The sequence below is a fragment of the Ambystoma mexicanum genome, chromosome 2p, assembly GCF_040938575.1.
Source record: "Ambystoma mexicanum isolate Mex_15411 chromosome 2p, UKY_AmexF1_1, whole genome shotgun sequence".
NCBI lineage: Eukaryota > Metazoa > Chordata > Amphibia > Caudata > Ambystomatidae > Ambystoma > Ambystoma mexicanum.
This window is the reverse complement of record NC_090923.1, coordinates 1,120,640,840-1,120,929,197: the sequence shown is the minus strand read 5'-3', so window position 1 is coordinate 1,120,929,197 and position 288,358 is coordinate 1,120,640,840.

Genomic DNA, 288,358 nt, shown 5'->3' with positions numbered 1-288,358 from the left:
AGGCCAGGGGACATCACCTCCAACAGTCCTGGAGTTGCGGCTGGGCTGCATTATAGCTTTTCCCTTCGGGGAGATATTGGCACACTGCCGAGACTCCCTGGTGGGGCGAAGCTGTAACGCAGGGCAGCCAGGGCTCCAGCAAAACCGGCAGCAATATCCCTGGCCTTGGGCACCCTTCTCCCATGTGGGTCTTTGCCGGGGGGTCTGGGTAATAAATTCTGGGCCGATTTGCGTAAGTCAGACCTCTGTGGATTCCCACGGGGAACCCCATGCATTTCCCAAAAGAGGACACCGGTGGGAATGCACAGAGGTCTCACTTGCGCGAAGTGGCCCAGAATTTATTACCCAGAACCCCAGACAAAGAGAACGTTGTGTTTTTCCTCACCAGATATCACAATTTGTCAGGGATTGTGGCTAATAAAAACTGGGGCAAATTGCGCAAGGCAGACCTCTGTGGATTCCCACGGGTGTCCTCTTTTTGGAAATGCTTGGGGTTCCCAGTTTTCCTTTCTGGCTTCGACACCCTAGGCCCAAATCTGTAGGTTGCCCACATGAACAAAATGTGCTGTGCCGAAAGGCTTGGGGTTACCAGTGGGTTACCCTTTTCCTTTTGCTCCCCCGGTAAGTGCACCCACACATGTGAGGTACCGTTTTCATCGGGACACCTGTGGGAACGCGGGACGGTAGGCCATGTGTCATTGGCGGCGTGTTTCGGTGGGGTGAGCTGAGTGAAATGTGCGGAAAATGCATTTTTTTTCTCGCCACATTTCACACTTTGCCAGGGCTTCTGGGTAATACATTCTGGGTCGATTTGCGCAAATCATACCCCTGCGGATTCCCACGGGTGTCCTCTTTTCGTAAATGCATGGGGTTCCCTGTTGTCCTTGGTGGCTTGGACACCCGAGGCCCATATCTGTATGGTGTGCCCATCTGGACAAAGTGTGAAATTCAGCTGTCAGAACAGACTTGGGGTTACCTGTTTTTTAGGCTTTCCCCTTGGCGCCCAGGTAGTGCACCCACACATGTCAGGTACCGTTTTCATCAGGACACCTGTGGGAATGTGGGACGGTAGGCCATGTGTTGTTGGCGGCGTGTTTCGATGGGTGAGCCGAGTGAAATGTGCGGAAAATGTTTTTTTTCCCCCCACATTTCGGACTTTACGGGGGTGTCTGGGTAATAAATTCTGGGCCGATTTGCGCAAATCATACCTCTAGGGATTCCCATGGGTGTCCTCTTTTCGGAAATGCGTGGGGTTCCCTGTTGTCCTTGGTGGCTTGGACACCCGAGGCCCATATCTGTATGGTGTGCCCGTCTGGAGTAAGTGTGAAATTCAGGTGTCAGAATCGACTTTGGGTTACCCGTTTTTAGGCTTTCCCCTTGGCGCCAGGTAGGTGCACCCACACATGTGAGGTACCGTTTTCATCGGGACACCTGTGGGAACACGGGATGGTAGGCCATGTGGTTATTGTGTGGTTTTCATAACATTTTGACCCATTTGTTGGTGCTCTTTGTCACACAACCCTTTCATTTTCCAAATGTGCCCTACATTTAGTCGCTGCTTTAGGCACCATACACTATTGTAACCTGCACAAGTCACCTACCCTTGAAAAGATCTGCCTGTGCTCTTTAAAAAAAATGTATGCTTGCCGTTCTTCACCACATTGGTTTTCCTGATTTACACATGCTAAGTGCGTCTGTTCAGGCCGTAAGCATATAACTCCTGTGTACCATGGCTCAGTGTTTGGCTTGTGGTATTGCTTGTTTTGTAAAACACTACAAAAAATGTATGCTTTCCTAACTGCAAGAGCCGGGGGGGGATGTAGCGGAGCATTGCTTTTCTCAAAATTCATAGAAGTCATTGCCGTACCAAGCCAACCATGTCCACCACATACCTTTTTTTTCTGTCATTTTCCCGCTTTTCCCCCAATCTATGGCATTTTCCCCTACCTAGTTGTTGCCCGACCTACGCAAACCACCCCTTCCTAAACTTGGAATTTTGTCTACTTTTCAGAAATGTTTGCCTTTCTGTCCTCCAATTCGGCTTTCCTACCCTTTTCTTCCATTCCGTCCATGCATGTTCCAATTGGCAAAAATGGCCAAAATCGCCTACCTCTCACAAAACGGTTGATAACCACATCAAAATATTTTTTTTTCGTTTCCACTCAGCCTGTTCTTGAAAGATAGGAAATTGGGGAATTCAGCACAGCAAACCATTTGTTCCTAGCTCTTACAAGGAAAAAAACACAGGCTTCTTTGTACATCATTTTATTGGCATTTTTTGAAAAAACATTTTTTTTTCCCTTTTTGGTTATTTTCTCTCACCTCCCTACAGCAACCTAAGATTCCTGGGTGGCGTTACGACCGCCTACATGTGGGGAAGAAAAGGGGGCAAATTTGGCCGAGATATCTCATGCAACAAAAAAGTTACAAGGCATTGAATGACGACACACCGAAATCACCAAAAAAGGCCTTGGCACTGGGGGAAAAACCCGTGGCAGTTAAAGGGTTAAAGCACAGATTGTGTCTTTTATTACCTGCTCGGCTTCCCTAGAATAAGATGGCCCCGGGTTTGAGTTTTATTTTTACAGGTGTCACTTCATGCAGTAATCCTACATCATGTGGTCCACAATTGGTGTGGTATCTGGGATAGGTCTTCCTCAAAATATGCTGGTGGTGCTTTGATCATGGCCACGAGGGGTAGTGGTACCTCTCTTCTTTGAATCATTACATCACAGAGGATTGCAATCTCCATCACTATTTCCCCATCCTCTTCTGTGTCATTAAAAAGTTCCTCGTCTGTCTGGTCTCGCAGAGCCTTATTGGCATCGATGCACAGCACTGTTCTCCACTGGCATCCCTGCATGTCCATTGCTATTACTGCTATTCTTTGTGGTGATACTTGTACTGCATGTATATCCAGGGACACTATTGACCTTGGCCCTATTTCTGGGTCTGCGATTGGGCAAAAAATGAATTCTGAAGGCACCCTCAATTTTTCATTCCTCAATTCTGGCACTACTCTCACTAGTATCCTCAATCCCTGTATGAACATATCTGGATTTACAGGTATGCCACATGTTTGTGGGAAGTTTGCTTGAGGGTGAATGGCTAGCATGGCATGAATCACACACATGCCTGGTGTAGAGCACACTATTGCCCTGTCAGTGAAAGATATGGTCATGTTGAGCTTGCTGAGAAGATCCCTTCCCAGTAAATTAATGGGCGACTCTTCGTAATACAGCAGGGGTGCTCATACAGTCCCCCCCCCCCCACTGTTATGTCTAACTCTTCAGTGTTTGGAACCTCTACCACCGCCCCAGAGAATCCTTGCGTTTCCAAAGTCTGATTAGAAAGTGGGAACCTGCCTTCTTTGAGGCAGGATTTTTCTGCCCCTGAATCCACCATGAAAATGAATTGTTTGTTTCCTATCGCCACCCCTACCAGTGGTTCCTCTGCTGCGTTAAGGGTCGTCGACAGTACTGGACACGCAAGTGTTCTCTGTGGGCTGTCCTATGCTGAATGCCATGGGAGTTCATCAACATCAAAAACATTCCCTGTTACCATCGCTGTCCCTCTACACGGTGTGGGTGCTCCATTTACAGTAGTAGCATAAATGTTGTTATGCATGGGGGGAGTATGTTCATGGATCTGGGGGGGTGGAGATGTGTTTTGTGGGGGCATTTGAATCTTGTTCATGTACTTGGGGTCGGGCTGGCTATCTCGTCTATTCTCGCCCATTGGTAATCCATAAGGGCTCCCTGGGTGGGGGTGTCCATTCTGTTCATTTGGGTACGAATTAGAGGGCCTGCTTCGACATTCTCTCATGAAATGTCCCCACCTCCCACAATTCCAACACTGTCCTTGCCCTCATCCTCGGGGCCCTTCATACCCTGCACCCCCTCCTCTTGGCCCCCTGAATCCTCCTCTATTACCTCGGCCACTGTGGTCCCTCATACTGATTTTCCCCTGACCATGAATCCTGTCCCTTACCTGTCCAGTTTGTCGCCATTTGCATTGGTATTCCCATTTGTCCGTCGTCCTCCTCCTGCTCCCTTCCTGCCGTGCTGGTTGCTGCCACTGCACTAATCTTCAATAGTTTGCTTTGTACTAATTTGGCCTCGTCTGCCAACCGCCGCTGAGCTATCTCCTTTTCCTTCTCTTTGATCCTTTTACAGTGGTGCACTATTATGCTTTGAATTTCAGGCCATCCCTTGGCTTCTATTCCAGCTATTTTATCAAGGGCCTTCTGTACTTCCTTTGGGAGCCCCCGTTTTATAATAAAATAGAACTGGGAAGTTGATTGGTCCCAGGCTGTGCCCGTTTTCGCTCTCCACATGTCCTGCACCCGAAGAATGAAAGACATTGCATCTTTCTCATCTCCCATTGTACACTGCATAACTGACTGTAATTCTGGAGTGTCTGGAAATGTTTCTCTCAAGGCATCCCACACACGTGCTTGCACTGTGTTAAATGAGGCTCCATCATGGCGGTCACAATCTAATGTTATTCTGGGGAACCCCGCCTTTGCCCAGACCCTGTTTGCTTGGTCTCCCACTGCAGATACCAACAGGATTTGAACATCCCCCACCGCCAAGGGCACTCCTGCTGTGTGTTTCTCAAATGCATATATCCACTTACTGGCACCTCCTGACAGAGGGGGTAACTATTTGAGTAAGTTGGCTTTGTCCATTTGGGCCCATGGTATGTAGTTTGGTCTTCCCACTACCCTGTCTATTAGTGGCAGCTGTAGATTTCCCCCCCTTTTTTGGTACTCACCTTTTTCCCTTTCTTCCCAACCACCGCCATGCACCCTGTTCTGTTCCTTAACCTCCCTCTCCACTCTTCCATGGGAGACAACCCCTCCCCCCCAAATGAAGCCCTACCTGTGGCATTTCCTAGCCTCCTTTCTTCTTCTTGCTGCTCTATGTCACACAGATATTGTTCCTCCCTATCTGACGTCACCCCTCCCTCTTCTAACTCGCGTTCACTGTCAGCTGTGTTTATATCTATGATTCGCATGGGGGTATCATTTATTCGAAATAGTATCTCTCCCTTTTTCCATCCACCCCCCCCTACACTCGGCTGGGGCGTCTCATTGCGTTCTACCCGGGAGGTGAGTGACCCCCCCGCCTTGTTCTCCCATGGGCCTTAGGCGGGATAGTTCAGTTCGAGCCATTGTTAGTCGGGAATCTAGATCTTGTGTAAGCTTCTCAATATTGATTGTAGGGGTACTCACCTTTCCTGTCATTCCTTGAATCACATACAGGGGTGCAACTGTGGCAGATGGTTTAAGTATGGATGGCAATGTGGGTTATGCTATATATACACCGGGTCACTATATCCATCTGCACCACTGGTTGTGACAAAAAGGGATATACGTGTGTGACCTCCTATCTTATTCTCATTCTGTGTAACTAGCCCTTCACTGCCAGTTGTTGTCAGGGGAGATGTATTACACTCGCCACTTTTCTCTGGGGGGCACTTCCTCAAACAGCCACCAAAGGTCCAATATTTCTCTCCTGTTTTGCAACTGTTTTCCCTTATATTTAGTAAACAGACAAGTGGCAACCATTTCTAGTACCTCTTTATCAAAAGACCCTCCTTGTGGCCAGACTTGGGGCAATCCCTCTCCCTTCAACTCCATGACCCATTGGTCATGGTATTTGTTGATCTTCTCTGCATACCCTGGCAGGGTTTTACAAATATGGGCAAGGGTCGTCTCTGCGCCCATTGTACCTAACTACACACGTTACTCAACTGACAGCCCTCGTCTAGACTCTTATACTGAGTTGGTCATATAAGAAGTGTGTCATGCAACTTTTCTTGAAAGAAATGACCTGTTCACTCGCTTCTCATTAATTCTATCCCACATCAATGTGAACACAACTCCTTCAATACAGTGTCAGGCCAATTAATTAATGTTCATTTACAAAAGACAATGTTTCCACAAGAGACCAACACGTAACGAATATCACATACAACGGAAAACATAAACAACATAAATTGTACTTCACCTTCCCTAGTGCCCCATCTACCCTGCTTAATTGTACTTCCCTTGAACAATCCTCTCCCCTTACTTTGCTCCAGTCCACCCAAGAGGGAGGGGAAGGGAGGGAGGGAGAGAGAGAGAGGGAGAGAGAGATAGAGATAGAGATAGAGAGAGAGAGAGAGAAAGAGTTGGGTAAGACAAAGTAGGAAAAAGCGTTTCTAAATACTACTCTGGGTCTTCCTTTGAGACCCCCTACGTTATCTTCTTTCACCTCAGTTTTCCCATATCCATATATCCTGTACTAGTCGAGATAGCACTATACGGTGCCGCCTTCAACCCTTCAACGGAGATCGGATCCCTTTAACCTCTTTTGACCTTGTATTCTGTCAGTGTCCTAATGGCCAAATGCGATAGAATGAGGATAGAATGGAATATAGAGAAGACCCAGACCCCCAGGACCTTTCCTCCCTGTGCTACAGATCTCTACACCTGTTCAACCCAAATTATGCCGTGTGTCCCAAGACGTTCTAATCTGACTCCCACCCTCCTTTTAATATCGCCCGCACTTGGTACTCACATGTCCGTCTTGATCCGACACCCTCTGGGCTCGATCGGTCAGTGCGCCGCTCCTCGCTCAAAGATCTGGCGAGTGGTACAGTGGGTTTTGTAAAGGGGGATCCCGTACCCTTTCGCCCTATTGCGTGTGCACCTCTAGGTGTGCTGGTTGCCGTTGGCGGGTAGCTCTTGAGGGAGTGCGCGCTGGGCAGTGGTCGAAGTGCACGAAAAGTAGTAGTGGAACTATGTTCCCTACTGGCCTGCACCGCTCCCCACAGACCCCATCGCAGTACCCCCTCCCATGCACAATAAACCCCCCCCAAAAATGTGCCTGCTCTTTAAGGAAACGTCCTGTGCAGTGCACTGAAAGTGCACGTTTCAACTTCTTCCTACACTTTTATTTTAAAACGAAACCGTTCCGGAATGGTTTCTTTTTAAAATAAAATAAAAGTATAGGAACTGTAAAACTTAATTAAAAGAAGTACAGGAGCACCGCTCCCGACCACTCCTGCCCACTTCGACCACTGGCTCTGGGTCATGACAGGGGGACGTCTCGTGCCAGAAGGACGGAAAAGAACGCTATCATGTCGGGGTCGCCAATGTAAGTGAGAGGCCCCCAAAAATACAGTTAATTCTCACAATCGAGTCAATCAAGACACACCCCAGGAGGGAATGAGACCAAGACCAATTGCTGTTGATAAGAAAAGGCTTTGGGCCTCATCACGAGTTGGGCTGTAGCCCTTAAATGCGGTGGTAACGGTATTACAGCCGCATTTAAGGGCTGGCCCTATCACGAGTTGGGCGCTAAATGGGCTGTTTTACCTCCAGCCTTTCTCTGGAGGTGAAAATCCCCTGTTTTCTGCTGTATTACCGCCGGCTGTATTAGCCCGCATAATTAGCGCTGAAAATACCCCATTGAATCCAATGGACCCAATTGGGAATGGGGATTTACCGTTAACACCCAACTTGTGATGCAGCGGTAATACAGTCAGACCGGTCGGTGCTAGGGCTATTACAGTCGGCGGTATTACAGCCGGGAATACAGCCCAACTCGTGATGAGGCCTTTTATCTAAAATGGGGCAAGCAGAATCTACTCTGCTCACACCAAGAGCGCTCTGCAGAAAACATGTTACAATTTACTATTATACACAAAATTCATCATCAAGCAAAGGGAAGGGGCCTAAGGGGCACATGAACAGTTTTGTTGAGCTGAGCGGGATCGAGCGGTCGCCCGCAGCCCTGTGTGGCCATTTGTGAGGCTTGTCCGTTCCTGGCCCCGTTGGGCTTCCAGTGAGTTTCTTCATTTTTCTTTCTTTTTTCCAGGCACTGTGTTTTTGTATCTCGTGCTCTGTGCGCGTTGTCTGCCCCCCTCACTTCTTGGTCCTCCTCTCCCCTCCCCCTCCCCGCCTCCCTGCCCGCCCACACCCCTCTGATTGGTCTCCTCTGGGTCCCCCCCAGGACTACGCGATGACCGCTCCCCACGCTCGCTTCTTAGTTGAGCTGAGCGGGATCGAGCAGTCGCCCGCAGCCCTGTGTGGCCATTTGTGAGGCTTGTCCGTTCCTGGCCCCGTTGGGCTTCCAGTGAGTTTGTTCATTTTTCTTTCTTTCTTTCTTTTTCCAGGCACTGTTTTTGTATCTCGCGCTCTGTGCGCGTTGTCTGCCCCCTGCCCTCTCCCTCCCCCTCACTTCCTGGTCCTCCTCTCCCCTCTCCCTCCCCACCTCTCTGCCCACCCACACCTCTATCTTCCCCCATCCTGTAAACCTAACCCCCCCTGGGCAGCCCCCCTGCCCGGCAGCCCCCTCAGCTAAGGGCCCCCTTAGGCAAAGGGCGGCTCCTACGGCTCCCAGTGTGTCTGCAGGTGTCCGCAGGGGACGCCCGGCGCTCCCTCGCAGGACTCTCAAACTTAGGTGGCCTCTCCACTGGGTACCTATCACGCATTTACTGTGCTTTACTGTTTGAAATGTGGTAAACTAGGGCTTTTTCTCCCCTCGCAGGACTCTCAAACTTAGGTGGCCTCTCCACTGGGTACCTAACACGCATTTACTGTGCTTACTGTTGTTCTGAAATATGGTAAATTAGGGCTTGCCGCTCACTCCTGTCTGCTTGCTCTTGTCTGTCTTACCCCCCACTCCCTCCTTATTCCATGGTGCTCTCTATCTCGCCTATCTTCTCTAAATGCTTCTCCATTGACTATCCTGCTCTCCTCACTAAATCTGGTAGGAAAAAGTTTAAAAAGGACATCCTGGTCTCCAACCCAGGCCTCCCTATTGCTGACACCTACACTAATGCCTCCTCCAAGGAAACTCTCACTGACATCCTCTTTTTCGTGCCTTCTCCTGACCTATGAACCCTTCATATGGTCTCTGTGCTCTCTCCTTTCTCCTCTTCTCCCATTAATGGTGGCACCCGTTGGGATGTTCTCTTAGCCCCTTCCACTCCTCTATGGCCATCATTAATGTCTACGCTAATGGGACCGCCTTGGTCCAAGGCCCTCAAGCCAACCTTCATCTCTTTGATAGACGCTTCCCGCATCTCATCAACTTCCTTTCCTCTTCTGCTGTCCCCCCTCCTCTGTCCTCGGCTACCTTGCCTCCACCCTCCCACCCTGCCCCCTCACGTGCTCCTTCACCTCCGCAGGGTGTACCTCTAATCTGTACCCCTCCCCGGAAGTCCTTCAAGGATGGCAACCTTCTCCACATTGCCACTCTTAAACATTCCTCTGATATCTGTCGCCTTTTGAGGAACTGGACCTTGACATCCTCGGTCTTACTGAGACATGGTTCACGGCCAGCTCTGTCACCAGCTTTGACACACTCCTACCTGACGGTTACAAGATCCTCTCCGTGCCCAAGCCCAACCGTGCTGGGGGGGGTGTGGTCCTTATCTTCCCTGAGTGGATTCCTGCCACTGTCACGCCTACGCAGACCTACTCCTTTTTTGAATGCCTTGTCTGCCGACTCTCTCTCTCTCTCCTAGCCATTCCCTTACCATGGCTATCTATCGGCCTCCTGGTCAAATTTCCTCCTTCCTCTCCGAGTGGGCAGACCTCTCCTCCTCACTCCTGTCCTCAACCACTCAACTCCTCTTTCTTGGTGACTTCAACATCCACCTGGATGCCTCCTGTCCTCCCTCTGGACTCTTACGCGACCTCTGCGACTCTCTCTCACTCTCTATCCTCCCGTCTGGGCCGACTCATTCTGCAGGGCACACCCTTGATGCTCTGATCTCTTCTGACCTTCCCCTCTCTGTCTCTCTCTCCACTCCTCTCTCCTGGAGTGATCACTTTCTCCTATCCTCCCACCTCACCTTCCCTACCCCACAGGCAAAGCCACCCTCATCACTGGCACCCTCCTTCTCGGTCATCCGACCCATGAAGCGTGTGTCAGTTGAGGCTTTCGCTTCCACCTTCTCCCTCCCACCCCTTCCTTCGGCTGACTCCCACCCTGGCACAGACCTTTCCTCTCTCCACTCTTCTATATCTGATACTCTTGATATCCTTGCCCCTGTCATGAGAATCTGCCTGAAGCCCAAAGCCAAATGTAACTCCTGGTATGACTCAAATCTCCTCACCCTTAAAAGCAAGTGCAAGGTGGCAGAGAGGAAATGGCGTGCTTCATGTGCATCCTCTGATAAACTGGCCTGCCGCCTGCGCCAAAGGCAATACCGGCTCTCCGTTCTCACCAAGAAGAGAGCCCTTATCCAAGCCCGCATCTCTGCGGCATCTAACAATTTGGCCGAACTCTTCAAAATCTGCAAGGAGCTGGCCAACCCTGCTGCAGTCTCTACCTCTCCTGTCCCCTCCCAGGCCCTCTGCATGGCACTGGCCTCTCACTTCATCTCAAAAACTCAGAACATCCTGTCCTCACTCTCCTCCTATCACCGCCCCCCTCTATCCCCTGCTCTTCCTCTGGCACTTTTTTCTGCTGGCGAGGTTTCGAGATAAGTCCGATCTATGAAAGTCTCGTCTAAACTGGTCCACCCCTGTTCCTCCAAAACTATCAAGGACCACATCGACTCCTTGGCTCCTGCCCTGGCTGACTTCTGCAATCACTGCTTCGCCTCTGGAGTCTTCCCATCCCCCCTCAAGCACTCCCTTGTGCACCCCCTTCTTAAGAAACCCTCTTCCGACCCCTCCTGCCCGGCTAACTATCGCCCACTCTCTATCACTCCCTTCCTGGGCAAGCTCCTGGAGAAACCGGCCATCTCCCAGCTTAATCTCAATGCTGAATCTGTTGGTAGTCTTCATGACCATCAGTCTGGCTTCAGAGCTGCCCGAAGCACGGAAACCGCTCTCCTGAACATCCTAGAGGACCTGCTCTCTAACACCCCATGTGTTCTCATTTTGTTAGATCTCTCTTCTGCCTTTGATACTGTCAACCACACCATCCTGCTCAACTGTCTCTGTGATAAACTGGGTATCACTGGTCAGGCTCTGGCGTGGCTGACCTCTTTCCTCTCCAATCGACCCTCCCAGGTCCAACTGGGATCCTTCCTCTCTGACATATTTTCCTCTACCTGTGGTGTCCCCCAGGGATCTAACCTCTCTCCCTGGCTGTTCAACCAGTATCTGGCACTTCTTGCCCACCGCATCGCCACTCTCTGCCCCAACTTTCAGTGCTATGCGGATGATACCCAGCTCATTTTCAGGCTACCCTCGGCCTCCTCTTCCCCTTCCCTCATCTCGGATTGTATTTCTGCTATCCATGAATGGTGTGCCGCCAACAACCTCTGCCTTAATGCCAGTAAGACTGAGATTCTCCTCATCGGCACACCCACTCCCTGCTACCCTGCAGCTCTCTGGCGGGCCTCTCTTGGCCCTCTTCCTGCTCCTACCTGCAAGGCAAAAAACCTCGGGGTCTTCGACTCCACACTCTTTCTCCCCTCACATATCTGAAGTGTCTAAGAGGTCACACTACCAGCTACACCTCCTCAGAGATATCCTTCCTTTCCTCTCCTTCCCCCAGAAGCTCAGTGTCTCTAGAGCCCTGGTTCTCTCAAAGCTGGACTACTGTAACAGCCTCTATCTAAATCTGCCTGCCTCTACTCTCCGCCCTTTGCAACTCATCCAGAACAGGACTGCGAGACTTGTCCTTGGCCTCAAGCCCAGGGACCGTATCTCTCCAGGACTGAAATCACTACACTGGCTCCCAGTGACTGCGAGGATTAAGTTCAAAACCCTCTGCATTGTCCACAAGGCCTTCTGGGGCCTGGGGCCTGAATACCTTCAACTCTCTCTTCCTAAATATCTTCCTTCTCGAGCTCTTCGCTCATCCGCCTCCAACTCCCTCAGGGTCAGCCGCTTCTCCAAGCAACGAGTTGGGGGTAGATCTCTCTCCGCAGCAGGGGCCTCCCTATGGAACAGCCTTCCTGCCTCCCTGAAACTTTAGGAGAACCATCTCTGGTTCCGGAAGCACCTCAAAACCTTCCTCTTTGCCTCTGCTTTCTCTCCCCCTCTCCCCTGCTAAAATCACTGAAACTGCACTGAATCTGCAATCTGGCCACTCACCGATCTCAGTCCTTGGCCCAGCCACTCTACCCTGCACTGCCTACCTGGCAACCCCTGCACTGCGGGACTGTCTCTGTACCCCTACAGCCCCTCCTCCCAGCACTTGTCTGCACTTACCTTGCACTTGCCACCAGCTGACCCTTATTATTTATCTTGTATTATACTAACCCTGTACTGCACTTTCCCCTCTCCCTTTCCCCCTGTACTTTTCCCTTCCCCTCTACCCTGCACTTGCACGATCTGAATGACACCTGGCCTAGTAGGATCGTTGTCTGGCTCCCCTTGCCCCCCCTTTCCTCATCGCGCCTTGAAACACTTATGATTTGGCATTTGTAACGCGCCTATATACATCATATCAAGGGCGGGCACCTATAGGTGCCATAGGGTCGGAAGGGGGTGGTTGGTTGAGGAGCATGTGGTGTTGGAATGGAGCTCCTCGGGTCAATCGGTCAGCTGGGCTCATCGAGTTGGCATGTGGAATCGGCAACTTATTATGCTGTTATTTATTAAATAACCATTTGCCCATGTGGCCACACATTCCCATTCATTCACTACAATAATCTTCTTGTCCAGCGGGCTGAAGGGCTGTGGGCTAAGACACTTAGGAAGACGTGTTTCAAGTACAGGTTAATTTATTATTGGGCGCAGGTTAAAATAGTCATTAAATACATCGCTTGATCTGTTGAGAGGCAGACTGAACTGCGTGTTGATACAATTTGAGATATACTGGCTAAATAGGTGAGGCTTTTGAGGTCGATGTGTGGTCTGGAATGTCCATCTGATGAACAACAAAGAGGGCTTTAAATCCACAACTGGAGTCCCACGTTAAAGAATGGGTCACACAAAAAGGCACATACCATTTCTGTCATAAGTCTCATTGTGGGGGGGGGGTCACTGGTCGGTTGTCTAAACATCATTGAATCTCTGTTAATCTACCTAGACACCATGAGGGGTAGATGCGACTCAAAACATCCTTGCAGTATAGTTCTGCGTTGCAGAAAGAAACAGGGCTTTCAGGGATAGATCTTACATACAAACTTTTATACGTGGCTTACTATAATACATTCAGATTATACTAGTTTAGAAGATACTTTATTTTCTAGCTGGTTAAATATTCTCATTGTAACAAAACTCATTAAAAATTATGCGTGTGCTTAAGCTAGTGTTTATCCTTCATTAAAAACAGTTTATGGCTCAGGGGTCTGTGCATGCAGCCTTAACACATGTTGCATTCTACTGAGAGTAACTGGTTGGTGTATTACGTTTTACACAATATCGTACATGTATTTACATTTGAATTAAAAAAAATGAGGTAGCTTAGTGCTGGCGTATACAGTGTTATGCTGGTTATGCATTTCGTTATTACAGTCTATTTCTCGTAACAGTGTCATATCATTCGTTAATATACATCACACATTCATGACAAAACTCTATCGTTAGAACTTTTACTTGTACAGATATTATACCGTGTGCTAATATCTTAATTGTATTACTTTTGATCTTTCATTATTTTGCATGCAAAAGGCACTTTGGCTTTCTTCTTATAAAAGCGCAAACAATCAAACAGACTTGAGGGTTGCTTCTAACTGTTGACCCTGCTTTAACCAATATGGGGATGGTGTTCTTTATGGCCAGGGTCTATTGGGTGTGGGGGCAGGTTTATAGAGACTGATGGCTTCTGCACTGGCCCCTGTTCTGGGCCGGATGAGGGTCAATGAAGTGTGACGGAAGGCAGAAGATACAGTGTAAATTTTGTTGCATTCCAGCGGCTAGTCTCATGAGAACCGAACTGCAGAGACTGCAAAGGGGAAGGAGGTGGGGGGAGTAGCTTGCTCGCTGTGTGCGCCTGGCTGGGAGAACTGCAGGCCTGCATTGAAACTTCACAACTGTCCTGCCATTGCAAAATGGAGTCAGTAGCTCACAAAATGGAGTCCTATCAGCTCTGGTCTTATGCTGTCTTAAGGGGAGTCAAAGTTCCTAAGGGAATTCCCACACAAGTCCTCTGGGGCTGGTGCCCTAAACCCAAAGCAGCCGTGACTGGGCTTACCCAGGAAGTGTAGGAATGGGGGGGGGTTCAAAAGGCCCCCTCCTTCCACTCAAGAACAAGGCTTGTGCAGTCTCCCAAAGTGTACTGCATACAATCTTGCCGAACACTGGTGTCAGGCAGTGAGGATCTATTGTAGAGTTGTTACATTGAGTATTTTGCTTTGCTTGTGTTCAACTAAACCCCCGCAAGGCTAAGCTCCATCGGAACAGCAATTGTAGCATGCCAAATATGGATAACTTCAGTCATGAAGCCCGGATAATTTTAACAGTTCATCAACTGAAAGAAATGCCTAAAGTCGGGAATCTTACTGTAAAAGGAAAGCACAATTAGTTGATTACAAGGTTGTTGAATCACCCAAGTTTGGGCCTTCAACACCTACTAACATACATGTGCAAATTGATCATGAGGATGATAGTTCGGAGTCTAACTCTGTCTTAGAAGAGTCAGAGGAGGTATAGGAGTCCCAGGATAGGAGCCCCTCTTTGCCTCAGCCTGCCCTTTTGCCTCAAACCATGTCCACTGGGACCCCACAAGGTCCAACACTGAGTCCAGAATGTGTCTCTTGAGAAAATGAGACTTGAATTGGAATTTAAAAAGTTGCAGGCTCAAGCTGAAGCCAAACATCAGGACATCAAGCTCAGGGATTTGGAAATGTAACATGCTATAGAAATGAAAAGATTGTCTCTTGAAAATGTTTCCCTCCCAGAGTCCTCTAGGTCTTCCAGTCCCAAGAGGCCTCTCCTGCCTAAAGAAGCAGTGAGTATGTATGTGAAACTTGATATTTTGGATTGGTTGGGTGCCTTTTGAGTATAATCATGGGATTAAGGGTCTCACAGGGAATTGGCCAATTCCTTGGCTTTTGTCTAGGCTTCCCCAGGTTGCAACTAATGCTGTAAAGGAGGCGGGTGAAATTGAAAGACAGGAGTATAAGAATGTGATGAATAATATTGGTAGGTGCACTCTAACCCTTTTCCTAATATAGGTTTTGTATTGGTTTAATTGGATTTATGATCAGTCCAGGCTATATGGTGGTCTATGGCTGCATGGCTCCATAGGGACTGGTATACACCAACCGGTCTGTAATTTAAGAAAGGGGGTCTGAATTTCTATGTTAGCCCATGCGCATTAAGAGTATATAGTTCTATTGAATATAGCTTATCAATAATTTACGAATGGACACTATTTAGTGACAGAAAACTCGTTTTTAATTCAATCTTGTCAGTATATTTATATACATAATTCATAACAATTGTGTGTCAACTCCTCTAGGAGGCATGTGCGTATGTTTCGCCCTTTCTTGAGCTTTTTCAAGGCACTAGTACATCAGTTTAATACATTGTGTATTTGTCATAAGTATAGTGCAATATATACATTGTATAGAAGTTTGCAATCAAAATTCACAAAAACGTGTTCCTTAGTCTTGTGTTAGTGAAGGTTCTGATTGAGCATATCTCTATGTCTCAGGAGCAAATGCTAAACTAGATGCTGTTGGGATGTTACCACCCAGGATCGGGGGACTGTGATGAATTGTATTTCATATGCTGATATGCTGATGACTTTTTGTTAATGGATCGCTCAAAGATAGGGTTACAGAGGTTAATAAATGCCTTTTCGGCTTTCATCAAAGATATAAAATTGAAAATTAATCCTACAAAAACTGTTGTAATAAATTTGGGAAAATGTAACAGTGTAAACTCAAAGCCTGTGTGGTGTGTAGAAGGAACCCAGTTAAGATTACAGAAAGCCATAAAATATTTAGGATATACCTTTGCAAGTAATATGACGGTATGCTTTGCAAAGAAATGCCTAGAATCTAAGGCGAAAGAGGCTGGAAATCAACTAAAAGCCATTGAAAGGAAGTTTGGCAAATTCTCAATGAAGGGTTGTAGAGATTTCTACATGTTAAAGGTTATACTGAGGTTAACATATGGTTTGGAATTTTATCCGATGAAATTGACTCCCATATTAAAAACTATAGAAGCATCAATCTGGAAAAAAGTGTTATTTTGCATACCAAAGTGCACACCATTAGAAGTCATTAGATATGAGTTTGGTCTCTGTTCACTAAAATGCATAATGGAAGGTAAAAGAGTGATGTTGTACAGAAAATGTATAGTGGCAGGGCCTAATTCGTTATATAAAATAATAAAGGAAGGTGTAACAGAGAAATATATGATGGAGTTAGAACTAGAGGTGAAAAATATTTTATTGAATCTTAGTGTTTCAATGAAGTGTCTCATAGAGAAACCTACAGAGATCAAAACATTGATGAAAGCCTTTGATTGGGTGAATAACAATGCAGTGATTATGAATTCAAAGATATACAATCAATTAGTATCCATGTGGAAATGGATACCTGAACTTGAACCATATTTAATAAAGTATCCGTCTAGGAAATTCCGAAATAGAGTGATGCGATTTAGGTTCAATGTTTTAAATACAAATTAAATCTGCCACGTAAGAAAATTAACACTGTGTACAAGAATTCATGTAGATTTTGTGAAAAACCAGAGGCTGTGGAAACATTATGTTGCTAGTATGCCCTAGGTTGGCGAACGAAAGACTTGTCTACTTCTCTGAATTTGTATCTGATACATCCTATGTATTTAGGGAGCAATTGTGGTTTGAAATGCTGCATGGGACAAATACAGCACTGAAGTGCAAAGTGATAGACTTTTTGCCATTCATTTGCAAAGAGACGTGACCAAAGATCCCGCAAGTAAAGCCAGAGTTTGAAAGAGACACGGAAGTTTGGAACTGGTTGTTTTAAAGATTATCAGAATATTAAGGTTTTAAGTTACTTCTAGATTGTCTAGTGAAGATCAAGGTTACTCAGAAGATTGTGATCCTAAATAAGGATATGAGATACATGATTTTAACCTTGACATTTATGAAATGTACTTGTGGTCCAATGAGTGGTAAATTGTTATGCTGATCTGTACGTTTGTTTTTACGTGTTTTTTATGAGTTTTGTATAATCATTGATTTGTAAAGGTTTCAATAAACCAAATACAATTAAAACATTTTTTAAAAAAGATTGAGCATATTTCTGTGGCTAAAGCTAACCTCGACCTAAGATTTTCAACTCTACTACCACCACTAAAATGATGTGGGACCTATCTAGCCTCCTAGTAAATAACACCAAAGGCTCATCTGAAATACTTATGCTGGGCGACTTTAATCTAGGATTCAATGATCCAGAGGACGAACAAACCCAGGCAAAGGCACCCACGCTTGCTGAACACCGCCTAAACCAAAAAAGTCCTCTCTCCAACTCATGTCAAAGGAAGGACCCTAGACTGGGTAGCCACCTTGAACTGTCCCACCGATATTACTAAAATCACCCCCCAACCATGGAATGACCACCATCTAATTTGACTTCTGCCTAACTTTAGACAAATAGCCAATGACAAAATTATGGCACCTTGTCTCCCCACTAGATCCCAAAAAAATATTACACCTGACAAACTTCTACCTCTCCTCCTCCCCGCTATTAATGCTCAGATCCCGATACTCTGGTGGATCTCTACAACAATACTAAGACTAAGGCCCTTGACACCATTGCGCCTTTTAAGCTACCCAAGAGTAACGAGCAGGCCCACCTCAACGCCTGGTTGACCCCTCTCCTTAAATAAATAAGATGCAGAAGAGAAAACTAGAAAGTCTATGGCGACACTCCCCGAGAGAAGAAAACAAACTGCAATTAAAAATCTTGGCAAATAGCTACAAGAAAGAAATTATCCGCACAAAAAAAAAATCTCTTCAACGTTAGAATCTCAAATGCCAGTTCCAATTCTAAGGAACTGTTTGTGATCCTTCGGGAACTAGAATCACCCATACTTCCTCCTGACAACTAACCCAAAGACAGACAATGGTGCACCAGCATCCAGAACGCCTTAGCTAACAAAATAACACTGCAAACCAAAATTGCTAAATTTTTTTTAAAAAAAGCTTCCTTGCCCTCTACCGACGCGCTAACTACCATCCCTACTAAAGACAAGCCCAGCCCAGCACCGTTTAAATTCACCAAAGTATCCATTCAGGAAACTGAAAAGATTATCGCATCCCTGAAGCCTTCTAATTGCAAAGGTGACAATTGCCCTGCCCAAATAATTATGGATGCTGCAAGAGATTTAGCCCCTTCATCTCTAGACTAATTAATGCTTCCTTTTGTCTAATACTGTCCCAAGCAATTTAAGAGTCCTGGGTTTTAGCTCTTCTGAAGAAACAAACGCTAGACCCCTCCATTCCTACTAATTATAGGCCCATTACCATGGTCCCCTTCCTCCTCAAGATAATAGAGTAGCCTATCTTCGAATTCAGAACTGTCTTGAGACTAACCAGCTCTTAGGCTCCCGCCAATCCGGATTCAGACCACAACATGTTACGGAGACGGCCTTAATTGACCTCAAGGCACAACTTGACGAGCTCAACGATAAAGGAAACACTGCCATGTTGCTCCTCCTTGATCTGTCTGCTGCCTTTGACTTGGTGGACCACGCAGTTTTATGTAAACACCTAGCATCGGCTGTCCATTTCTCAAGCGAAGCCATAGCCTGGGTCCAGTCATTCCTGGATAACAGAGCTATGCAAGTCTTCTCTACCTCGGCAGATCCAATTCAAACATGTGGCGTTCCACAGGGCTCTTGTGTCTCGCCAACTATGTATAATATTTTTACCAAGCCCTTATTCAACAAATTGGACAGACTGGGTGTCACCTACACGAACTACACAGACGACACCCAGATCCTTATTCCCCTTTCGGGCAATTTTGTCTCTGATACGGCCTTGGTAAATGAAATATACATCCTCATTCAGGCACGGATGGCAACTCATGGCCTCTGCCTGAATGACGATAAAACAGAGATCCTGATTCTTGGCTCCGCCACTAATCTACAAAAATGAATTATTCTGCCTTCAACATCGATGGAAACATAATTACAGTAGACAAAGAAGTGAAGACGCTAGGTTTCTACCTTCACTCTACCTTAACCTTGAAAAAACAGGTAAACTGTTTGGCTTCGACTGCCTACACCTGTACACTTATTAGATCATATAGGCCCTTCCTTACACAAGCTAGTTGCATTATGCTAGCCAATGCCCTAATATTATCTAAACTTGATTATTCCAACACCCTATATCTGGGAGCCAACAAATACATGACACTGCAAAACAATGCCCTTAGAACGGCCTTGCAACTCCCGAACAGAGAACATGTATCCAATACGAGAAGAGACCATCGCTGGCTTAAAATCAGTGATAGGATCCTCTTCAAAACAGTTTCGTTAACCTTCAAATGTCTAAATAACGCAGCCCCACCTTATCTCATGGAAAGAATAATCAGAAGAACATCAACCCGCCCTTCTAGAGTGGCTAACTCCCACTGCCTACAAATACCTAGATTCAGGTAAAAAATAAAAAAAATGTTTAAAAAAACTGGCGGAAACAGCTTTCCAGTAAAAGCTGCCCAGCACTGGAATGCACTCCCACTTGATTTTACAATAGATCATTCCTACTATAGCTTCAGATGCAACACCCTCAACTGGCTAGGATGCATCAACCACTATGACTAACCGACTTGCACTAGCCCCGGAACCTACGTCCGCTTGTAACTCTGTACCCAGTTCCTTACTGTATTTTACTGACTCTGTAATTAATGCATGTATTTACCCTACCTTATCTCTCTCTCTACTTTGTAACCAAGCTATAAGTAACCTTTGTATTCTGTTGCGCTCAGTTATCTAAGGGTTCGGTGCGCCCTACAAATTAATAAACATATGGCAAGTGTTAACTTTGAATTATTGGCTGAAGACCCCATTGGCGTCTCAGCCAGTGTTTCATTAGTTTCCCTGGCTCTGTGTGAACAGCAGAATGTAGTTGTGTAGAACTCCATTCCAGACAACACAAAAGAATACTATAAGGACAGTGTACTTGTAAATGCACAGGAGACCCCTGCAATTAGAAACAGTGGGGCCAGCATTACAGTAGTGGATGAAACCTTATTCATGCCTGAGGATACTGCTGAGGCACCCAAAGGTCCCACTACGCTTGCTGGAGGCACACTCCAGATGTTTCCTATACTGCCAGCTCTCATCCAGTGCAAAAATATGACTGTAAGAATACCTGTCAGTATACAAAGTGAGGTGCCTGGGAGAGTCCTGTTGAGGAATGACTTAGACTTGAGAGTTGAATCAAGCAACCCTAGGCCTCCCAGTAAAAGGAAGCAGGAGCAAATTAGATTGGCCATAGAGGCACCTTTAGAGGACTCAGTGGGCTGTTACAGAAGGACCTATAACTCCCAGTCCACAGGAAGGACACCCTTCAAATTCCAATCAAGAGAAGGAGGCAAAGAGGAAACTCCAATGCCTCAGGAAAGAAGAAAGGTGACACTTTTGTGCACAAAATAAGGACATCACAGCAAGGACAGTCAAAGGTCACACCTGTGACCTCTCTACCAGCTGAGGCTGAGTGTAACAACCAGGAAATGGTGAATCAGCTACCTTTGAAACAGAGTTGGAAGAAGCCCTTCCCTATGCTGGAGATCTGGATCCTGAAGACCACCCGGAGCTGCAGACTTTGCTTCCAGAAGGTGGACCCTATAGGGCAGACTTCAGCAGAGGTCAAAGAGCGTTTCCTACTCTTGAAGGACTTCGCCAAAAAGCAGCTTCCCAGATGGATGGGCAAGAGCCAGGGAAGCGCATGCTGCACTGGGAGGATGGCCTTCTTAACAGTGAGCCTATTGAGTCAACCACAGGGGACTACAGAAGACTTGTAATGCCTCAGGTGGTGAGACCGCAGTTTCTACAGTTAGGCCATGAAATTCATCTAGCTGGTCACTTACATTTTTAGGAGACCAAGGAGAGGATTTATCTTTATTTTTACAGGCCAAAGATGGGGTCTGATATATATAAATTCTGTAGAAGCTGTCACACTTGTCAGACTTCTAGCAGGAGTGGAGCCAAGAGCATAGCACCCTTGGTGCCTCCACTCCCAGTGGTAGGAATTCCATAGAGAGTAGGGATTGATATTGTTGGTCCCCTAGACCCTCCCATATCTTCAGGCAACCGATTTATATTGGTTGTAGTAGACTATGCTAGCAGGTATCCTGAAGCCACACCTATGAGTACAGTTACTGCTCAGGCAGTGGCTAAGGCCTTCCTTGGTATTATTACCATGGTTGGTTTTCCTTAGGAGGTTATCTCAGACAGGGGGAGCAATGTTATGTCCCACTATATGCAGGCCATGTGGAAAAACTGGAGTGACCTTCAAGTTCTCAACAGCCTACCAAACCAATGGGTTGGTGGAGAGGTTTAATAGAACTATGAACAGCATGATTTGTGCTTTAGAGGAACCCCTTAAAGGAATGTGGGACCTTCTACTGCCATGCTTATAGAAAAGACCCCCAGGAAGGGGTTGGTTTCAGCCCCTTTGAGCTCCTCTATGATCATCCAGTTAGAGGTCCATTGGCTCTAATCAAGGAAGGGTTGGGGAGTGCTTCTTCCCTCAAGCCAGTGAGAGTCACTGACTGTTAGGTCTCTGAAGGAGAATGACACAAATTAATCCACAAGCATCTGATAATTTGAAAGCAGGTCAGGCTCTGGTTAAACATTGGCATGACATGAAGGCCAACATGGTGGAGTTTACTCCAGACCAGCTAGTTCTAGTTATGGTGCCTACAAGGCAGAGGGCCTTACAGGACTAATGGATTGGACCCTTCAAGGTTGTGGGCAAACTGGGAGAGGTCAGTTACTTGGACAATCCCAAGGAGGCCCCTAGAGTCTTTCACACTAACCACCTAAAGGCATATGTATCCAGACCAGAACTAGAAGCTTTGCTCTTAGCATCTGGTCAAGAGTTGGAGGAGAGTGAACCTCTCCTCCAATCTGGACCTTCTCAGGGGACAGCCTTTAGATAGGAAAATAGGAGCTAATCTCTCTTCTGATCTGACTCTGCAACAACATGAGGAGTACAAAGTTCTGTTGATCAGTTTGCCTCCCTGTTTTCACTAACACCAACTTTGACCCCTTGGGACCAGCATGATAGCCTCACTGGTGACTGTCTCCTTGTCAAAAGCAGGGGTTACAGAATGTCGGACCATGTAAGAATCCACATAAAGGAAGAAGTCAAGAAGATTCTTGATCTTGGGGTAATAGAGCCATCTACAAGTCCATGGGCTAGTCCAGTTGTACTAGTACCGAAGGCAGGATCCAAGGAGTTGAGATTCTGTGTGGATTATAGAGCGCTGAATGCAGTCACCATGACTGATGCCCATCCTTTACCTAGGACAGATGAGCTGGTGGATAAACTTGGTTCAGCCAAGTTCCTCGGTACATTTGACCTAGCATCAGGCTATTGGCAAACAGCTCTGACAGACAAAGCCAAAACTCCAGACTCTGTCCAAGCAAAGCTGACCCAGCCTGAGCCACCTCAACAGAGTGCTGGATCCCAGAAGCAAGGAAAGCCCACAAGGTGTCCAAGAACCACGGTGGTGCCATTTGTGAAAAGCTGAAACTGCGTAGTGCCACTGATATGAAGTTTGCCCATTGCTGCCGCTGACCTTCGAATCGTAGTGCAGCAGTCCCCAGGCATCCTCCCTCTTGTCCCCACGACTGAGGCCCAGGAACAGCAGGATCTGCCAGACTACAACAGGAACAGAAGCCAGCTCGAACCAATTTCTTCAGACATAAAGTACTGTGAACTAAGGGGTACTTACCTCCTTGTGTAGCATTGCTAGCTCTCAATTGAGACTTGCATTGGATGCCCCTTTGCAGAGTTGCTTGCAGCTTTACCCATCACAAGCCTCCCAGCGTGTGGCCCAACAGTGATTTATTTTTCTACAAAACTCTCTAGCATTGTGCAAGACTTTTTAATTACCTTCCAGTGCCTCACCTCCCCTAGACTTTGATCAACTGACATTGGCTGTCCTGGCTCCCTGAAAGATTCTTCTAACCTCTGACGTTGGGTTTTAACTATCCCTTCAAAAATGCATACATTCCTTACTTGTATAGCTGGGAAAGGGTTAATCTACATTGCATTGGGGGGTTCAAAAGTGCTTACCTGTGCGAGAAACGTGTTAACCACTGTTTCTTCCCCTAACCTTTTCCTTTTGACACCAAACTCAGTATTGCTCTAAATCTACCATTGATGTATCAATGTCCACAGCGTCCTACTTGTTGAAGTTACCTCAGGTGTAGGAAGTGTCTGTGTGCCATCCCAAATGGGTATCTACTGATTTATTGAAAATGAGAGAGTGTATTTTGAAGTATAAGTGTTACATAGTTGCTCCATTCTAAAGAAAACTTATTCAAACTGACTGTTAAATTAATAAATAATAGTTTAATTAAGAAACCTTGAGTGTGTGTTATTTGGATACTTGTCACTGTGAAGGTCTATGTTACAACCCTATTACTCCCATTGACCCCTCTTTGAGATGAGCCTGGCTGCTCAGTCACTCTACCAACTTGTGTAGTACATGCTTATACCAAAGGTTGGGCTAACTATTGCCAAGAGGACAAGGCTGGTGCAGTCTTCCACAGGGTACTGCATACAATCTGGCCTAACAGCCTCCTTCCACAAGCTGACCTCAACGTAACTGCCAGATCTCAGTCGAAGAACACGCAGCATAGAAAGTAAGTGCAGCGTTACTGGTGTTCCTCTGATATGTCTGTGTCTAATACCTTGGTTTCCCAAGAAGTTTTCTCGCTCCTGCGCTTTCCAGAGAGATGTCTACTGTTTAATCAAAGTTCCACGCATCTCCCGGTCAAGCAGCAATTGCCGACCACAACCAGTACTTCTACCAATGGTTCACTATCTTTTCACTACAGTTTTGCAAGAGATTCTTGAGACCTCCAAGGCTCTCACACTGCTATGAGGAAAACGCGCTGGCTTACTTGCAAATAAATAATTAACTGTGAGTCAAGTTGGCGAGTTAAGATTTTGTTAACTATTTAACATCCAAGACCATTAAGTATTTACAGTTTCAAAGCTGGAGAGCTGAAAATAAATGTTGCAACACTGAAAATCTAATGTCCAAATACACTAGAGCTGAGCTGTTGAACGCTGCGCTCCCACCAGTAAAGTTCTGCTTGTACAGTTCTTCACACATTTTCCTGCTTCATAGTTATCTCCTGTTAGGCCTCCATGTGAAAACCCTAATCACACATCCCCTCTCTTAAAGGTTCATTGATGAAAGGCAGTTGGAAAACAGTCAGAACTTCCAATCTGCCCTCAACATTCCAAATCAGATCTCTGCTGAGCTGACCCACCATCTTTTGCGTGGGTTAGAACCCAATCCTCCATTTCGTGCACAGAACTCAGATGATCTTTGAGGAATACCATTAAGGAAAATAGAAAACATTGTATTCTTGCCCAAACAACCAGCTGCAGTCTGCAAACCCCCACACCCCGGTACCCTTGTACCTAATATTGACCTTGACCTCAAACCCAGCCTTCTCATATCCCTGACAGTACCCACTCTGTAAGGACCTGTCCCAGGGCCTGGTTTGAAAGGAAAGCGCTGGTGAAACCTATTCACTAACTGTGGGGCATGGACATATTCCGCCGATTTGCTCTTTGAAACATTTGTGTATAGGCGCGTTATGAATGCCATATCATATTGTTCCCAAGAACTTTCTTCAGGACCAAAGCCGTTCCAATCTATGAAGTACTGTAGTTTTCCTCTGCTTTTGCGAGAATCCAAAATACTCTGAACTTCAAACTCCTCCCCCTCAGATTCAATGCACAGAGGAGATGGTTTTTCAGACAAACTAGTTCCTTCGATCACAGGTTTAGTAAACTCACATGAAGAGTTGTGGATCTTTTATCAATGGGCCGCTTAAGCTCAACTGTAACAGAGTTCAAAATCTTCTCAATTTCAAAGGGACCAATGTACCTTGGCCTAAATTTGTTTCTCCCTAAATTTTAAATTCCTTTTAGACAGCCAAACCTTATCTCCAATTTGATACCCAGGACATTACCGCCTATGCCGATCCGTAAACTTCTTCATATTCGCCTGACTGCCTTGCAATGCCACCCTAGCCCGTTCCAAATTCCTCCTCATAAGTGGAAGTCTTCCTTCTACCTCAGGACAAGATATCTTAAAGTGGGGCTCAAACCTTAGAAATCGCAGATGATAGCCCTGATTGCAGAAAAAAGGTGACATGTGAGGAGTCTTTTGGCACATTATTGTAGTTAAATTCAGCCGGCCAAATTAGATCCACCCTACCATCTGATTTCAGGAGACACTTCAAACTTCTCTTACTCCTGGTTTACCCTCTCAGTCAAGCCATTGGTTTGAGGATAAGCCGAGGATAAACTCACCTCCATTCCCAATTCCTTACTAAGTGCTGTTCAAAATGATGATACAAACTGAGATCCTTTATCTGAAATTATCTGGGAGCCCATTTAATCTCACAACCTCGTGCAATAATGATTTGGGCAAACTACTCTCTGAAACAGCACTTTTCATGGGTATAAAATGCCCAGCCTTCAACAAATGATGTACCACCACCAGAATGGAGGAGCACATTGATCTATGAGCAAATCTACGATGAAGTCTAATGAAATAGTATGCCACGGTCTGGGTGGAATTGGTAACCGCTCTAGTAAACCAGCTGGTTTGCTGTGATCTCCTTTTACTTGTGCACAAAATGTAGTACATCCTTTCTCATTCCATTCCACCAAAAATGTCTTTGTACCAATTATAAGGTTTTCCTATAACCTGGATATCACGCCAAGCAACATTTGTGTAATTCTTTCAAAGCCTCTTCTCAAATTTCCTCACTTGACAAGTAGAGACATGGATCTACCTTGGGCAACCCATCCTCTTTTCTTCTAGTTGGATTGCCTCGATCCCAATCTTGCAGCTGTTCTGATATTTGTCGCCTTAATCTAGTCTCGAAATCCATTTGATCTGTTGAAACAGCGAAAGCAAAATGTTCCTCAGCAAATAATGGTGTAGTTATATGATATGGCATTTATAACGCGCCTATACACAAGTGTTTCAATGCGCGACGAGGCAAGGGACGGGGGACAGAGGGAAGACAAAGACAATGATCTCCTCCGCTTCCAAGAAAAAAGGTTGGTTCCGATCTGGGTGAATAAGTATTAGTCCCGAGGTGCAGTTCTCCTTTAAACCTTGAAATGCCTGCTCTGCCGAACAAACAAACTTCACCCCCTTCCAGAGTAATATATTGATTGGAGAAACATTTAGAGAGAAGTCTTTCATGAAGCGCCGATAAAAATTAACGAACACCAAAAAGCTTTGTACCCGCTTCACACTGCTTAGCGCGAGCCAATACCGCAACTACCTGCACCTTTCGAACATCCATTTCGAGCCAGTTTGGTGAGATTACAAAACCCAAAAATTCAACTACGTCCGTATGGAATTGAAACTTCTCCAATATTTCACATGCTCTTGGTGTTGACTCTCATCCTGGGAATAGATTAAGATGTCATCGATGTAAAAATAAAAACACATCCAGGAAGAGGGGTCAATGTGAGCAGTAGGGTTTTTACACAGAAATTCACAGTGACAAGTATTCAAATAAACTCTTACACTCAAGGTTTCTTGATTAAACAATTATTAATTTAACAGTCAGTTCAATAAGTCTTCTTCAGAAGCAAGCAATATAGAAGTATCACAAAAGTACACTTCAAAATACACACGCTTAGTTTCTCTAAATCAGCAAGTACCCATTTGGGATGGCACACAGATGGTTCCTACACCCTGAGGAGACTTCAATAACTTGGACACTGTGGACACGAATATATCACTGGTACATTTAGAGCAATACTGAGTTGGTGTCAAAAAATAGGGTTTGGGAATAAAACCAAGGTTAAACAAATATTCTGAAGCAGGTAAGTACTTTTTAACACCCCCAATGCAAAGTAAATTAACCCTAAAGTCAGAGGTCAGAAGTGTCTTTCAAGTAGCCAGGCCAGCCAATGTTAATTGAGCAAAAGTCTAGGTGAGCTGAAGCACTTCTTGCAGGTAAGTAAAAGTCTTCCACAATGTTTGCTCAAGGGACCTCGAAGTATTTCTAGAAAAAAATAGAATCATTGTATGGCCACAAGCTGGGAGGCTTGTGAGGGGCAAAGCTGCAAGCAGCTCTGCAAAAGCAACCAAGACAAGTCTCAACTGAGAACAAGCAAGGCTACACAAGAAGAGGCAAGTCCTCTTAGTTTTACAGTACCTTTTGTTAGAAGAAATTGGTTCCAGCTGGCTTCTGTTGCTGTGTAGGTTTGCAGAGCCTGTTGTTCCTGGGCCTCAGTTGTGGGGACAAGAGGGAGGACGTCTGGGAACTCCTGCACTACAAAGGTCGGCGGCAGCAATGGGCAAACTTCAAATCAAGGGCACTTTGCGGTTTTAGCTTCTCGTGTCTCACGCAAATAGCAACAGTGCAGTTCTCGGATACCGCTTTGGACTTTCCTCGCATCTGTGGTCCAGCGCACTGTTGAGGTGGCTCAGGCTTGGTCAGTCTGCTTCCTGGGAGTCTGGAGGATTTTCCTGGAGCTCGGGTCTGACTTAAAGATGCACTCGATTCTGGTGTTCCTCTCCCTGGCACTTCGGTTCCTGCAGCAGCAATGGAAGTACAGCCAGCTCCAAGAGGATTTCCAGATGAGCTTGTCTTGGGGTCGATTTGGTCCCACCAACCCAATAGGAGAGGTCGTCCTCTACAGGTCTGAAGTGGGAGAATCAGAACGTGCCCTCCGCCCTGGAAGACCCTTCAACAGGAAGAAGAATCTGCGACTATATGGCTGGCGTTCATACGAACTTGCACCCATTCCCACTGCTCCCACTGTAACGCTCACCTGGCTCCCACGGAGGCGCTGACCTGGTTTGGATTGCTATGACCTCTTCAAGCATGATGCGCAGGATTCGAAACACCGACTGAAACTGGACCCCCAAATCTGGCTTGTCTGGCCCGTAGAAAAATCTTTCTTAATGTTTGAATGGATGAGCTCTCCATCCTGCTTCTGGTGCAGGGGCGCGTATTTGACCAGTTACTTCACTGGTTTCGGAAGGCGAAATGCCGTAAGTATGCAGTTTAAAAAGTTCCAGAGTAGAGTCTTCTCTTTGTTTGCTTTTCTTAACCTGCGATCTGTCCTTATTTTCAGGTGCAGAGTGGAAGTGATGCTTTGAGGGATATTGCCACAGATAAACTCAGGTGAGTTTGTGATAAAATGATCCCTTTAAATGTCTCTGAATCCCCCTAGTAATGTCTTTCTTTTTTCCCCTTAGGGGCCGGGGTGCGGTACCAGGCCAAGAAGTGGCGCCGACCCGAAATGAGGAGTGGTTCCGTCAAATATGGCCAGGTAAGTCTTGTGACGGAAAATCAGGCTTTCCTCATTTGTTACTCCTGCTCACCTTTTGTCTCTTCTTCTCCCCTGCAGGTGCAGAGATGTGGCGGAATGCCCAGAAGGTCGCGGTGGATAGTGAAGAGCCCACGAGGCAGGTGAGTGATGCGCGGCGCTGCAACAAGTAGCGCAATGCTTTTAAAGAATGTCTATCTTCAGGATCGCTGGCGTAATGGTTCCGGACACAGGTAGGAAATTAGATTAAGTTCTTGGTTTTCACCTTTTCTCTTCCCTTCCTTCCTTTCAGGTATCCCAAGATCGAGGCGGGCGTGGCTGGAGGCAAGATGCAGGAGCAGGCACGGTGAGCGTTCAGCTGCTAGATGCAGAGCAACGCGAAGCACGTGTGGCAGTCCGGACGTGGTTTAAATAGCCTTGGAAGAAGTTCCAGGTAAGTATTCTTCCACGGTCCCCACCCAAGTAAAATAGTTCCTTTTGATAAAATAGTTCCTCCTAAGCCTCATTTGGCTTGAGGCTTCATGCAGCATGGTCTGCGTCAGGTAAGTGCACCAAACACCCTCTTTTATGAGCCTGGCGCCTATGGCGCCAGGACTGATGTCCAACATGAGCCTGGCGCAGTCCAAAGAGCCCCTATTAGGGGCCGCTGGGCTTTTACCCGAGAGCATGATGCCTGCTCCCGGGGGTGCTGGGCCTGTCCTGGTGCTCCGGGGGTAGGCATCATGACAGCACTCCCCCCCAAGGCCCCTCCGAAGGTCGTTCCCTCTGGAGGTTTCGGTTTGTTTGGGAAATCCCGATGGAACTTTTTTACCAGCCGAGGTGCATGTACGTGGTCGCTGGGTTCCCAAGACCTTTCCTGAGGCCTGTACCCTTTCCAATCAATTAGATAGAAAAGTTTTGATTTTGAAATTTTAGAATCCAAAATGTTCTTCACCTCGAATTCAGGCTCCCCATCTATCTGAATTGGTTCTGGTGGCTTTATTAATCTGGTTCCTGGTTGCACTGATTTCAAAAGTGACACATGAAAAACGGGATGAATCCGCATGTGAGCTGGCAGATCGAGCTTGACTGCCACTGGATTAATGATAGCTTTGATCGAATAAGGGCCCAAATACCTTGGATTAAAAGTTCGAGGTCCCTTGAGCAATAAATGTTTGGTAGCCAACCATACTTGGTCTCCTATTTGGTATGGAGGCGCCTCCTTCCGATGCAGATCTGCATTTTTCTTGTATTTTTCTTTCCCTTGTTGCAAATGGGCAGTTGCATTCTTGAATGCTTGAGTTATAGTGGAATACAAATGGTCTACTGCGGGCATTTCAAGGATCAGAGGAGAGTCCAGGTCTGAAGTACGAGGGTGATGTCCATATAGGGTGTAAAAGGGGCTTTGTCCAGTTCCAGAGTGCCCCGAGTTATTGTATGCATATTCGGCCACCCATTACAAATCCTTCCAATTACCCTCTGATTGGTGCAACATACACCGTAGGTATTATTCAAGGGTCTGGTTCGTTCTCTCCGTCTGACCATCGGTCTGTGGGTGATGGCTGGTTGAGAGTCTTACGTCGATTTGTGCCAGTTGACTACACCTTTTCCAAAAATGTGAAATAAACTGGCTTCCCCGATCGAAGACTAATATGGACGGGAATCCATGCAAGCGGATGATATTTTCGAGGAATTCCTTAGCAAGGACAGAAGCTGAAGGTAATCCTTTCAACGGAATAAAATGAGCCATTTTAGAAAATAGATCCACCACAACCAGAATAGTATTGTATCCATTACAAGGGGGCAGGTCCGTGATAAAATCTAGTGACAAGGTGTGCCAAGGCGCTGGTGAAATGTCTAAAGGCTGAAGAAGACCGGCGGGTTTTGTCTTTTGGCCTTTGTTTTGGGCGCAAACTCCACAGGACATCACGAAAGATTTAATATCCTTTCGCCAGGAAGGCCCCCCAGAATTGTCGTTTAATTTTGTCCTCAGTTTTGGCAATGCCAGGATGTCCTTCCATCAGGGTATCATGATGACGGGAAATAACCAGTTCTTGTAATTCCTTTTCTGGCAGAAATAAGCGTCCTTGGAAGTAAGGAAGGCCATCGTTGACCGAAAAGTAAGACCCCCTTTGGAGACAATCCTGCAAGGCGGTAGAGTCCAGGAGTTGTTTTACTCGTGCTTGAATGTCTTCAAAGGTTTGTAAGGAGGTTAACCCCAAAATTCTCTGTTCGGGAATGATCGGCACAGGTTCTGAATTAGTGTCTATTTCTCCCATTCCTATTCTAGATAGTGCGTCTGCTTTGCCATTCTTACAGCCGGGACGGTAAGTGATTACGAAATCAAACTCAGCAAAGAACAAAGCCCATCGGAGGTGACGTGATGATTGAGCCTTGGCAGTCTTTAAATATTGTAAATTTCGGTGATCAGTGATCACGGTGATGGTGTGCCTGGCGCCAAGAAGATAATGCCGCCAAGCCTTAAAGGCGGAGTTAATGGCTAATAATTCCTTATCGGTAATTGCATAATTTACCTCAGGCGGTGAGACCTTTCTGGACCAAAATGCTACAGGATGCAGTTGGTTGGTTTCAGGGTCTCTCTGAGACAGGACAGCTCCCATGGCTAAACTGGACGCCTCAGTTTCGACTATGTATGGAGAGATCGGGACGCGGGTGCTTCAAAATAGGTGCAGATGTGAATTTAGCTTTCAATTCCTGAAAGGCCTGTTCGGCTTCCTTGGTCCATTCCAAACCTTTATTTTTCCGCAAAAGTGCAGTGATGGGTTGTACTACACGTGAAAATTCCGGAATAAATCTGTGATAAAAATTGGCAAAACCAAGCATACTTTGGACCCCTTTTACCGAGCTAGGAGATGGCCATTTGAGGATGGCCTCCACTTTCCGTGAGTCCATTCGGACCCCATTAGGTGTCAGGATGAATCCAAGAAACTCCACCTCGGTGGTATGGAAAACACACTTTTCCAGTTTAGCAAACAGTTTGTGCTGGCGCAATTTCTCAAGGACGGCCCGGACATGCTTTCTGTGATCAAATTCTGAAGAGGAGTACACAAGAATGTCATCGATATATACGACAACACAAACATCGATAAGTTCCCCAAGGACATCGTTCATGAAGAATTGGAAGGCAGCAGGCGCGTTGCACAACCCAAAAGGCATCACCTGGTATTCGAATAAACCATATTTTGTACGGAAGGCCGTTTTCCATTCGTCGCCTTCTTTTACTCGCACCAGATAAGCCCCCCGGAGATCTAACTTGGTGTATACGCAAGTGTCCTTCACCTGGTCAAGGAGTTCAGGGATCAAAGGCAGAGGGTAACGGTTTTTAACCGTTATCTGGTTCAATGCGCGGTAGTCGATACAAGTTCTAAGGTCGCCTTCTTTTTTGGGCACGAAGAACAAAGCCGAGGATGCCGGGGACTTTGACGGGCGAATGAAACCATTGGCTAGGTATTGATCTAAATATTGTCTCAAATGCCCGTTCTCAGGTTCAGTAAGGGCATAAATCCTGCTACAAGGGGGTTGTGCACCGGGCACCAGATCGATTTGGAAATCGTACGATCTGTGGGGGGGTAACGTGTTGGCCTGTTCCTTTTGGAAGACGTCCTGAAAGTCTTGGTATTCCGGAGGTAGTTGCATGGAGACAGAGGTTATAGACTAATCTTCAGATTTTCTGGGTAGCAGGTTTGTGCACAATCCGGGAAGGTTATTCTCTTTGCTCGCCAATCAATTCGAGGATTATGTGTCTCTAACCAAGGAATTCCAAGAATAACCTGAAACTGTGGGGCCTTGATTACGTCAAACACAACTGCCTCCCGATGGCTGTCCGGACCAATAAGAGTCACCTCAGTAGTGGAATGTGTTACCGGTCCTGAGGCAATTTCAGTTCCATCGACTGTGGTGATGACATCTTTGCTGGTTTTTGGACGCAGAGGGATGTTAATCCTAGAGACCAATTCACGATCCACATAGTTTCCTGTAGCCCCACTATCGATGTATGCCTTTATTGCATACAACCGCTTAGGCTGTACCGGATCTACGAGAACCATTGGCACAATGAAATGCGAGGTCTGAGAGTTAGTTTTCAAGCTCGGCAAGCGGACCCCTACGGTTGTCGGGCGGAGTCGTTTCCCGAAACAGTCTCTTCATGGTTTTTATCAGCGGCTCCTACCACCTTCTTGGGCGGTTTTGCCAGGCAATCTCGTAGAAAGTGTCCAGAGTTCCCACAATAAAGACATAATTTTAACTGCCGCCTCCTTTCACGTTCCTTTTGGGTTAAAGGTCCTCCAACCCCTCCAATTTGCATAGGCTCGGAGACATCGGCACCCTTGGGAGTGACGTGGGTCTTGACCAACACCCGGGTTTCAAACTTGGACCGATCCGCTTTTCGGTTTTGGAGCCTGTGATCCAATTGGACCACTAAGTCTATATATTCTCTGCATTCTTGGGGCGGATTTACAACTTGGGCCAAGACATCTTTAAGTTCTCCGCGTAGACCCCGATAGAATGTGATTCTTTTATCCTCTGACCACCCAGTTTCCACGATTAGTCTGTTAAAGGTTGCTATGTAGGAGAGGAGGTCTTGGTTGCCCTGTCGCAGGGATAGAAGTTCATCATCCAGAGCTTGTCACTGAGAATGTCGAGCAAATAATCTCTCCATGCTTGCTTGAAATCCTTGGAAATCCCGGAGGATTGGGCCATCTTGAGTAACCAGTGGTACTGACCAATCGGCAGCACAGCCGCTAAGGTATGACAACACAAAAGCTACCTTGGTCTGGTCATTAGGGAAGGCCCCAGGTCTGCATAGGAAGTGCAAACGACATTGATTCATGAATACGGCGAACCGTTTGGGGTCCCCAGCAAAGCGTTCAGGTGGGGCCAGCGGCATATTTCCAGGTAGATTGATTTGCACAGGGTTACTTGAAGCCACAGGAACAGAATTCCCCCCGGAACCAGGTAGAGGGGTTTGCCCAGCTTGACCTTGCAATACCTGCCTAGCCAGGTCATCAGTTTGTTCCTTAGATACGATTAGTTCCCTCCTGAGGGCATTAGTCTCTTGACGAGCGGCATGTACTTCGGCCCGTAATTCCCCCAGTAATTGGGCCAGCATATCAGTCTCAGAAGTTTCCATAGCGCCTGGGTGGGAATTTGTAGGAAGGCTTCGCGTTCTGTAACGCTCACCTGGCTCCCACGGAGGCGCTGACCTGGTCTGGATTGCTGTGACCTCTTCAAGTGTGATGCGCAGGATTCGAAACACCGACTGAAACTGGACCCCCAAATCTGGCTTGTCTGGCCCGTAGAAAAATCTTTCTTAATGTTTGAATGGATGAGCTCCCCATCCTGCTTCTGGTGCAGGGGTGCGTATTTGACCAGTTACTTCACTGGTTTCGGAAGGCGAAATGCCGTAAGTATGCAGTTTAAAAAGTTCCAGAGTAGAGTCTTCTCTTTGTTTGCTTTTCTTAACCTGCGATCTGTCCTTATTTTCAGGTGCAGAGTGGAAGTGATGCTTCGAGGGATATTGCCGGAGATAAACTCAGGTGAGTTTGTGATAAAATGATCCCTTTAAATGTCTCTGAATCCCTCTAGTAATGTCTTTCTTTTTTCCCCTTAGGGGCCGGGGGGCGGTACCAGGCCAAGAAGTGGCGCCGACCCGAAATGAGGAGTGGTTCCGTCAAATATGGCCAGGTAAGTCTTGTGACGGAAAATCAGGCTTTCCTCATTTGTTACTCCTGCTCACCTTTTGTCTCTTCTTCTCCCCTGCAGGTGCAGAGATGTGGCAGAATGCCCAGAAGGTCGCGGTGGATAGTGAAGAGCCCACGAGGCAGGTGAGTGATGCGCGGCGCTGCAACAAGTAGCACAATGCTTTTAAAGAATGTCTATCTTCAGGATCGCTGGCGTGATGGTTCCGGACACAGGTAGGAAATTAGATTAAGTTCTTGGTTTTCACCTTTTCTCTTCCCTTCCTTCCTTTCAGGTATCCCAAGATCGAGGCGGGCGTGGCTGGAGGCAAGATGCAGGAGCAGGCACGGTGAGCTTTCAGCTGCTAGATGCAGAGCAACGCGAAGCACGTGTGGCAGTCCGGGCGTGGTTTAAATAGCCTTGGAAGAAGTTCCAGGTAAGTATTCCTCCACGGTCCCCACCCAAGTAAAATAGTTCCTTTGATAAAATAGTCCCTCCTAAGGCTCATTTGGCTTGAGGCTTCATGCAGCATGGTCTGCGTCAGGTAAGTGCACCAAACACCCTCTTTTATGAGCCTGGCGCCTATGGTGCCAGGACTGATGTCAAACATGAGCCTGGCGCCAAAGGCGCCAGGACAAAGTCCAAAGAGCCCCTATTAGGGGCCGCTGGGCTTTTACCCGAGGGCATTATGCATGCTCCCGGGGGTGCTGGGCCTGTCCTGGTGCTCCGGGGGTAGGCATCATGACACCCACAATGGATAATTATCACAAGAGATACCCTACAATCCAGCAGTAGTGCAAATCTTACCCAGAGTAAACGAGGAGATGCAAGACTGAGCTGGAGACGGTTGGATGGACAGACTCTAATAAGTACCAAGAGACCACGCCACTTGTTGGTAGAGACACCATGACGACTTATCTACGTTAAACATGAAGCATACGTGCTATCCGCAAACCCTGGACACACACACATACTCAGCTAAACGAAGAACATAGGTATACAGCTCTATAGTTAGAGGACCGTGATATACACATACTGTCTGCACGTTTATTGTCCTGCTATTAGTTCTGCTAGAGCACCGCAGTAACGAAAGAAGTTTGTTTGCAGATGCTCATATGCAAATAACCCTATGGTATGACGGGAGCACTCAAAGGACCTGGCCGCCATAATACACTAACCTACAGACTATTAGATGTATATAGTAGAAGCCAGACAATGGCTTAAGAAATCTAGTAGGCCGCAGTTGTCTTAGAAGGGGGACCCCAAGCCTCACAGAATTATGTCCAAGCAGAACTGTGGCCGGAGCGAAGCCTCCACCAAGGTCACAATGTTGCAAATGATATTCCTCACTCTGAACCTAAGTAACACAAGCTGCAGGAGAGGTATGCTCTTCAACAAAATGCATAGTAATTCAGAGCTCCTGGGCTCACAGACGGGGTCTCCAAGTACGTTATCTGGCCGAGCTGAGGGGCTGCCAAGATTGAGGCCTGAGAAGAGCAACCTGTTCTGCCGTCCAGACAATAGCTGCAACAAAATGTAGTCACGCTACAGTTCTGCATTGGGAACCGAAGCACGCTCATTGCTGCTATGGGCTACACACCGTCATGATACTGACACAGATGCATAATTGTACAAGGCACCATTCACAGGTGTTTAGCGGCTGGCAACAGAGTTAGTCCCAGGCTCGGGGGAAGGAGGGGGTGCTCGTGGCTCATCCAATCATGGCAAAGGACCCTAGGGGTGGATAGTGGGGGGTCATTGACCAATTACAGGGCTTACTCACTAACACATTTCAAGTAACAACATTTTGTGAATGGCTAAGCGTACCACATGACACTACACTGTCCAATAACGCAGCACCTCCATACGTTTCTATATGGGACCTACCACTCAACAGCCTATCCAGAGTGCAGATAGGTTTTTGAGACGGCTCCCAAGCATAACGCTAATTGTGATGTCAGATGCCACAAAAACTAGCCTGCGAGCCAGGGTCCATTGAGATATGCGTGGACATTCCTCCATGTATGTGAACCTTGTGGTGCTTTGGCTATATTAAACCACAGTAATTCTTTGCCTCTTGTGTGGACCTAATGTTCTTGATTGGGCAAAGGGAAGGAGTTAGGCCTTCCATGGACACGCACCCACGGGCCCCCAGAGTGGCTTGGCCGGACCAGGAGGCCTGCCCCTAAAAAGTTGGAGGTCCCACTGGGATCTGGCGTGGCGCTAGCGCGGCCAGATGCTGCCTCCTTAGCCGTCAGACGCAGAAGGCTGCAAGCCCCTCACAGGAATTGGGAGCCACCTTGAGAAATCAATCCCGCCCGCAGTCGGCAAGGTGTACACGCACTTCAGAGGGGCGAGGCGAGCAGTTAACGGAGAGCCAGCGGCCGAGCAGCGTCGACGAACTCAAAAGAACGTAAGTGTGGTCCACATAACGGGCAATGTGTTGTGTGTGCAGGTTTCATGTTTACGGGAGGTGGGAGGTGTCATTTGCGATGAACGTTGGTGCTGGCGTTGTTTTGACACGTGCATGGTGCTAGGGACCGGAGCGGAGGTAGAAGTCCCTTTTCTGTGTTTGTTCGATAATCGTGGCAAAGGGTTCTGGTGATGAGCAAGGATTGTGGGCTCAGAAGGCTCGGACTGTGACAACTTGTGTATATGTGGTATTCTTATGTGTTGGCCGTTTTAGTTCAGAACATAGATGACAGATCCCCGTAAGGGCTAGCTGGCGCTATCTTAGATTGCGGAAGGTGTTTTGTCTGATTAAGCCACCTGGAGAGAGAAGTTTCAACCGTCAGGTGACACGTCGGTTACAGCAAACACGAGAAATAAAGAGAATACTCACCCTCGGAGACGTGGGAAGACAGATGTGGGGTTATTTTGGGGTTGGGGCGTATTTGTGGGGAGTGGTGAAAACGGGCATTCATTTTGTGGGCACAATTGTTTCTTCATTTGTCTGAACTTTAGCTTGGTGTCATGATCTCTGCTTCCAAAAGGTCAGGGTTTTCCCAACTCCCTTGGAAGCAGATCCATAACCCAGGTTCCGAGTGCCAGCCAGTCCCAATTGGGACCTTTTGGACCCAGTCCTGGCGCCAGTGGCACCAGGCTCATAAATATGCCCAGTCCCAGCGCTGGAAGCGCCGGGCTCATAATGCTTGGGTGGACTTACCTGCAGCAGACCATGCTGCTTACTTGCCTGCCAGTTGAGCCTCTGATCCTCTTCTGTTTGGAACTACTTTTCCTGTTGGGTGGGGCAGGAGCCACTCCCTAGATTCAGAACACTGGAACTCTTCTGGAAAGCAGGAACTCTTTTCTTACCTAGGCGTGGCTGTGGAAGGAGACACCTAAGCACTACAGGAGGCTATTTAAACCACACCCGATGGATGAATCTTGCTTTGCGTTATTCTGCATCCTCTGCAGCAGAACGCTCATCGTGTCTTCTGCATCTGATCCTGGGCCTAAGGAAAAAGGCTTACCATCCTGAATCCAGTCTTCAGCAACACCTATAAAGACAAGAAAGAACAGGTTAGCATTACGGTCTTCAGTGACAGCTCTTCACTTACCTTGTCCATCGGCTGTCACCAACGCCTCGCGCTGCATTCCGGCATCTGAAAGACAAAAGCTTACCAACTCTTCGCACGCTCTGGAGGCCTTCGGCGCTGCATCCCGCATCTGAAAGACAAAACAAGGTGCGTTTAAAGACATTGGGGAACTTTAATACTCACGTGCCATTACTCCTTTCCACATCTAACCCAGTGGGTATTCCGGCACCCTGCAGCCGCTCCGAACTTGTACCTGCAAAATAAAAAGACAGTTAGAGCGCATCGTGAAGCAGGCAACAAGCGCTTACTTACGTGCTTCCAGGCGCTTCTATTCATCACACGGGCTCCTTCTTCAACTCACTTCAGCCCGTCATCCGCCATCGCCGGAACCCTGCAAAACAAGAAACATCATTACTAAAGACTTTAAAGACATTAGAATTACTCGAAACTTACCGTTCGTGCAGTAAGCGACGGACAGCAGTCCTCTGAAGTCAAGAGGCCTGCTCCCCTTATCCAGTGAAGAAACTGGTTACAGCACCCTGCCCCGAGGCAGATGGAGAGCACGGCGTTCACTTACCTAAGGTGAGAGCGTTAACCTTTGGGGTTCTACAGGAGAAGAGAAAGGGAAGAAGAGAGAGACATTCAATAACCCAGTTCCTTAATCCCATATTTTCTATCTGCAGACATCTTACCCTTCGAGTCAGACATACAGTGCACAGAGGTCCAGCCCAAAGAGCCAGCCGTGTGTTACACATCACCTTTGAAGATACGGTATACGCCCAGTCAAGACCGGCGCCTCTACGGGAATCAGGTGAGCGTTACACTTGGTGACGTCACCCATAGGTTGATGCATGGAACAGTGTGTGGGAAGGTGAAGAGTTGGTGTTGTGAACTTGAGATTGAGGACAGGTGAATAAGCGGCAGTGCGCGGAAGGTGCCTGCGCAAGATTGAGGTGGTTGCTGGGCAGTGGCAACTCTGGTGAAGGTGGGGCTGAGTGCGGAGCCTGCCGTGTAAGGTGCAGAGCCATGGAGGCTTGTAGTGGAAAACGATAAAAAGTGTACTATAACCTTTTTCCTCCCTTGACAGCTGATATCGAAAACCTCGGCTAGAGGTCAGGTAAAGGGGTTGCTATGTATTTGTATGGCAGGATGGAGACCATGTATAGCAGGCGGTAACTCGCATACAGCATCTCTGCAAGACCCTATCCCCATATAAAGATAAGCTAGTAGAGTACAGTGTACAATGGTCTAAAAGCACAGAAGGGAAAAGAGCGAGGCCATGGTTGCCCAACAGCAGTTTCTCCAAAGACGTGCTGCAATCACTTTTGACCCATTTACAGGGTACATACAAAGGGAAAAGGTTAGCTAAACGCATGGAAATATTTGATCTGTGGCGTATGTTCCAAGAGGACAGGCCATGGATGATGAGCTTACGGGAGGTGATGGAGGAGGGATCAGACCCCTCTGCTCCGCCTCACGCACTGCTGAGTGTAATAGCTGATGACGCAGAGGAGGAACAGGGCTTATATCCATTAAGAGAATTAAAAGCAGCAGAGGGATACTCAAACCCAACATACAAACCAATCCCATATGCCCAAACTGAACTATTGCAAGGGACAGGGCAGGCGACCGACGGCCCCGACCGCGACCAGGAGGGGTTACGGCACACGAAAAATGAGTTTGCCGGTATAGGGCCAGAAGAATGGATAGCTGCCCAGATACTATTGAAACTAAAAGGGGCCACAACGGGGGAGGCAGAGGGTGCTATGAAGGCAATAGAAAGTTTGGAGCTAGGGCACGGATGCCATGGAAGGCCAGATCAGTTGGAGGGGGACGGAAAGGAGCAGCTTCAAGAGGATGAATAAACAAAGTTACAAAAGGATAATAGTATACGAAAGTGAGAACTGGCAAATGAATTTGAGCTGCAGGGCCAGAGCAGGAGAGAGCATCCAATGTTATCACAAAAGGAAGGAAAGGACATAGTAGAAAGAAAGGGGAGGGAAGGAAGACAAGAGGATATGGAAATAAAGAAGGAAGAAATAGAGAAGATGCTGGAGGAGGAAAATGAGATGGAGATGGAGATGGAGATGGCATTGCAGAGGAAGACATTTTTTTTTTACTTGTTTTAATTGAAACCATTTTTACAAGGACATATCCTCCAAACCTCTGAGATACATAGCATCGGACAGAAGGGACATCAAACAGAATCGCACAACAATCAGTCCTGTACTCAAACTAAAAGGAGCCAAGCAGATACAAGGTGCAGCCAGTAGACATGATGGCGATACAGACAAGAAAGGAGAAAAAAGAAGAAAATAGAAAGTGAAGAGAAATAGTTTCTCTTAGTGGTGTCACCATCGCCGGTCTGAAGTGACTCCACTTTGCACAGTTTCAATGGCAATTTGATCTCTATTTTTGGAAGTCTATACTTTGTAGAAACTGCGACACTGCTATCACATTGCTTGTGCATTCCCCTTCGATCAGACGTCACCACCAAGTTTCCTCTTCCTATGTTACCAAATCCTTAAATACATGTCCCATATGAACAATTCTTTCGCTTGCCAGTCCCTTACATGACAAAAGCAAATGTCTTAGTTTCCACTTGATTTTGAGTTGTACAGAAGCGACATATATTAAGTGAAATACCTCTTATGGCCCTGAGTTTGTTGGTCAGCAAGATGTTTAGCCGTGCCCTCATAAAAACTGTCCTTAGTGTTTTATTTACGAATTTTCCCCAATATTGTCTGAGCTCATGAAGACGATTTGGTGAGGGTGGGTGAGATGTGCCACCAATCTGCTCCAACGCTTTGGTCAGTGTTTGTATCCAAACCAGCTCTTCCATTTTCTTTTTCACTTTTGTTGGATTGAACAGCAGTTCCTCTTCATTGGAATTTATCTTTTCCAGCTTTATTTGGTTCTTCATGGCCCATTCTTCAAGCATTTTATTCTTTCCCCTTTCATCTTGATATTCATTATGTCAAAGATTTTCGAACGGTCTAACAGGATTACTTTCCTATAGAGCATCATACTGCTTCTGTCCACCGTAGCTTGGAGTGAAAGAATGCACAGCTCACGGCGTATCAGTGGCAATGGAGTCTACTTCGGAAGATTCAGAGCCTGATGCCAAAAATAGCGCTCCAATTTAGGCCAGGTTTCTTCAGGGATCCTGGGCATTGCATCCGCCCCATAGGTCAGAGAGGAAACAACCCTTCCTTTTTAAAACCGTATTAGTGGAGCCATGGTAAAGCAACAACATTTGTTATCTATGGCCCTCGACTGGACTGCCAAATTCTTTACCTTCGTAAAGAGTGCTTCTTGCATGTTAGTTTCTCTCAAGGTCTTGACCTTGTATTTAACCCCTTGTATTTTAACCCCTAAGTATTTAAATTCCTTCTCGTGTTGGATCTCTATGCCTTCCAAATACCACTTTGATTTCTTGTTTTTCCCCGTAGTTTGTTCAGACGTCATTATTTCCGTCTTTTTCTTGTTGATCTGAAGGTTGTTGGTGTGGCTGTATTTCGCCAAGTTGTCAAGCTGGCGTTGCAGCCCTATTGTGGTCTGATCCAATCAAATTAGATCATCCGCGTATAGTAATCGGGAGATTTTCTCCCCTCCCATTGCTGGCGGGAAAGATCTTACTTCAGCCTGAGAGTCCTGAAAATCCTATAAATATGATCTGAAAAGAGTGGGAGCTAGCAGACAGCCTTGTTTTACACCTCTCGCAGTCCAGATGGATTTTGATAAAGTTCCTGCTTGGTTCAACCTCAACTTCATTGACATATTTGTGTGTAAAGATTGAATTGGGTCGAGAATCTCTTGTGGGCAGTTCCTTGCAATAAGCTTCTCCCAAAGGGTCTCGCGGTTGACCTGGTCAAACGTCTGCACCAGGTCAACAAAGACCACGTAGACCTTTGGATTTCCATCCTTTATTCTCCCTTTTAGCGCACTTGAGAGAAGAATATTCAGAGGGTCCTATACTTTGGGTTTTGGCCGCCCAAACCTGAAAGCGGTCCAGGAGCTGCGAGCCAAAGATCTTTCCAATGACGTCCAGTAGTGTTATTGGACGATAATTTCCAGCGTTATCTCTTGGGCCGCTCTTGAATATTGGCACCACTATAGCTGTTCTCCAGGACGATGGAATAGACCTTGTTTCAGTGATTTTTTTGGATAACCTCTGAAATGAAACTGGCCCATTCGGTTGGGAACTCTTTTAGGTGCGCATTAATTAGCCCGTCCGGGGCCCGAGATGTATTAAGTTTCATGATTTTCTCCAAAATTGATTATCTATCGCACGGAATGTCCCATTTTGTATTTAGAGACAATAATGTGTTACACGTACCATTTTGTGATGGGATTCAGAGATTTGGATGTTTATCAAGAGGTGAGAGGGGTTTCTTAAACTGTGTGGAAAAGTGTTTTATCCATGTTTCTTCTCCGTTATTTTGCAGAAAATTGTTTCCCTTGTGGTTTTAATAAGTGACCAGAATTCTCTGTTTCCTTCCACAGATGACTGTTAACATGTCTTCCGCATCTAGGTGGTATAATGTTGCTCGGTAAGATGTTAACCAGTTTTTGTATGTTTTTAGAGCTGTTTCAGCTTTTTCCTTGTCTTTCATGTTTCTAGATCTTCACGCCCAGCGTTTCTCTGCTCTTACTTTTCTTTCTAAAATTACCTTTTCATTATAGAGATGTCTATTCTGATCTCCCGGTGCGTATTTCGATTTTTTAAAAAAAAGAACTTTCCCTTTAACTTCATAGATTGTTAAAAATGGTTTGTCTATACTATGGGAGTATGTTGCATCATTCTAGGAAACAGATGAGATGTATGCTGTAGTTAGATTTCTTACTTATGGTGCCGTCAGCCTTAAACCTGTTCTCCCTCCACATTCTTCTACAGCAGCTCGCATCCTAGCCTTTATCTCACACCTCGTATTCCACTTCATCATTAGTAGATTGTGGTCATTGTGGACCGTTCGTGTATGTAAAGTCTGTTATGTGAGCAAGAAGTTCTTTCGACACAGAGATGTGGTCTATTACGGCTGAATTTCTGTTCCGTTCCCATGTGGGTATTGGTTCGGCCTCACTCCTTATTGTCGAGTGGAGGTTGTGCAGCTCTCTAGGAATCATTGGAGATTACCACATGATCCCTCTCTGCAAAGTAGCTGACATTGTTTTGTTTTTCCAGTTTTTAAAGTTGTCGTATTGGTCATATTCAGGTCCCCACATAATACAATGTATTTTGATTGTATGTCTGTATAGATTTCGTCAAGTATGTTTTCCATCATTGCTCGGAATTTTATGTTGCTCATGGCAAAGGGGTTCCAATATGTATCGATTATGATGATATCATCCACAGCATCATCCAGGTCTAAGAGTTCTTCTTTTCTCCAGTTTAGATGTAGCACTTGGAAGAATAGGGTTGAGACCAAGGTTTTTATATAGTGAAGTTTGCTACCAAAACGAATCATGGTCAACAGGCATGATGATGGGTGGCCCTGAGCGCCCTTCAAGGCAGGAGAGCTAAAAATCTTGTAACCGTCCATTTATGGCTTTTCAATTAACGGTCTCTTGCAGACATACTATATCAAAGGAACCCAGGTTTACATCTCTGGGTGAGAGAAGGTGAATAAACCCCCTCGTATTCCATGAACCCTGCGTTAATTGGGGAGGATCTTTACGTATTTGTAATTCCTCGCAGTGTGGGTCCTGTTTGTATTTTGGTTCAGTGGGTGGCTATCTTTGGCTTGAGTTAGCCAACGCTTCTGGAATCCATGCCCATTTTTCCACCTCTATGTTCAGTGTCGTGAGTTCCGTTGATCGTGTTTCATTCAATATATCCAAGTTCTCGTCTGTATTAAAGGTCACTGTTAGTTTTAGTGGGGGACCTTTAGGCTCGCGCCCTACAGTATTATTGCAGGAATCACAGAAGTACGAGGTGAAGCGACTGAAGCAATTGAGGATGGAACGGTGGGCAAGGGAACAAAGTAGGAAGGATGAGGAAGCACAGGTGTTCGAAAAGGTAAGTGACCAAATCAAAATAGAATTAGCCAGGAAAAGGCGAGAAGACCAACAAAAGGAAGAGGAATATACATGAGTACAATGGAGGGTCAAACGGACAGGGCACGGCACACTTGGGAGTGCGGGAGGAGGAGGACATATTGAATTACTCCTACGTCCCGTCCCCTTTCCTCCATACTTATGGGACATCTCTCCGTCCTGTGGGACGGGACCGGAGCACTTTGTAAAAAGCATCCACATTTTTTCCAAAAATGTGTCCTTCCTCTCTTTCTTGCGCGGGGCCCAGCACGTGGCCATAACCCCGCCCATCTTTGCTCCGCCCCGCGCATTGCCCATCAGTCCTTTTCTCCGCTCGATCGGGGCCGGACGCACTTGCATCCTAGGAAGTTTTTCTTCCCTTTTTTCCTCTCTGGCTCTTGCTAGCGTTCGTTTACTGGTCGGTCTATGTCGTTCAAGCTAGACTTTCCTGATTGTCCCATCCTCTTTGTTTAGAGTGTTTGGGTCCGGATCACCATTGGGACTCCTGTTTTTACTGTGACTCCCTTTCGGTCTGGGCACTTCAACGTCGGTTGGAGCGGTGGGAGGAGGTGTTCCGACGAACTCCTCCTTCACATTTTCAGGCGTTCATCGACGAGAAGAAGAAACGCCCGGTAAGTTCTTTACTTTTCAGAGCACCCCGGCCGGGGGATACCTTTCCGGGTTCCTCTTGGGCCGGGAGGGGCGTTGATCGCTCTGTCACCGGGGTTCGCCCTGAGATGCCCTTCGGGCCTAATAATTCTACCGGAGTTTTCTCCAAGGGTCTCTGTAAGGGTCCTGTGAATACCGGAGTACGCTCCGAGGCCCCTCCTGTGGGGGCTGTTTGTAGACCCAGTTCTACTGAGTCGTGGGGTACCAGAGCACGCTCTGAGACCTCTCTGTCAGCTTCCCTCAAAGATAAGACCGAGATTCGCCCCGAGGCCTTGGCTGGGTTTGTTACCGAACGGATGTTCGAGGTCCGCGCAGATAAGGCTTTTACCGGGCCTGGGTCTGAGGTCCCTCGTTCAGAGGCTAAAGCTACCAACAGTTCTGAGAGGCCGGTCAAGGCTTTGTCGGTGAAAGCTGTTGCTCACCGTTCCCGCTCTTGTGATGACACCAGACCTGTTGAGGGGGCAAAGAAGCAAAGTTCTTCTTTTACCGGCAGTGCCGAGGTCCTTCCTTCGAAGGCTCAGTTGGCTCAGTTGGCGGTTGGTATGTCACATAAACATTGCAGGCCTCATAGTACCGGCTCTGCCGAGGTTCCTTATGTTAAGGCTAAGATTAAGACCCCTGATCCATCGACTGGGACCCCTGCCTCACTACCTCACGTGCTGCAGTTCCCCTCAGATGAGGACAAAATGGTGCCCGTTCGCACCACGACTGTGGCAGCCATTTAGGTGCTACCTCTACAACTACGCCATCGGCCTCTGGTGTAGGGCTTGGTCCCTTGGGTGAACCTAAGGTCCGTTGTGCGCATCCTTACCGGCTGGTTTATGATTGGAAGGCCCGGATGCCTCTTCCGCACAATGTTTCGTTGCCCGCGTGGGCTGCACCTTTGATTTATGTGGATACATCGGCGGAGGGGTCGGTATGGCACCCTTCCCCACTACGTCTTTTGATTTGTCCACCTCATGAGAGGCCTCCTCAGGTTCCGAAACAGTCTCCGGAGGACGCCTTTTTCTGTAAATTTCAAGTGTTTATGCGCACCAACCCCATGAGGGAATATTTCAAATGGCTTTTCAGGGAGATATGTCCACCTACGCCTTCGGCTCCACCCGTTCCTCCGGTGGTTCCGCCGGGGCCTCTGTTGTCCATGGTGCCTCCCCCGGCTCTTCCGCCTTTGCCTCCATTGTCCCCAGTGGACAAGGCAGTGCCTGACACGGCTCAGCAGGATCCTGACCTGTCAGATGACCCTCAAGGCGATCAGGACAACGAGGACCTTCCCCGCTCTATCAGAGCTTTTCATGACCGGGTACTGGACATGAGTTTCTTAGATGTTCCGGTGCCCGAGGCACCCGCTCCGCAGGAGGGCGTGCTTTCTGGGGCGTTCACCCTGTCTCACTAGGAGCGTACCTGCCTGTTCCTGCAGAAGGATGTTCTGGCCGAGGTCTGAAGAGTCTGGGAAAAGCCACACTCAGGACTTTTTGTCAATAAGAAGGTTGATGCGAGGTACAGGCTACATTCTACGGAAAAGGTGGCCCTGTCGTCTTGTCCACCTCCCTCCTCCACAGTGGTGGCTGCGGCCACTTTGCAATCCAGACCTGCAGCATCCTCTTCCACGATGGCTACTCAGGTCCTGGGTAAGGAGGACAATATCCTTGACTCCCTAGGGAGGAAAATCTATGCCAACTCGGCCTTGCAGCTCAGGCAGGCCAATGCTGCGTTTATATTAGCAGGGGCTAATATGCAGATGTGGAAAGGTTTGTTGGAGTTTGAGGGGCACATCCCGGTCGAGAAGTTGGAAGACTTCAAGGGTGGCCTATCCGACGCCAGGGTCTTGGCCCAGGATCGCCTGGAGGCTGTGGCTCATCACGTAGACACCTCGGCTCGGGGCCTTATGCTGGGGGTTGATACCTCACGGCAGGCGTGGCTGCATGCCACTAAATTTTCAAAAGAAGTGCAGGACAAGGTGTTGGACCTTTAGTTCGATGGTAATTCTACAACAGATGTAGAGCTCACCAAGACGAAGGATAGCACTCAGGCAGCTAAGTCATTGTCTGTCCTGGTTAAGGCTCCTTTCAAAACCCAAAGTCGACCGTCCTCTGGCTTTAGGGGCTCCTCGACCGCAAATCTTGCAGAGTGGATACCCCTTTTGGGAATAACCGCTGTAGGCAACAACAGATGCGGTTTTTCTCCCGCTCTTCAGCCTCCTCCTCAGGTTCAGGTGGCACCGCCACCGATAAACCTACTAAAGGAGGGTTTTCCGCGCTTGCACGAGACCCCGGTGGGAGGATGCATTGCGTCTCATTGGGAGGCGTGGCAGACCATCACAGAAGACAGATGGGTCTTGTCAGTCGCTCGAGCGGGCTTCCGCTTACCTCTACCCCACCCTGCAACCCTCCTTTTTAGCTGTCGGGCTCGCCCTCCCTCAAAGCCGAGGTTCAGAAACTTCTGGTCCTCAGAGCTGTGGAACCCGTTCCCCTCGGGGAGCGAGGGGAGGGCTTCTACTCCCGGCTGTTTACGGTGCCCAAACCCAACCAGGCTGGCCTGCGCACCATCCTAGACCTTTCCCAGTTCAATCTTTTCCTACCCCAAGAGAAATTCAAGATGATTACGCCCAGCCAGATACGCTCCTCCTTGCAGACGGACGACTGGCTCAGCGTTGTGGATCTTCAGGATGCGTACATGCATATCCTGATTTGGAATCCACACAGGAGATATCTCCGCTTCTCTTTGGGAGAGGAGCACTTCCAGTTTAGAGTGCTTCCTTTTGGCCTCAGCTTGGCGCCGCGTGTCTTTACGAAGATGATGTTGGCGATTGCGGCCTATCTTCGTCTCAGGGTATCCATGTGTATCCGTATTTGGACGACTGGCTCTTACGCAGCCCTTGTCCGCTAGCAGCAGCGGGCAATCTCCAGTCTCTCCTTCAGCTCCTGTTCCATCTTGGGCTCTCGGTGAACTGGCAGAAATCTTCCATGACGGTCTCGCAGGACCTGATTTTCCTGGGTTTTCGTTGGAACAAGATCGACTGCAGAGTGTACCTGACTGGGGACAGAGTGGCGGATCTGTTAGCCACATGTCAGATGTTTGTGCAGTCGGAGAGCATGTCGGCCTGGTGGTTCCAGAGGCTTCTGGGCCTCAAGGCCTTGTGTGTGCTGGCTCTTCCTCTTGCTCGTCTCAAGATGATAGGTCGCCTTCCCCTACCTAAAGACCCTAAGTCACACTAGGTTATATCCAAGGTAACCTCATTTAATTTTAAGATTACACATACCACACCTAATAAACACAGGTATTTTACTTTTTACTTTTCAATTTATTATTCAAATCGTAGATATACAAAAACTAAAAAAACCTATAAAAAACACATAAAAAACAAGCTGTGCTAATCACTTACAGTCTAGCAGGTGACGGTCCACCAAGTCTTAAACAATAACAGACAGAAAGGAAATGGGAAGAGCAGTATGTATTACTGATGGTATACACACATATAGTTACTAGGAAGAATCAAAGTATATTGCAGTCTCCCAACTTGTGATGTTTACCTTCAAGGTTTTTTAACCAGAGCGAATGATCTAATTCTGTGTTTGATTTATTAATCACTCTGTTTAAGTCAGCTTGCATTAATATAGGGTAGCTTTTGATTCTTATCATCGAGACCTCCGCTGAGGAAGTAAAACTCCAACAAGATGAGATTGAGAAATTAGAACAAAAAATTAAACAGGACAATATCATCAAAAATTTGAAGGATGTGCTAACTAAAATAGATGAAGAAATCGTTACATTCAATAAAACTATTATGGAGAAAAAACTTTGGAAGTTGAAAAAAGATGTAGAGCAATATAAAGAAACAAAAACCTACCCGTATTTGGTAGAATCTTATTACGATGACCTCAATAAACAAGCCCAGTACAGAAATGCCAACTTCAAAAAGAGACTGTATGTTAATTTTTCAAACTCGTCGAATAGTTCAACAAGTAGTGGATCTATCGCTGGCATCCCCATGGGGGGTAACACCCCAAATAGGCCTCAACAACAGCCCCAATTTTTTCAAGGACAGGGCAAACAAGGTCGCAACAAACATCAGGGTCCCGCCAGGATGCAAACGAGAAACTGGCAAGGCCCACCTCTCAATTGGTAGTACCCATATACAACTTGAGTAAATATGAACTATCCTCAGAAGAAGAAAGCATACTATTGAAAGGTCTATCGTTTGTCCCCACTACAAGAGCCCAAAGTTTTGAAACAGAAATAGAACTACAAATATTTTTCCGTTCCATTAGACTAAAATATTTTTTCAGAAATTCCACTACAAAAGAGAAAGAACCAAGTACCACTGGCCTAAAACCACCTTCTAAATTTGTACCTTTGAATTCAATGGTTAGTCCATCCATTATAGCCTTTGAAAACCGCATCATTGCAGAAACAAAAACTCTGCTCACTTTATATAACAACGACAAAGACAATCTGTCCAGAAAAGAAAGAGAAGCCCTCGCAAAACTTAAATCAAATAGTTCCTTCATAATTAAACCAGCAGATAAAGGAGGGGGTATAGTGCTCTGGGACAAGCAAGATTATGACACAGAGGTCATGAGACACCTTAATGACCCCCTAGCCTATCGACAACTACCTCTGGATCCCACCAATAGATTGAAAGATGAAATATAGAGCTTGATGAAATATGCCTTTGACGAAGGATGGATTGATGAAGATGAGCAGTCTTTTCTAATCAATCAAAATCCTACAACAGCGGCCTTTTATATTTTGCCAAAGGTACATAAGAACTTACTTAAACCACTAGGTCGCCCTATTGTAGCAGCGATTAACTCTATCCTGGAACCCCTTTCGATGTATGCAGACTGTTTTTTGCGACTATTCGTGAGCAAGATGCAATCATATATTAAAGATACCACAAGCATGATAAAAACTGTTGCAGACATTCAAACCGCTCCAGAGGACATATTAGTCACTATGGATGTGATAGCCCTTTACACGAGCATACCGCAACAAGATTGTCTTACAGTAATGTCAAAATACCTGAACCTACGGGCTACAACTCTGACGAAAGTACCAACGGCTTTCATATTAGAATGTATACGTCTGGCATTAAGAGAACTTTTTTCTATATGAACAACTTTCTACAACCAACTACAAGGAACTAGCATGGGTGCCACATTCGCTCCTGACCTCGCTAACTTGTACATGGATGACTTTAAAATGAAAGTCATCTATAATTGCACCAATCCTTTCAAATCGAACATTATTGCGTGGTATAGATACATTGACGACGTTTTTATGCTCTGGCGCGGCTCTGTATTATCTCTAGCAGATTTTCATTCCTGGTTAAACCTTCAAAACCAGTGCATTCAATTCACGGTTGAACATAATAGCATGAAAGTCTCTTTTTTTAGACCTAGAGATTGTGAAGACAGACGAAGGTAAATTGGAAACTGTTCTCTACAAAAAAACGACAGACAGAAATACACTCCTCAAATATTCAAGTTTCCATCCAAAAAGTCTGAAAGTGGGCCTTCCTTTCGGACAATTTCTGCGCATTCGCAGAAACTGTTCCCAAATATCAGATTACAAAATACATGGCCAAGCTCTCAAGACGAGATTAAGAGATCGAGGGTATCCAAAACAAACCATTCAAAGAGCCAACAAGAGAGCACAACATATGACTAGGGAAAATTACCTAATCCCAGTACAGAAAACCACACTAAATAAGATCACTTGTGTGAATACCTAGAGCCCCATAAGTGCTTGCTTGCGGAAAACTATTTTAAAACACTGGGATATATTAAAAACAGAAGATTTCAACCCAGTCAAACCTCGTTTTGCATTTAAAAGACAAAAAAATCTGAAGGACAACCTGGTACACACCTACCCATCTCCAGTAATTCCGCCAACCACCCAGAACACATTATGGGGGTTTCCCCTAGTGATAGGACATCATAAGTGTGGCAAATGCTCAGTCTGCCCACAAACGAAAAATATGAAGAGCATCACTTTAGGCACCCGGGTTATTCCACTACGAGATTTTACCAACTGTGCCACTACATGGGCAGTGTATGTCATTCTCTGCCCCTGCAACTTAGCATATATTGGAAAAACAAAAAGGCAAGTCAGACAACGCATCTACGAGCACAAGTCATGTATAAAAAAACAAATGGAGAACAAACCATTGGTAGCACATTATGTGCAAAAACAGCATAAACCGACAGAGATGCTTTGGTGTGTCCTACAGGTTGTGAAACTAGCTACAAGAGGCGGGGACCGCAATCTAACTCTCACCAGGTGCGAGCAACGCTGGATTTATGAAACTAATTCTGTAAAGGGAGGTTTAAATGTAACCGTTGAGTGGAACAAATTTCTGTGAATGAAAGAATAAATGTTTCATCTATGGCGCCTTGAGATCCGTCCTTCCTATGTTGAACTAACCATAAGTTGACTCCTTTAGCTAGAATAGAAATTGATTAAGCAACATCCCTGGGGCTCATTCAGCCATAGGGATAACTGTCTGTACATGTGTCTATATAAAACATGGCTAATATCAATGAACTATATATCATGTAAGCTAATTGTCCAGCTGAACAATTCCAAATATCTCATTTCACTGCACAAAGACCCGTTTCCGTGTCTGCATACAGAAAGCAGACTTAAAATAGGGTGTGTGTAAAACCCGGAACGGGCCGGAACGGGCCGGAACGGTACCCTAACCTATGAAATGGCAGCAAAACTCACCTCAAAATGATGCAAACACACATGAAAAACATTTTGGAAATGGGATAGGTTGAACAATGTGCTATCATTAACCCATTACTGCCCAAAATCTATATTTTCAGACGAAAAAACCCCGGAACGGGCCGGAACGGTACCCTAACATATAAAATGGCAGCAAAAAGCACCTGAAAATGATGCAAACACACATGAAGAACATTTTGAAATGGCAAAGGATGAACAATGTGCTGTCATTAACCCATTACTGCCCAAAATCTACATTTCAACACGAAAAAGTACCCGGAACGGGCCGGAACGCTACACTAATATATAAAACGGCAGCAAAACTCACCTGAAAATGATGCAAACACACATGAAGAACATGTTGAAATGAGAAAGGTGCACCAATATGCTGTCATTAACCCATTATTGCCCAAAATTTACATTTTATCACAAAAAAGTACCCGGAACGGGCCGGAACGGTACCCTAACATATAAAATGGCAGCAAAAATCACCTGAAAATTATGCAAACACACATGAAGTACATTTTGAATTGAGAAAGGTGCACCAATATGCTGTCATTAACCCAATACTGCCCAAAATCTACATTTTCACACGAAAAAGTACCCGGAACGGTACCCTAACATATAAAAAGGCAGCAAAAATCACCTGAAAATTATGCAAACACACATGGAGAACATTTTGAAATGAGAAAGGTGCACCAATATGTTGTCATTAACCCATTACTGCCCAAAATCTACATTTTATCACGAAAAAGTACCCGGAACGGGCCGGAACGGTACCCTAACATATAAAAAGGCAGCCAAAATCACCTCAAAATGATGCAAACACACATGAAGAACATTTTGAAATGAGAAAGAAAGGTGCACCAATATGCTGTCATTAACCCATTACTGCCCAAAATCTACATTTTATCACGAAAAAGTACCCGGAACGGGCCAGAACGCTACCCTAATATATAAAACGGCAGCGAAACTCACCTGAAAAGGATGCAAGCACACATGAAGAACATTTTGAAATGAGAAAGGTGCACCAATATGCTGTCATTAACCCAATACTGCCCAAAATCTACATTTTATCACGAAAAAGTACCCGGAACGGGCCGGAACGCTGCCCTAAAATATAAAATGGCAGCGAAACTCACCTGAAAATGATGCAAACACACATGAAGAACATTTTGAAATGAGAAAGGTGGACGAATATGCTGTCATTAACCCATTACTGCCCAAAATCTACATTTTATCACGAAAAAGTACCCGGAACGGGCCGGAACGCTACCCTAATATATAAAATGGCAGCGAAACTCACCTGAAAATGATGCAAACACACATGGAGAACATTTTGAAATGAGAAAGGTGCACCAATATGCTGTCATTAACCCATTACTCACAAACATGGTCTATAGTGATTTGTCTGCCAGTACCTGGATATATGGAGTAGAACTTGTCAGTTAAAGGTATGAGGGTATGCTGTATGGTAGAAGACCCCAGTCTTATCACAGAAGCATTAGCCGATGGCTGTTCAGGCAAGGCTGCCCTGGAGTTCTTCAGGATGAGGGACACGTGATTCGCTCATGGCCCAATCCAGGAGTTGCAGGCGGACCAGGGTGTGCAGGGGTGAAGGTCAGGGAGGGACTGGGAAAGGACCAAACAAGCAAAAAAACACTAAGACGAAATGAAAGTGGAGGGATGGGGGACAGTAAGAGGAAACACAAGAGCAGGGGCACTCACCAGCAGTGTCTGGTAGGGCTGCGCAAGTGGAATCAAGTGGGTGAGGGGAGCACTTGCAAAGGAGAAGACTCTCTGCTCTTCGCTACCTGTTGGGACAAGTGACTCGCTCAGTATAACTTGGCTAGTGCTGTGGATATGCTTATGTTTATATACATTCCACTGCACAAGTGGAAGGCACAGGCAGAGGAGTGCAACTTTGTGTGACAAGTTTGTAAGATGGGGCATTGGGTATGACTGCAATGAATACCCAAATTCAGCAATGGCACTAAGTACAATTCACCAGTGTCACTTACCACCCTCAGTGTAATAAATCAGCAAAGGCGAGAGACATTAGTACTTGTATGTTAGCATAGATTTTATAACATTTAACCAAATGTAAATACATGAAATAACATTGTAAATGAGATACTATAACATGGTTTCAAGCTACCAATAAGACATGTATGGATGAGCTCTCTTTCACAATATATGCCATCCCTTTCTTCAAACTCTTGACCAAGCCACCTGAGAGCCTTGGGAGATCATCTCACTTGGAGGATGTCAGTAAAACCTGCCTTCTATTCCTGTTAATCTAGCACACGAGACAAGCAGATTGTGTTGCCTGAACCAGCTGCATCTGGCAAATGTGCTAACAAGTCACATAAAACTTAACATAAAATGTCTTTCAAAGGTTGTCCATAAACTATGATGCAGTGTGAGTGTCATATTTTATTGGTCTTTTGGTAGACATCTGTGTGTATTTGAAGAGATGTATTCTTTTTTTTCAAATACATAGTGCTTCCCTAAATGCACTTCGGACATTTGTACAGACCACTAGGGAAATGAGCTAGGTCAAGGCAAGACAAATGATACCAGTCCTGGCATAGTCCCTGGCAGAGTATCATTTTTGATTTTGTTGGTTTTTTACAGAGTTTACCCATGAAACAGAGGAACCAAGTTGCTGTGTAATAGTCATCTAATGCTGTAGATAAGAATTCAACAGTGGATGTTGCCTCTTTTGGAGGATTCCTTGAAAAAGGTGTATTAAAATCTTTCTTAATATTCTGCTTAATCTCTTTTTTTTCTCTGCAATATTTTTGTTTCTTCAACTGTGATTTTGGGAGAAAGGATTTTCCACTAATTAATTCCATAGCTATCCACTGCCGCACAGCAGTCATGTCTGCAGGGAATGGTACAAGTGACCCACTACACAATGTATGTGCAAATAAGCAGAGAAATAGTCCACAACTGGATGAATCATGCTGAGCTGGTACATCATGAGGAGCATGGATTGTCCACTTAGACCAGTCAATTGTGGATGCCACCTGCATGTCCATGAATGTTTGTAGTATGTTTATGTACTTTGTGTAGAGGGTTTTATTGGAGTCTAAATATAGAATAATCTTCCACTTCATGAACACCAGCATAAGTACCCAGTCAGTATTTTGCACATTTGTGGAGATGATCCAGATGTCCTTTGCCATAATATCTGATTTGATGCCAAACTCGTGAACACTTGAAGAGTATCCACGTAAGTCAATGGAATGAATTATGAATGGACTGAAAACACTCACACGTACATCACATTCAGTGACATGTTTTAGAGAAGCTCTAGTAAGCAAGAAGCCTTCAATGACTGTGTCAACCAGCCAGTTATCACCTAAGAGAGATTTCATGTCTTCAACATTGATGTAAATATTTTGAACTAGGACACTCTGCATGCGTGGATAATCTGGTATTAAGTCCCATGGAAGGGGCTCCGTTTTGTTTGTTTAGGTGAGCTTGACTGCTGCGGTACACCCAGATCATACTCGTCTACCAGAAAAGAGGTAAAATGTTCTTTCTTGGGAACATTCTCATATGGGTTCAATTGTTTAGTATTTTTCTTTTTTTCTTTAATGTCTTCCTGAGTGTCATCAAATTTAGTTTCACTCATCAGAATAGAATCCATTGCGGCTACAGTCTGCAGCTCATCTTTCTGTCTAATTCTTTTCCTTCCAGATTTGCCTTTTCTGACATTCATCCTGAGCTTTTTCAGAGAATACACTATTCTTTTCTTACTTGAACTCTTACCAATTGACTTCTGTGCAGCTAGAATGTGGTAGCATGTTCGTGAACTGTTGCAAGAGCATGTTTCAACTGGGAATAACTTTACCACATACTTTTTGTCTCGTAATCCGGTAACTATGAAACATCCAGACTGTGCCTGAAGAAATACTCGGTTTTGCTTAACTATCAAATCTGCTAGGCCTTCCATTGCATTTGATTTGCGCTCATCACCTTTTGATATTGTTACAGGTTCTTCATCATAGTGACCCTTCTTTATAAAGTCCACTATCTTTTCCACAGGTATGTAATCAAATGGGAATTCAATATCACCAGAATTAAGTTTTTTGCCAGCATGCCTGTTTGACAGGTGATAATTCCCCATACCACACTGTCCTCTCAACACTTCCTTTAGATAAAATGTTTGCAAAAAGTAGATTGCCAATACCATTTCATCCATGTGAACCTCTTTGTGCTTAGTCAGTCTTTTCATCACTGCATTAATGCTTTCTGACACATTAGTCGTAACTCCACTGGTTTTCCTAAAAATGCCAACTGTTTCCAAGACCCATCTTCCTGCCTTTGTCAAGATGTCTTTGCTCAGTTTTTCCTCAAAATATTTCACACAAGAAGCACTCCATGTGGCCCTTAGTTTTTCCAACAATGTTAGAAAGTCTTCTTCAGTTTTGCAGTCTAAGAGCTGTAGAATATTATTGGTGTACACTTTTCTGTCTGCTTTTCCTCCTTCATGACCTGAAACCCAGAATTCCACGTCTTTCAGTATGTGGTTCCAACAAACCACATGCTTGCATCTTGGAATAATATTCTCTACAGATTTCACAATAGCAGCTTCTCTGTCTGTTACTATAGTAATGGAACTCTGGTTAATTTGAGGCATACACTTTGCTACAAAAGAAAAAAATGTTTCATGGACAATCGTTGTGCGTTTATCATGAATCAGTACAAAGGCAGGGATTGCAGGATTTTCCTCAAACAATGAACATTGAAATATTAGTGGAGAGAGGTAAAAATCACCTAATTGAAATGTTGTGTCATATGAAATTAGGGTTCTTGAATTCAACTTCATCACTTCCTCAAAAATATTGATAATGTCTGGAAGAGCCAAAGTTACAATAAGTTCGGGAACCAGAGAGTAATGGCATACAAACCCTTCCAGTGCATAGTGAAGCTCGAAGATGTTATATAAATCATCATGACTGATACTACATTTCTGTTTCCCATACTTAAGTTTATTTTTTATTTGCTCTGTATTTTTCGGCACTGTAACTCTCATGTGGGTAGGGGAAGCATCGCATTCTGCAATTATTTTCTGGTAAATTGAAGTTGGACCTAAATCTTTATTTTCAGCAATTTCTATCAGCACAGATGGCATTGTGTGAACATGAGCTCTTAAGGGGTATTTTCTCATATTTCCATGAGGCATGCATGGCTCAGGTGTTTTTTCTTCACCTTGATAATGGACAATCACTTTTTCAACACTTCCATCAAGAACTTCATAGCCATATCTGTAAAATGTAACTTCCTCCCTACCAATTAATCTTTGGAAGTAGGTCTTCCACACCAGAGGACTGGCCCTCGGCAGAGCATGCCTTCCTTTCTGAATCCATTTATACTGATCACATCTCCAATCATCTTTTCTATGCTTTTGTCCTTCATAACTGTATAGGAACACCTGACCATTTTCTGGATTAGGTGCCGGAAGTGTGGAAATATTGCCTTTTAGGTGATGCCTTAAAATGTTGAATACTTCTTGTGGTGAAAGCGGCGTTTGTTTGTTCATATAAACTATGCTGCACATTCTGGAGGATAAAGTAAAAATATGAATTAAATTAAAAATTAACACTGTTTCCCTCGCACCCTAAGATCATTACAAATACGCAGGCGGTGGGTTTGTTACTCAAGAAGGGACACAGTGATAAGGGATGATGTCGGGACATAGTGATAAAGGAAACATGTCTGGACTTAGTGGCCTATTCTGATGGAGGTGTAATTATGCTAGAGGTGTAATTCAAGGGTGAATTCCCCATTCGGAATGTACACCTGTTTTTCACACCTGTTTCCTATCTTTATAATGGGCCTATTCTGCTAGAGGTGTAATATCCCCATGGGGTTGTTCCACCTCTAGCAGAATAGGTCCCATTATAAAGATAGAAAACTGGTGTAAAAAGCAAATGTACATTCCGAATCAGGAATTCACTCATGAATTACAACCCAGGCAGAATATGGCCCTAAGGGCCATGGATGTGTTACACCTCTAGCAGAATTGGGCCCTAAATTCCACACTATATCATAAAATGGGTCTCTATGTGCTGATAACCAGTAACCTGTGTGTATCAATGGGGTAAACACCATGGGCCTCACTACGACCTAGGCGGAGGACCATGGTGCTATTAGCACCATGGTCCATGCCGGTGTCCGCCATGGCGGAATGGGGAATTACCACCCCATTTCGAGGTTGGTGGGGTGGTAATTCCCCATGCTGCCATGGCCCTTCCCCATTCCCATTTTTGACCCATAGGGCTCAATGGGAATGGGGAAGGCGCTAATTACAGTACCGCAAATTGCGGTACCGTAATTAGCACCAAGGTCCCTTTGCGGGTGCCTACTTTAACGGCTGGAAAAACCAGCCGTTAAGGTCGGGTCCCGCAAAGGGACCTCGTAATTAGGCGCTAAGTGTTTAACGGTGCCGCAGCCTTTTACGGCGCCGTTAAACACTTAGCGCCAGGGTCGTAATGAGGCCCCATATCTTCATCAGCCTCACTAGAAGCCCTTCACACTGATTCCTCTAACTTTCCCTACTCTTACTGATTATCCTAAAAGGATGGCAGAATGGGTAGCAGGATGGCAGGATGGGAGGTCTTATGATCAGTAAGGACACGCCATCCACCTCTCTCCCCAATTACTTAATCTCATTTTCTTTTGAGTATGTTTGTATTCAGCTCCTTGCTCCACCTCCTCTTGCATAATTCTCATCTATTGACCTCTTTGAGTCTTCAATCTCTCTTTTCCAATGACTTAGACCTCTTAATCAAATCTCTGACACTGAACACCTGTCAATTCAACCTGCCGTAAACATGACTACAGCCACTGTCTTCACCTTGACTCCTCATACTCTGACCATTTTCTGGTCACCCTCCACAATCAGTCGGCCCAATTTTTCTGAAACTCACTGGACCAAATAACTCCTCATCTGAATAAAGTCAGGCCCTTCCTTTAGGTGCTCTTTCCATCTGTTACCAACTCCAGTGAGAAGGCCTTCCCAGATTTTAACCTAGCACTAGTGCTCTCGTTGAGTACCATTATCCCTCTTGCCTGTGCATTGAACCTTGGATTTCCCCAACCATCCAGCATCTCAGAACCTATTTTGAGGGGTAAGAAATGTGAGGCCGACAACTTTGTAAAGAGTTTTCAACTTTAGCATTTTATTAAATAAAAAGGTAGGATAAACGCCACTCTATCCCTACCCTGACAAGGATTTTCCTGCCTAGAATAAACTAAAGAAAATACTCTTACAAAAGGATATCTGTCCCTCACACTTGTATACTCAATAAATCAATAAGGAAATGTATGGCAGTTTAATCCAACAATTATATATAACATAAAACCACATCACAATGTGGCCACTGCCTCTTCTCATAACCTGGGTTAATTCCCCTTCCCCAGGTTTGAGCAAGGATTTGCTCCACAGTTCAAAAGAAATCAGGAAATTCTGTTTTGCCACAAAGTTCCAACACAGTTCTTTCAGATTCAAAACTTGATAATAAAAAGTTCAGTTGTATCAACAATGTACGAAAAGAAGTGATAGGTTCCAACTTCTCCTGGAGTAAGAACAGGATTTAAATTCATCTCCTTCAAGTAAACAAACACTGTCTTTGTCAGGATGATATGCCATTGTGTCGGGAGGATAGCTCTGGGGCAACGTGCTCGCCTTGGTAGCAAGACGATGCGGAGCAACACAGGTTCGATGCCCGGGTCCGCGCTTAGAAATCTCTGGGTATTAAGCATGTTATAAATAAACAATTACAATTGTGGGTGACTTTAATTTTAAGGTCAATGAGGTGGAGAACTTTAAGATTCAAAGCTTTCTGTCCTCTATGAAAGAACTCTCCCTCCCCCAGCAGGTTCATGAACAGACCCATTCCTTAGGTAACACCTTGGACCTGATTTTCTCAGCAGATGCCGAGATCACTCTTTTTGTGGCCTTTCAAATCCTGTGGTCTGATCATTTCTTTGTTCCCTTCCCCTGGGGCATTAAGGGCCCGCCATCTGCTCCACCAGCCAAATTAGTCCAGCGGCGTGGATGGCGCTCAGTATCTAAATCTGATATGACCTCTTTGATACTTGCCGACTTTCAGGGCTGTCCCCTGTGGACATGAATTCTTTAACTAGTACTCTGACCGCAGTTGCAGGCAGCCTTGCTCAGCTCAAGACATCTAGGCTATCTTCACGCCCCTCTCAGCAGTGGTTCATGGACAAGCTGCGTGCCCTTCGCCTACAATGCAGGCAGATGGAGCAAAAGTGGAGGCACTCTTATACCCCCAGGAAAAAGTTTGCCTTGTCTCTGGTCACCTCCCAGTATTACCTAGCCATTTCATGTGCCAAACGTGTCTACGTTGCATCTATTATTGAAACTTCTGTTAATCACCCCAGGGAGTTGTTCAAAGTGGTTCGTAATCTCTCTACTAGCTTACCGGTTCCTCTTCCCTCCTCTCAGGCCCTCTGTAATTCCTTGTCCACATGTTTTATGGATGAAATCATTTCTATTCAATCGAATATTGCTGTTACTCACCTTCCTTCTGAGGCTGATATTTACATGATATGATATTTTATTTGTATTGCGCCAATACACAATTGTTTCAGAGCGCAACGAGGCAAGGGAGGGGAAACAAGGGAGGACAGAACAACGATCTTACTAGGCCCAGTGACATTAAGAACGTGCAAGTGCAGGGGAGAGGGAAGGGGGAAGTGCGAGGGGCAGGGGAAGAGTGGAAAGTGCTGAACACGTGATAGAACAACAGGTAGTGTGCCCAGTAGGTGGTAAGTGCGAAAATAAGGTGTAAACAACGGGTGTATTAGAAGTGCTCGAAGGGGACTGTAGGGTAGCAGATACAGACCCAAGTGCAAGGGTTGTCAGGTGGCAGTGCGGGTGTGTGGCTGGGAGGGCAGGGATCTGGGCCCGATATCAAAGGGTAACCAGGTGCCCGGTGCCAAAGCAGACAGTTTAGCAGGGGAGACGAAGAGCGAAGGCAGAAGCAAAGAGGAAGGTCTTGAGGTGCTTCCAGAACCGGAGATGGTTCTCCTCAAGTTTCAGAGAGGCAGGGAGGCTGTTCCAGATGTATGCCGCAGCAGAGGAAAGGGATCTACCCCCAACTTGTTGCTTGGAGAAGCGACTGATCCTGAGGGAGTTGGAGGTGAAGGAGCGAAGAGCTCAAGTAGGAAGGTATTTACAGAGGGAGAGTTCAAGGTATTGTGGAACCAGGCACCAGAACGCCTTGTGGACAATGCAAAGGGTCTTGAATTTAATCCTTGCAGACGCTGGGAGCCAATGAAGGGATTTCAGGGCTGGAGAGATACGATCGCAGGGCTTGAGGCCAAGGACAAGTCTCACAGTCCTGTTCTGGATGAGCTGCAGAGGGCGGAGAGTGGTTGCAGGCAGATTGACAAAGAGGCTGTTGCAATAGTCCAGCCTAGAGAGAGCCAGAGCTCTGGAAACAGTGAGCTAATGGGGGAAGGAGAGGCAAAGAAGAATACCTCTGAGGAGGTGCAGTTCGTAGTTAGACTTTTTTTGAGAGGTCAGAGATGTGTGGAGAAAAGGAAAACGTGGAGTCGAAGATGACCCAGAGGTTCTTAGCCTCGCAAGTGGGAGCAGGGAGAGGGCCAAGGGAGGCCGGCCAGAGAGTGACAGGAAAGGAAGGTGCAGGTGTGCCGATGAGGAGGATCTCTGTCTTACTGGCATTAAGGAAGAGGTTGTTGGCGGCGCACCACACCTGGATTGCAGACACACAGTCAGAGATGAGAGAGGGAGAAGAGGTGGCAGAGGGGAGCCTGAAAACAAGTTGGTTGTCATCCACATAGCACTGAAAGTTTCAGCAGAGAGCAGAAATGCTATGGGCTAGCGGTGCCAGGTATTGGTTGAAAAGCCAAGGAGAGAGGTTAGACCCCTGGGGAACGCCACAGGTAGAAAGTGAGATAGAGGAAAGGAAGGACCCAAGTTGGACCTTCGAGGGTCGGTTGGAGAGAGAGGGTGTCAGCCAGGCCAGGGCCTGATCAGTGATACCAAGCTTATCACGGAGGCGATTGAGCAGGATGACATGGTTGACCATGTGAAAGGCAGAAGAAAGATCGAGTAGGATGAGGACAGATGGGATATTAGAATGAAGGGTGGAGAGCAGGTCTTCATGGATGTTCAGGAGAGCACTTTCCATGGTTCTGGCAGCTCTGAAGCCAGACTGATGGTCATGGAGACAACCAACAGAATCGGAGTGAAGATTAAGCTGGGAGATGGCCAGCTTTTCCAGGAGTTTGCCCAGGAAAGGAGTGATAGAGATCGGGTGATAGTTAGCCGGGTAATAGGGGTCGGCTATGGGTTTCTTGAGAAGAGGGTGCACAAGAGAGTGCTTCAGAGGGGAGGGGAAGGCTACAGAGGCGAAGGAGTGGTTGCAGAAGTCGGCCAGAGCAGGAGAAAGGGTGTCGATGTGGTCCTTGATGGTTTTGGATGAACAGGAAATAACCTGTTTTGACGATACTTTCATAGATTGGACTTTCTGGAAATCTCTTCAAGGGAGAACAGAGGAAAAAATGAGAAAGAAGGAGGAGAGGCGGCTGCAGGGGGGCCAAAGGTAGCAGAGAGAGAAGCGGGAGGAGGAGGAGAGGACGAGAGGGTGGACAGGATGTCCTGGGTTTTGAGATGAAATGAAAGGCAAAGGCCATGCAGATGGCCTCGGAGGCGACAGGAGAGGTAAAGACTGCAGCAGGGTTGGCCAGCTCCTTGCAGATTTTAAAGAGTACGGCCAAGTTGTTAGATGCCACAAAGATGCAGGCTTGGATGTGGGCTCCCTTCTTAGTGCGGACAAGGAGCTGGTATTGCCTTTGTAGCAGGCGCAGGCCAGTTTGTCAGAGGATGCACAAGAAGCCCGCCATTTCCTCTCAGCCACCCTACACTTGCGTTTAAGGGTAACTAGGTCAGAGTCATACCAAGAGTTGCACTTGGTTTTGGGCTTCAAGCGGATGTTCATGACAGGGGCAAGAACATCAAGAGTATTAGAGATAGAAGAGTAGAGCATGGAAAGGGCTGTGTCAGGATGTGAGTCAGCCAGAGGAGGAGGAGGGGGAGAGAAAGTGGAAGTGGAAGCCTCAACTGACACGCTTCCTGGGTCGGATGACCGAGAAGGTACATGGCAGTGTTGGAGTTGGCTTGGCCTGATGGGTAGAGAGGGAGATATGGGAGGAAATGAGAGAGTGATCACTCCAGGAGAGAGGAGTGGTCAGAGGGATAGAGAGGGGGAGGTCTGAAGAGATCGGAGCATCCAGAGTGGGCCCAGCAGAGTGAGTTGGGCCAGAGGGGAGAATAGAAAGAGAGAGAGAGAGTCACATAGGTCGCGAAAGCATCCAGATGGATGTTGAAGTCTCCAAGAACGAGGAGTTGAGTAGTTGAGGCCAGGAGGGAGGAAGTGAGGTCCGCCCACTCAGAGAGGAAGGAGGTGATTTGACCAGGTGGCTGATAGATAGTAGCCATGGTAAGTGAGTGGCAAGGAGAGAGAGAAAGCCTCAGACAAGGCATTTGAAAGAGGAGTAGGCCTGCATAGGAATGACAGAGGCAGGAATCCACTCTGGGAAGATCAAGGCTACACCCCCTCCAGAACGGTTGGATCTGGGCACGGAGAGGATCTTACAGTCATCGGGAGGAGAGTGTCAAAGCTTGTGACAATTGACAATGTGACAATTGTGACAAACCTGTGGTGCTCCATGTCGTCTTGCTTGTAAGGCGAGCACGTTGCCCCTGAGCTATCCTCCCAAAATCTTGAGCAATGGTTGTTATATTGGTATTGCCGGGTTTTTAAATACTCTTTTGCTTGGTATTGTTTGTATGCTTTTGTTTGGACTAAAGCTTCACCACAGGGATTTTGGCCCTTCCACCAACTCACATGCTTGCTTGCACAGTCACTTTGGTTTAATAAGTAAAACATTTGTTGGTTTTGTACGGTTCAGTATTCAGAATTGTAATCACTGCTTCTCTCACTCACACGCGAGTGAAACTGCCTGCCGTGGATAGCGTCAGAGCGATCCGGAGTCACTTGCAAGCTGTGAACTCACAAGGTAAGTCGCTCAATCTAGCTCCGCTTGGTGTTCGCAGGTCTTCTGTCATTGTGGCTCCTCGCGGTCAGGCAAACAGCCTCGTCTGGTCCACCTCCGCTCACGACACTCGAAATTGGAGCTTCCTCCACTCGGCAGAGGCTCAGGTGCAACCCAGCCACCTAAAGCCTTTAACGAGGGTACACTTCCCTTGCTACTTCCTCTTCCTGCTGCGCAACCTCTGCACAACAAGCCTTCAATGGGCAAGCGTCCCGTTCTTACGCTTCCCACTGCGCAACCTCTGCAACAGGAATAGCTTGAGGCAAAGACCCTCACAGGACTTGACACCGCTCTTGGCTGCACAATGGTCCCGGTGTCTTCTCTCGTGCCAGCTTCACTTTCCTCTGCAGCCTGCACTGCTTTCTCCTCTCCTGCTGCTCCTGCTGTTCATGTTCTCCCTCTTCCTGCACCTGAGGGGGCTTTTTATGCCTCTCAGTCTCCCTCAGGTGTAGGTCGTTTACACTAATTAGCTGATTGCTCCCACAGCAATATTCCTCTGCATCCCTTTACCTCGTCCCAGTATTGAAGAATTATGGGACTTGAAGTCCCTGCCAATCAAGTTAGTTTTCCTAACTTCTTCTACCTTACAATAAGCCATTCCAAGATTGGGGGTTCAGAGAAAATTAAACAAGGGAGTTTCTCCTTCCTCCTGGCCTGTTCCCACCCCATGTGATCCTCCCGCAGAACACCACCCCCAGGGTTGGGATCAGGAAGCATCTGCCTTCCCCTGGCCACACGAGAAGGGTCCCAGGTCAAGATTCTGGGGGGAATCACTACTGATTCATCATACTATATGGACATCCATCGCTGCTGTAAAATCCTTTCCCAGGTTCTTTTTGTTGCCTACAAGGAATCACTCCCCATACTCTGTTACATCCTGCACTCTGTCACATCACACTGCTACACCAACCTCATCTCTTCTCTCCATTTTTACTGTCACAAACTATCCAGGACCATCAGTTTTTACCCTTCGTCCCCCGACCTCTCTTCATTCTTTCGTCTCTCACTGCAAAAGGCTTAAAAATCTGTGATCTCACTAGCCTCCTTTCCCTCCCACCCCTCAGTACCTTCTCTCCACTATCCCCCATTCACTCAGATTTTTTCTACACTTCCCATCCTCTGCTCTGCCAACCCTTCCTGTGCCCCCACAGACCCCTTCATACCCCAGACTTGGAGCCCCAATCAATGCCTGCGGGCCTTCGCCACCATATTTAAATAAATAAATAAACTTTAAATACATAAAATCCCCTCAACCGTCCTACCAATGAAATGCTAGAAAAACATCACAACTGAAAACACGTCACCATCCACACCGTTGACCAAACAGCAGGAATTCACACAAGGGACCGGCCTCAAACCCCACGGAACGACTACCGACTACCCATCTCAACCAAACAAAACCACTTTATCACCTAACCAAACCAACACTGAGGCTGCTCGACAGACAAGCAACACTACACCACCGCAAATAGATGGCGCATGAAAATGCACCACCAGTGCCCCAACAAAGAGCACCCCAACCACAAGAACAACACATAGGTTGAGACCACCACATTCAAGGTGTGGGAGCGACACCCCCACAAAGGGTACTGGGGTCCCCCCAACACACAATGGCAAAGCACACTTGACCAAATGGCAAAAAAACATGTGAGTGCGGGGTCCACCTCCACAGAAACAAACTAATGAGGTAAAATACACTCAACAACATTTCTCCAGCCACAACCATTGAACGCAAATGGCACGGGCACATAATACCTCCCCAAGGTGCTGTGGTGTGCCATGTGCTGGCAGCTAGCAGTCCAGGTGGCTGGCACTACCCTGCCACACAAAACACAAACAAAACTGTCCAACCCCACAAGGTGGTTTGCCAGGCCACCCAGTGAGCACAACACACCCCACATACACAAGTAACCCCCAGTAAGTCCATGCCCTATTCTCACGTCCATATTCTGACAGACCTGTGGAGGCAAAAGTTAAATCAACATGCAAGAACAAACCAAATTTCAACTTCCTTCAACTAACAGAGGACATGTCTTTACCAAAATACACCAGACACGTCCCAGATCCACCACAATCCACAACGTACCAATGGACACTTTACACCCAAACAGGCTTCACTTCATATAACACTGTTGGTCAATATTCACGGCTCAGCATGGACAGCTCTCTGAAAAATGACAAAGCCCTGATCTAGCTTGTGGAAAACTGCCATATATTGACTTCTTGAATCACCCAGGTCAGCCCCACAACCAAGGCAAAAACCCCAGAGCTCTTCCCAGCGAACAGTCAATTCCTGCTTCCCAGAGACGCAGTCAGGATACAGCATAGTTCCATCCACACCATACCCGGAGCAGCTGTCAAGCTGGTACCTGTGACCCCGACCCCAACACATGTTGGGCCCAACCTCCATCACTGCCAACTTGACTGTTTCAGGTACCAGCTGTTCACTGAGCTGACTGTGCCCACATGGGTCTCCAAACACAGCACCCAGCTGTTCACTATGCTGACAGCACACACACGGCTCTCCTGAAACAACTCCCAGATCCGGCTCGGATAGCATTCCATGCTGGGCGCCGCACTAGATGTTACCTGCCGCTTTTTCTTTTCAGCAGCATTACCATCAGGACACATCTCCTCCTCTGAGACTCAGTTCAAACCCTTAGAGGCGTGCAGCGGCAAACCGTTGTACAGTGTGTGATGCTGTCCATCCCCTTCAATGGCACATCATTCGACATCCTCAGCCATTAGCCACGTCACAACATCCTCTCTGATTGGCCGCTGAAGCCTCAATGCCATCATTCAAGCCCCAGCCTCCAAACTGCAAGGAGCTCTCAGACACTCTCTCAACATTCCAGAGGCAGGCATTCTACAAGCATTCCACAGCACCCAAGCTCACAACACAGGAACAGGGGAGAAAGCAAGACATAACACATTACACAGAGAAAACAATGAAACAGCTTTCTTCATGATGCACATCTAGGTTTCTCTGTCATGATCTCTGCTTCCAAAAGGTCAGGGTTTTCCCAACTCCCTTGGAAGCAGATCCATAACCCAGGTTCCGAGGGCCAACCAGTCCCCATTGGTACCTTTTGGACCCAGTCCTGGCGCCAGTGGCACCAGGCTCATAAATATGCCCAGTCCCAGCGCTGGAAGCGCCGGGCTCATAATGCTTGGGTGGACTTACCTGCAGCAGACCATGCTGCTTACTTGCCTGCCAGTTGAGCCTCTGATCCTCTTCTGTTTGGAACTACTTTTCCTGTTGGGTGGGGCAGGAGCCACTCCCTAGATTCAGAACACTGGAACTCTTCTGGAAAGCAGGAACTCTTTTCTTACTAGGCGTGGCTGTGGAAGGAGACACCTAAGCACTACAGGAGGCTATTTAAACCACACCCGATGGATGAATCTTGCTTTGCGTTATTCTGCATCCTCTGCAGCAGAACGCTCATCGTGTCTTCTGCATCTGATCCTGGGCCTAAGGAAAAAGGCTTACCATCCTGAATCCAGTCTTCAGCAACACCTATAAAGACAAGAAAGAACAGGTTAGCATTACCGTCTTCAGTGACAGCTCTTCACTTACCTGGTCCATCGGCTGTCACCAACACCTCGCGGTGCATTCCGGCATCTGAAGGACAAAGGCTTACCTACTCTTCGTGCGCTCCGGAGGTCTTCACACTGCATTCCGGCATCTGAAAGACAAAAGCTTACCAACTCTTCGCACGCTCCGGAGGCCTTCGGCGCTGCATCCCGCATCTGAAAGACAAAACAAGGTGCGTTTAAAGACATTGGGGAACTTTAATACTCACGTGCCATTACTCCTTTCCACATCTAACCCAGTGGGTATTCCGGCACCCGGCAGCCGCTCCGAACTTGTACCTGCAAAATAAAAAGACAGAGCGCATCGTGAAGCAGGCAACAAGCGCTTACTTACGTGCTTCCAGGCGCTTCTATTCATCACACGGGCTCCATCTTCAACTCACTTCAGCCCGTCATCCGCCATCGCCGGAACCCTGCAAAACAAGAAACATCATTACTAAAGACTTTAAAGACATTAGAGTTACTCGAAACTTACCGTTCGTGCAGTAAACGACGGACAGCAGTCCTCTGAAGTCAAGAGGCCTGCTCCCCTTATCCAGTGAAGAAACTGGTTACAGCACCCTGCCCCGAGGCAGATGGAGAGCACGGCGTTCACTTACCTAAGGTGAGAGCGTTAACCTTTGGGGTTCTACAGGAGAAGAGAAAGGGAAGAAGAGAGAGACATTCAATAACCCAGTTCCTTAATCCCATATTTTCTATCTGCAGACATCTCACCTTTCAAGTCAGACATACAGTGCACAGAGGTCCAGCCCAAAGAGCCAGCCGTGTGTTGCACATCACCTTTGAAGATACAGTATACGCCCAGTCAAGACCGGTGCCTCTACGGGAATCAGGTGAGCATTACAGAACGCAAAGCCTACCACAAAACTCCCGTCCAGGCGCTATGGAAACCTCGGATACCGACCAGCTAGCCCAGTTACTTGGGGAACTAAGGGCAGAAGTGCATGCAGCCCGTCAGGAAACAAACGCTCTAAGAAGGGAACTGATTATTTCCAAGGAGCTAACAGATGATCTCGCTAGACAATTGCTACAGTCACAAGCCGGACAGACCCCGTTACCCGCATCTGGGGGAAATCTTCCTTCTACATCCTCTATGAATCCAGTGCAGATCAACCTACCTGGGAATGTACCTCTGGCTCCGCCTGAACGATTTTCTGGTGACCCAAAGATGTTTGCAGTATTTATCAATCAGTGCCGGTTGCATTTCTTATGCCGGCCAGCAGCCTTTCCAACTGATCAAGCTAAAGTAGCTTTCGTACCTTAGTGGCAATGCGGCAGACTGGTCGATCCCTCTAGTAAATCAAGATGATCCGGTCCTCCATGATTTTCAAGCTTTTCAGCTCAGTATGGAAAAACTGTTCGCAAGACATTCACAGGGGCAGGCCTTGGACAATGAGCTTCTTTCGTTGCGACAAGGTAATCAAGACCTTTTGGCTTATATTGCGTCTTTCAACAGACTGATAGTGGAAACTCAATGGCCTAAGGACAAAAGGATTACGCTGTTTTATAGAGGTCTACGTGGAGAGCTCAAAGATGTGTTAGCCCAAGTAGTGAATCCCCCACAAGATTGTTCGGACTATATAGACTTAGTCGTTCAAATAGATCACAGACACCAGAACAGGAAGGCCGATCGTTCCAAGTTTGATGCTCGAGTATTTTCCAAACCGCCAACACCTTCCAAAGGAGTAGACTCCGGGGAACCCATGCAAATAGGGGGTCTGAAAGGTCCTCTAACGCAAAAGGAGCGGGAAAGGAGAAAACAGTTGCAATTATGCCTCTATTGCGGAAACTCAGGGCACTTTCTTCGAGACTGTCCGGTGAAACCTGCCAAGAAGGCAGTAGGAGCTGCAGTTACCAAAGTTACAAACTCTGAGCAGGGAAACGACCTCGCCCGACAAGAATAGAGGTCCTCTTGCCGAGCGTGAAAACCAGTTCCGTGACCTCGCATTTCGTGATACCTATGGTCCTCATTAGCCCTGATAATCCGGATCGATTACATGCAATTGAAGCTTACGTCGACAGTGGTGCCATCGGCAATTATGTGGATCACGAAATGGTTTTGAGGATGAATCTAACTCTTTGTCCCAAGGCTGTAAAGGACGTCATTACTACGGTGGATGGTACGGAGATAGCCTCCGGGCCAGTAACGCATACCACTCAAGAGGTGACGCTAGTAAGTCAAGATGGACACCATGAGAAGATCGTGTTCGATGTGATCAAGGCCCCTCAGTTTCAGATTATTCTAGGAATACCTTGGTAAGAGAAACACAATCCTCTGATCGATTGGCGAGCAAGAACGGTCCAGTTTCCAGAATGTGTCTCTACTTGTCACCCTCCACCTGGTGTGGCACTGGCAGCAATTTTTTCAGAGACTCCCCAGTTACCTCCCGAATACCTAGAATACCAAGATGTTTTCCGGAAGGATCAGGCTAACTCTCTACCTCCTCATAGGTCTTATGACTGCCAGATAGACCTGATACCTGGATCTACTCCTCCTTGTAGTAGAATTTATGCCCTCACCGAGCCTGAGAACCTTCACCTTCGACAATACCTGGATCAATACCTGGCAAATGGGTTTATTCGTCCTTCCAAGTCCCCTGCTTCTTCAGCTTTGTTCTTCATTCCAAAAAAGGAAGGAGACCTTAGAACTTGTATAGATTATCGCTCCCTGAACCAGATCACCGTTAAGAATAGATATCCGTTACCTTTGATCCCTGAACTCCTGGACCAAGTCAGAAAAGCATGCATATATACAAAGCTGGATCTTAGAGGAGCTTACCACTTGGTACGAGTAAAAGAGGGCGATGAATGGAAGACGGCCTTCCGCACCAAGTATGGGCTATTTGAATATCAGGTCATGCCCTTCGGACTTTGCAATGCCCCGGCCGCCTTTCAATATTTTATGAACGATGTCCTCAGAGAGCTCATAGATGTGTGTGTTGTTGTTTACATTGACGACATCCTCGTTTATTCTTCATCGGAATCTGAACATTGGAAACACGTGAAAATGGTCCTCGAAAGATTGCGTCAACACAAACTTTTCGCTAAGTTGGAAAAATGTGTTTTCAACGTGACTGAAGTTGAATTCTTGGGATTCATATTATCACCTGGCGGAGTGCGTATGGATTCAAAGAAGGTCGATGCAGTGCCATCACCATCCTCCGTAAAAGGTGTGCAAAGCATGTTAGGCTTCGCTAACTTTTACCGCAGGTTTATCCCCGAATTCTCTCGAATAGTCCAGCCCATCACTGCCTTGTTAAAGAAAAACAAACGTTTTGAATGGTCTACCGAGGCGGACCAAGCTTTCCAGGATTTGAAGACTAAATTTATCTCTGCACCAATCTTAAAACACCCTCGCCCCGAACTCCCCTACATCGTGGAAACTGATGCTTCAAGCCTTGCCATGGGGGCAGTTCTATCACAAAAGGACCCGGTAACCAATCAGTTGCATCCCGTGGCATTTTGGTCCCGCAAATTCTCGCCTCCTGAAATCAATTACACGATTACTGACAAGGAACTTCTGGCTATCAAGTCTGCCTTTAAGGCTTGGCGGCATTATCTGCTGGGGGCCCGACACACCGTTACTGTGATTACGGATCACCGAAACCTGCAATATTTGAAAACCGCAAAAGCCCAATCCTCTAGACAACTCCGTTGGGCATTATTCTTTGCCGAGTTTGACTTCATAATTACCTATCGACCTGGTACAAAGAACGGTAAAGCTGATGCCCTTTCTCGGATGGGAGTGGAAGAACACTTGATCAACCCTAAACCTGTACCAATCATTCCCGAACAAAGAATTCTGGGTGTAATCGCCACAGAATCCATAGAGGAAGTTAAGGATAAAGCCAGGCAACTTGTAACTCCAGCAGACATACAGAATTGGCATCTGCAGGGAAAGGACTTTGCAGTAAAGGACAATTTATTGTATTTCCAAGAACGATTATACCTACCCAGCACAGATTTACAGAAAAAAGTAATCGCTTGTTATCACGATTCTTTAATGGAAGGACATCCCGGTATGGCCAAGACCTCAGAAAAGATCAAGCGCTACTTCTGCTGGCCGTCTTGGAAAAAAGATATCAGAGACTTTAGAATGTCCTGTGGAGTATGCGCCCAAAACAAGAGTCAAAAGGAAAGACCAGCAGGCCTCTTACGCCCTATTGACATCCCACCTCGCCCTTGGCATACGCTTTCTATGGACTTCATCACCGATCTACCTCCATGCTCCGGATACAATACGATTCTAGTAATCGTGGACTTATTCTCCAAGATGGCGCATTTCATTCCGCTCAAAGGCTTGCCAACAGCAGCAACTATGGCCCGAGAATTTCTCGAAAACATCGTCCGACTGCACGGTTTTCCTTCGGTTCTAATTTCGGATCGAGGTAGTCAATTTATTTCTCATTTTTGGCGAAGTTGCTGTCGGTCGGCTCAAATTGATGTGAGACTATCGACCAGTCACCACCCTCAGACCGACGGACAAACCGAGAGGACCAATCAAACTATGGAACAGTATTTACGCTGCATGCTGCAACAAACTGAAAAAACTTGGAAAGACATCCTTTGGATAGCCGAATATGCCTACAATAACTCTGTCCATTCGGGAACTGGGAAAACCCCGTTTTTTCTTTTGTACGGCAGTCACCCTCGAACCTCGGAGTTGGATCCCCTCCAAGATCTTGAAACACCAGCAGTAGACTACCTGCATTCTACAATCACCCAAGCCTTTAAGGAAGCTGTTTCTCACCTTCAAATGGCTAAAGAACAATACAAGAAAGGAGCAGATCAACATCGGAAGGAAGCCCCTCAATATCAAGTAGGGGATCAAGTCTGGTTATAAACCAAACATCTACCTCTAAAAGGGCCACGCACATTCAACCCAAGATACCTTGGTCCCTATTCCATCACTACCATAGTAAACCCAGTAGCGGTCAAGTTGGACTTGCCCCCGCACATGAAGATACATCCGGTCTTCCACGTCTCTCTATTAAAACCCGTGCAACCTCAAACCCGACTAACTAAATCTCCAAAACCTATCCTAGTTGATGGAGAACTCGAGTTTGAAGTCAAAAGCATTCTGGACTCCAAGATCTCCAAATCTAAACTATTTTACCTAATTGACTGGAAAGGCTATGGCCCCCAAGAGAGATCCTGGGAACCTGCTGAATATGTCCACGCTCCTCGCCTAATCAAAAGATTTCACCGAACATTTCCTGACAAGCCAAAACCCCCGGAGGAGCCCGGTTTCGGAGGGGCCTTGAGGGGGGGTACTGTCATGATCTCTGCTTCCAAAAGGTCAGGGTTTTCCCAACTCCCTTGGAAGCAGATCCATAACCCAGGTTCCGAGGGCCAACCAGTCCCAATTGGGACCTTTTGGACCCAGTCCTGGCGCCAGTGGCACCAGGCTCATAAATATGCCCAGTCCCAGCGCTGGAAGCGCCGGGCTCATAATGCTTGGGTGGACTTACCTGCAGCAGACCATGCTGCTTACTTGCCTGCCAGTTGAGCCTCTGATCCTCTTCTGTTTGGAACTACTTTTCCTGTTGGGTGGGGCAGGAGCCACTCCCTAGATTCAGAACACTGGAACTCTTCTGGAAAGCAGGAACTCTTTTCTTACTAGGCGTGGCTGTGGAAGGAGACACCTAAGCACTACAGGAGGCTATTTAAACCAAACCCGATGGATGAATCTTGCTTTGCGTTATTCTGCATCCTCTGCAGCAGAACGCTCATCGTGTCTTCTGCATCTGATCCTGGGCCTAAGGAAAAAGGCTTACCATCCTGAATCCAGTCTTCAGCAACACCTATAAAGACAAGAAAGAACAGGTTAGCATTACCGTCTTCAGTGACAGCTCTTCACTTACCTGGTCCATCGGCTGTCACCAACGCCTCACGGTGCATTCCGGCATCTGAAGGACAAAGGCTTACCTACTCTTCGTGCGCTCCGGAGGTCTTCACACTGCATTCCGGCATCTGAAAGACAAAAGCTTACCAACTCTTCGCATGCTCCGGAGGCCTTCGGCGCTGCATCCCGCATCTGAAAGACAAAACAAGGTGCGTTTAAAGACATTGGGGAACTTTAATACTCACGTGCCATTACTCCTTTCCACATCTAACCCAGTGGGTATTCCGGCACCCGGCAGCCGCTCCGAACTTGTACCTGCAAAATAGAAAGACAGTTAGAGCGCATCGTGAAGCAGGCAACAAGCGCTTACTTACGTGCTTCCAGGCGCTTCTATTCATGACACGGGCTCCATCTTCAACTCACTTCAGCCCGTCATCCGCCATCGCCGGAACCCTGCAAAACAAGAAACATCATTACTAAAGACTTTAAAGACATTAGAGTTACTCGAAACTTACCGTTCGTGCAGTAAACGACGGACAGCAGTCCTCTGAAGTCAAGAGGCCTGCTCCCCTTATCCAGTGAAGAAACTGGTTACAGCACCCTGCCCCGAGGCAGATGGAGAGCACAGCGTTCACTTACCTAAGGTGAGAGCGTTAACCTTTGGGGTTCTACAGGAGAAGAGAAAGGGAAGAAGAGAGAGACATTCAATAACCCAGTTCCTTAATCCCATATTTTCTATCTGCAGACATCTCACCTTTCAAGTCAGACATACAGTGCACAGAGGTCCAGCCCAAAGAGCCAGCCGTGTGTTGCACATCACCTTTGAAGATACGGTATACGCCCAGTCAAGACCGGTGCCTCTACGGGAATTAGGTGAGCATTACATTCTCCTAGGAAGAGATGATGTGTCTGATTTTTAAGGGCCCCTTCTTAGGGATTCACGCTTCCTTGTTTGCATGAAATGTGTTTATAAACTGCTGAGCCACCTTGAAGACCTTTTATGATCCTTGCTGTGTCACATACGAGGCTGGGCCCTGTCCACTTGAAGACCTCTTTCCAACCAAGTAGGGAAAATGCAGGGTGGTCCTACATTTGTCAAAGTTGCTGCAGCAGAGCTTTTCTATAAGAAATGATCTGGTCAGCATGAAGCAATCCATTGTTGCACTCTTATGCTCAAGGCTTGCAGAGAGAAAAAAAACATAAATCTGACCTGTATCTAAACTCAAGGTGATCAGCACAGACAAGATGAAGCTGCAACATTTAAGTGAAGAAGAAACATGTGAAATGTTACCACTTCCTGAAACAAGGATATGGAAGTGATAAAGGAAAACCTGACTATGAACACAACTAAACAGTTACTGCTCCCTCTAGTGTTCAGTAAGGTGTAGTCACCCTCCAGTAATATTTTGAAATATATAATTTCCCTTCATGTCAATCAAATCAAAAGTGTTACAATTCTACCTTTATGTGACTAGAGTATATTTAGGTAGATGAGGATTTTCTAGTACAATATAGATGTCATCACAAAGTCCCTCTTTGAGTTTACTTATTAGCTGCCTTTTTACTGAATTTTGGGCAGTAATGGGTTAATGAAAGCACATTGTTCAACCTTCCCCATTTCCAAAATGTTCTTCACGTGTGTTTGCATAATTTTCAGATGAGTTTTGCTGCCGTTTTATATATTAGGGTATCGTTCCGGCCCGTTCCGGGTACTTTTTCGCGTGAAAATGTAGATTTTGGGCAGTAATGGGTTAATGACAGCATATTGGAGCACCTTTCTCATTTCAAAATGTACTTCATGTGTGTTTGCATAATTTTCAGGTGATTTTTGCTGCCATTTTATATGTTAGGGTACCGTTCCGGCCCGTTCCTGGTACTTTTTCAGGATAAAATGTAAATTTTGGGCAATAATGGGTTAATGACAGCATATTGGTGCACCTTTCTCATTTCAACATGTTCTTCATGTGTGTTTGCATCCTTTTCAGGTGAGTTTTGCTGCCGTTTTATATATTAGGGTAGCGTTCCGGCCTGTTCCGGGTACTTTTTCGTGTTAAAATGTAGATTTTGGGCAGTAATGGGTTAATGACAGCACATTGTTCATCCTTTGCCATTTCAAAATGTTCTTCATGTGTGTTTGCATCATTTTCAGGTGCTTTTTGCTGCCATTTTATATGTTAGGGTACCGTTCCGGCCCGTTCCGGGTTTTTTTCGTGTGAAAATATAGATTTTGGGCAGTAATGGGTTAATGACAGCACATTGTTCGACCTATCCCATTTCCAAAATGTTCTTCATGTGTGTTTGCATCATTTTCAGGTGAGTTTTGCTGCCATTTTATATATTAGGGTACCGTTCCGGGTACTTTTTCATGTGAAAATGTAGATTTTGGGCAGTAATGGGTTAATATTGGTGCACCTTTCTCATTTCAAAATGTTCTTCATGTGTGTTTGCATTATTTTCAGGTGATTTTTGCTGCCTTTTTATATGTTAGGGTACCGTTCCGGCCCGTTCTGGGTACTTTTTCGTGTGAAAATGTAGATTTTGGGCAGTAATGGGTTAATGACAGCATATTGGTGCACCTTTCTCATTTCAAAATGTTCTTCATGTGTGTTTGCATCATTTTCAGGTGATTTTGGCTGCCTTTTTCTATGTTAGGGTACCGTTCCGGCCCGTTCCGGGTACTTTTTTCGTGATAAAATGTAGATTTTGGGCAGTAATGGGTTAATGACAACATATTGGTGCACCTTTCTCATTTCAAAATGTTCTTCATGTGTGTTTGCATAATTTTCAGGTGATTTTTGCTGCCTTTTTATATGTTAGGGTACCGTTCCGGCCCGTTCCAGGTACTTTTTCGTGATAAAATGTAGATTTTGGGCAGTAATGGGTTAATGACAACATATTGGTGCACCTTTCTCATTTCAAAATATTCTTCGTGTGTGTTTGCATCATTTTGAGGTGATTTTGGCTGCCTTTTTATATGTTAGGGTACCGTTCCGGCCCGTTCTGGGTACTTTTTCGTGATAAATTGTAGATTTTGGATGGTAATGGGTTAATGACAGCATATTGGTGCACCTTTCTCATTTCAAAATGTTCTTCATGTGTGTTTGCATAATTTTCAGGTGATTTTTGCTGCCTTTTTATATGTTAGGGTACCGTTCCAGCCCGTTGCGGGTACTTTTTCGTGTGAAAATGTAGATTTTGGGCAGTAATGGGTTAATGACAGCATATTGGTGCACCTTTCTCATTTCAAAATGTACTTCGTGTGTGTTTGCATAATTTTCAGGTGATTTTTGCTGCCATTTTATATGTTAGGGTACCGTTCCGGCCCGTTCCGGGTACTTTTTCGTGATAAAATGTAAATTTTGGGCAATAATGGGTTAATGACAGCATATTGGTGCACCTTTCTCATTTCAACATGTTCTTCATGTGTGTTTGCATCATTTTCAGGTGAGTTTTGCTGCCGTTTTATATATTAGGGTAGCGTTCCGGCCCGTTCCAGGTACTTTTTTGTGTTAAAATGTAGATTTTGGGCAGTAATGGGTTAATGACAGCACATTGTTCATCCTTTGCCCTTTCAAAATGTTCTTCATGTGTGTTTGCATCATTTTCAGGTGCTTTTTGCTGCCATTTTATATGTTAGGGTACCGTTCCGGCCCGTTCCGGGTTTTTTTTCGTGTGAAAATATAGATTTTGGGCAGTAATGGGTTAATGACAGCACATTGTTCATCCTTTGCCATTTCAAAATGTTCTTCATGTGTGTTTGCATCATTTTCATGTGAGTTTTGCTGCCGTTTTATATATTAGGGCACCGTTCCGGGCCGTTCCGGGTACTTTTTCGTCTGAAAATTTAGATTTTGGGCAGTAATGGGTTAATGACAGCACATTGTTCAACCTATCCCATTTCCAAAATGTTCTTCATGTGTGTTTGCATCATTTTCAGGTGAGTTTTGCTGCCATTTTATATATTAGGGTACCGTTCCGGGTACTTTTTCATGTGAAAATGTAGATTTTGGGCAGTAATGGGTTAATATTGGTGCACCTTTCTCATTTCAAAATGTTCTTTGTGTGTGTTTGCATTATTTTCAGGTGATTTTTGCTGCCTTTTTATATGTCAGGGTACCGTTCCGGCCCGTTCTGGGTACTTTTTCGTGTGAAAATGTAGATTTTGGGCAGTAATGGGTTAATGACAGCATATTGGTGCACCTTTCTCATTTCAAAATGTTCTTCATGTGTGTTTGCATAATTTTCAGCTGATTTTTGCTGCCTTTTTATATGTTAGGGTACCATTCCGGCCCGTTCCGTGTACTTTTTCGTGTGAAAATGTAGATTTTGGGCAGTAATGGGTTAATGACAGCATATTGGTGCACCTTTCTCATTTCAAAATGTACTTCATGTGTGTTTGCATAATTTTCAGGTGATTTTTGCTGCCATTTTATATGTTAGGGTACCGTTTCGGCCCGTTCCGGGTAATTTTTCGTGATAAAATGTAAATTTTGGGCAATAATGGGTTAATGGCAGCATATTGGTGCACCTTTCTCATTTCAACATGTTCTTCATGTGTGTTTGCATCATTTTCAGGTGAGTTTTGCTGCCGTTTTATGTATTAGGGTAGCGTTCCGGCCCGTTCCAGGTACTTGTTCGTGTTAAAATGTAGATTTTGGGCAGTAATGGGTTAATGACAGCACATTGTTCATCCTTTGCCATTTCAAAATGTTCTTCATGTGTGTTTGCATCATTTCAGGTGCTTTTTGCTGCCATTTAATATGTTAGGGTACCGTTCCGGCCCGTTCCGGGTTTTTTTTCGTGTGAAAATATAGATTTTGGGCAGTAATGGGTTAATGACAGCACATTGTTCAACCTATCCCATTTCCAAAATGTTTTTCATGTGTGTTTGCATCATTTTCAGGTGAGTTTTGCTGCCATTTTATAGATTAGGGTACCGTTCCGGCGCGTTCCGGGTTTTACACACACCCTCACAGAACGGTGTGATTCTTGTGCCACTGGCATTTCGTTACAATGCGACTTTGTGAACTGTTTGATAAGGAGTTTACTTAAAGTGGGTATGCCGGCCACATAGGACTTGAGAAGAAATTTGCATGGGGAGCCGTGATGCACCATGAGGCCAGAGGCCATTGTTTCCTTTTTTTACAGCTTATAAATGGTAATGCGCATGGAAAAGGGGGGGGAAGGATTACAGCGCCTCAATAAACACAGCAAAATGTTAGACAGCAGAACCCAACCTTTAAATTACAATCACAGAGGAGCGGGCACTTTTCCCGCCAACTGCAGACTGGCATTACGATGTATCGTCTATCCGCCAGCTTTAGAGTTTCATTCATTGTTTTGCTGTTACACGGCGGCGGCCGTGCCACGGGTGGATTTGCGGTTTTTGGAATTTTTGTTTGCTTTCTGCCAGTATGGGTGTATTTCTTTAGTGTTAGTTCGGGGTGATTGTAATTTGTTGGGCTGTCTCGGCAGCATTTTCCCCTGTTTGACGCTATGTTTATTAAACGTCCACGTGGCGAGGGCAACCGGTTTTCAGGTGTTTATGGTATGCCACATGTTAGATTATGATATGGCATTTATAACGCGGCCAAGCACACAGGCTTGCAAATCGCAAATGATGTGATAGATTGGCCTCTCTTTACTTTCTCAGCAGCGCTGGGGATCAACACGCATATTGGGAGGTAGCTTTCACTATCTGTATTACCTGACCAGACTGTTTTGGAACAGTAACACGCTTTAGCGATTTCTGGACAGATGGCAAGGGGTAACATTATGCTTGCGCCAGGGTTCATACTCTCGAATGTGCAATATTTTAACCAGCGGCGAGGCGCAACACAAAGGTTGTGTCCCTTGTGGCATTGGGTGATCATATGGTGCTTACAGAACAAAACATGGAATTTAGAATGGTAGGGCAAATGTGGAAGTAACATATGTTGTTTTTATCAAAACGGGTTAGTCCAGCTGGAAAGATTTCTTTTATTGAAAGGAGCAAGGTACAGTGAAGAGAGCCTTCTCGGTGGTAAGGTGGGTGGTAAGGTGGCCGCTTGTGTTTTTTAACAAAATTGCACTCTCCAGAAAATAGCCAGGAAAGGTGGGCAGGGTGCATATGCAACTGAAGGGCTTTTTTATGTAAATAACAGAGAGGCCTGCTGGTGACAAGGACTGAGGGTCAGGGCTGAACCTGTTAAGCGGCAGGAAGGGGGGAGAAGAATACGCAGTATTTGACTGATTGTTTTTTTGCCCAAAATACAGGTTTAGGCATGTCTCAGGCAGGGTCACCTGACATGTTTTCAGGTGTTGAAATCGTTGTGGACACCTCTGGGGACGAATTTGATGATGAGGCCAGATTGATTACACAGTTCCAGGAACAAATGCGAAAGAATGGGAAGGACTGGGCAGAAAGGATGTTGGAAGGGGGTCAAGGGCTGCTCCCTCAACAGCAGGTTGTCCAGGCGCAAGTTTGTGCAGTTCCCGACACCCCACCGCCTACTGAGTTACCAGCTGCTTTGATTCAAAAACCTAAGAGGGGGCCAAGGGGCGCAAAGGGTAAGGCTGTGTCAGTATTGCATGTTGGGAATGTATTACAACCAAGTGTGCGAGTCCAGAAGACACCAACACCAAAGAAACAAGCGGCTAGAAAGACCAGGGCTAAACAGCCAGTGGCCAGCCCACTGAGGAATGTTACTCCACAGGCAACCGTGGTGGGGGTTAACCTACCACAGAACATACAGGCACCCCTTTCTCACCCTGCAGGTACTTTAACTCCCTTGCCCCCATCCAGCAATGCTTTAATAAATTCACTCCCGGGTGTTATAGCAGGAATGAGTGAAAAAATGAATGAGACTTTGGGGGAAATGTTAAAATTACTAAGGGCATCGGTGTTACCTGTGCCAACTACACCCAGCTCAGTATTGGGGGCAGTGTGGGGATCACCACCACAGCCGCCGCCAGTCATTGGGACCAGTGGGGCATCGGTTGGACTCCCTTGTAGTGATACACAAAATTGCAACTTTTCCAATCAGGGCTTTAGATGACAGCATTAGCCGCTGAAAGCCAATAGTGTATTCAAAGTATGTGCCAAAAATGCTGACAGTAGTCTGTTGTAGCACTTCCATTATGCAGTAGTGAGCTACAAGGAATATGCAGCCCTACTGGGTGTGATAGGTCACATTATGCAGGCAGGGCGAGGGCCCCGAGCTCTGTAGCTAATAGACAATATTGGAGTGTTTGGAACATTATGGCACCTATATAGCGCTTAGATAGCCAGTCTTAAGCGCTATGAACACTAAACTATGAGTGCATGCCTTTTAGAGCTTGCTCTAATAGGGTTAATACATCTCGGCTTCCCTTAGAATATTCTGCCTCTCTAACGGTAGCCCTGTAAACTAATCTCCCTTTCTCTGGGAAGGCACTGATAAGACATTCCTGAGCGTTCGCGCAGATGGGCTCCAGGGAGGGGCTCAGAAGAAGGAGCACAGTGGAAATTAACAGAGTTGGGTTTTTTCCATGAGCCAGCCTATATTTTGCACAGGGAAAGTTCTGGAACTGTGCGTCATGGACGGACAGCACGAGATTATAAAATATGCATGCTCACATGACTCAGGTGGGAGATCGTCCTGTGGACTTGGTTCGAGCAAGATCAAGTGCCCGGAATTGGAGCTCTGACGGCACCCAGCAGCGCTGTCCTCTGAGCGGGGCTTGTTACAGCTAGCTTATGAGGGCCAGGGTCTCCCAGTGCTGATTGAAGAGGCGTAAGACTGTGTTTCTCTATGTTTCTCTATGTTTTTCTAAGTTGTATGTTTCTCTATATTTTGCATTTCTCTAAGTTTTGTGCTTTGTAATTTTCTCTAACTTGAATCCCAAAATGTATATGAAATTCACTGTTTAGAATAAATACTAAAACTTATTGAAGGTGTCATTTGTCACTAGCATGGGTTCACTGCTCAGCACAATAGAACCTGTATTTTGGGCTGAATTGGGTATTTTTTGCTCTCAAAGGGCTGGCCCCGAGGAAGATTTTGCCCATATGAAGACATTTGGTGGCAGCTTTGTGGGATTTGTGAAGAGCAGTGGCTTGCTGTGAAAGTACAAATTGTGTGAGAGAACACAGTGCAGAGTGAGGAGCAGGCTGTCGCATTTCCTTGGTGGTCTCACTGCAGCTCTGAGACTTCAAAAGACAGCAGCGTTGTGTCGGCTTGCCGTGGCCGATAGCTTGTGTGGTTAAGACTCCCTTCAGTAAATCAGTCGTGACTGACTTATTGCTTGGGAATGGAGCCAGGGAGTACAAGGCGATAAACAAGCGGGAAATGGCTTTGTTTAAAGCGCTCCGATGAATGGTCAAGAAAGATGTATGTTCAATTAGGAAAGAATTTTATCATGCGGTTTCCCTAGTTTAAAGTTGTAATTTGAAATGCAAAGTGAGACGGAGTTCTCAACTCTATTCTGTCATGAGGGCAGGGAAAAATAGTTGCAAGGATTTCACATGCAAATTGTGAATAGTAATTCAAACATTGACTCAGCCCCAGTGTGCTAGCGAGTGGGGGGCTGTAATGTATGAGGCGAAGGTTCGCTTTTTTAATGTATGCTTTTGAAGTGTTGACATTCCTGAAGATAACGTGGGAAATGAGCCGTGTTTAGGAGAAAGAGTAACATCTGTGCTGAGAGCCTAAAGGGTTTGTTTTTCTTTTGGCAACTGTAAATTCCATGTGCTGGTGGCGAATTCTGTTTAAAGGAAACACACTAAAATGGTTATATTGCATTTTAAGATGTGCCATGCTTATAATGGGTGAGATACTCACTTAAAAAAGAAAGTGAGTGAATGTTATTTGGATTTTCGATTTTTGTGTATTGATTTGAAATTGCAGAATCAGTTTGCAATGGTTTGGGGGGAAAAGACAATTTATATTTTTCTAAATTGCCTCTAAATTGCCCCTGGAGTATTTTTGACTGTTCCCACGCTATGCCATGGATTTGTACTGTTGCGTTATAAGTGATGTATGTTTTTGGAAATAGTGACCTGTTAACTGTGGTACATGGTGAAAAATGTTGTTGACACAATAACAGCCCACAAGCAATATAGAGTGTGGGTTGCTCTTGCAGAGAAAAAAAACGTGCAGGGAGCTGCACTACACATGGCATTTTTTAAATGCACTGAAATAAGTGGTTATATTCTGGCAATGGTACAACAGAATAAAAAATCTGTGTGTGATAAGACAGCACAAAGATTTAGTGGGTTGTGGGTTCTTTTGAAAGATCACACATTGCATTGGAGTGAGCTCGCGAAGCCAAACTACAAGGTTACGAGGAAAAAGAAGAGAAAAAAAAATGTATGCTTTTAAATGGGACATTAATCAGTTCAAAACAGGCTAAAAGACGCTTTGACATTTTGCAAAATTACATGGAGTAGAATCTGATGACAAGAAAAAGTGCCTCTTTTGAAAACAAGAGTCTTGCTGTGTGTGCAGAGCTTGTGCCTTGAAGATAACTTGCACTATCTTGGGCGAGGTGCGCAAAGAAAAAAAAAACTGTTGGAGGAAGGCAGACAAAAGCAGAATACTGCGCTCCTGTTTAGTGAAATGGTGTTTCAGATATGGGAGCTTTTCTGAGTTGCTGGAGCAGTGCATGAAAGAGTTAATCTGGATGAACTGTCTGAAACGAGTGCCTTCCATTGAAGCCGCCACAGTTTAAGAGTTATGGGCAAAGAGATAAGCTTGCTGCGTGGTATGGGGCTGCCATGTGCACAGGAAAGATAAACAATGACATTCCTGCATTCCATCTCCTGTGAGAGACACCGTCAGTGTGAGCAAAAAACTGAGGAGGGGGGGGGGTGCAAAGACAGAAATGCTGAAACAGAACTGAAGGCAATAATTGCTGTGAGTGAGAAAATAAAAAGAACACAATCTACCGTATACATGCTGATGTACGCATGCTTTCTAACAGCATGCAATAACAGAGCTTGCAGAAGTAAAGAATTTGCCCAGTATCAACACTGGAAGGAAAACAAACACTGCACGCAGAATGGCAGATGGGCACATCACATCTGAACATTTGGGGAACCTGTGCATCTGTGAATGGGCTAAGAAAAGACAGCTGCCCATTTCAAGAGGCATTGTCGTGCAAGCTGCATTCCCATGCACCATGTGATGTGATGTGAAGTGAAGCGACATTGCTGTGCAAGCTGCATTCCAGTGCTCCATGTGATGTGAACTGAAGTAAAGCGCTGTGCACTGGAGAAGAAACCTCTAGGCGCTTTGAAAAGTGAGAATATACAGCTGGTTAAAAATGCAAGCTACATTGCCAGGGCTGGAGTAACTGACAAAGACATTATGGCATTCCAGATGGAAGCAAAACTGACAAAAGCGCTTAGCCGTTTTGCAAGAGACAACATGCAGAGCGGGGCTTTGGAGTACAACATGAACACTGCACATTAGCCATGATCCAGAAGCCTCACGGCTTAGTGCAAGAATGAATGATTTGTTGAAGCAACAAAAGAAACTGAATTAGACTATCGCGCTCAAAGGGGTGGGCCAAGAAATCAGCAAACACCCTTTGAGAAAATGATAAGTGAAAAAACCAGAGGCTTGAAAGACACTAGCTGTATGGAGAAAAATAAACAAAGCTGCTTGTACAACTGCAGGCGGTATTGGGACTGAAAGACTTTACCTTTGAAATATGGAGTGATGCCAGCAGGGCAACCTAAATCAAGATCATGAGACACTGGAAGCAAGTTGGCGCCTGGCATTCGTGATCGCTCTGGTGACAAAGAAAAGCATTGTGCGACCTGGGTACTTATTATATGGCTTTTGTAAAAGCACAGATCAGTCTGAGGTACCATTGACCAACTATGATCGCATTGCACAAATGAGTTTGTGATTAGGCAGTTACACCCCGTATGGTTGAGTGTAAATAAGCCCCCAATAACATGCAGAAGAGTGACAAATAATTGTAGTAGCAATGATAAAGTATGCAGTTAACTGATGAGACTTCTGAAGGTGGGTGTGGTGTTAAGGGAAGGGGTGGATAACGCTGATATTGAAGTTTTGATGACATCCTAATGTGAAGAATAATGACATTGTACTTTTGATGAAATCCTAACATTTCTGTTTGTATTTTGCCTAGGCAAAAAAGCAAGACAGTTGCGTGCCATTATTGAAGTAGATGTGTGCAATTTGCGGGTGACACTAATCAGTCAAGCAGACGCATTCTCAGAGAAAGCGAGTCACTGCGTGATGAAATATGCGAACATTGAACGTGTCCTGCACCGCACTCAATGCTGCTAACATGCATGACGTATGAGGACATTTGTTCTGCAACCTGCGAAAGGTGTCCAACAGAGTAATAACTTTTGCTGAACTGGCACGGTGCAGACTTGGCTAGTTATCAAATATTTGATGCTGCACATTCAAATGATTCAGTTGCTGGAAATAACTTAATTGACATGTCTTGCCTTTCTTGTTTAAAGGACTGTGGACAATGAGTTGTGGACTGTGACATCATGCACCACAAACAGCTGTGTGACACAGCACTTGAATGCTAACACATTGAAAAATGGTTTTTAAATGCACTTTTTGAGATGAATCTGAAAAAACGAAATGTTTTGCTCTTCCAACTGAATTGCTTTAACCAGAGATGTTTTGCTTTTTGAAAAAAAAAAAACTTCTGCGTTGCACGTAGGCAGGAAAATGATTTGTGAATTGTTGGGGCAGCAGGATTATGCAAGCAGGAGTGTAATTTATTTTGAGATAAAATGAGTGCGCACATCAAAGTCACCTGTGCGTAGGTTAAGATCCTTAATTTGAAGTAATGCTGCCAAGTGTGTGAGCTCCAATTTGAAATGGTAATCTTTGAAACACTGGATACTTTTACAGCCAGCTTAAGGCAGGTAAATGAAACCATGACTGACTTGATGTTTGATTTTATGACACAGTGTGTGACACGGTTTTTGTTAAACCAACCAGTTTCATGTTTTTGTGGGGACAGCTGTCTCCAGCACACTAATGCAAAGAGTCACCTTTTCATTGTAGACATTTGGAATAATTCTTTGGAAAAGCGCTACAAATGAGTAGCCACATGGAATTGCTAGTGTACTGGCCTGGCACATTGTCGGGCATCTTTTGTCACTGACTCATATGACTGGTGTCTATGAAGTCCTAGGCCCAAATGTTTCAGTGAATGGATACAACGATTTGTTTAATTTGTTTAATGTGATGTTTTTCTGACCAAGAACTGCAGCGAGTGTTCTCGCCAAGATTTTATGGACTATAATTTGACTAAATGCATTTTACACAATGGTGTGATGAAACAGCCACTGCCGGATGGTAGTATGGTGTTTGTAGCTAAAACTAATATTGTATATGGTAGATATCCCACTTGAAGAAGGGTATTCTCCAAGTCATATAAGGTAGACACTGTGAACATGTTAGATTTTCCAGTAGTAAGCAACATGTACATTGTAGGCTGGTAATGCACACCTCTATTATTACAGTGATACACTTAGACATAGATTTATCATGAGGCAATGTTTCCTTAGTACTACCAAGCTGCTACAAATGGAGTCCATTTCTATGGCCCATCACTAGAGTGCGCGTAGCTAGGGAGCTAGATTCATTAATTGCAGGAGCAGCGGGGAGTAACAGGAGCTTTATATGCTTGTGACATAGAAACTGTGCACAATAAGCTAGCCACTATGGGTTCTGATGCCAGCTCTGCTATAGAACTTCTGGCCTAGTGGGGCCCATTGATGCGCCCAACACTGCTACAAGTATTGGCAACCACTGGAGATGACAGAATTTTAGGTATGAAGACATTTTTTCTGCCATAGGGCAGGTCAACAAGACTGCTAAATACACATGATGCATTTTATGGTAAGCATTGTTAAATCAGCAGGTGCTGGCTTTCTACTGAGTGGGAGCGACCATCCTCCACACACTGGCACACAGAGCTACAGTTACCAGCATACATATGGATCAAATTGCTTGCTTTTGATTGCATGAATAACACATGTCATGCTTTGATGCAAATTAATAGAATCGTTTTTATTTAGATAACCTGGTGCCCATGGGTTTACCTTGTTCACGAAATTAGATGGTTTCTGGTTGGGTTCCACATACATGGGGGAAGTGTCTAATCACACAGCCCATAGTCACGTTTGAATGCCCTGGGATCAGGGGGAGGGTAGGCCCTTAGAGTGAAAGGATGCCAGGTTTTAGAATTGATAACCATACATAAATACAATAGTGCATTGTAGATTAGACTACACTGGATTGCCTTGACATTCTAACTGCATGCTGCTTTTTAACTGACAATCAGTTATACAATAATTATTTAGGTATTGTTGTGTAGGCCAGGTTTTGGCTAGAGTAAATGCCCATGTTCACTTTGTGTAGGTATTTTTGTGTAGGCCAGGTTTTGGCAAGCGTATATGTCACTGTTCACTTTGTGTACATTTTTGTTTAGGTAGTGTTTTTACTAACCTTGCATGCCACGCTAACTGACCGCTAGAAGATAGTTTGCTTAAACCTCTTGCAAAGCCCCAAGGTCTTTATCACTGCACTAAATACTATATTGATGGGTATTAGTCAGCATTGTCGCACACACTTTGTATAGGGGTGGAATGTAGTGATACACAAAATTGCAACTTTGCCAATCAGGGCTTTAGATGACAGCATTAGCCGCTGAAAGCCAATAGTGTATTCAAAGTATGTGCCAAAAATGCTGACAGTAGTCTGTTGTAGCATTTCCATTATGCAGTAGTGAGCTACAAGGAATATGCAGGCCTAGTAGGAGTGATAGGTCACATTATGCAGGCAGGGCGAGGGCCCCGAGCTCTGTAGCTAATAGACACTATTGGAGTGTTTGGAACATTATGGCACCTATATAGCGCTTAGATAGCCAGTCTTAAGCGCTATGAACACTAAACTATGAGTGCATGCCTTTTAGAGCTTGCTCTAATAGGGCTAATACATCTCGGCTTCCCTTAGAATATTCTGCCTCTCTAACGGTAGCCCTGTAAACTAATCTCCCTTTTTTCTGGGAAGGCACTGATAAGACATTCCTGAGCGTTCGCGCAGATGGGCTCCAGGGAGGGGCTCAGAAGAAGGAGCACAGTGGAAATTAACAGAGTTGGGTTTTTTCCATGAGCCAGCCTATATTTTGCACAGGGAAAGTTCTGGAACTGTGCGTCATGGACGGACAGCACGAGATTATAAAATATGCATGCTCACATGACTCAGGTGGGAGATCGTCCTGTGGACTTGGTTCGAGCAAGATCAAGTGCCCGGAATTGGAGCTCTGACGGCACCCAGCAGCGCTGTCCTCTGAGCGGGGCTTGTTACAGCTAGCTTATGAGGGCCAGGGTCTCCCAGTGCTGATTGAAGGGGCGTAAGACTGTGTTTCTCTATGTTTCTCTATGTTTTTCTAAGTTCTATGTTTCTCTATATTTTGCATTTCTCTAAGTTTTGTGCTTTGTAATTTTCTCTAACTTGAATCCCAAAATGTATATGAAATTCACTGTTTAGAATAAATACTAAAACTTATTGAAGGTGTCATTTGTCACTAGCATGGGTTCACTGCTCAGCACAATAGAACCTGTATTTTGGGCTGAATTGGGTATTTTTTGCTCTCAAAGGGTTGGCCCCGAGGATGATTTTGCCCATATCAATACATCCCTCAACCTAGTCCAGTGGCTTTGCAGAACCAGACTGTTTTTGGGGGCACGGGGTTACAAGTACTAGCCGAAAAAAAGTGTGGGTGCCTCTGGATCAGAGCTGGGCCAGCAGTCTGGAGGCGGGACAGTTGCTGAGAGCAGCATGACGGGTACAGTCATAAGTGGAGTTGCTCTTGTACCGCCAGCAGCAACGCCGCCCCCAGAGGCTACCCAGTTGCCAGTGGGAACAGGAGCACCAACCACCAAGACAAATGCACCTAGCAGTGGGGGAGTTGAGGGCACTATCCAGCGGGTTGCAATCGCGCCCTTAATAACTGACAGTTCTGCATCAGCATGGCATATCCCTTTGGAATTCAAGCAGAGGATTTGGGCAAGGGAGCAATTTGACATGTTTTGCATATTAGAAACTGAAAATGCAGGCCCAGATTTTAATCTTAGCGGGGAGGAGGACAAGAAAAGGCAGAGGAGAGCCAAGCCAGAAGAGAATATACAGAATTGGGAACTAGCTTTTGTTCTCTTGTCAGCAGTTTGTTTAGAAAAATTCCCTACCCATGGCCAGGCATTGATGACATACAAAAGAGGGATTACGATGGAATACAGGCAATATGGGACCACGGGTTGGATTGACTATGATAGGGCATTTAGGAGAAAAATGGCCCTAGTACAAGAAATGACTTGGGATCAGAAGGATATGGAGGCATGGGTAGCCTTCATGGGAGGTAAGAATGGGACCAGCAGGCCTAATGATGAGCTGTATAAGGGATCTAAGAAGCCATGGTATGCAAAAGGGGAGCACAATAAGAAGAATGACTGGCGGCCTTTTCAATCACCCCGCCCAGGACAGAAATGGGGGGGGATCGAGCACACAAGGGCCACATGGCAGGTAAGGCATGTCGCTCATTCAATAAAGGGTCCTGCCGGGCGGGCACTCTTAGCAAAGGTAGATATTGAGTCTGCATTTAGACTTCTACCGGTCCACCCGGATAGCTTTCACTTGTTGGGGTTTCATTGGGAGGGGCAGTCCTATGTGGACAAATGCATGCCAATGGGCTGCTCAATTTCTTGTGCTTATTTTGAGGCATTTAGCACTTTTCTAGAGTGGGCAGCACGCAAGGTGGAGAAAAGGGGCGACATGATCCATTATCTGGATGACTTCATGTTTATGGGTCAGGAGGGATCCAAGGATTGTGGGCTCGCCTTAACTTCATTTCAGAGCTTGATGGCCAGGATGGGTGTTCCACTGGCGCCTGAGAAAACACAGGGACCCACAGAGGTGCTGACTTTCCTGGGGATTGAGATAGATACCAGGAAGCGGTCTTGCAGGCTGCCACTAGAGAAGGTGTCTGAGATGATTGAGGAAATTGAAGCGGCTTTAGCAAAAGACAGGACCACACTGGAAAGGGTGCAGCAGCTGTTGGGAAAGTTGAACTTTGCAGCCAAGGTTATCGTGGCGGGGAGGGTTTTCGCATGCAGGTTGTCCAGGGCCACAGCGGGGGTAACGCTGCCCACCACCACATCCGCCTGGGGGCAGGTTTGAAGGAGGATCTGCGCATGTGGCGGGCATTTCTCACTGATTTCAATGGGGTACTGTTATGGAGGAGCCCCTGGCAAACCAGCGAGGAACTGCAGCTGTATTCTGATGCTTCAGGAAGTGAAGGCTTTGGGGTTATTTTGGGCCAGGAGTGGTGTGCCCAGAGATGGCCAGGGCAGTGGCACAAGAAGGGGCAGGACGAAGAACATAATGGCTCTGGAGCTAATTCCCATTGTCCTGGCTCTAATGCTGTGGCCCAGGCAACTGGGCAACAGCAGGGTGCGTTTTTGGTGCGATAACAAAGCTGTGGTTCAGGCCATTAACTTGCAGTCGGCCTCTTGCCCGGCGGTGTTGAGCCAACTCAGGAGATTGGTGGAGGCATGTTTAAGAAGGAACATTGAATTCAGGGCACGGCATGTACAAGGTGTTGTAAACGTGGCTGCTGATGCTCTTTCTCGATTTCAGTGGCGCAAGTTCCGGGCAGCACACCCAACTGCAGAGACGGAGGGAGTGGCGTTCAGGGACGAATGGTGGCAGCTAGTGATGTGGACCAGGCGCTCTGGAAATTGGGGGAGCGATCGCTCACATCAGGCGTTAGATCCCAGTACCGGCAGTGCTACGGTAAGTTTATCAGCATGATTGAGGGTCATGAAATTGCTGGAGTTTCCCTGGAAGAACAGGTAGGGGCATTTGTTGTCTGGGCTAATGGTAACGGTAAGAGCAGGTGCTGGGCAACAGGCCACCTAGCGGCCATTGCTTTCCATTGCAAATTGCAAGGGTTGTGTGATCCTACCAAAGGGTTTGTGGTGCGCACATCCTTGAAGGGATGGGGCCGGGTGGAGGGGCCCAAAAAGGACACCCGGAAACCCATTAGCTTTGAATTGCTTGAGAAATTACTGGACACACTGCCTGAGATATGTTTTGATGGTTTCGAGGTGGCACTGCTCAGGGCAGCATTTTCTCTAGCATTCTTTGGGGCCTTTAGGATCAGTGAACTGGTGGCAGCAGGAAAGGGAGATCTCTCTGGTAGGGCGCTGGCATTGGGTGATGCACAGTTCAGGCCAGAGGAAGACAAGTGGGTCTTAACAATAAAACTGCGCTTCTGTAAGACAGACCAAAGCGGAAGAGGGAAGCTGGTGGTGCTTCACCAATCCAGCAGCTGTTGCCCTGTCACTTTGTTGAGAAGTTACATGACTGTGAGAGCCCAGCATCCAGGCCCCCTCTTAATGCACAAAAACGGCACTCCACTCACTAACTGCCGGTTTAGGAAGATTTTATCAACCACCCTGAGGGCAGTGGTAGTTAAGGGGCGGGGCTGGTCCTCTCACAGTTTTCGTATAGGTGCAGCCACTTCTGCCTTTTTACAGGGCATGCCTGGACCTGCCATTCAGAAAATAGGGAGATGGCAGTCAAAGCACTTCCAGCTGTATGTGAGGCCACTGGAGACCAGGCAATCCGGGCCAGGTGGGACATAAGGGGGACCTGCGGCATCAAAAAATTGACGGATTTGAAGTTGTTGGACTTGTGTTTTTCCCGTTTGTTTGCTCTGACCAAATTTTTCTTTGCTCTGACCAAATAATAATTTAATAATTTTGTACCCGCAGATGATAGCGTATGGATGGTAGGCCATTCCTTTATAACGTGGGCGCAGGCCGCAGCCTGCCAATGGAACCTGGGCCTCAAACTGGGAATGGAAAGGAACAAGGTGGTCTGGCTAGGCACGTCAGGGATGCGGTGGCACTCATTGTTACCTGCGGTGCACAGACAATTCGGTTACAGTGGAAGCCTGCGCCCAGGGTGCTGGTGGTGCATCTTGGTGGCAATGACCTGGCCATTATGGGAAGGGGGCGACTGTGGGACCAAATACAGGTTGGCCTCCGTGCCCTGGCACAGGAGTTGCTGGGCACTGAAATCATCTGGCCGGAGGTTGTGCCCAGGCTGCAATAGCGGGGGACGGACTCGCACAGGGGTATGGAGAAGTCCCGTCGCAGGCGCAACAGGGGGATTGAGAGGTTTGCAAAGGCAGAGGGGTTTGGTTTCGTGAGGCACACTTGCTTGAATTTGCTTCCTTCCCACTATGGGACGGACGGAGTACATCTGTCGAATAAAGGGAACGATCTGTTCCTCACGGCCATCCTGGGGGCCCTGCTGAAGGCTTGGTGCAGCTAGTAACATGGTAAGTTTGAATGGAGCATGGGGACATTGGGGGTGGTGGAGGGGCCACCCCCAAAGCGTGGCGGAGTTCGGGGCAGTCCTAAGCCAGGGAGGAGAGTACGCCGCGGCTTGAACCATGGGCAGGTTTCCCGATGGCCGCACGCGAGCCAAAATCGGACAAAGGGCACTGAGTCCCTTAGGGACACTTGAGATTCCTCACCTTCAAGATTCAGTGGGCCGAGGAGGAAGTACTCCGTGCAGTACAAAGCTGGAGTGTATGTCCGGTGCCTTGCGGAAGCCAGGGGCGGCAAGGGGACACCGAGAACATTCAGCAGTAGAACTTTGCCCTACTTTTGGGCCACTTTGAAAGTATGGTTGTGAACCATGATGTTGTGGGCTGGGACTGACCCCGTGTTGTATGCTCCAATAAATTCTGACCTGTTGTTTCCAAATGTAAAACCAGTGTCTGTCCTTTGTAGTTAGTATGTAGGTCCCTAGGTATGTTTCTTCCTCACAACAAGAGGGGGGGTGGTCAATGGGGGCTGACACCACTAAGGCATTGTCCAAGCCACCGCAGGGGGCGCTAGAGGGACATCCCACATAGCGGGACGCCCCTCTGGCCACCCCAACCCTCTACAGGGTCTCTCCACCCCTCCCACAGGAAGGGGGGGAGCCAGTTCTCAGGGCACGAGCTTCCGGCTCGCCCTGGGGACTGCTTATAAGCTGGGGAGGGACTGGAGCCCAGTCTCTTTCCAGTGCCTCCCCAGCTTGAATTCCCACCCTCCATCACCCTTCTGGAGCAGTTAGCAGCACTTACTGCTGGGGGGTAGAATGGTTTGGATTCATGGCAATTTTCTTTGCAAACTAAAGTAAGGAAAAGGAGCCAGTAGAAGGGAGGTCAATAGCAATATGAAGGAAGGGGATTGCTGTTTCCAGTGGTTTCAAGGTTTCAAGATGTAAGTAGTTGTATAATGTTTCTTATCAGTGGTTTAAGTTTTTCTAACGTTGGTATATAAAGAATGTAGAACGGTTTTATAATTTTCAGCGGATTCCGAGGTGTAAGTGGTCAAATGTTGTTTGCTCATGATTTCTGTATTATGTATTAATTGTTCCATTTCTGTCACAGGCAGAGTTCGGGGCAGTCCTAAGCCAGGGAGCAGAGTACGCCGTGGCTTGAACCGTGGGCAGGTTTCCCGATGGCCGCACGCGAGCCAAAATCGGACGAAGGGCACCTTCAAGATTCAGTGGCCTGAGGAGGAAGTACTCCGTGCAGTACAAAGCTGGAGCGTATGCCTGGTGCCTTGCGGAAGCCAGGGGCGGCAAGGGGACACCGAGAACATTCAGCAGTAGAACTTTGCCCTACTTTTGGGCCACTTTGAAAGTATGGTTGTGAACCATGATGCTGTGGGCTGGGACTGCCCCCCATGTTGTATGCTCCAATAAATTGTGACCTGTTGTTTCCAAATGTAAAACCATTGTCTGTCCTTTGTAATTAGTATGTAGGTCCCTAGGTATGTTTCTTCCTCACAACAAGAGGGGGGTGGTCAATGGGGGCTGACACCGCTAATTGCATCATTTCTACTGCAAGGGATTGGGGCCCCAATTTCCAAATCAATCTTGCAATCATCCAACACATTCCAAAACTCCTCGTAACAACTAGGTAATTTTCCTACTACCACCCCAATACACCCTCTGGGAAAGCCTCCCTCAGCTAACAAAAGGGCCTCACAACCTTTACCCGCCTCACCTACCAACTGCTGCCTGAGAATCTCCCCACCAAAACAATGCATATTACAAACATTTGAGCTAGAACTGATTCCTCTTCCTTCCCAATCTATCATGGGATTGTGTAAAGTAAGCCAGGGCATTCCCAGAATCAAAAGCAATTGCGGTGCATCAATCGTTTCCCATATCAACTCCCCCCCACCCCCCCTTGACCTCCTAAACTTGTACCTAATCTTGTCCTTGATTTCAAACCCAGCCTTCTCGTTTCTCTGTCTCCACCATTCGCATCCAAAGTAAAAGGAGTAAGAAGAGAGAATCCCCTCATATCCATATCCCTTTCATCAGCATCGCAAAGGGAACGAAACAAAACAGATTAAATCGGTCATTCAATCGCCCCCGGGTATCCACCAGTTGCTCCCCTGCCGAACACCCCACCTACTCGACATCCCCTAAGCTCAAATGAACTACTGTCATCCCGACCCTCATTTTTCTCTTCATTTTTTTTGCCAAAACAGTTGTCATACTAGCCAGACAGAACAATTGAATCCAAAAGAACTCTGTTTTTATGAATGTCCCGATAGCAAGACCAGGCAAAGTCTGGCATGGAATATTCACTACGGCCACCTGAAGCCTGTTAATACTCCTCAGGTGTATAAAAAGAGTAACGGGGCGAGAGTCAATGATCGAGTTGGACCGGAGATGTAACGCGATGCAGAGGTCAAGCTGTCATGCTAGTGAAAAGGCATGTACACCCAGAGAGAGGCTGGTGGAGAGTCGAGCCCCGAGACGCTGAGAGGCCAAGGTTTGAAGGGCCCATAGAGAGCATGGTGAGGGAGCTGTGTCTCCAAGGAGCCGGAAGAGGAAGGTGTGAAAGGCTGCCCCCTGAAACTAGAATCCGTGAAGATGCTCACTTCCCTGGGTGAGAGAAGCTGGCCAGAGGTGTCAGAGGGGTGAACAAGGAGTCCCTGACCTCGACAACAAAGAACCGGATGCAGTTGCGCTAATCACAACCAGTGAGTTCAAAGCCAGAGGAAACCTTGGTGAAGACTGACACGAAGCGCGAAAGATAGTATGTAGAAAAGTCGGACATGCGTAGTATGGGAGACGCAGAAGATGGTCCATTGTGAACTGTAAATTGAATGAACGTCGGACAGAAACAAAGTAGCAAGGCGAAAGCGTGTACGCTTACACGTTATGAAAGGACGTGAGCAAAACTGAGAAAGAGCTCTCCGAAGTGCAGGGTTGCTGTTTGAGGCTCAAAATGGAGCTAAGAGTGAAGCACGAAAGGAGAGCTGCGTGACATAGGAAGAGCGAGTTGGAACCCCGCATTGATATAGGAACTTTGTGACTAAAGGGTGCCTGGGGCACGAGATTGTTTGGGTGAACTTTGATGAAATAGAACAGTCAAGGTATCGGAATTCCAGAAGTGCTCTGCGAAGTGGCGCTTTCGGGGACCCTTTGAATTCTTAGCCACTCATTTTGGCTACCCCGATACAATTTACCTTGTCTGCTTCCATCAAGCAATTAATGTTTTGGACAATTCTTGTTCAAGTTGAGACCCCTCAAGGTGAGCCCCTGTCCATTCCATTGTCACCATTCCTATGTTGGGCCCCTGTGTGCATGGTTTCTAACTTTTTGCCTTGACTTCTTTAGATCTTGTGCCAAATTGGGGCACATCTTGAAGCCTTGCTGGGTGTTTACCCCACTCAGTTTATTCGCTGCACACAGCAGTTCTTGCTTACCAGGTCAGTCTGCTAGCACGAATGGAGCTTTTGTTTTGCACTAGTCCACTTTTAGTGTTGCAGCTTCATTTTGGTAATGTCGACCCGCCATCACTCAGCACGGTTCTAGTTCGGGTCTTACTAACCCTGTGCTCTGGGGTGCAACTCTGTTGAGTAGGGACACCATTATACTAATTTCCTTTGTATATTAGGCACCCATGTATATTGTTGAAAGATTTTAGGCCTTTTTTAGCCTTATTAATTTTATTGTGCAGGCAGTTTGCATTTTTATGCAATATTATATAGTCATGTCCTTGTGTTTTTTGCAGTATGTTTACATCTTCCTCCTGATGAAGACTTTGTTTAAACCAACACCCCACGTCGAAACCGGTTGAGAAAAACCTCAAAGGGATGTGATCCTTGTACTTCTCTGTTGTGATCCACTTTTACGATAGATTGAGCTTCAACAACTTCTATTGTGTCTTTTATAAATACGAAAATAATGAATGTATTTGTGGGGAGAAGTTATGAATTTTTCTCCTCATATGTTTATAGTTTGTTTTTGTTGTCTTTTAGCAATTTGGATGAATGTCACTGATGAGTTATGTTTGAATGTTGCACTATGAATGGAAAGTGTGTTTTGATACTTTTTAGCCTATTTTAGGCAAATAATGCTGCTGTTCTGCTGTGTTTCGAATGTATGAAGTGTTTAATAATTTGTGATTGATTCACTATTTCTTTAATTTTTGTATCATTTAAAAATACATTTTGATACGTTGTTATAAAATATTTTCTGTGGACAATTTTTCTGTTTTTGAAGGTAGTGGTCACGCATAGGGGAAAGTTGTATGCGCACTCGAAAGTCTCCGGTACGCTTTACAACCCGAGTCCCTGGGGCACGATCGTATGAGAACTAAAGGCGTTGGAGTGGTCACACAGAGTGGTCACACAGATGAAAGTTATGTGCATTCGAAGGTCTCTGACATGAGTTGATGAAAACCAAGAATCGTGAAAACGTTGGGGAAGGGAATCCGTGTTAAAATATAGAGCCAGAAAATTGTGACACAAACTGTATGAAATTGAGGTCTGGGATCAAACGAACTTTGGAATTGCTTTTTGAACTGTGAGTTTAAGAGGGCTGTACATCTGGGGGGGAAAGGAATGCCTGTGAAGCCCGAAAAGGATGTGTTAAGAACTGTATAAACCAAGAGAACTTTTGTAAATCCCAAGTGAGTTAGCCTTGGGGAAGGGAGCTGAGGGAAAGATCCTGCCTGAGTTTTCCTTCACCCGTTTGTTGTGTTGTCTGTTAGGTAAGAATACGTACATTCCAACTGGTGAGGACTACACAAGAATTTTCTTCTTGGTATTAGGTAACCCACCTTTTAATATAGGCCTGTACTACACAAGTTGGTTGTGTGACTGATCAGCCAGGCTTATTTTAAGAGGGGTAATGTGAGCTGTAGAGCTTTACAATTGAAATCAGTAAGTACAAGTATCCAAGTAACACTTATACACTTAAAGTTGTATATTCATATTTATTTATGATATACACAAGGTTTAAATGAGCATTCTTTTAAAAGTGTTAACTGCTAGTATCAGTCAAAGTTAGGATTCAGTTTTTCAAAGACAATAAAATTTGGTCAAGCCTTTTCTGCTAACACATGTTCCAGCACACGAGGTGACTTCAGTAAAGGTCAGTATTGCACTTATTTTGGTTACCAATTCAGTTGGAAGGAAAGGTGAGAATAAGATTTAGAACATACTTTCAACAGTTTGTAAAACAATTACAATCTCCAAAGGCAGGTAGACTTTTATCCCAGCAATAATAGTGTCAACAATTAAAGCTTATGAGGCAACAAGTACTGCCAAAGCCAATAGGTTGAGAAGAGTGCTTTTAGGGAGCCAGGACAGCCAAAGTCAATGGACAAATTCAATTGTTCTGATGCACTTCTTTGATAGTCTTGATAATGTTAGTGAGTTCAGAAGAAATCGCAGTAACTCAAGTGAGCTACTTTGTAGAGCGCACAAGCTGTTAGGCCAGTGCAGGTGAGTTGAGATCAACTACGAAAAGCACTTCCCAAGGCAGGAAGCAAAACTTATGGCTAAAAGGTGAACACCCTAAGCCCCACAGTACCTGTGATTTAAAGAAAAATGTTCGAGCTGGATTCCCCCTTGCTTCAGCTTGACAGACACTTGTTCCTGGACCTTGGCCATGGTGACGAAAGGGATGATGTCTGGCGGGCTCCTGCTGCAGTACTCTGGAGAGGATCTCCCCAGCAATGGATTTCCTTTGTTTCAGCGTCACTTCAGTATTTTGGTGCCTTTTCCTTGACACCATTGAGAACGAAAAGCTCAGGTTGGAAGTGGCTTGCTCCCAGGGTCCTGGACTCTGGTGAGGAGACTCTGGATCAAGATGTCCTGCTTCTGTCGGGTCATCTGGATGCTAACGAAGATTTGGACGTATTTGGACTTCGCAAGACGATGCACTTGTCAATGGTCACAGGACTCATGGCAATTGGGGTTTTGCAGCTCTGGTGAGGCACAGCAAGTCGGGGGTTGCGCCAAATGGAAGATTGTCTTGAGGATAGTTGGTCGCGTGCGGGTCTTCCCAGTTGATTTGAAAACAGGGTCAGCACAGCTGCAGGGTTTCACCAGGCACTTCTCGGTCCCGGAATGTGCTGCCGGCATCTCTTCACGTCGTTTCTTCGGATGTTCCTCTCCAGTGGTTGACTCTGCCTCTAGTTCCAAAAACCTCTTTTTATGCGATTTCCCATTCATTCACAGCCTAGGCTGTCAATCACAAAGCAGGAGGGTGGCTCCTGACAGCCAATCGGAACTGGTTTCACTCAGGCACAACTAGAAACAAAGGACAGGGGAGTTTTGGGACCCCCCCTCTCACTTCCTGCCTTTCCAGACACACTGGAGCCTGGGCGGGCTTCAAGGCTGAAGCCCGCCAAAAGCACACACACAAAGGGCTCAAACCGGTTTCAACTAACAGAGTAAAAGCCAAGAAGGAACTAACCAACAGAAAATGGCAAAAAAAGAAGGGGCCATTTCGGAAATAATAGTCACCCATGGGTGCTGTACTGCAGATGAGGGTTCAGCCTGCGGTAGAAGTGCACACTGCTAGTAAAAGTAAACCACTGCCACCAGCCATTGAAAGTATGTTAGTGTACCAAAAGATGTCACAAGAAATTGGATAGGGAATTACTAAGTAACCCCCCCAGCACTCCACATAGGGTGGTGTGTGCTGGTACCACAAAAAGAAAGCTAAAACAGGGATTATCTTACTATTTTTGTGAACTGTAGTCCCCCCAAGAAAATGTAATTGAACATTGAGAAGTCCAAGGCACTTCTTAGTGGAACTGCACCTAAGGTGCTCTGTGTCACCATGCAAAAAACAGATGACTATGGTCTCCATAAAACAGTAAAACACCAAAATCCTAGTCAGGAAAAATACATGAGGGAGTGTGAAAAAGATCCCACTCACTCAGGAGTAAAAATCACAAGCCCTAAGGCCAGCAAAAGAGCTGGGTGGTCTCTAAGGTTGAAGGGAATTGGCACAGAAATGAAAATTCTCCCTAACATTGTCCAAACCCAACCACTTCCTATTTAGAAGTGAGGGTAAGTTTAACTTGGACGGCAGACATCCTTTTTAGTTGACGGTGGACTAGTTTTCTTTTTATGGTAGAGTTTACTCCCATTTAGCATACGGCAAGTTAGGAATTATTCCAACCCCTTTCTTTATCTGCAGTGTCTCAACAAATACCTCAAGTCCTGAAAATTCAGGATGGTCACGTTGCAGCACTTGCTCGGCCAACTGGAGGAAGGAGACTTCTTGATTTTGCTGGATCTGTTGGACACATGCTTCCACATCCCCATTTATGAGAAGCATCCGAAGTTCCTGCGCTTCATGGTATTGGGAAGGCACTACCAATTCAAGGGCCTCCCCTTCGGACTGAAGTTGGCACCCAGGGTGTTTACGGAGTGCCTGGCACCAGTGGTGGCCCATCTATGTCTCCAAGGAATACACTTGTACCCGTACCTCGATGACTGGCTCACCCGGGCAAAGTCAAGGGAGACGGCTGTGGACCAGACAGAGGCGACCATCCGGCTGCTGGCGGATCTGGGGTTCAACTATCCAAAGTCCTGGTTGATACCATTGCAGAAATTGCTGTTCCTGGGTCCCAGGCTCAACACGGTCTCCTGCCTGGCGGCTCCCTGGGAGGAGGGGATAGCAGCACTGCTGGGCAAGGTGCAACGACTGTTGGCACTGAAGACTGCCGCAGTGTGAACCATCCAGTCTCTGCTTGGGCATGATGTCATTGTGCATCTCCCTGATACGAGTCTGCAGGCTGCGGATGTGACCCCTTCAGGAGTTCCTGGACGCTTGCTGGATCCAAGTGTCCGGAAGCTTTACAGACAAGATTGCTCTCGACGAGGAGTTCCGTCGAGCGATAAGGTGGTGGGGCGTATGCTTCAACATCGCATGGGGCACAGGATTTCTGAGCCCCCCCATACCAGGAGACGGTCACCACGGACGCTTCCCTGGAGGGCTGAGGAGCTCACAACGGACGTCTCCATGCCAGAGGCCTGTGGCTGCCGGGGGAGAGGGATCCCCACATCAATATCCTTGAGCTGCGGGCAGTGGCAGTGTTCTGGGCCCTCAAGTCGTTCCTTCCGTCCCTCAAGGGCAAAGTGGTGAGGGTCTTCACAGACACCACCACCACAATGTTCTACATCAGGAAGCAGGGGGCCACCCGATTCCCAGCACTCTCCAGAGAGGCGCATGACGTGTGGCATTGAGCTATCGCCCAATAAAATGTCCTCATCCCCTTTCACCTGGCGGGAGTTTTTGATTTTGTTATAGGGAAAGATGCGTGCACAGTAGCCAGTAAAGAGCTCTGTCTGAAGATTGAAGCTTACTGACTAGAATTTAAAACTGCAGTGTTACATTGATGAACCCAATCCACTGTAGAGATTGAACTTGTATTGTTGTACAGTGCATTTGACAAAAACAGATGGCCCCTGATGAATTTCCACAGAATAATGAACTAAGAGGTTTAGGGAAGAAACATGTTGGGCATTTTAGAATTTTGTGATGAATTGTGTATTTTGAGTATGGCATGAATGTTTTGTGAGAGAGGAGCAGTGTGGTGTGAATTAATGAATGTAGATGCGAGTTTTGCACAGCACCAGCCACTTTATTGCTTAGGAAATCCAAAATAATTTGACTTTCCATCTATCTGTTTTTGCTGCAAGGTAACATCATCAATTGGAATGATGATTCTTCAAGTATTGTTTTGATTTTAAATATTGTTATTATGTTAAAATATGTATTTTTTCAAATTGAGTATTGGTTCAGACTGATTGTTCGGTCAAGGCTGAAGTTGCAAGTTTCTTCCTCTAACAATGGAGAATATGGCCACAAGCGCGATTGGTTGGTTGTTAAAGGTATAACCTGCTTTGAGGGATCGCCTGTGGAGTTTGCTCCCTCCAGCCTCTTATGGTTGTTGGGTTCTTGTATGGTCGCTTGATCGGGAGGCTTATCCGAAATTGGGGTAGCCTGTTTTTCAGTCAATCAGTGTTTTATTCCTTATGACAAGAATTTGTGTACAGTCAGAATAATCGGAAAGGAATTCTGACCTTAGCAAGAGTTGCTCCCGTAGCCCCAAAGAGTCAATACAAACTGGCCCTGATCCAGCCTTAAGGCTCTCTCTTAATTACAAGAGTGTGCATCCCTGCTCACAACGGTAGGGGCCCTAACAAGATTGATTGTGGCTCTGGATAAGTGCAGTAGTTATGACGAGAAGTGCGTAACTGAAATTTTGGAGAAAGCATCACTGTTTGGTGGGCCTTCTGGAACCACTGCAGATATCACAAATTGGGACGAGCTAACCAACAAGAAGAAAAGACTAGTAAGGAGTTGCATGGCTCAATCATGCTAGAATACCTGCGTAAAGGTACCTTACTACAAGGGTTGGTAGTCCGGAACGAGCAGAGACTCTTCTTAGATAACAAAAATGTCATCTTGCAATGGAGTTACGTGTCAAATAAATGTGGCCGTGACTGGCTTATATTGATTATAGACACGGCCACAGAGATGACAAAGAAAATTCTTGTTTACCTTAAGACTCTAGAGGAAGAAATACAGAAAGTGGTACCGTTAGAACTCTATAAGAAGAGACTGGAATCTCTACTAATCGAAATGAGTACCTTCAAAGAGGACACAATTAGAGAACGAGTCTGACAGTGCACTAGGGATTTGGCTAACTTCAGCCACGAGAAGGCTTTCTGGTATACCCAGGAGAATTACCACACGAGCCAACACCCAGACGAAACACCTGTCTATCGAGGACAACCACAAAAAAAGGTTAGCTTCAGAAATACATCCTTTTAGCTCAAGTGACGGCAGCAACAACGGTGATCCCCCCATGAGTCATGGGAAGTTCAATCGCCGGAAACAAGGCCGGGGCAATGGCTACCGCGGGAGGAGAAGAAACGACAATCACGGGTATCAAAGAGGCAACCAAGGGGGCAGAGCTAATGACCAGCAATTTTTAGAGAGCGGCCCGGAGGCATGGGACCTGGAACCTTGCATCACAAGGAGCATGCAGGCATTGTAGTAAATCTGTCCCGATCCCAGCCCACAAACAAAGAAATGAGAGTCCTGGAGAAAGGGTTGGGCTACGTACCCATGAATTTACACAATCCTTTTACCTTTTGCCAATAATTTTTTTCAGTTCATGAGAAAGATTCATCTAAACCAGTTCTTTCAAGACAGAGCTCATGAACCAGAAACTTCAGATTCGGGCCTCCACAATAAGTCAACATTTTGTATACCAGCTGCAGCACAGAGCGCTGAAGCCTTGGTTTTCGTAAAGAGGTTCCTTTGTGATGTAAACAACCTGGAAAAGAAATCTAAAGGAAAGAAGACCTTCCATAATACAAGCAACAGCGAAAATAGAGCAATGAGGGACCTACTCTCGAATCGAGAGATCGTTATTCGAAAGCCGACAAGGGGCGGGTGGGCTACATTCATTCTCAATCAAGATGACTATAGAAGAGAATGTAATCACCAACTATTAGATTAGGCGTGTTACGAACCCTCAAAGGAAGATTCCACCACAAGACTTCTGAATCTCATCTCAACCAAAACCTCAAAAGTAGCCTAAAGACGCTGGAGTTCACAAAAAGAGGCAGATTTTCTGGTGAAGGATAAACCAAAAATTCCTCAGTTTTACATACTCCCAAAGATACACAAATCCTGACTCTTCCACCAGGGCGACCGATTGTCTCGGGAGTCAACTCGGTGCTCTAGCCTCTGTCCCAATTTGCAGACACTTTTCTCCAACCGATGGTGCGGAAAATGGCCTCCTATGTACGGAACACAACTCAAATTATCAAAGAGGTTGAAGATCTAGCTTTTGACCCAACCACAGATCTACTATTGGGCCTTGATGTGGTTGCACTTCATACAAGTATCCTGCAGAAAGCCTCTTTAGAAATGCTTGAGGAAAAGCTCCTTCAGGACCACACCGTCAGAACCACTCCAGTATCATTCATCTTGTGGTGCGCCAAGATGTCCCTTATGCAAAGTTATTTCCATTTTGATGGAATTTTTCCGCCAAATCCAGGGTACCGTGATGGGGGCTACACTGGCCCCCAGTATAGCAAACCTATATATGGAGGCCTTCGAAACCACCAAAATCATGACCGTGCGGAATCCGTATGCCAACATCAAAACATGGAGGCGCTACGTCAATTACATTTTTGTCGTGTGGACTGGTTCAGTGGAAGCACTAAAGGCCTTCTGCCTTTGGATTAACATCCAAGACCGATTTTTGAAATGTACTTCCAATTGGAGCACTAAGGCCCTTGACCTTCTCGACATTACCATCACGGTTGATTCGATCAACAAAAAAAACTGTATGTGAAACCCTTCAATAAGCCCGCTGATAAAAATTTGGTTCTGCACTACACGAGTTTTCACCCAAGACATGTGTGAGATAACCTGCCCTTTGGGCAATTCCTCCGCCTGAAAAGAAATAGCACTCGGAGGATGGACTTCAAAATCGAGGCTGGCAAAATGAAGGGATGACTAAGAAAACGAGGTTATCCTGCGACGGCCACAATGAATGCATGGGAAAGGGCCAGTAACAACCATAGAGATGCACTTCTTGAGTATAATAATCAGAATGATGAAAAAGAAAAATCAGATAAAATTGTGTTCGCGAAAACGTACAGTCGCATGTCCAACAGCATCAAGAAGATTATTGGAAAAAACAGGAACATCTTAGAAGGAAGCCCACAGCCCATGATATGGTTTTTATAACGCGCCTATACACAAGTGTTTCAAGGCGCAATACTAGCCTTCAAAAGGAGCAGAAACATTAAAGACTATATCACACGGAATGATATTAGCTTAAGACCTGTAAAACCACTAACATTACCCCAGCAAAGGGGTATGCCCGAGATCGTCAGACAATATCGATGTGGCCAGTGTATGTGTTGTCCCTAAATGTGTCAAAGTACAGAAATCAACATCGGACTAGAAACGGTGTGGAAACAGACACAACAGACCAACTGTAACTCCTCAATGGACATCTGTTATCAAATGCCTGTGCGACAAAATCCACATCGGCAAAACAGACAGAAGAATTAAATTGAGGATAAGCGAGCAAAGGAGCTGTTTGAAGAACCGTACTATCAATGCACCACTTGTAGACCACTGGATGGAGAAAATTCACCATGTGGAAGATTTCAAATGGTCTATCTTGTACAAACTGAGACCGGGAACAGACCGTAACCAGGACAAAAAACTCCAGCTTAAAAAAGAGCAGCAACTAATCTTTTTGACTAAAAGTGTACAAAAAGGCTTAGATGAAAAATCGAGTGGACAGTATAGTAGCAAGAACCCTGCCCGCAAGAACCTCGTGGGAGCCAGTTTTACGTATTGAGGAAAATTATCCGGAAGCCTTGCCCGCCCTTCTCGATCAGTTGTACGTGATTAACATTGTCAAAGTGCGGTATGTTGTCTTTAATTGATCCAATGGGGCCTTTAACGATAAGAAAGATGCGGTTCCTTTACTTACTGAAGCAAATGTAATTGTGAAGCAGTAGCCACACTCTGCTTGCCTGGATGGGTGTACGCGTTGCAAGGTATGAAGGGTAGAGTAGAAACTAAGTAGACTGCCGACAAACCGTGACACAACTAGGAAGGATTTGGAACACTGTACAATCAGGACAAGCCACACAAGTACCAGGGAGGTTAAAAACCAGACTGCTCCACAGTGTAGAGTATCCACGCCTTGAGGAGGTGAGGGTGTTCGTGACGCCACGGATAGCCCGCGGGAACTATTGTGCTGGTAAGTTTCTCTTGATGAGACATTGTAGTAGGTGGGTGGTCTTGATTTTTGACCATACGAACTGAAATAGTACCGATCGTGCTGCCTCTCTCGTTTTCTTTGTAGCGATAGGCAGCTGCATCCCCGATTCACGCGTGGGTCACAGCACAGCTTAGTTAAAGGCATGGTCTAGTGAACATTTTTATTGTCCCAACGGGTCGGCCATGTTTTTTTAAGCCTAAGTGGTTCGATTTTAGAAAACTTTCCTATGGACCTTACCTGAGTTTTTGTCCATTAAACGCAAGTGAAAATAAGCACCAGGGAGCCGCCATTTTCTGATAATCCTATCTTTTCCCCGATCGCCCTGGCGGACCTGCTTTTGCGGCACTAAATCAATTCCCCCACCCCTGAGCCTGTCATCAGCAGACTCGTACCGCCCATTTCCCAACGCCAAAGCACGTCTTGTGTCAACATTCGCTGCGCTTCAGCTAATGACGTGTCGCCATGGAAATGGCAGGACGCCTCTCTCCTCAATAAGTATAAACAGACCGTTTCACAACACACAGCAGCAGATTTTCGATTCCATTCCTCTCTCTGTGTTACTTTGAGTATTCTGTGACTCGTTTGAGTGCTCTGGTCAGCTACCTTCGCCGCTTGTAGCCCGTGTGAACAGATATCAGTACCACTGCTATAAATGATTTTAGTTTGTTTAACACACAATGGCCCTCATTACGACCCTGGCGGATTTTTTCCGCCATCGACGGACTTTCCGGCCATGGCGCAAAGTCCCTTTACGCCATGGCGGATGGCGGACTTACCGCCCCATTCCGAGGTCGGCGGGGCGGTAAGTCCCCATTGACCCATTTACCCTTCCCCATTCCCATTTCGGCCCCATAGGGCTCAATGGGAGTGGGGAAGGAGTTAATTACGCCACCGTAAAATACGGTGGCGTAATTAACACCAAGGTCCCAGAGCGCCATGGATTTTTCTGCCCGCAAAAAGCGGGCGGAAAAATGACCATGGCGCTCCAGGAACTCGTAGTTGGCGGTAAGGGGTCCGCGCAGCTAACGCTGGCGCAGACCCCTTAGCGCCAGGGTCGTAATGAGGCCCAATGGCTACATAATCTTTAAAGTCTTGTATTTTTGTGTCATTAAAATAAGATACAAAATAAAACACCACATATATTTTAACAACGTTTGTCTCGATTTTTTAAATGAATCAAGTGTGTCTCCATTCAAGGATGGACGTCAGACACCTGTGCAGGGTGGTCACTATCTATCTAAGCTAACATAACATATTCTCGATAATGCATGCACTAAATAACACTTGTTCAAAGTCTTTCAGTAGGTTATGTCTCTATAAAAGTCACACATATATCTATACTAACAATTACCATTGGATTATACAGGCCCTAGTGTCTTGGCCACTATAATACACCGGTTGAAGTGTGGGTCTGTGCTCACAAGAATCTCCGGTATGTGGCATTTGTTATTGATAAGCAACGATATACTATCATTGATATAAAGGCGATATACTGTATATTGATATAAAGGCGGTTCGTGCCGGTGGATGCGCGCTGGCATGGGGGGCTGTGACGGGCGCAAACGGCCAAGGTGCCAAACTACATGTACACTTCAAAAGGTGTCCCACGCCAAGGGGCCATCGGTCACATGGCCTCCTCAGACCCCGTGTCTCCAGGCAGGCCTCCACTGAGGCAGGCCGCCCCCCTGCAATCCACATAAGTGTGTCTCCATTCGGCAGTCTTCCTGTGCCTTATCTGCACGCCCCAGAGCCATCCATCCCACCCCCCTCTATCAAAGGCGGTTCACACCCGGGGATGAGCGCTGGCATGGGGGGCTGTCCGGGGCGCGAAAGGCCAAGGTGCCAAACTACATGTACACTTCAAAAGGTGTCCCACGCTAAGGGGCCATCGGTCACATGGCCTCCTCAGACCCTGTGTCTCCAGGCAGGCCTCCCCTGAGGCAGGCAGCCCCCCTAATACCACGACATACATACGTCATTCACTCACAAACACACCCCAGTTTCTAATACTTTAAAAACCACTCGATAGGTCTCATGAGAACATCTTTGTGCTTTGCAAGTCAACTCTTGAACGTGCTACCTGGGAACCACTGAGATCTATGCTAATCTGCTTGTCGTCGTGCTATCCGTGAACTCTGTGACCGACCGCTTCGAGCATACCCATCAGTGCGCTACCTGTGGCCATCCACCTATTCTCCCGCAACATACTGCTCTGCTTGCTGAACCCAACTGTTTGTTGGTCAAGGTAAGGCCATGTATACTGGTTATATTTCGCAGATTTTTAAATTTCTATCTATTTTCCAGTAGAGTACAAAATAGTGCTATGTTCATTGGTCTCATTGGTATTGACTTGAGTTTCCATTGCTATGCTATCAATAGATCTATTTATTTTCATCTGTGACTATTGTGATTGAATTGCATCCTTCGGGGGTCCAGTCAATAATGTTAGCATGTTTCCTTCTCGTGCAAGACAGAACATCCAAGGGACGAGTCACATGTTCAGATTTCAGTCACATCAATTATACATTTCTGCAACTTATGCAAATACTAAGCAGCACATAATGAACTGGTATAGTTCCTACGACCAAAACAAACCTTGCATTGATCATTGTATGATTCATTTACTTTTGTATCAAATCTTTACTCTTGAAGATTGTATAATAATGTCGATATTTACTTTTCAGATTCATCAACAATGCCTGCCTGTTCGATTAGCGGTTGCCCTTCGAAGACCCATGCGAAATCTGAAGGAACTACAATGCATGTATTCCCGAAAACTGTTGATCGAATAAGAGAATGGGTCAGACATTGCGGATATCCACTGTATGAGCTGGAAAGTAGAGTCCAACAAGTCTTAGAGGACAAGAGGGGTGATCGATACCGCATCTGCAGCCGGCACTTTTCCTTGGACATGTACACAACTTCTTGGGTAACAAAGAAGAATAAACGGCGAACGACACGGAAATTGCGCGAAAACGCTATTCCCACTCTATTCGTCCACATTCCGCCACCGGTGAGTCAAGTGTCCGGATTTAGCTTTAGGCCTTGCGGTAGTGTGTAGCCGAATGGATTAATAGATATTGTAGGTGTTCTATCCCTTGTAATAATTTCGATATTGATATGAGTGTATACTTTTTTGAATAATGACATTTATCAATATATTCTTTTTCGATTTCATAACCCACAAACGCAATGTATATATATATGGGGACAGGGAACTGTGCTGTATTGAGCATTTTTCAAGTATTCTGTCGGCTTACATGGCTATTTTTAATATTGGTATTTCATTATCAATCATTAATTGACCTTTACAACTTCTTGACTATCCCTTGAATCTGAAGCAAGAACATTCTACATCCTTGACGTGGTCGCAGTTATCAACCCCTTCTAGCGCGTATCAGGTAATCTTACTAGGCTAATCCGCTACAGACTTGTTTTATGTATGTCATGTAATAGTTTTATTCTATTGTGTAATTATTTTACAGAATGTTTGGTTACTGCTTTCCAATTAATATACACCTTAGTTATCGTCCACTGGTGTTTGTTTTCAGTTATAATTAGTGTTATCCATACTAATGCAAGTACTGTCTTTCAGGGAGATGCTGAAGCGTCCGCCACATCTACAACGTTTCTAGATGTTCCTCACCAGCAGGAGGTATGGATACTGACAGCTCCATCGAGCGTCATCATCAAAGCTGGAATTCTTGTTGTTTGATTGTTCTACACAATGTTTCATTCGTGGTTAGCCGTTGATATGTATCTGTGCTGTCGACCCCAGGTGTATTTTATGTTTTCGCAATTGTAATCCTCACTAATGCAAGTACTATGTTTCAGGCAGTTGATGGAGCGTCAACCCCTGCACTTGATGCAGAGCCTGACATTCAAGTATACGAATCAGCGCAACAGCTTTCGGAAGTGCGCACTACATTTGCAACATCCATAGATATTCTTCAGCAGCACGAGGTATGGATAATGACAGCTCCATCATGCGTGATCATATAACGTGATTCCATTTGCTATACTTTCTTCCCTATTAACGCAAGTGCTGTGTTTCAGGGAGACGACGGAGCTTCCACCACAATCACAACATCTCATTTAGATGATGCAGATGTAATGGAATTGTTGAAATAAGTCGATGAAATGTGATCATATTTGGATTTTCCTTGATTCTTTTGGACAATGCATCTTTCGCGGTTATCTCTTTATATGTACCTGTGCGTTCGACCCCAAGTGTGTGTTATGTTTCCAATATTGAAAACCATACTAATCCAAGTGCTGTGTTTCAGGGAGACGACAGAGCTTCCACCACAATCACAACATCTCATTTAGATGATGCAGATGTAAAGGAATCGTTGAAATAAGTCGATGAAATGTGATCATATTTGGATTTTCCTTGATTCTTTTGGACAACGCATCATTTGCGGTTATCTCTTTATATGTACCTGTGCGTTCGACCCCAAGTGTGTGTTGTGTTTCCAATATTGAAAAGCATACTAATGCAAGTACTGTGTTTCAGGGAGATGCGGATGCCTCCTCTCGAATACAACCATTCATGGCAGTCCAGGCAGAGCCAGAGGTATGGATACTGACAGTTCCATCGAAATAGATCATCACTGGTCGAATACTTGTCCTTTGATTGTTGCACACAATGTTTAAATCGTATTTGGCTATTGAGATGTACCTGTGTGTTCGTCCTCACGTGTGTTTTATGCTAACAATATTTTGATACATAGTAATGAAAGTACTATGTTTCAGGGAGACGATGGAGCCTCATTCCGTGCTGTCTATGCGGATACAGAAAATATAGTCCTTGCAGCGCAAGAGGAAGGGAGGACATGCGGAAACGAATCGGAGCTACAGCGTGCAGATGTTGAAGGTCGAGTCAAAAAAGTTGCAAAGAAAAAAAAAACAAAAAAAGGTTAGTTACAAACAGTTCATAACTTTAAAAAAATGTTTGTGGTGGGGACTATTTTATGTTTTTTTCCAGTCAATTCTACTACACTCCATCTTGTGTTTAAACTGAACATCCCTTTGTCCAATATCTCCTCCAGTTACCCGTGGGTGTCAGAACTATACACACACAGACAGTGAAGCGAATGAGAGATGTGGCTTGCCAGACCGTGTACACTATGGAGGAACTATTAATTGAGGCAAGGCGTGTTCAGGCTCGAGATGCTCATGTCCAATGGCCAGAACATGAATTAACTGCGTTTGGAGACTACAGCAAAGTTGCATTGGACCATAGCTACAGTGCGACCGGACCACCACAAGAAGATGTTATTGAATGTATTGAAGATAGCTCTGAAGTAGTTGCAGATCAATTTACACAATCTACACCCGCCAAAAATTTGCCAACAAAAAACCTGTCGACATTGTTGTGTTCTCCCATCAATGTTGAAGTAATAGATGTTGAAATGACAGTGAATGAACCAGCCGCAGCATCCATAGACGCATCGGAACCTGATATCAGCGATATTACTTTCCAATGTTTTGAAATCTCCACAACGTCAAAGGCCGAAACAACGTTGACGCAGGATGACAGTCCAATGAAAGAGAGCAAATACATTGTATTCGACAGTTGTTTGATGGAAATTATAGGTATGCTGAAATGTGTGCGTTCCATTAGAGGGAATGTATGTGGGAAGCCATTGATTAATGTGACTCGTCAAATAAAAGGCAGTAACGTCAAAATAAATGCCGCCTGTAGATTAAATCATAGGTTCTCATGGTCTGCACAACCAATGCTGGGGAAAATGCCAGCAGGCAATCTACTGTGTGCAGCTGCATCACTTTTTAGTGGCTCCAGTTTTAGAAAGTTAGAGACTTTCTTTCAGTTTGTGGGACTCCATTTAATTTCTAAAGCGCTGTACTACACATACCAACGTGATTATCTGTTTCCGGCCATTAGTGATGCTTGGAAAATTGAACAATTGTCTCTAGCAAGTACATTCGAAGGCAAACGATTCAGGCTAGCCGGCGATGGACAGTGCAATAGCCCTGGATTTTCTGCCAAGTACTGCACCTACCACTTTCAGGACATGGATAGTAAGAAAATTGTGAGTTCGGTGGTCGTGCAGGTAACACAATGTACATCGTCAGTGGCCATGGAGAAACTAGGATTTATAAAATCAGTGGAACATCTACAATCGAGGGGGTGCACATCGACCTCATAGCCACGGATAGACACGTTTCAATTGCCAAGACAATGAGAGAGCAGTTCCCACATATTAAACATCAATTTGACGTATGGCTTCTTGCTAAATCAATCAATAAGAAAATCTCAGCTGCAGGAAAAAAAAAGGTTTTGAAAGTATTTTGCAGTGGTCACATTCTATCACCAACCATCTTTGGTGGAGCTCAAAAACTTGTGAGGGGTCAGTGGAAATTCTACTTGAAAAATGGCGGTCACTGATGCACCACTGTACCAACGTTCACCGCTGGACAGCAAATGAACATTTCCATCAATGTGAACATGGCCCTTTGTCCCCAGAGGAGGCACGGAAGAAGAAGTGGTTGATTCCATCTTCACCGACACACAAAGCCATTGAGAAGATTGTTTTCGACAAAACTCTATCAAGAGATTTGAGAGGACTGACAGAATTCTGTCACACAGGAGATTTGGAGGTGTTCCACAATATGTGCCTAAAGTACAGGCCAAAGCGCTTGCATTTTAGCTTTCGGGGCATGAAACATCGCACTCTACTAGCGGTCTTGGCCCATAACAGCAATGTCGGACGTGAACAATCTAGGACTAGGGGTAAAGTAAGGATGCCTCGCTACACTAAGGTGTTTTCAAAACGAAGTAAGCAATGGGTGATCAAACCAGTCTATGATGAAATGCAGTTCGACTTTGTGAAAGGCCTTATTGTTGCTGTGTTAGAGAAGCACAGATATGGAATTTTGGACGTTTCTGTACAGAGCAGTGATCCATTGCCACCGAACATTGCGACTGTGCCATGCCCACCCGATGCACAGCTGATTGTGAAGTACAAATCCTGGTTTAAATAATTGCAATACGATTGTCTTTTTGTAAATAAATGTTATTGTACAGTGTACCTGTAAACCTAACCCCTAACTTCACCATCATGGGTGGCGAACAAGCTGGGTGTCATCTTTGAATTCTCTCTATTCACCTCACTTATGTGTATGTATATATTTTTCTCATGTCTCATCTCATGTAAATGTAAATGCTGCGCACTGTTAACGGAGGGGAGGCTTGCGTATTGCAAATAATAAAACAAACAAACAATAAATCTCACTTTTAACTCAACTCCTGTGGTACTTTATACTTTCCCTGACCTTCCGCCAAAAATTAAATGTCTCAATTTGGGCTGCAAAGCTCACAGACAACGGTGACAAAATTGGGGCACTTAGAACGCGCCAGCCAAGCGGGCCGTGGCATTTGGGAGAGAAGCCAGTACCCATTTGCACATTGAGGGGCACTACATAGACGGATTCTAGACTTCAAGTTCTCATAGATGCCTATACTACGTGATGTTGCAAATAAAGAATGCGAAGGACAGCGCCCAGATGAGGCCCACAAGTCGCACTGGAAGTATAAGGGTCTATTGTTTTTTGACCTTGAGACAGGGACCATGCCGAAAGAACTACATTTGAAGGGAGTGCGCAATAATGTAAGAGACGATAAGGCAGAAAATTCAGAAACTAGACCGAGTTTCAGTTTTAGGTCAGTATACGAAAAATCATCGTTAAGAGCACGGTCCGTTTTACAGACTGCATTACGAAGAGACACAATGGAAATTTCAAATATAATGTAAGTAAATCTTTACACGCTATTATACCGGAATGAAGATTTAATGAATGGATGCATGAATAAATGAATGAATGAAGAGCTAGGAAAAGCAAGTAAAACTGTTCGTAGTGGGCACATGGGCATGCAGGTCCACTGGTCTCACTGATCTCGCTCCATGGCCCAGCCACTTTTCCCTGCACTACGGGACTGTCTCTGTATCCTTCAGCCCCTTCTCCCGGCATTTACCTTGCACTTGCCACCAGCTGGCCCTATTATTTAATTTGTATTCAACTAACCTTGTACAGCCCACCCCCCCATGCGCCATCAGAAAGACACCTGGCCTTGTAGGATCGTTGTCTGTCTGCCCTTGTTCCCCACCTGCCTCGTCACGCCTAGTAACACTTGAGTATAGGCGCGTTACAAATGCCATATCATATATCATATCATTCCTCACGCATGTAGACTGTCATTTATCATTCTGTGTTGGCCTCGATTTATCTCGTTACTTTTCGCATTGATTTTAGAGACGAACATACTCTATTGAACTACCCTTGCAAGCAAATAGTTTCTGATCGGCCGTAATAAATAAAATTAGTAATATTAATGAAGTTCGGCTAGCAGGACTAATTATCTTTTTTTTGATAAGGTATTTGATCCCTTACTGCCATCTGTTTGAGACACCGGCGGATGGATTCTTCAGCAGACACCTGCAGCTTCGTGTCAACAACTGGAGCACAATCACCATATTATGGGACGATCGCCAAGGGCCCACATGCCCTTACGCTGTACTAGTGGCTAGAAGCAACATAACAACCTTTAGGCTGGACTAGTGCCTAGTTGATGGAACAGCCTTGCGGTTCACCGCGCTTCCAAAGTGATTCTTTTTACGAAAATGAACACCCTGTGTACCATAAAGGAACACTGCGTGACTCAAGATGAAAAGGAACAGTTATTGCGGATCCAGATAAAAGAAAATAAATGGCTTCCGGAGTTCATATGGCAATTGCTGAATATTCTCTAAACATTTAATGTCAAATAAATGTACTTTACCAAATGTACCGTGTTGCTGTTTCATTGTAAAGTACAGTTTCATATTCCGAATTGTGGCGCGCTGTGCTGTGAGTTGATCTGTGTTGGTTTCCGGGTTCTGTGTGGAGTCGCGCAGAAGACGACTGGGCGCGTTTGCCTACGCAGCACAGTAACGTCACGGGGAGAGGCGGGGAATATGAATGTTTTGATAATGTCAGGCTCAGGGGCGGGGGAATTGATTTAGTGCCGCAAAAGCAGGTCCACCAGGGCGATCGGGGAAAAAGATAGGATTATCAGAAAATGGCGGCTCCCTGGTGCTTGTTTTCGCGTGCGTTTAATGGACGAAAACTCGGGTAAGGTCCATAGGAAAGTTTTCTAAAATCGAGCCACTTAGGCTTAAAAAAACATGGCCGACCCGTTGGGACAATAAAAATTTTTACTAGACCATGCCTTTAACCGCTGAATCGATTGAGACTGTGCCTTTTACTGTTGGGAACGAAGCTACGTGTAAACCGCACAAGACTTTAGGATGTACCCCGCTGTGACTTAAAGTAATTGGGACTGTAACAATTACACAAGTTGAGTCTCAACAAATATCATGGGAGGGTGGTTTTTGACCCTACGAACTGAAAAAGTATCGAATTTGCTGCCTCTCTCGTTTCCTTTGTAGCGAGAGTCGGATGCATCCCCAACTTATTTGTGGGTCACTGCTTAGCTAAATTAACAGCTGAACCGATTGAGATGGTTCATTTCATTGTTGGGAACACAGCTACGTGTAAACCGCGCAACACGAGAGGAAGTACCCTGCTGTGACTTAAGGTAATCAGGATTGTAATGATTACAGATGCAGAGTCTCTAATGTCGCGGGAGGGTGGTTCTTCGGCATTATCGATGATATCTGAATCAGTTCCCTTTTTCCCCTCTTCTTTCATTGCCATTCAGCCAACAACAGGTATCCCATACCTAGTAATCGACCATGACACCCGGTATCCCAATAGAGCATGGAGGCCCACTAGGACTGTAGATTTGCACAGCTACCGCTGACCTTTACCCACACAACGTGTTTTTGCCATATTGGGTAAGACCCCAGCTCACCTTACGGTCTGCTAGCTTAAATCACATTTGCTAATGGGACTACAAGTGTTTAATAATAGTTCTGTACAAACTTGTCACCTGTAGCTGGCAATATCCAGGGCAGTAGACGAACGAGCAGGGAAGGGTCTCTCCTACACAGTTTAACGGTCCGGTGCACGTGGATGATGAACACGCAACAACTGTGCGGGTTTACCCCTCCTCCACAGTAAGTAGATTGTCCCATCACGGTATACCCGCAGTGAAGGTGCTTCCCTGGCACATTGATCACACATAGGATTAACCGCGCATTTTAGAAGATATGTGATATATCTTTGTGAGATTAAAAGGATTGCTTTGAAATTGATTTAGAAGAAAGATCTATACGTAAAGCCACCAGCGCTAGTACGCTTGCTGGAGGGATTTGCGTTTTCCACACTAAAGGCATAAGGACAAAAGGGATTGACTGGAAGTACAGATGACCAGTCCATATTAAATTGGCACTGTGTGTATTCTATTTTTTGGTACACTGAAATAGGGAGATTTATCCTCACACACAGATGAATAATAACATTCATTGTTTTGATTGTTGTAGGGGAAGATACGTGCACGGTACCCAGTAAAGAGCTATGTCTGAAGATTGAAGCTTACTGACTAGAATTTAAAACTAAGTGTTACATTGATGAACCCAATCCACTGTAGAGATTGAACTTGTATTGTTGTACAGTGCATTTGACAAAAACTGATAGCCCCTGAGTAATAATATAAGAGGTTTAGGAAAGAAACATGTTGGACATTTGAGAATTTTGTGATGGATTTGTGATGAATTGTGTATGTTGAGTATGGCATGAATGTTTTGAGAGATGAGCAGTGTGGTGTGAATTAATGAATGTAGATGCGAGTTTTGCACAGCACCAGCCACTTTATTGCTTAGGAAATCCAAAATAATTTGACTTTACGATTTACTGCACTGTTTTTGCTGCACGGTAACAACATCAATTGTAATTATGATTCTTCAAGTATTGTATTGTTTTGATTTTAAATATTGTTGTTATATTAAAATATTTGTTTTTTTAATTGAGTATTGGTTCATACTGATTAATTATTCGGTCAAGGCTGAAGTCGCGAGTTTCTTCCCCTAACAATTGAGAATATGGCCACAAGCTCATTTGGTTGTTTGTTAAAGGTATAACCTGCTTTGAGGGATCACTTGTGGAGTTTGCTCTCTCCAGCCTCTTATGGTTGTTGTTTGGGAGTCAAGAACACCATCGCCAACTCCCTCAGCAGGGAGCTGCGCTCCTGCCACGAGTGGGAACTGCGACAGGACCAGGTGGACCGCATCTTCCTCAAGTGGGGCAGATCCCAGATCGATCTGTTTGCGACGGCGGCAAACTCCAAATGCCAGAAATTCCCTGGCAGGTTCCACCAGCTGAGGGGAATGGGGGAAAGTGTTCTCCTTCCCGTGGGAAGGCCTTTTCCTATATGCGTTCCCTCCGTTGCCTCTCCTGCTGCGAGTCATCAATCAACTCAAACGGTGCCAGTGCAGAATGATCTTAGTCGCCCCAGCATGGTCATGGCAGATTTGGTACCCGGACCTTCTCAACCTATTAATGTCACCTCCGGTCAAGCTGCCAGTTGTCGCGGATCTGCTCAACAGAAAAGGAGGCGTAGTCCTGCTTCACAACCCAGGATCGCTGAACCTGAGGGCTTGGCTCCTACAGTGCTAGCGTTCGGAGGGTAAGAGTTGCCAGCTGAATACAGGGAATCCTTGCCAAGGCCAGAGCGTCATCGACTCTTAAGTGCTACGGGCACAAGTGGTAGCGTTTCTATACATGGTACCGGGCTCAGAAGATCAAACCTCTGAGGATCACTGTCCCGCACATTCTTCCGTACTTGTTGTCCTTGGCCAAGGTGGGGCTGGCACACGCCTCTCAAGGTGCATCTGGCGTCTATCTCCTGCTACACCAGGTCTCCAGGACTATCTTCTCTTTGGTCCCACCGTCTCGTCAAGGAGTTCAAGGGACTGTGTTGATCGTTCCTGCCGGTGAAGGCGCCAGCCCCGGCGTGGGAACTCAACCTGGTGCTGACGATGCTCATTGGGGGGGCTCCTTCGAGCCTATGAATCAGGCCGCTCAAGTTCCTCTCATGGAAAACTGCTTTCGTCATGGTCAGACCTCTTCCAGGGTAGGACTTAAATCGAGGGTGGTGCTGCAGACACACCCCTCCTTCATGCCAAAGGTTCCGTCAGAATTCCACCACAATGAGCCTTTAGTGTTGCCTGTGTTCTTTCTGAAACTTTAATCGCGAGCTGAGAGGAGTTTTCAATTGCTGGAAGTTCTAGGTGGCACACACCAAGAGTTTTCGGAAGACCTCCCCACTGCTTGTGAACTTTGGTCCTGTGAACCGTGGGAAGGCCTTGTTCAAGGCTTCCATCTCACGGTGGCTCTCCGACTGCATCACGCACTGCCATCGGTTGGCAAACCGACTGCTGCCCGGCTGTCAAAGAGTCCATTCCACCAGAGTGATCGCTGCGACGGCGGCGTTCCTGTCTCGTCTGCCCCCGCTGGACATCTGCAGGGCTGTTACATGGAGGTCTACGCACACCTTCACGCGATTCTACTGCGCCGACAGGGATTCCAGGGAGGAGTCCAGGGTTGGTGAAGCAGTGCTATGCAGCCTGTTCACTTGCAGGTGAGCGTGTTCCGGAGGTAAGAGTAATTGCTTCTGTTGAGCCTTGCCACCTCCCGTGGCTGTGTATGTAACTATGTACTGCTATGTATTCTTTATTCATTAGCTTGTAAATCCATGCCAGACCCCATGCTGGAGAAGGAACAAGTTACTTACCTCCAACTTTTTTTCTCCAGCATGGGTCTGGCATGGATTCACATGCAAACCCTCCCCCAGTCCCCTCTGCGGCTCTTCTTGGTCATACTGCCACTTTACGTGCTTTCCCATTCTGAAGATGGCTGCTAGCGGAGGGGTTTAGGTAGAGGGCAGTCCTTGTCTGGGGGCGGTATGACCCAGAGCTCAGTTATTGGTTTAGAGCAGAAATACAGTTTAAGTGAAAGTGAAACCCTTTTTTCTTTTACTGAGGATTCCTGCCCTGACGACTGGGAATATTCATGAGCATGTGAATCCATGCCAGACCCATGCTGGAGAACAATAGTTCCAGGTAAGTAACTTGTTCCTTATGTGAATAGTACTTCCCCAAGTTTCATCTTGGCCCACTGTATTTAAAAGAAACCATTATGTTTACAATAGTTTATCAGTGTTTCTTTCAACCATATGTATGCTACAGTTTCTTTGTACCTACCTACAGCCCACTCTCCCTCCTAAAATGAGCCTAGCTGCTCTATCTATGCTACCAGATGTTCTCAGGTGGTACAGCTTTATACTAAAAGTGGAGTTTTGTACTGCCTCCCATATGGTTTAATGAAGCACTTAGTTGGACTTTAGAAAAACTGTCCTAAAACTGCAAACAAAATGTGTTTGCCGTTAATGACAAATAAAAGTATCACTGTGCATGGCTAGCTTTTGGGTGGCAGCATTGTACCAACTGCGAAGTGTACTTATGGTGACATGCATCATTTTACAGAAAGCACTGCTAAATATATTTGGCATCCGTCACCATGGCATGAGTGCATTTCATTTAGGTAGAGTATGTAAACTAAGGAACTCACCTTGCAGTTTTATGTGTGTTATTCTTTACATTATTTTTTAAATAATGTAAGAGGCCTGATAACCGTTAAGTCAAAAACTGTTCAGTATGATGGTATCCTGTAGTCAACTCACTCAGGTGTCAATATAGATTTTCAGAATAAGCTCTGTGGAAAGATTCTGAGAGGCCACCCTGTTCTGGTGAACAGAGAAAGACACTAAAATCTAGCCAAACTTTATCTGAGTAGCGTAAAAGAACATAAAAGTTTCAGAATTAATTAGATGCGAGTCGTGAATGGTTAAGCACACACAGCTATTTTGATATTTGCTAGGCAGAATGTATAAAATAGTTTTTTATTTAGGCCTTAGACAAACTCTGCAATGAAAAACCAAAGTTAAGTAATACACTAAACCGTTCACTGATCTTCACACATTCATTCAGTTTCCTTTGCGAAGAGCATTATCAGTCCACTTTCAGAATACAGTTACATCAGATTCAGAATACTTTAGAATAGCAGAGCAAGTAAATGGAGAACAAGGAAAGTAACCATGAGAGAAGTAATATGTTGAAAATAAAGGCGTTAGAAACACCATACAAAACCTTCAGGTTTAAGGTACTTGAGCTTTAAAAGTCCTTCAATAGGTAAATCTTTTTATTTTTTTATTTTTATTTTTTAGTTTTTTTTTTAGTTCAGGTAAAACCTGAATTTTATCAAACTTTCAATCGAGCTTGGTTACTCCGATTGTAGTTTCCTCTCAGTCCTTAATCCAGATCCACCGGTATCTCTACGGTGGTCAGACAATTCCTTCTTCACCCTCATCCACTGGACAGGTTCAACTTCCTATGGGGGCGTTGGTGAGGTCGTTGCCTGATTGATCTGCCGGAATGCTAGTTTGATTAAGTTCACCATGGCCACCGTCCATCTGGTGGTTTCTCCAGATATTAATCTGTTCCATAGGTCATCATCTTGTATCATCCACGGGTTAGATATAAATGGTAGGAGGTAGATAGCTCTGTTTTGTTTGGTATTGGGACAATCTATTACCAGATGTTTCAGGGTTTCAACCACCTCTGCCTTTTTACATAGACGGCATCCCTTTTTGCCCTTTGCTCCCCGGATGGTTATGATTTCCTGTGTTAACAGTAGATTTAGTCTTGCTTTCATGAAGAGGATTCTTTTCCTTTTTTCAGGAAATTTAGCGCAGTAATTTTGAGGTTTTTTTCAGTTTATTAAATGTTGGGGGCAGACGAGTTAAGAGTTTGTTCTCTACTGCTTTCTCAGTCGTATGTATCCAGTCCATTTCTTCCATTTTTTATTTAATTCTATCCGGATTTTCTTTTAGCTCTTTTTCTGTGCATGCTATTTCGGTTAGCTTTTCTTTTCTATTTTCAACCCAATTGTTAAGGGCTTTGCATTTGCCGCTTTCAATTTCTTCGTTGATGATGTTATATGCGGGTAACATGTCCGCCAGGATTATTTTCCTACAGAATCTCATGGCACTTTGGTCGGCCATAGATGAAAGACACTGAGCCCAGTTCTCTTCTGATGGCCGCCATGGAGGTTGACTTCGGTAAGCCTAGGACAGCTTTCCAGACCAGACCTTCCAACTTGTTCCATATCGGATGTGGGATAAACAGTGAGGTTTCTATTCCGTACACCAGAGCTGGTACCACTTTTGTCTTGTAAAAGTTAATTGCCGGAATTAATGAGAACTTCCCAAACTTATTGTTGATAGTTCTCGTTTGCGACGTTAATCTTTTGCCTTTGTCCCAGAGCATGTCTTGCATGGTCTTGTCCGTTCTTGAGCTGTCAATTTGGACTCAAAGGTATCTGATGTTTTTTACCGTTTCAATTTTGGTGTTGTCGAGGAACCAGGTCAGCTGTTTAGTTTGTTTCTTTGGTACTTCCTCGATTGTCAGGACTTTTGTTTTATTTTTGTTTATTTCTAGATGGTTTTCGTCAATGTATTTCGCCAGGTTAGTTAATTTTCGTTGCAGTCCAATTTTCGTCTGTTCTATTAAGATCACATCGTCTGCATACAGAAGTCTTGGAATGATGGTTTTACCAATTTTCAGCGGGAAGGTCCTAATTTTTGCTTTATAGTGCTGGAAATCTCCCAAGAACGCAATAAATAGGGCTGGGGCCAGGGGGCATCCTTGTTTGACCCCTCTATTTACCTTGATTTCATCTGATAATGTTCCTTGTTGATTTAGCTTAACTCTTATGGTCGTTTGCGAGTGTAGTGTTTTTACTGGGTCGAGTACCATTTGTGGGCAATTCCAGGCGTGTAATTTCGACCACAGCATGTTGCGGTCTATTTTGTCAAACGCTTTCGAGAGATCGACGAAAGCTAAATACACGTTGGGAGTTCATTCCTTCACTTTAGCTTTCAAGATGTTAATTATCATGCTGTTGATCGTTGTACTGCCATTTTTTTGGAAACCCGTTTGCAGGTTATCTTTTGATGGACCAATTCTTTCCCAAGATCTGAAATGATCCAGCAGTAGTGTTGCATACATTTTTCCTATAATATCGAGTAGTGCTATCGCCCTGCAGCTTTCAGGGTCTTCACGACTCCCCTTCTTGTAGATCGGGACAATGACTGCTTTCTGCCAAGTCTCTGGAATCTGTTGTTTTTTGCTGCATTCCCCAAAATCTTACCGACCACTCTTTAGGAAACTGTTTGAGATCGTTATTCGTCAGTCCGTCTGGCCCTGGAGCTCTTGATGTTTTTAGCTTCCTGATTTTTGTTTCTATGTCCTCGGGGTTAAAAACATCCACCCAGGTAGAGTTGAAGTTGCGCTCTATCACATGTGGAGTTGACTTTGGCTCGTCGAATTCTGTCGTTAGATACTTTATCCATTTTACTTCCGACACTGCGTTGGTCTGCATCTCGCTCGCTGTGTTATTCATGCTTTTTATCAGCGACCAGAATTCACTCAATTTCTTTGTTGCTAGTCTTTTCATCATCTCTTCCGCATCATATTGATATTGTGCTGCTCTGTGTTGTTTCCGCCAGCAATTGTACCTTTTCGTTTCTGACTGCCATTTCACCCAGTCTTCTTTGGCGTTTGTTTTTTGTCCTTCTCAATCGCCGCCCCACTTTTCTTTGTTCCACCAAAGCTTTATTATACGTGTGCTTTGAGTGGTCTTGTTCAGTGCGTATTCCCAGCCATGGCTTATGGTACGCCAGTAGTAAAGGTAGATAGTTTGGTCTTTCGTCAGTCTTGTTTAACATATTGCATGTGATCCTCTGGTCCTGGGACTTTTTAATTTTCTGAATATCCACTTCTGTAAAACGTAGCCGTGTTTGTTGACTGTTTACTTCAGTGACGACGTGATAGATCGATTTCACCGGTCTTTCCTTGCCAGGTACATGATAGTAAATTGTGGTCACTGTGTCTAGTTCTTTGAACTTTGAAACTCTCAATACTTGTTGTTAGACATGCAGTGATGAATATATAGTCTAATGTCGCTTTTGAGGACATTTGTTCCCAGGTAGGGATGTTAATTTGGTTTGGGAACAATGAGTCTATATTTTGGATATGTCTTGAACTGATGAGTTCCTTCCATGCTTTCCCTCATTCCTTGGTTGCATCTGTTCCGCCAGGCCGTTGGCTGGTAGTTGAGTTCGCCCCAGATGCTTCATTGCAATTTGCATTGAAATCTCTGCATATGATGATTTCGATCTCATCGAAGTCTCTGTATAGCTGGTCGATATGTTTTTGTAGACATGTGTTGCGGGTTCCAATAGCAGTTTATTATTGCTAGAAGATTCGAATGGCCTCCTCGCTTCTTTGTGCACCACTGTGACCATGTTGTCAAGATCACCAGCATTTCATAGGCTTCTTTCCACTTCCGGGGTTCTGCAAGAACCAGTCCCGTTTTGATTGCCGTTAACAAACCCGACGATGGTCTTCCTAGCAGGCCCTTGTCTGCTGGTGATATTTCCACAGAGAATCCGTCGAACGTGGGTTTGTCCGTCAACCATGTCTCTTGCAAACAGAGTATGTTGTATAGGCCTAAATTCTCATCTCCAACAATTGTTAGATGTGCGTGGCATCTCGTGTTCCAGGATCCCAAACTGTATTTATCCTTGTCGGACCACTCCTCTCCGCTTGTTGCATCGGTGGGTTTATCGAGGGCCGGCCCTGGTCGCTGCTATTTGTCGCTTTTCTTGTTCCAGGTTGCTGAAAACCAGTTCCATGGGCCTTTCTGTTGAGCTGAGTAGGACGCCTTTAAGTTGTTGTTTGCCTCAATAACATTTGAACCGGAATCACTTTGTGGTCGGTGTTCATCATCTTCCTCTCTTCGATTTCTCGCTGGTCGGTATCCCTGGTCGGGATAATTCCTTTCCGAGTCAGCCATTCGCCTATTATTTTCATCTTCATCTTTCCAGTTCAAATCGCTTTGTCGTTTTCCATTTTTTTGAAAGTGTTGGTTCTTCCCCCTAGAAGCATCTTCAGCCTTGGGATTTTTCCAGCGATTGTAGCGATATAGTTCCTCTGTTTTTGATTTGGTAATGTCTTACATGTTTTGTCGTTCTTTTCTTTTGAGCCCCGCTCATTTCTTTCCCATTTTTTTTATTTCAGTCAAGCAAAAGCCCATCTGTTCTATTTCTTTGAATGCCGACTGCTCAATGTATTTGATTCCAGCTGTTTTTACATGAAGATATGCTTTGGCTCTTTTTTCGCTGTGATACGGTTCCACTAACTTGAGATCTTTAGTTCTTATTTTCCTTAGTGATATCGTTCTCTTTATTATCTGCAATACTGTTGGTCGATTTAATATTAGATACTCTTTTTTTGATTCCACTTGTTCTAACTTCAATAAGCGTGTCTCTTCTTTCTTTTTAGTTTTCCTTTCCTCCTCCTCTCTTGTTGATTGCTGTTGCCCCGGACTACTTTTGATTCTGGTTCTTTTAGTTATATCTTTGTAGGGGTCCTCCTTCAAATATCGTTGATTTTTCTGGTGGGTAACCCTTTTCTTCATCTCTGGCAAAAGACATTGATCCTTGTCGTATTGTTCCTCATCTTTTCTAAGCTTTTTTGCATCATTTACATCTTTTTTCTGATTGTTATCTTCACTCTTTCTGTTTGTCCTTATGTCGTCTTCGTTTATCTCAATGACGTTTTTTTCCCAATGTTGTGATATATTCATTAGGTCGGAGTCTGTCATAAAATCCTCCACTGTTCTTGGTGACCTTGTTTTGTGGGTTTCTGATGGGTGGTCCAAACCAGGGACTTGCTGTTCCCCTGTTTGAGACCCCGTTTTCTTAAGTTTTAATACCGACTGATCCATTAACGTCTTGATTCCATCAGTGGGCTTTTTGGTTGTCTCTTTCCACTGTGCTGTTTTTAGCTGGTCTCTTTTTTTGTTTAGGAGTAGGTTATCTTGATTTGTCTCGGCTGCCGTTGCCTGCGTGGGTATTTCCTTGTTCTTAATCTGTATCTGGGGTTCTCGAGGTTTAGGTAACAACAAAGTCTGTGGTGTTGTTAATTTTCTATTTAATTGCTCCATAGTTTCAATCTTTCTTTCTATGGCTTCAATTTTACTTTCCCAGGTATTTTGGTGAGTGCTTTTTTGATCTTCCACTGCCGTTATGTAGCTTTCCACGTGTGACATTTTTGTTATCCTATTTGTGAGAATTGCCGTGTTGTCTTGAATCTCCTCTTTTATGGCTTTGTATAGTTTACAAAACGGTGCTAATACAATGGTCATTGAAGACATATCGGGCTTCTTATTTGGGGACTCTTTCTGCATTGCTACTGCTATGTCACTTAGTCGACGATTTTTCGGGGAGGATTGGATTTTCTTAGTTCTCCTAGAGACAGCTGGTAACTCCATTGCTGAGTGCTCCACCAGAGAGCTTTGTTCCTGATCTATTGCTGTTTGACAGCCTGAGGATCTTTTGTTCGTTTGTATGTTATCTCGCTGTCACCCCTCCCCATCTGGGGTTTTCGATGGTGGCGTTCTTAGATGACCTGTCGCCAAATGGGGCTTTGTCCATGCGAGCCGATGCTCTTTTTCGACCAGAGCGTTGTCCCAGCGTTGAGCCTCTTGCGTTATTTGGATGGGTTGCGTTGGATCCAGCATTGGCTCCTCCCCTCTATCTTTTGTTTCACCTGCGTCACATTCTTCGTTCTTTTGAACAGCTCGTTGGCTGCTTTAAACCCGGGGTCGCTGTTTTTTTCCGTTTGGCCAAGGGCCAGCTGCCCTGCCCCCCTAATCTTTTTGGTTTTTGCTTCCTTTCCATGCTGCTGTTAATCAAATTTTCTTGAGGTCCGATCTCTTCCATGGCCAGTTTTAGTGTTGGTGTCCAGTTCAAATCCGTTTTCCTCTGTTTTGACCCCGGCGGATTTTCTTGTGCCACTTCAAGCATCTCCGCATCAGAAACTTCGGTCTCCGCATTCAACTTTCTTTTATATTGCTGCGTAAAGAACGCCTTTAGGGGGCACGATAGAAGGGGATTTGGCAGGTTTTTATACGTGGTGCCTCTCCTTTTGATCACCTTTAGACTTTCACTGTCATTAGATTTCGTCTTTATTTCTTTCAACTCCTTTATCGGGAGTTTATTTGTTGGTCTCATTTTCGCCGAGTATTTATCCCCAGATTTTGTTGATTTGAGCTCCATTTTTGTTTTTTGTTTTTTTCTTTTGTTTCCTAGCTGCTGTCTTTAGTTGCTCCCCATCTGTTTCCTTGTTCGAGTCTTTGGGTTCACTTGCTTTTTTACTCACTGAAACTGAGTCTCCCTCATCTGCTGCATCTGCCTCCACAAAGAATCGTTTGGAAGAATCTGGATGCAAAAGAATTGGCCCTGAAGTAAATTGTTCCTTTAATGACTGAAATGCTTCCTCAGCTTCTGAACTCCACGTGAAATGTACTACCTTTTTAAAGAATTTTGTGATCGGAGTAATAATGCAGGAAACCCCCTCAATAAACCTGCAGTAAAGTTTGCGAAGCCAAGAAAGCTTTGTACCTCCTTAACTTTGGTCGGAGACGGCTAGTCCTTGACAGCCTTGACCTTTCTTTGATTCATCTCCAAACCCTTAAGTGAAATCACAAATCCTAGAAACTCAACTGACTCAGCATTGAATTGACTCTTCTCCAATTTGGCATACAAATGGTTTTCTCTCAACTTCTGAAGAACGAGTTGAACATGCTCTAGATATTGTTCCCAACTCTAGGAGAAGATCAATTATAGACCACCACAAATATACCTAGGAATTCTCTCAGGACCACTTTAAAGAAGACTTGAAAAGCTGCAGGAGCATTGCAAAGGCTAAAAGTCATAACCAGGTACTCAAATAGGCCGATTCTGATCTTGAAAGCAGTCTTCCACGCATCCCCCCTCTCGAACTCCGACTAAATGGTAAGCTCTTCTCCGGACCAGTTTCGAAAAAATGGTAGCTCCCTGAGTCTGGTCCTGCATCTCCGTGATGCGTGGAAGGGGATATAGATTCCTGATTGCGACTGTATTCTCAGTCTTGTAATCATTACAGGTCCTATGAGTTCCCTCCTTTTTGGGCACAGAGAGGCTAACGGGGACAGAGTGTCTAATCAACCGCTTTGCCAAATTCTCAGCAATCTACTCATTTAAGTAATCATTTTCCTTTTCAGTAATCTCTTCTACAAAGCAAGATAGCTCCTGGTTCCAAGTCTATTTTGCAATCATAAGGCCTATGCAGTGGAAATTATCCTACCTCCCCTTCATCAAATACATTCCAATAATCTTAACTCTTCGGCAACACAGCCATCACAGCACCTACTGAATGTGACATGGCTCCCCCTTCAGCCAAACCCCTGACCACAGAAACCTCCTGGACACTAGATTGTTTGAATGGTTGACATCCCAAACAGTGTTCTATACAAAACTCTGACTGCAGGTCTACAACTCGCCTACCCCAGTGAATGTGCGAATTGTGAAAAGTGAGCCAGGGCATACCCAAAATTATCTTCAACTGTGGGGTATCAATCAACTCAAATGACAACTCCTCCCCATTGCTCTCTCCCATTACCATAGTTAAAAGAACTGTTTCGTGAGTAATGGGTTCGGAGGTGCTGAGCCATCCATTTTCCCTATCTGTCCCACCTGGGCTTTTTGATTCAAGGGGATTCCTAACGATCTCTAGTCACCCCCAGTCCATTACATTTCCCCAAAAAAACAGAATCAATAACAGCCGGACCACTCCCTGCCGGCCGAAGAGTGTTGGCGATCTGAGTCTTGTTCACTGTGGACTGGAACCGCTTGAAAGTTTTTGGACAGATGCCTAAGAAGTGCCACTCTTTCCACAAAATAAACGCAGATTATTTTTTCGCTGCCTATCCTTTTCGTCTTAGGATAGAGGCCCTCTAAACCTGGCAACCTGTTCCAATCCTGACCCTTTTCTCCTTGTGGATATATTCAAACCTGTGTTGATCCCCCTCAGGGATTTGCCTTCCCATCTCCCAAAACCCTTCTACGCTCAACCTTGCTTTCGCCGAAACGAAAGTCCAACTGAATAACTATCAATCGGGAACAAGAAATCAGTCGATTTTACACCAACAGGCAAGCATCCTTCAATTCTTCCCGCAAACCACGATAGAACAGATGCTCTTTTTTCCTCGGGCTAAACACTCTTTAGAGCTATAGATTTGAAGTGTGTAATGTAGGTGATCAAGACTCTACTTCCGTACTTAAAATTAAAGGGCTCCCCATACACCTCCAGCGTATCCGGTCTCCTGTCAAACATTTTATTGAGCTCCACCTGAAATGGCCAATAATCTTTTACGGCTGCATGTCTCTGGCTGACTAATAACCCTCCCCATGTGGCTGCCTCACCGGACAAGTACGAGGTGATAAAAGTAACTTTAGCTGTTTCAGATGAAAACACTTCTGGCCTACTGTTGGGTACGATTTTAACGTTACTGATAAATCTTCGACACTTGTGAGACCCCCAGAATGTTTTGCTTTACTGGTGGATTATTTGTCCCTATACCTCAGTGAGTGGGAACCTTTTTTCACACTCACAGAATATTTTACTCTTTTTATGGGTGTCAGTTTTAAGACTCTCCATAGTGTTCTTTTAATTTTATCATCTTTGACAACTTTTGGTATATACAGATTTATTGTTACAGGGTTGCCCTTTGCTTGAAGTGAGTCTGTTCCAGAGTTAAGAGTTGATTGCGTCTGTTGAGCCTTGCCACCTCCTGTGGTTGTGTAATGTTGTACTGCTATGTATTAATTATTCATGAGCATGTGAATCCATGCCAGACCCCATGCTGGAGAAGAAACAAGTGACTTACCTGTAACTATTGTTCTTCAGCATGGGTCTGGCATGGATTCACATGCAAACCCTCCCTCCGTCCCCTCTCGGTGGCTCTTGTTCATACTGCCACTTTACGTGCTTACCAAATCTGAAGGTGGCTGCCAGAGTTGGGGCTCTGGGAGAGGACGATCATTGGATATGGGCAGAATGATTCAGAGGACAGTGATTAGTTTGAAGGAGAAATACAGTTTGTACGTGAAAGTGAACCAGTTTCTTCTTTTTTACGGAGGATTCCCAGCCTGCCAACAGGGAATATTCATGAGCATTTGAATCAATGCGGGAGAACAATAGTTACAGGTAAGTAACTTGTTCCTTTCCCACCCTTCAACCGCCATTCCCATTTTCCCCCAAGAAACCCTCAGTGCACATTAAGATCCTTCAGAATCAGTACCATCTTTCTCCACATCATTGTGAAAAGGATAATGCAAGATTCTTTATTACCATTCATAAACAGGGACCACATCACATCATCCCGGAAAAAAAGGTTACATTCCAGCAGCCTTACAGGCAATTAACCCCAGTGCGCTACTGCTTCACAACTAATTAGTAGATGTTTAACAGATTCGAGCTGGGAATCTCCACACAAGCCGCAGAAGCGAAAGAGTCTGTGGTGTATTGGTTCAGGCTCAAGTGATTTTAAACGTCTTGACCGCGTTCATTTGTATCCTCCGATAATCTCATACCAAAGAGTTACCCACAAACTGGTGAATATAGTTTGGGGCTTGCTCCCAAGTCAGAATATAATCAAGGAATAAGGCACTATTGCTTTTAGTAGTGATTTCCATGGTTTGCAGGTCGTGGTAAAATGCAAAAATAATGATTCTCATAAAAGCTTTATGGCGCTGAAATTGAAAACTCAAGGGACTACTCGATGTCACAGCGTACCAACAGTCAGAAGCAGAGATGATATTGGCCAAGGTACTATCTTGCATGAGACCGGCCTTGGTCCGAGCAACTTCAAAGATAAGCTGATTTAAGCTACCACTGGAAGCATTAGCCAATTTCCAATAGATATTGAGGTAATATAGCTGGAATCTTGCCTCGCATGGGGCCATACCAAATTCGAGGTATAGTTTCCACTGGAGTGCGCACCGGTAGGACGAAACAGTACAGACTCCAGCTTTGGATAGTTCAATGATGTTACCAAAAGTCCAACTTTCTGAACCATACATAGGAATCGGCAAGAGCTTTGCTGTATATAATTGAACCACTATCCCCAAAGAATATCCCCTGCCTTTGCATGTGAATTTATTCAGGCCACACATAACTTGGGAGCATTTCAGCTTAAGGTGTTGTAGGTGTCAAGAGCCAAATATCTTACGATCAAATAAGGCACCAATATATGTATATTCACTAATCACCTCGGAGGCATTCCCATCCAAGCGCCAGTTAATGCTTTGCATTTTACAGAGGGGCGGAGGGAGTGAAAACCATAACCATAATTTTGTTTGTTAATAGCCAAAGAGTTGGAGTCAGAGAATTTTTAAGCTGATTTAGGGATGCCTGTACTCCAACCCGGGGTGAGGTCCAACAGAAAAATATCATCTGCATACCCCTTCCACTGGAGTGAAAAATGTCCCTGTTTTGGGGCAATCGATGTTGTTCTCAGTGCTATTCCCATATCTGCTAAATACAGATTAAAGGGACGAGGCACAAGAATACATCCCTGCTTCAATCCCTGGTGTGTGGGAATCCAGGTTGACGTCCTGCCTGTTTGGTCAAGCTGAATCTCAACTCTAGTGCTGTTGTGAAGAGAGCAAGCTTGCTGGAATATTCCAATCAGAAAGTTTATTCTAGAGCCTGCCCCTGTAGAGTCGAAGGCTGCGCTGTAGTCCATAAATGCCACAAACTGGCCTCCGACTAACGCTCCAGGCATGCTGGATAATGGTCGACAAGGCAAGGCAGTTGGTGGTCGTGTGAAGTCCCTTCTGGGAGCCTGTCTGGTTTAGCGGTATAAGTTTAGAGCCTTCTGCCCAATTCCATAATTCGTTTAACAATAAATGAGAAAAGATATTTGACTGGGCCTCTAGCATCTCTAACAGGCGATAATTACTAGGGTCAGCATGGTTACCCTTTTTCCAGATGGGCACTATAACGCTATCACGTCACGATGGAGGGACAAGCTGGGATTCTACAATCCAATGGAAGAGCCAGTCAAGGGTAAGAGCGCAATGAATAGCGTCTGACTTAATCAGCGAGCTACAAATGCTATCAGGGCCGGTGTTCTTGATGATATACTGGCCCTAATCAGCTTCAGAAAGGCAAGAGGACCCTTAGAATAGGTCCATTTAGCCCGGTAAATATTCGGTGTAGGTGTAACTGCATCCCTATTCCCCAAACTTTTGCAAATGTATTCTACCCACACAGATTCCGGGACACCAATGATATCACGAGTCGCCGTAGAGTTACCCTCAATGGCTCTCCAAAATTGGGGTGCATCATTAGCTAGTGTAAAACCTACTAAGGATCGCTAACAAAGGCACTCTAGATGATATCTACCGCGTCTCAGCCATTTGCGGTAGTTATCTTTAGCTAAGTTAACCCTCACGACAAATACGGCTGACTCCAGAGCCAGCCGAGAGAACTCACGAAGGGTAATGCACAATTCCCTCCTCATGACGATTAGCCCATCAAATAAATGTTTGTGGGTCATTCCAATGGTCTGTCTAGTATTTGTTTTTTCTCTTGATGAAAGACCTGGAAATAATTGCTGCAATGGAATGCCAAAATCCTTAATGGCATCAACCGATGAAGCAAGAGTAATTCCAAGCACCCTTTCCTCGCTATGTTTGATATGGGAGACAGTGCCACTTGCATAGAGACTGTAACCTCTGACAACCGTCGATCATGCCAAGATCTACGATTCAAAGCAGGCCTAACGCTCAACTCCCCAGAGGAAATTGGGGGCAGAGTAGAAATTAGACCATTCAAACTCAAAACAAGAGGCAGATGATGGCTTTCCAATCTGTGAATAATACCCATGTCAATGACCAAAGAGGGAGTGTTAGTCACAAAGGCATACTTGAAGATATTACAGGACTTTTGTCCAATATGGGTATATTGGGGAGGGGAATCCGATGGAAATGCTCCATTAATAATGGAGTACCCAGAAGAATACTTGCCCAATCAGGTCCCCTCTCACAAGAACATGCAAGCAAATCCCCATCCACTATTGCAGAAATATGAATGGCACCCAGATCCAAGGCATCTAGTTCCCTAGGAATCTTAGCATGAAAATCTCCAGACAGGATACTCAAGAGTCATCCAATTTGGTTATCAGTCAAAGCCTCAATTTCCAATAATACCAGGCCATGTTGGAGCCTATATAGTGGGTCATATATATTGGCAATGATGATATCTTTACTTCCCTTTCCAACATAATCAGTCGGGAGAATAATTGTACCCAGTAATGTTAGGAGAGCTCGAAGTAAGTTCCACCAAGCATAGGGGATTTTTGACACCCAACAACAGTCCTCCCCTAGGCCGCCCACAGGGGCCATGGATAGCCAATTTATGGAGGAAGTGCCAACCATCCCCAACCCTAACTAACTTTAAAGTGAACTACTTACTTGTTTGAAGAGACTTCCTCAGGAACTCTTACTTTCCCGGCAACTGAAACCTATATCATCCTGCCTACAGCTGGCTCCTAGACCTCTGGGTGAACTCATGCCGTAGACTAGGGAAGGGCTGAATAAGAAAAGGATTCTACCTTGAAAAGTATAACCAGTGTTTAAAGGTTTACTTACTTGTAAATGAGTTGGTTGGTAGCTGTAACTCGGAGAGTGAGCAGTTACAAAAGTTGTTACTTACCTTGAATGTGTGTTGTGCCATTCTGAAAAGTATATGTAAGATTGTTTTACTCAGCTATGAATTGATTGTGCCTCTTCCCTAAGAGTAGTGCTGTTGACTTCACTTAACTATTTCTTTCAGAATATTGGTGTATACATTCACCAACTGGGTTTTGCTTTCCCTGGTCTGTTTTTGTACAGATTCTAAAACAGTCTTTGGTCTAAACATACCTTTAAGTTGCTGGTAGCTCCTTTAAAATGTATATGGGTTTTACTTACCTTTGTTTGCCTTTGGCCATCCTAAAATAAGTTAGAAAGTTATTGCTTACCTTGGTCTGTGTTCCACTGAAATGAAATGTATCTGTAATAGTATATTACATCCTTAGGTTTTACCTGCCTCGAATAGCTTTTTGCCATTCTTAAAAAGTGTTCTGTAGGCTTAGCTTACCTTGGTCTGCCTGATGCATCCTAAATGAGTGTAAAGAGTTATTGCTTACCTTAGTCTGTGTTTCACTGATCTGAAAAGCAACTGTAATTTTATATTGCACCAAAAGGTCTTACTCATCTATGTAAGGAAGGCATGGTATCAAACAGTAAGACAGACACAAGTGATCACAGTTCAAGGGTGTTTAAAAACACCTTATCTAATCCTAAATCGAACGATGGGAGCAAGCTACGACCATCAAATAACTCAGTCCTAGTTGAGTCTGTCAAAATGAAAGGGCCTGTACTAATAAACCGATTAACAATCCTTACTTCTAATTACAAATAGTGTGGGAAACAATGTTATGTAAAAGAAAAGTCTTCAAGAAATGTCAGGCTAATCTTGCAGTTGGCTTCCGTTTCCCACGTTTTCAGCACGGGACAAGGTGGCACACTCAAGCTTAACACACTCTGGCTTCTCTAACACGAGGGTGCAGTTCAAGACTTCAACATCAAGGACTTCTGTGCCAAAGTCTCTTTGGCATTCAAAGTCTTATTCCAGAGGGCCTGATGCAACATGACAAAGAATTTAAGTTACTTTCTTCTCAGGAATTTCACTTAAACTTCTTGGGTGATTTACTGTTCACCAGGGTCCCCCCTCCGCCAGGGCTCAGACCCACTTTAACACAAAACCTTCAATTGCTCTCGCTCCGCCAGACTCTGAGCAAATGTATCTACTTTCATCACCTCTCAGCTGGATACTTTAGAGAGACCTTCAGTTGATCACCCACACGGTGCCGGACCACACTGTCAAAAGTATTGTAGCTTACTTTAAAGTTCGATCACTCATCAGCAGTTCAACTTCACTTGCGTCTTTTATCATATGCGTTTTAACAATGTTAGTTCCCGCACTCGCCATACAATGTTGCTGCTTGCAACCTTGGCTTCAACACAGACTGGTCTTGTATCAGTCTCCCCAACTCACCGGCTGTGTTGATTTCACTGAAGCGGCTTTGTTTTTGGAGCCAAGGACGGTACCACAGTGGCTGGTGATTCTCCCCACCTTGATTGACATCAAGAGAGGGCCCTGGGTATCTCCGACACACAATGCAGGATTCTTCAGCTTGGTTCTCATGTCTTACGCTTTCTATTCTCAAGGTCTCGGGAAAGTAACGGTTCCTTGTCGAAAAGGTCAAGGGAATTTCCCTCCTTGCGATCCCCTTCGGTTTTGCTGTCTTTCCTCTCTTGCTCAGCTGCTGTCTTGAAACTGCTATTTCCTTGTGTGCTTTTACTTGTTCAGAGTGTGCTCTCGTGCTCCGCCTTTTATCTGTGTGGGGAAGTGTAATGGAAGTTGGGTGTGTGTGATGATAAGTAATTGCCTGACCATTGTATTGGGACATGTCAGATATACGGCTCAGTTGTTAGTCTGTGTTCCCTCATAGTGGGCTGTCCGTGAGAACGTGTTGATGTTTAAAGAGGGGGTGGGTGTGGGGGGGATCAGGGAGGTCCAAAATATCCTACCTGCTAGGATGGGGGTAAAGGTGTTACACGGAAGGGGATACAGCGTCTCACCATCCGGTGTCCCACTCCCCAAAGACCCCTCACCCAGGCGATCCTCCCGCACTGGTCCACCCTCAGGAATTGGATCCAAATCGTTCAGGTGGGGCCAGACATACTGGCAGTGCTTAGGCCCCCTGTTTTTCTGCCACATTACTTCCCTGGTCTTCCTGTTCCACCACTGGGGGTTCCTGCATCACCCTGGCCCCAACACCAATGGTCCTAGAGGTCATCTGAATGTGTGCCACCCTTTCACTTAACTCCTCAACCTTCTTCCCTAAACTAACATTCTCACTATGAGACGCCTTCAACTCTTCTCTCAAGTTCCTGATCATTTCCCCCAGGGCATGCATAGTGAACTCGTTGAGATTCATGTCCGCTCGGGGGGACTTAAGGAATGAGTTGCCTGCGGACTGTAGCGTGGTCCTCGGCAAGGCCAGGGCATCATCGACTCTGGCCTTTCATTCTATCGGGTCACATAATCACTTGATGTCCTCAGGAGCTGCTGAACCCACCAGCCTCTCAAAGATGTTGCACCCTCAGCTTAATGAAACCAGCTCAGCACGAAACACCCCAAAGGGGAAGTGGATAAAATAGTAAACAGTTCGGATTCCTGGCCTTGGTTCTGTAGGATATCTGCATGAGGGCGGGATAAAACACTATGTTAAGTCTCTTCCAAACCCCCCCCCCCCCGCTGAAATCCCCCGAGAGTACTCTCTGTATCTGAATTCCCTCTGCCACAGCTAAGAAGGTGAAAATGAGTTTCCTTGTGAATAGACTACTTCACTTTGAAAGTCTTCTGGAATGCACACTAATATCGGAGTACACACTTCCATAGAACCTTCTCTATATTATAATCAGATTTTGAAGGTTTAAGTCTTTTAAAGATCAGAAGAATCTGCTGTTCAATCACTTCTGAGTTTACAGATGTCTCTTTCAGGGAATGAGGATTGGCAGTCTTGACATCTTTATTTGATAAATGAAGATCATTTTCTCTTTTAACAAACGTAACTTCAAAGCTTTCCGCTGACCACACTTAACGCACTCTCCTAATGGAGAAAGTCCACAAAAACAAGCAAAAAAAGCCTTGCACGTATACAGTGCCAAAGGAAGCCACTAGAGGGTCCTACGAAAGCGTCAAAGGAAGCTTCGTCACTGCGCAGCAGGACATTTCGGCACCGCCAGTTAAGCGTGGGCCGATTTGGCGCAGAGATTTTGCCGCAGGAGACGGTTTGTCGCGACCTGTATGGCGCAGTGAGTTCAGCACAATTTTAGATCTATCTTTTAACATTCAAATTTGATTACAATAAAAAAAAATAGATACAATTAAGGCTGTTCCGTACTTTGTCCTGTGGGGCTGTGTGGCTGTACAGTTAACCACAAGCCATACAGATCATATTGATTTTATATGCACCAGTTACTTATATTAAGCGTCATAAGCGTGACTTGTACTTCATGACCTATGTTAATATAAGTATAAGTAACTGATGCCTTTGAAGGTAATAACATCTTGATAGCCTAGTGGTTTGCTGTTTCAAACAGGGTTCGAGACCGCATTGAGCCAAAACATCCTTGCGCCGGACTAGCAGCGCCTAACAGGCCGTGCCAAACCAGCCCGCACCAAACTGGTGGGGCAGAAATGGGGTCCACCATCGTTTCCGGCTTCAAACCTCAACACAGAGCCATCCTACCTGCTCCCTTGTCTGACTCTGCGCAAGCCGCGCAGGAGTCTCTGTATCTCTTGACAAAAGTGAAATACTGCTCGGGGTGCTCCGAGATTAAAGCAGCCTATGATGCCGGTATGCTGGCTCACGCGCGCAATCTACAGACAGATTGGCACTTTGTTCGCCTCGCAAATTAACACACGCTTCAATTAAGTACATTAGTCCCTGACGATTATATCTTAGTACTTGTCACAAGCAGATTACTATATGTAGTTAACGTGCAATGTAGGAAATGATTGCCAGACAAACAACTTGAATTTAGCTGTCGCTGCAGCTGCCTTTTCTCTACTGTTTCATCTCTTTCCTGTCCCCTATTCTTCGGAGCTGAAGCCTCTTCCTGAATTCTCTGAGCTTAACTTGTGAGGGAGAAAACTTGGGCCTAACTTGACCTGCCTCAAGGACAAGGATAATTGAAAGGCAGTTTAGAATGTTGGGGAATAGTGTAGAGATATCGTGAGACCTTCCGGTCTCGCGAGATCTCGAGCGAATGCGGAAGTGCGGCCCCGCGCTTCGCGCGCGACAGACGGGAGGGGAGAGGCACGGAGCAGCATCAGCTCCTGTGCGCTCCTCCATATCAGCAGTCTCCAAGCTTAATGAGACATTTACAGACTCATATCTGTTGCATGTTAGTTCTAGGGCCTGTTGCCCTTTTGTAGCTCATAAATAATGATGCAGACTTATCTTGATGTTACCCATGAATAAAGGGACGTCACCTGCAACAACTCGGTCTCAGGCCTGTCATTGCAAGGATTATACAACATAATTGGCGACGAGGATCACCACCAAAACCCACGCGGTGCCATGCAAGGAGCGACACCACCACCGCCCTTCCTGCAAACTTCAGGTAGGCCTGCCATTCTGTGGCCACAATGGCAACCCTTATTCACAACGTACGTGGAGGCCTTGGGCGGTGCGGGCTACTCGGCAGCGAGACGCAGGGCGATGTTACTAAATGCCCTAGGTGTCGATGGTCAAAGGGTGTTCGAGAGTCTCACCCCAGAGCCAGTAGCCGGCGACAACGATGACGTATTCAAGGAAGCCGTAAGAAGAATTGTCAAAAGGTTTGCCAGCAAGGAGAATACCGTCTTACACAGGATACAGTTTTATAGCCGCAAACAGGAGGCGTCGGAACCAGTAGATGACTATATTACCAAACTGTGCGAATTGGCGCTGCTATGCAACTTTGGTAACAACGCAAAGAGCCTGATCTGTGACATGCTGGTGGTTCACACCAATAGCAGGAAGGTGCAAGACAAGTTCATCCTGGAGAAGGAACTACAGCTGGAAAAAGCGATCGAAATAGCGAGAGCAGTCGAAGAGACGGCAGGTAGAAGGAAAGAATTTGCAAGCCATCACAGCCCAGCTGAGGTACAGTCGGTGGCTTTCCACCCAAAGGAGGAGATGTCGGTCCTCGACGCGAGAGAAGGGAAATGGGTGAAGAAAGAACTGTTGAAATGCCACAGGTGTACCAGCATGAAGCACTTAGCTTTTGATAAAGAGTGCCCAGCAAGGGACAAGGTGTGCTCAGTGTGCAGGAAGATTGGACACTTCTCAATCGTGTGCCGATGGCGCAACAAAAAAGTCACGAGCGTCAACGCTGAACACAATACTGAGAGGGAATCGTCCTCAGAAGATGAAGGGAGACCTACCGTCATAATGGTGAACAGCCCACGAGCCAGAAGAGAAAATCCCCATTGCGCAATCAAAATCAATGGGTTGGAAACAAGAGTCATGGCCGACTCGAGCTCTGATCTCACCATAATACCCCTGCGCACGTACAAAGAGATGATGGGAACAGAGACGGTCCAAGTGCTCAGCACGCGGCATAAACCCACAGTTTTTGGCGGTGCGTCAGTAGACCAGCTGGGCTACATCAAAGGGAAAGTAGAGTTCAAAGGAAGAGAGACTACCACAAAAAGTTACTTTAGTCAAGAAGGCCCAGCGGTACTAGGGTGGGACGACCAGGCAAAACTGAAAATTAAGCTGGACCCCAGCACGGAGGATCAGGTACTGTCAGTTTGAGAGGGGCGCCAGTAGCGAAAAGTGATTATCCAAAACTATTTTCGGAAGAACCAGGACACATCAAGGGCTTCGTCCACAAAATATTACCAAAAACCAACGCAGTCCCGGTCAAACACAGAGTAAGACCTGTACCGGCAACTCCAAGAGACACACTCAGAAGCCAATTGGACAGAATGAGGAAAGACGGCACCATCGAAGAAATTGAAGCATCAGAGTGGCTGAGCCCAGTAGTACTCATAAAGAAACAGAATTCACAAGAGCTAAGGGTATGCATTGACCTCCGTAGCCTAAACCTGGAGGTAATCGCAGACAGCTACCCATTGCCGAGCATCAATGAGTTAATCCTCATGATGAAGGAAGCCAAAGTGTTCTCGAAGTTGGACATGAGGAATGCCTACGATCAAATACAACTACACAAGGAGTCCAAGCCACTCACCGCTTTCATCACCCCGTTTGGCACTTATCAATTCACAAAGATGCCGTTTGGCTTATCATCCGCAGCCTCAGTGTTTCAACGCATGATGGATGCTCTACTGCGTAACGTTAGGAATGTGTCCTACTTCCAGGATGACATCCTTGTATACTGTAGAAATCAAGACCCGGACCAGGTTGAGGTTGCTGAAATTATACTTTATTCTTGTGACTTTAACCAAAGAAAGTATAGTCCATGAACTCCTTGAGAGTTACTTCACTCTTAGGCAGCCTTCCAGGGACGTGACTTAACCCTCCTAAGCCTCCTTGGTGTCCGGATAGGCCCACCAGTTGTTCCTTCTCTCCTCGTCCTCTCCGTATGACTAGGAAAACCAACAACAAACGGTGGATTAGTTCCCGGGCTTTTATGTGATGTGAGTGGCTTACTTCCCCCCCAATGGAAACCTCCCCTGTCAATCTGGCTTCCCATTGGCTGGTATTGCCATGTCCCGCCTTCTTTAAAGGCTGCCGTTTCCTTCCAAAGCGCCTGATTCCACTGCCTGTCAGGAGAGACCTGTTCCCAGGCAACTTCGTCCCGTGAGCCCCCCCCCCCCTTTGGAAGACTCTCCCTCCTGCCATGAGGGCTTGTGCATCCGGCTGCTCCAGAGTGGGCTGCCTCGTCGAGCAAGCCGTCTCTCCCTCCGCTCCCTTCCCGGCAGTGAGAGACGCTCGGCGGGCCATGCGGGTCGGCTCTCCGCGACTACCCGCGTTTCCCGCGGGTTCACCGCCACCAGCCCGGACCCCGGGCTGTAAGCCTCGACGTCACCCCTGGCGGGTTCAGGTAAGGCTGGGCAGGAGGGGGCCGCGCTTTCCGTCTCGCGGCCCGCTGACGCGATCCTGTGGAGTCCCGGGAAAGACAGGTGGGATGGGGCAGCGCTGTCCGCATCGTGGCCCGCTGCCGCGACCATGCAGAGTCCCGCTACCCCTCCTGCTACCCCTTCCACTCCGGGTCACGCCTCACATATACCCAGGGGATGAGCAGACGCACAATGTCACCTTGAAAACAGTTCTCACCAAACTTCAGGAAGCGGGAGTAAGATTAAGGTATGAAAAATGCATATTCAAGGCAAAAGAAGTTGAGTATCTAGGGTACAAGATATCGGAGCATGGCATAAGTCCCAAGCAAAACTTGCTGCAAGCTATAATGAAAGCTCCTGAACCCACCAACAAAGACGAAGTGAGATCATTCCTCAGGCTGGCGGAGTATTATGCAAAATTCATCTCCAAATTCTCCAAAACCTCGGCGCCGCTCCATGAGCTTCTCAAAAAAGGGTCAAAGTACACGTGGCAAGAAGCCCAGAAGAAGGCGGTCGAAAGCATAAAAAGACACATAGAAGTGCCGTGCTTGCAACCGTTCAACCCAGATTGGAGTACAGTCATCACTACAGACACCAGTGCATATGGATTAGGTGCTGTCCTTGCCCAGAAAAATGGTGACACGGAACACGTGGTAGCATTCGCCTCGAAAGCCCTATCGTCAGCTAAACAAAACTACTCCACCATCGAGAAGGAGATGCTGGCGTGCGCATGGGCTGTCGAACATTTCAGGACATGTGTGGGGCACAAGGTTCAAGTTAGTCACCGACTGTAATGCTCACCTGGCTCCCACGGAGGTGCTGGTCTAGTCTGGGTTGCTGTGGCCTCTTCAAGCGTGATGCGCAGAACTCGGACCACCGATTGAACAGGACCCTCAAATCTTGCTTGTCTGGCCCGTAGGAATATCCTTCTGCAGATGAGAAAGGGGATTAACTGTCTGCAGAATAGTGTGCTTGCTCTCCCCTTTCCCCCTTCGTTCTTCTCTGACTTCCTCCAAAACCCTCGGTTTAAGCTCACCTTATGGTTTGGAAGGATGAACTCTCCATCCTGCTTCTGGTGCAGGGGCGCGCGTTCGTCCAGTTGATTCACTGGTTTTCAGAATGGCGCTGGCAAAATCCACTTGACTTTTCTGAGCGATACGCCGTAAGTATGAAGATTCAAAAGTTCAAGTGTGAGCCCCTTTTTATGTTGTCTTCCTAACTTGTGATCTGTCCTTTATTTCAGGTGCAGAACTAAGGAGATGCGTTGAGGGGTTAAATTGCCGATGGTAAAATCAGGTGAGTTAGTGATGAGGGCGACCCCTTTAAATGTCTTTATAATTCCCGAGTAATGTCTTTTGTCCTTTCCCCATAGGGGCCGGAGTGCAGTACTGGCCAACGAAGCGGCGCCGGCCCGAAATGTGGAATGGTTCACCAAGAAAAGCCGGTAAGTATTATGGCTGAAAATTCGGCTTTCCTCCTGTGTTCCCTCTGCTCACCTTTTGTCTCTTCTTCTCTCCCCTAGGTGCAGAGATGTGGCGACCGGTGCTGACAGCCGCGATGGAGCCGGGAGATGTCTCGAGGACAGGTGAGTGAAGCGCGGCGCTACAGCGAGCAACGCAATGCCTTTAAATGGAAGTCTTTCTTCAAGAATGCTGGCGTGAAGATTCCGGATGCAGGTAAGAAGTTTGAATAAGTTCTTGGTTTTCACCTTCCTCTTCTCTTCTTTCCTTACAGGTGTTCCAGGTTCGAGGCGGGCGTGGCTGGAGTCCAGGTGCAGGAGCAGACACGGTGAGCGTTCAGCTGCTGGGATGCAGAACAACGCGAAGCACGTGTGGCTGTCCGGGCGTGGCTTAAATAGCCTTGGAAGAAGTCCTAGGTAAGTATTCTTCCACAGCCCCACCCAAGTAACAAAATAGTCCCTTCAGTAAAATAGTCCCTCCTAAGCCTCATTTGGCTTGGGTCTTCATGCAGCATGGTCTGCATCAGGTGAGTATGCAGCATGGTCTGCATCAGGTAAGTGCACCAAACACTTTCCTTTATGAGCCTGGTGCCAGGACTGATGTCCAACATGAGCCTGGCGCCAAAGGCGCCAGGACAGAGTCCAAAGAGCCCCTATAAGGGGCCGCTGGGCTTTTACCCGGAGGCATAATGCCTGCTCCCGGGGGTGCTGGGCCTGGTGCTCCGGGGGTAGGTATCATGACACCGACCACAAACCCCTCATCAACATGCTCAGCCCAGGTGGCACCAAAGTGTCAACGCCCAGATTAGCACGCATAGCAGCTAAACTGCAAGAATACACCTTCGAGGTGCAACACATCTCGTGATGGAAGAATTCTCAGGCAGACTGCATGTCAAGATCGCCAGAAGGCAAGGACAATGCCACCACCTTCTTGCAAGAAGAATGCATTGTAGCATCCATTACAGACCTCAAGGCGCCAGACTACCTGGAATTCAGCGAGAAACACTGGATGGAAGAAGACGGAAAAGACCCCACCATGTTGAGAATTAGAGAATGGATCAAGAGCGGGTGGCCAGATGAAAGGGCAGTGCCAGAAGGAATGAGACCTTATTGGAAAGTGGCAGATGAGATCTCGGAAGCCGACGCCATAATTATGAAAACAGACCAAGTAATTCCGCCCACAGGCATGAGGAAAACCATCCTGGGCCGAGCCCATGCTGGCCATTTGGGGAACACCATGACACATTGCAGAGTGAGGGAAGCCTGCTGGTGGCCGTCCATGGATCAGGAGATCCGCACCATGATTGAGATGCCATGAGTGTCTCAACAGTGATAAGCGCCTGAAGATCAGACAGGCGCCCATGATTCCCACAGAAACCCCTGTTATGCTTGAGCTAAAACATGGCGCTGGTGCGCAGTGCATTCTGGGGGCACTCAGAGCCATAATGGATATTTATTCCATGCCTCAGTGAAAAGCTATAATTACTTTGCTGAGAGCTGAATTTGCTTTGCAGAAAACACATGCTTTCCAAACCTGGTATGCAGCCAGTCAAGGACATTCTGCTGGGAAAGGTGGTTTTGTTATGTCTTGCTATGAGTTATGGAACTGTTTTCCGTGGCGTTTGTTCTTAGGAGAGGAGGGAAGCGCTTTGCTCCTTGAGGTTACTGTCGGTTGACCCAGCTGGCAACCAACGGTCACTTATCAATGCGCAAGCGTATTGCTAGAAGGTTCGAGAAATTGCCGCCCCTGTTTGAGGAGTGCATATATGTGGAACCCCTCAGCGGTCAGACGAGATAAGCACAAAGACCTCAGTCGGAAGGGGGACGCCTTTGTCTGACATACCTGTGGGCTGTTGTGCTCTAGGCCTGGCTGTTACCGAGGTCTTCCAGCCGCTTCTGGCGAGATGAGGGATTCAGTTACGCCCACGGTGATGTATTTTCTTTTGAATTCTCTCTTTTCTGTGATTTATTTCTGTGTTATCACTTGTTATTTCAAAGCTATAAATAAATAGCCGTATAAGTGCTCATTATTTTCTAAGCGTGCGTGTGATTGTAAGTCATTGCGTTGTCTACCTGCGTTCAAAGTATTGGCTCTGCAACTGCGCTGGTGATTAATGACTGTCTGTGCACTCTGGGCGAGCAATACAACCCCTGAAGCGGTATGGTCAAAAGTGGGCCTGGACTTTATAGGACCGTTGGAAGCGATGGCGCCCGAACATCGGTACGGCATAGTGCTAGTGGACTACTTATCGAAGTGGGTCGAGGCCGAGTTTGTCCCCAACATCACGACTGCCACCGTAATAGAAGTCCTCACTGCCATCTTCCAGAGGGAAGGGCTCCCCAATGAGTTAGTAACAGACAATGGGGTACAACTAATATCCAGAGACATGGAACTGTTCCTGAAGAAGTACAACATACACCAGAAGAAAGCAGCACTGTATCATCCCCAAGCCAATGGGCTTGTAGAGTTTGCCAACAGGTTCATCAAGGGAGCCATCCAATTAGCGACTGCCTCGGGAATGGACCCCCTGAAAACGACAAAAGAGGCCATCGCAGCTCACAGACTAACTCCCAACGGCATCACCCAAATCTCCCCTTTTCGCATGTTGAGAGGGAGGAGAGCAGCCTCCACGCTAGTGCCACCATGGTTGGCCAGAGTAAGAGAAGACGAAGAAGTAGACATGTCGGAAGTGGTGTGGAGAATAGAAAACAGCAAGGCACGCATGAAGAGGTGGAGTGACAGAAGGACAAAGCAAGGGTCAGACGTAAAAAAAGGAGATTGGATCAAAATACGGCTACCGACCAAGGATCAAATGACGGACTCAAGGTACAGCAGACCTGTAAAGGTGATTCCAGAGGAACCAACCACGTCCGCACCGAAGATGGGCGCACATGGAACATGGAGAGAGTAGCCATGTTTGAAAAGAGGCAAGAGAGAAAAGACCCATGAAAGACCCGAAACCGAAGGAGTAATGGACAATGAGAGAGAAAAAGAACGAGAGCCCGAGACAGATAGAAGAGAAGTGGAAGAAAATGAGTTTGAAGCGGATGCACCCAGAGTAGAGTGAGAAGATGACCAGAAGCAGGATGCTCATAGTGAGAGAGGTGACCGGCCACAAAGGGAACACGGAAGACCGGTGAGATATAATGACTATGTCCTGCAATTAACTGTTTTTGCATTATCAGAGAGAGGTGTGTAGAGATATCGCGAGACCTCGAGCGAATGCGGAAGTGCGGCCCCCGCGCTTCGCGCGTGACAGACGGGAGCGGAGAGGCACGGAGCAGCATCAGCTCCTGTGCGCTCCTCCATATCAGCAGCCTCCAAGCTTAATGAGAGACATTTACAGACTCATATCTGTTGCATGTTAGTTCTAGGGCCTGTTGCCCTTTTGTAGCTCATAAATAATGATGTAGACTTATATTGTTGTTACCCATGAATAAAGTGACGTCTCGGGCCTGTCATTGCAAGGATTATACAACAAATAGCCTTTATCTTTCTTTTTTTTGTTGTTACATTTTTATTTTAAGTACCAATAAAAACAAAGATAAGATGTAACTAAAGCAATACAGTGAGAATACAACCGGCAGAAACGTTGCGAGCGATGGAGCAGCCAGGTTACAACAAGTAGGATATCCATGATGCCCAAATGAAACTAGAAAAAATAAAAATAAAAACATATATCATGAAACCACACATATAACATTTACAGTAAGACCCGATCATAATACCAGCAGGGCAACCAAAATCACATTGACACATTTTTTTTTTCAGAAATGCATCCCATAAGCACATCAGCCATATATTTATCCTGGTATAATCCCCATATATCATTGAATGTATTGGTCTTCGTGGATAAAGTCAACCAGTCCTCCACCCAATCATCGATACAGAAGGAATTGGAGCCTTTGTCCTTACTGGAGCCAATTAGTGCACAGAATCACAAAATCACAAACTCGTTTTGGCTTGGGATAGTTGGTGTACTCTGCAAACAAGTTAACGCCAAAACCAAAGAGACACTAAAATAAGTTTCAAAAGTAAAAAGACTCGGGTAAACCCCTTCTACCAACAAGCTGCATTTGATAGTGGACCATGGCATTTTGTTAGACCGCAAAAAAAAACATAGCGAATGTGGATGCATGTGCCCTGAACTTGTTCGCTTCATTTCTTGCAGGGTGTAAACAATGTGTACAGGTGGGAGGCTTCATATCTAAAATCCTCTCGCAATGTTGAGGTGTACCACTTTCTCCCCTCTTATTTATTATTTACCTTTGTCCACTAATGGACATTCTGGAGAAACACCACCTTTGGTTCCATTCATATGCTGAGGATACGCAGCTATACATCAGACTAGATGGTGTGGACAATGCCCTTGTCAAGGTAGGCAGGTGTTTGGAAGAACTAGGGTTCTGGTTGGCACAGAATTTGCTACATCTAAACCCCAAAAAAACAGAGATTATTCTGTTCGGACCAAAACACCTTTTGGAGGGGAATAGTAGCCCGCCCTCACCACTGTTTCTGGGGTCCAAACTTAAATATGCCTCTAGGGTAAGAAACCTGTGATGTATCTGGCAGAGCAACTCAGCCAAAGTACAATTGTTTTTTTTATTACATCTGGCTGCTGCGGCAAGCGCTCCACTATGTACCTGAGACTGATCGTGCTCTGGTTGTGGGAGCCCTAGTCAATTTGAAGCTAGACTACTGCAATGTGCTCCTTGTTGGGGTCCCATTCAAACAGATCTTTTGCCTACAAAAGGCACAAAACACAGGAGTTAGACTAGTGTTTGGTGCACCTAAAAATACCTCAACCTCAGGCCTCCGCCGCTCCCTTCACTGGCTAGCAGTAGAAGACCGCATTAAATTCAAGATCGGCTGATGGTATTCAAATGCATCAATGGTCTGCACCAAGTTATCTAATGAACAAATAGAGTTTGTACCACCCTGTCTTAAGGTCGGAAGATAAATGTTTGCTCACCATCCCAAGGACAAATTATGTCTCAAGAGCAGACTGTAGATTTACAGTCGCTGGGCCCAGACTGTGGAACAGCCTCCCTCTGAATTTAGGTAGGGCTAACTCCCTCTTGGGCTTCCGTGCAGGCCTAAAGACCCATCTTTTCAAATAACTACCTTTATTCTTTTCCTGAAATTTCATTGATAAGACTGTCATAGGACTGATTCTATACCTAGTCTTTTGTACCTGTGCCAGTAGTCCCTAGTCTTTTGTCCACATGCGCCAGGATTCGAGTCACTTTGTTGTGTGCGCGCTTATAAATGAATCAAATCAAGCTAGTTAAACTCTGAACACCCTGGACCTGACACTACTAAAGAAATGTTCTAAGCAGACCCTCTCCCAATCGCCATAGGGGAAACTCTGGGGAGGATACCGGACCAGAACAAAACCGCTCATGGCCAGTCGAGGGAGATGTGCAGAGAGACTTTACACCTGTTAAACCCTATTGCGCTAGGGGTCGGTGGTAGGAACAGGTATGGTTACTCACCCCCTGAACTCTGATTCACTCAGGATTGCCAGAGTTCCTGAAATCGCCTGGGCGCTTTTACTCATGTCTTGTTTCCGTTGAGGGAGTTCCAGGGGTCTCTGGTGCAGAGGTCACTTTCGGGGTCTGGATTTTGGGTCCGACTACTTAGCGGTTCTGTGCTCCGATGGATAGTTTCTGGACACTGACAGCTTTAGTGAACTACAGAAAGGACCACCAATCCGGTGACTACTTCAGAGAAATGGCAGCAGACGACCCTTGGGGTGAAAACAAAGAAAACTGGTCCTGCAAGGCCCCTCTTTGAGGTGTACAGCTGCAACCCCCGTTCCCCACATGTGGCCACAAACACAGACTGCCACTTTCCTGGGGAAGCAGAAGCTTTGACCGGGAACAGGCCTTCCATATATGGCAATTCAAACTCTTCGAGAGTAGGAAGAAGGCCAAACAACAAGATGGCAAAAGGACAGCCAAAAAGCTTGTGGCGTGACCATTTTAGAGTATATGGTACTCTAAATGACAAATGGTAAGATTCAAAGGTGCATGAGACAACTGAAATGAACAATATAAAAGTATCTGCTGACCCATCCCGTCTTGGGCACATCGAGTTAGTAACCATGAAGCTGCAAGTAAAGCTAAATGGACAGTGTCCCTACTGTACCTTACAGTAAGGTAGTGTGTGCAGGAAAAAACCTGTACAGGTGAATAGAGTTGTGCTGCATTGATAGCCACAAGGTCTGATCACTGCCCCAACACAGATGAGGTTAGCAAGGGCAGTACAGTGTAAAGTCTTCAATGGCCTCCAAAAGTCAGAAAAACGACAGCAACAATGTGGGTTTCGCATTGATGTCGGAGTGCACAGGTACAGTCATTTCTTAAAGTATGGGCATCTAGACCTAGACCATTTTATGACCAAAATAAATGCCAAGTGCCCTCTTCATGTCCAAATACCTGCAACTACGGGTCCCTGTGCAGCGCTTTATGGATGAGTTGATCCAGGATAGTTGCTTAAGCCCTTGATGCCTCTACTCTGCAAAGTGGACTGCAAGTTACTTTAGGTGAAACTAACAGTAATCCTCCTTGCTCCTGCTTGGGCTCGACAGGTGTGGTATTGTTACGCTCACCTGGTCTCTTCGGAGGCGTTGGGGCATGCTTGCAGCCCTCCCTGAACTTGACTCACCCCCTTTCAGGCCCCTCCCTTGGTAGAAATGCGGTGAGCTGTGGTACGTGGTGATACTGCTCCTGCGTGGAGATAGCAGTGTGTGAGTGCACCAATCTGTGATTGTTGTACCTTCAAACCCTTCTCCCCAAAGTACGGTTTCTGTGAGCATACGCCAGCCCATTAAGCTCACCTGTGAATTATGCAAGGTAAGCTCTCCGTCCTGCTACTTCTGGCAGGGGCGCGTTGAATGGGATCTAGTTCCTTCACTGATCCCTGATGAGGATTACTCCAGTCCAGCTGCGACTATGCTTCTCCTTATGATTGGTAAGTGTCTCTTGTGATCTTGTGATTCTGTTTGTTCTGTTTATTGTCTTTATATGTTGCTCCTTATGCCCGCAATAATGGCTCTTGTGTTTTCTTCCCTTACATGGAAAAGTGGGCTCAATGCAGCTGTGAGACGTGGCCGGATGGAAGATTGATGCTACCGCAACGTTCGACAGCAAATAAGTGATGGTTTAAGGAAAAGTGCGAAGTATGGCGAAGCGCAACCTTAAACTGACTGTTTTTTAACCTTGTCTTCTGTTTTTCCTTGCAGGCGCTGCTGTCGATGATGGAGCGTGTCATGCTGCGGTGCCAAGGAGAAGATGATGGCGTTCTAGAAAGTTTAAAGATGAATGCTCGGTTCGCCGAAGAGATGTACGGGTAAGAACAGCTTCCCCCAGTTGGTAAGTATGCTGGCAGGAAGTAGGATGTCCAGGAAGCAGGGTCTTCAAAGGTAAGCAGTTCTGACCTCAGGCGACGGTGAGCGTTATGCTTCTGGTAAGTGCAGAATAACGCGAAGCGTCTGTCAAGAGGATCTGGGCAGCTTTTATAGCTGTGAATCGATTACCAGCCACACCCAAGAATACACTTGGGGCTGCTTAATGGATGGAATGTTCAAGGTTAATGCATTTGAAGTGCTTAATGGATGGAATGTTCAAGGTTAATGAATCTGAAGTGCTTAATGGATGGAATGTTCAAGGTTAATGCATCTGAAGTGCTATGTCCATAATAAAAGCTTTTTGGTGTCAAATGGATGTTCTTGTTTACTTTTGTTCATGAGCCTGGCGCCAAAGGCGCCAGGACAGTGTCCACCCAGGTCTCCTGTGCATGCGACCCTTGCCCCATAGCAATATCATCTATTGAGATAGTAAGTGAACTCCTGGTGCACTCCGACAACCCTTGTATTGCAATTACCAAGAACAAGGTGGTAGTCGGAGCACCCTCATTTTTCTACGTAATATATTTGATGTCATTAGTCCTGATTTCTTCCAAGACCTTTATACTCAAGCAGAGAGCTCCACATATGCTTGACCTGCCCAAAGTAGTCTGATTTTATCTGGACAAAACTGTAACTGTGCATATCAGCTACCATTGCAAAGTGGATTGAAAGCTATATTCAAGATTGCTATACACTAGTCTACTATTTTGGATTTCTGCCATCTCTTTTTGGGACACTTACTCATTTTGCTTTTTCCTTCATTTTGGAGGGGTTTCTGATTTATATTAGTGTTGAGAGGGACTTCTGCAAAGTCCCCCCTGCCACTACATTCCTTTTTACCTTCAGGTATGTGGTATTGGGTTGGCCATAAGGTGCCTAGTCCCAGGGTTGCCCCTCAACTATCGCCATAGGGCTGAAAAGGGGTGCCTATCACCTTACACTGGTTTTAGGGGATGGCCTGGTGGCAGCTATTTAGTGTTGACATTACCAGGGGTGCAAGCCAATTTACTGCAGTTGTGTGTGACATTTTTCTTTTGGGACTTCCTATGTTGCAGTCTTAATATCACCATTCTCCCAACATGGGCTCTTTTTGAGCTCAAGCGGACAGCCTCCATCGTGGTTTGCACTAATTTGAACCAGTTCCTGGCCCTGGGCAGATTACTAAACTTCCTATGGGAGTGGGCCTGGATGTTTGGTGGCTATTGAGGCAATCTGATTTGCTGGCCACCAACGGCCTTGCTTTTTAAATCCTCTAATGGTATTGGTGGGCTGCAGAAGCCCCAGCCCCTCTAAGGAAGGGATGTTTAAAGGGAAACCCTTTTACTGAGCTCAGGGTTGCTGGATTTTTGGAAGGTGAGCAAGATTGTTTACTTGCTCCAGGATTTGTCTGTTTCCAGCCATTGCAGTATTTGTATGCCCTCTTCTGACTGTGCTGGTTAGATGCGGTGGGCTGGGCTGAGCTCCTTTGTGCGTTTGTGGCTACTGGGCATTCTTCCTCAGATTTCCTCATCCTAGGGCCTTTTTCTGTGTTATGTTACCACTGTTTTCCGCCAGCATGTGCCGCCTTGATTTTTGGAAACTCTTGCCGCCTGGAAAGGTTTTGGGACTTGAACAATTGGCCAAATGTGCTTGTCTGGGCTGTCTGGGGGCTACTACCGTTGTCCTTCTGCAGGGGAAGCTTTTGCTGGTGTGCCATTCATGTTTGCCTGCTGAGTGGCTTCAGTCTGCAGTGTGCAGATTCCTCAGTCTTCCTCAAGCCATCTCAATCATTGTAGGTTGTGGCCGACCGCAGCAGCCTCCCCTCATTTCTGAGCTTGTATAAAAACTTGAGTGATAATGTCACTTGCCTCCAACTAAGTTGTTTTCTTTTGGATGCCGTGGCTCTTTCCCACCTTTCTGGATCACCTGCCGGCCATTAGCAGTGTTCCTGGCACACCCCTGCTACAAAGGAAGCAGCCCACACCCTAGCCGGCGAATCCCTCGGCCGGACAAGGACTGTTGGAAGCCATGGCTGTTGTGAGCTCTGGCGTTAAGCTTGCATCTGTTTTTCCACTGGCTTCGAGCAAACGTGAGTGACATACCAGTGACCTATCAGTTACATTTTCCATTGGGTAAAATATGGCAGCACAAATTTGCATTGCCTTGGGGAGTTTCCATATCTGTGATGAACATTTGCCTCATTGCGATAGTGTGTTATTGCACTACCACCGGAGCAGTTCACCTTGAAGATTACACTCTTTATCCTCTCTATCCTCTCTACAAACGAAGACCCATGGCAAATTCTTTTCCTGCAAAGGCTGGGCATGGCTGATTAGGCGGACTGCTAAATTGCTAACTGTTAATTGCTGCAGTCTTGCTTTGTCTGTTACAGTCCTAAATGGCTTGTTCCGGTTTCTCTCAACGGCCATAGTCCTGCGAGCACCTGTGAACCTGTGAACCTCTGAACCCTGTCCCCTGCCCACGTCGTTGAGGGGGTGAGGGCCTGGGTATTCGTTCTCTACAGATTAACGTGCCACCTGAGGATCTTGAGGCGCTATCTGACCATTTGCGACCGCCAGCCAACAAGCGGTTTAACCGCTCACCATTGGTTGGAATCTCTTGCAAAGGCAGTAAAGACTGGGCAATGTGAAGGTGAGGGCTACTACGAGCCAAACTTGCATATTCCTCATTCCATAATGACACAGTGTCTACAGTGTGATTAAGCTGTGAACACCGGCCATTCTTTTAGCTGTCTTAAACAGAAACAGACTTGCATTTTGCTTATTACAAAGTTGCTAGAACTGGCTCATATTGGCTCACATCTAGTGTATATTGAATTGACCTTTTGCTCTATCTTTCACCCTCGAAGGCTCCTGACAGCCCAGCTGTCATGTCAGCAATATCCATAGCAGCCGCTGTTGTTCTACTACAACAAAAAATAATGCTGGTCAAAAGGATAATTCCAGCACTGACACTTTGCCTCTAGCATGTGTTACAGATGTTAACCCAGAAATCCACACGTCGCCTATGGCCAAAGCTTTCTCCATCAGTGAAATTAACCACTTTTTAGGATCCTTTGGATCTCTTGGAGCCCCGCTTATCTTTGACCCTGGGGGTTGGAGGAGGCATTTCATCTCAAGATATTGCTGCCCACGCTGAATCTGAAGGAACCACACGCTTGGTCGTCACATCCAATGAAAGCACGGGAAATGTGATGAGCCAACAATCGTGGATATTCCCCATGGGCCGACTCTGAGGGGGAGATACAGCTCATGAATTTGGAATCTGTGCCCTGCCCACCGCTACCTCAATTATGCCAGTGAATGTGATCCCAGCAGTCTCTGTTGTTGCTTCTCCCAGCCAAGACCAATCATAGTGCAATTGTCTTTGCAACTTGTCACACAGATCTAACCATGCATCCTGTAGGGGGCAAATATAATGCAGTCAACATGCTTGTAGCCAACACTATCCCCTGCCCTACAATGTTAACAATCTGTTCGCTGGGGTCATTTAATGAGCCATTGACGGGTAAAGAAACGGCTGAGACTGGCAAAAAAGGACCAGCTGAAGAGAGGACTGAGGTTGCATTGCTGGGTGTTCCTAGTGTGTCCTCATTTGACATGGGTGATCCTGCTTTGTCTATCGTTAAAAATGTAGTCTTATCCTTGATTGAATTGGTTAGCAGGGGCATGTATAGAGAGGGGCCGCAGACCAGTCAATGGGGTGAAATGAGGTTACCAAACCAATCGGTGGAAGTTGGTCTGTCGATCCCAGAAGTAAAATCCAATGATGAAAGTGCCATTCAGGAAGGTATAGGCCTTAACACTGGGGCTGAAACTAGCAACATTTTCATACCCACACTAATGGGAGATCAGGCAAACTATAAAATAAATTTAGAAAGCCGTGCCTATAGCAGGAATTTCCATCACCCTGCCCTCTTTTTGCCCTTGCATTCCACTGGCCCTAAGGTGATGAGGGAACCCAGGGTAATATCCACAGCTGGCAAGGTAACCAGTAGAACGGGTCGAGTGACAAGTATGTTAACTGCCACCAATAGATATACGTCCACTGTGGGCAGGGGAATCTATCTTCGCAAGGTTCCTAAATTGGCCCTAAACCACCATGAGCCCAGGGAAGTGCTCCTTAATTGCTTTCACTGGATCCGGGCGGTGAGGGGCTGCTTATTCATTAAACGTGAGCAAATATTGTGTTGTATTAGGATCCATTTCCATGCTAATGTACCGGGTGATCTTCCAGTGCATGTTATAGAGAGACAGGTGTAGGGAGGCACACAATGTACAGCTTAACCCTTCACTTATAACTTGACCTGCCTCTTACCTGTCTCCAGACCCTGCTCTCTTTGGTTCAAGAACACTTTGGTGTACCTTGCTAGGAAAATGGTAAGGGTAGGGAAGATCAAGAGGTAAGGGCAGGCAGGTTCCCCAAATACCCCTAAGGAGAAAAAACAAAGTTAGAGTAACTGGAGCACAAAAGGAGAGATGGATAAAAGGATTGCTGGTGTACGGTTCTTTTTAGTTGTTAAAGCTTACTTATATACTTTTCCGGGATACCAGCATGGTTTTGTGAGTTTTTTTACAAAAGGGGCAAACCACAAGACACTATATACAACTTAAGTTACTCCTAAGCAGCTGCGTTACTAATAAAACAAAATAAATATAGAGTCCTTTAAAAATATAAAATGTCTTAAAAAATATATGCAAATTCTATACAGTGCACTGTATTAAACTATTTAAAAAGACCTTACTTGCCAGACAACCTGTCCATGGGCTGTGTCACAGTCCTTGCTGCTCTCTTGCTCTTCTTTCTTCTTGTCCGCTTGAAGAGCAGGTCCTAGACCCACCCCACCCCCTCACACTGAATATAGATAACATGTCAGGTGGATTATTGGTTCCAGTATCGCAAAAACCGGGATTGTAGCGCTGTTTGAAGACAAAAAGCACATTTTAGGGCGACGTATATGTTTTTGGGTCAGAATGCCCCACGCATTTGAGGGTCTCTCTGGTAGTAAACTTACATCATGAATATCGAAAATCTAGTCTGAAAACTGAATAGGGAAAAAGTTATGCATAAAAGTAGAAATAATAACTCGCTGTTTGGTAGCTACACAGAACATTCGGGCCAGGGCTCAATTAGTTTCGTAGATGGATGCCGATGAAACAAGATGGTGGCAAAACCCTTATTCATGCAATATGATGAGTAATTCTTTGGCAGTAATTCAGTGGCAGTTCATTGTTGGTTCACTCCAGCTGGTGTATAAATTTAGAATTTTTTGGCAGGAACCTCTGACAGTGATGGGTCAGGGAGATTACCAATTAGAGCAAACAGCTGCTTGGTTGGCATCAAATGAGATTAAATCATACGGTATAGCCTGCCAAGAAGGCCCCAGCCATCAGATAAGGGCTGTTTTCAGCAGACAACTAAAGATGTATGAGTTTTCAGCTGAATCTCACGCAAGCTATCAGATTGAATGTCAGTCAAACCAGGCATGCCAAATTATGTTATGTGGACTTGGTGAGTGGCAGTTAAACCAGCCAATCACAGGCAAGTAGGGGTTTGCTTTTAGTTGCAGGAACCAATCAAAATGTATTGTGCAATTGTAAGAAATGTTACATAAGTCTTAAAGTATAAAAGGAGCTGATTTTGGGAGCTCATTGCTGTTGTTTTCCTGGTGTCCTGTGATACATTAAAGATGATTTTGAAACCAGCCTGGGCATCCGTCTGCTTCCTTGCCCAGTGCCTTGTCTCTGCTGCCTGATCCACAGATGTCAAAGCTTTATGAAGGGCTGGGCCTTCACTTGGCTTACCACAAAGGGACCGTGTAGATCTTTTATTTCAGGGACAAAAATCCAGATATATGCATGCTGGCAGTTATGAGGAGGAAGATGCCTGAGGAGAATTGCAGGGTGAGTAAATGAATCTGCAGTGTGCCCCCATCTTGCCAGAAGAGGCCTTCCCATAACTGTCAGCATGAATGATGGATGGCGTGCCTTTACACCTGTGCATTTTGCTATGTGTTATGGTGGACTGGGGTAAGGAGGGAGAATATAAAGACATGTATTTGTAAGAGGTCTTTGGTAGTTTAGAAAAGCAATGGGGTAGTTTAAGATAAGGATTGTGGTAATAGTGAAGAGTAACAGAGGGTTGGGTTGGTTGTTGTATGACGAGGAGCGTCACAGATAAGCCCAGAGTCCTACGTTCAAGGAATGTCTAGAAGAAATTATTTCAAAATCCAAGTGGATACATGGGCGACAAGCAGACAGGTCTGCTAAAGGAAATAATTTACGCCCCCGTTTAGGCGCAAGCGCAGTGAGGAGCGCTGGAAGAAGATACATGTGAAGCCAGCGTGTTTGTCTGTCCATTATGTGTTTGTTCTGAAATTAAGATGTCGAGGAGCGACGATGAATTGATGAACTGTATAAAATAAGAGGAAGTCGAGAAAATACATTATTTATTTAAGGAGGTGGTGTCTAGCACCCAAAAGATAAACAGGGACTAGTGAAAAAAGAAAGGTTTTTGAGTAAGCCATTATTAAGGTCACTCATGTGTTATTTTTTTTTAATGCTATGAAGAATCAGGCAAAATATGAGTTTGCAGCCAAAAAGTGTGGCTACTTTGAACCCCTGCTGCATGCAGGTGCTGTAGCTATATACTTGACATTTTAGGAATCCAAGAAATCTTGAACGATAGAAAACCGCATTGTGGTTCTTGACAAACGAAAAGATAAGGCACGACAAAAAATGAGAGGTTCATTTTACTTTTAAACCGCTATCTACGCAGCTACAAAGGAAGGAATTTAGGTGGTGTAAATCAAATTGAAACACAAATCTGCCATTAAATCCTGGCTCCCCAGCCCAAAATCAAGGAAATAAGGTGTATTGTGCACACACTTAGGACCACTTTTAGATGCGCTATGCAACTGATAAAAGCCACCGTTGGCCAGTGGGCAGTGGAGATTTGTGTGCTTGAGATGGCTGTTGAGAACGGCTATGCTGCCTGATCAAGGACTGAGAGATAACTTGGCAAAGTTCGGAGGGTAATTTATGATCACAGAAAAAAAGCAGGGCTGTTGCACAAAAGGACACAGGGAAAGTTCTTTGAAATAATGTAACTGAGGCAGCTTGCGCAGGAGAAAAAGTAATATGCGGTTGTTAAATGTTTTTAGCAAGGCCACGCGTGGATTAGGAAACCATTTGCATGTGCATTCAAATTGAAAAAACAAGGAAAAATTACATTAAAAAAGTAATGAAAAATGTATGGAAAAAAGATGAAAATGTGTAGGATTCACACTAATATATGTGTAAGCATACAAGGAAAGTGTTTAAAGATGTATTTTGTGCAATTTTGAAAAATCAGGTTTTTCTGGTGCCAGGCTGGAAGTGGCCTGGGATACATATGAAAATATGGGTATGAACCCAAACTCAGTAAATTAAATGTTCTTTTTTTACCATACCTATATGTAATATGTGTTCAGTAGTAAGGAAGCTTAATTATGGGTTGATTTGGCTGATACACGCCGAGTAAATTGACAGATAAGCAAGTTTTTGAAAAACAGCATTTTGTCCATGGCATTGATATATGGTTATAGAAAAAATATGCTGAGGGAAGCGCTGGCTTCAAATTGATATGTTGTGAAGCAATTTCACCCCTGGTTGGTGAGTCAAGGTGTGTATTTTGAAGAATTGTTGTTTTGGGCAGAAGAGCTATATATGTTTGAACCTTGTTTAGAATGAACAACTGTTTTCAGCTGTTGTATGTGTGTGGGGTGGGGAGGCCCCATTGAGTTGTTTAGGGTTGCATAAGTCAATTCCCATTTTTAGGGGATTGTTTAATCATTTAATGGGGTGGTGATGGATGCTTTATTGTTAGGCACACACCAGAGCGCCCCTGATGTATTGATTTTATGTATGGCAAGTAGCCATCCCTTATTGATGAGGGATGGGGCATTTTAGAAAGAGCATGGCTCTTGAAACATGCACAGGCCAATTATGCAAATGAGAAGGAGAAAAGAAAAATATTATTTTTTTAAAAAGTGACGCAGAGAGTAAAAAAATGTAATTATGAGTGCAAGTTGCAGTAAAAGGTAGGTTAATCTATTAGCAGATGACATTGAACTAAGCATAGTGAATATTTATGGGGTAAAGCAAGTTAAGTGAGACAAATACACTTTTTTGGGAAAAAAATTGGAAATGCATGTAAAAATGCCAAAAAATTGTATTCATACTGAGGAAGCAATGGGCAATGAGGGGAAGTGCTCACAAAAGCGCACTGAGGCTAAAAGCACACACAAAATGAGTAAAACACATGGTACATTTAAAACTGTTGGATTGAGTAAACATTGAGTTGAAAATGTGGTTTCTGTACAAACACACACCTTGATGGTTTGGCTTCTAAGAATAAGGAGGGTATTACTTAGTGGTTTTGCAGGGTTTGTTTAAACGAAAAAAGTATTTCAGTAAGGTATAACCATGCTGGGCATTGACCAAGAGAATTGAGGCAGGTCTGGCACAGTTATTGAGCACAAAATGGTGTATTACCATACGTGATGAAGTGATTTATAGGGAAAAACAGAGATAATTAAGGATAGAATATCTGTTGTGACACGCACACATGTATACACACATGCATGCACACACACGCCCAAACACACACATGCATGCACACACATGATTTTATGAAAGTACAGGCAATCAATAGATTACAGGAAATGCACTTAAAACACACATAGGTAGTCGGAAGAAGGAATTCAACATTAAGAACAATAAGAACACACATACAGGATGCTTTTTGTTTTACATTTAGAGTATTAGATGGGAACATTATCTTCTATTTAAAGCAAAATATAACAATAGTTGATCTTTTTTTGAAGAAGTGTAAATAAAAAGATGAAGATTCGCTGTTTATATTCAGGAGCATTGAACTCTTGAAGAGTGCAAGCAGGGGTAAAAACAGTGGTATTTCACTACGGTTTATGTCAGGGACTGCTTGAGCAGTTACAGAGAAAGTTTGGGAAGCATGTGGGAGTGGAAACAAGGTAATGGGCAAACATACAGTGACTATTGTGCATTTTTGCAGGCTGCTGCAAGAGAAGAATGACAAGAAAAACAATGCTAGGAAAACTTGAGGAAGCTAAGTTAGTTCAACAAAACCTATCAAGGTATGCTATAGAAAGGGGTGGTACTGACGAGCGGAGGAGGACTGGGAATGCGGCAGCAAGCGAGTGCCTCGCAGGTGAATAATTAACACCAAATGGGCCAAGAAAGGAATGGATTCATGCCACAAGATAAAGGAATGATCTACCGAGAAAGGGGTGGTTTTTCAATAATAACCAGGGTGGGTTTCAGAATATGCAAAATGATAACCAAAATGTGCAAGGGGTACTAGTCATAACAGCTCCTCCTGTATGTTAAATATATGGGTTGACAGACCACATTGTGCGCACATGTAAAAGCAAAGGAGATGCGCAAGATGGATGATTCTCAAGAGGTGGGACAGTTTATCCTCCAGTATACAGCTCACAAGCTAGGGCAGGGTTTGCCCAGGATCAGGCATTGTATCAGACGCAAGCACTGAGAGTGCAACAGGTACAGCAGCTAGTATAAAACTCATTCACTGCATGGGCAAATGCAGTGAGCCCCCATGCAGATTCAGTGATGTGTGAACACAGGATAGGTATTGGCACCCAGGATAGAAGGAAATCCCTGCACAGGAACAGGAGTATGCATGTACCCACAATAGGACCGATCACATGACGACTTTATTTGTTCAGAATTAAGTGATAATAGGCCCCAAAAGGTGCCAAGGGTTAATGTGGCAGTAGGAGGTGAAATCTTTTGCTCTATTGATAGACGCTGGGACTGCACGTCTTTGACCAAAGAAGGAAAGGTGTCAAATGGTGGGAATTATCAGAAGATTGAGGGTTCTTTGGAATTATAAATTGAGGTTTTTTTGTTGATGAATCATCAGTCTTTATAGGAGAGTGTGCTATGACTGATTTTTGTTATATTTGTGACAGACACTAGTTAAATATTTTTGGGAAGGCATTGGATGACAAAACTTAACATGATGATTTTATTTATTTTGATCAAGAGACAGTGTGTTCCATTTTTGGGATGCACCATTTGAACGCAGATTAATTTATATTGGCATGCAAAGGGCAAGTGACTCTGCAAGGTGTTTAAATAGCACCAGAGGTTTTTTGTATTATGAGGTGAGCATTGTGTTAAACATGGCTATTCAGCCTAGTGGAGAAAATGGTGAGAATATTTGATGAATTCTTGTTTAATCCACGGATACCTGGGATAAAGAGGGGGGACAGATAATCGCTCTAGAATTAAAAGCAGCCATAGTGTGAAAGAAAATGAACATGATCAAATGAAGGGACAATAAGAGGGGACCATGGAGGACAGTGAGGGTTCTCAAGGAAGAGTCTAGATTGATTGACATCACGGATGACATATTTAGATAGGACCCATTGGATGATGAAGTGGTGTTTCTTTAGGAGCATCACACACTGAAAAAGAAAAGGGAAAATCTTATAGCACGTGACAATAATGTAGCAGTGCTCAACACAATTTCAGGAGAGCTTGGAGAGAGTGCCAAGTGCCCTGTGGACCCCACAGGCCCTTATGGCATGGGTCTAGTGAGATGAATAGGGGAACAAAATAAAAATATATGCACGGAAGGGAGTATAATCTGACAAATATGAAGTTGTGTTATGATTAAACTATGATGACCCTAACAGCACAGGAATAAGGAACTCAAAACTAAAAGAGTGAAGACAAATTAGGGAGGTGAAATAAAAAAATTAATAAATGAATGATTGGATATTAAAGCAGCAAGAAACTTAAATGAATAAGATTTGCAAAACAAAGAGCACAATTGAGGGTGCTGGCTATATTTGAATAGTTTAGTGTGTTTTTAATAAGAGACAATGTAATTAATGAAGGGCCAAAGAGGTATGGTTGGCGAAGATCATTCTGATTGTATAAGAGAACTGTTTTATAGAACAAGACCAAATAACATATGACAGTAAGTAACGAAAACATTTTTCAATGTATATAATGAATGTGATTAATGTTTTACAGATGACACCTATTTTCCTTTCTTCTGCACGGGAGGAGTGTCTATATGGCCTTAGTAGAGTATAACAATATAATGGGAAAAAAACATATCGTGACAGAGGTAAGTGTTAATGGACAAGTAGGGCTAGAAGAGGTAAGTACTGGTTCACCCAGTAAGTGTGTGAAATAAATTATTGATCATTATTAGGAGTAAGAGGACTGAGGTAAGTACAGAAAAAAGGCAGTAAGGGATACAGTCTTTCAAATAAATAGCATTTTCCAAAGATAGGTGCAAACAGGTGCGAGTATAGCATGTATATGCAAGTATGGCCATCTCTAATGACAAGGACACAGATGACTTCAGATAAAAGGTGGAGTAACCTTTTTTGACTTCTGATAAATGGCAAGATACCAAAAGGGTACATTTGGCAAAAATATAGAAATGTTTAGGATAGGCAAATTTATATGTCAAACTCGTATGCACTTAGTTGAAACAGTGCCAGTTCCAAAAAAAAAAACAGGCTAGATTAGTGTAGGTGGAGCGGCAGGTAGCGAAATGTGTCAATTATGTCTCCACAGAACCAAGGCACGACAAGGTAAAGAAGACGACCGCAGTCCCAAGCAAGCAGAAAGAAGACTTCAAAAGACACAGAGAAGAACGTTCTTGAAAGCAGAAAATAAAAAAAGGGAAAACAGGCCTGAGTGCTATGCTAAATTAATAAACTATTTTAATGTGCCCCAATGATCCAGAAAAAGCAAGCCTATAGTTAAATGGGCTGAGAATGTCAAGAAATGATTTTAGCAAAACATCTTTTATTGAAAGAAGATCAAACATCTACCCTGAGGAAATAATTAATTGCGCTGTCAGCTAAAATATGACTTTGCCTCTATTTTCGGGTCGCTATGACAACTGGCATGCTTTCCAACGTTCGAAGAGAGGCCACCTTTGCGTTCTCGGCTATGGAGCACGCTAAGTAATCTATGCTATTATCACACGGGTACTGTTTGTTTCCGAAGCCGTACGCTCAGAACATAGGAGCCCTCGCTCTTTAGCGCCCAGATACACCACAACAGTCTGGTTAGTCGAGCAATGCACTAAACGAGTCTAAGCCCTCCTGTGTGCACATAACCCAGCGCGTGATCTCTTTTCTCCATACCAGCCATTCCACTGACTTCCTTGTCAGTTCCGATTTGTGCAATTATTATGAACAACTGACTGCTACATCGATTTTGTGAACATTAGACACCTGCTCCAGACTCCTCTCCCCGCAACCCTCATTTACTCCCACTACCGAACTATTTTGGAATTTTGCCAAGGTGAGAGACTGATTGCAGCTCTAATATGACTCCCCCACAGCAAGTCTCATGTCTCTTATAGAGGTGAATTATGCTAGTCATTTTCCATTACAGCATGAAGCTCATCGTCGTCCTTACGTAATTTGGTGGTCTGGTCATATACTGCCACTTGCATTGCACTCCACCATATCACTCACTCTCCTGAGTAGGACAGCTATGGCAGACATAGTGTCTTGTGTGCTTCAGTAGTGAGGAAAGGGGACTAAAGACTTTCTTGGTAAGCTTCTTCCTTTTCTACCTTGAGTAGTTCTGCTGCTCGCCCCAAATTAATGAACAAACAATCCCTTTGCCATTTTATTTAGCTTTGTTTTCAGGTGCTAGAACACACACAGACCTAAGAATTTTTACTTTTATATATTTTTTTTATTATTTATTGTTTTTGGTTTATTCAAAACCTTTACAAAACTAGAATTGACAGCATATAAAAAACATATCAAAGTACTAATTACACAATTACAATAACTTACAACAATTCCTAAATATTAATTAATGACTAAAAAGCTGGAGTAATAAATAAGTAGACTTTTGTTACAGCATAATTCTCCGATTTAGAAACTTAATTCATTCCAAGTAGGATTCATTACGTAAATCATTTGAGTGAGCATATATTCTTCAGAAATGCATTTATCCTTATTTTCATTATAACAGAGTTCCCATCAAGCATTTCGCCCCATAGCTTTTCACTTTTCACATATGAAATACTGGCAACAAATTGCAAGAAATGTTCAATTCTTTGTGACAATAGAATAGGACGTACCAGTAAAAGATGCATTAGTGACTCAGTCACTCAGGGTTGCTTACAAAACCGACAATATTTTATCGCCTCATAATCCTTTGTGCGAATATTCAAGATCTGATGAGTATTTGATATGTTAAATCTAAATCGCATAGTACTATTTCTAAAGGGCCGAGAGGGATATTTGACTAAGTAGTTTTCTAGAATCTGAGCCCACTTCCAGAATGAAATGACTTGAGCATACAGATTAGAGTTTAAAACCACAGCATTATTTTCAATCCAATCTAAGGCTTTTACTAAATCTTTTACCATAGCTGGATTTTTAATGCGTAGCAGTGGAAAAGCCAAGATTTAGTAATATTTTCTAACACGCCTTTTTTAGAGAACTCATAAAATTACCATTTGCTTCATTATTTAAAAAAATAATACATATTATCTTTTTCAGACACAACTGCATTTTCTCAATAGGGCTAACTTTTTCGAGTATATTATGCTTTTGATTGATTGCAGCCCAAGTTCGTACCTTATCAACTCAGACGGAATACATTTAGGAATAAAAAACAAAACAGTACGCCAACTAGTTGCTTTGATTTTTTTCAGAAAAGGTGTTAAGGCATCGGGTAAAAACTCAAAACCATAGTATAGTCGAGGAACAACCTTCATGCAATAAAATTGAATACAAGGTGCCAATGTATACTGCCCATATTTTCTTTCAATAGCTTTAATTTGATTAGCAGATTCCTTTGCTTTCACTATAAGGTTATTTTTAGTGACCTTAAGCGATTGAGAAATTGAAAATACATATCCTAAACATTTCAACACTGATTGGTTTTTGATTCTCAGGCTGCCGCATCCCCACGTAAGAGTTGATGGCCTGAGTGTTTTAGCGCCTGTATAATATATAACTGTTTTAAGGGGATTTATTATCAATTTCCTTTCAGCAATGAAATTCTCAAAGGAAACAATCAGTCGTTGGAGACCTGTTTTTGTACAGTCAAATATCAAGAAATCGTCAGCATTGGCGACCCACTTAACTGTCATCCCGCCGAGCTTTGGTGAAATTAGTCAGCTCTTATTTAAGACAAGACCTGCTTGAGAGACATACAAATTAAAAAGGGTTGCCGCCAATGTGCACCCTTGCTTCAACCCATTACGGGTTGAGATTTCATTTGACAATAATCTCTTGTTGTTAAGCCTCAGTCTCATCACTGTGTCGGAATATAGGTATATAATCATATCTAACAATTCTCTTTCTATTCCCAAATCCAACAACGTTTTCCATAGGGTAGGCCTATCCACATATCGAACGCCATTGTTAAATCCATAGAGGCAATATAGAGTGACTGTGGTGGTTGGACTTTGGCTATACTCTGAAGTTGAGACACAATTGATCCTCCAACATCTGTTCCCATTGCTCTCCTGAAACCTATCTGTGTACAGTCGAGTATGTGTTGGTTATCAATCCATAAATCCAACTGTTCTTAATAATAAGGCAGCAAATATCTTTGACTGGACATTCATCAATGTGATAGGTCGATAATTCTTTGGGCATAGACGATTAAAAATTAGCAGGACGTAGGACATTTTACAGGACACTGGTGTCGTCTTACTGCTACAAATGTCCTTAAACAGTATATGCAATATCCTAGCCCACATTGATGTGTCATGTTTCAGGATAGAAAAGGACAGATGATTTGGGCCAGGAATAATTGTGGATTTAGCTTTTCTGATGTCTTAATATATTACAGACCGAGATGTCGAGAATCCACAAGGGATTAATTTCTAGCATGATGTTGAATTCTGCTACCGGCTTCTTGTATAGACTTTCAAAATACTCAGTCCACACAGTTGCATCAATAGGATTAATTGTCATTTGAATCTAGATACTTTGGGTACTATTTATATATTTCTGACGTGTCCCTCCTCTTGACCAAAGCCCACCCTACATCTGCCTCTACTGACCCTCTCCCACCCTCCTCATCCCGAAGATCTACCCTCTTCTTATTCCTTACTTAACCTCCGTCTTCAACATCTGTCTCTCCTCAGCTACCTTCCCCTCCGCATTCAAGCATACCACTATTATAACTATTTTGAAAAAACCTTCTGCTGATCCCCTTCTTACCTCTAACTTCCGTCCAATCTCTCTTCTCCCATTCCTCTCTACACTACTTGAGTGACTAGCCTATTCCCAGCTCTCAACCTTTGTCACTAACCTTTCCCTCCTTCCCCCACTCAATCCGGCTTCCAACCTAAACACTCCCCGGAAACTGCTCTCACTTATATTCTTAACTCCCTCCTCTCTGCTCGATACTCTAAACAATCCTCTGTCCTCAACCTCCTCGACCTTTCTGCTGCCTTCAACACCATCGATCACCCCCTACTTCTCAACACTTTGTTCATTTGGTTTCAAAGGCTCTGTTCTCAACTGGCTCTCCTCTTCCCTCTCCTCCCGTTTGTTTGAGGTCTCCTGTGGAGGTCATACCTCACCCACCCTCCCCTTGGTTTACGGAGTACCCCAAGGTTCGGTTCTCGACCCTTTCTTATTCTCTATCTACTCCTCTCTCCTTGCCCCCATCATCTCTTCCTTTGGTATTTCTGACCCTTTCTATGCCGATGACACCCAACTCTTCCTTTCCTTCTCTTCCGACCTCCACCTTAAACTCTCTTCCTGTCTTACAGCCATTAAAAACTGGATGTCATCCCGCTTTCTTTCCCTTAATACTCATAAAACTGAAGTCTTATTCTTTGCCTCCAACAATCTTTCCCCCTCCCTCTCCTCCACCTTTTATCCACTTTCCCCCTCTAATCTTCCCATCGCTCCACATGCTCGCAATCTAGGCATTCACTTTGATTCCTCCCTCTCCTTTTCCCACCACATTTCTCTTACCTCTCGCGCCTGTCGCTACCACCTTTTCAACATTTGCAAAGTCCGCTCCTCCCTCACCTTCCATGCCACTAAACTTTTAATCTCCTCCCTTATCTTCTCTCGCCTCTTCTACTGCTCCTCTATACTCTTTGGTCACCCCCCCCTCAAATCCCTTTACCACTCAGCTGTCCGTACCCTCTGCCTCCTTGCCCCTCATGACTCCATTTCCTCCTCGCTTTCTTACCTTGGTTGGCTTCCCTTCCACTCCCAACTTAAATTTCATTTTCTCTGCCTTGTCTTTAAATCTCTCCATGATCCTGCTCCCCCTTACCTCTCCTCTCTTTCTACACCCCTTCCTGTTCCCTTTGTTCTGCTGATCTCTTCCTTCTCCCCCTTCCCTATGTGCCTCCTTTAGTTTCCGCTCCTTTCAGCTCCTAGCTCCCCTGCACCGGAACTCCCTACCTCTCTCTATCTGCTCCACACCTACCTTTTCCTTCTTCTGTACTTCCCTGAAATCTCTCCTTCCCACCCCCACCCTGATACCTTCTCTCATTACTACCTCCTTCCCCCACATCTCCCCCTAAGCACCTCACCCTAACCCCCCCTTTTTCCCTTAATACCTTGATTCTTCACACTAATGCCCTTTCTTTTCCCTTCTCCTTTCCCATCCTCACCTCCTCCTTCCCTCTTACCCTCACAGATTAATTGCTCTACATACTGTTTTATTGGTTTGATTCATGTTTTGTAAATTTCTTGTACTGTTAAAAAATGTTTTATGTATCTTGTTATAATGTACATCGCTTTGGATTAAAGTGCTATATAAACACAATAAACACAAATACAAATAATAGACCAACAGATACATGAATTATGTCCCTTCATGGCTTGAATCATTCGTTCGCTGTCTTTTTGAGCAATAAAGGCTCGATGCGCTATGACCCCATTTTTATAAGTTTGTCTGCATTGTTTAACCTTAAGGGTAATTTCTTCTGTGGTGGCATTGCCATTCTTCAACCTAAGTACTACTTTTCTTAGTTGAACTTTCCTCCTTTTTATTTCAATGTCAAAAACGTGCTTGTTACTCTTTGCCACTCCCTGTTTAGGAGGCTGAGTTATCCTACATCGTTCCAATGTTTTTCCCAGATATTCATTAAACAATTTAACTGAATATGTATCGGTTTTGAATTCATAGGAATAGGTGTGAAAATCATGTAGCATCATAGAGTTAAGAACACCAATTTTGTGTGAAGTCCATTTGACCCTTGTACCTTGGATGTTCACTTCCACCTGCTCATAGTAATAACTGTCTGTTTCAAATGTCTTTTCCCAAGGAAAAACTATAGACACCATGGCATGATCCCTGAGGAGAGAGCTTTGCACTCTCATATTGCTCATAGCTTCCCATAAATAGTGACTCAAAACAATGTTGTGTATTATAGAGCTGGCTTCACTCACTTGCCACGTAGGCTTGATGTTCAACATGGGATGCAAGCCCCAACTATCGGCAAAAGCTAATCATAATCTACCTCTGTACCTTTTCTGCATAGATGATATCGATGAGGACCGAAGAGTGGCCAAGGCCCACTGCATATCGCTGCAGGACAGATTGGAGTCGGCATTCAGATCACCCGCTAACAAAATACTGCCACTTGGGTTGAGATGAAGCCAATTAGACATGCAAACAGATTTTCCATCTGGTCATCGTTATGTTCAGCAGCGTTCCAATATATGTTAAGCATCATAATGGGAACAATACAGCCTTTGGTATTAATTTTGTAAGTAGCAGAAATAATACATTCCATGATCAGAGACTTAGACTCAAACACAATTGTGGTATCATCTCGATATGCAAGGGCTAAACCGCCCTTCGGTCGACCCCTAGTCCCTTTTCTAGCAGGCAAACATATGACCGTAATCCATCCAACATCAAGTTACCTGTGGCCCAAGTCTCTTGGAATAAAATCAAATCAAACTGTTCTAAAATTTTACAGCTTTTAATGTTGAAAACAAATTGAGAATAGCCCCTAATATTCCAAGAGACTAGACTATAAGGTATATCATCGCAAAAGTGGTTTTTCACTGATTTTAGTTGCTCGATGGATTCTCTCAGAGAGCCAGCCAACGCCATTGCTGCATATCCTTCAGTTGAGACCTGGCTTCTGCAATGATTGAGGGACCCACTTCATGTTGTGTGTTTGTCTCATCATGTCTTCCAACATTATCCACACGTACCATATTCGGATTAACCACAGGTTTCATATTAGTAGTATCAAAATATGGAATTACATCAAAACCCTTTTTTTGTAAAGAACCAACCTCTTTCATGAGTAAGGCCCTTACCAAAGGAGAGGAAATTATGAGCCTAACGTAATCATATCTATAATGGTGAATAAAATCCACAAGCTGAATATCTGCAGATGAGATCAGGTTGAGTTCTTGGATATCGCCAAAAAGATTTAGTATATACAGCATATTAAGTGACCTTGGAGCCCCATCCTCAAACACATAATACATTATCATACTTGGCTCATTTGGAAAGGCAGGTGATCTTAGACAATAGGGTGTTACTTTGTTTAAGTCATTATCACAAATGCAGGCACCTAACTTAGGATGTATATCGTTCTCCCCAAAGGTCTTTTGAGTTCTACCCCATATGGTGCCTCCAGGCTGATGATTAACCTTGTGTTTGTTTCTCAATTCAACTGTTTTCCCATTCTGAGTAATTTTCAATGTGTGTCCCTTGCCCCAATTTTAGCGCCTCATTACTTGCTATATTTTGTTTGGCATCTAGTATTTTTTTGTTCAGTATATTCTCTATAAGTGCACTCACTGATGCCACAGACAAGCCATTATCTGGTGCAGAATCGTTCACCGGTACTTACTTCGAGGGACATTTACTCATGTTCTCTATACTATTGTTACTTAAGGCAGGAACTACGAGACCAGAATGCAATAAATGAACCCCATAGTTATTGCCATTGTCAGTGTTACTGGACACACTAGGGGATTTCACATAATCTGAACACAGTCCAGTATGATCTTTTGTGTTGTTCAGCGTTACCATACTAACAGGGCTAGCAGATGTAGGAGTATTGGTACGAGACGGTGCCTCAGGGTTTTTGAAAATATCAAAAATGTCCAGCACCCCTTGTTCCATTATTGTAAGACTCCTATCAATCCTTGCAGATGTTTCTTTATGTTTGAGTGCGTCAGATAGCCTTAAATTGCCGTCTGAATATTCAGATTGCTTGTCGCAGGTCAGAACCTCATTATTTACTGTCGATCTTTTATCACCCAAGAAGTTGGTATTTTATTGATTTTTTTTTTTTTAAGGGTGTCTGAAACATAGGTGACATGTTTATCTTTTTGATATTCAATCATGTCCTCACGAAGGTCCACAGTACGCATAAACTTACTCGAGGACATGTTTTTGAAACTTTGATGGCACATGTGTGTTGCCGTCTTAATTTTCTTTACTTTTATATATATTTCACTGGCTCCTCAATTTTCGCCCTGACGAAAGCAGCCATCATGATTCTCATCAACCCGCCCGCCAAAACGCGACTACAATGAGGGCGTACGTGTGGCCGTCCCAGCTGGCCAACTTTTAACCATTTGTATATATACTTTGTCTTCGCGATACCTGTTTGCCCTTTGTCGCGTCGGCAGACCCCCCTTTTGGCAAAAATTCTCTAAAATACAGAGGAAACAGTAGTAGCATAGAATTTATCAATGTATTAGATACAAGACGAGAATGTTCTACAAATTGATGTGTTGACCTATGTCTACATGAAATATTACTGCTTTTGGTATTTGACATAGGATATATTTGTGCTATTAGGGTCCTTGGTTGCAAATTACAGACACAATTTTATCCTTTATGTTTACATATACATTTTTTGTATAGATTCTCTTTGCTTAAAAGGAATGATTTTGTACTGTTTCCCTTCCAAAGTTAGCCAACATACATGTGGAATAATTGCATTGGAACAACATTTTTCCTTCTTTCTCCTCTCTATTGTCTACTGTGGGGGCCCTCGGATCCTCGCATTCACTTTAACCACTGGGGTTTCTACACATCTTCAAGAACTCACCACTCTATTGGTTTTCCTTTCGACTCAGAATTTTCTTTGTTGTTTTGTTTTTCTGATGTTTTGATATTTTCTTTTATAATTTTCGTTTCATGTTACTATGTCTTCATTGTACAAATTTATCAGCAAAATAAGAATACATATTTTGTGTTAAATTCCTTACTGGTCTGTGTGTTTCATCTGGCACCTAAATAAGTGATTTGATTAATAACTTTGTTTAAAGGACTGGTTGACTGAATAAGGTCTCAAATAATATAACCTGTTTTGTTGTCAACTCCCAGTAGCAGCATTTGCTCTTCTATTCGTACATTTGTATCTGCCCAATTCGGCTACCTGTCCATCACTGCAACAGAAGCCCCTTTGTTTCTCTATTTTCTTGTTTTCTACAGAGAACAAGAACCCACACCAGCGTTGTCTTCTTCAGTTACGTATGCGCCTATATGACAGAAAAAGAGGGACAACAAAAGAAGGCATCCTTTTTTGAAGTGTTCTGAATTTGTTATGTTTGTTATTTTTATTGTCAAAAAAGGGAGACCAAAAATGACTCTGGTGGTCTGAGAATGTCGACCTTAGGGGAAAAATGTGTCCTTTAAAAAGATATGTAGTTTTTGAAAATAGAAGCCCATAAGAAAGAAGGGCAATGCCAGACAAAGGTGGATGTATTTATTGCACAAATTCAGATCATAAGCCAGGTTCCGATATCAGCCAACATGTATTTAAATATAAGTTAAAGATGTGTGAAGAAAGAGAAATGAGCAGCCATTTTGTTATATTAGAAATGAAGAAAAATGTGTTAGAGATTGTTTAGGAGGCAGGAATGTTTGAAAGAAACACACAGGTAGCTTTTTAATCTTTTAACTGCCATGGGTTTTCTCCCCCAGTGCCAAGGCCTTTTTTTTGGTGATGTTGGTATTGTGCCATTCAATGCCTTGTAACGTTTTCTGTTTCATTAACCTCTTAAGTGCCAAGGACGAGGTATCTCGCCCTTGGCACTTAAGGGGTTAAGGGTTGGGTTTGAGGAGGAAGTACTGATGATGGAGACATCATTTTTTTTTTTAAATCATTCAGTTTTTTATTATAGATGGGCGGGAGAGACCTATACACCAGGAGAGTTAGCGGTACTCGATCCTGCGAGCAAAGAGAAAAGATTGAGGGACACAGCCAGATGCCCAGTGACCGCTATTGTATAATCTGAACGTTTACAAAGCTTTTCCTGCAAAGACTCCCCATCCTTGTGTTCTCCAGAAGTAGTAATCAAATGCCCCTCTCCTTTTCACTGCTCTTTGATGATGCGAATCAAAAGTCCTAGTACTCTGTGAGATAAAAAACAATGAACATTGAAAGGAGTGGCCTATGTTTAAAGGGCCAATGAACTCATTGCAAGGCAGCCTAAAGGACAAAAATACTATAACGCCCCAGGCCCGGATGGACTGTCGAACATGCATTTAAAACAGCATCCAGAAGAATGGTCCCTGTTTATTAGCCAAGTCTTCCAAAGATCAGCGAAAGCAAAAAAACGACCAGACTCTTGGACCACCTTGGTAGTAGTTATTATCTTCAAAAAAGGTAATAGAGACTACCCCAAGAACTTTCGTCCTATTGCACTTTTGGATGTGATCGGAAAGGTCTACGGATCCATGCTGCTACGCAAATTCCAATCATGGTCGAGCACGGCACCTTGCGAAGACCCATTTCAGTCCGGCTTCAAGAAAAACGCAGGCACCAACACTAACATATTAACTGTGAGCATCCTGAAGAGCAAAACTTTGGCAGGGGGAAACCAAATCTTTATGGCCTCATCGACCTAAGTCAAGCTTTTGAACAAGTAGATAGAGCAAGACTGTGGAGAAAATTAAAAAAGTGGAATTGTCCAGCTGAGCTATTAGAACCTATCAGGGCGCTCCACAACACCACCAGGATGCAGGTCCATCTGAACCATCAAGGGCTTCTGTCAGAAGAGATAACCACAAATCGAGGGGTTAAACAAGGTTGCCCTCTGGCTCCAGCTCTCTCTGTGGTCTACATGGGAGACTACATAGAATTTGAGGGAAAAGTCAGAACCTTCCCTCCGCAACTGGGTCAGGTCAGAATATCCAGGATCTTAAATGAGGATGACATCCTTTTAGACCAGACCCCCATCGGTCTACAGAGACAGTTCGCAAACTTTGCCGAATACATTTCTGAAAATCATCTAGAAATCAACAAGTCAAAAACCAAAATACTATCATTTGGGAAAGGGAGAGGCAAAGCACCTGGAAGGCCAACGGATCGAGAAGGTCACAGATTTCAAATACCTGGGTGTCATGATAGACAATTCTTCACATGAAAACACCATGCAAAACTATCTTCAAAACAAAACGATGAGCCTTATCTCCCAGGCGAAAGCCATTGACAAGAAGTTTGGTCGCTTCTCCTTAACACCGGTAATAGACTTCTATAAAGCCAAGATTGTTCCATCACTTGTATGTGGCGCGGAAGTCATGCCTGAGCTACCGCTCACACTTGAAAGTAACTCCTGGCGGAAAGTGTTAAACCTGCTGAACTCAACGCCTATGGTTTTGATAAGGCGTGAACTCAGCCAGCTATCACTACAATTGGTGGTCAAAAGAAACTCATTGATGTTGTTTAGGAAGCTTTTGCTGCAAAACAGTCCTAAGCTACTAGAGGCAATAGAAAACGAGCTTACAGGAGGACACTGTACATTTCTAAACCACTGGTCTTCCGATCAAGTGACCAAACTCGAAACGATTCAATGCTGTAATCAAGACCTGATTGAGAACCCAAACAGGATCCATAAAAAAATGAATGAACAAGACTGGATCACCACATGTGACCACATGTGAGCAAGCTGCAACCTACAAACTGACCGCGCCTTTTCCATACGTGCCTCAGAAACTACACACTCTACAGCCCTTCGTGGGCAAATACCCAAACCGGAAACTAAGAAACACCTTTTAAAGAATTCGACTCAATCTGCTGCACACTAATGAAATTCTCGCCATTCGTGGGCAGTCAACGTCAAACAAATGCAGATTTTGTAAAAACTCAAACGAGGTTGAGACAACGAGGCACCTGCTTCTATCATGTCCTGCGGTGGAAAACATCAGGCAAGCCTACCTGAAACCCATATTGGCCTCTGCATACATCTTTGACGAGGACGTCTGGTGGTCTAGATTGATCGGAGGACAGAAAACAACGTGGGTGACAGCCACTGCCAAAATAATGGAATTAATTCTGGCGACGTTTGTTCAAGACAAATAGACAGACAGGAACAGTAGAGAAATGCAACAAAGACCTAATTCTTGTAAAAACCTTAAAGGTTAAATCAAGTATAAAAAAAAATTATACTAGAACCAGATCAGGAGAAAGATCTGTGGACGTCTAAAGAGAGGGAGCAAGAAAATGTTGTGGGGTGGGAGTAAGGAAAAAGTGCACACCACAAGGTGCACATGGACAAACTAAGAGACGTTGGGCTGGTGGGTTCCATCAAGGAACGATTTCTCTTGATTCTTGTAGTGGCCAAAAATCATCTGATGTATAGAAATAGTTTATATTTCACTAGCTAATAGAGGTGGGATTTAGATAGAAGCAGGATACACGTATACAAATCATGAAGGAAAAAGGATGCAAATAACCTTTTGGTAAAGGAAGATGCATATGTTTTAGAGTATAAGAATGCAATATGATTTGAAAAGTTGTTGAGCTTGTAGAAATGTTTTTATAATACCTCCCATGTTGAGACAGATCACCCCACTGAGGGGGGTGATTGGGACAGGGATGTATAGGTACACTAATGTCATGATCTCTGCTTCCAAAAGGTCAGGGTTTTCCCAACTCCCTTGGAAGCAGATCCATAACCCAGGTTCCGAGTGCCAACCAGTCCCAATTGGGACCTTTTGGACCCAGTCCTGGCGCCAGTGGCACCAGGCTCATAAATATGCCCAGTCCCAGCGCTGGAAGCGCCGGGCTCATAATGCTTGGGTGGACTTACCTGCAGCAGACCATGCTGCTTACTTGCCTGCCAGTTGAGCCTCTGATCCTCTTCTGTTTGGAACTACTTTTCCTGTTGGGTGGGGCAGGAGCCACTCCCTAGGTTCAGAACACTGGAACTCTTCTGGAAAGCAGGAACTCTTTTCTTACCTAGGCGTGGCTGTGGAAGGAGACACCTAAGCACTACAGGAGGCTATTTAAACCACACCCGATGGATGAATCTTGCTTTGCGTTATTCTGCATCCTCTGCAGCAGAACGCTCATCGTGTCTTCTGCATCTGATCCTGGGCCTAAGGAAAAAGGCTTACCATCCTGAATCCAGTCTTCAGCAACACCTATAAAGACAAGAAAGAACAGGTTAGCATTACGGTCTTCAGTGACAGCTCTTCACTAACCTGGTCCATCGGCTGTCACCAACGCCTCGCGCTGCATTCCGACATCTGCAAGACAAAGGCTTACCTACTCTTCGTGCGCTCCGGAGGTCTTCACACTGCATTCCGGCATCTGAAAGACAAAAGCTTACCAACTCTTTGCACGCTCCGGAGGCCTTCGGCGCTGCATCCCGCATCTGAAAGACAAAACAAGGTGCGTTTAAAGACATTGGGGAACTTTAATACTCACGTTTCATTACTCCTTTCCACATCTAACCCAGTGGGTATTCCGGCACCCTGCAGCCGCTCCGAACTTGTACCTGCAAAATAAAAAGACAGTTAGAGCGCATCGTGAAGCAGGCAACAAGCGCTTACTTACGTGCTTCCAGGCGCTTCTATTCATCACACGGGCTCCATCTTCAACTCACTTCAGCCCGTCATCCACCATCGCCGGAACCCTGCAAAACAAGAGACATCATTACTAAAGACTTTAAAGACATTAAAAGTACTCGAAACTTACCGTTCGTGCAGTAAACGACGGACAGCAGTCCTCTGAAGTCAAGAGGCCTGCTCCCCTTATCCAGTGAAGAAACTGGTTACAGCACCCTGCCCCGAGGCAGATGGAGAGCACGGCGTTCACTTACCTAAGGTGAGAGCGTTAACCTTCGGGGTTCTACAGGAGAAGAGAAAGGGAAGAAGAGAGAGACATTTAATAACCCAGTTCATTAATCCCATATTTTCTATCTGCAGACATCTTACCCTTCGAGTCAGACATACAGTGCACAGAGGTCCAGCCCAAAGAGCCAGCCGTGTGGTACACATCACCTTTGAAGATACGGTATACGCCCAGTCAAGACCGGCGCCTCTACGGGAATCAGGTGAGCGTTACAACTAAACATGGGGGAGGGTGGACAATGGATGTAGTGGCCCTGTATTGAATAGATGTCTAAATACAGGCCAGAGGGGGGAGTGTAGAGCAGGTTCTAGACCCACCCCCAAACTGAATACAGATAACATGTCAGGCTGATTATTGGTTCCAGTATTGCAAAAATTGGAATTGTAGCACTTTTTGAAGACAAAAAGCACATTTTAGGGTGACATATTTTTAGGGTCAAAATGCCCCCTGCAGTTGAGGGTATCTCAGGTAGTACACGTACATCATGAATATCGGAAATCTAGTCTGAAAACTGAATAGGAAAAGAGTTATGCATAAAAGTAGAAATACCAACTAGCTGCACAGAACATTCAGGCTAGGGCTCAATTAGTTTCTAAGATTGATGCTGATGAAACAAGATGGTGGCAAAACCCTTATTCATGCAGTATGACAAGTAATTATTTGGCAGTAATTCAGTAGCAGTTCATTGTCAGTTCACTGCAGTTGGTGTGTATATATTTTGAATTTCTTGGCAGGTACCTCTGACCGTGATGGGTCAGGGTGCTGGCTAAAAGTCTGGGAAATTACCAATTAGAGTAAACAGCTGCTTGGTTGGCAACAAATGAGATGAAATCATACGGTATAGCCTGCCAAGAAGGCCCCCGGCCATCGGATAAGGGCTGTTTTTGGCAGACATCGAAAGATTTATAATGAGTTTTCGGCTGAATCTCACGCAAGCGATCAGATTGAATGTCAAACCATGCATGCCAAATTATATTATGTGGACTTGGTGAGTGGCAGTTAAACCAGCCAATCACAGGCATGTAGGGGCTTGCTTTTAGTTGCAGAACCCAATCAAAATGTATTGTGCAATTATAAGAAATGTTACATAAGTCTTAAAAAGTATAAAAGGAGCAGATTTTGGGAGGTCATTGCTGTTGTTTTCCTGGTGTCCTGTGATGCATTAAAGATGATTTTGAAACCAGCCCGGGCGTCCATCTGTCTCCTTGCCCAGTGCCTTGTCTCTGCTGCCTGATCGACAGATGTCAAAGGTTTATGAAGGGCTGGCCCCTCCAGTTCACTCTTCAATGATGGCTCTGGTGGCAGGCATTAGAAGCAACAGTATGGGGGACCCTAAAGTCTTTAAATGGGCTGGGTTGCGTATGTCAGGTGCAGCTCGGAGGTAGTGTGGGGAGCCCACCACAGCACTTTTCAACCTGGGCCACGTCTGCCAGTTGTGGCGTAGGGAGTGCAGGTGGGTCACCTGACTGGGGGGTGGCCCCTTCACTTATAACAAGCCCAGAAAGACTAAACATAGTGGGCACTCCCCTGCTATGGGGGAGCGCCAGTAAATTAGATGTGCCCGTCTCCTGTGGCGGTGAATGAGGCCACCTGGTGGGCAGCAGCAGTGGTTAGGGCACTCCTCTGCTTGTCAGGGGAGTACTTACAGGGCCCAGGCAGTGGTAGCTACATGCGCTGAGCGCAGCGCCCTCTGCCCTCTTGCAGGGTTTTTCTGTTGTGCCCCGGCAAAGTTTTTCCTTTTTTTTTTTTTTTTAGAGTAAGGGGACCCTCGCGTTGGCACACACGAGGGTCCGTTACTCTAATGTGATCACGGTCTCCGGTGCATTTATCGCAGCGGGGACTCCTTTTTTCTATTTCAGGTTCCCCCATGTGACTTCGCGTGCAGGGGGTCCATCCTTTATTTAATCCCCCAACCGGGTGTTGCAATTATAATGCACATCATTCATTAGAATTGACTTTGATGGCCCGTGCACGGCCAAGAGTCTGATGAAATTCAACAAGAGATGTCAACCTCTGTTAAAAACACTAATTGAACTCAGCCAGTAGTCCTGCCAACTTTTTTCACAAAGGTCCGTGCTCACAGGAGCAAATGTTACCCCATTGCAGAATAGGCTGTCATATTTCCTGGCCCAGATCTTCAGGCCTTACAGTCCACTTACGGCAGCATGCCATTACGTTGACCTACTTGAACTGGACTTTACTTCTGTCATTAATTTTATTATCTGTGTGCCATAATGGAGTTTTATCTTGTCCATTTAATGCCATTCTTGATCTGGCTGAATATTTATGGAAAGTGTATTTATAATGTTTTATATTTGTGGTGCTGGATTTTTTCTTTTTGTGTAAACCTTTATGGCTCACGCTGAAATAAAGTTAAGAAGATTGTTTTCTTTTTGCTCAGCGAGCTAATGCCTTCGGACCTATATGAGCGCTATAAAATAAATAAATACATACAAATACGGATTCCATTTCTTGATGTTTGGTCTACTCCTCTGAAGTACGTTTGTTCTTCTTTTGGGCCGTCTGGGTCTTCGTTGGCTCAGAGTGGCAATCTGTATATAAGCAGAGCCTTAATTTCGCCATTTAAAAAGAAGCTCTTATTTACTGGGTTGTTCCGCCTTCTGGGAACAGATGTTTTGGAGGCACACACTGTATAGAAGCACTTACCTCTAGGCCTTGAGTTGGTGGGTTATTCATGACTGTCAGGGGTCCGCATGTTCACCGGGTCCTGCAGGTCTCCTTCTTCCGCATTTCCCCATTGACTAACATTTGGGGCTGAATTCTGCTCTGCCGTTCTGCTGTTGGGGTTGCTGGGTCTTGAACCCTCCACTGGAGCTTGTCTTCTGGGTCTCCAATGGTGACCCCTAGTGGTGATCTGCTTCTTTTTGCATACCTGGGGAAAGAAACGCAGACTTAGCTGGCTTTTCTGTTCTCCTGCCCCCAGGTGCCTTCTGGGAGATTTCTTTGCTGAAATACTTTGGCCAGAAAGACTACTTGAATGCGTCATTTAACAAAGGTTGGTACCATTGGTAGCATGCGTAGCATGTGAGGGGGGGAGGTGTAATGGGGACCCCCAACTTGCTTTCCCCACTTGCGGGATTGGTGCCTGTGTCCCCCTAACAGGGTCATGACCCTATAACACTGTTATGGCTGACTGAAAGGATACTGCAAGTTATCCTTTGTAGACGGTACTTAATATAATGGTTTGTGTGGTGAGATGCATAGGGACTGCTGCAATATTGAGGTGACCTTCCTGGATTAAGTCCGCTAAATCTTCATTCAATGAGCATTTTAAAGTTTTAGACAGACCTTTTGATGGGTCGGATTTATTTGGTTCCAAAGCTGATGTAAATTGCGACTTGTATAAATTGCTTGACCTGTCTGCCCAATGTTCTACACACTCCTAATCATCAGGGAGTGGAATATAAAAGCCCTACTTTCCTCCTGAGGACAGGGACAACATGCAGCAATGGAAAACCGTGCAGTCATGAAGGACTGTCGGTCTGCTAGAAGAAAGGGTTTGTCGATACAGAAAAATCCAGTATACGTACCACACGGAGTGCCTTCATCCGCTTTATAACTTGCCTAATTCGTTCCTTTTTTTCTCTACTAGGAGTTGCCTGTAGAAGGCATATTGTACACAACTATAGGTGGATGTGATCTCTGGGCCTTGGACTTTGGTTACTGTCTGCCTTTTCTGCAGAATTCCCTCCTACCCCCCAGACTCAGTTTACCTTTGTCTCCCTCCAAACTGCCCCTCCAAGAATTCGCTCAGCTTTTGCTGAAGGGAGTGGTGAAAGTTGTGAAAGGCTTGTGTTACTACTTGGTACACATGAAGGTCGGCCTCAGGCTCATCTTAGATCAGAGACTGAACAAGATCCCCTGAAAAGGACCAATTCAAGATGGTCATCTTGCCGCAGATCCATTTCCGGAGTTGCATGATTGCCTCATCTTTAGATGTGCAGGATAGATATTTTCACATTCCTATCTACCCCAAACATCAGCAATATCTTTATTTTGTGAGTGGAAGCACTCCTTACCAGTTTGCATTGCTCTCATTCAGCCTCAGTGACCCCAAGAGTATTCACAAAGGTCATAGCGATGGTGGCTGGACCTTTTTCTTGCCCTCCTGAGTGAGGGGAGCCCCCCCCTCATTCATTCTCACTTACTCTAACTATGGAGACTTTGTTTTTTATGTTTCACCTTATGTTATATGGAGTCTTGCTTTCCGCCATAGACCTTAAAGGCATCTGTGTTACACTCTTGCAGCACACAGCACCCGATGTGCAGTGTTGCTGGGGACCCTTTTGTGTTCTCCTTTTATATTCTTTCATTTTCCTAAGATCTACTGTTAAGGAAAGAGGGATACTTTGTATCCTTTCAAAAACGTTCCTGTGAGAGATTAGTACACACCACCTTATGTGGAGTGCTAATGGGTTACCTACTATCACCCATTCTCTCTGCTACTATGACTCTTGGGTCCCAGTGACACCCCTAAAGTTATGGCTGGTGGCAGTGAACGTGTTCTACCAACTTTTGTGCTATGTTCTACCGCAGACTGTATTCACAGCCTTGGTTATGCACAAAAGGGTCACCAATGTTGTAACATGGTGGTGCCTTTCTTTTTTTTTTGCCACAGCTCACATCCTCTTAAGATAAGCCTGGCTGCTCTGTCATTCTACCAATGCTTTGGGTAGTACAGACTTCTACTACGAGTTGGGGACCTGTATACCAGGGGATATTTTTATAGTCTTGCCTCCAGGTGGGCTTTAGGAAAATTCCCCTAACAGCCAGGCTAAACAAGTTTGCATTCAGAATAACATGCAACATCTCCACAATTTAGGTTTTTCTGTCAACCTACAGATGTCCTTTCTGACATACAAATGTGGTTCACAGGGGCAGTCCTGGATATGGAGCGAGGCATGGCTTTGCCTCTCCAGAATTTGAAGCATTCACACCATGGTAGCCCTCTTGCAACTGAATGGGTTTCTCCCAACAGCGGGGGGTGGGGGGGTAGGGCATTGGGGGAGGTAGGGTATGGTCCTTGAGGATGCCTAGCCTCATGATGTCCTGCATCTTCATAGTCCTGGAAGCAAAACGGTCAATGCAGTGGCTCCTACCACAGCTCTGAGGACCTGCTTTTGTGGGCATCCACAACCAACCTTATTCAGGGACCCCAGTCGGACAACCATGGCAGACTGCCAACTTGGTCACAGATGCCTCGTTGATTGTGTATCAGGGGTCCTCCACGAGCAGGTAGTCAATAAGATATCAGAAGTAATCCAAAAAAGAGCATACACCAGGCAAGAAGTAATGCTGTTCATTACAGCTGGGCAAGCACAAATCAGTCGGCACAGTGGAACAGAACTGATTGATGACACAGTCCACTGCGGTCAGATCTTTTATATGGTTAAAACGTTATTTGCATAGTGAGAGACAGTTGCGATTAATGTTGCAAAATATTAGACCTCCTGCTAAGCTGATTGGTGAGCTGTCAGTCCCTGATAGCTAGACATATGTTAATCAAAGATGATTGGAGAAAACAATCTTGGCCCCTCTATTCATCACCTCCACTGTGGTGCCACATTCCATCCACTCCGCCTACTTTTTATTTGTAATGCGGTATAGTGATGACCTCTGGAACTTTATTATTCTGCCATTGGTCAGCACACCTAGAAAAACACAAGACATCCTGCGCCTGTGGGAAGTCAGACATTCACATGGCATCCAACCAATGAGGTGCCTTGCGGACATTAGCGAGAACACAATATTCTTGATGCCTTTCAGAGACACTGAAACTCACCTTCTGATTGGCTCCTTCCCCTATCATCCCCTCATCCCAGATCCTTCTTCCCAGATCCTTCTTCCCAGACCCACCTGCCAAGGGGCAAATATGTTTTTATGAGTTTAATTCTGCCCGGTCCCAGTGAGCAGCCGAGAGCCTGGCTCACTGACCTTGTATGTATATGCTGTTCCCAGAGACTACTGACTCCTGGGAACAGTCAGCTGGCATCATTCTTTCAGCATCCCATTGCCTCAGAGTGCTCATGTTTGCCTGCCATGCAGGGTCTGTCGGTGTTAAACCCAAGTTATTTACTTACCTGTGGTTCTCACCTCATAATGACGGCTAGGTGGTCCCCCTCGTATTATGATGACATATTTATCTCGTGCTCCTACCCCACACTCTCAAAGCCTGCTCCATGTCCCCCTTTAAGCACCCCCCACCCCGATTCTGTCGCCACACTTTTCGAGCTGTATGTGTGCCTTTGACACCTGTCAATTATATCCTGTCCCATCTAGGGGTGCCCCGTCCCGCTCCCATCATTCCTGCAGCTTGTAGCCACGTCTACCCCCCCTGGCAGTGCTGAATTGGCACATTCACTGCAATTGGATGCTGAGTTCATGTGAAGGATCCTTCCACATCAACCTGCTGGAACTCAGGGCAGTTCATGTGGCATTGAAATCCTTTCCAACAATCCGAGGTTTGACTGCCCAGCTCCTCACGGACAATGCCACATCAACAAAAATAATCCTGCAAACTGTGCCTGAAGGTCATGCTTCTTTGGTTTTGTGCGATCAAGAACAAGGTGAGTGTTACACATCACAGGCAATCTAAACATATAGGTGGATGCATTAGGTCCACTTACTGGAGTCTCCCACACATGGGAGCTGAATGAGATATTGTAGAGACTCTCTCCATGTGGAAGCTTCCACAGATTGACAGATTTCTGACCTGCTCAAGCTAGAAGTGTGAAGTGATCTGCTCCAGGATTTCCCTGCAGGGGCTACGCTGGGTGATGTCCTGGGAGTTTCACGGTCTACACATTCCCTGCTTTATTGCTGATCCCTTGCTAAGGAAGTTGATCCTGATCCCTCTGGAATGGCATGGAGGACCTGGTAGTTGGTCATGCTGCTTTGCGCCACTTAGAGGATCACATGGACGAAGAATCCTCTGTCTCAGCCTTGCGTTCTTCACCCCAATGCCAGGATGCTTAACCTACATGCCTGGCTATTGAGAAGGTGAGCTACAAAGATTTTCAGGTGTGATGCTCTCAGCTAGGTGCTGTGAGGGGGTCAGAAATGAGAGCTGGACACAAGGTTGTCAAAATTCCATTCAAAGACATTTATTAAAGAATAATGGGTTGGAAAAATGCCTCTGACCCTGTACTAAAGAGGAATTTCCCTACCTAGAACCCAAACTAAGGATCTATCTGTGTCAGGATGTCAATAACTGAAAAACTGTACTTGTGTCCAATACATTCCTTTCGTGACCCTCACACTACAAAACAAAACAGTAAAAATGTGCAAGGAAATATCTTCCAACTTGATATTGGCAAAAAGTGTTCACAACTGAAAATAATAGTTCCAACAAAATCTTCTTCAATGTGAAAGTCTTTGGGTCCAGAGGGGTGTACCCCTTCCCCTGGGTTCTTAAGGAGGATGGCAAATGTCTTTTTTACTAACAGTTCTTTTGTGGCTCTCCTTGATTTACAAGGTTCCTGTTTGGACAACAAGTTCTGTAACGGTCTTTCTTTAACACCAACTTCCCCTTGGTTTAGAAAACATTGTCTTTCTTTAGTATTTATGGAAGCTTTGCAAATTGCCTGGTATACTCCCCTGCCAGAACTCCTGATGCAATTCCAACTGCCTGGTGTACTCTCCTGCCAGGACTTCTTATATTTGGAATTACCTGGGGGACTTCCCAGGATTTCTCGTGCGGTTCAATTGCCTGGTGTTTTGTCTTGCCAGGACTTCTTATGGATTTCAAAGTTCCTCTATGGCCAACATTGTATATGTTGCTCTTGGCTCAGTATATATGTTTGCGGTAAGATTTATTCAAGTTTGGCCTCACATTTGCATTTCATGCATCCATACCTCATGGAGGATTGTACTTTGCCTTTTCTGTATTCAAACAATCTTCTTGGAGTTTTAACAATGGTCTCACATGCAAACAGTGCAGACGTCCTTTTGGCTGCCTTCGCGGCTCTGGGGTCCCACGCCTGTTTCCCTTCAGGTCCCGGAATGGAGAAAGCTGCTTCTGTGATCTGCCGAGCACCGGGAACTCTATTGCGGCTCCCAGCGTCTTGATGGCACTTCTGTCTCTCGCACAGTCTTTCTCTTCGCATTCCTGAACCTCCACACAGGAGGCAACACTTTCTGCTCTGCCTCCCCGCTTTCAATGTTTAAATGTCCCACACACAGGTGATCTGGAAAAACAACTAGAATGCATGTTTTTTAAAATGTATTTGTTAGTATATTTGATTGGTTTCATTAACATTGCACTTATGTCATTGCATGATTTTTTCAATTTGTTACATTTCTTCAACCTTTGACACCTCCTTTAACACCCAACTTCCCCCCCTCTCACCCAAAGCCTGCGTATAGTCCACTTCCATAGTAAATCTTATTCACTCTCCCCATCATGTCTATACTGTCTAGTTTGAGTTATTGTCTTCGTTTTGGTTGAACAATGTAACAGTAAGGGCTATCCATTGCATTAGATCTGTTCTGGGCTCTTGTTTTTGCTCACCCAGCGCCCTCTCCCAAACCCCTGTTTCAGCTGTTGTCCATTTCCGCAAGTCCTCCCACCACCGTGGGTACTTGGTGCTGTGGTTGCCTTCCATCCCATTGCAATATTGCGCTTTGCCAGTACATATATTAGGTCCTTTATCTTACCCAACGCCTTCTTAAACAGCCCCAATAAACATGCCTCTGGGAATTGTATATCCAGGGTTACTCCCCCAGGGCCACCTTGGTTGCAATACTCTTCCAAAAATCCTGCATAATATCACATTCCCCAAACATGTGTGTCATACCCACATTCACTTTATTACATTTGGGACACCTCTGACTGCTAGCTCTTTAGAACTTTGATATCACCTCAGGCGTGAGGTATGCCCTTTGTGTGACATAAAACTGAAGCTTTTGCAATCTAGCATTCCTGGAGACTTTCTTGTAGTATGAGACTATTTTAACCCATTCTTTATCCTCAAAGGCTCTCCCCAAGTTCTCTCTCCCAGCCTGCTTTGCATTTCATATCTTCCCTGGAGTTCCGCTCTATCAGGACCTCATACAGCCTGGATATGGCGTGTCCTCCTTCTGAGATGTTTATCATGGTCTCTATGTCCTCGCACTCTATCGTAGCGCCTGCACCAACCAGCTATCTACCTATTATTGTGTTTTTAGTATAGCACTGTGCAATAGGAATTGTCCCTCATGTATGCCTGTGGTCACTTGCAGTTCTGAGAATTACAACAGCTTGTCACCCTCCCAGAGGTCCCCGATTGTTACTACTCCAGCCTGCAGTCCCCATTTATCTGTCACCACTGCCGCCAGTGGTGTCTGTGGTGATATCAGGTGTTTGATTCCTATAGTCCTGCAGGCCCTGTGCCGTATTTGTATTCCTAATACCACCAGCAATGGGTAATGTCTTGACTCTTGCGGGTGCACCCATATCAAGTCTTTCAGGTGCAATTTCCCAATTGCAGGTTGTAGGAGTGCAGCGTCCACTGTAGGATTGTCTGCAATCCAATTCACCACAAACTGCAACTGGCATGCCAAGTAGCACAATTAAAAATAAAGAATCCTCATCCCACCCTGCGCGTAGGGTCTTTGTAGCGTGTTAAGGGCCACTCTGTGCCTGATACCTTGCCACAAGAAGCTCCTGCATTCCCTGTCCAACCCATGGAAAAAACTTAAGTATATAGTATGTGATATTTCCAAAGGATTTCAATAGTCTGCGTAATGCAACCATTTTAAGTAGGGCCGCTCTACCAACCATCGACAGGGGAAGTTTACTCCAGAATTGCATGGACTTAATCAATCCATCTCTGACTCTAATGGTATTTTATTTGTTTGGGGTCATGGTATATATTAAGTCTAAGATATCTAAAGGAGGACACACACCACGGCAGGGGCAGCATCGGTAGCTCAGAATCTCTCTTTACTGCCAACTGAGCCAGTGGGAATAGACTGGATTTGTTATTTATACCTATCCCAGTTAGTGTGCTAAAATTATCTAATGCCTCCAACACATATTGGAGGTTCTTGTCCAGGTCCTGTAAATATATCATGTCATCCGCATACATAGATACTATGTGTTTGACCCCATTTATTTATTTTCCTATATCGCTGTATTCCTGCCTGAGGTATGCTGCAATAGGTTATACCGCAATTATGTACAGCATTGGGGACAATGGACAACATTCTCTAGTGGCCTTCTGCAGCACCCATTTATCTGAGTAAGTAGCACCTGTCCTGACCCTCACCATAGGTTTAGTGTAAATTAATCTCACCCACTTCATGTAGTGTGACCCGAACCCCATTCTGCTCATTGTCGCATAGAGCCAGTCCCAATGGACTGAGTCGAATGCCTTAGTCGCATCCAACGATGCCACTGTGCAATATTCCTGTCTGTCTAAAGTGCTATCTATTATGTGGTGTAACCTTCTTAAATTCCAGGATATGTTCCTATTCGGCACATACCCTGTCTGGTCCGGGTGTATTATATTATTTATAACTCTTCGTAGTCTGCCTGCCAGCGCTGCTGTGAGAATCTTGCTACTCTGGTTCAGTAATGACAGGGATCTATAAGATCTGCAGTCTAGCGCTTTTGTTTGGTTTTAGTAATGGGATTAATAAGGTCTCTCTCATGCTCTCTGGCAGGAGCCCTATCTCATATGCTTCATTGTATACTTTTGCCAGCACTGGCACCAGGATACTAGCATATTCCTTATAATATTCACCTGGCAAGCCGTCTGTTCCTGTGGTTTTGCCCGAGGGGAGGGATTTTATCGTGGCCAGCACTTCATCTGCAGTTATCGGTTCATCTAACATACCTTTCTGATCGTTGTCTAGATTAGGCAAGTGTATTAAATCTAGTGCATCTTGGCGCGCCTCACATCTGTCTATACAAGTGTCTTCATATAGCTCCTCATAGTACTACCGAAATGCTAAATTGACCCCTGCTTGCGTGTTCCCTACCCTATCTTCAGCTGTTTGTATGGCATATATTGGGGTTCTTTTATTATTGCTTCTGTACAACCATGCTAATGTTTTCCCCTGTTTATCTCTCTATGCATGAGCTCATTCTATAAATTTGGCGAAACTGAATTTACCCAACCTGTCCCAGTGGGCGAGGCAAGTCTGTCGCAGCCTAATCTCCTCTTCGAAGCAGTCTTCCCCACCACTGTTCCGCCTCTCCAGTTCTGCAATTTTGGATTGTTTCCTCCATCTCCGCTGTAATGGCTTTTCTGACTCGCCCTGCTATCATTTCTCCCCTGATCACCACCTTGTATGATTCCCATCCTGTGCCCATTTGTTTAACGCTTCCTTCATTGATCTCCGTAAACTCTAATGTGCATTTCCCAACGTGTTCTTTGAATGCAGTATCCAACAGCGCTTCAAATCCTGAGTTTCCAGCTGGGTATTGGTGGGTCTTGCTGCGGCTATCGGCCATTTAAGCAAGAGTGATGCATGATCAAACAGGACTCTTGGTAAATGCTTTGCCTCTACAAACTCTGCAATATGTTCCGTAGATATGAATAAATAGTCCAATCTGGTATAAACTCTGTGTGGGGCTGAATAGTGAGAGTAGTTGCTGTCTTCTTTATGAAGCGACCTCCATATGTCCACTAGTTGAAATTGGGACAGAAGCGAATTCAGAACTTTTAATGTGGGGTCTGTCCTCTTAAACATGTGGTTGGATCTGTCTATTGTGGGGTCTAGGGTACAATTAAAATCTCTACCCCATACCATGGCTCTGTTCCTATGCAGACCTAGCCTTGCATACAGTGACTTAAAGAAAATCGTGGCATCGTGATTAGGGGCATAGGTGTTGACTACGTGCACTTTACTGTTTTCAAGCAAACCATGTATAATGACCATCCTCTCCTCGTCATCCGCTTTGGTGTGCAGCACTTTGAAGGGGTTATCCATGTGAGGACCCCCCCTTGTCCGTACACCGAATAGTTCGAGCCGACCACAACACCAACCCATTTTTCAGCCAATTTCTTCTGTTTCTGGTGATTTAGGTGGGTTTCTTGCAGTAGTGCAATCCCTACTTTGTCTTCTCAAGTATATGATCACTCTGTCTTTTACAGTAGTTGTTCAGACCCTGGATGTTTCAGGTCATAACTGTTCTGTCCCCAACCCTTGTGCATGTGACCTCTTAAGTTCGATAGGAGCAATAACCCAATTAGGGCTGTCGATTTTATCCGAACGTGTACTACCTATATACCTGTCAGCCCCCCCCATTAAAGAACTCCCCGACCCATAACCTGTAACCAAACATCCCATAACTTGAACTGTCCAGCGATGCAGCGCATGCTTAGACTTTCCCACTTTTACTCAAGTGTGGGGTAGCAGTAGGACCGTCGCAGGCGAAACCCTTCTGCTAGCCTTCTGTGTCCATGACATGTTTTTCCTGTAGTAAGCTGTTGCTTAGTGCCGCAGAGTTTATGCTCTTGTTCAGTATTCGCTCAGCCCCCCAGACGGTTCCTCCTCACGGGTTACACGACTACCATATGCAGCCCCATGAGGGCCTTCGGTTCTATTCGTGCCATTAGGATCCAATCGCTGGTATCTGAACACTGTCCATCCATTCTTATGCCTCCGCCAGTGTTTCAAAGAACAAGGCCTGTACATTGTGGAGAATCTTAAGTCTAGCAGGGTAAATCAACATGTATTTGAGACCCACCTTTTTCAGTCTCTCCTTCGTAGGGATAAATTGTGCCTGTATTTTCTGCGTCTGAAATGTATTGTCTGGGAAAAACACCAGCCTAGCAGAGGATCTTTGTATAATGCCCCGTTTTCGGGAGAAGGCCAGGATCTTCCCTCTGCCCTTGTAATTGAGGACCTTCGCTACGATAGGCCTGGGTGGAGCTCCTGGTGGAGGTCTTCTTACTAAGAAGCGGTGTGCGCGTTCTATGGTGAATCCCTGTGTTAGATTCCCAGGGCCTAACTCCTGTAACAGAAGATTCTCAATGTAATTGGTGGGGTCGGTCCCCTCCAGCAAGCCGACAATCCTGATGTTATTGCATCTAGCTCTACCCTCAGTATCTTCGGCTCTTTCCTCCAGTAATTTGACTTGTTGCTGCAATATATTCACTTACCTGGACATTTGCTTCCTCTTAGTAGTGTTTTCCTGCACTTGAGTTTCCAATTTGCTTGTGCATTCTGCTAGGCCACGTACGTCCTGCCTCAGTAGGCCTCGTCAATTTTGTTTTCTAGGGTGGCTTGTAATGCAGCAATGACATTGATAATCTGTTGGTTCCCCTGGTCAGCGGCTTCTCTCTGACTCTTAGCTTGTCCTGCCTCCCTAATCTTGTTTGTATCTTCAACCGGACTTTCTTGGCTCTTCGCGTAGGACTCCATGGTGGTCTGTTTGCCTTGGTTTTTGTTGTTTTTGGCTGCCATAGTTGCAGTGGGCCACTCTTCCCAACCACTGTGTAATTCGTGCACTCCAGTATCTCCCACGTGCAGTGGGCTCCGCTCCTCCTTTCATGCCTGATTTAGTTCACTCTTTACGACTGGGCCGCTCCCTGCTGCTAATTTCTTATGTTGTGTTTCCACCACTGTCCAATCTGTCCCTCTCCATGGGTGGACCTCACTGGCTTCACGGCTCTTCTCTATCACATCCTGCGTTTGTGCGATAACGCCAGGGCTGGTCCAGCTGCAGCGACGTATTCACATTGTTTCCTTTATGGTGCGCAGCCAAAGCTTACCATCCGCATCCCAGGTCAGGGGATGTTGTGTCTCGGCAACATCGACCCGCAGCCAAGCGAGCCTCTCGCTGTCCCGCTGTCACCTCCCCAGTTCCTCACCGGCAGGTCGGTCATGGCAGCACAAGTTTTCGATCGGTGCAGTTAGCGTACTGCACCGGTCCCCCTGCTGTTCCGGAGCCAAAGGCACTCACACTCCAGTGCCGCCGATTCAATCTCGTATGGCCGCCATTTTGCAGTATCGGATTTGGCAAACAGCGTTCTGCTTCTTCATTTCCTCCTGCCGGGCACTTCAGCGCTAGTTGTACTCCCTATTAAAACGCTGACGGCTTCCCACGTTAATTTTTGTCTGTTATAGGGCAACTCAGCAAACACTAAACCTTATCTTGATGGGATCCTCAGGAGCTCAGAACGGGCACGTCTTCCTTACATGGCGGTTGGCCACGCCCCCCAACTAGACTGCATGTTATGCTTCAAATGCTTGTTACCTGGTTTAAACTACTTCATTTTCCTCGTCTCAGTACTTGAGGGATTCTGGGAGTTTAAGTCCATAGGTGTCATTAGACACAGGATGTTTAAATAGTTCTTTTCAATGTTTACATAAAGGTACCTCAGAAGCAAAAGGTGTTGTTTTGGAGCTTTGTGTGTTTGTCATAGGTGGGGGTTTGAACAGGAAAGCATGAAGAAGAGGCTTCTTTACTTCTACGGGGGAGACAAGCAGCTGACAATATTAGGGTATTGGGTATTGAAGGGTCTTGTAAGGAAGGCATGACATCAATAGTAAGACAGACACAAGTGACCACAGTTCAAGGCTGTTTATTGAACTTTAACAAGGGTGTGATGAATGCCTATCTGATCCTAAATCTACAGATGGGAGCAAGCTACGACCATCAAATAATAATAATGCAGTCCTACTCAAGTCTCGTCAAAATAAAAGGACCTGTACTAAAAAAAAAAGATTGCCAATCCTTATCACTAAATACATATAGAGTAGGGTAGTGTTCATGAAAAAGAAAGAAGTGTTCACAAAATGATGTCAGGATGTTCAGGCGGTTGGCTTCCTTTCCTCACGTTTTCAGCACGGGACAAGGCGGTTCACTCGAGCATAACACACTCTGGCTTCTTGGGCATGAGACTACAGTTCCATTACCAGCATCTGGGCCTTCTGTGCCCAAGTCTCTTAAGTTATCAAAGTCTCTTGATGCAGAGTGCCTGATGTACCAAAACAAACAAAGTTCCTGTCCTTTTACAAGCACTCAAGTTGGGTGATTCACTATTCACCCTAGATCCGCCTCAGCCAGGCTCAGATCCTTCCTCTTACATAACAAGTCTACCTCACTCGCAGTTCATATTAGCTTTCGAAGACTTTCGAATGTGCACAGAATTTAGCTTGGCCCATTGCAGACTACTTCGATGGCACCATTCACATTTGCCACCTCTCAGTTGGATACCTAACAGAGACCTTCGAATGAGCACCCACGTAATGATGACCATTCTTTGTATGGTATCTATATTGGTCACAAGAGTTCAGTCACTCTTTGGATTTTCAATTATATTTGCGTTTCTCATCATACGCTTCACACACTGTTTCTACAGATTGCTTCATACAAAGTTGCCGCTACAACCTTGGTTCTAACACGGACCGGGCTGCTATCAATCTCCCTGACTCACTGGCTGTGCTGACTTTACTGGCACTGCTTTGTTGTAGGAGCCAAGGACAGTACCACGGCAGCAATCACTCCTTCCTGTCTTGGATATCGATGCGGGAGATCCCTGGGTACCTCCGACACACAATGCACCTTTCTTCAGCTTTAATTCTGGATCTTATGTTTCTTATTCCAGAGGGCTCATGAAAGTAACCGTTTCCCTCCTTGCAACCCTCTCTGGTCTCACCGTCTTTCACGTATTAAACTGCCATCTCGGAACTGCTGCTGCCTCGTGTTTTGCCTTGCTCAGAGTGTGCTTTCATGCTCCGCCTTTTATTTGTGTGAGGAAGTGTGATGGAAGTCAGGTGTGTGTAATTGTCAGTAATTGCCGGACTCTGCCTCACCCTTGTGTTGGGACATGTCAGGTACACGGCTCAGGTGTTAGTTTTTTCTCACAGTGAGCTGTCTGCGAGAAAGTGTTTGTGTTGGAAAAGGGGTGGGAAGAGGCTTTTGAGTTACTAAGTAGCCTTCCAGTCTCCCACTCCCCAGAGATGCCTGCATCCAGATGATCCTCCCGTACTGGTCCATCCCCAGGAACTGGATCAAAAGCAATGGCCGTGTCCTAGCCACCCTTGGATGACAAATCCCCACGGACAAGCGGGTGAGTCACCTTCTGATTTCACAGTCTACCTTATGGGAAAAGGGGAGATACCGCGTCTCATACAATGAAGTCCTAACATCTGAATGTCCGTGTCCTCCAAATAATAAAATAAACAAAGGAAACCTAACACCAAAGAACTATAAAGAATGGCAGCGGGCTAGTCCTACGACTCACCGTTGTTACCAAGAGTTTAGGCCAGGGCATCATCGAACTCCATGTCTATAGCCTGGAGGTGGGACTCAGCTCTCTCCTCGAGGGCTCGCAGGGACGCCGCCATGCTCCTTTCCAAAAATGATCTCACTGACACAAAGCTCTAAACAATGCTGCCCCCAGCTACCTTACGAATAAACTACATAAAAGAACCTCTATCAGACCTACCAGAGTTGCTAACGCCAATTGCCTAGTAGTACCTAGATATATGTTAACTACGATTGGTGGCAAAAGTTTCCCAGTGAAGGCTGCCAAAATTTGAAACCAACTTCCAAATAACCTGAGAGCAGTCCAACCTTACCCACTCTTTAGAAAAAACGCCATCCAACATATCATCTCCAATGACCATTAGTCACCCTATCTCCTAAGCCGAACTTACCTTTTGCCCACCCTATCTCTAAGCTATGGTACTATGCCACCATTCCTTTACTCCGAGCTGAACTATGTCTTACTATCTGCACTGTTATGTGTAATTTACTCCGCTATTTTGTGAATCCTTGTACATTATTGCAACTTGTATAATATGTAACATTGTAAGCTTTGCATTATCTTATTGCTGCGCCCTGTTACCTTTGGGTCTTGTGCGCATTGGAAGTTAATAAACAAACAAGAATTCCCAGGACACTGCCATACCACTCTCGATACATGTTTATACACAGAAAAATTCAGGGGATGGCGAGATTGAACGTCGTATGGTTAGAATAGGAAATACTATTGTTCATCCAGGGACACCTTTTAATCCACCCTGTGAGAGGCAGACAACTTTTAGATGGTTTCTCAAACTTTGCCATTTGATAAAAGTATACGTTTCATCAAACGCCTCACTATCCCTACTCTGATGAGGATTTCCCTGCCTATTAAAACTAAAAGAAAACACACTAACAGAGGATATTTTGCCCTCAAATTTAAACATCAAATACATAAAGAAATATATGGCAATCTTTAATAACATCAACAATGATATTCATAGTCTTTCTTGGTAACCTGGGTGAACCCCCATTCCTCAGGTTTCAAGGTAATTTCAGTTCCAATGTTCAACAAAAAGAAACAAAGAAATCCAGGTTATTAATAAAGTCTCAATTCAGTTCTTGGCTCCTTCAATAGGTTAAAAGGACGTTTTGTTAACCAAGGTTCAAACAACAGAAAAGCTTCTCTTCCTGCTCGAAATAAAGACGTTCCACTTCATCAAATAACAAAATGTTGTTTCCAGCCAAGATGCTTTGCCACAACTTCCACTTGTCCAGGAAGAAACGCCTCAGTTCTTTGTTAGGTTCAAATAGACACACATGCTGGTAATTTTAATGAAACACAGCTTTAATCAACACTTAGTGTTTATTTATGATTTTAGGAATCAATTGTATATTTGTCAGGATGACTTCACATCACCTCTACTTTCATCTTAGCAGCTCTCAGTTTAGAGTAACTTCTGCATGATTTCACCATCAAGGTCTACTCGTCTGCCTTATAGGATTCCACCTTCAATTGTGCTACTGAATTATCAAAATATACTAACAACCAAAAACCACCACAACTTCAGTACTTTGTGGCTTTAAACAGTTTTCAAATATGGCACCTTCAAGTAAGCAAGGAACTCTCCCTCTAAATATTCCCTTTTCAAAGGGGCAGCCTTTTGCCACTCATGTCTGTCTGCAACAACAGCAACCCAAAATTGCCCTTACGATACACTTCTCTCTTCTTCCTACTGGATTTGACAATGTGGGTTGTATCAGCTTTAAAGAACTACAAGTAGCAAACTTCCCTTTGCCCAACCTTGCCTTTACCTGTTGGTATTCTGCGAGCCAGGATAATTTACCCAGAAGCTTTGTTTTCAGTCTCTCTTGGCTTCAGGTAATGCTTGCACAGTCTTGGCTTCAGCAATGCTACTGTTCTGTTTGGCTCACGGCAATGCTTACACCATTTTTTGGCTCTGGGAAATGCTGGTTTCACTCCAATTGAAGAAACACTTTGTTCACTCTTGGCTTGGGTAATCGTTGCTCTTTACAAGTTGTAATGATACTGTTCAATTACTTAGCTTCTATTGTTAGATGTATTTAACTGCTTGAGTATAGATTTAGAGATACTCTTCCTCTCAGAATCTTTATTTAGCACACGTGACCATTCCTTTGTGTTTTCACAAAAGTAAAGTTCGATGATTAAGTTTCACTGAATTTCTTCCTCACGCAAGTGAAAGAAAGGTTATTCGCTTATACGCGAGGGCTACATTTCAGGTGTTCCATTGTTAAACAATCACTGGTCGGTTTAGCATGGTGTTTGCTCATATGCAAGTGACTGTATTCCGGGATACTGTTGCTGCCAGTGCTTGAGCGAGGAATCGGAATGCACAGTTAGACTCACCGGCTTCTGTATTCCTTCCTTTGTGTGCTGCAGGACTTCTGGCTTCTTTTTAGACGCACAGCCTTCCTTGTTGAGGGTGTCTCCGGTCCAGCCACACACTTAGGGAGCCTTTCTGAGATCCACGGTTTCGCAGCACCTTATGGCCACAGTCTCCTGCACACTTCCTACTGCGCAATCTCTACAATTAGGTTCACATGGAGAGAAGCAATTTTCCTTAACGCCTTCTGCTGCGCAACCTCTGCACATCAGAGTTTGGGGGAACAGGACTCTCACACAAAGTCCTGGCATCACTTTACTTCTCCCACTTCTGCCTGGATTGCAAACACTGTGCTTTCTTCTTCCTGCTGCTTCCACTGCTGCTGCACTCAATCCAGCCACAGTTCCATCTCCTTCTAATTGCCTGCAGTGGAGGGGGCATTTTAAGCCCCTCAGCTTTCCTCAGGTGTGGGCTATTAGGCTTAACTGCCTGACTACTACTGCACTGTTATGCTCACCTGGTATCCACGGGGACGCCCTATGCCCTGGTTGCCGGATTCACACTGGACCCTTCCGATTTCTGGACTATGCCTTCTATGGAGGTTGGGCCTGAAAACACAGGAGGACTGGACTTAGGAACAGATTTCGCTTCCCCCTGGACTCGATCTGATGGCCCACTCCCTCACCTTGTTGTGATGTCTGGCGTGCTCTCCCTCCTGCCTTCTGTGCAGGGGCGTGTAGTTTTCTGCGGGTTTGAGCGACCAAGTTAACTTCACTGGTGCCAACCCATTCAAGTGTCTTTAAAGAGGTAAGTCTGGTTATAGCAGTCTTAAAATGTCCTTGCTTTCCTTTCTTGCGATTAATGACTTTTCCTTACTTATTCCCCCCTAGGTGCACGGAGGTTCGGTGGATGCGCAGCTTGGATCGGGGTCCTACCAGGATGGACGCAGGAGCGTATGACAGATGGTAGGTCAAGTGCGAAGTGCGGCGCGATAATATCTTCTTTTGCTAACCTGTATTCTTTATGCCTTTTCAGGTCGCAATGGTCTCTGGGTGTGTGAAGATTTCCGGAGCCGCGCCGGCCAAGAAATGCCCAGCCCGGTGAGGTTCTCGTGATTACTGTCGTAAATGCTGTGAGGAACCTGTTTTAACGTTGTCCTTCTTTCTTTCTCCCTCCAGGTGCTTCATTCCGGTGAGTGTGTGGTGTCCCGATGATACTGCCGACTGGATGGAAGGCCGTGAGCAGCAGGAAGACGGACAGTCGTCGGATGGAAAGTTGCAGGTAAGCAGAGACTGCTAATGATGTTCTTTTGTCTCCTCTGTAGGTCAGCTGTTCAACGATCGCCGGTTTCTGGTCTCTGGACACGATGAGCGTCACGCTGCTAGCTGCAGAATAACGCGAAGAACGTTCTGTAACTTGGGTGGGGTTTATATAGCCCTCTAGTAAAGTAGTCCAGGTAAAGTAGTCTGGGCTACAACACCCAAAACACTGCACCGCACAGTTTGGTTCTAGGAACTAGGCTGTGTGGGTGCCTCCAAGTTGGCTGCAGGCCTCCAATGAAAAAGTAGTCCCTTCAAGACAGTGTTCCATCCTGAACATGAGGCTGGCGCCAAAGGTACCAGGACTGACTCCAGGAGAGTCTATGAGGATATTGCAAGGCCCTTGGGGCCCCAAGTGAACCTTGAGCCTTAACCCTACCTGGCATGTGACCATGCCAGTGGGGTTTTGGGTCACGGGTCGTGACATGCACCATTGCTCGTTAGCCCTCTTTCTCATCCCAGTACTCTTGGGATTATGTGACGTGTAGTCCCCAACAGCAAAATTAGTTTCTCTGACTTTTCCTGTTTGGCAAAAAAACCATTAAAAGTGTGGGATTGCAAGGAAAGGTAACAGGGGTTTCACAGTCTTCCTGGCCTGTTCCCCCCCCCACCCGATGTGATCTTCCCAAAGAACACAACCCCCAGGGTCGGGATCAGGAAGTGTTTGCTCTTCCCTTGACACATGAGAAGGGTCCCAGGGCAGGTTTATTGGTGGGGTCAGGGGGTGTCATTACTGATTCATCACAACCCCCCTAGCCTGAAAATGACACTGAACATTATATAGACTCTTATGGTGATTGTTGTTTAATTACCTGTACTTCTGAGGAGTACGCAGAACAGGGAGAAAGCATACGTGGTGTCTGCAAGGCATGGGTTCCAAAAGATGGTTGGGATAGGAAGATGGAGAAGGAGTTATAGGTTAATATAATAACCATTGAGGGGAGTTTAAATATGCAAGTCCAACTTCCTAAACATGTGCCCAAGTATAAGTTAAGGAAACTCTTTTAGCAAGGTATTACGCACCTGGCAGTAACGTGGTTGTCATCTTTTTTTGGTCTGGTATTGTATTGAGGGTAGATGTCATTTTATCACACTTTAGATAGTTTTTCGATTGGTTGTTGCAAAGTAAAAGACATGTGTAGCAAAGTATTTTTGGTATTTCTTTTATCACACCTATATTGTTAGATAAGGTTATGTAGTTTGGATTTATTTTTATTATGAAGATTGAACTTTATTAAGTATTGTTGTAATGAGCTAGAGGTCTGCCATGTTAGAATAGGCCGTTGTTAAAGGCTGCAGACTTTGCCATTTTAGTGTGCCAAGCCACATTTCTTGATCTATTGTAATTGAACTGAATTTTATTTCTGCTGTTGGGCAGAAAGCTCCAAGCAGCCACGGTCCGGATGGAAACGGATGCTGAACAGTTTCCACTTAATTGTTGTGAGGGAGGAAGTTCTCAGGGGCCTGAAATGAGACCCGAGACAGCAGGTGCCTTCCCAGATGATGGACAAATTAATATACAATGGTTGTGAAGGACACAATGAGATACGTGAAAAGACCCAGGACAGCATTGTTGCCAAAAACATAGAACTAGGCTGTGAGCACAGCACCCCCACTGAAAGTAGGGCACTTGGTTCAGTGGTAAAGTGCCTTGGTGAAACAACTGTCCGTGTAATTCATGGAATAAATGTGCATCGAAATCTAGGGCGCAAGCGTGAAAATCGAAGCCCTGCGCGAGACGCACAGAGAAGGCGCACACTGTCCAGCGCACACACCTAAAAAGGGGGCGGAACACGCGGAATGGGGAACAACACAGGAAAATGTTACGGGGGAAGTACCGCTGCGAAATCCTCACAACGCGCGCTAACAACACGTATTCATGGAATTGAACAGGGCAAACCCACGCGCGCAAAAAGACGCTCAAAGCCGGAAACACGTACGCCACTCGAAAGCAGGCATAAGCGCCCCCACGCAGCATAAAAGTGCATGCAAACAACAAACAAGCATATACAGCTACAATCAATGTCACATTTCTCGCAGCCGTGATCGTGGGACACTGCAGGAGGAGGATAGCCAGGCCCTGCATTTTATTACCCAGCACCAGCCTTTTTGGGATGCCTGATGACCAGGTCTATGGCAGGTATAGGTTTCCACCCCATATCATCCTAGACCTGGTCACTGAGTGGGAGGATGACCTCACATCACCCACCTTGTGCTCCCAAGCACTGAGCCCCTTGGAAAAGGTGCTCAATGTCCTCCATTTTTTGGCCACTGGGTCATTTCAGTGGACAACTGCCATAGTTGGGGGCATCTCACAGCCCACGCATTCACGCTGCCTACACCAGGTGTTGGCAATCATGCCTGCACGCCCCTCAGTCCGCAGGCACATAAACATGCCCAGAACACCCGCAGAAAGGCAGGCCGTGGTCCAGGACTTTTACAGGGTGGCACACTTCACCAAAGTTTTTGGTGCCATAGATTGCACCCATGTGGCCCTACGTCCACCTAGGGCCACTGTAGCAACCGCAAGCACTGGCATTCCATCAACGTGCAGGTTGTATGCAATGCCAAGGGAATCATCACCTCTGTCTATGCAAACTATCCCGGGTCCACCCATTACAGTTTCATATTTAGAATGTCAGCCCTACACCGGGACCTGGAGCTGGGAGGCATGGCAACACATGACTCATTGGTGAGTACAAATGCCTGTGCACATGCATACATGTCTCACACAGACAAATACACAAACCCAACTAATGACAACCATTATCACCTCCCCAGGGGACAGTGCCTACTCTCGGAGCACCTACATGATGACGCCATTACAGAACCCCACCACCCCACCCCAGGTAAGATACAACGCAGCCCATATTGCAACCAGGGGCATAGTGGAGCGCACATTCAGAGTGCTCAAGTCATGTTTCCACTCCATTGACCGCTCTGGTGGGCAGCTACTATATGTGCAGGATCATTGTGGCAGCATGTGTCCTGCACAACGTTGCAACACGGTGGGGCATACCAGTGGACATGGTGGTGCACCCACATCCCCAACAACATGCACGCCCCTTGCGCATTGGCAGCCCGTACCCAGCTTGTGGCTACATATTTCACCTAAAATCCCACCCCTGCTGAGTGCACACAGGCCTGGCACATTCAAGGTGACAATCAATGATGACAAAGGGACAGTCAACTGTCACAACCTTACCACCCTGAGACTATCCTTGGAATTGCAGCATTGTGTGCATCCCTAGCCACTGAAACAAACACAATCCTGTGTGACCAAAAGGCACACATGCAAGCTACCGATGCCTCCACCCCCATGCAAAACAGCACAGCAAAATCCTGGTATGTCACCTAAACCCCCCTAAACCCCATGTCACCCGCCCGACACACCATGCCATGGCATGCAATGTGAAAACTCCAAAATAAATACACAACACATGACACAACTGTCACAAAGTGCACTGTGACAAATGGAAACAGGACAGAGACAATTCCCCCAGACACTGACTCCGATGAAAAGACTGATCCAAAATATCCAACCTATACCAAAAGGACATAAATGCATGTCACCAAAGGTTAGAAATACAAAAGTTTGAATATTTGGTGGCATGCATTTCAGACAATTCCCAAGAAAATGTGGCCCCGCAACACTCCGCTCACTACACTATCCAGTAAAGTGAGCGGGGGTTGCGGGCTGGAAACCCCTGCAGTTGCAGAAAAAATAATCAAAATAAATGAACATGCAGTGCCAGTCCCAAATCACGAAAGTGAAAGTGAACCTGCGCAGCAGGGACACATGTCTCTGAAGGTGAGTAGTGTGTGCATGGTGGTATGTTGGGGGTGGGGTTGGGTGTGTGTGTGTGTGTGTGTGTGTGTTGTGGGTGTGGGTTTGCAGGGGTATTCAATGCATGGTTGCATGTGAAATGTACAAACCTTCAGTGTTGCATACATTTCCATGTGAACCACTCCGTTGTGGACTCATCGGCAACGGAAAAATCTCCATCGCCCAACACATCAAAAGCAAACCCAACACAGGGCTATCTATTTACCAGCATAACATATCATGAACACAGGCATCCATGATGTCCGTACAGATCCTGCTCTGTCCTTCCTTGTCCACACAGTTCCATCCTTGCGAGCCCACGGAAAGGGGAAGCATGAGTGGCATATGTGTCCGAGCCCCAAGCCACTAACACAAGACAAGCCTGTATGGGCACAGCCAGAACACACATTGGATGCCTTCGATGCCACAAAGCAACACACTGTGACATGAATGCACAATAGACAGAAAAATGGCCATTGTCGACCACAGGGGTGGGGGGGCACCCAGGAGGGGGGAGGTACAGGGTATACCTCAACACCCACATGCGTTGATGTTGAGACAAAAAAAAATGCTCCATGGGCTCATGGTCGACACAGCTAGGCCAAAGTGAGAGATCAGTCATCGCTGTTGTCACCCTCTGGCTGATTATCAGGAGGTGTGCGTGGCAAGGGTGCCTGCCCACGCATATCCCCGGCATGTCCCTCCATGGCAGCAAGCATGCGCGTCTGGTAAACCTGGTCCTGCAGGAAGATGGCACGGAGGTCCCAATGCAGCACCTCACGTGTAGCATGGATTTCCTCCTGCAAGGTAGGTCTCGCGTGTAGCACAGAGTTCTGCCTGCATGGCCTGATGTAACAGACCTCCTCATGGCTTGCATGGAGTTCAGCCGAGATGGTGCGTTCCAGCTGCTCCATCCGCTGTTCTGCCCGTGTACCCTAGCCCATCAAAAGTGTAGCCAGAGTACGTCTGAGGGAGATGTTCTCTTCCCTCAGGGCTTCCCTGTGGGTCTCTGCCTCAGCAGCCATGGCTGTGCGCAGAGCCTCCAGTTCTGCCCGTCGTTCCCTGTTGGCGGCCAACATGTCCAACCTGTGTGAGCGACACGTGAACCGCATTGCCTGCTGCTGGAGCTCCACCTGCCTATCAGGGGGGAGAATGGAATCGGCCACACATTCCATGCCCTGAGCCATCCTCTCAATAGCTGCTCCCTGTTGCTGTGCAATTGCATACATGTGATTCTCCCACACAGTGTTCCCCAGTGGCACACGGCCACTGTGTTGTCGGACAGTACACCTGTGGCTGCAGGACTGCATTCCCCTGTCGATCTGCTGCCCCAGGAACAGGAGCAACTGGTGTGAAGCGTGACCCTGCACTCGTAAGCAACACAGGTGGACATTCCAACACTGACTGGCCCCTTGAGGGTTCTACCCCCACTACAGGTCTGTCGGGCAGAACAGCATCCACTGCAGAATCACTCACCTGTGACGGCATGGATTGATGAACGTCCGTTTCAGCATCAGAGTCAAAGAGATCCTCCGAGGTGTACCCAGAGACAGTCTGGGACAGGATGGTCTGGAGCACCAATGGATGCTCATGGCCTACCACACCATGCCCTCCACTGGTGCTTGGTTGGTGCCCTGAACCCTCCACCCTCTCTGCCATCTCCCTCCTCTGCTTCCAGTGCCTCATCACCTGTAACAAAACAACAAAAAAAACTCATGAGCACACGTCACCAGCACATACCACACACATAGACATCACAACATTGACAGCCAACACATGAGGCAGACATGTCACACATGACACAAACTCCGGCATGCATGCAGTGGAAATTAAATGGAAGGTGACCCTGAAAGCAGACATGAATATGTGTCAAATGTGAAGCCTACACCAGATCCTACAGTTGCAGGCCCGTCTGGAGTCGAGTGGTAAGTGTCCATGTGTTCTTGTCCAGCGTAGTGCATGTTGAGGTGTGGCTGGAGTGTGCCCCTTGTCCTCATGTCTGGCATGCCCCATGTATGGATGCCTGCGTGCAGGGATATGGCCGTGTTGCATGTGAGTCCAGTCAAGCGTGTTCCACATCAATGGTGTCTTTGTTGCAATGCATTATGTGCACTGGCATGTAATGAGGTGCACATGTTAGCATGCCTGTGTCTGGACTTGGCCATGTTTAGGGTGTGATACATGGATGCTTGTCACCTTCATGGACATGCATGGTGTACACGTGCGTGTGTCTGAGTAGTGTGTGCGTGACTGGTAACACCATGGCTGCATGAAGCATGTTAGCAGAAAAGGCCTCCTGTGCTCTTTGCAGCTCCGCTGCGAGCACTTCTCCGCCCCCACCAGCTGGAATCCAGATCAGCTGTTTACTTTTCTTTCGGAGCAGGCCGCGTGTTCAGCCGACTCAGTTCCATCTAAGATGAATGCCTGCATCTCCATGACTCCAGCTACAACAATAGGATCAGCTGGGGCCACGAAGTTCACCGCCGCAGCCCAAGGTCCTGATTTGCTATGTCAGCCCGCCCGCCCCTCCCCTCCTGCTTTAAATGGAGGGGGAGTGGGCCGAGAGGCGAAGCCGACGAGAGAAGGCCAGGAGAAAAGGCCTCCTGTGCTCTTTGCAGCTCCTCTGCGAGCACTTCTCCGCCCCCACCAGCTGGAATCCAGATCAGCTGTTTACTTTTCTTTCAGAGCAGGCTGCTGCTCCAGCCCGCCCACGGCCGTGTGTTCAGCCGACTCAGTTCCATCTAAGATGGATGCCTGCATCTCCATGACTCCAGCTACAACAATAGGATCAGCTGGAGCCACGAAGTTCACCGCCGCAGCCCAAGGTCCTGATTTGCTACGTCGGCCCGCCCGCCCCTCCTGCTTTAAATGGAGGGGGAGTGGGCCGAGAGGCGAAGCCGACGAGAGAAGGCCAGGAGAAAAGGTCTCATATGCTCTTTGCAGCTCTTCGCTGCTCGTCTGCCGTGTGCCCAATTCCGATGCCGTGCCTAGAAGGTAAGAAGCACCACCCCTGCAAGCTTCTCCCTATCCAATGCTGTACCTCAAGGCGCATCAGGTTGCGCGCACGTACATTGCAAACCGACATCAACTCACAGCCCATCCCCACAAGCACCCATAATACACGCCTATGCTCACGCACTGTACAACCCTATATACTCACTGATAAGGCCAGGCTCCCCCACAAAACCTCAAAGCCTGCATCTACTACATGTACTACCATCACAGCGACCAACAAAGTACTTAACTCTTCGTATTACTGTACTGCCCCCATAACGAATGTGACTACAAATGTGACCACCATCTCTGAAAAGGAGCCCCCCAGTGTAAAACCTGCGGTATGCAATTCTTCTACCACCATTTTGAATGCTATTGTGCCAAATGCTATGCCACTTGTGTCCACTACCTCTGAAAATGAGCCTCCCAGTGTAAAACCTGCGGTATGCAATTCTTCTACCACCATTTTGAATGCTATTGTGCCAAATGCTATGCCACATGTGTCCACTACCTCTGAAAATGAGCCCCCCAGTGTAAAACCTGCGGTATGCAATTCTTCTACCACCATTTTGAATGCTATTGTGCCAAATGCTATGCCACATGTGTCCACCACCTCTGAAAACGAACCCCCCCAGTGTAAAACCTGCGGTATGCAATTCTTCTACCACCATTTTGAATGCTATTGTGCCAAATGCTATGCCACATGTGTCCACTACCTCTGAAAACGAGCCCCCCAGTGTAAAACCTGCGGTATGCAATTCTTCTACCACCATTTTGAATGCTATTGTGCCAAATGCTATGCCACATGTGTCCACTACCTCTGAAAATGAGCCCCCAGTGTAAAACCTGCGGTATGCAATTCTTCTACCACCTTTTTGAATGCTATTGTGCCAAATGCTATGCCACATGTGTCCACCACCTCTGAAAACGAACCCCCCAGTGTAAAACCTGCGGTATGCAATTCTTCTACCACCATTTTGAATGCTATTGTGCCAAATACTATGCCACATGTGTCCACTACCTCTGAAAATGAACCCCCAGTGTCAAATCTGTGTTGTGTATCTCCCCTAACACCCAGAGCGCAGCCCCCCCCTCCACCTCACCCTCTTTCATCATGAACCCCCCCCAGCCACTACTGAACCCCACCTGAAATGCGCCATGATTAACGCTAGGTCCATCAATGCCCACGCTCTAGACATCCATGACCTCCTAACCTCCCAGGACTTGGATCTACTCATGATCTCAGAAACATGGCTACATGAGGCCTCCGGCCCCGTGCTCTCCCTCGCCCTACCCCCTGGCTACTCCATTACTAGACAAGATCGCCTCTCCAAAGGTGGAGGTGTAGCAATTATTGCCAAAGACTGCCTCTCTATCAGAAAGGTAGAGAAATCCCTGACCAACAACAACAGCGACTACCTCCAAGTCAAAATAACCCTCTCTCCCCACTGCACCATTACTGTACACACTGTCTACCGCCCTCCAGGCCCAACAGGAGACTTTCAAGCCTCTCTCATCCACCTCCTCTCTGACAACCTCAAAAAACAGTCTAAAGCCATTCTCCTTGGGGATGTCAACCTAGGGCTCCGGGATAGCAAGGACGTAGCAGCCAAAACCCTTGACTCTGCCCTCAATGCTCTAGGCTGCAAGAACACCATCCTGAGCCCAACTCACACCCAGGGCAGAACACTCGACTGGATAGCACAGCACAACTGCCCACTCATCATCACAGGAAACAATCCCACCCCATGGTCTGACCACCACATCATCACTTTTAGCATCCTCACCACTAGCTCCCCTGCTGCCCCCTCATCTCAACCGCTCCCACCCTGCCTCGCCAGAAGCTCCCGCCAGCTCACGAAGGAAAGGCTACTGCCCTTCCTCCAAGGCCCAGCCTTCAGACCACCTTTTTCATCAGACCTAGAAACACTCGCAACAACCTATGATGTTGCCATTAAAGCAGCTATCAACTCCATTGCCCCTCTCAAACCTCGCAAATCCAAACCCACTACCCACTCCAACTCTTGGATCACCCCTGACCTCCTCACACTCCGAAATGAGAAAAAAGCCGCACTCACACAGTGGCAAACGTCCCACTCTGAAAAAGACAAGATGATCTTTAAAGCCCTATCCACCAAATACAAAAAGGCAATCACCCAAGCAAAGGCCAAATCCTTTGAATACAGAATCTCGGAAGCCCAATCTAGCACAAAAGAAATCTTCGCCATTTTCAGGGAGCTCGAGACACCCACTCCCGCCCCCCAGAATTTCATCAAAGACAAAGACTGGTGTGATGAAATACAAACGGCCATGCTAACCAAATTAAGCCTCCTCAAAAACAAAATACTAGCCACTAAACAAGCCTTACCCAATAAGCATATCCCCTTCCCACCACCTGCCCCGGATCCCCCCCTACCCTTCTCCTTCAAACCCATTCAGGAAAAAGACATCATCAACATAATGAGGAACATCAAACCCTCTAACTGCAAAGGCGATGCATGCCCAGCCTCCATTATCAAAGACTGCATGGAAGCGCTAGCTCCCTTCCTAACAGCCTTTGTGAATGCCTCCTTGACCACAGGGAAAGTCCCCGCCTCCCTCAAGGAAGCTTGGGTACGCCCTCTTTTGAAAAAGCCAACTCTCGATCCCACCTCACCCAACAATTACAGACCCATCACCACTGTCCCATTCCTCCTCAAAATATTGGACAAAGCAGCCTACCTGCAGGTCCAGCACTTCATTGAAGAGAACAAACTCCTTGGACTCCGCCAATCTGGCTTCCGCCCCAGACACGGGACCGAAACCGCCCTACTTGACATGAAAAACCAGATGGACGATGCTAGAGACTTGGGTAAACCAGCACTTCTCCTACTCCTTGACCTATCCGCGACCTTCGACCTCGTGGATCATAGTGTCTTATGCCACCACATTTCCTCCACTGCCAAATTCTCCCCAGAGGCCACAGCCTGGATCACCTCTTTCATACAAGACAGAACCATGCAAGTATTCTCTGACCTAGCCGCCGCATCACCAACCATTATACTTTGTGGTGTACCCCAAGGCTCCTGTCTCTCCCACACCCTATACAACATCTTCACACGACCCCTCATCCTCGACGCTATGGGCATATCCTACACCAACTACGCCGACGACACGCAGATCCTCCTCACTCTCACAGGGAACTATGACACTGACTCCCTGACCCTCAACAACCTCTACAACACCATCTGAGCCTGGATTGCAGACAACGGTCTATGCCTCAACTCTGACAAGACAGAACTCCTCCTGGTAGGTTCCCCCGACACACTAAAAAATCTAGATGCCCAATTCAGCCACTTCACCATTGACTCCATTAAAATTCCGGTCTTCGACTCTATCAAAACTCTGGGAGTCTACCTGGACTCCAGCCTATCCATGGATAGACAAGTCAGCGCAATAGCCTCAGCAGCTGCATATCATGCCAAACTTATCAACGCAGTCAGACCCTTTCTCTCCAAAGAGAACTGCACCAACATAGCCAGAGCCATCACCGGCTCTAGGCTAGACTACTGCAACGTACTCGTTCTAGGAACCTCCAACAAAAACTTGGAGAGACTACAATTAATACAGAACAATGCTCTCCGGGCAGCCCAAGGCATTGCTAAAAGAGAACACATCTCTGAAGCCAGAAAACTAGCCCACTGGCTCCCAATAAAGGAAAGGATCATATTCAAAGCCCTGACACTGACCCACAAGTGCATTCACCTCACTGCTCCAGCATACCTCTCTCAAAGGATCCACCCCGTCTCCACTACCAGGCCAACCAGATCACCGTACACCAACATGCTCTCGGTGCCACTAGTAAAAAGAGTAAAAGCGGGCGGATCCAGCTTCCCCTATCTAGCGCCCACTCACTGGAATGCCCTACCTCCCACTATCCGAGGGGAGGCCTCCCTCACCACCTTCCGCAAAACTCTGAAAACTACCCTCTTCACATAAGACCCGACACACCAGCACGAATACTTATCATATATGTTGTAATATACGTCCCAATGCAATATCTGTAACAACAGTATGATATCTTGTAGTATTCATAATGTGTTATCAATCGCTTTCATGCCTGTACCATGTAACTAAGTTATTGCAAGTAACAGCGCCTCAATGCCCCTGGGCTTCTTGCGCGCTATATAAATATAAATAAATAAATAAATGTCATCATGATGTGTGAATTGACTGATGCGGCCAAGTTGTCCATGAATGCACTGTGACAGGAGGTAGACATGGCCAGATGCATAACTGTCTGGTGGTGTGTGTGCATGTGATGTGCATGTCCCATAATGCATGTGAGGTTCAGCCCCCCTTTTGATGTTCCAACAGTGCCTCGAACATGGATGCGAATGTCCGTTGCACGTGCCATGCTGGTTTGTGCATGTGTGTTGCTTGCGCTGACCCGTGTGTTGTGGAGGGTGATGATGGTTATGACGTCTGACAGTGCCACTCATGTGCATTTGCTTTGTATCTAGCAGACATTTGTTCGGTGCCCTTATGCTTGTGTTCAATGTCTCCCTGTTTACAGCAGCGATGGAGGAAGAGGGTGGAGACAGCGCTGTGGAGAAAAGCAGCAGGGATGCCTCGACAGGCGGAGACACAAGGCCCAGTCACCCTCCCACATTGCAACATCTTCCGGGAGCAAGGGGACTGGTGCCGCGTCCACGACTATGGCCGCAGCTGCCGATGGGCTGCTCAAGAAGGCAAGGTTGGACGTGGGATCCTCGGCAGCGGAAGTGGCAGGAGAGCCCCCACATGGGCAATCCAATGTGGAAGACGATGTGGAGGCATCCAGTTCGGTGGTGGACGAGAAGGAGGCGGCGGCCGCATCAGAACAGCACATGGGGCCTGGAGGGGGTGATGCCACAGGTGCACTTGGTGCAGTCTACGGGCAGGAGGCAGCACAGGTCACCGCATAGGGGCCTGTGCCTAATCCTGTCCCTGATCCTGCGACTGCATCAGTGCGCACCTGCAGGCATGCCTCAGTCCAGGCCGTTCCGCAGGTAGGGAATGGGTCCACATCAACTGTCCCTCCTCTACCTGCGGACCTGGCAATCTGTGACAGGGTTGAGCCTGTGCTAGTCAGTGTCTCGATGCCACAGCCATCATTCGTGATGACGTGCATGGTTCCTGGTGAGACCATACACGTCATCACGAAGAGGTCTGTACCATCCTGGACAGGCTAGCACGGCTCATTGTCGCGGGTTTGCTACATGTGCTGGGCCCTGATGCGACCCTCTCCTCCTCTTCCTCCACTATGCGCCAGTCGTCCTCCCTGCTGTCTTCCGGCCCAGATGCCACTGCAGCCAGTCTGGTGGAGATCACATCCCTGCCACAGTCGGGAGTCGGAGGTTCGGCAGAGGTGGTCACCCCAGCAACAGGACCACTGGCAAGGGAGGTTGTGCAGGCACCTTCCAGCAGGGCATGTGCACAACGGCTCCGGGGGTTGGCATCGGCAGTTGTGGTGGCACAGGCACATGGCATCAAGGCAGCAGCAGGCTCAAACGTAGGCAGCATCAGGACACAGGGCCAACTACATCACAGGGGCAGACATCAGGCATTGGGCAGGAGGACCCAGGACAAAGAGTGTATTCCGTGTGGCAGCGGTTGGGCCGGCAAATAGGTGCAGAGCGGCGGCGGGCAGAGATGGAATGACTCACCATGGTTAGGGCGGAGAACTCCATGTGGCGGGCAAAGAGGCGGGTGGAGTTCCTCGAGGAGACTCGCAGATCATTTTTAACTGTATTTTATCTGTGGATAGCCATTTATGTTGGCGTCTGATGGCGGAGATGTGTAATCTTTTCTTTATACCAAGCGCTGCTTGCAAGGCGTTATTTTGTAATGTTTGTAGTCTCTGAATGGTAATGTTGTTAGCGCCACTATAGAGGGCATTGCAATAGTCGATTCTGGAGAGTATTGATGCTCTGCCAGGATCATACAACTGTCATTAGAAAGGAATGGCTTGCCAGCTCTTGTCCGCTTGTAAGTGTAGGCAGTGGTGGAGGCCATAGATTTTACTTGTTTGTCGAATGACAATGTGGAATCAAGGTAGAAGCCAAGGGTGTTTACTTCGTTGGAAACCCTGATAATGTTCCCATAAATATTGAATGAGGAGAATTCCTGACCTAGTTTATTGATGTTTGCGTGTGTGCCCAAAATTATCAACTCTGTCTTATCATTCAAGCACAGGCTTGAATGATAAGACAGAGTTGATAACCTATGGGTGGCCATCTATGCTTGAATGATAAGATACACCCTGTTCACCAACTCTGAGACCTTACTGTGATCCCCAGAAAGTGGGAGGAGAATCTGTGTATCATCTGCATAGTTAGTGTAGGTGATACCCAGAAGATCCATATCGTCAAACAAGGATTTGGTGAAGATATTGTATAGAGTTGGCGAGACACAAGAGCCCTGGGGAATGCCACACAAGATGGGGTCCGTTGCTGCCGATGGGGAGAATACTCTCATAGTTCTCTCAATCAGGAATGATGCTAACCATCTGATGGCCTCAGGAGAGAAGTGAGCAGCAGAGCCCAGGTGTCCACACAGGACCTTGTGGTCGACCAGGTCGAATGCAGCTGAGAGATCAAGTAGGAGCAGGACTGCTGTCCTCCCTTTATCTCTCAGCTCATCCACTTGGGTCTTTAAATCGATTAAGGCAGTTTCCGTTCCGTGCAGTGGACGGAAGCCAGATTGTCTAGCTCCTAGGAGATTGTGCATATAAAGGTGTTTTTGTATCTGGATGTAGGCAGCTTTGTCCAGTATTTTGAGGAGGAATGGTACAGTGGTAATAGGGCGGTAATTGGTCGGGATGAGAAGGTCTAGTGTCTGCTTTTTAAGGAGTGGGAGCACCCAGGACTGTTAAGTTGGCTGGGATGGTGCCTGATGCAAAGGAAGCATTAATCAATTTGGAAATGAATGGTGACAGGTCTCTAGCAGCATCTTTTATTAACTGTGCTGGGCAGATATCACCTTTGCAGTTAGATGGTTTGAGTGAGAGAATGATTTTTTTCTACCTCTAGGGGAGAAGTTTTAGAAAAATTCAATGTATTGTTATGCGCCCCGAGTGGGTCACTAGACAACTGGATATTGGGCATGTGCTGTAGATTCAGCATGTCTTTTTTTTGTTGTATTTTGTTTTGGAGCGTGTTTATTTTGTTTGCTAGCGCTTGTTGGATGTCTGTGCACCAAGGCTTGTCCTTGGTAACTAAGTCGGGTGAGGCTATTGGTGACTCTAGTTCTTTCAATATGGAGAAAAGTTCCTTCATGCTGGAGTTAGAGTTGGCAATGCGTTCATCATAAGAGTTCCTTTTGGCAAGGCAGACCTCATTTTTATAACGCGGAGATGGAAGTTAGTTTTACTTTATTTTCGATGGAAGGGCATAGTCTCTAAGTGTTTTCGCTTTTTCTTTTTAAGAGGCGTGAGTCTCTTAATTGTGGCCTAAACCATTTAGTGAGGTGAGCTTTGGGTTTACTTGTTCTAAGTTTAAGGGGGGCGATTTTATCGAATATAGTGAGCATGATGTTATTATATTCCTGGACTAGAGTGCTAGGGTCCAAGTTGTCTGGCAATACATTTAGAGTGGGTAGAATGGCAGGGATAACTTTTTCTACTGTAATACTTTTTTTATTTCTGGTTAAGCAAGGTGGTGCTAACAACGGGCCATGGGAGGTGGTCTGGATGTTGATAGATTGAAGGACACAAGTGAGTGGTCTGTCCAGGGTTGAGGAGAGATGGAAGAGATAGTAACTGTACAGTTTTAGTCCGCTATCCAGTCCAATGTTCTCTCCTTTGAATGGGTAGGTTTGTTCACTTTCTGAGACAGACCTGAGGCGTTAATGATATTGGCTATATCTTAGGCCTGTTTATCTGTGGGATCATTAAAACCTAGGTTGAAATCCCATAGTAAGAGAAGTTGAGAGGTCGGTTTAAGGTTGTTAGTAATTATACTGTGCAGATCCTCCTCAAAGGTGCCGAGAGGACCTGGGGGTCTGTATATTAAATGGATAGTGAGAGATTGTGTATTGTTTATCTGGAATTTAGCAGAGAGGTTTTCACAGGATTGCTAAGTTTGAGAGGGTGCTATTCTGAGAGAAAGGTTCTGTTTTGAGATAATAGCAATTCCGCCACCTCAAGAGCCATCTCGATCTTGTCTGGTTATGATGTAGCCTTCTGGGAGAGCTAACATAAGTGATGGGCCTGCTGCGTTATGTAACCAAGTCTCGGTCACCGCTAGGAAATCCAGATTACTTTCTGTGATTAGATCAGCTATGTCAAGGGTATGGGCAACAAGCAATCTCGCATTGCGAAGTGCTCCTTTAAGTGGTGGTGCCTCCTCTACGGTTTTCACCTGGCTAAGAGTGGATGAGTTAGTATCCGTAGATTTGAATTTATGTCTTTTTTAGTTTGTATGGCATTTATATTAGAGGCAGAAGGTGGATGTGGCAGGTTAGTATGATTATGTTTCATGTTGTGCAGGTAGTTTGTGTTCAAGTTTGGTGGTGGTAGGGCTCTTCTCAGTGGTTCATATAGTTTAGCGAGTCTTGCGCAGAGTTTAAGATTTCTATCAGGTATGGTACATGGGAGGGAGGTATAGACCTCTGTCCCTGAGGCACCATGGTGTTTGGATTGAGGGGTGGTGGGATTATTAAGAACTATCTTTGGCAAAGTGAGTGAGATAGGGACTGACACGGAGGATGGGGGCTCAGTATGGCATTCCTGACTCATGGTGGCAGAATGCATGGTGGCAGCCATTATGCCGTAGTACATCATTAGAATCAGCATCTTCCAACTAGTCAGGATAAGGACAAGTGGAGGCATAAGACCAAGACTATACTAGGAACAGTGAAAATATCATACAATTAGTGCCTAGGTCCGGACAAGGCTGGCAACATAGACTTGTACCGTATAAATAGGTGAGGGCACAGTCAAACGTTACACGGTACAGTTTGGGGCACCTAGACTAGAACAGTGATTCTACAATGCAAATGGTGCGAGAGGTGCATAATCCAGGCGCAACCAATAGCTATGCCGTGCAATTTAGGGGACTAGGTCAAGGCTAAAACAATGGCTATACAGTACAGTTAAGGAGCAATCAATAGCTATGCCGTGCAATTTAGGGGACTAGGTCAAGGCTAAAACAATGACTGTACAGTACAGATAGGCGCGAGAGGTACATAAGTCAAGGCGCATCAGTAGCTATGCAGTACAATTTAAGGCACAGGGGCCAAGTCAAAAGCTCAAGCAATGGCTGTGCAATACAGGTATGTCTGAACATCATACACAGGTAGGTAGTACCATATACAAGTTGTAGATTCAGGGATACTTAGGTAGTGAACAAATGGTAAGCATATAACCATAAGGTGCAGATGGCAGAGATGTAGGCAGATACACACGGCCGTGCAAGTTGTGGTACAGTAATGTGCACACGAAGTATGTAGTTGTTAGATTACATGTAGGTAGTAGCATAAGAGTACAAAAGTCGCGGGTAGTCTAGATCGCGGAGTCATAGCTTCCGGAGTATTACTCGACCAGTGTTTGAGTGCATCAGCTGCCGTGTTAAAGTACGGAGGCAAAGGTAAAATGCTATGTGAAAGGCAGTAGTCAGATGGTCAGATTAGAATTTCGGTGATGGAAAAGGTAACGGCAGGGCAACGGTCTGTTGAGAGTTACCTTGATATTGATCTGTTCAGGATCATCTGGATCGTGCAGGGGTTCTGGCAGATGGTATGACGGCTGGTGACAGGCTGAGGACAGGTGCTGGCCTTGTCTCCTTGGGCCTTGCTGACGTGGGCCGGCTTCCGCCTGCCGGCTCACGGGATAGGCTGGTAAAAACAGCCTGAAAACCAATCAGAACCGTGTAGGGTGGCCTGAGGCTGACATTAGGTGGATGATGGCTGTGCAGCCCGGCGGGTGGCCATCTTGGTAGGTACTTCCTTCCTCGTGCTCAGTAATGGAGTCTTCTGGGCACACTGAGTATGCACCAGTGCAGGCAACTGAACCTGGGACAAGGTGGCAGTGTGCAGTAAGGCACAAAGGGGCAATTATGGTGGCGATTCTGGCGCACTTAGCTGTGAGCGCTATTTTTGGATTTTCATGCGCAATCTTCAATGCGATTACCGCAGCTTCTGGGAGACAACAGCTGGGACATAAGGGTTGCCCACTGCTCCTGCAGTGGACCGGGGAGCTCCTGCTCCATAGAGGGCTGCTTCCAAGGAGTGTGAGCAACATCATGGACGTTCCCTTAGCCCCAACCCCTCTGCAGCAACCCACAATGATTTGGCAGACTCAAAGAGCAATGAGCACCACTACAACGATAAGAGGTAGCACTTTTACAAACTTGCTCAACCAGGCGGGTACCCAAGAAAAGATGGTAGTGTACCAATCGTCTTCAACCACCCTGGTACTTTCTTTCTCCATAGTAGTTGTGACAAATCCCAGGCTGTCCTCAATGCTTCCGTGGGGGAGCCCCTTCCCATGAGGCCAGGGAGGTGAGGCCACTACTCAATAGTACTGCTGGAAGTGGTACTCAGCGGGTAGATCTAATAGGGAAGGAAACCCCCTATGGGATGAGGGATGACATTTTTGGGAGAGACAGAGTATAGTTCCCCTTAAACCCCAACCTCCCTCACCCTGTGCAGGATAAAATAACCCCACACACTTCCATGTATATTTGCAAAACAGATAAGATCACTTGACTAAGAAAACACTGAGACGAGAAAGAACATTGAGTACAGGGATGGCTAATACTGTGACGAGGAAGAAGTGCAGAGTAATGTGGAATACTCCACCGAACCAGTACAAATGCACTAGTCAATTTGTGTCAAGCTAATCTGAATGGAACTTAAAAATAGGACAAGGACTTTGTAGAGGGAGTGACCGTCCAGGAGGAAGCGGGAGATTTGGGCTCCGCTGAAGGAGGTGGGACGCTGACAGGAAGGACCCGCAGACAACCAAAGCTCACCACTAAGCCTCCCACAGATCCTAGGGCCTCAAATTGGAACTTTGTTTTCTTTAAGAACTTTTTACTTTTTGGAACTCTGGTTTGCACATTTTGGAACTTTCTTTTGTTACACAATTTCGATCCTTAATTTACATCTTGAAAAAGACCTATAAACTGGGGAAGGGAGTCATTCTCTCATGCAAGGGTTCCCTTACCCACAGGAACTGTAAATCACTGTCCAGGAGAAGGTAGCCATTCTACTGGACCAAGACCAGTGGTACCAGCTTTTGTTAAAGTGTAAGGGACAGAAATAGGTTTTCGACACAGGACAGTGGACTATTTACTTTGGACAGACATCCTGACAGAATCCTTAGTTTTAGTTGATGCTGAGAAACCACTCTTAATAGTAGGGAAACTTAAGTTTCTCTTATTAGGGAAACTTAAGTCTTTCTTTGGTTAATAAAAGTGTATGCCAACCATTATGCCACTACTGTGTCAGTCTCCTCCTTCTGATCGCTTACATGGTGTGCAGTGAATGCAGTACATTTATAGCTTCTGTTAAACACCCATTTGCAGCATCATTGGAGGGCGCATAGGTGCAGCAGGAACTTCCGATCTTGGCACACACCCCTCCTTCCATCGCTGTTTTCAGATCGAGAACATACCTAGTCTAAAGGGGGTAGGCAGGGTAAATGTAATTGCCCAAGGTTTTCCCTGATCGCATTGAGATTCTGCTCTGTACCGTGAGAGAGCTGCAACAGCTCCCAGCTCGTTATTTGAATTAATTTGGCGTTGGCCGCTGTCTGTATACCTAGCGCAAGAAGCGATGTTAAAAAGGTTGCAGTGTTCCTGAAAAGGCGATACTCCATATGTATTTCTGCTAGCCTATAACAATTTTATATTTATATAGCACTTTGATCCAAAGCGCTTTACATAGCACATATTTACATACATTATTAGCACATATTTACATAAGTTATTATTACTACCCAATCAAAATTGGTACCCTATCGGATGAATCCTGGGAAAAATAATAATTATTGCGACACTGTCTTTGCAATTTCATCGAACGCAGAGTCTGCTTATGGTATACATCTCGAATGACAGGATGTTCAGCAAACGACACAAGAACAGAATGTATTTGTAGCGTATTTATTTGCGCTTTCGCCAAAGCGCTTTACAAAGTTTAAAAAGAAACAGTACAATAAATGACCATGATGGAGAGAATCAAATTAATGTGCGGATAGAGAGAGCGAGGAAGGTGAGCTTGTGAAAATGTTTTAGCTAGAGGAAGCACAAACAGGAATCGGAAGAATATTCCAATTCTTAAGAGAAAGAAGTGAAAAGGAATGGAATGGAAACGTGAGGAAGCACAAGGTGGTTCAGGAACATAGAGAAGAAATAGGGATTCAGAACGTAAAGATCAAGAAGGAGAATAAAAAAAAGACCAGGGAGCAGAGATAGGAAGGGGCTAAGCCATCTAGGGCTTTGTAGACAAAACAGACGGAGAAACAGAGAAAATGAAAAGTAAGATAAAGATCAAAAGGAAGCATAGAAGCAGAACGAAGAGAGGGAGTCATAGAAGTACGTGGAGGTATTGTATTGTATTCTTCATTTATATAGCACCCTTTCCCCACGTGTATGGCCTCAATGCTTTTTTGTGGTTGGAATGCCCCCCGGGACCGAAGGCCATGTGTGGGAGATTTCTGAGAGTTAATTTTAAGATGGGTGTGTGCATTTTGCCAGGTTAGGTCATAGGTGGGCTGGCTACGCTCCAGTAAGCAGCCTGGAGGTAGAGTGCTAGTGCCGGACACTCAATGTGTGCCCAGCTAGACCGAACATTTTTGTAGGTTGTCGCTGTATACTAATGGTAGAGGTGTTGAGGTACGTATGGGGTTTCAGTGTGGACAGATATGCAAGCTGCTAGACTGGATTTGCATAGTCATAGCTGCAATCTATCATACATGGATAGGTGGCCATGCCTGCAACCTGTGTCCACAGATGTGGTGCAAGGTATACATTCCTTTAACTCTGATGTAGTTAATCTTGAATGTCGTTTTTGTAGGTTCAAAGCGATTGTCTGGTAGGTAGCTGGAACAAAAAATGAATAGCGGAATTAAACACAGATCGTAGAGACGTGAGAAATCCTAGGGAGACTGAAATAATCAACCAAGCAATAGTTCAGACGAGAAACAACCCAACAAGTAGATCAAGAGTTTGGTTGCCTGAAAGGAAAGAAAAGCCTGAGCATGTCAGAGATTATAGAGATGAAATCGAGCAGTATTCAAAATACGAAGGGACAACGAAAGAGAAGGGTCAGAAGCAACTCCGAGATTCAGAGCAGAGGGCGAAAATCGAAGAAAAGATGGGGGGAAGGGAGACCAGAAGGAAGGATGGGGAGTTTGTGGTAATTTCAAAAATAATACTTTCACTACATTATTCGGCAGAAGCAGCAGAACTTGTGGAATTAATAATAGCAATAAAATTGTCTAAAGGATGTGGTACCACCAGTGCTGGTGAGTGCAGAGTAACAAGGGAACAGACTCCAGCCATATATGGTGAAGGTTGGGTATATGCCAGGGTGCCATACAACCAATAATTGTCCATCCATGCTGCTGTTCCTCCTCATAGGCTCGGGAGCTCCATTGTTCTAGCTAAAATCTAGTTAATTCCCACTTTAACGCTACACTTTGATCAAAACACGAAGAAGATTGTCTAAGTGCCTACACTTATACGGGTTGCTTCTTTTCATCTATCCGCGTTAATGTCTGTACATTACTTTCCCAAATACTGAAGCATGTTTTGTTGATATGCATGGCCACTTCTTCTGAAAATCCCACTAATCCTTCTGCCCTACATCCCAAAAGCCCTTCCACCCATCCGTCCCTATAAAAAAAAAAAACAGCACCCTCTATATGCGATTGTGGTCTGGTTCTGCACCAAGGCATTGCATGTCCTGTTTCATTTTCGCAAGAGAGTGTGCGTTGTCTTGTAAGTGATAGCGCCCCATTCCGTGGTCCCTCTGTTTAGAAATGCAATACAACTTCCTTTGTTTCTTCCTTTTCTGCCATCTTCTTTAGTTTGATGCAATTACCTTCATAAACCACACCCTCTTCCACCCACTCTATCTGGACCCTGTTTCCCTGGAAGAGCCCCCTAACCCTGCATAAAGTCAGGTGAAACAAACAGTGTGCCGTCTGTGCTGGTACCTCCTATGGAATAAAGAGTTTGGGTGAGCCAGTTGCATGTGGAATTAAGGAGCAGACAAAGCAGGTACCATTTGGAAGACGACCCACAGCAACACAGGTCCGAATCCCGGGTCCGCACTTAGAAACTTCTTCGGTATTAAGCATGTTAGAAATAACCAATTATAATCATAATTATAATTTGCCCTCTCTCTTCCCAATGTTCTCATGTGGTTATACCACATATTATCAGTGCAATGCTCATTCCTACCGCTGCTCAAGACCATTTCAGAATTCGAAACACCCCTCTTATTCCTGATCACAAAGTGTTATATACTCTAATACATATATCATTCGCCTTATGTTTTACAAAAAAACATTTGTTTAAACAAAATGAAGAGAGGAAAGAAAATGACAATCAAACATAACATATATTTCATAACTTCTCCGTATCGCCTCTGCTGTGGAGCTAAAAAAAAAAGTCTCTGATCGTCCAAAAAGATGAACCAAGGTTAAAAAAAGTAAGTTATCTGGCAGAAACTCCCCTTCTTTCTCCCCCCATTTTCTTCTGCTGGAAGGGATGTGCAGCCTTTGCCTTTCCGGACATTTAACAAAAATGATAATTTCGCATTTATACAGTGCAGGTGCCCTTAGGCACCTGAACGCTGCTTATTATTACCCACAGTGTGTGGTGCTCATTTATCGACCTTGGAAGGATGAAAGGCTGAGTTTGGCCCTGCCGGGATTCAAACCTGCGTCAGCAGGCTCTGCACAGATGTCAAAGCGAGCGCTCTACTCGCTGTGCTATCGGACTGGCATAATCCATGCTTTACGACCAGCAACCTTCACAGCAGTCGCTATGGCATAAGTCACTTCAAATGGGCCAAGGAATTTAGGTTCCATGTAAAGTTGTAAATGAAGATCTTTGCTATAGCAGTGATGCTTCATCTTGCGGAGTTGGTGTGTCTGCTGTTGGTGCAGGTAGCCGACTTCGACGAGGGCCTATCTGTTGGGTAATGAACTTGAGAGAATTGGTAAGGTCCCTAAAATATCCCTGAATCTAATTTCCCAAAATGTCTGCTGAGCTGTAAGCATCAGAAGCTGGGTGGACAGGAGCGAGCGGTGATTGCAGCCTCTTGCCTATAACAATTGTGTGCAGTGTTAAATGATGATCAGAACCAACCAGGCTGGTTACTCAAAGCAAACAAAGCCAAAAGCAAGCAACGCTGCCAGCTTTTGTGAAGTGTTTCTCACAGCTTCTCAAGGTTTTCTTTTAGTAAGTAGTTGTGGTGCTCCACAATTATGTTGGCTTGAGGGTGGTAAGCTGAGCATAATGTATGTTTTATGCCCAATAGGGAAGAGATTTCTTTGAAGAGGTTGGTGAAAAAATGTGGCCCATTATCGGACCTCAATACCTCGCAAATACCCCATTGTGGGAACACCTCATGTATAAGAAATTTAGCTGTGTGTATTTGGCATCAGGCTGGGCTTCTAGCCAACGGGAGAATGGGAACACAACAATCAAGTAGAAAAATTATTGCATCTATTAAGCTAAGATCTACATAATCAATATGAAAAAGGCCCTGAAGGGCGGGCAATATTGCCTTAATCATTTTCAATGTGTGACCTGCGGTAGAACTTTGACGTGCTACAAAATTGGCAATGAACTCAGCCATATGTTCCTGCAAGTTTGGAACACACCACTCCTCTTGTAGGTCAGCTACAATGTACTCTTTGGATGTGTGTGCTGGGCAATGAAATTGTTCAAGGGCAATCTTCAGCAGCTCCTGGGGAATAACGGGCTTCCCTGAAATATTCTGTCTCCATATTAAATTTGTGAGTGATAAGGTACACCCTATCTTTGTGCTTGTTCTTGCTGAGAGGCACATCCCTGTAACTCTAATATCTGAGCCACTGGCAGGACATTATAAGGTCCAGCAATTTGTGCTTACTGTTGTGGGATATTTGTAAACATGGGAACCTTTTCTTTGATGTGTGGTAAATATGCTGGTTCTTTTGCTGCTGTGTCTGCTATATCATTGCATTGAGATATTAAATCTGTACCTTTGGTATGGTCCTGCACACTTCAGAACTGCCAATGCTGAAAGAAAGGGCCGTGCGTCTATGAATCTGGAAAGTAAATCTGCATGTTCCGCCGGTGTGCCATCTCATTTTTTAAACCCTTTCCTCTGTGAAAAACCTGAAGGTGCCTCATCCACTGGTTCCCGGGGATCTGTCATCCAGGTGTCCAGGACACAGCCATTGCTTTTGGATCCAGTTTTTGGGGTGGACCAATGCGGGAGGATCACCTGGGTGAGGGGTCTTTGGGGAGTGGGACACCAGATGGCGAGACGCAGTATCCCCTTCCCTGTAACACCTTAACCCCATCCTACCAGGTAGGATACTTAGGAACTCAACCGCCCCTTTCTAACATGAACACTTCCTCATGGATAGCTCACTTCGAGAGAAAACAGACTAGCACCGGATCGTATACCTGACATGTCCCAATACAATGGTTAGGCAGGGTCAGGCAATTACTGCTGACCATTATACACACACACCTGACTTCCATTACACTTCCCCACACAGATAAAAAGCGGAGCACGAAAGCACACTCTGAGCAAGGCAAAGCACACGAGGCAGCAGCAGTTCCAAGGTGGTAGTTTAATACAAGGCAATAGACTGCAAAACCGAAAGGGAACGCAAGGAGGGAAGTGCCCTTGACCTTTTCAACGAAAGATCGTTAATTTCATGAACCATTGAGAATAGGAAACGTAAGACCAGGAATCAAGGCTGAAGAATCCTGAATTGTGTGTCAGAGTTACCTAGGGGTCTCATGTCTAAAGTCAAGGCGGTTTAAGGAACTCATGGTGGCAACATTAAAGACCGACACAAGTGATTACAGTTCAAGGGTGTTTATTGAACAATAAATGTAGGGTGGAAAAACGCCTAACCTAAATCTAAGATGGGAGCAAGCATCGACCATCAAATAAAAATAAGGCAGTCCTATTGCCATTGTGTCAAATAAAAAGAGCCTATACTAAGAAACCTATTGCCAAACCTTACAACTAATACAAAAATGGTGTGGGGTACTTTTCAAGAAAGAAAGAAGTGTTCACAAATAATATGTCAGGATGTGGTTGCCTGGGTCTTCCTTCTCCACGTTTGTAGCACAGGAAAAGGTGGGACTTTGGAGCATAGCACATGCTTAAGCCTTCCTAGCATGAGCTTACAAAAACTGCAATTATTCTGTGAATAAGTGCAACTCCTCCATTCATTTAGGAAGCAATTTATACGTAAAAACGCTAACAAGCTCAAAGGGCATATGTTCTAGACAAATTGCAGTCGATATGTTTAAACTTAATTTATTATTCAAAATTCATTATAAAACATCTATTTATAGAAAGACCACACATAACACAATGACATTTCATATATTAAAAACTAATTTTAAAGATACACATATCACATCTAGAAAAACTCATCATATCAAAACTAGTGATCACATTCCACCACTCCTTACTCACACTCACTTTCATCCACATTCATACCATCCACCATTCGTACTGTGCAAAAAAGCGCAATTCTAATCACTCTGTTCTAGAAGTAGAACACCCATCTAGTAGGGCTTGAATGTTGTTGTATGATTATAAAAGCCTATTTAACACTAAATTTTTCTTTTCACAGAGTTAAACAAGACAAATGTTCAAACAAGCTTACTCATGAACATATACCAAATACCTATATATTTTGTGTAAACTCAGAGAGGCCCAACTTGACAGAGTGGGCTCTATGGTGTTGTCTACTCAAGTTTCGGGCACCACAATAGACCTAAAATATTTCTATCTGGTGCACCTCATCAGGACATATACATTGTTAGATACCAAAAACCAGTTCGTATTAGTGTAGTTCAGCTCGATATGTAATGCGTGTCGTCTAGGTGTTCAAAACATAACTTCTTTCCATTCTCAAACAGAGTTTCATACTTCTGTAGGTCAACTGTGTTTCTGTGGGGGGCCTCCAAGAGAGGGGAATGTCTGGGGGGAGCCTGAGCACACTGAGGTCCAAGGTGTTCTCAATTGGATGTGCTTTATGTGATGGATCTGTGATGGCTGTCAACTGCTTGCCGGGCTTTCCCTCCTAGACAGAATGTTTCCGTCTTATGGTTGTAGCCTATTTCTTTAAAGTTGGTGCCACCCTGCCACAATTGTTGATTCAGTGCGATTGCTCACTCCACAAGGTATTTGTGCCGTTTGCTGTGTTTCGCCACACGAATCTCGCCTGTGCATTTATGGGTCCTTATTGCGTGTGTCCAAAGACTTACTCTTAGTCCTGATCCAGGGGGCACCCATGCTGTGCGTACAACCGTCTCCCTAAGAATCGGCCAATCTCCATTCAAGAGCATGAGCTGACAGTTCAGTTTGCAGCTATCAGGGCTGTCAATGGCCAAGTCTCATCTTGGAAGCCTCTTGCCTTCGAGGGCCTGATGTATTCAAATAACAAAAACTAAAAGTTCTGTTACACGTATACTTTAGGTGATGGCTTCACCCCTGGGTCCCTCTCTTCCAGGCACAGACCCTTCACACATTTCCTTTTGTCGATTAACTTAGGTGATGGGCTCATGCCTGCATCCCCCTCTTCTGGGCACAGATCCCCTAACAGTTTCTTATGATATCAGGATCGTTTTCCACCCCTGGATCTCCCTCGGCCAGGTTCAGATCCCAATTGACAGGGGGGGAGCTTGCTTCCCTTCTGCCCGTCTTGCAATACTTCTTGCTTTTCGCACCTGAGGTGAGGATTCTTCACGGCTGGGTCCCTCTCTTCTGGGCGCATACTCCTTTTGAATGTCTGTCTCGATTCTCAGTCTCCCTATTCCGGGTTCACTATGGCTTTTGCTTCATTCACAAATCTTAATGTCTTTTTAAACAGTTCCAGTGGACATCACTTGACCGGGTTCACCCTTGTCAACACACTGTTTCTTGGGACTGTAGACTTGTCCCTTTCTCATCAACATCTCTCTTTCAGGTACTCTTGCCAACTTTACATCCACATTTACTTTCAATGTTCAGGGGATTCACTTCCCTTGCTTTCTTTTATAGTTCTTAGGTCAAAGGCTTTCGACTGTATGGGAATTTTGCTTGACCTCCTGTATGACCACTTTGACCTATCGTGGCTGCTCTCCTACGGCCTTCGGGTATCTGCAGTTTCACTCAGACAGAGATCGACCAGAGTTTCCCGGAGCAGAACCCATGAAGTGCTGGTCCCCTTCCACAGCTGGTCTCCCCTTTACAATTTTACAGTTATTTGGGCTTCTCTCACTTTGCCACTTTCATTCACCACAGCCTGGTTCTTATTGGCTCTCCCCTCGACTCACTCACTGTGGTGAACTGCTTGGCTTTCCTCTTAACTGGAGTCAAGGCTGGTACCATGGAATCAGGAGTATCCCTCGCTCCGGTTTATCAGCATCGAAACGCTCTGTGTACCGTTGACATCTTTTGCAGGACACTTGGGCTATTGTCCTTGCTCTTACGATTCCTTCTGCGGAGGGTTCACAGGGTTTTGTCTAAAAGTGCAAGGTTGTGTCTCTCCTCGTCAGCCTCTCGATGTTTGCCGCCTTTCTCCTCCTCTTGAACTGCTGGGTCTGGATAGCTGTCTCGTTGAGCGGTCTGCCTTGCTTGTACTGTACTCTCTTGCTCCACCTTTTATCCCTGTAGGGATGGGAAAGGGCCGTCAAGTGTGTGTGATTCTCGTCAATTTCCTGACTTTGCCTGACCCTTGTATTGGGACATGTCAGGTAAACCGCTCTGATGTTAGTCCGTTGTCCTTCGTGTTGTGCAAAAGTGTTTGTGTCGCAAGAGGGGGTGGGGGGCACTGGTTTTGAATGTCCTACAGAAAAGGGTGGGGAAAAGATGTTGACGGAAGGGGAATACATCGCCACACCCCTTGATGTCCTACTCCTACTCCCAGAGGAACCCCATCCAGGTGATCCTCCTTCACTAGTCCAACCCCAGGAACTGGATCCAATAGCGATGGCCGTGTCCTGGCTACCTGGATGACAGATCCCTGGGGTCTCACAGCGTGGAGAATCGTTTGCTGCCGTGGTCCTTTCCTTGGCTCCTACAGTAAAGCAGCGCCAGTGAAGTCAGCACAGCCAGTGAGTTGGGGAGACTGATAACAGACCGGTCTGTGTTGAAGCCAAGGTTGCAAGCACCAACATTGTATAGTGAAAGCTGAAGGGAACAGTGTATGAAGTGTGTGTGGAAAGCGACAAGAACAAAATGAAATAGATGAGTGATTGAACTTTGAAGCCAAGATACAATACCTTAAACAGAGTGGTCCGGCACCATGTGTGTGCTCATTTTAAAGTCTCTGTTAGGTATCCAACTGAAAGGTGGCTAATGCTAAATAGTGATAAGGAATTGTGAAATTGAAGTGGTCCTGCAACGGGTCAAGCAAGTCCTGTGCACATTCAATAGTAAAAGTATAAAGAAAGTTGATGACAAAGTAGATGAAGTTGGTCTGAGCCCGGTGGAGGGAGATCAGCTAGGAGCTTTGGTTTAAGCAGGTTTGTGTGTTAAAAGTTACATTGGAAATTGAAATTGGTCTGAGCTTGGCAGAGGGAGACTAATTGAACATTGTGTTAAAAAGAGATCCGGCTCAGAGGGATCTGGGATCTGAGCCTGGCTAAGGGGGATCTGGCGTGAACTGTGAATCACCCGAGAAATTAGATGTATGAATAATCTACAAACATTGTGTTGAAAGGATCTGATCACGGCTGAGGGGGATCTGAGGTGAATAGTGAATCACCTGACAAATTGAGTACTTGTGAAAATCTGAAAGAGGAAAATAACTTATTGTTTGTTTGTTGCATCAGGCGGTCTGAAAGAAGAGACTTTGAAAGGCAAAGAGACTTGGGCACGGATGGCCTTGATGCTAATGACTCATGCTAGAGAAGCCAGAGACTGTGCTAAACTTGAGTGTACCGCCTTGCCCCGTGCTGAAAACGCAGGAAGGGAGGCCAGCGGCCTGAACATCCTGACATATTCTGTGAACATTTCTTTCTTTATCGTAACACTGTTTCCCACACTATTTATATTTAGAGGTAGAAATAGGCAATAGGTTTATTAGTATAGGCCCTTTTATTTTGACAAGACACCACTATGAGTGTGTTACTATTATTTGATGGTCGTAGCTTGCTCCCATCTGTAGATTTAGGATTAGAGAGGTGTTTTTCAAACCCTTTTTGAAGTTCAATAAACACCCTTGAACTGTGGTCACTTGTGCCCGTCTTACTGGTGATACCATGCCTTCCTCTTCCATCTGCACAACCCTGAGTGCACGGTTGATGTGACATATGCAGGATCTGAATAAATGGTGGCAAAACTGTCTATAGAGATTTCTATTGCTGTTATTAATGCCACAAATTCTGCTGTTTGCGCAAAATAGTGTAGTGGAAGTCTCATTTTTTATATGACCTCAAATTCACCATCCTTGTATCGTACCACTGCCACCCTGTGTGTCTCTAGCCCATGTTCTGATCAATCGTTGATGACCCGTCAATGAGAAGTATCTCTCCTTCCTCGAAGGGATCTTGCTTAACATGGTTTAGGTCATCTAATGTCTCCTGGTCTGTACTACAATCATGTTTTATAGTCGCCTCACTGCACTGGTTCTGCAAGAAATGTTGCTGGATTAACAATGTGATGCCTCACTATGTTAATTGAGTGATTTGACAAAATTATTTCATACCCAGAAACTTGTTGAGTGGTAAGGGTAGACTTGGTCTTTTCTAGGAAAGCAAATGCTACATCCTGCACATAGAGCATCACTGGGAAGTCCATAGTAATGGTGGATGACCTTTGTATGGCCAATGCCGCTGCTGCATGTGCTTGTGCACATAGAAACATTCCCTGCATTACTGGGTCTAGAAGACCACTGTGATAAGTCAAAGGCTTGAGTCCCCGTGAAGTTTTCTTGGTGAGGACAGTCGTCATCACCTGCCATTAGAATGTGAAAAAATAAATAAACAAATCATTATAATTTGGGGTGTTAAAACAGGTGCATTACTAAGTGCATTCTTTAATTCTTTGAATGATTCGATCATTTCAGGTGTCCAAATGATGAGGCCCTTGACCTTCCGTGCTTCCTTTAACCCCTGTAGCAAGGGCTTCGTGTAAGTAGAATATTCAAAGATTCAAGACCAGCAATAATTGCACAGGCCTAAGAACTGTTGCATCTGCTTCACTGTACTAGGCTGTTTTGTGCCTTGCAATGCTGCTGCCCTTTCTGTGGTAACCCTTCTCCCTGCTGATATCTGCCCTAGATACGCAACTTCTTTCTGGCATTATTGCATTTTTTCCTGGTCAACCTTCTACCCCTTTTCTGCCAATAGTATCCAGAGGGTCACTGAATAAGTCCTACACTGCTCTTCTGTGGTGCTACGTGTGAGGGCATCTTGGAGTTAGACACAGACAACAGATTCAAAGTTCAAAGAAAACACTTGTATTAACTCAAATGTCAGAATGGGGAAACGTCTATCTTACCCTATACTACGAAGGGATTTCCCTACCAAACCAAAACTAATGAACGTCAAAGTCAACAAGTTCAATTTAGGAATCTGTCTGTGCCCAAAACATATACTTGCCCTCACAACTAATCCTATACAATGTATAGGGACGTCAGTAACCACCAAAACAGTGTTCAGTATAAAGTTCGGAGCTTGGTTCATCTTGCATCTTTCTTTCAGCTCCCTTGCCCAAGTATAAAGCAGTTCTTCTAAAAAGTCCTACGATTACCTTGAGTTCCAAAGAAATCCAGGTTAAGTCCAATACTCAGGGTTCCCTTCCCTAAGTTCCACACACAGTTCAAAACACAAAATATCATGAGGCTCTGTCCTCAGGCCAAATAAACAGCTTCAATCTCATGGACCCCTTCTCCAATACACAATTTCAATGGTATGTTAATATGAGGGTGTCTCCTTAATATTCTGTGCCACGCTTGCACCTTTGGCTTATTACTGGTCTTTGTATCACAGCAGGTTTTGTCTGAAATTGACAGTTCAGTTCAATTCACCTTTTTAAAATAGTTCAGTTAAATTCACCTTTTAAAAAGTTCTTAAAGTTCACTTCCTAAAGTTCCATTCACTTTGGGAAATAATGCACACTGGGATTGCTGGCCTGGTTAAAGTTGCACTCACTTTATAGTTCATTATTCATTGGCTTCTTTGTAATAATACTTCGTAGAAATGACATATTTGAAAGTTGCTTGCAATGTAAGTTTCCTTCAGTTTAGGAATTAGCACACAGTGGGCCTCATCACGAGTTGGGCTGTATTCCCGGCTGTAATACCGCTCACTGTAATAGCCCTAGCACCGACCGGTCCGGTTTTATTACCACCGGATCACGGGTTGGACCTTAACGCTAAATCCCCATTCCTGATTGGGTCCATTGGATCCAATGGGGAATTTTCAGTGCTAATACTGCGGGCTAATGCAGCCGGCTGAAATACAGCCGAAAACAGGGATTTTCTCCTCCAGAAAAAAGATGGAGGTAAAACAGCCGATTTAGCGCCCGACTCGTGTTAGGGCCAGGCCTTAAATGCAGTGGTAATACCGTTACCACCACATTTAAGGTCTACAGCCCAACTCGTGATGAGACCCAGTGTATTCAGTTGTATGGAAAAAGCTTCATTTGTCTTATTTTCTTCATAAAAAAGGATTTTCCCTCAGTGCGGTATTCAAAATGGTGCAGATTTATGGTTTAAATATTATTTTCCGTTTGGCACTTCAATAAGGTGTAAAGGTTGCAAGGTAATCGGAGACCATCGAAAACATGCCTTTCATTCAGGCGGCCACTCCGATACAGTGGCGTAACACAAAATGTGGGGGCGCCCATGCAAACCACGCTGAGGGCCACCCCCCAATTTGGCAACAAATCACGGGTTGCGCCACACTCTGGGCCGGCCTAGATTACCACGCTTGCGCAATACGCACAAACGTGCTGCTGCAGGGGTACGCCGCACACTGCACTAGGAGAACAATATAAATATGCGTTTTAACGCATTATATAGCACACTTTCTGAGAAAAATTGGCTAAAAGGCAAGAGCGTTTGTAATTGTTTTGTAGGGTAACGCCTATCCAAAAATACAATACATGCAAGTCACTAACACTGCACAGAACGACATGAATGCTTTAATATATATATTTATATTTTTTGTGCGATTTGGTTTTAACTAAACTTTACACAAATGAGCAAGATAAAAAAGACATAACATTTTTCACATTTCAGGACAACATACTTAAAATACACTCAGTACAATAAAACTACAAACAATCATATTCTGAATTCAAGAGAAAAAAACAACTGAACACTCAGTGAAATATTTGCCCCCCACATAAGACTAGGCTAGAATAGTTCCTTAGAGACAGTGGAGTCCGTACATGCCCTATATTTCAAGTGTTTGTCTCTTTTGGATGCAAGAGCTTGGCAATCGAGGACCCAATGTTTAATGGTTTTAATGGAATCTGTCCCTAGGCAGAATCGCCATTCTGCCGTTTCAACACAACACCGATTGTCCTCCCCAATAGATGGTCCATTCCTTAGTGGGAAGTTGATTTAACTTAAAGCGCATATACATAGAGCGAATTTTTCGGGCAGCGAAACAAGACAGGTACATTGAAAAATACTCCCTTTTCCTCAAGAATTTGGAGTATTCCTAATAAGTATGATAGGATGGAATAGAATCGAGAGTACAAAGCCAATCATGCTTAAACATTTTGCTTTAGTTCCCCCCGGACGATTGTGTAGTTCTTCCTCATTCGACCCAATAGTATCAAGCAAATCCCCCATCCTGGCCACAAACAAATTAATAGAGAGAATCTGTTGCTCCTTCATAAGTTCATTAAAATTCCACATATAGAGAGTTTTGTGAGTAACTGAGGAGCTGTCTCCATTGATATCTGGCTTGAAGTGATATAAGAGCCCGCTCATGGCGGATTACACAATTCGGGATTGACATTGCAGGAGACAGCACCTCTTTTCCAAAGTTGGGCCTGTATCTTATTCAAAAAGTCCCCAAGATATAAAAGGGAGAGGTCCAGAGCATACAGAAGAACAGGTTCTATTTTCATTAAGTATTAGCGCTTTGCTGGTACGATAGAGAATCTGCAAACTTTTAAAGAAGTCGTTTCATATGTGGAACAAAAGGAAGAAGCTTGTCCCTCAGTGAATGTTGCCACATGGTAAGAGAAGCTGAGTTGACAAGATTGTAACCGATATATCTGACCGACAAGACCAACTGAATCGTTTCACCTCCCAATGACCAAGTCATTATTTTGGGGTGTCTTTGCTTGGAGAAAATATTAGATTTTGAACCACTCGCCTGAAGATTATGTTTAACTGTAATAATAATGGCAGAATAATGGCCAATTTACGCTATAGGACAACTGGGATTTGGTAAAAAAAAAAATAAGATCTGCAAATGCGAGCGAATAAAGTTTTAAAGTACCTAATCTAGCGGGATAGACATCTTTCCTGCACCACAAACTCTCAATATCGCTCAAATAAAGATTAAAGAGAGTGGAAGCAAGAGTACAACCCTGTTTGACTCCCACATATGTTGGAATAGGTCTAGAAAGGGCACCTTTGGTAAGGCAGATTCAGATTGTGGTATTTTGGTGGAGTAGGGCAATAAAATAGACAATATTTGCAGGAACTACAAATTTGGCCCATAAAAGTTCCTGTACCACACAATGAAAGGCTGCAGACATATCCAGAGATGCCATATAAATTGGCCCTGTATCATGGTTCTTCACATCCCTTTTTCCTTGTCCCAGTGCTTGGGTAAGTACTGGGATGAGGAAGAGTGGGACTAGGAGTAAAGAAGATTACAGGTAACTAAGCCAGGCATTACCTCCATGTCCCTCTACCTCATCCCGGTACTTGTGTATGAGTCAAAGTGCCTCATACACAAATACTGGGACAAGCAAGAATAGGGCTATGAGTAATGAAGATTACCAATAAATAACCAAGGGATTAAACAGAAGTAGTGGCGCAACACCATTGACCTGACTTGGCTTCGGCCCTTCCCCACAACCCTGCACCCTTGAAATTTTGGGCTATATTGACTTGACCCGGCTGACCTACAGAGCCGTTGCCAGACAGAACAGGACACAGATGTTAAAAAGAATCTGAGTTTCGCTGTTAACAAAGGCCCAGCAATTACTAACATAAAGCATTTCACTGCTATTACCTGCATTCAAATGCATAATTCTTTAGGCAATTGAAATCTTGATGTTTGTTTAGTACTTGCATGCCAGGGAAGTGATGGGAAGGGTAGAGAGGGGACAGGAGACTGCTTATTCTCACAGCAGTCCATAAGTGGGTGCTTTCAGACTTAAAGGACAGAGTTAACTGCTTGTAACATCAAAGCTGCACTAGAATAGTCTCATTAGAATGCATAAAGAAGTTAGATGCCCAACACAAATAAGTTTGCCCCTACCCCACTGCCTGTGAAGTTAGCACCTCTCCCAACATTTGAAGCGTTAGCGTTCCCAACCCCCGAAATGTAGGTTTCGTTGCGCTGCCTGAACACAAGCACACACACCATTCACAATCACACACCATTCACCATACACAAACATGTACACCCAGCCACCCATACGTTTTAGTGTGCATCCTTTCACCATACGCTCACACGCGTTAGGGGGTTGAGGGGAGTTCTACTTCTTCAAAAAGAAATGGTTTCTTTTTGAAGTCACAGAGCTCCCCCACCCCATGACATGGAAGCCTCCATCCTAGATGCTTCCATGTCATGGGGCAGGGGGAGCCCTCGGACTTCAAAAATAAATATTTTCTTTTTGTAGCCACTCTGCCTTCACAAAGAAATTATTTTTTTTTACCAGAAATAAGTTCTTTATGAAGGCAGATTGACTAAAAAAAATTATAATATAAAAAATGTTTTTTTGGGTCCAAGGGAGCCCCCTCCCAGGACATGTGGTGGCGGCCCCCCCCCTCACAACAGGGAATGCGGGGGCCCCGTTACGCCAGTGCTCCGATACAAAATATCCTTACACGCAGCATTAAACACTTGCATACCAGGTTTCTGCTTGTCTAGAAACTCACAGGCTACTTTGATGCGAGTTCCTGCAGTGCAGATCTTCCGGCCTTTAGGCATTTGCTTCAGGGCTTCACCTCCTGCCCCTCAGGCACTCCCGGGTTGGCTTCTGCCCCCAGGAGAACGAGCACCTTGAGCAATAGGAAAAGAGGCTGCCTTCCAGCACAGCTCCCATTTCACGCTTCCATTGGTACCTCAGTGCCCCAGTTCCCGGGCCTCTCTTCCCTAAACCATAAGCGTGATGCACACAGACCTCTCCTCCCTGTTCTTCTTGGCTTCTCTGCTGCTGCAAATTCACCACTGCTTCTGTCACCATTCCTTTTGTGACACTCATTTGGTGGGGCTTTTTATACACCTGCAGCCATTTAACAGGCTGCAGGTGTGAGTTCACAATTAGCCCTGTCGGACCATCATTAAGGGGACATGCCTGACCTCTACTGCTATCAGCAGGCCTCTTCTTCGTCTCAGTACCTAAGTAGTGAAAGCAACTAAGTGTCACTGCTCTTAGTTGCCTCTTCTCGTCATCCACATACTCTATCACTGTACTCTGTGTTTCAAGTTTCCTAGGTCCATTTGAAAATGCTTGGGGATTCACATTACCCTTGGGGTAAACGAGTATGTTGGAACCTTTGCCTGCGGTACGTGAACGCAGTAAGGTGCTGTGACTCTGGGTGTAACGGAATGGAAAAGAATGCCTTCTTTTGGTCAACTACTGTAAAATAAGTTGCTCCAGTGGGTAGGGAGATGAATCATGCAGTCATGTGGCCTGCGGAAGGCAGCCGCTACCTGATCCTGGCCCTGGGGGTGCTATTCTGAGGGTGGTTCACAGGGGAGAGTAGTGACTCCAACAGGAGGAAGGCAGCATACTTCTCTTTCTTGTAAGGAAGTTCCCTTAATTCGAGAGTTTTTAATGGCCTGCTGTCATTTTTCAGAATCATAAAATTGTAAAACTGGGAAAGCCACTTGGTTTAAACAAAGCCCTATTTAGTCTTCATATGTATATGATGAACTTAGAACGTATGTAACATCTGATGTTTATGGTGATTGTATTTTAAATGCAACTGTTCAACAATGTGACTTAAAATCACTTGAAACCTCAGGTACTGCGATGAGGAAGAGGAGCAAGGAGACCATGTGGAGGAAATTTGGTGCTAAGAGTAACCTACAGTCTAGTTGTCACATACCTAATCAGCTACGTGGGACATTTAAAACCACAGACCACCTGCAGCAAGAGGAACGAAGAAGAAGAGAGGAGAAGGGCTGCAGAATACACAGAGCGGGAAGCAAGACCGGTGGAGAAGAGCCATGGCGAGAAGAGGAGACGCCTGTCTGTAGCAGATTGGCAGCGTTCGGGACTGGAGAGGAGGATCTCGGGTGACACTGAGGTGAACGGTGTGCAGCGAGGCCGCGTCTCCCTGGGCCCCACTGCGGAGCTGCACAGGTTCTGGCAGCTAAGGACTTCTAAGCCGACACGGGAACTAGACAAGACTCTGTCGAGAAATGGAAGCCTTCCCCATGCAAGCTCTATACAGCAGTCGCGTGGTGAAACAGTGAGTCAGCCTAGCAATAAAGGGCCCTGGGTTGTGCAAACACGCTAAAAAGTGTTTTGAAAGCCTTTTTGAATACTGACCCAATAGAACTGAAAAGAGAAAGCGAACATGGTACAATTCTCGTGACATGAGATGGCATTTGGGGGAAACCTGGAACCAGCATTGCCGTAAGCCAAGAGAGATTGTGAGAGAAACAAAGAGGCAACAGTTGCACAATTCTTCTGACATGAGGTGTCAGTTGGGGGAAACTTGGAACAATCATTGCCAAGAGAGAGTGATAGAAAGGTTGACAGGCAGAGCTTGAACAAACCCTCATATATGGGATATCAGTATAGGGGGAATTGGCACAAGTAACAAGTGTAGTCAACAAAGCTGTACTATTGAAGGAGAATGTGAATGTTGCACAGAGGCCTGATAAGGGTAACAGGTAGTGAACCTTTTTGTAAAGGGATATCTAGCAGGAGAGTACACCAGTGGATCTTTGTGAGCCAAAAGGGGGATATTCCTTGCAGGAGAGTAAACAAGGATATCAAGAGTTTTCAGTTGAGGGGTTTCCTGGTAGGAGAGTGTACCAGGAATATCACATTGCACTGGTGTGTTGAAAAATAAAAACGTGGTCCTATTAAGTTCTTGTTTCAATTGAACATTTTGTCAACTAGAGACTTTGAAAAGACTTGCCTTTGGCCATGCTTGAATCCCTATAGGAGAAGAGGCATTTGTTTAACCATCCTGAAAAATAGGAAATACTTTCCTGTGCCATATTCCAACCAGTGTTGTGGAAGGAACATTTGTTTTGCCATCCTGAGGAGAGTATTAGGTAAAGGAGACATTTGTATTGCCTTTAAGAGACTGGTCTTGACACAGAACAATGTGAACAGTTTTCCTGAAACAATCCAGGGGAAGGGAATCAACCACTGGACACAAGGATTGCTTTGGGTGAAGATATACGTTTGATTTTTTTCCACATTTCTGTTGAGCTGAACTTTGAAACATTTACTTTGCACATTTTGCTTAATGCGTGTTAATGTGAGGGTCAGATTTAGTTTGGCCACAAGGTCAGCCTGCTTTAGTTTTAGTTTCATAGGAAGGGACATTCATGTCAGAAAGGGGTTTGGATAAAGGCCTAACTTTCCCTATCATGATAGGGAAAATTAGGCCTTTATCGAAACCCCTTTCTGTTAATAAAATGGCTAATGTTGAGAATATTACCACTCTGTGTCCTCCTCTCATTTCTGACCTCTCACAGTATGTTACACAAATGTTTTGCTGGATTTGGCACCACCAGATATTCTCCTTCTACTATGTTGTTTAAAGGGCAGGGGTCCTGCACCATCTTCTAAGACTCCCCTTTCACTTTTTGTGCACCGGATATGTAGCCATGTTACACAGAGATTCTGATGGCTGAATGATGCACTCTGGCCGCAAAGCTACAATTGTGTCATAAATTCCCTCATCCGCTTCCTGCAACATTGGGTACTTTTTGACCCGGGGCAATATTGCCCCTGGTTTCAGCTTGATGCAGACAGCCCCTATCCCTGTCAAGAAACCTACATAATGCGGCTCACTGGTCCATATTGTCATGGGTATCGGGCAGGTAGTTGGAGCAAGCTGGGTGGAGGCTTGGCAGGCTTGGCATAGGCACACAAAGAACCCATAACAAATACCTCCTTTCATTCCTTCCTAGTGTTTGTAGTAACTTCCTGGTTACCACTTCCTGTTGCCAAACAGGAAGTGCATGATGACTCATGAGCTCTCTAGTGTTTGGGTGTGGCTGGCTATATAAGCCACACCCAGGATTCTTCCAGTGCTTTGTGTTGCTTACTGTGAGCTGTATCAGCAACGCACTTGCCGTGCTCTGGATCATCCTGTTTCTGCTTACCTGCTCCGGATCATCCTGCTTCTGCTTACCTGCTCCGGATCATCCGGCTTCTGCTTACCCGCTCCGGATCATCCGGCTTCTGCTTACCCGCTCCGGATCATCCTGCTCTGCTTACACGCTCCGGATCATTCAGCTTCAGCTTACCTGGTTCTTACTCCACACCGCAGCCATCTCCATTCAAGAGGGGACGTCTACACCGGCACCTGTAAGAACAAAGAAGAACAGCGTTAACATGCGCACATCAGTAACGCTGCGCATACTCACCGAATCCTCCTGCGACGCTGGAATCCAGGTTAGTTGCACGAGCGCACAAACCCCTGTAAGAAAAGAAGAGACATTATTCATTGTGCTTGCTCCAATAACGCAGACACTTATTTCACTGCGCTCTCTCTCTACACGGTGCATACTTACCAAAAGCCTCCGTGCAAACTTACCTAACCACCAAGTCTCCAGTAGCGCTGAACCCGGACTCGAGGCGCTAATACCACATAATTTCTCCTGCAAGGGAAAGGGAGAGACATTACCAGGCGCGCTCGAAATTGAAGGCGTTGCGCAAACCTACCAGCAGCTAGCTTCTACACGCAGCGTTACTCGCCCACAAAAATACCAGCAAACAAAGACAATATGGACAATTTTGGACACTCAACATTCTCCGTGCAACGTTCACTTGTGGGAAGGACTTTCTAGCCAGTGAAGAAACTGGTGCCTTGAACTCTCGGCTTCGTTGTGAAGGCATAAAACAGCATTTGGCATCTGAACTCAGCCTACAGACATTGGCACCAATCACATGAGTGAATCGCGCCCCTTCGAATGCACGGTGGAGTGCACACCCTACTAAAGATCAAGGTAAACCCATAGGGGGACATCACAGCACACAGTAAAGGCGAAGGGATGGGCCTAGGGTAATTGGGTGACATCAGGTCTGAGTGTACACCTTGTATTTCACAGGTATTCCTCCGGTTGAAACTGGGGAAGTGAAGACTCGGGTCAAGGGAGGCTCGTCCATCGCTCCTGCAGAGACACAGTTGAGTGTGACACATATCTCTTTAGGTATCCTGTCCAAATGCGCTTGCAAATGTGCTGATAAGTGTTTTTGTAAGAAGTACTTTCTGGGGAATCTCTATATGCTCTGCAACCAACGGACATGGTATGCAGATCTGAAACACCATCTATGCTGCGTCATCATAATCTATAAAAGGTTGTTAGTCAAGCACAATGCTGGGTCCATGCATCAGACAGTGCGCTATTCAATGCCATCTACATCTGCTCCCTGCAGAATCACTTTCTTTGTTTTTTTTGGTTTATTTGTATTTGGTCCACAGCACCTCTACAAAACATGAGAGCAATATAAAATGATTATATACAACTTATACAAAAGCTTATAAACACAAGAAACATTTTTTTAAAAATAAAGTAACCAACATAATGTCTACATACAATATGAAGGTTTGACAGGCATCTAAGACAATAATAGTTCTCAAATAAACGACAATGCACAACAACGATGCCCTGTATCGAATTATAGGGCATACTTCTATGAGCATAATTGGGTGAAGTGATTATCGTGCAATTCATCATTTTATGCAAACTTGTGTCAACCGAACATGTGATATCTCATGACGAGAAAATGCCCTATTCAATCATACATAGAGAGTTCTGATCATACACAGCATTTATTTTTTAGTTAGTTGTTATGGTCGATAGAGCTCGACCTTTCAACATTTACAAAAAAGCCCATCATAAAATCATCATATTTACAGTCTTCCAACCTGATGAATTTACAACAATTCATTGTTTCTCTGATAAAAAAAATTAAAATATATTACATATATATCTACAACACTATTAAATCATATCAAATATTCACAACATTTATGCTCTTCCTTATATGTTGTCATGACAAGTTATGCTCTTTCTTACCACTCTTGCAGGAATTTGTATTTTTTTTAGATCATTTATAATAGCATATCGCACACCTTTCTCATCGGTATGAAATATAGCTTCCCATAATTTATCAGGTGTCTTAATTGTGTATCCCTCAAAGTAATGTTTTAGGCGAGTAACTCTGTGAGTTGACAATTCAATACATTCTACCATTAGATGTTTCATAGTTTCAGGAGTTACAGAACCAGCAACTTAGCTCTTCTAAAGGTATCATTTAAGTATAATTTTCCATCTATAAAGTAATTCCTTTGTGAGCCACATATTTAGCCTAAATCGCAAAACGTCAGAACGAAAGTCAGAATATGGTGATTGCATGAGATAAGACTCAGGTCTGCCAGATCTTTTTAAGAAAAATGGATTTTGCTTAAATTTTCATGCAGCATTTCCTGCTCTGTATCCAATCATATAACCAGATTTTATACTTAGCTTTATGTGGATTCTCAATTAATAGCATTTCTGATATACCTACTTCGTGCAGTACCCTTTGTGCTTGTAGGTGCCATATTTTGGCAAATTTGTCATCTGATATTTTAATATGATTTGATATTATATTAAATAGACCATTCCTATGATCTCCCATGATACATTGTCTGTACAATGCACAGAGTTTCCATTTATAGAGGGCATATCATGATATCAAACCCAGTTCATGTCTGATAATAGCTATTGATTCAGACATAGGCACTCCAGGAGCTTTCTTCCAATAGGAGGCTTCTAATCTAGACCAATACTGATATGGGTGATAATCTTTTGTTTCTGAGACATAGAGTATTCTTGGAACCAACTTTTGCGTATAATATATTATTAGCGGCTCTATGGTGAATTTACAGAATTTAGCCCTTATTGTGAGTGCTTGCGATTGGGCTGTAAGTCATTTTGTTTGCATCTGATCTTCGTAGGGGTTATCTCGTGGATGATTATTGACACATATTCCTAAGTGTATATATATGAAGATACTTTCTGTAGATTGCTATTTTGTATCCGCTATTGATAATTCTTACCTCTTTGTTTTACAGTGCCAAATTGCATCACTTGCATTTTTGATGTGTTGATATCAATGCAGTTTCTTTGAGCATATTGATTTAAGGCACCAAGCATCACTCTTAGATCTCTAGGCGTCTTGTAGAGAAGAACCATGTCATCGGCATATAATAGCCAACTAATTGGTTTTTCTTGAGGTTTAGGAGCATCAACTATAAGATTTTTGAAAGATAAACCTACATCTGAAATAAAAAAATTAAACAAGGCAGACAGCCTTGTTTCAGCCCGCGATAGGTCTCAATTGGCTGGTCAACAGGCCGTCATTTCTTATTCTAACTTGCATCATTGTTGCAGTGTGAAATTCTACTATCCATTTTAGAATGAACCATGGGCACCCTTTTTCTAAAAGTTTTTTTTATACAACAATTCTCTAGGTACTAGATCAAAAGCTGCCTGAAAATCCACAAAGGCTGCATATAGGGCTTGGTTCCGTTGTCTTTCATGCTGAATTATAGTATTTAAGTATATTAAATTAATGCCTGTTCCCATTCCACGAATGAACCCTGTTTGAAATGGATCTCTCAATGCCATGTCATCAAGCCATTTATTAAATACAGCTAAAACTAACCTTGCAAAGATTTTTCCTGGGCAATCAAGTAGCGCAATAGGCCTATATGCGCTAGGATCTAGACAGTTTCCTTTTTTAAAGATTGGTAAAATGATTGATGATTTCCACAATGGTGGAATAGACCCAGTTTTCATAACATTCACAAAGATCACCTGCAGAATTTGAGCCGTTCCTTTTTGTTGCACTTTATCATGGAATTGTGCAGCCCATGCGGGCCTGTCGCCCGAGATGAACTCAGTTTGGATATACAATCTTCAATATCAGAGATCTCAATAGGAAACTTAGGATGAAATGTTATTCTTTCCAAACCACCAATTAATTCTAAGAAAGGAGATCGATAAACATTTCTATAATGGACTCTCCATGCACATTCAGTTATTGGATTCATTTGAACTATATTTTGTGCTTGTTGGGTGACTCCATTAAGGAGCGCCCATATGCCTGCTGATGATTTTAATATTTGTCTCATCATGGCTTCACCATCGTTTTGATATTGAATTGTTCGCCTCTTCCTTAGCCAGCCTTTATAAGTATATTTCAATTGTTTTATCTCAAAAGCTCTTGTAACAAGAGTGACATTATGCAACTGGCGAATATTTTTTCATAAAATTGCTTTTTCTTTTAACTCATATCAAAAGCATGAAGATGTGCATTATTGTGGCGCTGTACACAAGATTTGCCTTGCTTAAATAGCTGCATGGAGCTCCCATAACATGCCTGTTCCTGAGTTTCATTATGTTGATACTGTTTTATCAGCAATTGTTGACATTGAGCTAGATTTCTTTTATTCTGTTTCACTTGATTCCTAGCATTATTGACTGTCAAATTTGTCATGTGTTCGATTATTTTTGGTTGGTGTTGTAAATCCAACCAAACCCATACTAAAGATAGTTGGTTGTGATCACTCCATGCAGATGTCTTTACGTTCAATAATATTACATTATTGAGAAATCCCACATCTGCATATAGTCCAGATAAGCCTGTTGATCATCCCTATGCCATGGTATAGCCGGTGGAATATATCCTGCACTTGTACCGTTCAACATTTCATAGTTCATTCAGCCATCACAATGGCATAGCGTTATTCCTCCGGTGTTTGTTTTAACCCCTCATTCATTATTAGATGTATATTTAAGCCTCCCATCACTAGAGTATGGCCAATGGTCTTATCTAACAATTGCATATCCATAACTGCATTTAGATGTGTAAAAAAGTTTTCTGCAGAAAGATGTTTCCTTCCCCAGTATATGTTTACAATGGCAAGAACTATGCCACTTTGCTCTATTTTCACTACTTGGAACCAAGTTGTATATGTAATAGAAGATTGAATCCTAAAATTCTTATCTTTCTTAAAAGCCATTTGAAGTCCTGCCATGGGCCTACTTTGAATTGATTCTAATGCCGGTACTGTTAGAATATTATACAAGTCCCATATAGTTGTATCTAGGAGCTAGGTTTCCTGGAATACTATGATGTTGTAACAAAATAGGTAATCGTATTTAGCATTAATAAAATGTCTATGGCCCCTCGTATTCCATGATATTAACCTGATTTCATCCCTTAGATGGCATTGTTATAATCTCTGTTTTGGGGCTTTGCTTTGCCATTTGGTTTGTGTTGTATTCCTCTTCTCATTCTGCGTATATATCCATACATTCTCATGGACGAAGAGTCTTGTGAAGCTGCATCCTCCTTATCTATTAATAAATCCTGACTTAATAGGAAGCTCATGTCATAGAGAGCAGATTTCGCTTGCCACAGAGTGTTTAAAACCACTCCCGATTGAATATATTGTCTTACTTCTCCTGGGTTTTTATCATCAATAAATTCAATCAAACTGATATCTATTAACAATAGGTCTTTCAGTGCCGATATGTCTGAGCAGATGTTTACTGTGCTTGCACGATTTAGGACAAAAGTTGAGTAGGGATGGCTTCTACATTTTAACAATAACCTATGATGGTTTTTAAATGAGGCCCATCTATTCTCTGTTGTAGCAGGTATTCTTCTGTCTGCGTCAATGTGTTAGCTGAATATTCACAGGGTAATTCATAGAATTTCGCAGAAAAGTGTCGCAAGCGGCTGGCGCAGAGTGTCCGCGTGCGATTGTCTGCGCCAGCCGCGTGCGCTAAAATCGATTTCCGCGCACAGCGCACTCATGGATTTTCGCATCCAAAACCAGCCGTGGCGCAGCGTGGCGCAGCGACCCTGCAGCAGTGCCAGTTACGCCCCCAAGAACGCCCTCGCGCAAGGAAAAGCCTTCAAAATCCCCAAATAATCGCAAAGGGCTGCGCTAACCCTGGACCAGTTCACCGGGCTGGCAAACGGCAAGCGGGGAACGTGTATTTCAGTGGTTCGCGGGAAGTTCCACAAGCGATTGTCCTGTGTACGTGTGCATCAGGGGTGCGTGGGAAGTTCCACACCAAAATCAGCAGGGTACGTGTATTACAGGGGTGCGCGGGAAGTTCCACACGCGATTACAGCAGGGTACGTGTATTTCAGGGGTGCGCGGGAAGTTCCACACGTGATTGGCCCCGTGCGAGCAGGGTACGTGTATTCCAGGGGTGCGCGGGAAGTTCCACACGCGATTTCAGCAGGGTACGTGTATTTCAGGGGTGCGCGGGAAGTTCCACACGCGCTTGGCCCAGTGCGAGCAGGGTACGTGTATTCCATGGGTGCGCGGGAAGTTCCACACGCGATTTCAGCAGGGTACGTGTATTTCAGGGGTGCGCGTGAAGTTCCACACGCGATTCCATCAGGGTACGTGTATTTCAGGGGTGCGCGGGAAGTTCCACACGTGATTGGCCCAGTGCGAGCAGGGTACGTGTATTTCAGGGGTGCGCGGGAAGTTCCACACGCGATTGGCCCCGTGCAAGCAGCGTACGTGTATTTCAGGGGTGCGCAGGAAGTTCCACACTCGATTTCATCAGGGTACGTGTATTTCAGGGGTGCGCGGGAAGTCCCACACGCGATTGGCCCAGTGCGAGCAGGGTACGTGTATCCCATGGGTGCGCGGGAAGTTCTACAAGCGATTTCAGCAGGGTACGTGTATTTCAGGGGTGCGTGGGAAGTTCCACACGCGATTGGCCCAGTGCGAGCAGGGTACGTGTATTCCATGGGTGCGCGGGAAGTTCCACACGCGATTTCAACAGGGTACGTGTATTTCAGGGGTGCGCGGGAAGTTCCACACGCGATTTCAGCAGGGTATGTGAATTTCAGGGGTTCTGGGGAGTACTACACGTGAATTGGCCGTGTGGGTCCTCCCAGGTGTACGCTCGACAACCTCCACGGCCCCTGCAGGCAGCCCACACCACGGGGACTACCCTGCACCCCTGCTCATGTCCCGCAGGCAGCGCATCCACCATGGGCATGCCCCCCAGCCAACCCACATGTCACCTTGCACTACTGATCAACAATGCATGTCTCCCACCACCCCCACCCCCCAGCAGTGCAGGGGCAGCCTCCACCAGGCCCCCACGCATGTCTCCCACCACCCCCACCCCCCAGCCACCATGGCCAGCCCCCACCAGGCCCCCACTCATGTCCCCCTGCACCCCCAGCATCCAGGGGCACCCTCCACCAGGCCCCCACTCATGTCTCCCACCACCCCCACCCCCCAGCAGTGCAGGGGCAGCCTCCACCAGGCCCCCACTCATGTCCCCCTGCACCCCCACCCCCCAGCATCCAGGGGCACCCTCCACCAGGCCCCCACTCATGTCTCCCACCACCCCCCCCCCCAGCCACCATGGCCAGCCCCCACCAGGCCCCCACTCATGTCCCCCTGCACCCCCACCCCCCAGCATCCAGGGGCACCCTCCACCAGGCCCCCACTCATGTCTCCCACCACCCCCACCCCCCAGCAGTGCAGGGGCAGCCTCCACCAGGCCCCCACTCGTGTCTCCCACCACCCCCACCCCCCAGCAGTGCAGGGGCAGCCTCCACCAGGCCCCCACTCGTGTCTCCCACCACCCCCACCCCCCAGCCACCATGGCCAGCCCCCACCAGGCCCCCACTCATGTCCCCTATCACCCCCACCCCCCAGCAGTGCAGGGGCAGCCTCCACCAGGCCCCCACTCATGTCTACCACCACCCCCATCCCCCAGCCACCATGGGCACCCTCCACCAGGCCCCCACTCATGTCTCCCACCACCCCCACCCCCCAGCAGTGCAGGGGCACCCTCCACCAGGCCCCCACTCATGTCTCCCAGCACCCCCACCCCCCAGCCACCATGGGCAACACCCACCAGGCCCCCACTCATGTCTCCCACTACCCCCACCCCCCAGCCACCATGGCCAGCCCACACCAGGCCCTCACTCATGTCCCCCTGCACCCCCATCCCCCAGCCACCATGGGCACCCTCTACCAGGCCCCCACTCATGTCTCCCACCACCCCCACCCCCCAGCAGTGCAGGGGCAGCCTCCACCAGGCCCCCACCCATGTCTCCCAGCACCCCCACCCCCCAGCAGTGCAGGGGCACCCTCCCCCAGGCCCCCACTCATGTCTCCCAGCACCCCCACCCCCCAGCCACCATGGGCAGCCCCCCACTCATGTCTCCCACCACCCCCACCCCCCAGCCACCATGACCAGCCCCCACCAGGCCCCACTCATGTCCCCCTGCTCCCCCACCCCCCAGCATCCAGGGGCACCCTCCACCAGGCCCCCACTCATGTCTCCCACCATCCCCACCCCCCAGCCACCATGGCCAGCCCCCACCAGGCCCCCACTCATGTCCCCTATCACCCCCACGCCCCAGCAGTGCAGGGGCAGCCTCCACCAGGCCCCCACTCATGTCTACCACCACCCCCATCCCCCAGCCACCATGGGCACCCTCCACCAGGCCCCCACTCATGTCTCCTACCACCCCCACCCCCCCAGCAGTGTGGGGCACCCTCCACCAGGCCCCCACTCATGTCTCCCACCACCCCCACCCCCCAGCCACCATGGCCAGCCCCCACCAGGCCCCCACTCATGTCCCCTATCACCCCCACCCCCCAGCAGTGCAGGGGCAGCCTCCACCAGGCCCCCACTCATGTCTACCACCACCCCCATCCCCCAGCCACCATGGGCACCCTCCACCAGGCCCCCACTCATGTCTCCCACCACCCCGACCCCCCCAGCAGTGTGGGGCACCCTCCACCGGGCCCCCACTCATGGGCCCTATCACCCCCACCCCCCAGCATCCAGGGGCACCCTCCACCAGACCCCCACTCATGTCTCCCAGCACCCCCACCCCCCAGCAGTGCAGGGGCACCCTCCACCAGGCCCCCACTCATGTCTCCCACCACCCCCACCCCCCAGCAGTGCAGGGGCAGCCTCCACCAGGCCCCCACCCATGTCTCCCACCACCCCCACCCCCCAGCAGTGCAGGGGCACCCTCCACCAGGCCCCCACTCATGTCTCCCAGCACCCCCACCCCCCAGCCACCATGGCCAGCCCCCACCAGGCCCCCAGTCATGTCTCCCACCACCCCCACCCCCCAGCCACCATGGCCAGCCCCCACCAGGCCCCCACTCATGTCCCCCTGCACCCCCACCCCCCAGCATCCAGGGGCACCCTCCACCAGGCCCCCACTCATGTCTCCCACCACCCCCACCCCCCAGCAGTGCAGGGGCAGCCTCCACCAGGCCCCACTCATGTCCCCCTCCACCCCCCAGCATCCAGGGGCACCCTCCACCAGGCCCCCACTCATGGCCCCTATCACCCCCACCCCCCCCCGCCACCAGGGGCAGCCTCCACCAGGCCCCCACTCATGTCTCCCACCACCCCACCCCCCAGCCACCATGGGCAGCCCCCACCAGGCCCCCACTCATGTCCCCCTGCACCCCCACCCCCCAGCAGTGTGGGGCACCCTCCACCAGGCCCCCACTCATGGGCCCTATCACCCCCACCCCCCAGCATCCAGGGGCACCCTCCACCAGACCCCCACTCATGTCTCCCAGCACCCCCACCCCCCAGCAGTGCAGGGGCACCCTCCACCAGGCCCCCACTCATGTCTCCCACCACCTCCACCCCCCAGCAGTGCAGGGGCAGCCTCCACCAGGCCCCCACCCATGTCTCCCACCACCCCCACCCCCCAGCAGTGCAGGGGCACCCTCCACCAGGCCCCCACTCATGTCTCCCAGCACCCCCACCCCCCAGCCACCATGGCCAGCCCCCACCAGGCCCCCAGTCATGTCTCCCACCACCCCCACCCCCCAGCCACCATGGCCAGCCCCCACCAGGCCCCCACTCATGTCCCCCTGCACCCCCACCCCCCAGCATCCAGGGGCACCCTCCACCAGGCCCCCACTCATGTCTCCCACCACCCCCACCCCCCAGCAGTGCAGGGGCAGCCTCCACCAGGCCCCACTCATGTCCCCCTCCACCCCCCAGCATCCAGGGGCACCCTCCACCAGGCCCCCACTCATGGCCCCTATCACCCCCACCCCCCCCGCCACCAGGGGCAGCCTCCACCAGGCCCCCACTCATGTCTCCCACCACCCCACCCCCCAGCCACCATGGGCAGCCCCCACCAGGCCCCCACTCATGTCCCCCTGCACCCCCACCCCCCAGCATCCAGGGGCACCCTCCACCAGGCCCCCACTCATGTCTCCCACCACCCCCAACCCCACCCCCCAGCCACCATGGCCAGCCCCCACCAGGCCCCCACTCATGTCCCCTATCACCCCCACCCCCCAGCAGTGCAGGGGCAGCCTCCACCAGGCCCCCACTCATGTCTACCACCACCCCCATCCCCCAGCCACCATGGGCACCCTCCACCAGGCCCCCACTCATGTCTCCCACCACCCCCACCCCCCAGCAGTGCAGGGGCACCCTCCACCAGGCCCCCACTCATGTCTCCCAGCACCCCCACCCCCCAGCCACCATGGGCAGCCCCCACCAGGCCCCCACTCATGTCTCCCACCACCCCCACCCCCCAGCCACCATGGCCAGCCCCCACCAGGCCCCCACTCATGTCCCCCTGCACCCCCATCCCCCAGCCACCATGGGCACCCTCCACCAGGCCCCCACTCATGTCTCCCACCACCCCCACCCCCCAGCAGTGCAGGGGCAGCCTCCACCAGGCCCCCACCCATGTCTCCCAGCACCCCCACCCCCCAGCCACCATGGGCAGCCCCCACCAGGCCCCCACTCATGTCTCCCACCACCCCCACCCCCCAGCCACCATGGCCAGCCCCCACCAGGCCCCCACTCATGTCCCCCTGCACCCCCACCCCCCAGCATCCAGGGGCACCCTCCACCAGGCCCCCACTCATGTCTCCCACCACCCCCACCCCCCAGCAGTGCAGGGGCAGCCTCCACCAGGCCCCCACTCATGTCCCCCTGCACCCCCACCCCCCAGCATCCAGGGGACCCTCCACCAGGCCCCCACTCATGGCCCCTATCACCCCCACCCCCCCGCCACCAGGGGCAGCCTCCACCAGGCCCCCACTCATGTCTCCCACCACCCCCACCCCCCAGCCACCATGGGCAGCCCCCACCAGGCCCCCACTCATGTCCCCCTGCGCCCCCACCCCCCAGCATCCAGGGGCACCCTCCACCAGGCCCCCACTCATGTCTCCCACCACCCCCACCCCCCAGCCACCATGGCCAGCCCCCACCAGGCCCCCACTCATGTCCCCTATCACCCCCACCCCCCAGCAGTGCAGGGGCAGCCTCCACCAGGCCCCCACTCATGTCTACCACCACCCCCATCCCCCAGCCACCATGGGCACCCTCCACCAGGCCCCCACTCATGTCTCCCACCACCCCCACCCCCCAGCAGTGCAGGGGCACTCTCCACCAGGCCCCCACTCATGTCTCCCAGCACCCCCACCCCCCAGCCACCATGGGCAGCCCCCACCAGGCCCCCACTCATGTCTCCCACCACCCCCACCCCCCAGCCACCATGGCCAGCCCCCACCAGGCCCCCACTCATGTCCCCCTGCACCCCCATCCCCCAGCCACCATGGGCACCCTCCACCAGGCCCCCACTCCTGTCTCCCACCATCCCCACACCCCAGCAGTGCAGGGGCAGCCTCCACCAGGCCCCCACCCATGTCTCCCAGCACCCCCACCCCCCAGCAGTGCAGGGGCACCCTCCACCAGGCCCCCACTCATGTCTCCCAGCACCCACACCCCCCAGCCACCATGGGCAGCCCCCACCAGGCCCCCACTCATGTCTCCCACCACCCCCACCTCCCAGCCAACATGGCCAGCCCCCACCAGGCCCCCACTCATGTCTCCCACCACCCCCACCCCCCAGCATCCAGGGGCACCCTCCACCAGGCCCCCACTCATGTCTCCCACCACCCCCACCCCCCAGCCACCATGGCCAGCCCCCACCAGGCCCCCACTCATGTCCCCTATCACCCCCACCCCCCAGCAGTGCAGGGGCAGCCTCCACCAGGCCCCCACTCATGTCTCCCACCACCCCACCCCCCCAGCAGTGTGGGGCACCCTCCACCAGGCCCCCACTCATGTCTCCCACCACCCCCACCCCTCAGCCACCATGGCCAGCCCCCACCAGGCCCCCACTCCTGTCCCCTATCACCCCCACCCCCCAGCAGTGCAGGGGCAGCCTCCACTAGGCCCCCACTCATGTCTACCACCACCCCCATCCCCCAGCCACCATGGGCACCCTCCACCAGGCCCCCACTCATGTCTCCCACCACCCCCACCCCCCAGCAGTGTGGGGCACCCTCCACCAGGCCCCCACTCATGGGCCCTATCACCCCCACCCCCCAGCATCCAGGGGCACCCTCCACCAGGCCCCCACTCATGTCTCCCAGCACCCCCACCCCCCAGCAGTGCAGGGGCACCCTCCACCAGGCCCCCACTCATGTCTCCCACCACCCCCACCCCCCAGCAGTGCAGGGGCAGCCTCCACCAGGCCCCCACCCATGTCTCCCACCACCCCACCCCCCAGCAGTGCAGGGGCAGCCTCCACCAGGCCCCCACTCATGTCTCCCACCCACCCCCACCCCCCAGCCACCATGGGCACCCTCCACCAGGCCCCCACTCATGTCTCCCACCACCCCCACCACCCCACAGCCACCATGGGCAGCCTCCAGCAGGTCCTCACAATCCCCAATCATGTGCGTTATGGTCAGCCTCCACAGCCAAAAAGCCCTACCAAGTAACCCATTCACCCACATGGAAATGGAAATTACATGTTACACCCCCAATGTTCATAAAGCTAATGAACCCATGTCCGTCACACACAATGGTTGCAATTGAATGGGAAAACACCCAACATGACATGCATGAAACCAATGAGATGATACCACACAGTGAAGTATGAAAACAAAATTGTATTAAAAATAAGAAAGAATGCAAAAGAAATGAAACAAACTACAATGGGAATGAAAAAAAGATAAGCTGCATGTCTGTTAAAAAAAATAAAAACACCAAATCCAAATCCAAAAAAATGTCGTCCAAAGTCAAATGAAAAATAAAATCAATCCAATGAAGAACTATGTACAAAACATCCAAGGGTCCATGAGCCCAACTGAACAAAGGAAACCTACAAAAAACCCTAACTAAAATGCAACTATATACAAAAAGTGGAGCAGTGTCCGTCGACTCCAAATCATAAGAACAAACAAAGGAAACCTAAAACTAAAGAACTATATACAAAGGCGGCGGGCAAGTCCAGCGGCTCACTCCGTGGTGTTCCGGGCCAGGGCATCATCGAACTCCTGTTCGATGTCCCGGAGGCGGTCCTGTTCCATGGCCCCGAGGGTCCGCAGGGACGACGCCGTGTCCTCCTCCAACCCCCTGCGGATTGCCTCGAGGCACTCGGCCCGCCTCAGGGCCCTCCGCATGGAGTTCTCTGCCCTGACCATTGTGAGCCGCGCCTCTTCCGCCCGCCGCCGCCGCTCCGCACCTATGGCGTGGCCCAACCGCTGCCACACGGAAGACACTCTCTGTCCTGGGTCCTCCTGCCCTCCGGCCGATGCCTGCCCCTCCGATGTTGAAGGCCCCGAGCCTTCATGGCCCCCACCACGTTGCTGCTGCTGCTCTGCCTCTGCCCGTGCACTGCCTCCTGCTGCCTGCACATCCTCCGCCGGCTGGGGTGCAGTTGTTGATGTGGCCACCCCTGCTGGACGTCCGACTCCCGACTGTGGCAGGGATGCCTCCTCCACCAGCCTGGCCGCACCGTCAGAGGCAGCTCCACAGGGCACCCAGGTGACTGATGGGTGGGAAGATGGCACAGAGGACGACTGGCGCGTAGGGGGTCCAGTTGAGGAGGGGGTCGGAGCAAGCCCCATCAGACGGAGGAATCCGGCCTGGGTGACCTGTCCCAGCAGGCTGACGTGGTCAACGAGCCATTTGAGATGACGTGCAGTCTCTCCATGAAAAGACTGCAGGTCACCTCGCATGGCCCGTTGACGCAACGCCACACCAGCCAGGACAGGCTCAACCCGGACCTGGATAGCCACGTCCGCAGGCAGAGGAAGGCCAGTTGACGTCAGCTCATCCCCTGCCTGAAAACGGGTCTGGACGTAGGCATCCCTGCTGGTGCAAGATGATGCAGGGACAGGATCGGGGACAGGATTGCACATAGGCACCTCCGCGGCGGCCTGTGCTGCCTCCTGTCCCTGGTCCTGCACTGCACCACTAGCACCAGTGGGATCCCCACCTCCAGACCCCGTCTCTAGTGCTTGCACGGCCTCCTCCTCCACCAAACCCCCCACCAACCTGGATGACTCCGTGCCATCTTCCCCTGTTGGGCCCTGTGGGGTCCCAGCTGCCCCTTCTGCTGCCAAGGAGTCCAACTCCAACCTCCGCCTCTTGGACCTCCCCCGGCAGCTGCGGCCTGGGACGCGGCACCGGACTCCTCACTCCCCGACGAGATGACAACACGGGAGGGGAGCCGGGCCTTGCGTCTCCGGCTGGCGGTGGGATCCCCGCCGCTGTGCTCCACAGCACCTTCTCCGCCCTCTTCATCAGTTGACGCTGCAGACAGGGAGAAACAAAACACAGGCATCAGGGCACTGTACAATGGACACATACACACATGACAGTTGCACATGAGTGGCATTGGCAAACCTCAGACATGTCATCACAATCCCCAACACACATGTCATTACAACTCGCACACATGAGCCATACCACAGCCATATCGCAACTGCCACCACCATCCCTACACATGCAACAGCATGAGCAGCCAAAGGTGAGCCAGACATCACATGCAACACAGGAAGTGCACCACACATGTACACACACCACCACACTTGCATGCATGTGTACACCTCTGCCAAGTGTCGCACTGTTCAGACGGGCATCCATGTCACATCTGCCAATCAGGCTTCCACATACCGCTGTCACATGCATCCATGTTGCATCACTGTTGCACCCTTGTCAAATACACACACATGCACATGTACACAGTGCTCATACATGCAGCCGAAAACAACATACATGCGTGAAATCACGGACATGTCTACTTACATACACATTCATCCAAACATGTGTGCACGCACAACTGCATTTGCCATGCAAGCCCACACAAACAAGCACCATCCATGTCTCACACATTACACACATTACAGCCCTCGCATGTGTCAGCCCCACGGCCCTGTACACCCCCACCCATACTCGACCCCAAACAAACAGATGTGCAACCTGCACACTACCGAATAATCACCACACGCACTGCTCACAATCAGGATGCATGTACACTCACCGCTCGACTCCAGACGGGTCTGCTTCTCTAGGACCTGGACGTGGAGAGCTGGGGATATGCGTTCCAGGACCCTCATCTGTTCTTCCGACAAGTGGCCCCGGCGCCCCTTGGCATCCGCTGCCTTCAAGAGACGCCGGGCCTTGTTCAGGGTCCTGGATCTGAAGTCCTCCCAGCGCTTCCTGACATGTAAGTCGCGGACTGCCACCCCCTCCGCGTTGATGGCAGTCACGATGTCAGTCCAGATCCGAGTCCGTCCTTCCTTGTCAGCGCGGGAACTTCCGAAGAGGGCATCATACTGCCCCAGGACTTGCTCCACCAGGACACCAACTTCGGTGGCACTGAAGCTGGTGCCCCTCTGCCTCTCTGGCCGGGGGTTGTCAGTGGTCACAGATGGTGTTTGCCCCGACATGACAACCCCAGAGGCAGGAGTGGGTGGGCAACTGGGTCCTGGGGCTGGGCTGTGGAGCGATGGAATCCCAGTCGGGAGTCTTCGGTTCCAGCAGGGGTGGTCACAGCAACAGCACCCCTGGCTGATGTGCAGGCAGCAAATGGCAGTGCACGTGGGCAGCAGGCAGTCAGGCAGCAGCAGATGGCAGGTGGGAGCGTGCTCGGGGCTCTGGGGGCAGTAGTTTGGCCTTCTGGGCAGGAGCGTGGTCTTCCGTGTGCTTACGTGTGGCCAGCTTGATACGGAGTGATTTGGCACGTGAAAAATCCAACACGTCTGCGTGTAATTCGAGGAAAGGCCCTTAGCGCGTAAACGCGTTGCCAGCGTATGCGCGACTATGAAGTCACGTGCACGTTGAATTGGGCACACGTTTGAAAATGTTGCGTGTGAAAAAAGTGAAAGACACGTCCGAGTGTCAAAGCGTGTAATTGGTGGGAATGGGCCTAGCGCGTACACGCGGCAGTGACAAAGCGTGTAATTGGTGGAAATGGCCCTACACACAGAAGTGACAAAGCGTGTAATTGGTGGAAATGGCCCTAGCGCGTACACGCCGCGTAAGTGACGCTGGACGTGTGGGCCTGTATAAAAGGTACGTGTAGAACACCATTTCCTTGTACATGCTTTTCGTGGAGAGCGAGTGGGTGAATTCTGTACTTCTTGTCGTTTCACACGCGATTTACTTCACGGCGTTTCAAGTTCGTATTCCCTGTTACCTCTGACAGCTTTTTCTCTTTTTTCTCTTTTACTGGTTTACCTGGGCCTGTTCCCTCAAACAGTGTTCCCTTCTACTGTTGTCCTGTCTCCTCAGACAGCGTACAAATCTTCTTTTGGCGGGGGTGTTGCCAACCAAACGCTCTCCTTTTTCACGCTCTTTTACCTGGCAGACGGTGAGTCACGCACGTATCTAACATCTGTGCTTGCCCCGTGTGTAGCCTACCCCTTCAGAGGTCATTCTAGGCTGCGTGTGACACGCATACGTTCATTCTTGTGTTACTGGGTGCCACAGCGTAGTGCAGGTTTTTCTTTCTGCACACGTGGTCTAGGAGGGGTTGCGTGCACGTCATCTCCCTGTTTTGGGGCTCCTGTGCGTAGCGTGACCCGTCATCTTTCCCCAGGGGTTACATTCAGCCTTGCAAGAGCACTAGGGTACAATTACCATCTGGTACCCAACCCCTTTGACCCCCAATTGCCCAGGACAATAGTTTACTGCCACTCCCATACGCACATTAACATCAGTGCCATGGCTGGGAGGCGAGGATTCCATAAGGGTGGCAAAGGTGGAAGAGCCACAAGTGGTGGCCGTGGTGGATCCAGTAGGGGACGTGGTCGTTACTTGCAGGGTGAGCCTGTCCCCCCATGTGTGGAGGACCAGTCAAGGGCACCCATAATCCCCCCCCCCCCCTCCCGTTGAGGCTGATGTGGCTGACACCATCCATGCTCAGCCCTTGTTGGACCAGCCCATTGTGGCACCAGACCTGGCTGACTCCATGGCTGACTTCCAGGTCAGCAGGCCTATGACACGTGGCAGGGCGGAGAGGCTGCAGGGGCAGCTGCGGCTCCATCCACCCCAGCTCTCACACACCCAGCCAGGACAGTGTCGGTCCTAGTCCATCCTGCTGACATTCCCCCTGACACCATTACACTTGAGCCAATGCCTGCACCAACTCCCATGCTGAGTGTGCAATCCCACACTCCTGATACAGAGTCCACCAGGGCTCCTGCCCCTAGTGTCCAGAGCGGCGCAGGACACTCAGGATCACCACCACCTTCCAAGCGGAAGAGGAAGAGTGCTCGTCCGGCACAGGCTGATGCCCCAGACACGGCTACACAGTCCGGCCCGTCGAGGAAGCCCAGCTTCATGGATGACGAACTGAATGCACTTGTCGAGTTTGTGTCCGCACATGATAACGAGATGGTCATTGTTGCAGGATCCAAGACCACACCTGCACAACGCCAGGCACACTGGCAGACCGTTGCGGACATCGTAAGTGCCCTTCGAATCGTGAGGCGCACAGCCAATGATTGCTATAAGCGCTGGAATGACCTAAAGCGCAAGGCAAAGAGTAAGCTGGCCTCAAGTCATGCCGCAACTCTAGTGACTGGAGGTGGGTCTCCAGTAGTAGACATGGAACTCACTCCACATGAGTCAGTCGCTGGGACCTACGTCACGGAGGAACAGATCCAAGGCGTGGGAGATCTGCCTGATTACGAGGCATTGTCCGGTGAGTGCACATGCATGTGTGTGTCATCCATGTGCATGGTGTGTGTGAGGGCTTCTGTTTGTGTGCCAGGTGAGAGTGTGTGCGCCTGAGTCGTATGGGTCAGCCATGTGCTTCATGCAATACATCCTGCACAGCTGCATTTGGCCATAGCAGTATCCCTTCTGCCAACAGTAGACATTTAGCCCAACTGCACGCCAGTTGCCCTTGAAGTGTCACCTTGCCACAACATTGTTGCTTATTTTTCACTGTTCATTCAGTCAGATTGTTTGCATTCCACCACTTTTACTAGGCATTTCGCAGTCCTCTAGTCACATGTCTGACATGGCTCTGGTAAAGTGGAGTGACTTTGTTACCTGGATATCATTTGTTCACACATGTCCCTGTGCAATTGGACCATTTTGGACTGGCAGCTCCAGGTGAAAAATCTGACCTGTTTGAATTAGAAAAGCTATTACATGCGGGAACTGGACTGAATGAATAGGTGCTGCCCTCCTCTCCATCTTCACTCAATAGCAATGGTACATGCCATCTGTGTGATGGCATGTGTGTTTCACCTGGCAATCACAGGCCGATGTGTGATGCCACTGCCAGGCAGCATTCAGAAAATGTGTTCATCTTCCATCTTGGTGTCATCAGTGTGTGCCATTTGCCTGCCCTTCATATGCAGTGAGGGTGCATGCATGGGAGGGTTTTAGTCATGTGGGACATGTGTCAATCAAGTACTGGTTCTCTTGCTTCTCAGCCCTCATTGTGTGCCATGGTGCTAATGCCTGTTTCCATTTCTTTGTTTTTATGTCTTTGCAGGGGAAGACGCACCTGATACTGCTGGGGTTGTGGAGATGGTGCAGACCCAGGAGGGGTCCGAGGGCCGACCAACCACCAGTGAGGGACGTGGTGTGGTGGTGGGTGAGAACCCACAAGTGCTGCAGGTCGTGCTCTCAAGGGGTGTCTCTGGCTGCACCTCCCCCGAGCTGTACTCAGGTGTTGATTCGGATGATGAGACCTACGTGCGGTCACAGGTGAGTGTTCCAGGGAGGGATTCTGTTCTGTCCCACCCACCTGCACCAGGGTCAGAACCCTCAATGGGGATGTCAGTGTTGGCAGCTACGCCTTTGGTGGTTACGGATGCAGGGTCACACTCCGCGACATCTGATCCTGTTCCTGGGCCAGCAGATCAGAGGGGGAATGCAGTCCTGCAGCCTCAGGCAGTGCCGGCACAGCAAGGCGCAGTTCGCCTTGCCCCAGACAGGTGTGGTGCCCGCCGACGTGGTGGCCGTACCCCACCTGGCAATACCGCATGGGAGCAATCCATTTACGGTATGGCAACCCAACAGGCAGCATCATCCGAGATGATGGTTCAGGCCATGGATAGGGTGGCCACTTCCATTGTCCCCCCTGAAAGGCTGATGGAGCGACTACAGCAGGCAACCGACTCCATCTGCCAGTCACACAGGGAGGACATGTTGGCGTCCAACAGGGACAGGCGGGCGGCACTGGCGACTCTGCAGGAGGCCATCTCCATAGAGTCCCAGGGCCACAGGGAAGCCCTGAGGCAGGAGCTCCTTCACCTCAGGACGACTCTTGTTGAGCTTGAGGCTTCAACACACCAAAGGACAGAACAGCAGCTGGAGCGTCTCACCCGTACGCTCTCAGCTGAGATGCAGGCAACGAGGGCGGAGGTCCGGGCATCCCGTGAGTTGTTGCATGGGGACCTCCGCACACTCATCCTCCAGAACGAGACCTACCACACCCGCATGCTTGCAGCCATGGAGGAGCAGACTAGGGCCTTGCGTGGGCTGCCTCCCATAGTGCAACCACCCCCGGATGCAGCTGCACAGGGTGATAATAGCGACAGCAGTGATACTCCCACAATAGGGTAGCCGTGTGGGCCATGAGCCCATGGAGGTGTTTTTTTTTTCCCAGGATCCACACAGGTGGGTTTTGGTGTGCACCCTGTCCTCGGACCTCCTGGGTGGCCTCCCCAACCCCCCCGGGCCCATCAATGGCCATTTTTTATTTTTTTTTATTTTTAATTATTTTTTTCCCAATTTTTTTGGGACAATTTGTTGCCTTCCGTGGTTCCTGTGGGCATACGCTGCATTGTGGCTGGGTACATGCAGGCTTGTCATGTATTTGGTTCAGATGCTTGGGTTTGAGTCACACACACCCCTCCTGCTTCCCGTTTCCATGGGCTTGCAAAGGGTGTGCCCAAGTGACATTGACGTACATGGTGACATTGGACTCCCACTACATGTGTGGGTAGTCTAGTCAATACTGTGTATACATTCCTAGTGCATATTGCTGTTGTTGTACACTGCATGTTGCATTGATGTGTAACTCATCATCTGTGTCTACCTCCCAATTTGCAGGTCCCTTCCTCATGTCTACACAAGGCCCTCTAGTTTGGAGATGGGGTCCATGTTGGCAGCAGTGCACCTACAACTCTACATGGCGCCAACACTGCACAGTTGGTAGTGGTGGGAGTGCAGGCATTTCCAGGTGGTGAGACTACTAATTTATAACATTTGTGATGTCATGTTAATGGTAGTACCTGCTCAAGTTTGTTGTTGGTCCTGCATTACTGTGAGCATTTCAGGTGTTGCAAGTTTCAATTAGGGACACTGTACATTGTGACACTAGTGTCATGTTGTGGGGATTACTTTGTTTACCTGCAAATAGCATGACATGGCACGGTGTGTCGTGTGGCGCTGCTGGGGATGGGTTGGCTGGCATGGCACTGTCCTCTTGTTGCATTTTGCAAGTGGGTATTCATTTTAGCTGCTTGAATGTGTTTCTTCACAAAACTGCATTGGTGGTGTCTGTGTGGGTAGGGATGCACACATTGTAACACTTCCAGGTGAACAATCTCAGGCTGATATGGTTTTCACGGTTGATTCTCCAGACATTCAGGATCAGTGTCAGGTTGAGTCATCATTGATTGTCAGATGGAATGTGCCAGGGCAGTGTGCACTCCACAGGGGTGTGATTTCTCTGTGAAGTAATTAGCCACTAGCTGTGTATCGGCTGCCTCCCCCCGTGCCCTTTCCCCTCCCATGCGCAGCGGCTGTGCATGTGGTTGGGGATGTGGGGCCACCACCATGTCCACGGCCAGGCCCCGGCGTGTTGCAACGTTGTGCAGGACACATGCTGCCCCTATGATCCTGCACACTACTGGGGGAGCGTACAACAGCTGCCCGCCAGAACGGTCAAGGGAGCGAAAGCGTGACTTTAGCACTCCAAATGTGCGCTCCACTATGCCCCGGGTTGTAATGTGGGCTGTGTTATATCTTACCTGGGGTGGCGTGGTGGGGTTCCGAATTGGCGTCATCATGTGGGGGCTGAGAGGGTAGGCACTGTCCCCTGTGGAGGTGGTGATTGGTATCATTGGTGGGGTTGTGACCTTGCTCAGTATCTGACATGCATGCATGTGCAGTGGCATTCATACTCACCAAGCAGCCATGTATCGCCATGCCGCCCAGCTTCTAGGTCCCGGCTTAGGGTGGACATTCGGTAAATGAAGCTGTCATGGGTGGACCCGGGATAGTTGGCATATACTGAGGTGATGATTCCCTTGGCATTACATACTACCTGCACGTTGATGGAATGCCAGTGCTTGCGGTTCCTATAGATGTGCTCTGATGCCCTGGGGGGACGTAGAGCCACATGGGTGCAGTCGATGGCACCTAGCACTTTGGGGAATCGTGCCACACCGTAAAAATCCAGGGCGGCAGCATGCCTTTCTGCAGGTGTTCTGGGCAGGTATATGTGCCTGCGGACTGATGGCCGTGCAGTGATGATGTTCAAGACCTGGTGTAGGCAGCGTGACTGGGTGGCCTGTGATACCCCACCCACTATGGCACTTGTCCGCTGAAATGATCCAGTGGCTAAGAAGTGCAGTACATTGAGGACCTTCTCCAGGGGGCTGAGTGCTTGGGAGCACAGGGTGGGTGATGTGAGGTCATCCTCCCACTCACTCACCAGGTCCAGTATTATGTGTGGTGGAAACCTGTACCTCCCATACACCTGGTCATCAGGCATCCCGAAAAGGGCTGGTTCTGGGTGTGAATATTCTGGCCCTGACTATCCTCCTCCTCCTCCTTTGGTAGCCCACGCCCACTGCTGCTAGGATCGGTATGTTCATCCTGGGTCTGAGCTTGTTATTTTGTTAGCGCGCAAATTTATGCGTTGCGCGTGCTGTAGGCGAGCGTGTGACCCGCGCACCCCTGAAATCCAGTACCCAGTCCAATAGCGTGTGGAAATTCCCGCGCACCCTGGGATACAGGTGCGCTGACGTACTTGCGTGTGTAAGTGCCCGCGCACCCCTGATATACACGTACATAGGCCAATCGCGTGTACGCGCACTTTTGTCCAATTACACGCGATGACACTCTGACGTGCTGTCCAATTACACGCGATGACACTCTGACGTGCAGTCTTTCCACGTGTGCTCTGTCATTCACGTGCTGTGTGGGAAACACCCGTGCGGGTCACGTCACAGACGCGCTTACGCGCTGAGGGCCTTTGGTCCAATAGAATCGCGTATGCGTGCTGACGCGCTTACGCGCTAAGGCCTTTCCTCGAATTTCACGCTGACGTGCAGGATTTTCACGTGCCAAATCAGTCCGTATCAAGCTGGCCACGCGAAAACACACGGAAGACCACGCTCCTGCCCAGAAGGCTGAATTACTGCCCCCCAGTGCCCCGAGCAGCCTCCCACGTGCCATCTGCTGCTGCCTGCCTGCCTGCCTGCTGCCACCGTGCCCTGCCATTTGGTGCCTGCACATCAGCCATCTGCAGGGGTCCAGTTGCTGTGTCCACCCCTGCTGGAACTGAAGACTCCCGACTGGGATTACATCGCTCCACAGCCCAGCCCCAGGACCCAGTTGCTCACCCACACCTGCCTCTGGGGTTGCCATGTCGGGCACTTCCACATCTGGCACCAGTGGCAACCCCAGGCCAGAGGGGCAGAGGGGCACCAGCTTCACTGCCACCGAAGTTGATGTCCTGGTGGAGCATGTCCTGGGGCAGTATGATGCCCTCTTTGGATCGTCCCGCGCCAGCAAGGAAGGACGGGAGAGGATCTGGGCCGACTGTGTGGTTGCCATCAACGCGGAGGGGGTGGCAACCCGCGACGTCCAGAAGATCAAGAAGCGCTGGGAGGACTTGAGGTCCAGGACCCTCGTGAAGGCCCGGCGCCTCGTGGAGGGGGGCTGGGGCCGCATGAGTTCCATCCAGATGAGGGTCCTGGAACGCGTACGCCCAGCGCTCCACGCCCAGATCCTTGAGAGGGAGACCCGTCTGGAGTTGAGCGGTAAGTGTCCAAGCATTGCTGTGTGAGACAGGGCATGTTGCGGTGTGCTGGTTCTCTGATACTTGCCTGTATGTGTGACATAGGCCATGTATGCATGTATGTGTGCAGGGACATCATGGTAATGCATGTGCGACCAGTGATGTGTGAACCACATGGTTGTTGCATGTGTTTAAATGCCACATGGGGAGCCCTATGCAGATTTTAGACATGAGAGCATGCCAGTCTCTGTTCCTGGACATGGGTGGGGGTGAGGGATGGGTGCGGATGGCAGGTACATATATGGTAGCCATGTCTGTGTGCCTGACCTGCGTGTCTGTGACTTGTGCATGCCATGGATGCATGACACATGTGTGTGACAATGCACAGATTCACTGATGCAGCCTAGTTACCCTTGTATCCGCTGTGTTTGGGGTGTATGGGGCCAGATGGATGTGACTGAGGTGAAGTGTGTGCATGTGATAGGCATGACCCATGATGCATGTGAGTTCCATATCATTGTATGTTTCAAGAGTCCATTGGACATGTATGGAAATGTCCATGGCATGCACCATGCCTGTTACTGTGTGTGTTTTGCCTGGACTGACCCATGTGTTGTGGAGGGACATGATGGAAGTGTACTTTGACAGTGGTACTCATCTGCTATTGCTTCCTGTCTAGGGGACCATTGTACAGTACCCTGATGCTTGTGTTCTTTGTCTCCCTCTACGCAGCGGCTAGTGAAGAAGAGGGCGGAGACGGCGCTGTGGAGCAAGGCGGCGGGGATGCCCCCACGGCTGCAGCGGAAGGGGTGGGTGAGCCCCCACAGGGGCCTGCTACGGTGGAAGACGGTGAGGAGCCATCCAGGTTGGTGGTTTCCACAGAGGAGGAGGAGGCCGCCACAGGGGCACACATGGGGCCTGGTGGGGGCATCCCTGCTGGTGCAAGTGGTGCAGTCCAGGGCCAGGGGCAGGAGGCAGCACAGGTCACCGTGGAGGGGCCTGTGCATGTCGCTGTCCCTGACCCTGTGAGTGCACCACCATGCACCAGCAGGGTTGCCCCGTCCCAGGCCCGTCTGCTGGTAGAGGGGATGTCCATGTCACCTGACTCCCCTCCACCTGCGGACGAGGGGACCCGTGTCCGTATGGAGAAGGTCCTGATTGGGGTTGCGATGTGTGCGGGTGCAATTCGTGATGACGTGCGTGCTTCCCGGGAGGAGCACGCACATCATCACGAAGAGCACCGTGCCGACGTGGCCCAATTGGGATCTTCCATGTTCGGGGGTTTCCTGCATGTGTCGGCCAATCTGGCGGCCCTCTCCTCCTCTGTGGAGGCTATACGCCAGTCGTTCTCCTTGCCGTCTTCCGGCCCAGATGCCCCCAGGGCCCCCTGTGGACCTGCCCTGACCTATGCAGCCAGCTCGGTGGGGATCCCATCCCTGCCACAGTCGGGAGTCGGAGGTCAAGCAGGGGTGGACACCACAGCAACTGTACCCCAGCAGATGGAGGATGTGCCGGCATCATCAGGCAGGGCACGTGCACGACGGCGTCGGTGGATTCCATCAGCCTGGATGCCGTCATGCTGGCAGAGGCAGTTGCGTCGGAGGCAGCAGCAGAGTCAACGTGGGAGGCATCATGGCTCGGGGCCATCAACATCGGAGGGGCAGGCATCGGCCGGAGGGCAGGAGGACCCAGGACAGGAAGTGTCTTCCGTGTGGCTGCGGTTGGGCCAGCAGATAGGTGCGGAGCGGCGGCGGGCGGAAGAGGAGCGGCTCACGATGGTCAGGGCGGAGAACTCCATGCGGAGGGCCCTGAGGCGGGCCGAGTGCCTCGAGGCAATCCGCAGGGGGTTGGAGGAGCAGATGGCGTCGTCCCTGCGGACCCTCGGGGCCATGGAACAGGACCGCCTCCGGGACATAGACTAGGAGTTTGATGATGCCCTGGCCCGGAACACTACGGAGTGAGCCGCTGGACTTGCCCGCCGCCTTTGTATATAGTTCTTTAGTTTTAGGTTTCATTTGTTTATTCTTATGATTTGGAGTCGACGGACACAGCTCCACTTTTTGTATATAGTTGCATTTTTGTTAGGGTTTTTTGTAGGTTTCCTTTGTTCAGTTGGGCTCATGGACCCTTGGATATTTTGTACATAGTTCTTCATTGGATTGTTTTATTTTTTAATTTTATTTTTTCTTCTCCATGGAGCAATGGTGTTTGGATTTTTGTTTTTTTCTGTCGGATTGATTTCATTTTTAATGTGACTTTGAAGTACATTTTTTTTGGATTTGGTGTTTTTAATTTTTTGGGACGGACATGCACCTTTTCTTTTTTTCATTGCATTGTACTTTGTTTCATTTCATTTGCATTCATATTTATTTAATACATTTTTGTTTTCATACTTCACTGTGTGGTATCATCTCATTGGTTTCATGCATGTCATGTTGGGTGTTTTCAAAATCATTTGCAACCATTGTGTGTGACAGACATGGGTTCATTTGCTTTATGTACGTTGGGGGTGTAACATGTAATTTTCATTTCCATGTGGGTGAATGGGTTACTTGGTAGGGCCTTTTGGCTGTGGAGGCTGACCATTACGCACATGGTTGGTGATTGTGAGGACCTGGGTGCAGGGGGACATGGGTGGGGTCCTGGTGGAGGCTGCCCCCTGCACTGCTGGGGGGTGGGGGTGATAGGGGACATGAGTGGGGGGCTGGTGGAGGGTGCCCCTGCACTGCTGGGGGGGTGGGGGTGCTGGGAGACATGGGTGGGGGCCTGGTGGAGGCTGCCCCTGCACTGCTGGGGGGTGGGGGTGGTGGGAGACATGAGTGGGGGCCTGGTGGAGGGTGCCCCTGCACTGCTGGGGGGTGGGGGTGATAGGGGACATGAGTGGGGGCCTGGTGGGGGCTGCCCATGGTGGCTGGGGGGTGGGGGTGCTGGGAGACATGAGTGGGGGTCTGGTGGAGGGTGCCCCTGCACTGCTGGGGGGTGGGGGTGCTGGGAGACATGGGTGGGGGCCTGGTGGAGGCTGCCCCTGCACTGCTGGGGGGTGGGGGTGGTGGGAGACATGGGTGGGGGCCTGGTGGAGGGTGCCCATGGTGGCTGGGGGATGGGGGTGGTGGGAGACATGAGTGGGGGCCTGGTGGAGGGTGCCCCTGCACTGCTGGGGGGGTGCGGGTGCTGGGAGACATGGGTGGGGGCCTGGTGGAGGCTGCCCCTGCACTGCTGGGGGGTGGGGGTGGTGGGAGACATGAGTGGGGGCCTGGTGGAGGGTGCCCCTGCACTGCTGGGGGGTGGGGGTGATAGGGGACATGAGTGGGGGCCTGGTGGGGGCTGCCCATGGTGGATGGGGGGTGGGGGTGCTGGGAGACATGAGTGGGGGTCTGGTGGAGGGTGCCCCTGCACTGCTGGGGGGTGGGGGTGCTGGGAGACATGGGTGGGGGCCTGGTGGAGGCTGCCCCTGCACTGCTGGGGGGTGGGGGTGGTGGGAGACATGGGTGGGGGCCTGGTGGAGGGTGCCCATGGTGGCTGGGGGATGGGGGTGGTGGGAGACATGAGTGGGGGCCTGGTGGGGGATGGCCATGGTGGCTGGGGGATGGGGGTGGTGGGAGACATGAGTGGGGGCCTGGTGGTGCTGACCCTGCACTGCTGGGGGATGGGGGTGGTGGGAGACATGAGTGGGGGCCTGGTGGAGGGTGCCCCTGGATGCTGGGGGGTGGGGGTGCAGGGGGACATGAGTGGGGGCCTGGTGGAGGGTGCCCATGGTGGCTGGGGGATGGGGGTGGTGGGAGACATGAGTGGGGGCCTGGTGGTGCTGACCCTGCACTGCTGGGGGATGGGGGTGATAGGGCCCATGAGTGGGGGCCTGGTGGAGGGTGCTCCACACTGCTGGGGGGTGGGGGTGGTGGGAGACATGAGTGGGGGCCTGGTGGGGGATGGCCATGGTGGCTGGGGGGTGGGGGTGCTGGGAGACATGAGTGGGGGCCTGGTGGAGGGTGCCCCTGCACTGCTGGAGGATGGGGGTGGTGGGAGACATGAGTGGGGGCCTGGTGGTGCTGACCCTGCACTGCTGGGGGATGGGGGTGATAGGGCCCATGAGTGGGGGCCTGGTGGAGGGTGCTCCACACTGCTGGGGGGTGGGGGTGGTGGGAGACATGAGTGGGGGCCTGGTGGAGGCTGCCCCTGCACTGCTGGGGGGTGGGGGTGGTGGTAGACATAAGTGGGGGCCTGGTGGAGGCTGCCCCAGCACTGCTGGGGGGTGGGGGTGGTGGGAGACATGAGTGGGGGCCTGGTGGAGGCTGCCCCTGGTGGCAGGGGCGTGGGGGTGATAGGGGCCATGAGTGGGGGCCTGGTGGAGGGTGCCCATGGTGGCTGGGGGATGGGGGTGGTGGGAGACATGAGTGGGGGCCTGGTGGGGGATGGCCATGGTGGCTGGGGGATGGGGGTGGTGGGAGACATGAGTGGGGGCCTGGTGGAGGGTGCCCCTGCACTGCTGGGGGGTGGGGTGGTGGGAGACATGAGTGGGGGCCTGGTGGAGGCTGCCCCTGCACTGCTGGGGGGTGGGGGTGGTGGGAGACATGAGTGGGGGCCTGGTGGGGGATGCCCATGGTGGCTGGGGGGTGGGGGGTGGGGGTGGTGGGAGACATGAGTGGGGGCCTGGTGGAGGGTGCCCCTGGATTCTGGGGGGTGGGGGTGCAGGGGGACATGAGTGGGGGCCTGGTGGAGGGTGCCCCACACTGCTTGGGGGGTGGGGGTGGTGGGAGACATGAGTGGGGGCCTGGTGGGGGATGGCCATGGTGGCTGGGGGGTGGGGGTGGGTGGGAGACATGAGTGGAGGCCTGGTGGAGGGTGCCCATGGTGGCTGGGGATGGGGGTGGTGGGAGACATGAGTGGGGGCCTGGTGGTGCTGACCCTGCACTGCTGGGGGATGGGGGTGGTGGGAGACATGAGTGGGGGCCTGGTGGTGCTGACCCTGCACTGCTGGGGGGTGGGGGTGGTGGGAGACATGAGTTGGACATGAGTGGGGGCCTGGTGGAGGCTGCCCCTGCACTGCTGGGGGCTGGGGGTGGTGGGAGACATGAGTGGGGGACTGGTGGAGGGTGCCCCTGGATGCTGGGGGGTGGGGGTGCAGGGGGACATGAGTGGGGGCCTGGTGGGGGCTGCCCATGGTGGCTGGGGGGTGGGGGTGCGTGGGAGACATGAGTGGGGGCCTGGTGGGGGCTGCCCATGGTGGCTGGGGGGTGGGGGTGATAGGGGACATGAGTGGGGGCCTGGTGGGGGCTGGCCATGGTGGCTGGGGGGTGGGGGTGGTGGTAGACATGAGTGGGGGCCTGGTGGAGGCTGGCCCTGCACTGCTGGGGGGTGGGGGTGATAGGAGACATGAGTGGGGGCCTGGTGGGGGCTGGCCATGGTGGCTGGGGGGTGGTGGGAGACATGAGTGGGGGCCTGGTGGAGGCTGCCCCTGCACTGCTGGGGGGTGGGGGTGATAGGGGACATGAGTGGGGGCCTGGTGGGGGCTGGCCATGGTGGCTGGGGGGTGGGGGTGGTGGGAGACATGAGTGGGGGCCTGGTGGAGGCTGCCCCTGGTGGCGGGGGGGTGGGGGTGGTGGGAGACATGAGTGGGGGCCTGGTGGAGGGTGCCCCTGGATGCTGGGGGGTGGGGGTGCAGGGGGACATGAGTGGGGGCCTGGTGGGGGATGGCCATGGTGGCTGGGGGTGGGGGTGGGTGGGAGACATGAGTGGAGGCCTGGTGGAGGGTGCCCATGGTGGCTGGGGGATGGGGGTGGTGGGAGACATGAGTGGGGGCCTGGTGGGGGATGGCCATGGTGGCTGGGGGGTGGGGGTGGTGGGAGACATGAGTGGGGGCCTGGTGGAGGGTGCCCCTGGATGCTGGTGGGTGGGGGTGGTGGGAGACATGAGTGGGGGCCTGGTGGAGGCTGCCCCTGCACTGCTGGGGGGTGGGGGTGGTGGTAGACATGAGTGGGGGCCTGGTGGGGGCTGGCCATGGTGGCTGGGGGTGGTGGGAGACATGAGTGGGGGCCTGGTGGAGGCTGCCCCTGCACTGCTGGGGGGTGGGGGTGGTGGGAGACATGAGTGGGGGCCTGGTGGAGGGTGCCCCTGCACTGCTGGGGGGGTGCGGGTGCTGGGAGACATGGGTGGGGGCCTGGTGGAGGCTGCCCCTGCACTGCTGGGGGGTGGGGGTGGTGGGAGACATGAGTGGGGGCCTGGTGGAGGGTGCCCCTGCACTGCTGGGGGGTGGGGGTGATAGGGGACATGAGTGGGGGCTGGCCATGGTGGCTGGGGGGTGGGGGTGGTGGTAGACATGGGTGGGGGCCTGGTGGAGGCTGCCCCTGGTGGCGGGGGGTGGGGGTGATAGGGGCCATGAGTGGGGGCCTGGTGGAGGGTGCCCCTGGATGCTGGGGGGTGGGGGTGCAGGGGGACATGAGTGGGGGCCTGGTGGAGGCTGCCCCTGGATGCTGGGGGGTGGGGGTGATAGGGGCCATGAGTGGGGGCCTGGTGGAGGGTGCCCCACACTGCTGGGGGGGTGGGGGTGGTGGGAGACATGAGTGGGGGCCTGGTGGGTGATGGCCATGGTGGCTGGGGGGTGGGGGTGGGTGGGAGACATGAGTGGAGGCCTGGTGGAGGGTGCCCATGGTGGCTGGGGGATGGGGGTGGTGGGAGACATGAGTGGGGGCCTGGTGGTGCTGACCCTGCACTGCTGGGGGATGGGGGTGGTGGGAGACATGAGTGGGGGCCTGGTGGTGCTGACCCTGCACTGCTGGGGGGTGGGGGTGGTGGGAGACATGAGTGGGGGACTGGTGGAGGGTGCCCCTGGATGCTGGGGCGTGGGGGTGCAGGGGGACATGAGTGGGGGCCTGGTGGGGGCTGCCCATGGTGGCTGGTGGCTGGGGGTGCGTGGGAGACATGAGTGGGGGCCTGGTGGGGGCTGGCCATGGTGGCTGGGGGGTGGTGGGAGACATGAGTGGGGGCCTGGTGGAGGCTGCCCCTGCACTGCTGGGGGGTGGGGGTGATAGGGGACATGAGTGGGGGCCTGGTGGGGGCTGGCCATGGTGGCTGGGGGGTGGGGGTGGTGGGAGACATGAGTGGGGGCCTGGTGGAGGCTGCCCCTGGTGGCGGGGGGGTGGGGGTGGTGGGAGACATGAGTGGGGGCCTGGTGGAGGGTGCCCCTGGATGCTGGGGGGTGGGGGTGCAGGGGGACATGAGTGGGGGCCTGGTGGGGGATGGCCATGGTGGCTGGGGGTGGGGGTGGGTGGGAGACATGAGTGGAGGCCTGGTGGAGGGTGCCCATGGTGGCTGGGGGATGGGGGTGGTGGGAGACATGAGTGGGGGCCTGGTGGGGGATGGCCATGGTGGCTGGGGGGTGGGGGTGGTGGGAGACATGAGTGGGGGCCTGGTGGAGGGTGCCCCTGGATGCTGGTGGGTGGGGGTGGTGGGAGACATGAGTGGGGGCCTGGTGGAGGCTGCCCCTGCACTGCTGGGGGGTGGGGGTGGTGGTAGACATGAGTGGGGGCCTGGTGGGGGCTGGCCATGGTGGCTGGGGGTGGTGGGAGACATGAGTGGGGGCCTGGTGGAGGCTGCCCCTGCACTGCTGGGGGGTGGGGGTGGTGGGAGACATGAGTGGGGGCCTGGTGGAGGGTGCCCCTGCACTGCTGGGGGGGTGCGGGTGCTGGGAGACATGGGTGGGGGCCTGGTGGAGGCTGCCCCTGCACTGCTGGGGGGTGGGGGTGGTGGGAGACATGAGTGGGGGCCTGGTGGAGGGTGCCCCTGCACTGCTGGGGGGTGGGGGTGATAGGGGACATGAGTGGGGGCTGGCCATGGTGGCTGGGGGGTGGGGGTGGTGGTAGACATGGGTGGGGGCCTGGTGGAGGCTGCCCCTGGTGGCGGGGGGTGGGGGTGATAGGGGCCATGAGTGGGGGCCTGGTGGAGGGTGCCCCTGGATGCTGGGGGGTGGGGGTGCAGGGGGACATGAGTGGGGGCCTGGTGGAGGCTGCCCCTGGATGCTGGGGGGTGGGGGTGATAGGGGCCATGAGTGGGGGCCTGGTGGAGGGTGCCCCACACTGCTGGGGGGGTGGGGGTGGTGGGAGACATGAGTGGGGGCCTGGTGGGTGATGGCCATGGTGGCTGGGGGGTGGGGGTGGGTGGGAGACATGAGTGGAGGCCTGGTGGAGGGTGCCCATGGTGGCTGGGGGATGGGGGTGGTGGGAGACATGAGTGGGGGCCTGGTGGTGCTGACCCTGCACTGCTGGGGGATGGGGGTGGTGGGAGACATGAGTGGGGGCCTGGTGGTGCTGACCCTGCACTGCTGGGGGGTGGGGGTGGTGGGAGACATGAGTGGGGGACTGGTGGAGGGTGCCCCTGGATGCTGGGGCGTGGGGGTGCAGGGGGACATGAGTGGGGGCCTGGTGGGGGCTGCCCATGGTGGCTGGTGGCTGGGGGTGCGTGGGAGACATGAGTGGGGGCCTGGTGGGGGCTGCCCATGGTGGCTGGGGGGTGGGGGTGATAGGGGACATGAGTGGGGGCCTGGTGGGGGCTGGCCATGGTGGCTGGGGGGTGGGGGTGGTGGTAGACATGAGTGGGGGCCTGGTGGAGGCTGCCCCTGCACTGCTGGGGGGTGGGGGTGATAGGGGACATGAGTGGGGGCCTGGTGGGGGCTGGCCATGGTGGCTGGGGGGTGGTGGGAGACATGAGTGGGGGCCTGGTGGAGGCTGCCCCTGCACTGCTGGGGGGTGGGGGTGATAGGGGACATGAGTGGGGGCCTGGTGGGGGCTGGCCATGGTGGCTGGGGGGTGGGGGTGGTGGGAGACATGAGTGCGGGCCTGGTGGAGGCTGCCCCTGGTGGCGGGGGGGTGGGGGTGGTGGGAGACATGAGTGGGGGTCTGGTGGGGGCTGCCCATGGTGGCTGGGGGTGGTGGGAGACATGAGTGGGGGCCTGGTGGAGGGTGCCCCTGGATGCTGGGGGTGCTGGGTGACATGAGCAGGTGTGCAGGGTAGTCCCCTGTGGTGTGTGCTGCCTGCAGGGGCCATGGAGGGTGTACAGGGAATACCTGGGAGCACAGAGCCAAATCGCGTGTAGAATTTCCCGCGTACCCCTGTCATACACGTGCCCAGCCAAATCGCGTGTGGAACTTCCCGCGCACCCCTGAAATCCACGTACATGGCCAAATCGCGTGTGGAACTTCCCGCGCACCCCTGAAATCCACGTACACGGCCAAATCGTGTGTGGAACTTCCCGCGCAGCCCTGTAATCCACGTACCCTGACAAATCGCGTGTGGAACTTCCCGCAAACCCCTGGAATTCACATGCCCTGCCAATTCGCGTGTGAGACTTCCCGCGCACCACTGAAATCCACGTACCCTGACAAATCGCGTGTGGAACTTCCTGCGCACCACTGAAATCCACGTAGCCTGCCAAATCGCGTGTGGAACTTCCCGCGCACCACTGAAATCCACGTACCCTGACAAATCGCGTGTGGAACTTCCCGCGCACCCCTGAAATCCACGTACACGGCCAAATCGCGCGTGGAACTTCCCGCGCACCCCTGAAATCCACGTACACGGCCAAATCGCGTGTGGTACTTCCCGCGCACCCCTGAAATCCACATACACGGCCAAATCGCATTTGGAACTTCCCGCGCACCCCTGGAATCCACGTACACGGCCAAATCGCGTGTGGGACTTCCCGCGCACCCCTGTAATCCACGTACCCTGACAAATCGTGTGTGGAACTTCCCGCAAACCCCTGGAATTCACATGCCCTGCCAATTCGCGTGTGAGACTTCCCACGCACCCCGGTATACACGCACACATATTTTTTTTCTGCGGGTGTCCGTGTTTGTGGGTACCCCTTTGCACGGCATTTGTCCTGGAGGGCCACAGTATGGGACATTCATCATGGCAGTATATAGGTGCTATTTTTTGCGCACCTTTTGGCGCACATTTTCTTACAGGCGTAGAGACGCTACCGCCTGCTTTCTTGTGGCGGTCGTGTTTGTGCCTGTGCGCTGGTTTGAGCGTGCGCTTTTTTGCCCTATTCTATTCCATGAATATGTGTTGTAGGCGAGCGTGTGGGCGTTCCGCGCACTTGTACCCTGTACTTCCCCCGTGACGCCCACATTTTGGCAAGTTGTTCCCCATTCCGAGTGTTACGCCCCGTGTTCCGCCTACTCTTGTTGCGTGCGCCGCGCTATGTGCGATTTTCGCTGTGGCCTGTGCGATTTTCGCTGTGACCTGGCGCACGCAGTTAGATGGCCTGTGCGCCAACGTGCGCCGCGCACTTTTTTATCGCACATCCAATGGTTTTCTCGCGCACGGCCTTCCATGAATCGATGTGCGCTGCTTTTCGTGCGATTATCGCACTTGCACTGCGATTTTCGCTATTCCACTGCGATTCGCACGTTTTTGGCCACTTGCGCCGCGCTAATTATTCCATGAATCGGCCTGTCAGTCTGATGTATTCAATTCTTGTAGCTATGGTCATTAGCTTGTGATTTGTCCTGTGATACAACAGCCTGACTTACATTAGGACCTTTTAGCAATAGATTGATCTGAAGAATTGCAGTTTGCATTGGCTGTATATTAACTCGGCTCTGAGATGTTTCTTTACTTTCTTTTATATACAGGGCAACGGAGGCTCTGATTTCATTTTGCAGGTCTTGTATAGTCGAATGCAATGTAGTTTCTTGCGCAAGATGAATTGGTTCAAGTGCCTTCGAAATTCCAGATTGTTTATTTAAGACAATAGGTATTTGAGTCACTGGTGGTTGATCTAATTTACATGGGTCTTTAGAAATCAAGGGAGGGGCTACTGCCACTAAAGCGGCTAGATCATCTAACGGCTTGTAGCTTAATGTTTTAGGTCTTACTAGGTATCTTTGTGCCCATTATAGATGGATTAATTTTTTACTATCTTTCACCTGATTCCTTTGTGATTGTATTGTTACTGTCGTCGATTGTTTAATTGGGGTTTTCACAAACCCCTCTACTTTGTTTGTGTTATTACTAAACATACTAAAGGGGATCACCGGTTCTACTTTTTCTATGAGTACATTATCCACGTTCAAATTGGCAGTTGAAATTTGAGAAGGAGGCTCAACCCTAACATCAATGAATTTTATTATTACTATCAGAGGGTTTTGTGATACTAGTTTGTCTGTTTGCATGACTATATTAGAATTTGACGGTATGAGATAGGTAGGCAGACTCAATGTGGGATCAATGATTCTGTTATGCTCAGAGTCTCTTACTTGTTGTTTCCTTGTCAAGCAAGGAACTTGATTGCATTGCTCATTTACTTTCTCATCTTTTCGTTGTTGGTTTGAGTCGGCTATCAACTGTGTCAACAACACCATTTGTTTGTTTATTTTTTCATTCAGAGACTCATAAAGCTTAGCGATAGAGAGTAGGGCGGAATTCATCTCACTTAGGGTATTGTTTAAGGCCAGTGCCTCTGGAAAGGAAAGTCGATTAGGCAATGGATTCATTTGTCTCATGAATGAAACACAGACGTTCCTCCATCAAATCATGAAATTTCGATTACCATGGTGTTGGAGCTACAAAGGAAAGAGATCTGGTGGAGGATTCTGATGCCGGTTTTTCATAGATAAGAGATTTCAACAACTCCAGATCTTTTACCCAATGTATTTCCATACCTTCTATTATGCGTTCATTTAATTCATTAGCCCCTCATTTTGTATCTCTCTCATCATGTAATTGAATGAAATCCCCTGTGTTAGAAAATATGTACATGACATCTTGTGAGTCGTGTTTTTGATTATTACTACTATTCATAAAGTCCATAGCCGCCTCATCGATTTCACCCGTAACCGCTAGATTATCATATGCTTGACGCAAGGGGGGCCCCGGGGGGAACGCGAAGCGTTTCCCCCCGGGGAGTTTTTGGCGATGCACATGGCCAGCGAGTGGCCGTGGGGCAGAGCGCCGCAGGGGGGGGTATTTAAGGGCTCAGGGAAGGTTCGGGAGGCAGGCGACAGTTAGGACTTGATGATTGTCAGGTCCTGTTGCCTGCTCCCGAGCCTTCCCTGTAGCGACTGGGGCCTAGGTGGAGTACTTAGAGCAGGTGAGGAGGGGAGTATCTGGAAGGAGGGAGTTTAAGTTAAAAAAAAAAAAAAAAAAAAAAAAAAAAAAAAAAAAAAAAAAAGATAAGTGTCGGTTACTTCGGATTACATAGGAGGGGTGCCGTAGATAAGACACCCCTCACATCTTACCTTATCTTCGGGCCGCCGCACTTTCAGCCGGGTTTATCCCGTGGGCGGGGGGGTGTGAGCAGGGATCTGGGGGGAGCGGCAATCCGTGCCGCGAGCGTGATTCGAGTTGGCTTCAGGCCAAAGGATTAGCAGAGCGGCGGCGGCTTCTCCGCGGCTCTTTACGTGGGTGTGCCTGCTGCGAGCGAGCGTTTGTCTCGGTCTGGTGGGCCGGGCAGCGGGCTTAAAGGGGCCGTGTCCTTCACTCTTAGTGAAGTGCGGTGCTGTCTGGGCACCGCCAGGGGGCAGCGCTTCGCGACAGGGAGCAAGCACTAATTAGTGCTGTTTTCTTTATAGTGTGTTCCTGTTCCCCCCCTTTTCCCGGGGTTTTTGCTAGGAGTTGGGAGGGAGGGATTTTATAAGAAAGTTTGGTAATTAAATAAAAAAAAAAAAAAAAAAATATTTAAATTTTCAATTTAGTGTAAGGAAAGCAGCATAGCGGCAACCCTGGTAATAATTGGTAATTAGGTAGGAATTGGGTTAATTTTTCTCTCATTATTTTAAATTTAAGGAGGTTATTTTCGGGTACTCACTCGGGTGGTGTTTTTGTTTTGGGGGCTGGTTGTTTTTAGCGTTAGGTTTTCGCAGGGCCAGGGTGTTTTTCCTCGGGTAGGTCCCGGCTCGGGGGCGTAGAGTAAGTAGTTTTAGTAAAAGGGGCATATTTTTGGGCACACGCGTTTAGTGTGCACTATGACAGGCCGGGGGGGCGAGCAAGAAGGGGTTGGTGGACGCTGGGGCCTTGAAGAAGGCCCTGGAAATCATTAGCAGGGCAACTAATGCCCAATTGGAGGAGGGGGTAGGGGAAGTTACGGGAGAGGAGGAGAGCGGTGGGGGCCGGCCGCAGCGCAGAGTGGCGGCAGACGGTGCATTGGCGGCTGTGGTGGCTTGCACCCCTACGGCAGGGAGAGGGGAGATTTGGGAAGCTAGGGGCAGGAAGATGAGGAGGGAGATAGACAGGAGGGCGGACGGGGGATTAAGGAGATCAGGGGGGCAGCCAGGGAGGGAGGAAGGGTATGATAGCGCTAGGGAAGAGGGTAGGGACCAAGGGAACACCAGTGGGGGCAGGGGTGGGGCGCAGGTGGGGGTGGCAGGGGAGAGAGGAAGAGGGGGTAAATACCTGCAGAAGAGCGCAGGTGGGAGAAGGAGGGAGAGGTCCCCGTCAAGTGAGGAGGGGAGGGCGGGGCGCGGAACGGCCCCCCCGGGTAGGAGTGGGGGCGGAGGGCGCTGCGCAGCCCCCGCGGTACAGATGGAGGGTGAGGGTTTTGTTACGGCCCCTCCTCGGTCAGCGCAAAGAGAGCCTGGAGGGTGCAGCACGGCCCCCAGCAACGAGGATGTCAGGGTGGAGGTCGGAACGCCTCGCCCAAGAGAAGAGGACCAGGCAGAGGTTCCCACAACCCCGCCGAGAAGACTTCAGGGGAGTGGCGGGGCGTACGCCCCGGACTCGCGAGAAGAGCAGCAAAGCATCGCGGGCAGGAGCTTGCATCCTCAATGGTATTTAAGGGGTGATGAAGTTGGTTGGGAGGAATACGGGGGGCAATTAGAATTTGAAGATTACAGGGCGGAAAGGGAAAGGGGGAATGAAAGAAGAAGTGCAAGGTGGGATAGGGAACGGGAAGTACAGGGCGGGCGGGGTGGAAGGAGTAAAGGGAACTATTGGCTGGGTGATTGTGCTGACATGTTTTGTCCCCGCAACAGGAGCCCTCTAAGAGTGGAGAGGAGTAGCACCGGTGTGGATGCCAGGCCGCAGGTGGCAGGCGTTGAAAGAGGTGAGCGGGAAAGGGAGTGGTCATCTGCATGGCAGAGAGGGGTTACAAATAGGTGGTTGGGGGATGAACGGGGTGGTTTTCAAGGTGTGATGAAGGAGGTGGGGGTGCAGGCCATTGGAGCCGAAGGGGTGGAAATGAACATTTGCTCAGTGGAGGTCCAAACGGACAAAGAGGTGGAGCCATTGGGGCTCGGAGTACAGGCGGGTAAAGATAAAGAGGTGGAAGTAAAAGAAAAGGGGAAGAAATTGCCATACATGGGGATAACAAAACCATTGGGGGCACACTTGATGGCGGCGACCAGGGAGAAGATCCAGGCAGGGGAATTTGTGGATGTTTTCAAATTGCTACATAGGGAGGTGAGAGCGAAGGAAGGGTCTAAGGAGGAAGAGAGGGAACTGGCTTCTCGCCCGAGGGTCCCGGTGACCATCGAGAATTGGACGTCGGCGTTTATCATTTATGCCAGTGTGTATTGCGAAAAATTCCCGGAGCGTTGCGTGGCCCTGCTTAAATATATGGATGTAATAAGGAAGGCTTTTACGAGTTTTGGGGGCTTTGCCTGGGTAAGGTATGATGAGGAATTTAGAGCCAGAATGGCAGAGGACAATCAGGCAGTCTGGGGGGAGATAGATATGGATCTTTGGCTGCAATGGATGGCCCCAACGAGGCCTGCCCCGACATTGCACACAGCAAGTGGGCTGCCTGTGCCTTACCGGCCCTTTCTTGGTCGCCCCGCCCATGGGGTGGCGGGGGGAGGGGGCGGAGGACAGCCTTCGACAGCATGTTGGGCGTTCAATAAAGAAGGCTGCACGAGGTGGATGTGCAAATTTAAACACGAGTGCAGCAAGTGTGCGGGTCGGCATCCAGTTACAGATTGTTTTCAGGCAGGGGACAGTGGGGCAGGGCGAGGAGCGGGGCAAGGAGGTGGGGGGGAAGGACCGCAGGACAGGTAAATTGTGGCGGGCTGGTACTTCGGGCTCAGTTAACTTAAAAGGAGGGGGGGGCACAAGGTTTGTTGAAAGGTTTTTGGGGTTGACTTAAAGGGGGTAGGAGAAGGGTGAGGAGGAAGAAGCGTAGGTAGAGGAGGGCCGCAGGGGGGATCTAACGGTGGAAATTGTTAAGGGGCGGGGCCGTCGTTTAGAGGGCATGGACAACGGTGGCGAAGCTCTCACGCTTGCCGCACGACAAGGTGAGTAAGCTTCAGGCTGCATGGACGGAGGTGCGGGAGCATCTCTGGTGCAGCTAGAGGGAGTGATGAGCTGGGTCTGCATGGACGGGGGTGCGCTAGGGCCCCTGGTGCAGCTGGGGGAAAGACGGGGAGCAACGAAGCAAGGTGCTGGAAGAGGAATTTATGTGGAATGGACTGCATGGACGGGGGCACAGGTTTGGCCCCTGGTGCAGCGGTGGAGAGAAAAAAAAAAAAAAAAAGGGGGCCTGCATGGACGGGGGTGCACTAGGGCCCCTGGTGCAGGGGGAAACAGGTGGTAATGGACGTGAGGATTTTGGAAATGAGTGATAAGGAAGGGACTGCATGGACGGGGGTGCAGGTTTGGCCCCTGGTGCAGGGGCGGGAGGAGCAATAAGCAAAAAGCCTGCATGGACGGGGGTGCACGTGGGCCCCTGGTGCAGGGGGGGGGGGCAACGCAGGGCCAAGACTAATAAGGTGATGGAGGGTGGGGGGGCAAAGGGGGGAGCAAGGGGGTAATAGTTTAGAGGAAAGAGGGGGTCTAAGTGGGTTTAGGTATACGGTATAAAGGTTAGGAAAAGGGGCGAAATATTGGGGGACGGTAGGAGAAGACCTGAGGTGTGTGCGGAGTAGGTTAAGGAGATGGCCAGAGAGGATGGGGTACTGAGGAGGTGTTACTAGTGGTGGGGAAAGGTGGGAGGTTGGAACTCATTCATTCAGGAGGGGTGCAGCATCTGAAAGTAGCAGGCTGGGCTATTAAGAGGAGTAGGTGAATAGGCTGGGACGCTGGGAGTAAGGGAGATACAAAGGGTATGTCAGGGACCGGGGCCAACGGAATGTCTTTATAGTATTCTTTCAGTAGGTAGCAAGAGTGTTGCATTTATTAGGATGTTGTTGATTTGTAAGTGATTTTGTAATTTCTTTTTCAGATGCTGCTAAGAGGTCCGGTCAGATGTCAAAAATCTTGGTTTGGGACATTCTAGGGTTAAGTGGGCGGGGAAAGAAGCTGAGAAAAGGGTTGTTGGCGGGCAACCGGGGTGCAACTATAAGATGTTGTGGTAAGATGTCTGGGTTTGGGAGGCTGGGCTGGGATTAGTTGCGTCCTAGGTTGGCTGGGGTGAGGGAAAGCTATGGGCCTTCAGATGGGGGGGGATTAGTTTTGCTGGGGAAAATGATCTGATGAGGGATACGGGTGGCTCTTCTGAGTTTCTGGGCGGGGAGACTGGGTAGAAAAGTTTGAGGTAGAAAAGTTTGGGGGGGGTGGGGCAGAAAGAACTCCTCGGGGGAGGGTTTTTCTGGTGCCGGGGGCATGGCCCCTTTTGATGTGGGGGGAGGGAAGCACAATGGGGGAATGACACGGGAAAGGATGGGGTGGCGCTGTTTGCACAAGCAGGTCACCCCGGGGGAACAGGTATTGAGCCTGGAGGGGCATGGCCCCTGGGAGAAAGCGGGACGCCTGGAAAAGGGGCAAGGAGACGGTAGGATCCAAGGGATCATTAGGGAGGAATTGGGTTATTTAATTATTTAATTGTTGGGGGGAAAATGAAAATGTTTAATTTATTTAAGTGGTGGTTAAAATATTCCTTTAGTTTGTTAGGCCATGGAGCCAGTTAAGCGTTTGATTGTAAGCTTTGGCCTGTCACATTAAAGCGACCTTTTCCACTTTTAAACGAGTCTGGGTTTTTTGTGCATTAAGCCAAAAGGGGGGCCCCGGGGGGAACGCGAAGCGTTTCCCCCCGGGGAGTTTTTGGCGATGCACATGGCCAGCGAGTGGCCGTGGGGCAGAGCGCCGCAGGGGGGGGTATTTAAGGGCTCAGGGAAGGTTCGGGAGGCAGGCGACAGTTAGGACTTGATGATTGTCCCGCCCTCCCACCCCCTTTTCACTTTCGTTAGGATAGGGTCTGGTTATGTAATATGGGGGGGTCCATTGGTCATGGGATTATGCAAGGGGTTTTTTAGATGACATGGCGAGTTTCATGAGTTTTGGGGTCTGTTAGGAAGGTAGGGTTGGTGGTTTTGTGTGACAGGTCAGGGCATTGTGAAAGCGTGTGTAATATATGTTGCTGATGTGGCAGGTCAGGCTGGCTGCAGGTGATAGAAAGGGGGAGTTTGGTGTAGAGGGGAGTTTGAAGGGTGTTTGAAGTGGGTCGGGGCGCCGGGGGCATGGCCCCTTTTGATGTGGGGGGAGGGAAGCACAATGGGGGAATGACACGGGAAAGGATGGGGTGGCGCTGTTTGCACAAGCAGGTCACCCCGGGGGAACAGGTATTGAGCCTGGAGGGGCATGGCCCCTGGGAGAAAGCGGGACGCCTGGAAAAGGGGCAAGGAGACGGTAGGATCCAAGGGATCATTAGGGAGGAATTGGGTTATTTAATTATTTAATTGTTGGGGGGAAAATGAAAATGTTTAATTTATTTAAGTGGTGGTTAAAATATTCCTTTAGTTTGTTAGGCCATGGAGCCAGTTAAGCGTTTGATTGTAAGCTTTGGCCTGTCACATTAAAGCGACCTTTTCCACTTTTAAACGAGTCTGGGTTTTTTGTGCATTAAGCCAAAAAGCATGTTGTGCCAGAACTGTGCACGCTGCTCGCGGTTTCGATGAGGAGTCTTGGTCAATTGTATGGGTTACCGAAATTGCCTGTGTAGAGCATAAATCACCCGAGTTGCATGCAGATTCTTATGTGGTATCAGTCGATTCATGAGACACCAATGTATTCAAATTAGCCTGAGCGGGCGTATTTACAATTTCCTTAGCATTGCTCACATATACATGCTTCAAGGCCTCAACTATAACTGTCTCCGGTGTCGACCTGCTCTGTTGAGTCACCTCGTTTGTTGTACGTACAGGGTCCGCAACATAAAATGTCCGAATGTCCGCTGATAGTGAAACAGACCTCTGCATTTTCAAAAGCTTAAATTCTTTTAGAGATGCAGCCAAGAATATTTGTTTGGATTTCACATTTGTACATTTAGTTGCATCATCAAGCAATGGTGACATTGAAGATTTCAGAGTATATACACTTCTAGACATAATATTTAAGGTTACAATCACTCACTTATAAATGGTTGCAAAAGACTCACTCAGTCAGGGCCACCGCCTCCGCTATCTCGCTAGACAGCAAAATCCACTTAGCAAAACCCACTTCGCAAAACCAATTTAGCAAAGCGCACTTCGCAAAACGCACTTTGCAAAACGCGCGGCAAAAATGTTTTTGTATGGAATTGTGGGTATGGAGGTGGGCTGACCACGGACCAATCCACGGCATCCATTCCCAGAAGGACGTATCACGTCAGTTGTATTTGCTGATGCAGTAAAGCAGGAAAGTAGACACTCACAATGTTGGCGATTCCAATCAGCCCAGCGAGACAGCAAAACCCACTTAGCAAAACGCACTTCGCTAAATGCGCGCCATTAGGCTTCCTTTAATCCTCAATTTTCACAAGATTTTCGTAAATAAACGTGCCAATGACAAAATGAACGAGTTACTACGCCCGCACATACAGAACACCCAGAATAGTTCAAGAAAGAAGGGTGTATTATGATCTAGATAATTGCCCAGAATCATCACCCTATGACTTTCAAAAAAGCTGCAGTATATGGTCAGATGTTTCAAAGTTTCCACCTCATGCCTACTGCAACAGAATCGACAGAATGCATCATTTGTAGTGTCTCTGTTGTTCTTCCAGTGTTTTGTTCGTGCCTTGTTGCTAGTCTAAATCTCATACAGACTTTCCTAGCTTGACTGCATGGGAAAGAAGTAAGATAAGCCAAAACGCGGCATTTGTTTGTGCCTACATTTTGCATATTCCGCATATGATGGATAAATGGCCATATGATTGGACGTGCAGCTTTTTCTCACAATCGCTGGGCATACTGAGCTCTTCTGGTTCCATAGCAATGCAAGAAAGTGCAGCCCACATTTGGTTATTAAAGAGCCATAATGAGGCTGGTGACTCTTTTGTAAGCATTTATGCTAAATCCTCATATAGTGAATTCGGCGGGGGGTTTAACATTTTCCCGAAATTACTGAGCCTTCTCCATCGCAGCCTTGAAGCCAATGAAAACAATCCAAGCTCAAAAATGAGAATGGCATTGGGGAGACTTTTAGGAAGGCCAAGAACAGTCTTCCAAATTAAACCTTGAATTTTGTTAAGATGACTGCCGATTTCAAGCAAGCAGAGCTCTAAACCATATAGAATTGTTACCACCACTTTTAGCAAGTAAAAGTGAATCAAAGGCAAAAGCGTAAATGTGCAATGTTTGTGAAAGATGATCCTTATTTGGGCTTGTAATGGCAACATTTGGAGGTTATGGAGTTGTGCCACTTCATGAGCCAATTAGTATTAGTCAAATTGTAGCCCAAATACATCGATCCCATTGTGTTCCGAACTGGATTGTTTTATAGGCTCCATTGAAATTGTGCTACTTTTCTTTTGTTGGAAAATACCAAAATGTTTGATTTTACAGAATTAGTGTCCAGATTGTGTTGAATACAAAATGAGGAGAAATACTGAAGTTTCTTCTGTAATCCGAAAGGTGTGCGGTCAAATAATATGATGTCATCGGCAAACGCGAGCCAATTGAGTCACAGGTCTCCTAACTTTACCAGGAAAGTATCAGAATTACACCACAAAGCATCAATGTCGGCAAGGTAAAGATTGAACAACATCGATGCAAGGTTGCACCCTTGCTTTACACCAATTTCTGTGGAAATTATTTCTGTTACTAACCCGGTCTGGTCTATACGAATTCTAGAATTAGTTTTGTCATGCAAGAGGGCAATGGTTGCTATGATGTGTGTCGGGATGTTAAAGCATTGCATTTTTTCCCCACAAGAGACCTTCAATAACACTGTTAAACGCACATTCTGACTGCTGGGAGGAAGCCAAGACATGAGATAAAATGGTGGCATTAAGCTGAGTGTCCATTAATTTTCTGAAGCCAGTTTGAAATCGGGATAACGTATTATGAGTGGAAATAAAACAGTTTAGATCTTTAAGTACTAGTGAATCAAAGTACTTGTCTTTCTTTGTTTTTGTTCCTTATAAGTGTATTCTGATAGTTGTGCCTGGTGGAATGCTGGTCTGAATAGAAATTCTGTGGATAATTGAAATGTGTGGTCCTTAATCCTGGGAACCCAACCTAACAATATTTACACCCCGTAAAGGAATAACTCTGTATATTGTGGAGCACCTCGCAGAGCAATGTTGGCACAAAATGCTCATATAATTGCAGCTACTTGTACGTGATCATACTAAACATATGGGGTGGAGCACACTCAACCCTTTTTGGAAAATTAGATTGTCATGTTTAGTTTGTCTCAGCCCAATATGTTAATTGGTGTTTCTCTTGAATACAACAAGGGTTCTACAACTTCTTGTGTGCCTATGTTAAATCTTAAGTGCAAGGAACTGTTACAACAGCCCCAGAAAACCCATGTGCCTCCATTATTTTGTCTGACAAAGGAAATCTTCACTCCGTAATACAAGACTTGGTAGCTCCTGTGTTGACCAAAAATAAAAATGGCCCGTCACCTATCTTCATTGAAACCTGCAGTTACTCTTGCGGGTCTGCAGTTACAGATAGAACTGGATACATCAGAGTCCTCTGTGTGCTATCCTATTGGGAATTTGTGTCTGTATCTGGGAATGTGAAAGGGTTACCCTCCAACACTGTCACTCCTGTGTAGTGTGGTATTTTGCCCTGGCAGTGACACATTTTTGTCCCATTGCTAAGCAGGGGCTTGCGCCTGTGCTTGGAGGGGATTTGGTTGTGGGTATTGCGGCAACCACTGCTGCTGGACAGTACGTGGTATAGTCTGGGCAGCTGGGCAATTGGGGCAGCTGTTGTGAGGTACTTTTTGCATGTGGGGAAAACAGGATTGCATCTGTGGGGGTTGTGTCTGCGGGGGATAGGCGATAGTCTGATATGCTGGGATACCACTAGGGACATACTGTACTTTATTCCTGCTCCTGCTTTCTCGTGCAAAGTGTCCCACTTTCCCAAAAGCCCCACAAAGTACTCTGAACCTGGGTCCTATTCCTCCATATCCAGTCCCCCTGCTTCTCTGAAAGTTCCCCCTTCCTTGTGGAAAATATCCTAGTTGTGGAAAGTACCACCCTTGTGGTCAAAACCGCCTTCTGGAAAATTTCCCTCTTGTGGAGAATACCCCTTTTTGGTAAATACCCCACCCCCTCCCTGCCAGGCATTGTACATGTTTTGTCCTTCTTTAGTGTTTGTAATTACTGCGCCTTCCATACTGAATTTAGCTAATTTCCTCTGTACCAACTTTGCTTCTGGCTTCTGTCCTTGGTCTATCTTACTTCTCTCCTTGTCCTGTCTGGCTCTGCAATGGTGTACTATCTGGACTTGTATTTCGGCCCATCCTTTTGTCACAATACCTACTGCCTTTCCCAATTCCCTCTGTACGACTGTTGGGAGACCCCTAGACAATATGTGATTTAAAAAAAAAACAGGGATGTTCCTATCCCATGGTTGTCCCTTCTCTAATTGTCACATCTCCTGTATCTGCTGAATATACTGTGTGGGGTCCTCGTCAGGTCTCACTGTATGAGCTAAAATGGACTGCATATCTGACGTGTCTGGGTATATTTCCCTCAGTGCCTTCCATACGTGTGCTCAACAGTTAAACATGGCATGCCGTCATAGGCATTTCTGCTCAGTGTTACTCCATCATATTGCGCCTTTCTCCAAAGTCTGTCTGCATGTTCACCCAATAAACTGGTGAACAAGCTCTTCATATCCAACAGCCAGGGTAATCCCTGCCGTCCTTTTCTTAAGGGCGTAAATCCACTTGCTTGCACCTGCTGTGTGGGATGGCAAGCTGCTCATTAAGGTTTCCTTTTCCATATTTGGCCAAGAGACATACTGAGACCCCCCTCAACCTTTCTGTAATAGAGGGAGCTGTGTATCCTGCGAAGGAGGCTGTGATGTCTCCTCTTCCTCCTTGCTACTTTCTACAATTATTCTTGTAGGGTGTCTCTAAACCGCTCGGACAACAGCATCCTATTCCTGTCCTCCTGCGAGACCACATCACTTTTCTCTGCCATTACCCAAATGCCATCATCATCGTCTTCTGCTTGTACGTCCCCACACACTGAGTCACTATCTAGTTGTTCTAGGGTAGTGAGGTCTGTAACAGGTTTACTGTTAAGTTTAAACATGATCTTTCCCGATGTACAGTGATCTGTTGCTACCGCTGCGCATTGTCCCATCTCATGCTCCCATGCTGCTCTTACAAGCTCCTCCTCTGCTTCTTTCAATACATTGTCTATCTGCCTTTGCACGTTTTTTCCCATCTCCGATACTAAGTGTTACTAACAGTGTCTGCTGATGTACTTCTACTAGTGACTGTTGGTTTCTTTGTCAGCCCTTTTTTATCCTCAGCTGCAGGTATATAACTGGGATTGTGTTAGGGAGAATTCTCTCTTCAGGCTGAATTTCCTAACCTAGTGAGTCCCCCAGCAGCTTTGCTGGATTTCTGGAGTTTGTTTTTTTCTCCTGCCAAGAGTGAGACTCTTTTTCTCCCACTCTTGGACATGATTTATGGTGTTCTTTTGACTGTTAATGTGTTTTATGGGCTCTGGGGTCCTTTACTCCATAGGGTCTCATGTGTTTTTACTATGTGTGTTACACAGCACCCTCCGTGCAGTGACACAGGGGTGTCATAGTGACACCCCACCATAGACTCCATACCCTGGGACTGACTACTGTCTCCCAGGGCATGTAAAGTCACCATTGGCTTTACTAGTCCTAAATTATTAACAGAAACCGGTACAAACCATCATATTGTGGATGTACTGGTCGGGGCAATTCGATTGCCCCGGGGTCTGTTAGTCGAGGGGGTACGTCTCCGTCCCCCCTGATCGAGTTTTGGCTGGTGGCAGTGGATACTACTTTTTATATTCGCCCGCAAATATATCCCTATGGGATTTTCCCATTGTTCGAGGCTACCAACTTTAATTATTTAATTCTCATAGCCTCGAACATACCTCCGGTTTATTTATTTAATATTAATTCGCCGGTTGGTATTTTTTGCCAGGACTCGATTCTAAAATGGTGTTTGTGTTCTTTTCTGTGACTCCAACCCAAGTCAAGCCCTTTGTTCCACTTTTTGGTGGGCTTCTCCACAGAAGCATCCAAAAGTGGTGCCACTCTGTCTGGGTACCACAGGGTGTGTGGGAGGGGGTTTAGGCACCCTGGACTGAGTTACCTTGGTAACTCAAGTCGCACTCTTGTGTGATTGGCTCAAGTGGTGAGCCGGCCAGCTCACCACTTAGCATGTTTGATTGACAGCTAAGCTGAGTGAATGGGTGTATGCTGCATAAAAGCAGGGCTTTGGGGACTGGAACTTCAGAAGTCGCCACAGGACCTGAGAATCCGACGAGGGAGAAGCTGAGCCGACCTACCACGACGACACCACCGGTGGAGCCCTGCGGAACCGACTCACCACTTCCCGACGACAGAGAAGATCTCCCGGCTGGAGAGGCTTCTTCCACTGACTGGTGGGGACAACCAGTTTACCTTCTTCTCTTCGCACCCCAGACCGGCTTGTGGTCGAATTGCCCGTGCCAAGCACCCCGGCAACCGGATAGCCACTTAGCACTGGACCGCGAATAAAAGGACCGCTCCTTTTACCTGAGAAACTCTGCGGCTAGTTTCTTCCCTGGCAGTGCAACGGACTCCTGTCTTCCTCCCCGACGAGATCTTCTCTTCCCCCGGATGAAGCACCGACTTGCATCCGCTGCCAGGAACAACTACCCCCGCTGGAGTATTCTCACAACTTTAAGGTACCGTGTCCGCCAGGCCTCCCTTTCTAAAGATTGCTACAAGGTAATAATAATCCCTTACCCTTCTGGACTGGGCTGGCCGCCTTGACCCTCTAACTGGTCTCTTTCTTTGGTCCCACTCCTTTCTGAACCTTTTCAAGACTTTTGTGCACTTCAACCGTGTGACCTTGGACACATTTTGTTCTGATCCTCTGAAAGTGGATCCGGGCCTCTGGACTCTAACTTCACGGTTTTACTTTGCCTTCCTCTCTTGTTGTGTTCTTGGGAAAGTGTTGGGATCTGTTTCATATTATTCTCTGCTTTTCTCTCCCTTTTTAAAACGAATTATTAGAGTGCCATCTACGTTAAGCGCTCACCGCTGTCTGAAAATAAGAAAATAAGTGGGGCTTTACTAAAGAATTGTCTAATATTCTTTTAAGGGAGTGTATATCTTTTAGTGACCGGGTTTTTGAATTGCTTACTATTAGTGCCTGTGTTTTTTTCTAGATGTGGTTTTAAATAAATAATTATATCTCTTTTACACCAAGCTCTGGTCAGTGTTTACTTGCTCTATTGTGTTCTTTTGACCTATTGTGAATACTCTGTATACTGCCTAACTCTTCTTGAGGGAAGTCTGACTGCTCAGCCACAGCTACCAAGTGAATCTGTGTGGTACAGACTGCTACCAAGTGGGTTTACTGCCAAACACCTGTAGTCCTAAATCTTTTGCAGTGGTCCCAGACGGAACTGCACAGGTTTCTGCCTAACAGATTGCTAGAGGAGCGGGCTGCAGAGGAAAGGGCCCATAAAGGGGCAGAGTAGATGCTACCATAACCTTCTCCTTCGTTCTTTCTGCGTCGTCTTCAGAGGCATTTTCCTCTTCCTCAAACATTTTCCACAATTCCAATATGCTTTGTATTTTCTTCAGCTTTTTCCCTTTGTGTCGACAATAAGTGTGTGCGTACATGTATTCTAAAATGTCTTTTGCATGTGTGCCCTCTGTAGGCCATTGTTTAAACATCCTTCCTGCGGTCCCCTGTACCCATTCTGCGTGGTACTTTCATATTTTATCCCTATGCTGCGGAAGTACTTTGCACATATTTTCCAAAGGAGTATTCCTAATGTCAATAAATCCCACCCCTCCCTACTCAACATCTGCTGACACGGTTCCAGCCGCATCGTATACTTCCAAACCGCTATGTCACTTCAATAAATTAATAGCAACAAATTTAATTTTCAGCTTCAATAATCCAATTTTCAAAAATCCAATTATCAAAGATTTTGCCCCAAATGCACCCACACTCACACACCAACCTCTGCTCTTCTCACTCGCACATTTCTTATGCCAAACAAACCATCCACATCACAAAACCCCAAAACCTCTGAACACCACCTTAACAAATGTAATACAACAATAACTTCCTCTAACCCGCATTTACTGGGCCTCCCCATTCACTGGGGTGCAAGGAAATCTCTCTATTTCTATAAAGTGCTGTCATTTCCCTTACAAGAGGAGTTATTCCACACCAATTCACAACTCTACTTATGATGTAATTGTTCCCCACAGAGTGGAGCTTCAACTCAATATCACATTAAAACCTCATGCTATACTACTTGACATTATCTTTCCCCTTATTTGAGGAGATTCCCCTTCAACTTAATCCATTACTCAGCATATTATATGCTATTATATATTATATATTATATATTATATATATAACAAAAGAACACAACAAAGACATCACATTACTGCGCTTTCATGCAAGAGTGCACTCACGTGTATATGAGTCCTCAGAGTTCCCTCCATGCTGAGTCTCCCCCCTCTCAAATGCCTGTACCACGTAGATCGGCAGCCCGCCTAAAGGATCAGGCTGGCCTTTGGGTAATTCGGCATCTGCGCACATCCTCGGTTTGTGTGCACAGGAATTGGTCTCTGCAGGCTGGTGCACTATCCCCAAGGAATGTGGCGGGGAGCCCCCAGCCCTTTTGGGGTACTGGAGATCTCACTGAGAACGCCAAAGGTAAAATACCCGTAACTAATCCAAAAGTAATCAAAAATACAGTGCACAAATTGCAAGGAAAAACATCTTTTTATTTTCAAATATGGCCAAGAGAATCAAACAGCTCTGTGGAACTGAACTGAGGACCATCTCAACCCGCCCACTCCGGGGTACACTATTTAAAGCAAAAAACACAAAATTAACATGTTCTACAAATACAACATTAATTCTAATGCTAACATTCCCATGTGATACTCATCATTAAGCCCCTAAAGAATACTATACATAAAACAATATGATGAGAGGTTTCCTTTCTCGTCACCATTATAATACCACCCCTCAAACATGACATTTCATAGTCAGCACAAAATACATTATTTTAATTGGCTGGCACCCTTCATGTTATAATTGATAAAAAAAAGATCTGCCCTAATTGGACACTGACCCCTGACACAGCTCAGGCCGTAGCATCCCACTGAGACAAACCAATCATATAGTGAGTGGAAATCCGCGAGGTCAAAACTTTGTTGCAACCCATGGAACACCACAATCCCTTTCGCATAATAGCGCCTCTTGGCTTCCAGCCCCTTGCACCTGCTCACTCTGGGACTCACATCTTGATGCACATCAGCAACTCTGGAAGCAACCTCCTAGTTATCTTCTCACAATGAATAGCTGCATGAAAAAACATGTCGGAGGCCTTGCTCCTGGAAAATAATGTCTTCTATTTATTTGTTTCACCAAAGCACTTTACCACTGAACCAAATGCCCTTTGTGAGGGGTCAGCAATGCAAGACTCACAACATTGTTTAGTAGTCTCAAGATTCAGCATTTATTTTTAAACAAAAATAAACCACAAACCTTAACTAAACCGACTCTACCAGGGGGTTTCCTACCAGGACTAGGTTCTAAAGGAAATCCTCCTAGTATTTACAATACTAACCCTCACACTAAACAACATAAACATTCAAATAAACATGAAAACAATATAAAGGAAAGGTTACCAAACAACCAGTGTATTGGATGACATCTACTTGTCCTGGGCAGATCCCTCAGAAATGCCCCAAAGTCAATTCTTCCAAGCAAAAGAAAAGACTTGAAAAGTTCCAAAGAATAAAAGTTCATACAAATAAAAATCAACTTGTAGCAGTTTTTCTTCGCTTGAGGAAAATATCCCACTTTCCAAGTTCCACAAAGAAAACAGTACCAATGGAATTCTTGTATAGCCTCTTCTCCTGAAGAAGATGAACAAAGTTGAAGACAAAGGTACCAGTTCTGCTTAACAACTCTTCTACTTGCAACTTCTGCTGCGTATGCTATATACAGTTTTGTCAGGATGCTTCTACTTCGGAATTACTCTCTCCAGCAACTCCCTTGATAAAACTGTGAGAACAGGCTCCCTTGCGCCACAGTTGACTTTTGGCTTCTGTTGCATTCTACTGCTACAGTGCTGACAATTGTATTTTGCAACCACAGTTCTGCTGCTACTGCAATTTGTAAGGTTAGGTAACTTCCACAAGACTTCTTCGACCTCTACAGATTGGCAAGGCACTCTTCTCTCTCATGTGGTAAGAGAGGGCAGCCTCTTTGCCTTTCCTTCCACCTTGTAGCTTCTAACCACAATTATACTGCTACAAGTTTAAAATATGTAGGCAACTTCAACAAGATGTCTTCAACCTCTACAGGTTGGCAAGGCACTCTTCTCTCCTGTGTCCCAAGAAAGGGCAGCCTCTTTGCCTTTCATTCCACCTTGTAGTTACCAACTAAAGTTATTTTTGACAAGTATACAGTCCCCTTGCGCAGCTTCAATGAAACGTTCTCTTCAGTGGTTATCCCAAGGTTGTAGCGCCACTCTTCCCAGCCTTGGACAACCTTTGTAACCCTTAGTGTTGGAAGTCTCTGAGGTAACACAGTTTCAACAACTCTTAAACAATAGTGTTCAGTTCTTAAATGAGCTGAATAAGTGATGTAATCGGGTTTAGTCTATTGGCTTGGGCTGCTCAGTTTCTACTGCTTTTATAACTTCTGCTTCATTGTTTGGGATGTTACAAGAGATCAGTTTCCAATAAAAAATAAAATTAAGCACACGCAATTTTGTTTTGCCTTTGACTGCCACTTTAAAGTTACTTCTTCCCACCTTTGTAAGCTCTTAGCCTCCAAGGTAATCAGGAAACAATGTTTCACGAACCACGACTTTTCAAGATGTGAAATCTGTGCTTGTAACGCTTCAGGAGAGTCGATTAAGATTCACTGGCAGCATTCTCTGTGTTAACAAGAGCCACGCGACCGCTCAGCATCGAGTTATGCTTCACAATGGGAAAAGAAAACACGTTTACTACATTCAGGTTTTTCAGCATTGATATTTCCATTGCTTGTTACATTTCCCATGTTAATAGGACTTCCCACTTCTACAAACAAGTTTATCTCGCTCAAATATGTACACGAGTGATAAGAAAGCTGGCTACTGTTACTGCCAAGGTATTTTAGTTGATCTGGAGTACAGAGCTTCATTTTCTGGACTCCACAATCACTGCAACTGCAGGCTGCTTCTGCTTCCCGGCTTGGTTTCTTCAACTGCTACTACTGCAGGCACTCTTGGGACCCACACCCCTCTGCTGCATGGGTGTCATCTGATCTGGCCTCATCAAAGGAGAGCCTTCCCCTCTGTAATTCCCCTCAGATTGCTTCTGCACGCCGGCCTTAGGTGGATGCACAACTTCAACTCTGCATTCACAGCAATTAGGCGTACCTGGAAAGACTGCCTGTTTCCTCCAGTCTCTTCCAATGCTGGCACAGCCAAACAGGGTTTGTGAGCACAGGACCAACTCAGAACCTGCAGGTGAAATCTGCCTTCCTCTGCTCCGGCGTCCCTTCTGTGGTCACACTTCCTGGTGAACTGCCAGCCTCGTTCTCTACTCCTGCTACTGCTGACCACCCAGCTTCCACTCCAGCTTTTCTACTGCTCCTCCCTGCCTGCAGCCTGTTATGGCCCTCAGGTGGGTTAATTGGTTTCAGATACAGGCCCTCAAAGCTAATTGCCTGACCCTGCCAAAAGCTATTCGGCCTGCCTGACCTCCTGCATGTCTGTTTAACACTCTTCTTCTTCACAGTACCTGAGGGTTTCTGGGACATGCAGTCCTTTGTAAAAAGTTTCAATTTCTCTACATCTTTAAACAAATTAAATAGTTTTCCCTCCCTTGATGTTATTATAATAGGAGTAAGCATGTTTAACCTTTTTAGAGACAGATTGGGCAGAGAAAGTCACGGGTTCGCCGCTCCCGTCGGCATACCTTTGGTATAGTGGAGGATATGGCATTTTAGGGGTATACAAGAATGGTTCCTAAAAGTTAACATCTTTAGATAATTTTGTCCTAGAGTTTACTGGCTTAATTCTAATAGTAGACTGTAACGCTCACCTGACTCCCACGGAGGCGCTGGCCTGGTTCGCGCTGCTGTGACCTCTTCTAAGGTGATGCGCAGGGTTCGGAAGACGGACTGGACCAGGCCCCCAAATCTGGCTTGTCTGGCTCGCAGAAGTATCCTTCTGTAGGCGAAAATAGGGGATTAACTGTCTGCGGGGTAATGCAATCAGCCTCCCACTTTCCCCTCTCACCCTCCTCGAAACCCTTCTGTGATTCCTCGTAGCGTCTCACCTTATGGTCTGGAAGGACGAGCTCTCCATCCTGCTTCTGATGCAGGGGGGCGTTGGTATCCAGTTACTTCACTGGATTTTCGGATTGGTGAGAACCAAACTTGCTTGGCTTCCAGGTAAGTTTTTTGATAAGAGGTTCCCCTTGTGTCCATGCATTATTGTACTAATGCTAGTGTCTTTTTCCCCATAGGGGCCGGGGTACGGAATGCCGGGGAACAGGCACCGACCCGAGATGAGAGGTGAAATCCTTGTAGAAATCAGGTAAGTCTTTAATGAGCGTTTTTTGGTAATGTCTTTTCATTCGCTCATTAACGCTGATGTCTCTTTTTCCCCTTAGGGGCTGGGGTCCGGAAATGCCAGGATGCGGCGCGGACCCGAAATGAAGAGGGAATGAATCAACAGGTAAGTCTTAACATGGAGGTTTAGCTTTCCTTATTCCCTTCTCTCTCTCACCTTTTGTTCTGGTCTTTTTCTCCCTAGGTGCTGGGGCGTGACTGCGAATCCGGATGATCGCTGCTGAACATGGAGGCGCCCAGTAAAGGTGAGTGGAATGCGGCGCTGCAGCGATCGACGCGATGAGCTTTTAAATAAAAGTCTTCCCTTTCAGGATTGTCGGCGAGATGTCTCCGGGATGCGGATTTAGCAGGTAAGGACTTTTCCTTCTTCTGTTCTCTTCTTCTCTTCCTTTGCAGGTGATCCAGGATGCTGGCAGGCGTGGCAGAAGTCAGGATGCAGGAGCAGACACGGTGAGCGTCCAGCTGCTAGATGCAGAACAACGCGAAGCACGTGTGGCTGTTCGGGTGGGGTTTAAATAGCTTTGGAAGAAGTTCCAGGTATGTATCCTTCCTCCAATCAGGTATGTATCCTTCCCCGACCACGCCCGGATGGTAAATTAGTCCCACAGGTAAAGTAGTTCCTTTCAGGCCTCAAGGAGGCCGGGATCCTGCAGCATGGTCTGCATCAGGTAAGTGCACCCAAGCACTCCCATAATGAGCCTGGCGCCTATGGCGCCAGGACTGATGTCTTTTATGAGCCTGGCGCCATAGGCGCCAGGACACTGTCCAAAGGGCCCCTATATGGGGTTGCTGGGTCCTTCCTTGGGGACTGGATGTCCGCTTTCGGGGATGCAGGGCTTGAACCGGCTCCCCGGGAGCGGGCATCATGACATAGACTGACATTCATCTAAATGATAAGATGATATACAAGGTATAAAATAAGCAGTGTCGCATAGAAATTTGCTATGCAATTCTGTAGGTTTGCTAATTAAATTGACACTTGTGTAGCACAGCTTGCTATTTAGATTACCCTATTTAATGGCTCACTCTGCTACCTCTTACGCCCGGAATCATCCAAGAAGACTGAGAATGAAAGACAGAATGGGAGATTTGGCTGAATTTCAGCTGTTTGAAAATTCCAAACGCTGAAAAGTTTGACCAAATCCCCCATTTGGTGGCAGGGGCTGCGGGGGTGTCCCTCGCGCCCTTGCTCACTATATTGTGACTGGGCATTGTGGGGGTGTGCCCTGCAGCCGGTCCCGAAATTGTTTTTTTTTTAAAGGACCTTGCAGCACCGGTTCCCGATCATGAAAGTGAAAGGGAACAGGCATTGCAGGGACAGAGCGAGTCAGCGGCACACAGCGAAGTGTGTCGCCTCAATGTAAGTAGGGGGTGCGGATGGGGGGCCAAGTCGGAAATGTTCAGGGGAAAAAAGACTGAAGGTTATTTTGGAAAAATTATCTTCAGTCTTTTCTCCCTCGAACATTTCCGTCACAGGCTTTCAGCCGCGATCCTCACCCTCAGGGCTCTCTCCACCATTTTGTCTGTTCACTGCCAGTTCAAAGGGGCTAATGGAGATGGAGTGCATCAGTAATCCTCTCCTCCACTCTTAAAAGTGCCAAAGGCCTGTGTGGGAGTGCGAGGCAAGAAAATTTGTTTTTTCAAATCATTGAAAATCAAAAGTAATTAAGATGCTTTTATTAAACCAATTATATCCTGTTTGGTAAAGACTAATATGTGTTAACTTTATTTATTTTATAAATACAGTCCTGCTATTCCATTCCTAAAACATAAAATTATATAATGCATAATTACAGTATTGCTACTGTAAAACACTGCATTATCTCTGTTTTTCAGTAAAAGTTAGGTTAGTGTATCTAAATCTCAGTTTCAGCTAGATTTTATTTTGTTGGGGAAGGTGCGTCAGATTGATGAGCGAACACTTTTGAAAATGTACATGATCACACAGGCAAATGCTTTTGAAGGCAAACCTAGTTCTCTGACCTGCTGGTTGAATTCATCTGTGCAATTGGTGCTCAATCTATGAGCTGATCGCAAACTCCTTGACATTCCAGCTTATTACCCTGTTGCTTTAAGACAGCTACCCTGAAAGTGTGATGGTTGCCATCTACAATATTCCAGCTCATTTACCCCCTCCCCTCTGCTTAGTATCTTACTTTCTTTCCTCTTACATATTGAATACACAGCTAACCAGATGTATGATATGATATTTTATTTCTATCGCGCTCGTACACAAGTGTTTCAGAGCGTGACAAGGCAAAGGAGGGGAACAGGGGAGAACAAAACAGTGATCTTACTAGGCCCAGTGACATTGAGAACGTGCAAGGTCATGGGATCGGGGGAGGGGAAAAGTGCATGGAAGGGGGAGAAGTGGAAAGTGCAAAGCAGAGGAGAAACAGATAAATAACAATAAATAAATAATAAAGGCAACAAACAGTTTTAGTGCAGCCAGCAATTTGCAAGTGCTAGGTTTAAGGCAGCAGACAGGGTAGGTCTGATAAGTGCAGGAAGAAAAAAGGGGGGGTATGGGTACAGATACAGACCCCAGTGCAAGGGGTGGGCCGGAGGCAGTGCGGGAGGGTGGCAGGGTGAGCAGGTACCTGGGCACGGAGGACAGAGGGTGGCCAGGTGCACGGTGCCAAGAGGGAACAGATCAGCAGGGCAGAAGGGGAGCGAAGGCAGAAGAAAAGAGGAAGGTCTTGAGGTGCTTCCGGAGATGGTTCTCCTCAAGTTTTAGAGTGGCAGGGAGGCTGTTCCAGAGGGAGGCCCCAGCCGAAGACAGAGATCTACCCCCAGCTCGTTTCTTTGAAAAACGACTGTCCCTGAGGGAGTTGGAGGTAGAGGAGTGAAGAGCTCGAGAGGGGAGGTATTTGCAGAGGAATAGCTGAAGGTATTTTGGACCCAGGCCCCAGAAAGCCTTGTGGACAATGCAGAGGATTTTGAATTTAATCCTTGCATCGACTGGGAGCCAATGGAGAGATTTCAGGGCTGAAGAGATACGATCCCAGGGCTTGAGGCCAAGGACAAGTCTTGCAGCCCTGTTCTGGATTAATTGCAGAGGGCGGAGAGTAGAGGCAGGTAGACTTACAAAGAAGCTGTTACAATAGTCCAAGCTTGAGAGAACCAGAGCTTGGGATACCATGAGCTTCTGGGGGAAGGAGAGGAAAGGCAGAGTAACTCTGTGGAGGTGCAGTTGGAAATGTGACTTTTTAGAGACCTCAGAGATGTGGGCAGATAAGGAAAGGGTGGAGTCAAAGATGACCCCGAGGTTCTTAGCCTTGCAGGTGGGGGTAGGAGAGCCAAGGGAGGCCAGCCAGAGAGTGAGGGGAAAGGATGGTGAAGGTGTGCCGATTAGGAGGATCTCCGTCTTGCTGGTGTTCAGACAAAGATCATTGGCAGCACACCAATCTTGAATGGCAGTTAGGCAATCGGAGATGAGAGAGGGAGAGGAGGTGGCAGCCTGAAAATTAGTCGAGTGTCGTCAGCGTAGCACTGGAAATTTGAGCAGAAAGTGGCAATGCAGTGGGCGAGAGTTGCCAGGTATTGGTTGAAAAGCCAGGGCGAGAGGTTAGACCCAATAGTTCATCCAGTCTGTACAACTACATATCTACTGCAATACCATACACTGTAGTTAGCCTCCAGAGCTTACTTTGCCCAACACCTATGATTGCATAATATATTAGCACTTGCGGGAGAGAGCTGGCCAGTCTGGAGGCCGCGAATGCAAGCGGTATCTGCAAGTAGCCCCCCATATTTCATCCTGGGCTATTGCGCCTCTGCCCAGCCTTTAACTTGTTTTTGGAGGTGGTAAACCAGCCAGAGTCTACACTGGAGTGGCACACTTCAACGCCCTCCTGCTCACTCACCTCCAGGTCCTGGAAATGGTTAGTTCTAATTGCGGCCATATGTGTAATTTCTTTTGAAGGGGGGAAGTATGGCTTGTTGCAATGCCTGGTTCCCTACAAACAAAAAAGATTGCAATACTTCAGCGTTACACAAACATGCTGTGTTGTTGCTCGTTTTATGTCTTGGATACAATAAACATTAAAAATATTAGTTCAAAATTGTTAATCAAATAAGTTTGTTTGCTAATCAAGAAGATTTTAAATTAGAAAACTACGCTAATCAATTTTTGAAAACTAATTCATGCCTTGATATAACTTCCCAGGGAATGATCTTACTATCGTCCAAGGAACAATACCATGTCTCATCCTGTGAACTCACCTCGCTACCCTGGGCCTTGTCTCCACTCAGATGATCCTCCTGCAGTACACCACCCCCATGATTGAGATCAGGAAGCATCTGCCCTCTCCTGGCCTCCTGGGAGGAGACTTTAGACAGGGTTTTAGTGGGGGCACTGTTCTTACAATCTAGATCTATATATTTGGCAACACTGCTGTTCTGTGCCTTTTCATGTATCTCACTTGTGTCCTTCACAGCCATTGTATATTCATTTGTCTATCATCTGGGAAGGCACATGCTGTCTCGAGTCTCATTCCAGGCCCCTGAGAACTTCCTCCCTTGCAACAATTAACTGGAAACTGGTCAGCATCCGTTTCCATCCTGACCTTGGCTGCTTGGAGCTTTCTGCCCAACATCAGAAATATAATTCAATTAAATGACCAAAGTTCAGAAATGCAGCCTACTACACTAAAATGGCAAAATCTGCAGCCTTTATCAATGGCCTATTCTAACATGGCAGACCTCTTGCTCATACAACAATTAACAAATATACTTAACAAAGTGTAATCTTCATAATCAAAATAAATCCAAACTACATAACCGTATCTAATAATATAGGTGTGGTAAAAGAAAGAACTAAACATATTTTGCTACACATGTGTTTTACTGTGCAAAAAACAATCTAACAACTCTCTGAAGTGTGACAAAACTACATCTTCCCTAATTACAATACCAGACCACAAAAATACATGACGGCCAAGTCACTGCCAGGGGCGTAATACTTTGCTAAAATTCATCACTTATACTTGCGCACAGATTTAGGACATTGGACTAGCATATTTACAAAGCTCAAGTGGCAGTGAGGGAGGCCAATTTGTCTACGAGGCTCAGCACATTTTTCACAGGGTTTACTACTCTAGGGAGAGGCTTCAAAAAGTGGGGAGAGTGGCAGATTCCATATGTCCGAAATGCGATAAGGGTACAGTACCTTCTACCATTTCTATGGGACTGCCCCAAGGTTCCAACATACTGGGTAAGGATATTTAACATTATCCAGCGCAGTGGGCCATCCAATCGCGAAATGCTCCAAACTATCACTCCTACACATCTGTGGAGAAATGGAGGGGCCACGAGGAGACAAAAGTCTCATCTCCACTACACTTATGGTGGCCAAAAGGGATCTGGCGACTAAATGGGGGACAGAAGTTATTCTGGTTATGGCTCAATGGATGGAGGCTATGGATCACTGCAGATCCCTCAAAGAGCTCACATAACAGCACAGGGGTTACTTAGCTAAATACTAAAGCATATGGGATAAATGGGATTTGGACGAGTGATGGAGAAGGGGTACCTGGGAAATTGGAAAAAGAGCACGCCATAAACACAGCACTATCAAGTCTGCTTGGACATCAGACCAAACATCCTGCAGCGGGAGAGTGGGATAAACCAAAATAACTAACTTGGCCCGGACCTCCGGGTGTGGTGGGGGTAATTGGGGAGGTCTACCTTTTTTCGGGTGTGTTTTACTTTGGGAATGTTGTACTTTATGATATTTATACATTGTTTTAGAAAAACAAAAACAGGATTCCAAGCTGCTTCTGGACTTCTGGGTTTCTGGGAATCCCAATACAAGGGCTCCAGGACATGGTAAGTCTTCCTGTTCTGCACTCACATTCCAGGGAGCTTGGCTGGCACCCACAGGGTATCATTCACTTCCAGTGAACAAGGTCCTGGTTCCACTGTATAGAGAGGCCTTCATCCACAGCAGTTTAACTCCACTTTTCCCTGGAGATGGTAAGGGGCAGTCTTCTCTCTGCCTTGGATGCCTTATGTCTTCACTTTGCAGAGGTCTTTGGAACAGGCTGTACTCACAACAGAGGTCCAGTTATTTTCTTTTATTTTTTTGTATTACTTGTGTTTAATCAATGCGATTTTTACAAGACTGCTTGGAGATCAGTTCGATGACAAGGTAGAAGAAGACGAAAGAGAAACTGAAGTAGTCAAAGAACCGCAAGTTGTCAACATGATGACATTATTAGGTTAACAAATATGAAGTAATATTTGGTAACACTGCACACAGGCAATATAACACAGTACTAGTATAGGAGTGTGGAGGTAACACCCTATACTAATCCTACTAATGTGCCGTTTTGGAAACATAGGCACATTGTTAAAAAGTCACTTTTTGAATTC